The sequence below is a fragment of the Chrysoperla carnea genome, chromosome X (assembly GCF_905475395.1).
Source record: "Chrysoperla carnea chromosome X, inChrCarn1.1, whole genome shotgun sequence".
Lineage (NCBI taxonomy): Eukaryota > Metazoa > Arthropoda > Insecta > Neuroptera > Chrysopidae > Chrysoperla > Chrysoperla carnea.
The window spans coordinates 18220437-18452273 of NC_058342.1; the positions used below are offsets into that span (position 1 = coordinate 18220437).

General features: G+C 29.6%; 3 protein-coding genes and 1 non-coding gene across 6 annotated transcripts; 1 reads left to right on the forward strand and 3 right to left on the reverse strand.

Annotated features, from left to right (window-relative positions):
- Positions 1–4129: 4129 nt before the first annotated feature.
- Positions 4130–26495, forward strand: LOC123302798 (fibulin-2-like). 2 transcript variants are annotated; one of them, XM_044885889.1, is made up of 16 exons: positions 4130–4255; positions 15289–15457; positions 15523–15610; positions 16482–16674; positions 16766–17053; positions 18124–18315; positions 19892–20150; positions 20252–20649; positions 20734–20862; positions 20930–21070; positions 22710–23078; positions 23553–23687; positions 23755–23909; positions 24512–24720; positions 24781–25047; positions 26058–26495. In XM_044885889.1, exons 1-16 carry the CDS (start codon positions 4198–4200, stop codon positions 26470–26472), a joined length of 3465 nt encoding a protein of 1154 aa, XP_044741824.1. In that variant the 5' UTR covers positions 4130–4197; the 3' UTR covers positions 26473–26495. The 2 variants fall into 2 exon arrangements, with proteins under 2 accessions (XP_044741824.1, XP_044741825.1); XM_044885890.1 differs by having other exon boundaries at positions 20930–21055.
- On the reverse strand, positions 6013–6085 carry Trnam-cau. The gene has a single exon. It is a non-coding gene; the product is annotated as a tRNA-Met (tRNA).
- A 12309-nt stretch (positions 26496–38804) lies between the features above and the next one.
- LOC123302565 (neuronal acetylcholine receptor subunit alpha-7) lies at positions 38805–206833 on the reverse strand. 2 transcript variants are annotated; one of them, XM_044885535.1, is made up of 11 exons: positions 206626–206833; positions 178443–178582; positions 130423–130467; positions 94335–94379; positions 90799–90908; positions 77455–77635; positions 76773–76848; positions 74114–74308; positions 69455–69541; positions 44674–44783; positions 38805–39284 (listed from the first exon to the last, which is right to left on the reverse strand). In XM_044885535.1, the coding sequence occupies exons 1-11, from the start codon at positions 206699–206701 to the stop codon at positions 38805–38807; spliced, it is 1545 nt and encodes a 514-aa protein (XP_044741470.1). In that variant the 5' UTR covers positions 206702–206833. The 2 variants fall into 2 exon arrangements, with proteins under 2 accessions (XP_044741470.1, XP_044741472.1); XM_044885537.1 differs by lacking the exon at positions 130423–130467.
- An 11268-nt stretch (positions 206834–218101) lies between these two features.
- LOC123302985 (ubiquitin-conjugating enzyme E2 2-like) lies at positions 218102–218579 on the reverse strand. The gene is made up of 2 exons (XM_044886079.1): positions 218530–218579; positions 218102–218468 (listed from the first exon to the last, which is right to left on the reverse strand). Exons 1-2 carry the CDS (start codon positions 218577–218579, stop codon positions 218102–218104), a joined length of 417 nt encoding a protein of 138 aa, XP_044742014.1.
- Between the last annotated feature and the right edge of the window lie 13258 nt (positions 218580–231837).

The window sequence follows — 231837 nt, forward strand, 5'->3', positions numbered from 1 at the left end:
AAAAAACGATATTATTTTCAATTTTAGAATAAATATAACAAACGCCAATCGAAAAAAATTTATGTTCTATACCTACATTGTCAAAACAAAAACTTTTTAGACGAGAAAATTTTAACCCTCGAAGAAATATTTCAAACAAATGAATTAAACAGGCTTATTAATTATGAAAAACTCATCTTTTGTGTTTGTGAGACTTTTTATACCCTTTCTCTGAAATATTTCCACATGGTAATGCAAATCCCAGTGCTTCACGGCTAAGATAAGAAAATTAATTTTGTTTGTTCAAATTTTTCTGCCCTTGGAAATTTTGCCACCTTGGGCACTAGCCACCAAGGGTTGGCACCAGATGACTGAGCATTTGAAAAGATAGATAGTTTACAAGAGTATATTCAGTATTTTTGAATACCAATGGTTTATTTCTGTTATATACATACTTAAACAAAACATAATTGGATTGTCTGTCTTGGAAGCTGTAAGAATTCTAGAGAAATGAATCAATTGTTTTTTATTTAATTAGTCTTCAGTTATTCATTTAGAACAAAAAAAGACTTGATAAAACCGGTTACAGGACATATTTGCCATATCTTCTTAGTCTAGCCAACGAAGATGCTTCTAAGACCTGAAGAACTGCATCAATTTTGAAACGTACTTTTTTACAGAATGAAATAACATTTTGAGTAGATGTTAAGAATAACCGTCTCTTGAGAATTGCTAAATATAAAATTTTCTGCTCGTCTATTAAAAAAAATATTCGCTATCAAAGTTGGAACTTTTTGCTTGTGTTTAATGAACCAGTTATAGACTAAGTGTGTCCTTCGTGGACAGACAATATAACCTAACCTAACCTAACTTTATGTACCAGTTGACTAAAACTGACACATTTTAAATCATATCTTAAAATCTTTTCTACAGTTTTTTGTGTATTGATATGTGTATACATAATATGTATACTCATATGATGTCAAAGTATTGTGTTCAGTAACATGATTAAAGACAAACATTGCATATGAGTTTTTATGAACTTAAAGTGATTCGGCCGTCACGTGACTAGTCAATTTGTGCACCTTAAATTTAATAAAATGCTCTAAGAAATATCGTAAAAGCGTCAAAAACTAAAGTCTTTTTATGTTTTCTTTTTGGAAAGCGCCGTAAGGTAATGTTTTTTTTTTGCATACCTGCGATAACTTCGAAAATGATTAAAACTTTTTGGAAGCTCAATCACCGATTAATTTTTGTACAATTAACGTTATTGTGAGTTCTTCCATAAGGTAATGTGTTAAAAAAATTTTAAAATGAAATAATTCAAAATTTTGCCTCGCAAGAGGCCCCAAAACTGTGTTTATTGTGACTGCCTTAACTGAATAGATGTAATTCCGCAAAAAAATTATACCAAAAGCTTTTACAAAAAAATTATACCGAAGGCACTTAAATTTTTTTCCGTATATACGTCTTTAAATTATCGTGTCTCTTGACTCACGTATTTTGGAAACCACTGCTTTAAGCTAATATTATATCTGCACAATATGATTATTTGAGGCGATTATAATTTAACCCTAGCCGTGGGGGGCCTCTTTACGTCTGGAGTTCCCAGACAATTTCCTTGTTTGTCTAAGCATAATAAATTAAATGCTTATAATTCATATTCATAAAGCTTTTCTCGTGTACATGGAACGTGTATAGGTTATTCTACAAACTAAGATAGAAATACAGTTTAATTTTGCCTTGTTTTTTTTTTTTGTGCATTCTATTTTAAAGCTTTAGATTTATGAAACTGAGACTGTCGAGCGGGGTTTTGGTCTTGATCTTGACGATTGAATCTTGATGTTAGTCTTAGTCTTACAAAAATATGTCTTGGTTTTGTAGAATCGAGTCTTGGTCTTGCAGAGTTGAGTCATGATTTTGATCTTAATTCATGTAGATAGGGTCTTGGTATTGATCTTGTCGAAGTGGTACTATATTGGTCTAGGTCTTGGTCTGTCAAGACCAAAACCAGGACTGCATGACCGAGACTAAGTTTGTTTACACTAACTCCAAAATTTCTTTTTAGGAACAAATAAAGAATTCTATTTGTTAATCCAGATAATAAACTATCTGTATGATTTATCAGGCAACAGACACAAATAATATTTTAATACTATTTCGACCCGTAAAGAACTCCGCTCACAAAGACAGCAAACAACAAATTTCATTTTTCGATTTTTGCCCCAATTTCCTAGATCAGTTTTTTGTATTTTATAAATACGTATTTCGACTACCAAGTAGTCATCATCAGTAAGAATTAGCTAGTCGTGCTTACTCTTTGCTAATTTGGTGGCGGACTGCACACTGATACTTTCGTGTTCTTACAATTTATACTGTTCACAGTATCTGTCAAATTGTGTATCATTGGCGCCAGCCAATCAGTTTCCATCAGCTGACTAGTGCTGGGCCAATGGGCGTGATACTTGTGCGCAAGCTTATTCGAGTATTTTTTTACGTTTAAAATAATAAATTACAAATCAAACTTAAATTACAAACTATAAATAAATCATGAAAATAAATAATTATTTATTTTTACAACGTATTAACAATTTTAGAATTCAACCCTGATTTTGAAATTTTTATTAAATCCGAATTTAGAATAGGTCCTTTGTACAAGGTCATTGTTTCATTACCCAGCTTTTGAATGTAGATGCTTTCATAAGCGTCTAATTCGCAAGGATTAGGTACTGATTTCAGGAGCTTAAGGTTTGATTTGTCAATTTTGTGGTCGTTTTCGATAAGGTGAGCGGCTACAGTTGATTTTCAATTCTTCCATATTTTAAATGGCCCATATATGTTCTTTGAATCTTGTGATAATTTGTCGTCTACTTTGACCTACATACTTCTTCGAACAATTTTGAAATCCAATGCAATATATTCCCGATTGTTGTTCCATGTTGATTTTATCTTTGGGATTTCCAAAGAATTGTTTTAATTTTGTTCTACTAATGGGTGCTATTTAACCTAAAAATACGCGAATAGGCTTGCGCACAAGTATCACGCTCATTGGCGAAGCACTAGTCAACTGATGGAAGTTAATTGGCTAGCCCCACTGATACTACAATTTGACAGATACTGTGAACAGTATAAATTGTAAATACACGAAAGTACCATTGTGCAGTCCGCCACCAAATTAGCAAAGAGTAACATTCATAATAAGAGTGATCACTAGCTAATTCTTACTGATGATGACTACTTGGTAGTCGAAAATACGTATTTTATAAATACAAAAAACTGATCTAGGAAATTGGGGCAAAAATCGAAATTTATTAAAAATAGTAATTATATGTCAAGAGTATTAGGAGAGCATCTGTAAAAACTAACATGTTTGCCTAATAATGTTTTGAGTATTATATGTTTAGAGTCTTAGGAGAGCATCTGTGAAAACTAATATGTTTTCCTAATAAACTTATAACTTAAATTTATTTAAATTTATGATATTTTTTCGTTCAAATTGTTTGTCTAGAGTGATTTTGCCTAAGCAATACATTTTTAAACCGTGAGTACATTTTTCGTCAAACCTAGACATAATAAGCTTGAAAATGAGGGGTCAATCATGGAATTTCATAAAGGAATAAGGAAGATAAGGGTAGGACAGAAAAAAACTTGCTAGCGTAATAATATATAAGATAAATTTCTCAGGATCCTGGATTATTCTTAGTACCATCATAAAAAATTTGGCAGAATCCTAAGAATTTTAGATAATATTATAAAAGTATAGATTTAGAACATTCAACAATTTTTAGGAGAACTTCGTACAACAACCCAGATATCAACACGCTAAAATTATCCTTATTTTATAATTATTTCGCAAGTAAATATCTCGTCAGGATTCTGAGACCGCAAGATTGATTTCGACGCTACTTTCTCCACTGTGCTAACTGAAGAAGATGCTAGGTGAAAAAGTTAGGAAAACACCGAAAATGTCTTGGTTTACAGAACTATCCGTGTTCTCTTATTTGTGAGTGTCTAGTGACTTAATAATCACATGTATACAATGTAAATATACGTATAATAATTTCTGTTCCCCTGTTGATGCATGTCCTCTAGGATATCATAAAGAGATACATAATATTTGTTAACAATGGAATATCAGTTTAATAGTGACCACTGTAGTGATAAGTAAAAAAAAAAAACTGAAGTTTATAAAATTGTTTTCTTGTAATTAACGTAATTATGTTTAGTGCTGTGCGATTAGTGTTAACAATTCTTGCTACATTACATATCGTCGCAGGTCAGTTTTGTGAATGGGTCCCCCACTATAAAAGTGACCTAAATACAAACAATACTAACTTTAATTTTAAGTAATCTAATTTATCTTGATGCTGTTAGCCGGCTTCATCTAATTTTATTACGTGTCTGTTTACCAATTTTTTTTTCTAAGTTTAATTTATTTAAACTTGAAATTGACCGGATGCTGCCATACTGGAAACAAAATACGGGCATGTTTTGAATATTTAAAATAATACGGTGTGATTTTGGATATTTTGAAAGTGTTTAGAAAAATATGTTTTGATTTTGATTTATTGCGAAATTTTGTGACCTACGTGTTATCGGGCTATAAATATTTTACAAATTTCGATAAAGGTTGCGCGGAATTAACAATTTAATAAGAAATAAAATAAATTTTGAAAATTATTAACTAAATTTTCGTAATCATTTATGTGGTCAAATCTAGTGGGAGTGATTAAAAATGCTAGAAATTTTGTCCGGTATTGGGAAATAATTAGTGCTTTTTTAATCTCTCTCGATTAGTAGTCATTCAGGGTGGCTGAGTTTTACTCCAATAATGTCCCCCTGTGGTTTCAAATACAAAACGATAACGTTTTTAGTCATATTTTCTCCTAAAATATAGACTTAGGCACGTTATCGAAGTTCAATGAGGTTGCGTTTATAAATTCGTTTCATGATTCCTAGAATGTTGAGGATGTCTGATATATTGGAAGGGCTATTTTAATCTATACACCTTAATATCTTGTTTTGTAGTGAACCAATCAAAAAATAACTTATACAAAAGTTGAAGAATTTGAGGGGGGGACATCATTTTTTGACATCAGATTGAACCTAGTTCTTCGTGTTTCTTTAATAGCTAATTTCGATCCTAAACGATAAGAGATAGAATAACACAGTAAAATTAGAAAGTTGATCCTAAAAAAAAACGAACAATTCTTGTTTAAAACCCCTTTTTCGAAAACGATAGCTTTCGGAAGAAATTTGACTTAAAAGTATGTGATTATTGCATTTAATCGAAAGAAACTAAGCTTCAAGTTTATCGATAATTGTAGGTCAAAGTCATGGACACATACGAGTGTCCTCTGTCGATTTCCCTTGACAACTTTTGACTAAAGCATTTTTCTGTAATTAGCGTATTTTCTTTCGATTAAATGCAATAATGGCATATTTTTAAGTCGCATTTCCTCCAAAAGCTAACGTTTTTCGAAAAAAATTGTTTTAAATAAAAATTATTAGTTTTTTTATGAGGATTAACTTTCTAATTTAAAGTGTTATTCTATTTCTTACCGTTTAGGATCTAAATTGACTTAGCCAATTTTGTCCAGTCTGATGTCAGAACATGTTCCCCATCAAACTCTGTAACTTTGGCTTATGTTATTTTTTTATTGGTTAACTACAAAACGAGATATTTAGTTTTATATATGTATTAAAATGGCCCACCATGCATATACATTTTCCCTTTCCCGGTATGTAAACTTGTTTCCTTGGCAGAACGATGTTGTAAAAGCGGCAGCTGTCAGTTATTAAGGGGGATTTACAATTTTTCGACGTTTTAAAATTTTAACTCATCCTTACAGCCCCTGTAAATTGAGTTAGAGGGTGGAAAGTTTGTATGCAGTTTTAGTTATTTAACAAATTGCCTGTTGACAATTTTAACATAAATCATTAGCAATGTTGGTTAGTGTTATATATTGGTTATATATTTTTAGGTTAAATGCAAAACGTAAATTAAAATTACAATAAAATGATAAAAATTAATGCCCCGGGTGAGGATCGAACTCACGACCTTAAGATTATGAGACTTACGCGCTACCTACTGCGCTACCGAGGCTTATATTTGATTGACAATATTCAAGCAATTTGATTTCCGTATTTAGGTTTATTTTTTTAGTGATCAACTTTACACGTCTTTTGCTATAATTTTAGTGATTTCTTTATAAGAGCTTTTAAAACTTGTATGATTCTTAAATTTAAAATTGTTGTACATAATTAAAGTTAAGCCTAAATACAGTATTTCCACAATACATTCTTTAAAGATTGCAGCATGTATTGGAAAAGAAAAGTAATTATTGACATCCAATGCCCATAACTCAGAAATGTTTGTATTTGGATCATCGTCCCATTGAGACTTTGGATCAAGATACACAAAAACTCCCAAATTGAGTAAATTTGGCCGATATCCAATTTCCATAAGATTAGTGCGGGGTACCATATCAATCATACCATTAGTAGTGTAAATAAGAAGTTTTAAATATTCTGAAGTCTAGAGAATACTTTCGAAATTTTTTGGTGCCTTCACGGGTAAACAGTGATGTTTACAAAAAAATGTTCCAATCAAAAGTTGTTTATTTGTTTATAAGGATCATTTTTTGTATATAAACTTTTGTTCTATATCGGTTTACAAGATGAAATTTTGCGTAAAATCGTGTAACATAAAAAATAGACAAACTTTGAAAATCTAAATCTTCGAAATTATTGGTCCAGTAAAAACCTGTTTTTAGCTCAAATTGTTGAAAATTTAATTTTCTTTAAAAATATAATACAATTTTTGAGGAAAAACTAGTCCTTCCGTATAAGGTTGTTTATTGTTTATAAGGATCATTTTTTGTATATAAACTTTTGTTCTATATCGGTTTACAAAATGAAATTTTGCGTAAAATCGTGTAACATAAAAAATAGACAAACTTTGAAAATCTAAATCTTCGAAATTATTGGTCCAGTAAAAACCTGTTTTTAGCTCAAATTGTTGAAAATTTAATTTTCTTTAAAAATATAATACAATTTTTGAGGAAAAACTAGTCCTTCCGTATAAGGTCAAAATTTTCGAGGTTTTTCTTATTTTTCGACATGACCCGGTCGTTTTCCGAGGTCAAAAACTTGCATTTAACATTTCAAACAACATATCAAAAAATCAAAAATCCCTCATTTGATTCAAGGTTCACCCTCTTTTCATGTATAATTTGATTGAATTATATGTATAATCGTCCCAGTGAGCGAAAATTTCGCATCGTGCAACAGTTCGAGGAAACTGTAGTCATTGGAGTTTGAATAAGGCGTTTGAATGATCGAAGCACTGACTTTAGAGTCACGTCTTCATCAAGAAACCTGCAACTTTGGAGTACCAAAAAGTCAATATCTGTTATACCAAAAATAACCCCCAAGTTATACCAAAAATAGCCCCCCGAAACGGCAACGTGGAGAGTCATATAGAAAATTGGCTAGATCGAATAAACTGCTGTAGAAGGTCCAACGGCAGGCTTACTATTGGATTTTAAAAATATAAATAAGATGTAAATATAACATTTTGTGTGTTTAAAAATAATTTTAGTGTATGCATTTTTAAAGATTATGATATTAATTCAAGCATTTGCTTAATTAACCTTGACATTCCCTACATCGAGTACGAGTAATTTATTAATCAAAAATAAAATTTAAGTGTTACTACATTGTGGAAGATAATGGTTTATTACTTTTGTTTTTAATGAAAATTTATTTGGGAAAAATAAATCCCTGGTGGAAAAAATATTTGAAGAAAGAATAAGAAATTCTGAAAAAGTCTTAGGAACTTTGAATTTCTCAACGTTTTCGGACTAATTCAGAGTTGAGTTCTTAATACTTTTTTAAAGTTTCTAAGACTTTTTCAGAGTTTCCTAAGACTTATTAAGACTTTTTTTTTTCAAATATTTTTTCCACCAGGGATGAAAAAAAATCTGTTGTAAATTTTTAAAACTCAATTCTGTAAAAATTCTAAAAATATTGTTTTTAATTTTTTTAATATTTTAAAGGTAGAAGAAGGAAGAGGTTTGGAAAGGGGGTAGAATTATCGGGATCAAAAACTATAAGATAATAATTGGATACAAGTGAAATTTTTAAAATTTTAAAGCACCCGAAAAAAAGGAATAAATTTCCAATGCTCTAGCTCAGTGCACAAATCCTTAAAAATTGCAACAAACATTAGTTGTCAGCGCAGGTCAAGCTCTCAAAAAAGGTGATTGGCACGGCCAGCCACTCGCAGATCGGTCAAGTGCGAGTGGAAGTGTTCAACAAATCTGACTAAGCATCCCCATAAAACTTAAAATATTTTGAAATAAGAATATGGCGTAAATTAAATAAAAGAATGTCAGAAAATGGCTCTTTTTTTCAACTTGATTTGCCCGTAAAAAAAAAAGGAACAATAGTAGACTACTAGAGTTTTGGAGGGGAAAGGCATTAATTACGCATAAAATGAATAAGATTTAATAAAATCAGTCAAAGAGAACTCAAAATATGATGGTAGTCGATTTGAAAAACACCATTTCAGGAAAATTGACATTAGGCAAAATATATTTTTTTTTTGTAATGATAATAATAATGGGGTTTAACCTCCGTTTCTCTGGCATATACGCCTATAACAGAGGCCACCCACATCATTATTTGTTAAGCTTTATTTATATAATTACAACATATTTACAATTACATTTTGATGTGGGTTGAGTCGGTTACTTCGTTCTTATTCAGGCGACGACAATGTGATCAATTCTGCACTCCCATTAATTATAAATTGTTCACACAGCCGCTGCCTGGATTCGAACCCTCAACGTAATTCTAGATCGACAAACAATCGAGGACAAACGCCTTAGACCGCTCGGCCATTTAGGCTCTTCTTTTTGTAACTAATAGTACCTACAATTAAAATAAATATCTAAAAGGAAAAAATTGATGAATTTTCATGAATTTTTCCACAGTTGTTTATTAGAAGGTTGTAATACCCTTTTTTGGGGGTAGATGGGGATCTTTTACAAATAAAAAAAAAAAAATGTTTATCAAATATTTTAAAAAGTTCAACTAAAAGTTCTAGCTGATTTAATTGTGCACATTTTTTTTCGACTTTCTACTTCAAAATTGACTTAGATATGCCAATTTTAAAATATAATTTTTTTGCTCTGTCAATCATAAAAAAGTATCCATCTTGTAAACCGTTAGAGAATGAACAAAAGCGTAAATGTAAAAGTTATTCTCTATAAAAAACCAACAACTTTTATTTGAATCATTCTGTAGACATCACTGTTTACCCGTGAGGTCGCAACATAGGAAAAAACTTTGGTGTTCATTTTCTCCAAAACTATAAAAAAAAGTGTGTTGAAAATTTTCAGATTAACTTCAAGTAGTGGTTTTGTGAAACATTCTAGAAAAAGAAGAACAAGTTGCAGAAAATTATTTCGAAATTTTTGAAAATATTTTGGAGACGCCCTCACGGGTAAAAAGGGATGTTTAGAAAAAAATATTTCAAACAAAAATTGTTTATTTTTTTATAAGACATAACTTTTAGATTTAAAGTTTTGTTCTGTCTCTAATGGTTTACAATAGTCAATATGGCCTTTTTTTTATTGAATGGGGTAAAATTTCTAGAAAATTACTTTCAAATATTTTCAATTATTGAGCACAATTAAATCAGCTAGAACTTTTTTTAAAATTTGATACATAAAACCCCAAATACTCCCCAAAAAAGGGGGTTAGGCCCCTGACAGTGGAAAATTTCAAAGATGCATGAATTTTTCTTTGTTACCATGATATTTAATTTAATTTTGTTGTGTTATAAGTATAATGGTACATTAATAAAAAATTTATTATTATTATTATTTTTATTTATTCTAAAAATATTTATTTGCAATCTGTAAGAGATAAGTAAATTTCTAATCATCAGTAGATGTTACAAGTTGTAACTTACAACCCCTCCCCCTTTAAAGTGACCGTCTGATTAAATATATTCAAAATAAATATTAACAATTGATATTAGACAAACTATTTTCAACCCTCTCTGATTTTAAATTATAATATTTTTAACCCTTACAATATATAATTTTGTACAAACAAATTTCACCCTATGCAGGTTGTGGCAGCGTAAGAGTGCGGAAAATTTGAGGGCGAAATTTTATCGTTGGTGCTTCAGGTTCAATGAATATTGAACTAGTGTGTGTTCAGGTTTCCCTCACCACTTTTTCAGGAGGTGTAAATACACTTTGTCCCGATCGACCTAAAAATCGTTATACGTAATCTCTATTACTTACGTTAAAATTCCAAAAAGAATTTTTGTTTAATTAAGGCTGTTACCATAGATATTGGATCTAAAGTTTTTTGTCTGTTAATTCTAAGCGGTACAAACATTAAAATAAATTTAAACTAGGTAGATATCATCTAAATGGGGAAAGGCCATACTTCTCGAAATATGGAATATTTAACTTTGTTCAAAAAAAATAGTATATTTTGGGGACAAAATATGTACGACAATGAAACTTTGTTAATTGACTTTCGCTTGGTACTAGAAATGACGATTTGTCGACCCCTACCAAAATTTAGGTGTCTTACTACCTCCCAGGGAGTATGAGCAGGGAGGAATTTGAAAAAAAATACAAATTACAAAGCATCAAATAAAAAAAAAGTTCAAATAAAAGTTTAACTGATTTATTTGTGCACATTTTTCTTTCGACTTTCTACCTTCAAAATTGACCGAGGTATGTCAATTTTAAAATGGAATTTAATGCATTTTTATTACTTATTGTTGTTGTTTACATTTAATCATGCACACGATAGTTACATCATGGTCTATTCGACTATATTTTGATATAATATGATAAATACAGGCGTAAACTAAATACATATTGACAAATATCTTGTCTAGTAATCTTAATTAAAGGGAATTGAAAAAAATACACTCGAACCAGGACTTGAACCCGGACTTCTTGGATTCATGTCAAGCGCCCTACCAATTAGGCTATTCGAGTTCTAGACACGAATGCAATTTTTTCAATTCTCTTTAATTAATGCATTTTTGTTTGAATCTTTTTTCGTAAAACATCAGTGTTTATTCCTGAGGGCGGTGCTTAGGAAAAACTTTGGTGTCCATTTTCTCCAAATCTGTAAAAGATAGAGACTTGAAAATTTTCAAGTAGTCTTGTGAAACATTCTCGAAAGTCGAAAAATAATTCTGGAAAATACTATCAAGTGTAATAAATATTTTTGAGTTGCTCTTACGGGTAAACAGTGGTGTTTACAAAAAAAAATTTGAATTAAATTTTTTTTATAATAAATAACTTATGTTTAAACTGTTGTTCTATCTCTAACGGTTTACGAGGTTTTTATACCATGTATATGAAATATACCAAGGTATACTAAGTTTAGTCCCTAGTTTGTATTGATGCTGTGAAAAAAATTTTGGCATAGATGTTCATAAAATCATCTAATTATTCCATTTCCGCTTGTCTGTCTGACTGTCTGTCGACTGTCGTCTGTCGCCTGTCTGTGGTCTGTCTGTCGTCAGTCCGTCTGTCATCACGATTACTCAAAAACGAAAAGAGATATCAAACTGAAATTTGTACAACTTACTTAAAACGTAAAAAGTGAGGCCGAGTTCGTAAATGAGCAACATAGGTTAATTGGATCTTGGGTCACTGTGTACCCGTGAGAGCGCAAATCGTATAGTATGTATTATATGGGAATATCAGTTATATATGTGTGACATGTAGGATGTATGTGTAATGTGACAGAGTAATCAACACTTTCTATACATGGTATTTCAACAATTTACTCAGTCAATTGTTTGTATTCACTTGTTTTCTTTCATTTGAGTGAACGTTCAAAAAAATCTAGAAAATACTTTTGGAAATTTTCAAAATTATTTTCAAAAATTTTTTTTTGTATTTCTAGATTGTATCACAAGACCACTAGTTGAAGCTACGTGCAATTTTTCAACTCTCTATATTTTATAATTTTGAAAAAATGGACAGCAAAGTTTATTTATTCCTAAGTTGCTCCCTCACGGGTAAACAGTAATGTTTACGAAATTATGTTTTAATCAAAGGTTAAAATTTCCTCACTGCTCATAACACCTGAAAGGGTGTAGGACGCCTAAATTTTGCTAGGAATCGGCCGATCTTCATTTCTAGTACCAAGATAAAGTTAATTAACAAAGTTTCATTGCGGTATATAAGTTACCGTCAAACTGTCATATGTAGTCTTTCTTTATAGCAAGTGTATGTGCGACAATAGAAAAAGTTTTTTCTTTGGCTTTAACTATTTAGAATGATAGCTTCTTAGTTTCAACTCATTTTACCGTTTTCAGACAAAATATCGATTTTTTTCAGAAATATCTCGGCTAACGTATACCGATTTTTACTACTTTAAAATTTGGCAACGCATGGGTTTTTTGAAACTTCATTGACCCCTTAAAAAACGATTAATTTTTGTCTTAAATTTACCACATTTGTGTGCCATTGCGACCTACTCTATTAACTTGCCAAAAATTCGAACATTCTGAAGCGGCAATAACTGTTAGTTTAGTTTATAGATATAATACCATACATGAGTTTAAAGTTCATAGTGTTATTTTTTTATCAAATTTTCTGGGCAAGTTTTAATCTGACTCAACGTTCTAGCTAAAATTATTTATTTCTGCAATATTATCTTACTCTGTATATATGAAATATATATCAGGGTATACTAATTTTAGTCCCAATTTTGTTACGCTTAGAAATTTTGAAGATACGAACAAAATTTTGATATATCTAATCATAAAATCAACTAATTAGTCTATTTCAAAACCAAAAAGAGATATCAATTTTTATACCGTGTTCAGGCCGTAAAGAGTAATTTTGAGTTAATAATTGAGCTACATGAGTCAATTGGGTCTTGGGTTCGTGCACTCCATCTCGTAAACCGTTAGAAACAGTACAAAAGTTTAGATGTAAAAAAATGTTCCTTATAAAAAATAAACAACTTTTGTTTGAAACATTTTTTCGTAAATATCATTGTGAGGAAGCAAATTAGAGCAAAAGTTTGGTGCCCATTTTCTTTTAAAACTATACAAGATGAAAGTTTGTAGGTAGCTTCAATTAAAGAACCTTAAAAAATTTAAAAAAAAGAAAACAAAAATTTTCAAAATTTTCGAAAGCCAAATGGAAATTTGTTGGTTTTTTCGACTTATCTAATTTATTAAAAACATTTCAACAATAAACTCAGTCAATTGTTTATTTTCACTTGTTTTAAATTGCAAAACAGTAACTTTTTTAAAACGTGTCATTTACTCGAACAGAATTAACCAAAAAATGTACAATTTCAGTAAAAATTGAGATGAAAAAACTTTTGTGTGTATTTAACAATACAATAGTTTAGGAGATAAATAGACTCATGAAGATAAACGAATTATCAGTTTTAAAACTGTCTGCGGTAGCTTATTTCCGGTGAATTTAAATGTTATTCATTACTGAAAGTGCATTTCCGTTTTAAAATTTATTTATTTAAAAAAAAATTTTTTTTTGGAGAAATTTTAGATTATGATTTCATAACAAGAACTGTTTCAATTAATAAAACTATCCGTTTAAGTAGCCCGCTTATATTTTTTAACTGTAACTGTGCCAAATTTACTTGAAGAAAAAAGTTCAAACCAAAGTTGTTTATTTATGAGAAAGAAACATTTATTGTAACTTATATATTATTACTATAGCAAGTTTTTTTCTGCCTTATCCTTATCTTTAAATAAAAAGTTTATTAGGCAAACATGTTATTTTTTCCAGGTGATTTCCCACTACTCTAGACATATAATGCTCAAAACATTATTAGGCAAACATGTTACTTTTTACAGATGCTCTCCTAACACTCTAATTACTATTTATACCATGCATATATGTAATATGCAAGGTATACTAAGTTTAGTCCCAAGTTTGTAACGCTTAAAAATATTGATGCTACCAACAAAATTTTGGTATAGGTGTTCATAAAATCACCTAATTAGTCCATTTCCGGTTGTACGTCCGTCCGTCCGTCTGTGGACACGATAACTCAAAAACGAAAAAAGATATCGAGCTGAAATTTTTACAGCGTACTCAGGACGTAAAAAGTGATGTCAAGTTCGTAAATGAGCATCATAGGTTAATTGGGTCTTGTAGGATCCATCTTGTAAACCGTTAGAGATAGAACAAAAGTTTAAATATAAAAAATATTCCTTATCAAAAAATAAACAAACTTGCAGTTCAAACTTTTGTTTGAAACATTTTTTCGTAAAGATCCCTGTTTACCCGTGAGGGCGAAAATTAGACGTAAATTGTATAGTATGTATTATATAAATTGTATATGTATGTGCAATGTGATAGAGTAATCAACACTATTTATTTATTTATTTCACTTGTTTTAATTCATGTTCTCATAATAGTAATACTAGACAGCGCGATTCATATACTTTCTTTTTGAAAAGTTGTGCCAACTTTAGAAAGAGACAACCTCTGATCTAAAGGTAGAGCTATCTTTGTTCTACTGTGGGTGATCGGTGAAATAACTAGACTGTAACTTTCTTTGTATCTCTTTCTAATATTCGAATTTCATCGAATGTGCACTCTATATGTATATAATTTGTTCTTTAACCGAATGAGTTCAAATTTGTTTCCTCCAATTCAAATGAGCTAAAATTCGGCATGTAGAGTTGTCCACTAGGTAGACCGATGTTATAAAAACGGGGACTCATTTCAGAAATTTGGGGACATTTCTTGCGGAAAAATTTTGCACCTTCACACTCATTCTGATATAGAGTCAGGGGGGCTACGGAAGTGTATTTTGTCTGTGGAAAAATCTCTAGTCCTCCTCTAGAAAATTGAAGAAGAAATGATGACGTATTTTGTTAAAATTTTCAATTATTGCTTCGTGATTTCTTTAAATACGAAAAACGCCGAAAAAAAATGAAAATTATCGTTAAAAAATATCATTTATAACAATGAAATCGAGGTTTTATAAATTTTTTGTTGTCACCATCATATTCAGCGCAATTTTTTCTGTAAAAATAGTCAATAAAATTGCTTTATCAATTTTCTGACGAAAAAAAGTTTATCTAAGAATAGCCTAAGAATAGAACTGACGATTTTCAAACGGGTGATCATATTTTAATCATAGTTAACACTTGCGTGTTAAATCATTCTTAAAAATCAAAATGGTAGATTATAGATTGGTAGCACTAATTTTTTTAATTTACTTCTTGGGGACAATTTTTAAACGATTAATATTTTTATCTAGGTCAAAATTTATTACATAATACATACAGTTTATGCTGCGCGAAAGGAGAAGAATATATACGAGAAGGAAAACCATGTGGAGTGACTAAAGGTCCCATACCTGGAATACCCGTTGAACAACAATCCATATGTTTATCCGCTATTGGAATTTGCTGTTCCAAGGCACGAGCGTATGTTTCCAAACTCAATAAAAATATTTTGAATTTTAATTTATTAATTTTTGTTTTTCCATTAGGGAACAGCAATGTTCTGCAGGTTTAGAAGTTGCAAGAGAAGGCAAGGCTTGCTCCAGTGAAATTGATTCGGGAATTGATTTTAACAAGGTAAATATACCACTATCAAAAAAAAAAAAAATGATTGAGAATTCGTTAAGGGACGTTTATGCGTCATCGATATTAGTAAAGAAAAAAAAGTATGATAATACAAAAGTTGGAACTCATGCTAGGGTCCCAACACTTAGGAATTGAATTACCTCTGTTAGTGGGACACAAGCAAACCTCTATTTCTGGGACTCGTTCTTTCGAGTTTATCATCAATGTTACCTCTTTAACTGAGACAGCGAGTAAATTTTATACGCATTAATCTCTGTAACTGAGATAACATCGTTTTGTTTTTTCGTTTATTTACTTAATCTTATTCTACCCGCAAATTTCGCATTTAACCAATTTTGAGACTCAACGACATTCAGTTTTAGTTTTGCTTTAGTATCATACGGATGTTTATTTGAAAAAACAATTTCGTAACAAAAACGTTCCGGTAAGTGAATTGGCGATTAAAGAAAAGGCACAAGATTTCGCTTGAAGGTTCGGTTTTCATAATTTTTGTAAGTAACGCTGTTGATGTTAACAAATAGAGCCAATGGATTTAAGACCTGCCAGTTCTTCTAATATAATACCTCTATAAGTGAGATAAATTGGAAGGTCCCTTGGTGTCTCAATTAACCAGGTTCCACTGTGTATACTATTATCGAATTAATTTCGTTAAAATTTAAGTTTATGAAGTGACAAAAAGCAAAGTTGTGCACGGACAATATAAAACGATATTTTTCAAAAACAACTTTGATAACTAATCTTGAAACTTTAAATAATATCGAACCCACATAGGGGGAAACACTGTGGCATCTGAACGTCCTTAAATAATTGGAAAAAGAAATGATGAATAACGCCGAATTTTGATATAAAAGTTTAATTCTAGGACTGTTGCGAAGCATGTAAACTTGGATTATTAGCGAGCTCATTTGGTAGTGGCTGTGATCCAAATGTGTTCGGTTTACTTCCACCCTCAGATAAGCCATTTGCAAAATGTTGCGAAATTATACCAACAGTTCCATCAATTCCAAATACAGTTTCGACTTACACAAATCGATCGTTACCTTCGCCACCCCAACGTAAGTTAAAGTAAATAAATCGAAGCCAGGTTTCGAATTTACTCACGTTATTTTTCGAATATCCTCTAATCCAAAATTGGTATCATTTCAGTGAATGGACTCTGCGAAAAGTATCCAAATCAACTATGTGAACATATTTGCCTAGATGAACCTGGATCCTATCATTGTGAATGTAATCCAGGATATACTTTATTACCAGATAAGAAAACGTGTCGAAGGACTGAAGCAGGAGGTGATGAAGTACCTAAATTTGTTTCAACTACTGATCGATGTGATGAAAATAATCCTTGCGAACATCATTGTATCGATACAGGTGTTTCGATTAGGTGCACTTGTGATAGTGGCTTCGAGTTAGCAAATGATAAGACCACTTGTAATGGTAAGTCTGTAATAATTAGTTTGGAATTCCTCCAACTCAAGACCACAGGTACTTACAATTCGGAGGTCCTAAGGCCAAAATTTGGTGGAGACCCCTAAAATTTTTTCGAATATAGTGGAATATACTCAAACAAAATAATATGATTACGTACACTCTGCGTCACAAAATTTGTACTGAGCAATTGTAAAAACGGTGCCATACTTTTTCTCTAAAATATATTTGGTGATATAAATGTGATATATACAAGCCATATGTATATGGTTATATTAATGTGATATAACCTATCAACAAAACCTTAGAACTTTTACTGATTTAATAAATATGGATAATCAACTTGTGCAGATTTTGTGACGCACAGCATACAGTATCTGAAAAAGTTTACCATTGTATTATATTTGCACAATGATAATTGCTTAAAAATCGTGTTAATTGAACTGCGTATGCTCTATGGTAAGGCAAATTTCAACGAAAAATTTAATCTATTCTATTTTGTGTTAGTGTTTACAGGCTGGTTGTTTTAGTCTTGGCTTCTGTTGACATTTAATAATATTATAGCACATTTTGATAGGCGTATAATTAATTGTAAGGTCAGTTTTTATGACGATATTCAAATGGTCCCCTTTATATAAGTTAAAATGATGCCTATTTTGTGTGTAAAATTATATTAGATAAAATGATCCCCCATCAATCATGTAGCGGGTCTCGAATGTGATAATTTAAATGATTTTACCAGTGATTTTTGTTTTTATACTAATCGTTGATGCAATGCAAAAAAACAGTTAATATTTTATGTTAACTGTTTGGTTAAAAATGAAATGGGGTCATTTTACCCACTATTCTTACAAGGTCAGTCAAAGCTATCCCTTTAGAGAAATATTGAATACTTTCATGCCAATCACTGCCAAAAGTTAGTTCAATTTTGTTCGCTAGTAGTTAGTGCTCGTCATTAGCCGAATGTTTTTTCATTCGCTATTTAACGAAATATCGAAAAATCATCCAATATTTGCTAAATAGCGAAAGTTTACCTTTTTTGGATGAATTAAAAATATAATTGAAATTTTTGTTTTCAGATATTGATGAATGTGAATTGGGACTGTCTAACTGTGATCCATATACGGAAGAATGCCATAACTTAATTGGAAGTTTTCAGTGTGATCTTAAATCAAGCTATATAGATAATGGTGACTTTCCAACAAATGATTTAAGTGATAATCCATGCCCAAAGGGGTATATATTTGATAATATTAAACAAGTCTGTGATGGTTAGTATTTATGAATATTATGTACCCTCAACGGATTTAGGACTGGAAATGACTGGAAAAAATAGACCGGAAAAATAGATTTTGGAAAAATTGATCTGGAAAGATCTAGATGTGGAAAAATAGATTCAAAACAAGTTAAAACAAACAATTGAATTAATTGTTGAAATACTATGTATAGACAGTGCTGATTACGCAATCGTTAATTTTTTTACTTTTAAGAAAGATACCCACTCCTCCTACACACAAATACAATACGTGTATACATATTACATACTATATGTTCCTAACCTAATTTGCGCCTTCACGGGTAAATACTGATGTTTTCCAAAATATGTTTCAAACAAAAGTAGTTTACTTTTTTATCAGTAACATTTTTTACATTTAACCTTCTGTTCTGTCTCTAAAGATTCACAAGATGAATCGTAAGGACCGAAGACCGAATTGACCTATGTTGTTCATTTACGAACTCGGCTTCACTTTTTACGTCCTAAGCATGCTATAAAAATTTAAGCTCGATATTTCTTATTGTTTTTGAGTTATCAGAATGACAGACGGACAACTGGAAATGGGCTAATTAGGTGATTTTATGAATACATATAACAAAATTTTGTTTGTAGCATCAATTTTTTTAAGCGTTACAAACTTGGGACTAAACTCACCTATACCAAAATTTTGTTTGTAGAATCAATTTTTTGAAAAGTTATAAATTTGGGACTAAACTTAGTATACCTTGATATATATTACATATATACATGGTATTAAAAAAAAAAATAAATAAATTTCCTAAAATTCTATGAAAAAAGAATTCACAAACCAACACCAGAAAAGAAGCAACTGAATGTAATAATAGATAGAAATGAGTGTTAAATATTTATAAAATCGTAAATTTTTTCGTTAAATTCAAATTTGTATGTTTTCCGGGTTTATTTTCCAGGGTCTATTTTTCCCGAATCTATTTTTTTGGATCCACTTTATTTTATCGTTCTCTTTTTTCCGGATCTATTTTTTCAGGGCTATTTTTCCCGATTACCACCATCAAAAAGTTAGCACCAAATACTAATATTAAAAAAAATTATGTACCAAGAAATTCTTCCTTTGCTCTTTCAGAATATACAATTGCTACAATTAAATAATTAATAGTTAATTTGTTATTAATAATTAAAAAATTCAGCATTCGTACGGCATTGAACCGTACCAAAATAATTCACGATTAAAATATGTGAATGTAAATGGAAACAATCAGGAATTAAAAGTTTTAATTATGAATAACTAATTAACTATTAATTATTTAAGTGAAAAAATCCCTGATTGTCCGCATCCTTGAAACAGTCGTAAGTTTTATGTGAATGCGTCTATGTATAAAGAGACATTTAGGTAACTGGTAGAAAAATACGAATTAATATTTGAAACTGATTTTACTTACCGACTTCGTTCACTTATGCACCAAGAGGTAGCAATTGTACATGTGAACTATTTAAAAAAATCCTCCCTTTTACAAACGAAAACCATGTTGATGTATTTACGCCAACATGGAGCAATTTTAATAGAATTGAACATGAAGACCCATTTTTTACAGATGTTGATGAATGTGCTCAAGGCTTAGATGATTGTAATAGAGAGTCACAAGACTGCTTAAACACATATGGCAACTTTACATGCCAGAATAAAGTATCAAAAAAAACGTGCCCACCAGGATTTAAGCGCAACACAATATTAGGAACATGTGAAGATATTAATGAATGTGCGGATAATAATCCTTGTGCAGCCAATGAAATTTGTAATAATGTGTCTGGTGGATACCAGTGCGATCCCAGTTCAACTGCTGTACCCCTTGAGTAAGTTTTTTTTTAACCCACAGACAACTCAATTTAGTTAACATTTCTATGAGCTGCTTTAAATTTTGTGGAAAAACACTCACCATACTTTATTTTTGTAGAAATCCATTAGGATTAGTAATTCCATCACCAAATAATCCTCCATCAAGATTACCACCAAAATTTGTACGAGAACCACCAACTAATCCACCACCATCTCGAAGACCGTATTATCCACAACCTTTATCACGGCGTACAGAAACTACAACAATACCGACGACTACCACCGAAGAAGTTACTGAACTAGAAGAAATTCCAATAACAACGCTCTCAACAACAGCCGAACCGTACACAAGTAGACCTTACGCAGGTACTCCTCAAGTATCATCACAGCGTCAAACACCTGAAGATGTTGAAGGAACACAGCCTAATCAACCAAGAACATCTCCAGTGTTGACACCAAATCGACAAAATACTTGTGAATCGGGCTATAGAATGGATCGTCGTGGATATTGTATTGGTGAGAATGCTAATAAAAAATTTTTCTGATTTTCCTAACTGCTTTTAATAATTGTTTCCATTCAAATTTTGGAAAATCTTACAGACATCAACGAATGCTACGAAGAAACTCATGATTGCGATAGTAATCAAGACTGTTACAATACCAGAGGATCATACGATTGTCGATGTAAAATTGGTTTCCAATTAAACCCAATCACTGGCGCATGCGTAGGTATGATTTTTGTGATAATATCTAGAAATCAATTGTTATTATCTAACAAAAAATATTTTATTTTCAGATATAAATGAATGTCAAGCGAATAAAATACAGTGCGCCCCAACTCAACGATGTGACAATACTATTGGATCTTATCGATGTACTCGAGTTCAAGGCTGTGGAACCGGATACACTTTAAATGACGCGAGTAATATATGCGAAGGTTTGATATCATATGTTTGGTAGTGGGGACTAAAATGGGTACTAACATCCAGCGCCGGATTAGCCACGTACATCTATATTTGCCTGAGCGTCACCATTTTTTTATGAGGGCATCTATATCTGAAAAAGGACTGGCGATTGATTAGCAAAAAAACGTTAACGATGAAGCTACTTTTTAACAGTTCTGTTTTATTTAACACCTTAAGCTTAAGAACCTAATGCAAACAAAGGACTTCTTGAAAGAATTTGCTACGGGCCCCGCGCTGGCTTCCGACACTGCTAACATCAATAATATTCAATTGAAATCAAAATAAAACAAGCAAAATATACAAACCAATTATGCTTATTACTGTGCGCGGAAAAACCTCTTCTCTGCAATAGTGTATTTTACATATCTAATTTCCATATTTCATGTCAAGTTAGTTAAATTTTCTCCGAAATGTAGACTCATGCACTGTATCAATGGGGAGATGGGATAGTGTTTTGAATTCGTTTACAACCCTTAGAACAATATTGATGGGGTTTTGGAGATACCGATTGCCTCCCTACTAGTTCAAATGAGCTAAAATAATTTTGTTTACTAGAGGGAACAATTTTATAAAAGCCGAAAAAAGCGGATGATTTCAGCTATTTTTAGTGGATTTCTATGGGAAAAATACTGTTTTCTTCGCATCTCTACAGTTCCTTTAATGTGAGCTAGAGGGTTATAATTTTGAATGCAGGATCAGATAATGTCATTAAGTTCCTCTTTTGGAGCTGTACTGTCAACTAATCAGCTTCTTGTTTTTTTTTCTCACCTCCAGAGCCTTTTTTATGCTCGAATGTTGAAAACTGTGCTGTGCATTACACATAGGCAGAAAGACTGCCTACCCTACATAATTCAGACAAATATGTATAATCCAATATTTTTTATTTACGAGTACTATCAATAAACACATCTTAACAGGTGCGGCATACTTTGAATTTTAAATAATTTCGGATTGCGCTGCACTAGCGCTGCTGAGTGCCTCCAGGCAAAGTTGTAACCAAAGTGTGCACTCATAATCATACGTGTGACAAGATACAGTCAATCGTAAATTCAACACAAAACGATCTGATTCATATTATTGGCTGATATGTTTCAAACACAGCAATCGGTTGTTTTGTTTCCCTTGTTTACTATTTGCCAACAAAAAACCATTTGGAACGATACCGGTTACAACAATGTTCATAATTTTTTACGACTGCAAAAAAACACGATCAATTTGAAAAGCACTTAGAAGCTTCCCTTAAGTAGCACACCTTTGGAAAAAATCAGTATACTTACACCACCATCTTTTAACTGCTATTATTTAATTCTAATCTTTAAAGATCAACCAATCTATGGATATTTGTGGTTACAAATACCTACATCATTATTTACTCACCATGACGATGAACCAAAACCAACATGCAGTATTATTTATTATATAGTAGCTTTTGAAAATTCTGCCTACCCTGTCTAAAAACTCAGTGCACGCCAGTGCTGACTGAATAACTCTACACTTGGGAATTTGGAAACAGACGTGGAGAATACACAATTGCACCGAAGAGTTTCGTCTACTCTTTGAGTATCATATTGTGATTAACTATCAGTTATTTTATTGTATTTATGTTTGTAGACGATGACGAATGCGCCTTAAACACTCATAATTGTCATATTCTTGGACCAAATTATCAATGTAAAAATACGTTAGGATCATTCCGGTGTGTACGGAAACCACGTGTTTATTATATTACAACAAGAAATCCACAGTCAACACCTGTCTTCACAAGTTCAAATACACCAAATACACCAAATACACCAAATGCACCAATTGCACCAAATACTGTAATACCTTTACAAAGAGTATCATCAAGACCGTACACAAGCCCACCAGAGCAGCCACGTGACAGATATACAGATAGTCCTACAACAAATATTCAAGTTATGCCATCCAAGAAAACATGTTTTCCAGGATATAGACTGAACGCGTGGAATCAATGTGAAGGTTTGTAAAAAGTAATTTTCTGACAAATTTCCTGTAAAAATGGACATTTCTAAGAAGTTTCAAGAATCGCATCTGATCCCGTTTTTATAGCTGAACATTAATTTTTTGGAACCCAGTAAAACAGTTGGATCATTTTACGTCATAAAACGCTCTTGTGATTTTTTCGTAAAGTTGTGGAAAAATTCCAAAAACATTATTTTCAAAGAAGAAAAACAATGCTATAAAGTTAAATTTTTAACTTCTCAAAATGCTAAAATAATCTTTGAACTTTCCTTAACATAATCCTGAAGACCCAAAAATTTAAATTAGCTTTGCTTGGTTCAAAAATTGACATTTGACAGCTGTAAAAAGATAATTGATTTTAAAAAAAAAATTGGACCAGACTTTTGTTTGATATACTTTGGATCCTTATTAAGGGATGTGTTTTGAAGGGAAATGTACATTTTTGTACCAAATTCGTGTGTTATTTTTCAGATATTAATGAATGCGCTGAACAGAGGGTCTGTAAACACAATGAAAGATGTATTAACTACGATGGTGGATTTCGATGTGAAGCTCCTCAATGTCCATCCGGCAAACAGCTAAATCCAGAAGGAACTCGATGTGTTGGTAAAATTTTTAATTATTATGAAAATTTTACATATTTTTAATTCAATTTCATGCTTTTCTTCTGCAGATATTGACGAATGTGCTTTAGGGATTCATAAATGTGGCTCAAATGAAAAGTGTATTAATAAAGATGGTGGATATTTATGTCAATGTCTGCCGGGACATATGTTAAAGGGTGATCGATGTGAGGATATTGACGAATGTGAAAGATTCAAAGGACGAGTAAGTTTATTGCTTTTTTACTTACGATCCTAAATTTCTAATTAGCAGAGAACTTTACAAATTTACGACTCGAACTTGATAAAACTAAAGGATTAGTCGGTCATTATTATCTAGCAAATAGCAGTGATTCGATTGTTTGGAAAAATAACATTCCTGGCTGCGTTTTGTAGATACTAGCGCTCAGTAAATTATCAGCAACGCGTTCACTTTAATAGCGCTCATATCATCGAAATGAACCGGTACAGTGGTTGAGCGAGTAAAGGCGCTGTCGCTTTTAACTGTTTGACTAGCGACTGGGAAGTTGCGGGTTCGAATCCAGGTAGTACCAGTTTGATCAATTATAATTAATGGGGCGGTAAATTGGTTACTCTGTTGTCGCTTGGATAAGAGCCAAGTAACCGACTCCATCCACATCATAAATTTAATTGTATCTTCGGATGTAGTTTGAAATAAATTATGATTAATTATAATGATGTAGCTGATCTCTGTTATAGATGGATGTCTGTAAAACGGAGGTTAAATTCTTATTATTATTATCATCATCGAAATGCAGCCAATATCGATAATACATATTTAACTTTTCTGTTATTTTAATCTTACAGACATGCGCACAAAATTCAATTTGTGAGAATACAGTTGGTTCGTTCCGATGTACATGCAAAGAAGGTTTCAAAAGTGTTTCCGATACCGTTTGTGAGGATGTTAACGAATGCCATGAGACAGTTGGATTATGTGAACATACTTGCATTAATTCTTGGGGCACATACCGATGTGCATGTCGTCAAGGATTTGAACTAAATTCAGACAATCGGTAAGTACACCATTTTTTTTTTTATTCCATTGACGCCACCCAAAAAATTTTCAATTTTAGAACATGTACCGATATCGATGAATGTACGGAATTCAAGGATATGAAATTATGTATGGGTTCTTGTGTAAATACACCGGGTAGTTATGTGTGTCGATGCCCTCCAGGATATAGATTAGCATCGAATGGACGAAGTTGTATTGATATTGATGAATGCGAATCAACTAGTACATGTCGAGCCGATGAAATTTGCTTAAATATGCGTGGTTCCTATAGATGTCGAGCTTTGGTTTGTCCACCAGGATATCGAAAACATCCAACAGTAACACAGTAAGTAATTTATATGTTGAATTTGAATTTGAAAATTAGGGCAACTGCAAATTTTGTAAGAAATGATATACAAGCTCTGAGACATTTCTAGAACGAGTGCAGTTGTATTGATTTATATAGTCGCTTTTTGAACCATCTTAACATTTTATCAAATTTTGCTTGTCTCTTTCCTAAAAAAATGAAAAATTTTTATGAAGACTCTTTGAACCATACCCTAATCATAAATTTTTGAATCATACTCTTCAATTTTGCTGGGTGATTTCCATGACATCTGGGTCGACGGAGGTCAACTTTGGCGAAAAACATAGCCGAACAGGACGGCGAAAATACGTATCCAATTGTCTATCAAATGCTTCACGTTCTGGCAGTTTTTCCTGTGATAACAGCGACGAATGAATGCTCCTTTTCAACCCTGCATCGTCTCAAATCATACCTTAGATTGACAATGTCTGGAGGTCGGCTAAACGATTTAGCCTCGCTCAGTACACATCGTGATCTAGAGGCCGATGCACACATAGTTTTTGCAAAAGTTTTTTTTTGTACTTCGCAGAAGAATAAATAGTGATGTTCTGAATATCACAATTGAACTATATTTAACTGAATATCACATTTTGCCATAATAAAATGTTCTCTTACCCGAAAAGAGATTTTCTTGTTTTTATTGACATTAAGACCTAACATGATAAAAAGTTTGAACACCACCCACCCTTGAATGATTTCAGCGAGCCTGAATTAAATTACAGTAGACTTGATTGGAATAAAATAATAGTACCTTTAAAGTGTTTTTAATTTCACTAAGAATCCAAAAACTGTTGTACACAGTAGAAGCAAAACTCTGATTAGTAACGATGGATAAGGACTTAAAGGACCTTCATTTAGCATAGAAGACAAAATAATATATCTGTGTTTTTGCTCATCGCATCACTGAGCCCCATTTTCCGCCATAGCTAACGTGTATCACTTGACCTTAATGAACTTGGTCTTGGACTAAAATAAAAATTTTTTTTCAGTCGATGTCAACGTGATGAGATAGCCAACCCATGTTATGACACTCAATGCCAGAAAATGGCACACACAATTTCATTCAATTACATAACAATACCATCTCTGCTCCCAGTCCCACCAGAGGTTGGTTTCATTGACATATTCCGTATGCGTGGACCACATTGGACCAATTTTGGCGTGAAATTTAACTTGAACTTAGAATCAGTCGAATCATTATACTCTCATGTCCAACCAATCGATATAAGCTATTTCGAATTACGTCAAGACAAATATAATGCGGCCGTTGTCGGTATGGTGAAATCTATTGAGGGACCACAAGATATTCAATTAAGTGTACAAATGACAATCTACCTAAACGACGAAATTCAATCGATTGCTATTGCTAAATTATATGTGTTTGTGGCTGAATATAGCTTTTAGTTTATAGACAATTTTTTTAGATTATTTTGTATTTTTAAAACTAATTTTTTAAATAAAAATTTATATCAATTCGATGTGTTTCATTTATTGTAAAATATTTATAGTGAAGGTCGCAACGCCGCACGAGTGCTGAAAATTTTAGAGTAAAATTTTTCATTGAATTTTGTTATGGGTGAAGTTTCAGAAAACCTATGTTGTCAAGTGGTTAGGTTACCCACATCACTTCGTGAAGACACAGATTTTAGGGTTGCCTCCTGCTTGTGGTATAGAAAATTAAAGTTCTTTCTTACAGTGAATCCATTCCTGCCAGAAAATCAATTTGATTGAATTCGATTGGCAATTGATAAAGAAACACATTATGAGAATCAGAATCACACCTTTTCTATGACAACGATGTATGCCATTTTTTATTTATCTCTGTCATTATAGTAATTTTATCTCATCTATGAATTGGCAGTTGTAATCATTTTCCAGTTTTTAACTTGTAATTATTTTCCATTTTTTTTTTTTTTTTTTGCCAACTCACACATAACCATCAAAATTAATAACCATCATAAATAAACGTCGAGGAAAATTTCCTATCGCCTTACGAGAAAAATTTCCTATCGCTGTCTGGCGACTTTTTATTTCCACAAAAGTAACAAATTTTTGGCATTTCTGCTTTTTTATCTGCCTAAACATAAAAATCATAGACATTATAGTACATGGACTGCTAATAGAGCCAATTTCGAGGTCAAATATACGAGATTGTACTAACGTTAAAACGACCGAATACGACTTACCGAAGCATAATGTTAATAGATAATGTTTTGGGAAAATTGAAAATAAAAGGCAGCTAATAAACATTTTCTATTTAAACCATTTATTTTAATTAATACTTGTTTGTAAACAGGAGAAGCATCTGATAAAATTTCTATATAAATAATACTAGTTATAATACACATTGTCGTATTTTATAAATTTTTATGATTTCCATTGTTGATTTTTTTGTTATATATTTATTTGATTTTTTTTGTTGTCATTTTTGTTAAATATTATTTCATTTTTGGTGCTGTTTTTTTTTTTTTTTTTTTTTTTTTTTGTTATTTTAAATAGCAAAGTATATTTTGTATTACATTAGTATTTGCGCCATCTCATAGTTTTTATAGTGATTAAACTTCAATCACCTTCAGCACAATATATTATTATAAAGGAATTTTATATAATTAATAATCATTTTTTATTCTTTAAAAATGCAAAAATAAATATTTTAAAATTTGGTCAAAATGAAAAACAAAATAATTTTTTTACTTATCGAATTCGCCATTTCATGAACCTCAAATTTTTTAAACCTACTAAGATTTATATAATATATATATATTTTTTTTGTTTTTAGCTATATTATATAACTAATTAATTATTGTAATTTCATTATTAATTAAAAAACAATTTTTACAACTTAATTCTTTTTTTTTTTTTATTTACGTTTAATTTCAAATCTTTGTAAAAGATACTCGTGTTTTTTTTTAAATGTGTAATATAATATATTTGTTTTTAGTATGTTTACAAACGTCTAATTTCAGATCGAATAATTTACGTTTCTTAATTGAGGATACGCGTAAATTATTTGAAAATATTTTTGAAACGATTATTTTATGAGTGAATATGTTCAAAAATATTACTTTTTATTACGATGCATTTATGAAGATTGATTTTATTGTCCAAAAAATGTTTTCTTTGATTACTAACAGATAGGGCATATAATTTTCTGTTCGCATCAAAGAATATTCATATAAAATAAATTAAAAAAGTGTTTGAATTGTTTCTAGATAAATTCATTTTATTTCGATGAGCCAAATAATTTTGTAAGTCGAGAAATTTCTTATTTTACCGTTTTTTAATTTGAGGTACATGAATTTGCCATCTAATAGGCTTGGTTTGTAGATTATTCTCAATGTTCCGTTATTTGACAATTTTTGGAAACATGTCCTTCTTGTTGACATTTTTTACATTTTACTTAAGTTTTAATGTTATGAATAGTATTTATCCTAACTTTTTAATTTATATCAAGTATACAAATTATGGTGTGTCGAGAAAAGCTTAAATGACTCTCTTAATCTCCTCTTTCGAAGATTGAGAAAGCTTGCGGAGTTATGCTTTGAACTAACTGCTCTGGTACTTGACAGTTGTCAAAAATTCCACCCCTCACAGAAGTATTTTATGAAAATATCTTAAAACAATTCATACAAAAAAAAATGGACTACTTAAAGACAATAATTCAAACATTTTCGAACATACTACAATTTCCCGTTTGTGTTCGTAGTATTTACTTCCTAAACTTTACTATACAAGTGAATTCACATTTATGAAATGCTGAAAAAGGGGAGCGTTCAAACATCTAAATACAATATTTACGAATGAGGGTTTTTAAGTATACATTTGTGAAAATGGTAAAATTATGAACGAACACAGAACATGACGTGTGACGTATGTAAACATTTAAAAAAAATTTATTTAAACGAACATTGATCATTTTCTAATAATGATTTTAACGGAATTTTTATATATCGATAAAAATTGTTTTCGATTAAAAAATCATTTTTGAAAAGTATCAAGTAGATTCTTTATACAATTAATAGTTTTTTTTGTTTTTTTTTTTTGTTTATTTTAATTTTTTAAATAACTTTTATAATACAAAAGATTTAATATATTATATATAATTAATTTGTTTGATTTTTTCTATATACAAAATACGTCCGTCAAATCTCTAGGTATTTGTTATAAAATTATTAAAAGTACTTTTTTTTTATTAACATTTTCTGTTTTTCAATTTTTTTTACACTTACATTTTTATTAATTAACTAGAATATAATCTTAAATTTTAAATAATGTTTAGTTATCATTTGCGAAAGGATCACATTGTTTTTTATTTTAAATATGGTTTGGATGCACGAAAAGACACTATGTACGGAAAGGAAAAAAGTATTATGTGATGTAATTATTTAAATAAAAAATTTTTCTTATTTTTCAATCTCTTATGTAATTAGCTTATGTTTATAATTTCAGTACGTTTATATTCTTTTTTTTTTTCATTTTATCAATATTTTAAATATATAAATAATAAAATTTTTAACGAATGTTGGAGAATAAATATTATTTGTTTATATCAGTTTTTGTAATATGTTATATAACCTTACTTTTTTTAAAACGAAATATTTTTTGGAACCGGTATGTTTTGTCAAAAAATGTGAAAATAAATTATTTTCAGGATAGATCAAGTGTATTGAATTCACACGGATTGAGCTAACATGGGCAAATTCTGTTTTGATAAGTCATCTAATACCACCTACCAACAAAAAAAGTCTAATTCCCGCAAACTCAATATTCTTTAATAATTTTATCATCATTTTTTATCAAAATCTGTCGATTTCATATAAAATTTCCAAAAAATATTGTAATTTTCTTTTGCTTTATGCTGTATGAAATTCATTGAACGGGTCTGTACCTTATTACTCACTCGGTGTGTTTTTATGGGATATCTTCATATAGTCTAAGAATCGCGACAAAGGGATGAAATGTCGTTTTCAATTTTTGCCAATGTCTATCTTCAGGTTCTTCAAAGTTTGTTCTTGCCTGCAAAATAAGCGATGAATGTAAAGAAGGTGATGTAATCGTTCATCAACTAAAAATTTTAAACAGAAACAATCCTCCGCTATTCTGAGTTCTATATAATAGAAAGATTTACCACATTCCAATTTATTTCACTTAGTTAAATTTTCTTTCAAATCGACAGGCGTCGGTACACAACAAGATAAGAGTCTTCCTTGGAAAATTACCTTCATTTTATAATAAGTTAATTTAAATATTTATTTTACATTTAAAAGTTTATTTTGCAGAAAAATATTCGAAAAGGGCAAGTTATTTACATAGAGAATGATAAAATACATATTAATGTTACAATATAATTTAATTAGAAACGCAGTATTAGCGTAGGAATTTTTTAGGTGTAAATCATATACTCATTTTAGCAATGACAAAAGCTGTTGTTAATTGTCATCGACAGAGAACATCGCCATCTTCAAATTATTTTTCCATTTAAATCAATTTTGTATGGTTATAGATCGATTATTAACAAATTACAAGTAATATAAATAATATTTATTTTCTAATTTCGTATATCGGTTCGACGTAGAATATTAAAATCGTAGTATTTCATGGTTACTATTAATTTTAATACCTAGCACCCATATAATTTATATATATGTATAACATATCTAGAAATTAACTGAAAAATCTAGTAACAATCGTAATTTCAACTACACAGTTTTATACATTCTTCGTTTTAGTTATTTTTTTAATGTTTCAAATTTTAAATCGTTTTTCAATGATCTATTATTTGATTATACATTGAAGATACATAAAATTCTTCATGATTTAAACATAGATTATCATTATATATAATAAAATATATACATTATCTATGAACATAAAAGTGATACGAACATATATTATGTACATTTAACAAACAAATAATATTTGAATTGTTTTTACACTATAAAAGCATGATGGCCGGTTTTATATTTTAAAATGACATCAAGGAGAAGTACCAGGAATTTTTAATTAGACTATCTAAAATGTATAAATTCAATGGGTTTTTTTTGTTAAAAGCAATCTTGTAAATTGGTCCGTATACGATATTTTTTTTTATATCATTCCTGCATCTTCATCCGTATAACAAAACCTAAGAAACTCATTCAAGGGATTGTACAACACAGAACAAATGCATTCGAGGATTTTTTTAATTGCAGTACATCAAGAGAAGCGTCATTACGAATCACACTTGGCAGTGAAATTGGAGAACAGAATAATAGCGGTATTGAAAATTTGCAGTTTAAATCTTTAGGAAAGCTTTAGGCTTTCTTTTTTACGATTTTGACGACACACCGAACACAATTAAGGTGAAAAACTAGTACACCAATTACAGCAGTGGAAAAAACAACAACCCATTTTGGATTTGTGGTTAATATGCGCTTTTAGCGTCGAATTCAAATATGGTCGTTAATGTTAAAAAGCGACAGACGGTACAATCACTACAATTTTTGCAGTGTTTATCACTCCACGCGACCATTTCATAATAAATTATTCAGATTGAATCTCTTGAGAATGAACGCCAGTTCGAAAAATTTTGAGATCAAATATAAAAAAAACTTCTAGTCGTACACTAATAATTAAATTATTTTTAATTATTTATTATAATATAGTATGTACTACCAAAAACCTAATATAAATTCAAATAATAAATTATTATTGTTCTTACAGAAAACAGTATATGTCATTGAGAAATATAACCTTACGAGTTAACCTTAGTTTGTCCCAGTCAAATATAGTTTACTGATTTAAGAAGTTTTTGTTTTTGTTTTTTTTTTTTGTTAAATTAATTTCGAAGTAGACAATTTATTTACAGAATCATTAAACGGTTAATTTTATGTCTATTTACGGTCAATAAATACATTTTTGTTGTTCCACTTTCCAGATATTAATTTAATGAGGTAAGTATAAGTTTAAAGTGGTCGAAATAAAGTTGAATGATGGCGTAAGTAAACGAATCATTTCAACCCTTCTTGGATTACTTTAAATTCAAGATAATACAACTCAGATTGATTCAATGTTGTACAACATCGTTGTTACGATACCGCCACTGTTGTTACGATAAAAAGAGATTTTACAAATAAAAGCGTTAATTATTCAATTTTACAGGACCTTTGTTTTTTCTGGGGGTTTATTTATAATATATTTAAAAGAAAATTCATTTTGGAAACTAAACCAGGTACGTTTTTTTTTTTGGAAATAAGCTCGTTGTCATAAAGGCAGAAACATTTCAATAAAAATATAGTTACAGTTATTTTGAAATATATTAGCCAAATAATTTTGGTGTTTTATTTCATATTATAAAATATTGCTTTCAAAGAATATGCATTATGTGTTTTGTGGGTATTTATGAGAATATTGTGCGTTTTGTGCCCCCTGATATTAGATTGAGTAACTATAATCTGTTTATCAAAAGAATAATTGTAATTAATGACATTTTCGATCTATCATCAGTCACTAATAAACGAGGCTGTCGATGTTGAATTTGGGGAATGGAATTTGGTGTTGAAGTCTTACTCGTCTCCAAATGTGGCGCAATCAAAACCGGTTGTAACGACATCACGTATAACGACCTATCGGATACAACATCGGATAAAACAACATCATTTATTAAACGAGGTAAGCTATCGTTAGAATTAGTTGTCTGCAACGACTAACCTTTACTATTTTGAACATATTTAATTAAAGACCGTAATAAAATTATCTTCTAGAAAGAAATGTAACTATGAGCTAATTTGATTACTGTTTCAAAACTAATCACCCATCTTCGAAGGGTGACCAAAAGGTTGGGTAGGGCGACCCAATTCAGCAATGTTAGTATTCTAGATAAGTGAACTTTCATTTTCCTCGGAGAATAATAATTTTTCCAGAGTGATCACGAATATCGCATACATCGACGGTAACTGTTCCTTTAATGTCGTTAAATCCGCTTTGGACTATATTATTCCTTCGATAAACAGAGTACATAAAATCCAAATAATAGATCATTGTTGAAATTTTTTGAAAATTTTTTTTTTCATTTTCTTTTATTAATTAAAAATAATTTTTTATTATTTTGTACCTATGATTTTAAATAACCTTGTTTTAATTTCGTTTTTTTTTGGCATTTTAAAAAATTTTTCTTTTTTTTTTTTTTAAATATTAGTTAGGCAGTGTATTTGTGCTTTATGTAAAAATATTTTTTTTATAATCAAAATGATTGAATAAGACATTTTAAAATCAAAAAGACATACGATAGAATTGAAAAATGAAAATTTGGAAATCTATGTAGTATATCCATTAATTGGGCCCCTGTGTCATTCAATTTGAGCAAGAACTCAATTTGTTTTTAATAATTATATTTACATAAATACATGTACTGATTTTTTTTAAAGAGATGTTTATAAAAAAGTGAGATGTAGATACAAAATGATATTGAAAAAACAGAAACCTAACTTATTGTAGTTTTTTAATTTATGTCAATTTATGGTTAGTTTTTAGTTGATTTTTTTGTTTATAAAGGGCTCTATCATAATATCCCAAGTTAACCAATCATATTTTCAAACGATTATAGGAACGCAGTTAATTTTTTTTCATAGCTCATAGTCATTGACATTACATGTAACCAAATATCTGTAAAAAAAAAAGAGGGCAGTAGTGTTTCTTTTGCACCGTGATAGAGATTCCAATCAATTTAGAAGATTATTGAATCAAATACTAAATTAATTTTTTATTTATAAAAAATAATCTAACAAAATGGTAAATATAATACTGTTATTAATTCACTCCTATTTATTTCACTACATAGTATATATTCACTCATGTCAATTCTCTCGTTTACTTAAACATAGTTATTAAGCCATAGAGAAAATAAATAATAGATTATGTATTAAGAAGTTGTCAGTCACAACGGGTGCGTTCACAAAACCGTAAATTACTCATTACGTAATTCATTATGAGGTATAATTCATAGTTATGATTCTTGTGACTAAATTGTTTGATATAAACGAATGTTTTTCCCATTTGATAAAGGCGCGTTCACGATTCAACTTAACTGAACAAAAGTGAATACGACTTAAACATGAATCAGTTTTTGGTCACTCGTTTCAGAAACTAATTCGATTTTTTACCCAATTTACCTTTATATAAAAGATTTTTAATTTTTCAAGTTGAAAGCAAAAGATAAAGTTGAATAATTTTACTTCATACAATTTAAGAAAACAGTTGAACGATTTTATTTGACTAGATCAAATTTTTTTGAAAGAAAAGCTCTCACTTGAGTGAGACCGCGTCTTAAAACTTTTCGAAGAATAAATAAAAGCTAAGCCATATCTTACGAGAATTTGAACTTTAACATGAAATGAAAAAGATAAAAACAGTTTTATCATAAAATTCAAAGATTAACTATAATATAGTTTTACCCGTAAGAAGCGAAACCAAAACGAGGCACGCAGGTGTGTGTGTGTGAGCAGCGTTTGAGCATTTTAAGGCGTTACTACGATTACACAGACTTTATATCGAGGTCTGATTTTTAATTTTTGAATATTTCTTGAACTAAATTTCTATAACCGATATCATGAAAATGAAAAAATAACGTAAAAAAGTTGTAACTTGAAGAACGCTCACTACTGAATGAAGTTTAACTATGTATCAAATCATTCAAAATCTATTGTATTCTGTCCGTGAGATTTGTTCCAACCGTGTTATTTTTTTTATTTGTACATACATATAAAATTGAGCAAGTTTTGTGGAACAATTATTTCGATTATTTGATAGAGCCCAATTTAATTTTAATTACATGTGTTTAGGGTTATATTGTACTGATTAGGATTGTAAGTTTTTTTTTGTATTTAAATTTTTAAATTTTTTAGTTATTTAGTTCTAGATATTTCCATCTATGATCGGAATTAATTCATTTACATTTTATTAAATATATTTTAAAACAATGTTTTTTATTTTGGAAATTAAATTATTGGAAAAGTCATCGTCATTCAAATTATCAATCGTCATGCCGTTTATTTTTATTTGTAAATCACAGGAGATATAAGTGAATTAATATTCATTAAGTGGCAGTGTATAATTTTTGTAAACTCTTAATGCAATCTTTTTTATAAAATTATTATTGAAAGCGCAAAATTTATTATTTATCATTTGATAGGATGCTAAATTCACGAAGTTTCATAATTTATGCGCGTGCGCATAAATAGGATTCCAAAAAATGATCTTAAAATTAGGTTATGGATAGAAAACGTATTTTTTATCAACAAATTAACTTTTACCAACGAAGCAGATCAAACTTAATGAAGTAGTTAGGTCAGATTAGGTTAGAGTGGCTGTCCTGGGGTGGGACACACTTAGACCATAGGGTCCGTTGTGATACCTAAAAAGAGTTGGCCCATTCCCGGCCACTACTCCATTTGGAACTGTTTAGGAGCTGGACAGTGACAGAGAAGATGAGACATTGTCTACTCCTCATCACCACTGTGACAGCTCTTGCAGTAAGTCATGAAGTAGTTAAGAAGAAATCTTTTGATGTTTGAAGCAATTAAATTTAAGCCTTATATCCCCAAATATCGGGATCCCGAAGATTGACATTTTTTATTTTAAAAATTAAATTTGTTTTCAGTTTAAACAGTAAAGCAATAAAAAATGTAAAAGATGTTTTATTACCAAAATTGTAAAAAATTGCTAATAATTGTATGTTAAATTCTAATTCTCGATGACTGCACGGCTCTTAAATCATAGAAGTAGGCATTCCTAAATTTCCCCCCTTGTATGGTAATTTATATTGAGGCTAGTGTACAAAACATAAATTTTATAATATACGAAAAAAATATTTAAAAATTTTTCATATCATAAATTGAATATATTTGAGACACAAGAAAAGAACTATGCAGAGGGAATTCAAGCTGCGAGATGTATCCGGTGTAACTAGAAATAAAAATATATAGTGGGTGAATTCAGCATGTATCAAAATGATTCAAATATGCAATTGAAACTAAAAGAATTTCATCGAAAAATGCAAATGAATTAACATTCATAAATAAAAATAATCCGTTGTATTTATTATTTTTTTCAAATAAATCAAAAAAATTTTGATTGCCTCTGTAAAATTATATAATTAATTACATAATGTCTCATCACAACTTTGAAAAACTATGTATGAAAATATGATTCAAATTAAACGCGGCAGCATTTTAAAAGTACAAACATTTTTTTTTTGAAATATTTATATATATATATATATATTTTTTTTTTTTTTGTTAAATTACTTAGCTAGAATTATATACTTTTATTAATTAATCTAACAATTAATTACTGATAAAATTGATTGAAAATGTTTTTCAGTTCACAGTGTCTTCTATGCTTATCACAGTATTTGTTTTATAATGATTTAAATTTCATTTATTCCTTGTTTAAAATTTATTATATACTTTTTTTTTTTTTAAATCACGTTTATTAAAATTATTTTTTTTATTAATATAAGAGAGAAAGTTTTTTTTTTTTTTTTTTTTGGGAGTAAAAGGGAGCTAAAAGGGGAGACATTAAATTGTACTTATTTTATGTAATATTATCTTTAATTTAAAAACGAGATTGATAATTTTTTGGTTTCTGCTAGCACCTATATTTTTTTTAAATATAAAGTACATTGTTAAACAAAAAATCAATTCTCCAATGTACTTTAATTGAAGTTTAGTTAATAAATAAATTGTTTATAAATTATAGATGATATTATGAATACTAATTTGTTAATCACGTAGCAGATAGATGGCAGGTGTTGTTATCAGTTCAAACTACAGTAGTTTTATAAAACATAAATGCGTGGGATATAAATCATATGTCTCTTTATAACCTAAATTCCTGCGTAATCGTATATAGATACACAAGGGGGAACCCCTCTTTAGAAAAATGCACTTGTAGCATTGTTTATAGACCAGTGCATTTAGTCCGAGAAATTTATTAATAGCTAGATACCTAGAATTCCCGGGGACATTACCAGGAGTCTATCTCTCTCTCTCTCTCTTTTCAAGTAGTATTATCGGACAATTAAAAGGGGAGAGGAAGATTGGATCACTAAATGCACTATCTCTTTTATAGTAAGAGATTACGGGGTCCATTTTGAAACATTCACAAACGTATAAATTCAATAAATATCAAATCAAATTGGCGTATATATTTTTATTATTTTCTTTCACAAATTCTTTATGAAAATTACACTCACAATTATTTCACATCTATACAGAGATTTATTTTTTATTGATATTTAAACAATCACAGGACAACGCAAATATTTTTATGTAGTTTCGTTTTAGCGAACAGCTACACTGTTTTAGACAGTTTTAAAAGAGTTTTATTGATATTGTGATCACAGGACAAGAATAAAATGATGTGTTTTACAGAAAATAGCGCTCGTGAGCTCTGGTAAATGCTCACAAAGAGTGCTCTTCATTTTTACTATTGAGCGCTCTTTTCTTCTAAACGTATTATTGACTTATTAATCTGTATTCAATTTAGACGTGAATAATTCACAGCTCCAAATAGTATTTAAAAATTTGGCAGTACATTAATTTTTTTTTTAAAGTAAAATCACAACACGGTTTTTGATTGTACAGAACTATATCGTTCTATGCAAAAAGAACGAATTTTTCCAATTTTATCACATTGTGAAAACTATGATTTTTGATATTATATTCAATATACTGAGAAATTGTAACATCTTAAACAAACAGCTGTGAATTAAGCATACCCAGATTAAAATTGTTACCGATGTATATGCTGGTCTGTGTAATTTTGTGTGGCGTTAAATTGTCACCACACAAAAAGAACACAGTTCTGATTTATTAACATTACACTTATTTTTATTACCTGCTTGTAAAATTAAAACAAATTAGTTTGGGCATATTTCAAAATATTCATTTATTACATTTATAAACAATTAATTTCATTTTTTCAGACATTTAGTTATGAATTTTTTTTTTCTTTTTTTATTAAAGAGAGAAATAGCTATGATTCGATAATAACAAAATTATATTTTTGGATAGTACGAATGAACAAGGTTAACCAACAGTATATAATTTTACTCTATAGAAAAGCGAATATTCGCTTATTTTTTATTACGATTACAAATAAATTCGTTTACACTTACATACTATAGATAAATAATTTTTTTTAAGTTGGTATCACCTTGTTTTTTATTAAGAAGGGGAAATATATTAGGATTGAGAGCTAGCAATTTATTTAATGATTTTTTTGAGTGAGTGAATTTTTTTTTCTTTATAATTAAGAGTATTTTTGATAATGATTAATGCCTAAAATTATAAATTTTTTTTTCTTTCTACTTACAATAATAGTTTTTTTTCTTGTTATAAATATAACTGACATACATAGTATGCGAATTCCAGACGAATTGATTTGTTTTTTTTTTTTTTTTTTTTCTGAGCAGTCTACAGTCAATTGTTTTTTCTCTAAAATCTGATCGAGAATATTTTAAATCGCATATTTCTCACCAAAATTGTTTTATTTTTCCTTAGTTTGTTTTTTTTTTTTTTTTTTTATAATATGTATATATATTGTATAAATATATATCGTTATTGTATTTGCTTTTATTTTGTTTGTGTTTTTCTTTTATTTTTCAAATACAATAACTGATTACAGTAAAATTCTTGATAAATATATGTGTAAATATTGTAGCGAATAAAATCATTACAATATTAATTACTTCACTACTATTGAACTATGATATGCGGTGCAGAAAATAGTACACACACGGTTGCAATGATTGTAAATGCTGTAAATATTAATAAACAAAAACGATCTACAACCATTGCCGCAAATTTCCAATCGCTAATTACTTCAGCCTCTTCATCAGCTTTCTTCATACGACATGTGATATATCGTAATTCTTGTAATATTATTTGCAATTCCCTATTATTTCCATTATTTTGTATTAGACCTGTCTCTTCAATTGTTGTTGGTCGTATATAACCCCCACCACCGCTAACCCCACCACCTGAATTGTTGCCCACATTTCGGAAATCATCATCAATGTCTAATACATTTGCTAATAATGATTTTGATGAGCGTTCTTGGAGTTCCATTTCCTTCTTCTTCTTGTTGCTCATACATAACATGCGCCATGTTATCCTTTTACCAGGACGGCGCATACATAATATATATGGTAACCATAATAGAAATACTACTTTAATCTGAAACATATTATTTAATACATGTGGGTTATGTCACGGTTATTGTTCATGGGTCCTGAATTTGTAGTATTACGAACTAGAGGTCAATCTTTTTTTTCGCTCTTCAATAATCAGCATTCATTAAACAGTCATACTTACATGGTTCATGCAATACCCCATACTTACATAATATGAAATCATATGTTATTTAACCTGGATAAGATTTGATTTCACATTAAGGTTATTGTCTAATGATTAATGACTCTTCAAAACGGTTGCGTAGACAGATTCTCTCACGCTTACTTTAAAAACTTTTTTTCCTTCAAAATTTCATATGGAATGGCCACTTGAAATTTATGCTTATCAAGATAGTGAGAGTTTTTCTCACTACTTCGGTAAAGTAGGTTTAAAAAAAAAATCTTAATTCGGATAGCTTCGTTATACTTACGGCTAACGTTACTTTTTTTGTTGGGACTTACGCTTTGGTCACACGAGTGTCAAAACTTACGCAAGTTTTCAACGTCCGTTTTATAATTACATTATTGTTGTAGCTAAAACTGATTGAAACTTCAATTTTGAATGACACTGCGCTTGTATAATATTTTTTAATGTTGTAGTGAGTATTTACTATTTTTATATTTTCTATCCAACTAAAATTTTCTTTTAGTTTTTATTCTTACCCAGAACTATGATGAGAAGGAACTTACATATATTAAGTATATTTCAGCTATTCGCCATGGGAACATATTTTAGCGCTGTCTGGTGGTAGAAAATAGAAGCTGTCTATGACAAGACAAATTTCAACAGAAATAAGAGTACGAACGTGTCAAAAGTTATTCATAATGAATAATAAAAGTTTTGAAATAAATATAAATGACATCAAGTATTTAGGTGATTCTAATATAAATAATAAATTTGACTTGTCATAGGCAGCTTCTATTTTCTACCACTAGACAGCGCTAGAATCAGTTCCCATGGCGAATAAGTCATTTATTTACATACAGCTTCTATAATTATGACGTCATAACTGTACGAAAGCGCATAGTGTCTGTCGCTGTATATATTTATTTAGTGCTTCGTGCCTCTCATATCAATAAAACTTTACTATCGAAATAAGTATTTTATTACGTACATACTATTATAAAATGCTTAAGATTTTAACATTACTCTTCCCGGGAAAACTGGATTATATATCAAGATATCTCAGATAATTTCTTTTGAACAAAAACATGGTAAAACTGATATCATAATAGATCTAGTTATATTTTAGTAGAGGTACACTTTTTCGTCTGTGTAGATCTACTTACATCACAATTTATGCACAGTAAGCCATATGTGTACATCAACGTACATAAGGGTACATTATTTACATTTATACCCTTTTGATATACAGAGTGTTTAATAATTGTTCGCAGAACGTTCGCTTCCTGAATAAGCTGAGAAAAAAGAAGAAAATGTTCTTTACCAAATTTGGATCTGAGGATATATTTACGAGCTATTATATTTATAAATTAACCTACTATTATACTCATAAATTAATAAAAAATATATTCATCAAAATACAATTCATCCAATTAAACACTACTTAAACACAGGCTGTGTTTTATCATTGTGTTAGGGAGTGACCTAAATGCAAAATTCCAAAAAAAAAAAAAAAATTGGCTACATATATTATTATAAAAACTAACCCGTAAAACCAAGTTTATTACACTCCCTTTCTTTGATAATTAAGTTTTGTACGCAGCCTATCGTGCGCATATCTTAAGGTATGTAAGCATGAAGTTGATCGAAAAGGACCGTGTACTCACGGACAAACCACACTTTGCATATTGTGTTGAAGTTTTAAGTTGATACGATGTATAATATTTCGTTTTTATTTTTTTTATTGTAATTTCACCCTAGGTCAATCCTTCACACAATAAAATAATAAACAAAAAAAAAAATTAAATTTTATTATAACTATTAAAAATATATTCAATGATAAAATACATCCTCTGTTTAAGTAGTGTTTTATTGGATGAATTTTATTTTGATGAATCTATTTTTTATTAATTGATTAATATAAGAGTAGGTTTATTATCGCGTAAATTAGGCCTCAAATTTAAATTTGGTAAATGGCATTTTCTCCTTTTTTTCTCAGGTTATTCAGGAAGCAATTAAAGAATACCCTGTATAAATCAGTTTTTTCGGATTGTATAAATAACCAAGTTGCACTATATTAATCTCTGTTTTAAGTAAGACATTTAGAATCAGCTAGACACCATCACTATGACATTGTTATGTCATCTTGAAGTCAGTTAGGACATAATGAAGTAAGTCAATTATAAGTCATCTGTAAGAAAGCGACTTGGGAACAACTTGACACCATTTTTCATTCATCGTGGAGCCAATTACGTCACGATGGAGTCAATTTTAAGTCAAATATAACTAATTGACTAAGGAACAACTTGGCATAACCAAGACATCATTGCTATGTCATCTTGACATCAGTTAGGTCAAAATGATGTCATACTTGTGTCATATTTATTACGTAAAGCCTTCCTTTATTACTGAATAAAATGGAATTAATTAGCATAGCGTTATTTTTCGAAAAAAAAATTAATCGATAATGACGTCAGTTACGTCTATAAATTAGTCATGTTGAGTGAGTGTTTCTTTACTTCTATAGTTGACAGTATACAGAACCAGACATAATAGAAATCTGAAAATTGATATTCCACCATAACTTCTTGGGATAAATCCGCCTAAAATATTTTCAGATTTGTGACACTTCCCGTTATACCGAAAGTTAATACTAAAATCGTTATTTCAAATGGAATGCCGTCTTTATTTTTACATAACTCGCTTAAAGATGTTCCCTCGCCAGTAATAGAAAAAAATAAATTAGTAGATAATGATCCGAATTTTTAGTATCAATTAAGAGAGTTTTTATTAATTGATCGGCAAGATACCCAAATTTTTGTTTTATACAATAATATATTTCGTTAACTATAACATACTAAAAATTCGGATCCTTATCTTCTAATTTATTTTTCCTATTATTGCCGAGGGAACATCCCTTAAGTCAATAATTCTGAGTATCTTTTGTAATAGAGTGAACCCCCTTAATCGTTAAGTTTTTCGAGATAAACGATATTTATTATAAATTTTGCAGAAAATAGACCTGGTGTAAAAAGACTGTTACTTTCATTCTAAATTAGGTAGAAGGTTCCAAATCTTAAAAAAACAAACAATTTCGTGTTTGAAGTGTTTAAAATTGCACCTGCATTCAACAAGTGTTAAATTGCATAAAAAATCAATTTTTTAAATGGAACCGCCATTTTTTTTTCACTAGTTCGTTTCTTTAAAAAATTTCAGACAAGTTAATAACACATGTCCCCATAATCAAACTGACGAATGTCGGAATTATTTCGGAGAATAAGAAAATTTTTTTAATTTTTTTAATTCGAAGCTCATTTTTATGATCGATCATCGAAGCATATTGCCTAGTTGGCCATGAATTATTACCTGTACGTTAATAAGAAATTTTTAAATGTCATACTATCCTTTTGGTTTTTCTATTTTATCGTTTAAAAATGGAATACGAGAATAAAATAATTTTAAATTTATTTTTATGCATAGTGTGATAAAATTATTGATAGAACATGCAGGATGTTTAATGAAGCGTAACCAGATTTACCCAGAATGACGAGAAGGAAACTTAGAAAGATTAAAGCAAATTTTCTCCAATTTGGTCGAATAAGTGCAGAAAGAAACTTTCCGAAGCCTGTTGTTAACGACGAAGTTAATGTTTTGGCATATTTTGAAACCCATCCTACTTCCGAACAAGATATGGGGATTACAAAATCATCTATTCAGAGAATATTATCGAAACTAGGAAATAAGGTCCCATTTTCAAAAATAGTTTTTTGGTACAATTTAACACTTGTTGAATGAAAGTGATATTTCAGATACTTCAAAGAGAGGAACTTGGTGGTTTTTAAATCACACGTATGGCATCATCTTTTAGCTCTTTCATAAGCCGAATATGAACGTTCCACCGAATTAAATATCGAAGTTACAGCCTTGCTTCCGCACGTCCATTTCCATCCAAATTTCCAATAAATACGTTTTTCTCGAAACCTTAAAGACTAAGGAGGGTCACTTTTGTACAAAAGATAGAGTTATGTAAAATAAGGCAGTCCATTTGAAATAACGATTTTAGTGTCAACTTTCGGTATAACCGGAAGTATCACATCTGAAAATATTTTAGGCGGATATATCCCAAACAGCTATAGGTTAGGTTAGGTTAGAGTGGCTGTCCTGGGGTGGGACACATTAGACCATAGGGTCCGTTGTTATATCGAAAAAGGGTTGGCCCATCCTTAGTTACTAAATCATGAACCATTTGGAGCTGCTTAAGAACTGCAGGAGAGTTTTGACTTCGACGGACTTTAGGTCGGAGAGATCGTCAAAGAGAGGCTGGCTCAAGTAAGTCCATCTCCTCATGACAAGAGTTGGGCAGTGACAGAGAAGATGAGAGAAGACAGCTCCTGCAGTAGTCGTGATACACTGTCAGGCCCAGGCGTTCACCATGCCTGCCGTCCAACCAGTGTCCTGTAGTAGCCACAACAACTTGGCGAACAGAGGCCCTTGGAAGTGATATAATATCTTCGGAACGCCTGCGATTGTACTCAGACCATATCTGTCTTGTAGTACCACAAGTACGTTCCTCTCTCCATCTAAGAATGGCCTTTTTTTAATATATTCTCTTTGAGGAACAACTTGCAGTTCGCATATGGAACTCCCGGATATTTATTGATGCTTGTGTCCGGTAGCTTTGTGCCATTTCTGGCAAGCTCGTCGCCTTCGCAATTTCCTGGATGTCCCTGTGTCCCGGTACCCATACCAGGTTTACATTCATTTGTTCTGCCAGCTCATTTAAGGACGTACGGCAGTACTGTGATACCTTTGACATTAGATAGACTTGGCCAAACAGCTATGGTGGGTTTTCAGATTTCTATTATGACTGGTTCTCCAGAAACTTCAAATGGACGGTCACCGTAAGACACCCTGTATACACCAGGAAAATGCCATATTTTGTTGGAATAAGCTGGTTTTTAGCATATGACGCGAGTTTTTAGCATAGGTTATACACCATGTGTTTTGAAATTAAATCCAGCAGCTGGATTATACTGATATACTGTCAGATGATTGGCTGATGGCGTGAATTAATATTGACGGCATATTAAGGTGTGCTGGGATGCTTCACGCAAAGTAAGTGCCTAGAATAAAGAAGCCTATTTAGGCATTTCGAGAAAGACAAGGTTGTTAAACATTTTATTTAATTTTCAACATATCTGAAAAATTAAGCAGTAAATATATATATAAGATAATTCAGGACCCAAAATGTTAAATACAAAAATTTTACCCATTGTGGCATTTCATGAATATCAGCTGTTCGATGATGATAATTCAAGACAACGACAGTTAAAACGACTGATGATGCAACCATAAACATTATACAGTTGAAATATGTACCTGTAATCATTCATTTTATCACGTGATCGGCTCATAGAATTTTTTTCAAAATATAAAATTTAGGTAAAAAAATTATAATAAAAAAAAAAATAATGCCCCACTTATACTAATAAAAAAGTTCTTAGAAAAAAAAACCACAACCATAAAAATAAGAGAAAACAGTCCATAATTATATTACAATAAATAAATTATAATCACACATTAAACGTAAATGCTGCCATCTATTTTCGACATAAAAATGCAAGCTTATAAGTGGATTCATAGTAAAACAAAAAATACATACCATCAGAATATTGAAAAAAATGTTAATATAATTTTAAAATTCAGCTTAATAATATGTACATAAATTTTTATTGAAAAAATAAAATAAAATAAAACGTATATACAAAATATTAATTTTAAAAGCTCTTTACTTAAACGATATTATAAAATTTTTTGAGAATTTATTATTCTATTTGCTAAAAGTTGACAGATTTACATTTGAAAGGATTTAATAAAACATATACAGTAAAATCTCGATAACGTAAAAACCTCTATTAATTAAATTTTTTTGTTCTCTTCCCCCCAGAGCCCATAATCTCTTTTATTTAAAATGGGACTTTAATGCTTACAAAGACTCTATCTGGCGATAGAAAAAAGAACTCTAAATTTTAGCTCTCATAGATATATAATATTTAACAGAAATATTGTTTACAATGTTGTGTTTTGCATAACATACATGTTTATATAAAATAGGTTACTATAATAATTTTTGAAAACAAAAAATTGCTTAAATAATTATATAATGCATTAAAATGATTGTTCTATTTTTAATTTGGGTCAATATGTCGTTTGGGTCAACATAAGGCAAGTTTTAAAACGTAAAATTTCAAAGTATGTGTACCAAAATATGTTGTCTTCATTTTAACAAGTGATTTTTTCAAAGATATTGTATTGTAATTATTCATTCTACTTACCTACATCTGATAACACATGTAAGTACAAATGTAGTACATCTTTTTACTTGACATACAATGAAAAAAAAAAATCATTTGAGCCTAACAAATTTAGTTTACATTTACTCGTGACTCAATATCTTAGCGATAAAATCCCATACTTGAAATGAATAATATGGGCATTGAATCTCAGTAACTTGAAGTAATGCTTTGACGACTACCACAACTTAAGGTGTTTATTTCCCTACAGTATTGTATAAAAGTTTTGGTTTATTGCACGGTACATACATATAAACGAAATACATGTTTTGTAGTCAAATAATGTGTTATTTTTGGCTATACAATACCAAGCAACTACATAATATATTGTGTGCAAGTGCTGCTTATAAGTTTGATAATATAGATTTCTCTCTTCCATCATTAATACTCTAAATATAGTCGTCTCTGTGTATCAAATGATGGATCATTGATGAACTCATAATTAAATTAAAATTTTGTTTTTATATCATCGACAACCTTATATTTTTATGGTTTTATTAACTACAAGATTGTCTAAATATTTTAGATAGTTTTTTATCACACTCTCTTGATTTTTTGATATAGAAATATCTAGTTGAAAAGGATAACCTATATTATTTTTTCAGACAACTTTGAAGGATAAAATAATAATAGAAAGTCCGGTGACCTGGGAATTTTCTGTGATTTTTGGAAACTTTGTTAATTAAAAAAATGTATTAAGTTTTATTGAAATCCCTAGTATTATTCAATCCTTTCATATCTCCTTAATCCTTGTTGTATATAAATCATAATACATACCTGTTATATACATAACACAATACGTTTAATCAATAAGCAAAGAACATGAATAAATCTCACTAAGTAAAAATAAGAACCATTAAAAACTCCTAAACTTAAACCCTTAGTAAGTAAAAAACTCCATTTCCCTTGGTATTTAACCTATCGAGATTCTACTGTAATAATTATAATTAGCGTTAATTTGCTAGAAATCCAAATTAATATCTATAAAACATAAAATTCAAGTGCATTTATGCCAATTAATTATTATGTACATATTTAATTTATTCAATAGCAAAAATGCATTTTCAAAGAAAGCCTTATTCCTTACTCTAAGTAAATTATTTAGTTTTTCAATAAGAAAAAAGGAAAGCCTTTCTTCCTGAGCCTTACTAATTTTATGTGATAAACACGTGTAATTCGCGTAATTTTTAAAAATTCCGAATAACAGTGGAGCCATGAATCTGCAACTGTATTTCACATTTATTTGTAAAATTTTTTCAAGTGTAGAAATTTCAGTAAAACCTCATACCTTGTACCCTGTAGGTAATAATATTCAGCCCTGTACCCTGTAGGTAATAATATCTGGAAGGGGGACAGTAAGGAGCTCACGTTTCTCTCTACCTCTAGAGACTCAAACAATTATAGCCATACGCCAAGTTCAGAATGTGTGTTCTATAATTCCCGCCTGAAAAATCTTATTACGTAAGTTTTTGACATTCGCATCATTTTTGGCCTTCGCAAATCTTCCGTTTTTTATTTTTAAAATTTTATATTCTATATTCTAAATTTTGAATTTTATCAGTACATCAGCCTAACAACTGCTCCCCACTGACTGCTTAATAACTTTCTTTTTTTCTACATTTCCCTAACTATCGCTAAATATCTACAAGCGCCGCAAAGTGTTACTTAAGACACGTTTTCGCGAAATAACTCGTTTCCATACCAACTTGAATGTACTTTAATCTTTTTTTTCTTTTACTTCAGCTACTTCATCATCAGTTAGTAGATTTTCGCAAATAAAACAGTTCCTTTCTTAGAAGCCATTGCTCAATGAACGCAAACTAATTATTTTTTTGAGTTCTGCCGGCTCACAATTTTCTAACAGTTACAATTTTTTTATGTTTTATTGAATACCAGCGATAAATTATTGCCTAGATAAACCTTATGAGCAGGCTCTCGATAAAAACTTTAATGAAAAATTGACTTTTATTGTAATAAAAGAAACATATCACTTTTGAGAGGTATGTTAGAGAGGTATTAGCTTGTTTAAACGAGTTATTCAGCATAACCAAGAGTTTTTCGGCTAGTACACCGAAACTATTGAATTCACGAAAAGAATGGTCAGCACATAAATTGTAGGAAATTTTCTTCATTTTAATTTTGTTTAGAAATATTTTCCTCGTAAAGTAACTTAGAAATAAGATATCGTCAAAAAACTGTTTTTTGACGCCGTTTTTCCAATATGGCGGCGTGAGCGGCAAAGATACGAGATAGAAATTCGAAAAGAGCACCTCAAAATCTATAAAATCACCTAATTTCAAAACTTTTCAGGTAACGTCATTTTTTTGAACCAAATGACTCTAGTATTAAACAATTGACAATATAATGAAATTGATTAAAAATTTGTAAAGACAATACATTTTTGAAAAAAAATAAGATCGAAAAACTACAGTCTTTTAGTGAAATGCATAAAAATTTAATCAAAAAACGAAAAGATGTATTTCTATACGTGATAGATATACTAATGCGTTCATAAGTTATCGTTTATCGACACAGACATCATGTTCCCCCGGTTTTCCGATAGATATCATATAAATTGTGTAAGGTACGTAAATATCTATTGTTGTGAAAATAGTTTATACATCGGTTAATGTAAAGAAAATGATAACAATGCAACAAAGACATCGAATCACACGAAGCATATCACATTGGTACAGTTCATAATATGCTGTCAAAAGTCAATATATCTGTCAAGGTTGAATTTCTGTTTTTCATAACAATTGTAAAGAAATTAAATAATAATCTTTTAATTCTTGACTAATATACTAACTTTATTAACACAAAGATAATAACTTCAACCAGCCATATATTAACAAAGGGATGCGTTCTATTTAAACTATTTGAAAGTAGAGGTACCATCCGTACTCTAAGTCGTCGCTAAATTATCTGACATGTGGAGCCGTCGTGTAAGGTGGATACGCGATCCTATATATCGGCCTAGACATCGAGCCGTTCATGAAGTATATAAATGTAATTCCAAAAATTATTTGCAATCCTTTCGAATTTTAATTTCAAAAAAATTTTTCTTTTCATACAGCTTGTGTTTCTGAAATTCAATCTAGCTGCTGGATTAAGGTAATTTGGTACCCAAATTACTTCAAAGTCAAATCAGCAATAGTTTTTGAATTATTTTTTACAACTAATGATACAAAAAAATTTAACTAGTCAATTGATAGACGAAAATTAGCGAGTTGACTGAAACTAACTATCAAATTCAATGACCAGTTGTTTAATATTTGTAAATAGAACCTCAAAATTTCCCTTTTTTTTACAAAATGTAACGTAATTTTAATTTACCTATTATTTTAATTAAGAGTAAAATAAAACTTAAAATTTTATTAATATTTGTGGGTATTTAATTATGATACCATTCATAAACGCGATATATATATTCTAAGGAATTTTTTGCAATTCAAATTTGCGTGCACTATGCGTTTTAATCATAAATATAACATGTTATATACTGTTTGTAAACCGTATCGTTAGACATTTATGTTATATCAAGTAAGATGAGTTCTTACGGAGGTTCTTATGTATAAAACAAAGAGGGATTGTATATGTGTATACATTCAGCCGGTCAGACTCATCACTTGAAGTTGTACACATACAATAACCAATCAAACACAGTAACACATAACCATTACACACAGTACACAATCCCTTTTTGTGTTATATATGAGAGCGTCCAAAAAAAAAACTCTTCTTACTTCATATATTTTATATGGATGACGAGATAGCTTACAATCGGTATACAGGGCGTTCTGTTATTAACTGCAGATCGTGGTCCTACAGAATAAGCTCATAAAGACGAAGGAAAAAGTTATTTACTAATTTTGGATCTGAATCCTAATTTGGGCGCTACAAGTATGACAAAAATTGATAAATTGGTAAATTCTCTGACTATCATTCGATAACCAGTAGCCAATGATAATAAGTAGATATTATTAAATTTCATTTAATAATATTCAACTAAAGAAGGGATATGAACTGACTTCAATTGGATTATATTATTTAAAAAAAAAACATTTAAACAAAACTATTATATAAAACTATTTCATTGGTTTGATCAATTCCCACTTTTTTTTATTATTATATTTTTGCAAGAAAACATTACATTATTAGTAAAAAAACAAATTACGTCACAGTAGGAGTATTTTTAATTTAACATAAACATACAAAATTATTAAAACTTGTTTACGTTAAATTAAAAACACTCCTATTTTGACGTAATTTGTTTTTTTTACTTATAATGTAATGTTTTCTTGCAAAAATATTATAATAAAAAAAAGTGGGAATTGACCAAACCAATGAAATAATCTAATAGTTTTTTTTCAAAATAATTGAATGCAATTGAAATCAGTTCATATCCTTTTTTAGTTGAATATTATTAAATGAAATTTACTAATATCTACTGATTATCATTGGCTGCTGGTTATCGAATGATATTCACTGAATTAATAAATTTATAAATTTTTAATAACAGAGATATAAGGCAGATGATAATATTAAAAAATTAATTAAACAGAAAGTGCCTATACGGTAAATCGTTTTGAATTATTTCTAATGCACGTTTGAGACTTCTATCTATTAAAAGTTTATAAATCTTCGATTTCCAGGGTAATTGAACAAGGACACTTATAAAAACCCCTTATATTTTTGCACAGCTTTAGTTGATTGTATCTCGTGAATCATGCGGTAGAAAATCTGACTGTTTTTCTATGGAAGCATTTAAGTATAATCTTTCAAATAAAAAAAATTAGGCTCTTTAAGTGATTTGGCTATCAAACTACCTGAAATTGAAATGTTGTCAGCTGATTGGCACGCATTTTAGAAGACGCGCATAGGTGACTGAAATTGCATAGCTGACAATCATAAAAATGGTTAAGAAGCTTAGAAGTAAGAATCTTACTAGAGTGTTTGCTACAAGTAGGATTCTTTAAAATTGTTTCGTGGGCATGTCAGATCCAACATACAGGCCCAACACCCCCACCAAAAATCCTAAATATCGGTCCCAACATGCCGTGTAATTAAGCTACAACATTACGTATGTTAAAGATTATGACTATTTTCTGCCTTTGAAAGGCATAAAAATACAATGCTTCTAAATGGAACGATATTTTAATTTTCTTACATTTTTAGAGTCTGGTAAGGATGGCATCCCTAACTTGATATCAAGTGAAAAAAAAATTAATAATTCAATGAATAAAATACTGTAAAAAACGACGTACATGAGTTTAGTAATATACCTAAAAAATTAATTGTTCAATACAAAATTTAATACCAATGTGAATGCGTCTCTGTTCGATTTGAAAAATTTTAATTTCAAGATTTTTGTTTGATTTTACGGGCAAGATCCGCATTGTTATCACCAAACGATCAACGCATCTTAATTTTTTTTGTGGTTATGTATTACGGAGAATTAAAACAGGCTGATCTCATATACATCTTTGGTGTAAGCATGTAAAATTTATAACATGTCCCTACTACCGCTATAGAAGAATCGGCTTGACTTTTCTGCATCTATTTCTAAATTTTCAAAAAATTTTATAAACTTGTGTAAGCTTTTATTACAAAAATGGTACAAATATCAAAAGCCACGAAAACTTATCGAAAGCTATTATCAAGTTATATTAATAAATTAGCTGTTTTAAAGACCGAAAACAAAAATCATGCGAAAAAGAAAATTTGTTTATAAAATTTTATATATATATACAAATCATATGTAAATTGTACTATTTAACTATATTTGAAAACCACTGATCTACATATTTTGATGTGCTTGGATAGAGAATCCCATAATCAAGAAAGTGCTTACACTAACGTCATCAACATTAAAAAATACAAGTAAATAATATGAAACAACGCATGCGCTAAAGGAATTTTACTCTAAGATGCTATTAAAGTTGCACATGAGCAGTTTCGTTTATATTTAGTAACACACATTTAAGTTGGCGGCGCTTTGTGTACAAGGATTCTCTATCCAGATACACAGTGACGATCAATGAACAAATTCTTTAAAAGCGGTTTTTTTGAACGCTGCCTCTACGATTTATGAGATAAAAAGTAAAAACTTGCTGAAATGTGCTAGACATAGGTTTGTACTTAATTTGATTTTAAATTCTTCTTGTTCTTCTAAAACTTTAACATTATTCCATGCTGCACTATTTTGTTTGAGTAGTTTTGAATATTTTGAGTTAGTTTAAAATAATATGACATCTGTATAAATATGTATTTCAAAAACAGAAAAAAAAAATACGTGCAAGTTTTAAAATTATTCATGCGAGAAAAGGGTAAATATTAAAGAACTACAAATTAAAAAAGAAAAGTTGAAAGTAGCTCCCTTTTTTTGTATAAAAGACAAAATAGTAAAGACTGAAAAATGATTTCAATCGGTACGATTTTGAAAACAAATTGGTTAATTGTAGCATCGTATCCTCCTCAAAGTATTTTAGCATCCTTGAGTTTTAAAGGGGAGGATTAATTAGGGATAGGTTAGGATTAAAGGAGTTTGTTTTAAATGTCATTATGTTTCATAACTTTTATTTAATAAATTTTTTTATATAATTTATTTCTTTTTTTAAATTGTACGAATCATTCTTAAATAATTTTTTAAGAATGATTTATCGATTTATTATTAAAATAAAAATAAAATAAAGTGCTGATGGTGGTTTTTTGAAAGATCTTTACAAAGAATTCAGTTTTTTTTGTGGATAGTTAAGACGTCAGAGGGGTTTCTGTGGCCGATAGAGGTCTTTTGCTCTATCAAGGTTTTTTAATTGTATTTTACGTCCTTAATCTGAATTTCTAAGAAACCTCAAAAAAGAAATTTTTCGAGGAATATAAAAAAGTCAGTTTTTAAGGTAAGTTAAATTTTAAAAAATTATTTGGCTTATTTAAATTAATAAAGATTTTTTTAGAATTTTCTGAAACCTTTAGTTTTTGAATTTTTCCAATAAATTTCCAATTTTTCCATATTTGATCTTTTATTATTCGGTGGCTACTCAAATTTTTTAACCAAGAAAATCCTAAATTATTTTAAAAATTTAGCTTTTTAATAAAATACTAATAAATTTTTTTATTTTTTGGAAAGATTTTACAAGATATCTTTCTTACTTTGCCTCATTTTTCCAACTTATTAACGAAATTCAAATTCAGGACAAATGCTAAAAGAATCCGGACCCAATCTCTGGCAACCGAACTAGGAATGAGGTAATTCTTTGGAGAGATCTTTTATTTTTTTTTAAATGTTTGAAACAAACGCGATTTTAGCTATATATAAAAAATTAATCTATCAATTAAGGAAAAAAATGTGCAAGCAAATGATTAGCTAGCGTGGATGAATTTTTACGCAGCTGGTGAAAAGTGCGTGATATTCTTAGTTTAAACCAGCTACCAATAATTAAGTTTTAAACTTATTATAAATAGAAACACTGTTATTACAAATTACTTGTATTTCAAATAATTATAAATAAACTATGCAATGACGTATTATGTAGAACTAAAACTTTTTGACAAAAAATTATTTTTGGCGGGGAAATACAAATAAGAATTTGAAACAGTGTCCCTAAACATTATTTTATTTAAATGGTTTTTTAGAAGATGCGCTGCATTGATTACCTTGGGAATCGGGTCAGGCCGCTCACTTGAGCCATAATGAGGTGAGGGCCGATTTGTGTGTTCACCATCAGCACTGTAGCGGCCCTCACACGACCCTTGTTGCCCACGATTGCGGTCATCACTGAGTGCATTGTAAAACATAATGTTTCACTAAATATCGTTTATATAATTTTTTTTTTTTTAAATATAAGTTTCAGTTATTTGATAAATGATATTTATTTTTAGTGGAGTCATTAAACAGGTAAAAAGTACGTTATTTCTAACTATGTAGATACTATACCAGTTTCGATAATTAAAAAAAAAATGTAGATAGTCCAAAATTTTACTTAAAAGGTTAAAAATTGACGTTCTAAACGTAGAAGTTGTAGCTATTAAAAGAGTAATAGTTGTTTTTATAAATTTATCCAAAACTATAAGATTTTGAGTTAAAATTGTCCCAAACTTCTTCTTTTTGCTAAAGGCAATGGTACCTCTATACGAGCGCCCAATTTATTTATTGAACAGTCATCGATCCACGTAAACCACCCGAATAAGAATAGATATGAGATGCTATTTGTCTAGAGATCACTCTGGTTACAATACTATTAATAAAATATATAGATATTAAAGAAATTAATTTTATATATTAAAGATGTGTATCATCTATAGACTTTGTAAAAAAGGACGGATATATATTAACGGAAATCGGGGTAGCGTGTGAAGCACGCGTTATTTGATTTCATTTATATTTAAATACGACATTTTGTCTGTCTACAGTACAACAGCGTATTTGTGACGACTTGACGAGAAAGAGAAAGCGAAATAGAAAAGGCGAATGCAATGTATAAACACATTGTAGGTGTGTTAGTGTGTTGTCTCTTGCGTCTTGAGGTGCACACAACATCAGGTAGTCAATAAAACGATTAAAAAAGTTTTTTCGATTAAAAAAAAAAACTAATTAATAACACGTGTAATTTTGTTTTTCTATATAATTTCTAACTTTTAAACATTTACCAAGCTAATTAAATTTTTGACACACACATTTTATCTCAATTTCATAGTAGGATAACATGTCAGATGTAGGTACCGTTCGTTTTTATATCATGTGTATATGTAATATATATCAAGGTTTACTAAGTTTAGTTCCAAGTTTGTAACGCTTAAAAATATTGATGCTATCAACTAAATTTTGGTATAGGTGTTCATAGAATCATCTAATTAGTCCATTTTAGGTTCTCTGTCCGTCTGTCTGTCTGAAATTTTTACAGCGTGCTCAGGATCATAAAACAAAGTCGAGTTCGTAAATGAGCAGCATAGGTCAACAATTGGGTCTTGTAACCGTTCGAGATAGAACAAAAGTTTAAACAACAATTTTTGTTTGAAACATTTTTTCGTAAATTTCACTATTTACCCGTGAGAGCGCAAATTGTATACTATGAATTATATGGGAATATCAGTTATGTAGGAATGTGTAATGTGACAGTGTAATACTGTCTATACATGGTATTTCAACAATTAACTCAGTCAATTGTTTGTTTGTTCACTTGCTTATTACATAATGAAGACAGGTTACTGAATAATATCTTTGTAAACATCAAAAATCGAATTTGGGAGTGTCATTACTAACAAATAGTGCATATTGGTTGTTTATTTTTTTTACATCCATAGAATCAAATTATTGAGGGGCCACCGTCTTTAATGGCTGGGAGGTAACGAGTGATCGATGGCAATTTTTGCTCTATTTTGTCAAGCTTTTGATTGTGCTTTAAAACAAATCTTGGATTATTGGGAAAGGTATACATGTTTTCCTTAAACCCCACGTTGCTATACTTGAAATAACCAATAAATCTCATAGTTTTGGAAATATTTTTAAACAAAAAGATGATATTATACCTCTTTTAAGCCCTCCTAGCTCTCTAGGTCTGGTTAAATCGCGTAATTTGTAGCTTATAATTGTTATATTTTAGATTCAAAATTATTCGAATCGGAATAGTTTCTACGTAGTTCGAAATAAAACTGTTTGTTGACTCCACTATTTATTATATTTAGTGAATCAACAAAAAAATTTTTTAGTTCAGTTAAATTTTATTCAATCTTATTTAATTTGTACATTTTAAATGCGAGGAGGTCACGAATAACGATTTGAAATTGGTGTTACTATTTTTTATTTTTTTTTTTTTTTGTTCCTGAATTGTATCAATTTATTATTTTTCAAAAATTTTCTTTTAAAACGTAACACAAAATTTCAAGGTAGGATTTAATAATATGAATTAACTGAACAATTTTTTATATTTAAATCATTCAACCAAGTAATTTTCAGATTAAAAAAAAAGTTAAAAATATTTTATTTATAATTTTATTTAATTTGACTTTCTCACTTGTCCACACACCAAAGCAGTCTGAGTATATCCTCGTTCAAAATAGATACAATTCCCTATTTGACAGAGTGTTTTCTAAATCACCACAAATAAATAAAAAAGCGATTTGACTTTTGAAAAAAACATTTTACTAAAAATAAAAATTAACAAAACCAAAAATTTGAGTGTGCGTAAGAGAAACTTTTTTGTTTTGAAAAAAATGCAAATGAAAAATTAAACAGTAGAAAATAAACAAAAAAAAATTTCTCGTATTATCTATATCGAAAAAAGTAGTTGAGTTTTTGCGATTGGAAAAGCGACACAACACGAAAATCAAAATTATAGATTGAGTTGAAAAAAAATTGTATAAATGTGTATTTAATTAGTGCCGTTAAATAAGTTGCTAGAAATTTGCAGACAGTTTATCCGAAATTATTGTTTTGTTTTTTGTTGTTCTTTGATAATAAAGGCATAAAAAGAATTGAAGAGAGAAGGCATGCTATTTTTTGTATTTTCGACATTTATTTTTGTACTTAAAAATTCGCTCACGCACGTAATCAATCAATCTTCTGATTTTGTTTTATTTATAAGGCATAATTTAATCTTTTGGTTTAGATCATTATTAATTAGGCAAATACTACATTTCATATTTTGCTCAGTTGAGATACTCTGAACGTAGCCAATATACATTGGACGTAAATTTAACATAAATATGTCGCCATCTTAATACTATGTAACTATTTGTGTTATTTTGACATCAAATGTGACTCATTTGATAAACAATTCATGATGGCAATATTACATTATCATAAATAGCAACAGAAATAATTGTTAATATAGCCGGAAAAATTTAAAATGGAAGCCACAAATATTTGCTCACATTACGTTCTAGTTTCAATTGTTTACAGAGGATTTAATTCAACGCACATATTCAGTAGAAATAGGCGGTTAAATACACATTCGCTTTTATGCGGACGCACATTAAAATATTTTATATCTACACTGAAAAAAAACTTATTAGTACGAACCGATATGAGGTAGTCTCAACATTATCGTGAGATCAAAGTTGAAACAAACGCATGAGTTGTTTTTAAGAAAGTAATATACTGTCTAACAAATTTCAAACATTGCTGTTTTGAAATGCTACATAGTTTTAAACAATCTTTTTTGATTGGTTCTATCACATATAAATATTATAACAAAATACTGATGTGATTGTCACAACTACATGAGCAGGTAAAAAAATAAAAGGTTTATACCTGCTAATAGGATCATTTAAAAAATTAGATTTCTTCAAGTCGTATTCGAAGCAGCGACATTTTGATTACTGTTGATTTTAGTGTTCTATGTCTACAACTTCGCTACCTATGCTTGTTATATATAACAAAAAATATGGTTTATATTATAAAAATGATCAATAAGTTTATTTCAAACTTTCTGTAAATTAGTAACAACAATCTCCGTGTAGTTGGCTCAATCACATATGGTCGTGATAGATATGCGATCATAACCAATTCCTCTATTTAAACGCAAAGAAATTTTCTTTTAATTCATTGATTCACTTTATTTACAGGAATATATATTCCAACTAAGTACAATTTTATTTTCCATCAATAAAATGCATGATTTTAAACTAAAATGAAGCTTTTTCATAGAAGTAATGATTTTGTTTTAACTTCAGTGATTTTGTATCAATGAATTCATATTTTAAATTCAATCCCATTTTATTGTAAGTATTTAGCTGTATTTGTTTCAATCGTTAGGAAATTGTTTGAACATATTTTTACTTTATTTCAATATGAAAAAGCCAACTTCGGGACGAGGTCATAATTTTAATTTTTTTTTTCAGTGTAGTATAAGGAAAGCTTTTCTGAGATCTAGTAGAAGTCCACTCTTTTATACAACATGAAAAAAGGGAACGCGTTTTGGTATCCAGCTTTTCTGCTAGAAGCTAATGTGAATTAGCTGTCTATTTCTGCTAGCCCATATGTTAAAAAGGTGGAAGTGACGAAAATGAAGTAAATAAAGTTTATACATATTTATTTATTCAATTTACATCCGTTTGGAAGAAGACAAATGTGAATTTTGCGCTCAAAATATATTTTTAATAAGTAAATTTATATACTTTGTAAACTTCCCGTAGCTTCCACCTTCGTGGCATTGAAATCATTTTAGGTACCCGAATAAGTAAACGTAATATATTCGGAACATATAGGCATGGCCGTGTCCTCTATTAACTGTCGTATTACCGGTTTATAGAACCTGAATTTTGTTGTAATTACGAGTTGGGTAAGTTGAGTTTGTCGACTATAGAAAAGTTGGTTGGGCTTTGAAGTTTTTAGCCCTTGCCTTTAAAAATGGGACAATATTACAGAAATTTTTCTTGTTTTTCCGGGTCTATTTTTTTCATTATCGGATCCATTAGAAAGCTAGTTTTATGTCATTTGTGTTTAAATATGATTTTGGTAATCTGTACTTGTGTCATTTTTATCTAATTGTTACAGGCGTATGACGGCCCAATTACTCTTATGTGTGTGAAACAAAAGAGCATAATGAGCAGAAATCACCTCTCAGCTCTCAAATTGATCAGAAACAATGTGATGTTACGTGTAATTTTCGTATCATGAAGATACATTGCCCTTAGTTCCAAAGTCATATTTTAGAATTAACGATATTGTGACGATTGTTAATGATATTATATTTATAAGTTAAAAAAAAAAATTGCTTTTCCATTCTTTAGTCCACAAACTGAGCAAAACATTGAAATGAAACATTCCTCTTTTTATAAATACTCTCAATTAATTAGGACTAGGTGGGATACAGTGGAAAAACATTAATATTTGTATCTTATTCCAAGCAAATTTGAGAACGAATTACACAAAATTATTAAGTTAACTGGACAAAAAAATTTTGTATAATTCGTTCCGCATTTTTTTTTCTTCCAAATCCAAATATTACGGTTATTCTACTGTACCACCTCACTCTAAACTTGATTTTCCAAAACACTTTCATTTACATTAAACACAGTGTTCCTTTGCTGTACAGCATGTTCTTTAATTGACGAAAGAACTTTCGCTTCCTGAATAAACTGAGAAAAACAGAAGAAAATGTTCCTTAACAAATTTGGATCTGAGACCTTATTTACGAGGTAACTAACCTACTCTTATATTAATCAATTAATAAAAAACATATTCATCAAAATAAAATTCATCCAATAAAACACTATTTAAAGCGAGGATGTATTTTATCATAGTGTGAAGGAGTGACCTAAATGCAAAATTTATACAAAAAAACTCTATTTGACTACTTATATTTTTATAACAACTAACCCATAAAAACCAAGTTATATTACTCCCCCTTTGTTAAATACCTTAAATCGTTCTCAATCTTACATAGCATGTATTTATCAAAACGGACCGTGCACTCAACAGAGTAACAGACAAGTGACTCTTTGTATATTGTGTTGAAGTTGTAAGTTGATACGCGATGTATTAGATGGAGTTTCTTTGTAGTGATTTCGCAATGAGGTCACTCTTTTACACTATGATAAAACACATGCTCTGTTTAAGGAGTGTTCTATTGGATGCATTTTATTTTGATAAATATATTTATATTAGTTTATTAATATAAGAGTAGGTTAATTATCTCGTTAATTAGGCCTCAAATCCAAATTTGGTAAAGAACATTTTCTTCTCCTTTTTCTCAGCTTATTCAGGGAGTTTAAGTTCTGCAATCAATTATAGAACACCCTGTATATGTGTAAGGAAATTTCCGTTCAATTAATAAAAGAGTACTTTGAATAATATTTATAATCGTTGATGTAAAAAAAATAATATAAAATTTAATATGCTTTCTGTAATTAGATTTAATTTAGTAAAGATCGACTGAACCTCGATAGTTATATTAATTGTTTCCTGTGCAATTATCACTGATAGTTATGAAGTTAGTCACAGGGAAAACGTGTGTCAACTGTGTAAAAAGGATAATTTTAAAATTACTCTATCAACTACAACCTCTTTGTACACGAGGTGGGAAAATTATAAATAGGATTTTTCTTATGTTTAACTCATTACCATACATTAACAGTCATTTCAAAACGGAAGTGACGTTAAAACATAAATAATATAAATAATAGTTCGAACCATATTAACAACCTTATTTTTGCGTATCTGTTACAAAATAACTGTCCAAATGTAATGAACTTTTGCATATACAATCTTATTATGTCAACGTTCGGATTGACAAACATACTAATTCAAAAGTTATTCAATTTATTTATTATATCTAAGGCTGCCACCTTAAAAATTCTTGGGAAGCACAGTCTCTGTTTTTTTCGTAAAAATTCGGGTAATTTATCACTTTACCGGGAAGTTTGAAAGTTCCGTGGTCAAAAAAACCTTTGCATATAGTTTTTTCTTAAATGAAATCGGTGATCAGTGATAAAAGGCTGTCTGTAATATACGTCATATTCGTTCGACGACCTCGACAAATTCGACACTTCTCCCTCAAGTCACGACCTGCCGCGTCTTTGTAAACCTTGCACCTATAATTATGTTGCTAGGCACATGTTGCTTGATTCCACAATGTTGAAGAACCTGGAAAATTGTTTCTGACATTCATTTGTTTCGCTAGTTTATTTATGACGGCAGTTCTGTGCTACCTTTGACGTTAGATAGACTGAGCTGAAGGATTTTAGAGCTGCTTGGATTAATTAAAGAATAAATAAAAATTTGATTTAATTGGTTACTAAGGCCGTTTTTTCGATATATATTGCGAATGTTGGTTAAATATATTCTTATAAACCCAATTGATATTCTCTCTTTATTGATATTGATGTACAATTGTAGGTTTATAATTGTTGCAAAATACTCTTAAAATTTTCCGAAATTACAGACTATTGATCTCTTCCAATGATACTTAATTAAATCAAGGTTCAGTCGAATTTTGACAGTGATCAGTACGTGTAAACTTACACTAAATGATCAACAAGCCAAAAGATTATTAAAAAACAAAAATGTGAATCATAGTTAAAAAGAAAAATAGTATGTTAAGGGGAGATTCTAGTCGAGATTTTAAAATAATACTTCATTTTGATCAAACTTTTTTAAACTAATGACCATCACATTTCTCCTAACACGAGACATGTAGCTCGGCCGTAATTAATGTCAAATAAAAAAGTTATATATTTTTTCTAGAAGTTGGGTTGTGAGCTCTTAAATTTACATCATCTAAATAAGAATCTTGGTCTTTTTTCTGTCATAACAAAGAAACTTAGCATAAGTAGATCACTTCAATCTAGTCCGGTTATACAAGAGATAAATGTGGAAATGTGTCGAAATGTTGACCAAAATTTTGGGAATTTTTATTAAAATAACCTCCTCAATGGAACACGTTTCGTTCCTGCACGATAATCGATAGAATATTTCGTCATTTTTGTTAACCGGAATATTTCATTTGTGCAAAATGGCGGCACATTGAAATATATCATCGTAATATATCATCATATGAGACATATTTTTAATATACATTTGGATGGAAACCGAGCCGATAATAAAGAAGTGTACATATCACCACGAAAAAGACAGAGATTGACGGTTCGAGTTCCGATCGCATATGTGTATTTCTTCATGACACTACCTATACTTGAGTTGTTTTATCGAGGCCAACTTTTTGATCTTTAAAGTGTGTTTTCGAGCCATATAGTACAATTTAATTGATTCGAATTTATATTTTAGCTAAATATAAGTTATTTTAAATAAGAATTAAAAGATCGAACTCGATAAAACAAATGAAGTATAGGTGAAAATACTCTAATCACATTTATTAGTAAAGCATATAATTCAGTCAAATTATACATGAAAAGAGAGTGTTGTTTGAAATGAAAAGGCAATATAAAATCGAAAATTTCGACCTCGAGAAACGACCGGATCATGAGAAAAAAATAAGAAAACCGATAATTTTGACTTTATTTCAGTTTTTGTCGATTTTGACTCGGAAGAATTGGGTTTTCATCAAAAATTGTAATTTATTTTTTAAGCAGGTTAAATTTGCAATAATTTGAGATAGAGGCGGGTTTTATAGGACCGATAGTTTCGGAGTTACAGCTTTTCAAAGTTTTTTTATTTAGTTAAGTTACACGATTTTACGCAAAATTTCATCTTGTAAACCGTTAGAGATAGAACAAAAGTTTGAATGTAAAAAATATTTGTTATAAAAAATAAATAATTTTCAGAACATTTTTTCGTAAACATCACTGTTTTTCGAAAGATAATTTTCCAAAATATTCTTGCGTTTTTCTAGAATGTTTCATAGACCACTAGTTGAAGCTACCTGCAAATCCTCTCTTATATAGTTTTGGAGAAAATGGACACCAAAATTTTATCCTAATTTGCAGCCTTCACGGGTAAACAGTGATGTTTACGAAAAAATGTTTCAAACAAAAGTAGTTTATTTTTTTGTAAATAACATTTTGTTCTATCTCTAACGGTTTACAAGATGAAAATTTGCGAAAAATCGTATAACTTGAAAAAAAATACAAACTTTGAAAAGGTGTATCTCCGAAACTATTAGTCTTACAAAAACCGCCTTGATCGCAAATTGTTGTACATTTAACCTTCTTTAAAAATAAATTACAGTTAGTTATTAATTACAGTTTTGATGAAAAACCAGTCCTTACAGGTCAAAAAATGAAACAAGGTCAAAATTTTGGAGATTTTTCATATTTTTCGGAATGGTCCGGTCGTTTCCCGAGATTGGATTTAACATTAACTTTATATTGCAAACAAAATATCAAAAAAAGAAAAACCTGATTTTATGCAAGGTTCAATGTTTAATTTGAATGAATTAATACCTTACTAATAGAATATTAGATCAAGAAATACGAGATAATCGCGATTAAAGTTATTCTGAATGTTATGCACCTGATAATTTCAATAATTTTTTAACTCTTGTTTTGAAACACAAATTATCGAATTTTTAAAACTCTAGACTAGAATCTCTCCATAATCGTACAATGCGTTTGAAGAAATCAGTACAATATTCAAACCATGTAAGTCAAGCAATAGAGATAACTATTTGATTTGATTGTTATTTGTTTCACAAGACCAGGAAAAAAAGAGTGGGAACCAAAAAAAATAAAAATTAATAAAAAAAATAAAAAACTATAGAATTTTTTTAAGTGATCTTGCATTAATAGAGAGAATTGCACTGAATTCTAACCTATCAAGGGTACCGCATCAGAAGTCTTAGTTAGAACGTGCGCGACCAGGAGTGAGAAAACTGTTTGGGACAGAAGTATTGTTACACCTGCAACAAATAAACCCGTTCTCCCCTTCTTAAATAAGCCATTTTATATAAATTGATTTTAGTAATTAGGTAATTTACATAAATAATAATTCAAAAAAAATTGTTTTTTCACCTAAATTACCTAATTACTTAATAATCTGAAATATTTCGAAAAAAAAAGTTTAATTACGACTTTGTGTTTGTAGTTTTTGAAATTTTTTTAAGTTATCGATTTGGTGCATAGTTAATATACTTTTTTTTTTATTAATTCAATTTTTTTAAAAATACCAGAGTTATTTTTAAATTACTCCAATTAATACGAGTCAAGCTTACAAAAAATTGCATCCAAATTTAACTTTTTATTAAAATATTTCATTCTGAATATGTCTTTATCATTGCATACTCGAAGACATAGTAGCAATCTGAAGATCCCGATTTTTGAGATTTTACTGTCAATATCCACACTAATCAGTTTTTAGTTATATTTTTCATCAAAATTTTTCAAGTTGAGCAATTTTAAAATGTTTATAATATATCTTTAATATCCAATTTAGATTTAAAACGTTGAGAGATAGAATAAGACAGAGAGTTGATCCTCATAAAAAAACTAACAATTTTTCATCAGCTTTCGGAGGAATTGCGACTTAAAAATATGTCATTATTGCTTTAACCAAAAGTTGTCAAGGGCAATAGAGGGCATTCGCCTGTGTCAATGACTTTGACCTACAATTATCCATAAACTTTAAACGTATTTTTTTTTCGATTAAATGCAATAATAACATAAAAGAAAGCTGATAATTTTCGAAAAAATGTTATACAAAAATTATTAGTTTTCTAATAAGAGGATCAACTTTCTAATTTAAAGTGTTATGCTATCTTTTACCATTTAGGATCTAAATTGGATATTAAAGAAACCCGAAGAATAAGGTCCAATCTGAGTTCAGAATTTGATGTCCCCCATCAAGCTCTATAATTGTTTAACTGCCAAATAAGCTATTAACCACTATAAATTAAAATGGCTTACCCTGTATAACCGTAATTTGGCCATCCAAACGGCTAATCGTTATGGAGAGAGGCATAAAGTACGCGTAACTATATGAAATACACAGACATGCACGTGTTTATACAATAATTCAAAATATTAAAATAGCGCTTTGTCAGGTTGAGAGACAAAGAGGGAAGACGTCCCCCTTTTTCGGTCTCTCTTTAACGGTCAACATTTCACTTATTGCGTTTCCTAAACTTTTAAGCCTCTATGTTATATATAACATATTTGCTTCAAACCCAAAACTCAAATTAATGCAGTTGAATTATATCACATACGCCAGCCTAAACGTTTTACGTTATTTATACTTAGGCTGTGTGTTACTTATTATTATCGTAACTAACTTATGCTTACGTAAAGCTCGTTAAAAAAAAAAAAAAAAAAAAAAACTAAGCAAACGAATACATTTCCGTTCAAAAAATGTAATTGCATTGTTAAAAACTGTTAGAATCACTTCAAACTATTCAGCACTTACAAAATCGAGTTCTGTAAAGCTCATAACTAGACTTCCAAAGCTAAATAATTTAAACCAATTTTATTTTCCAAACTTTCCTACACGACGTTCTTTAAAGGACTTCGCGCAAATTATATGTAATCTGCATTTCTGTCAAACTTTTTCAAATTCTGGGGAATGATAGTTTAAGTCATTTTGAATAAAAGTTCCCATGGTCACAAGTCATGAAAATGACAGGATTTCAAGTTATCGCTAAATTAAAATTGGAAAATGTACTCATTTGTATAAAAAAATTATTGTAATATAATTGTCAAAAATCAAGTACGTATTATATATGTAGGTGAAAATATTGATCTTAACAATTCATATTATTGATCCACTGAACATTTAACACTGCTTCTTCTTTCAATTTCGTAACATTTTTTTTAATTATTCAAAAAAACAAGAATTAACAACAACACCCTTACATTTAAAAACACACGTATGCATGTAGTTATACATATCTGTATATGTATTTGCCTATAAACACATAGGCATATATTATACAAATAAGTACATTTTCCAAATTTAATTTAGATATAACATGAAATCCTGCCATTTTTATGTATTGTGACCATGGGAACTTTGCTTTAGAATGACTTAAACTATCACTTGCCAAATTTTGAAAAAGTTTGACCGAAATGCCGATTACATTTAATTTGTGCGAGGCCCTTTTCATTGGCGCCTAAATTGAAAATGAATAATTTCGCATATAACACTAGTTTTAAGAAAAATTTTGAATTGCATAACACGCAGTAAATTTTAATCAAAAAGCGATATTCAACGTTTCTTATTCGAAAGATGTGGAGGAAATCTCGATTATTTTAAATGAAATATTTTTATAGAAAATTAAACTAGATTGCAACTTTTTGTGTATCTAATGACTTGACGCATATTAATTGTATATAATACAACGTATTATGTTATTGACTGCAGAAACCTAGATTCCGAAAATAAGCTCATCAAGAGCAACAAAAAAACTCTTTTCCAAATTTGAATCTGAGGCCTAATTTGGGAGATACGGGTGTAACAAAAATTGATACAATTGTTCCTTCACTGACTATCATTCGATAAAAAGTAGCCAATGATAATCGGCAGATATTAGTAAATTTCATTTAATAATATTCAAAGGAAGAGATTTTTAAAAAGTATAAAATGATTTAATTGGATTATATTATTTTGAAAAAACTTTAGATTATTTTACGTTAAAAAACAAACCATGACCATGTGACAATGAGTGTGGTTTGTTTGTTTACGTCCAATGATAATTATTTATTATTTGTTTACTTATAATTATTAATATTTTCTCACAATAATATAATAAAAATTAAAAAAAGATGGAGAGTTTGACCAATTCCAATTAAATAATTCCTTTATTAAGTCAAATTAACTTATATTTACTGATTATCATTGGCTACTGGTTATCGAATGATAGTCAGTGAATGAACAAATTATCAATTTTTGCCATACACGTATCTCCCAAATTAGGCTTCAGGTCCAAATTTTGAAAAGAGTTTTTTTGTTGCTCTTGATGAGCTCATTTTCGGAAGCTAGGTTTCTGCAATCAATAACAGAACACGTTGTATATATACATATATATATATATTTTTTTTTAAATTTAAAAATACTTTGTATATTTTAAAATTGTCTATTTTAATGTTTTAAAAAATTTATTCACATTTCAAAGAACATGTTTTTCTTGTGTGTGTTTTTTTTTTTATAAAGTATGTTGATCCATAAATACATGTTCAAAGAATTAGTGTTTAACAAATAAACCCTCATTTGCCCTAAAAAAATATATTATTTTATTTTTAAATTTATTTTATTTTCAAATGTTTGGACAAAGATGCTAATATTATTTGGATATTTGTTTGTTAAGAATCTTACCTGTGAAAAAAATAATAATAAAGGAATTTATACAAATTGAGAAAATACTATTCGAGGCAAGACAAGGCATAGGGGAATTTTAGGGTACTTCGAAAATATTTAAAATCACACGGATGAAAACAAATTTGTTCTTGTTTTCAAATTTGGATTGTTTATAAGTTGCGCAGTAAATACATATATATATATAACCTCAAAAACAGATAAAACAAAAAACGGTAGTTGCAACAATTTCCAATATATATGAAAACATGCGGTGTTGTTTTTCCATGAAAATTTTGATAATTACATAACATATATACCAGTTAGGTTCAATTATTATTAAAAAATTTGATACTTTAAGAATGTGCGCTAAAAATATTTACATTTGAATAATTTGAATGATTTTTCCTTTAAAAAAATATTTGGTTCTGGTGGCTGGATTCTGTAACTCGTTAACGACACTCATGGTTACCGTTAAACTTAGCTAACGGCATTTTTAAATGACGTCATAACGGCAACATTCGTTACCGTCTAAACTAAGCCTTCACCGATAATGATATCAACTGTCATCGTTAAATAGTTACAGATTAACTGGAACTGGCATTCAAAAAGTAGCAAATGATTAATCGGTTACGAATTACATTGAATTCAAATAACTAGGGTCAATCACATCAATATAGTTAATGCAAATATTTACACAGGACAAAAGGAACAATTACAATTTTTAATTATTACGAATAATTATATATATAATAATCAAAAAAAACGACACTTTTTTTCTGATCTGACAACACACATAAATTAAAGAAAAAAATAATAAAAAAGGGCGCTGGGTCTCGCATTCAAATCAAATCCAATCGCAAAAATTCAACCCCAGGTGAAAATGTCTCTTTGTTTTTGAACTTTTGCCACAGACTTATAATCACCTGTGATTATTAATCACGTTATCATCATGTCTTTGGGTAGAATTTTATTTTAAACACAAAAAAACTGTACGGAATTTTGCGAAAAATGTAAAAATTTTTGAATTATTTGGACTATAATTTTTATATGATACGATCGAATACTGAAATATTGAAGTTATTCCTATTATAGTTGGACGTAAACTTTAGTTTCCTAACTATGCAAAAAAGGGAATTTATTTCAGTATGATGTAAGTTTGGTGATTCATATATTATACAATCAATAAAATTTTTAATTGGGTCGAAAAATATTCGGATTGCAATTTGTGATAGGGGATAAAAATGTAGGGGTCGTGATTTACAAAGAGTAATTCAGTAATGAAAGATCACAATTAATAGAACTGTGAATACAACGCGGCAAAGCTAGTAAAAAAATTACACACATACAAACATTATTAACACAAAACACACATCCAAACTTTGCCAAGACATATTTTTAGTTCTATAAATCACAATCTTGTTTTATTTTTGTCGTTTAAATTGCCTCCTATAATCCTAATCTTAGTGCCGATTTTTCATAATTCTGCAATAGTCATGTTTTAATTATGTTTTATGTTAGATGTCACCAACTTTCAGTTTTTACGTAACAACATTTTTTTATGTAAGAAATTTGTGCACGTTTTTTATGTTTAATTAACTCCAAACTAAAGTTTTATTAACTTTAAAAAAAAATATTGTGAACTTTTTTTCTTTAAACAGTAATAGTTCACATGCTTAGTAGGTACACATACATAGTCAAATAAAATATTCTTTTTCACACTATTGTATAAACGCGAGGTATTCTCGTAGTCAAACTTCTTTGTTCTCGAATTAAAGTCTGTATGATAATAGATATCTCTGTTCAACAACTTATACTTTAAGTATAATTGTTTCTATTCAACAATAAAGTTTAATAACTTTGAGTAATTATATCTCAAGAATGAAACGGTCAATAATTTTTTGTTGTTTTTTTTTGTTTTTTTTTTTTTTTTTTAACATACGCGATACGTGTTCAGCCAGTTTGTTGAAAAAAGCGTAAATCTAGTTTTTTTCTAGAATCAAAAAACTTGTTAAAAACTGTTAAAAACCAAACCTCTCCTATACTCCCCATGTCAATTATTCGATATTTAATTAAATGTATCTTGAGTTAGAGACGGTCAATTGACTTTAAATTTTTATGGTAATTGTATTATTATAATCTTAATAGTACTATTATACTAAATATCTAAAAGGAAAAAATTAATGCATCTTTGAAATTTTCCACAGTTTTTGATTAGGTTGTTATAGCTTCGTACCAAAAAGTCGCCCTCTCAGAGGCGTGCCTAAACTCCCTCTTTGGGGGGGGGTTGTTGGGGGTGTATCAAACAAAAAAAAGTTCCAACAAATGTGGTAGTTGATTTAATTGTACACATTTTTTTTTTTACTTTCTTGCTTCAAAATTGACCGAGATAAGCCCATTTTAAAATGGAATATTTTTGCTCTTTCAATCAAATGAAATAGTATCCATCTTGTAAACGTAGCAAGAACATAATTATGAAGAACGTTAACTGAATCGCGTTATGAAGACTTTAGGCTGCCGATATCCTCAGCCTGTGGAAGTTTGCGCAGTTGAATATAGCGCTTTTGGAAAATGGCAATGATAGTTTTATTGTCATTTGGAATCATAATATACATAATATATTATTTTCATCATTGCCAATTTAAAAAATTGCGCAAACATCTTCTCCTCTTTCCTCTGACTGAGGAAATACTAATAAGAGCGCACATGACTATTTTTATCAGAAAATTCGTTCGTATCATAAAAATTGTTAACGATAAATTAAAATTATTTTTTTTTTACCCAAAGACATTTTGTTTGTTTTATTCATATTTTTTTTAAGTTGGTTGAAAAACAAAAATTAAAAATGATAATTCGAGGATCCACTCTGATTGCTATTATATTATTTTTATACATTAGTTTTAAAGAATCAATATACAATTAATTCGAATCGAAACATTAAATTATTGAATGAATTGATTTAATTAAAGCAAACAGGCAAGCACCACAGGCAACAAAGAATAGTTATAAATCGCTACCTAACAGAGGAATGGCGTCTGAAACTTGGGGTAAAGTTTCAGCAACTAGATTCAGGAAGACCGTCAACGATAGTAGTATTGTCACTCCTGTAACAGGAACAGAGAATACTGTCAGAAGTAAAGAAAAATGTATGAATTTTTTTTTTTTTTTTTTTTTTTTTTTTTTTTAATTTTATTGAGTGTCCCACAATTTAACTAGCAGGCATAATTTCCATAACTGTTTCATCTGGAGAATAAACATTATTTGGCTTAGACCAGGAAAATTATGTATAAGATGAATTGCTGATCGAAGTATTTTTAATAGGTGGCACTGTAATCGAAAATTATGACAGTATCATTTAAAATAGCGACATTTTTTATGTACTAAAATTTACTTCAGTTAAAAACTATTCAACAAAATTTCCTGGTTTTGGAAGCAAAACAAAATATTTCGATAAATTTTATAATGGGGAATTATATTTTTTATTTACGTTTTCTGATTCTATAAAAAAGTAAATATTTTAAAGTAAAAGTAAATATGTAATTCATGAGAGAGTAAGGACGAAATGTCAAGTACTTTAAGTTCAGGATCTTAATTTATTTGACTCTTAAATAAAATTCGAGTTTATTGGGTTATTATTAGTAATTTGACTGTCTCTTCTTTCTAAACTTCTTGAAATGTTCCTCATTCGACCTATCCTGGCGCCCTGGTCATAACGCATCAAATTTATTTTGTAATATTTAAAATTTATTATAGCCTCAAAATAATAGAGGCCCACAAGAGGAAAATATTTTAAAAATTGAATAAAATTTGTTTTTTAAAACCAGAAAACCATGAAAAAACTAGTCATAAATGTCAACCTTTCCAAGCTAAAAATAATTAAATTATATTTAAAATACGGTTATTTGAAAAAATTACTACCAAATTTGAAATTAATCTGTAATTTTTTATTATGTTTCAAATAATAAAAAATCTTTTTCAAGGTGTTTTCAAAAAATGCATTTTAAAAAATATCAATTTTTCAAATATTTTTTGTTTGGTCTGTTAAATCAAAGCCTGGAAGAGGACTTTAGTCGATTCAAATCGTTGAGAAATTAAAAATAATATTAATTTTGAATTTGGTCCCATTTTTTCTCCAGTTTATTAATAAAAAATGAGTTTAACATAATGTGTTCTCTAGATTTCGTGACAGTTAAGGAATTAATGCTTGCTGGCTAAAATTGTGTAACACATTTCGTAGTTATTTTTTTGAACGTAGAATCAGGGATGATCAACTACGTTAATTTTTTTTTTTTAATTTAAATTTTGGTGTTTTTTATTTGTTTGTATGTTGGACACCCCTGATAGAGCGATTTATATATAAAATATTATTTTAATTATTAATTAATTAAAAATATTTTTATTTTATTTTGCACCAAATCCTTAATTGTTTAAGCAATTCATATTTAAATTGGTCAAAAATAAATTTTAATTTTTTTGTTTGTTTTATTGTTTTGTTTTGTTTTTTTTATTTAGGACCATATTTAATATGAACCCAAAAAATTGAATATTAATAAAATTTTTATTTAACGTATATTTTTAAAAATATATTTTTTTTGATACATAAGTTAAATATCGGCGTAATAGAGAAAGAATTCCTACGGCTCTGAAACTAGACACAGTTATTCATTCATTGTAGATTTTGTAAAAAAAAGTCCACCACTCAAAGGTGTGACAAACAACGCCTTTTTGGGGGTTGAAAAATAAAAATAAATCATTCTATTTGTAAAATATGCATCGGATTAAAGATAAATTCAAATGGTACAATAAAACTGTTTAAAAAAGGTTATCTTATAATGAAAAAAGTGTTGCATCTTTGTAATTTGAAATCGTTGTTTATTCGTAGCGCAGGAGCATCGTTAGCTAAGCGAATTCCTTCAGAGAATAAAAAAATAACACAGTTTTCTTCAAATCGAATATTGTATTTTTAATTTTTCAAGAATTTTTTTTCGAAAACTAAGCGTATAGAGAAAGAATCACAAGAGTACTTTTTTGCTTAATACTGATCAAAAATTACAAAAATATTTTTTATTTTGAAACAATTCAAAATTTTGTACTTTGCGCACTACCAATTACCAAAATCCGTCTTAATACTAAAATTTTTTTCAAATCGGACTTTAAACTCTACTATAAATTAACAAAGAGGGCCAATTCTTAAAATTTTGCCTAGCGTCAGACATGGCTGAGATATCGAAAAAAATTATAAGAAAGAGTGGCTTAGAATATTTTGTTATACCCATATACCGATTTGTATGACAAAATTCGCATTTTTAATTTGTTTAATATTTGGGCCTTTGCTCAAAATTATTAAGTTTATTGAAATATTTGAATACATAACACTATAAAATTATCAATTTGTCCAGTTTTTACATTCCATAGCACAAAATTAAGAATAAAATTTAGTTAAAAGAACTATTTAATGTGCTATATAATTTATAAACTGGTCAAATTGATAATTTAATAGTGTTATGTATTCAAATATTTCAATAAACTTGTAACATTTAGGAGTGAAAATTAAAAATGCTGGTTTTGTCATGGAAATCAGTATATATGGGCTAACGTTTTCTAACATTTTTTTCGATATCTCTAACCATCTCTGACGCTAGGCAAAAGAATCGGCCATATTTGTCCATTTGTAGTAGGCTAGGAATTTTAAGTTCTGATTTCAGTTAAGTATCTTAAAAAATTTTACCTACCACCCTGTATGATTGCGCATAATTTCAAATCGATAATCCTATAAATAACGAAAATTTGAGGGTGTCTTCATCTTAAATTCGACACGCAATAATGAATGTTTTCACTCGGGAATCCTCAATAAAGCTCCGAATTTGATTTTTTTTAAATGTTTCTTTTTGTATATCATTTAGAATCAGAAACCTCTCAGAGTGGGAAAATAATCTGGAGGGGAATAAGGGAATAACGAATAAATCGACGTCCAGCTTAAATCGCTTAGGATAGAAGTTTGAAATTTCGAGAGAATATTCATTTTATACTGTAGGTGTCATTTAAGAAAGGATTTTTCGAAATGCATCCCCTAAAAGGATGAAATAGGGGATGGACGTTTGTAAATAAAATATATACTTACTAATTTTGGGTCCTATACTTAAGAAATTTTTTAAAATTCTTTCACCTACAGAATGCTACATTAGCAGCAAGTAACATAATCTGTATCCTAATTTAAAAAAAATGAGAGTTCCGCACCAAAAAAATTGAATTCATTAAAATTCATTAAATAGTGAAACCATTCATTCAATTCATTAAGGAGTTCACTATGTAACTGATTTTTAAAATTCTTTCATTTATAAAATGCTACATTATTAGCAAACGACATAGTCGTATTTTATTTTCAAAAAAAATTACGGAATCTCCTTAAGGTAGTTCCAGCATGAAATCACTTTTCGACAGATTTGGCCGAATTTTTTTTCTCGGGTTTATAATAGCTTTATTTATGAATTCCTAAAATTTCATAATTTTTGGCCGTTTAGATAGCGAGATATTTAAAGACAAAGTTCGCGATTTTGAGGGTCATGTCCCATTTAAAGCATGTAAAATGTCCGGTCTCTCCAACTATTTTTTATGATATTATTATATATTGAAGAAAAAGTAGAAAAAAATGTTTATACAATACAATTCTAAAAAAAAAATTTAGAAATTAATTTTCACTTTCGAGATATTAATTTTGACGTAAATTGATCGAAATTGGGACGTTGGCATAATTATTTCCCATTTTAAACGGTCAAAATTTCTGAAACTTTGGGAATTAATAGTAAGCATTATTAATTAAATTCTTAAATTTAATTTTTCGTTAAATTATGTCGAAAAAAATTTTAACCATAGCTTTAGCATAGGAACTGCAGATACCATGCTGGAAATACCTTAAGGAGTTCACTATGTAACTGATTTTTAAAATTATTTCATTTATAAAATGCTACGTTTGCTTGTTTAAACAATATTTGTACAACTTATATAAAAAAACACTCGCGTGATTTTAATCTACAGAAAATTTATTTTAACTAAATAAGAATAAAAATGAATTATAACTTTTGATGCCAAACCCTAACTTTTTGAAAATAAAATACAGCCCATGTTACTTGCTGATAATATACTATTCCACAGGTGAAGTAAGTGTTAAAATTGGTTAAATGGTGAACTCTAAAATAAAGATTTGTATATACTTCCTATAAAAACTTGCATCCTCTATTTCATCCTTTAAGGGGATGCATTTCGAAAAATCCTTTCTTAAATAACACCTACAGTATAAAATCAATATTCTCTCGAAATTTTAAACTTTTATCTTTTCAGCGATTTAGGCTGAGCGTCGATGTATCAGTCGGGACATTGCGTTTCTTTTCTCCCCTCTGAAAGGTTTGTGCTTTTAAACAATATATAAAAAGAAACATTAAAAAAATTCATTAAAATCATAGCTGTTATAAGTTTTTGTCACTGGCTGTAGATAGATAAATTTTTTTACAAAATCGTTATAGTCAAACAACTATGTCTAGTTTTAGGGCAATAGCAATCTTTTTCTTTAATAATTATTAATTTTACTGTGGTATATTTTTTTTTCTTTTAAATTTGTTAAAAATTTCGATTTTGTTTTTTTTTTTTTTTAGTATAGAAATAAAATGATTCGATCTCACCTAATGTTAATTTTTCTCCAGAGTCTGGTGGCAACGTAAAACCCAATAGCGCCATTGAAGATATGAGTACACATGGAACGATTAAATTGAAAAAGTAATATAAGGTACGCCTGCGAATTTGTATTGTGAAAGTTACGTCCACGTACGGCTCTGGACAACATTGATATACAATTGTGTTCTTTTTACCAGGCATACCTAATAACAGACAAAACAAAATTACGATACTTATATATTTCCAACAAATAATAAAACCGTGTTACAATATCAAAATCGGTTCATTAGGAATAATTTATGGTATATTAGCTGATGGATTATTAGGATTTATTGTATGAGCTCATCATACGGGGTGTTAAAAAAGTTCGAGTCCTACAGAATTTTAGAAAATAATGACTGAAAAATATTATCAAAACAAAAGTTGTAGAATTTCGTTCGCACAATCTAATCTTGGCCTTGGATTTAATCTTATACTTGACCATGAAGGTCAATTGAAGGTCGAAATCGAATTTTTAAAATGATTACTTATTCAATTTTTGATTATATTCTGCATGAAATGAATTTATTTAATCGTTTACGAATTTCATTTAAAAAAATCGATTTGACCTTGATGTGGTCTTCATGGTCAAGGTTCAGGTCAAATACAAGGTCACCATTAGATTGTGAAAGCATAAATCTGTAAATTTCGTCTTGGTTATTTTTTTCAGTCATTATTTTCTAAAATTCAGAGGAAGGGCTCTCGAAATTTTGAAAACCTTGTATATTAATTGTTTGAATAGATGTTGATACATGAGCTTATTTTACATCTGTTACAAGAATTATAGTCTAAGAGGAGAGCGACAAAAAACTGCAAGCATTTTCTAAAGGCTGATTTTGTAATATTTACGTTATATTGGAGGAGTAGAGTAATATCCCGTCGTCAGTCAGCCAGTATCTGTAGCGTTTGGCGCGGTATCTATAAAGTTTGTGGGCTGACTGACGACAGACTATTTGTCTACTCCACCAATATAACGTAAATATTACAAAATTAGCCTTTAGAACATTTTCTACAATTTTTTGTCGCTCACCTCTCTTACTATTTTTGCTATACCAACTGGAATTAATATATTAGTGCAGATCATATTGGTGAACGAGTCAGAAAAATTTTATAACGAAATTAATTTGGATTTTCTAATGGCCCAACTTTAGAGGGATTGAATTGAATTGAATTGAATTTTTTTTACTTCAAATTTAAAAAATGCATGAAACTCCTAATTTTAACGGTTTTTCGCGGATAAGTCGAAAATAATACACTTAACCGAAGAAAGTGTGACATTCCTATAAAGCTAAGAAAATAACAAAGATACTCGTTTGCAAGCTACGACAGCTACTACAGCTTATTTTGAAGTATTTTACGAACTTTAAAATATGTTTAGTTTGTTTTTTACCAAATTATTTTCAATTTTTCCATTATTAAACAATGAATGATTCGACTTCAGTTGTTGGCGCATAAAATGCGACATTCAAGAAGACATATCATGGAAATTATTATTTTTACAGGAACGAAACGCAATCGAATCTTTTTGATATTTCATCTGCTTTAGAGTGACACAATTTTTTTTCGATTAAACGTACGAAAATTAACGACTTCGTGCATAACAGCTTATGTAAAGACATGTAAAAGTATTTATGTGTAGAATTATGTTGTATCTAACTTTTTTAGTAAATTTATTGCTTTCAATTTGTTGAAGGAAAACTGTAATTTATTTATTTCTAAATATTCCAAAAACTCCATGTGACAGAAACATTTTAAATTCTTTCAATTAACTATACACAAATTTTCAGCGGATTGCAAAAATTTCTGAGGTCAGAGTAAAAAAATTTCCTCTATTATTTAATAATATTTCGTCTCATATTTAATGAGACGAAAGTTACTATGAGAGAAATCAAATTCCAAACCTATTTTAACCTTGTAAACCTATTCTAACCTTATTTTCTTCAATAAATAAGCGTAGATAATCATACTATCTTCCATAATACATCTATGATGATAAGTTATCGAAAAACATAGCCCTAGTGTGAAGAGAATTGTGCATTCGAACAGCCTGACAAAGCTAGCGTTAGAAAAGGGGAGCGGAAAATTTAAAAACACTATCAGCTATTAAATTATTAATAATCAAGTAAATAAGCCAGAAAATACTGTAAAGTATTGAAAACCTGTCGGACAGCACTGATTTCAAAATTTGTTTTTTCCGTGTTCCTTAGACCTTTATCAACATTTATCGCCACTAAACTATTCGAGACCAACGTCAAAAAGGGGAGATCAAACACAAAAACTACTTTTGAGAATGCGAAGTGAACGACAAAATGATCTGCTAAATTGATGCTCAAGGCTAGAAAATGGACATTTTATAATTTTAGGAGATTTTATTATTGGTTAGGAAATTTTCGTTTCATTAAACATAATTTCTTCTTTTGATTAAAGTCTTATTTAATGACTGCGTTTAGTCAAAAAGAGTGTTCATAAACGTACAAGCGCTAAATGGCTCACATTCACTACCATAAAAAAAACCGCTCACTGGGAGAGTGAGCGGTTTTTTCAGCGGTCACACCTGTTCATAAGCGCTCTTTTCGACTAAACGAAGGCAATCGAATTAACAATAAATATATTTAAATTATCACTTACCTATTAAAAACCATTCTCCATTCGTTATAAAATCGGAGAGATCACCACCCTCTTCTGAATTTAATACCAAATCCAACTAGAAAATGGCATATAAAAATTATTTTCAAACAAAATTCATTTTAAATACTCCAGTCACTAACAAGGCTTCTGTGGCTATGAAGAGGTTGACAAGTGATTTAAATTATTTCCTATGCTTTTTCACCAGAATAATCGATTTTTGATGGTTTCAGACTCGTCCTCCTGGTCAGTTTACCCCCACAACTTTTTGGGAATTTCAAAAACTCGTTTCATCTGATCTACTCCAAAATTTATATATGTAATCTCTGTCAAAACTTACCAGAATGATTTTTTTCCTAAATTAAACCATTTTCGAGATATCATATGTTGCCTAGCAGGTGTCATCTAATGCAAAGGTTTGTACTGCTTATAATTATTCTAGTAACTTTTGGTTTACCTAACAGAGATAAGGTACATATTTGAATTTTCCGATCGATCGGATGAAGAGTGTTTTAAAAATCCTCAAAAAAGGGTAAGGGAAAATTGACTGAACGGATGATACAGCATTAAAAATCTATTATACTGGTGAAAAACATTGAAAATCATCTAAACTTCATAATCATATAGCCCTTGCTAACGACTGGAGTAAAAACACTCAATTCAAAAATCACTCAAAATATTCTACCTGATTGCCATCATATGTCCAACTTCCAAATTTCATATCACAGTGTTGATCGTCAAAAGGAAACCATGTGATATCTATTTTACAAGTGCTTTTAAATATACCGGGCGGAACATATAGACAACTTCCGTTACTTTTGACAACTACATTTGTATGATAAGTACCATCAAATCCTTCATCCGCACTACAAATTTTTTGGGACAAAATTGTTTTTTTTTTTTTTTACTATCCTCTAAAGTGTATAATAGGCATGTTCTTTTTGTACCCTAGTGTATAGCAGTGACGGAGTTAAGCGGTTGTAAAAGGATCAGTGGCGTCCTAGGCCCTTATCAGGCGGATTTCGCAGTCTGCTTCTCTAGTCGAATAAGATCTTTTTTTTAGTATAAAATTAATTTTTATATAAATTTGCAATTATTATTTATTTTACCACTTCCAGTTTTACCACTAAAAATCATCCTTCTCCGAAAAAATTGAAAGTCCGATCGTCAAAAGACAAGCTGGAATATCAAAGGGCCCTTGTTATTGGGCGTCTAAACTTTCATTTTCTTTGGAAAATGGTGATTTGCCATTGAATCACTAAATTAACTCCCCGTGACTTTTCTATTTTCAAAGGTCCTTTTTCTTAAATCCGTCACTGTACCAAAAAGAACAAACCTAACTTTATATCTACAGTACTGCTCAAGTTTTTCATGCTTTCAAAGAAACTAAAAAAATACTATGTATTTTGAGATTTTCTAAGATGCAATTCTAAGAATTGCTTTTTTTTAATATTTGAAAATTTGTGAATGATTCAAAATATTTAGCTCTCTCCCAAACAATCTGGGCGGTATTGGCGCATAAGTAAAAACAATGGTTTGCGGAAAGTTTTTCTTTTTAATTTTTTAGATGAATATTCGACCTTTGCGGGTCTTCTTTCGTTCAATTGACCATAAATTTTACGTATATAATCTATGTTACCGATATTGAAAGACATCAAAAGTTATTTTGATAAAATGGAGCCGTTTTCGTATTAATATACTTAAAAATGAAAAATATTAAAACTTTTCTTTCTTAATTCCAAGCAGTTAAAAGTTTTGAATGAATACTAGATCAAAATTGAAGATTGCTTAAAATTTGAGCAATACCTTGAAAGCGCCTATAAATTATTTCAAGAATTCGATTGAAATTTTTCAATTTTGGTGACAACAGTTATGAGTGTAAAATTTTAGATCAACCTAGCGTTAGACGATATTTCACTTGTACAAAAAATGGTAAGAAAAGATCAAAAAGAATAATTTTTTCCGAATAGTTGTTTTACTCATGCAACAATATCTTCTAGATTAAAGTCTTAACCCAATTAAATACCCTGGATCAATGCCCTAGTGAAAAAGTTCAATTGATTTCTTAATCAAATGAATCGGAAATCAATCGGAATAAATTTAAAATTTAGTTTGAAATCGTGTCCTATTCAAACTCATACAATATTTTAAATATTTTAAATATTTAACGAATTGAATTGGAAATTAAATTTCCAATTCATTTCGATCGATTTCGGATTCACTTGAATAAGAAATTAATGGTATTCTTTTTACTAGGGTGGCGAGGAGAATTTTGTAAATAAAGGGCCTATTCTTGATTTGATGCGAAACTTTTCGTACACTAATTTGTACAAAATAATATATGAAAAGTTTCTTATAAGCTCGAAAACTACGATCTCAAGAGATCATAAAAATATATACTGTATTGAATTCAGAAAATTCGGCTAGAATCTAATTTCATAAATTTTAAGACTTATCTAACTGTTGTAAAATTTGCGTGTCGACATGTTGATAATATTGGCGAAATAAATGGGTTAATGTCAGAAGCCTTAAAATGAATGAGTCTGTTTATGAATTGCTGTATAATAATACCAATTTTATATGGATTAATAGCGTGGATTTTTCTAAAAAGAAATACGCAATTATAATTATCGCTAAACGATGAGCTTCATTTCTTATTGTTATAAAATGATGTTCGCTTGCTCCCTAATATTATTCCTATTGCACCTTCGTTGATTTATATTATTCAGCTTTAGTTATTCTTTTCGTTTCTAGGTTCAGATTTTCCTTATTTCAAACCATGGGTTCCCCTGTTAAGTTATGTGGCAATCACCCTGATAAAAAGTCCGATTCAAATTTCCAATTCATTCTGATTGAATTCCAATTCAATTCAATATAACCCCGATTCAATCTAATAGAATCCAATATAAAATTTCCAATTCGATTCCATTCATTAATTGAAACCAATAGAAAATTTCCAACTAGTTCGATTGGATTAAATTGGAATTCAATCGGAATTAATTGGAATTTTTTTTGCAATTAAATCCGATTTATTTATACTAAATTTCGATTTAAAATTTTAGTCGGTTTCAATGAGAATGAATCTAAATTAATTTTTTCCAATTGAATCCTATTCATTCCGATTGGTTGAATTGGAAATTTCCGTTTCATTAGTCTTACTTTTTTATCAGGGCAGTGAGTAATAAGATGGTAACATGGTAGCTTTCGAAATACGCTTTTTACGAAACATGTCTAACTGGACATGTAAAATTTAAAATAGTCTATAAACATTGTTTGTTTGAGTTTTTGCACAACCGCTTGGCGCAAAGGTCGCACACCAAAAATACTTTATTAGCGTATTAGTTCAAAGAATTGCTAATAATCTTAGTTTGTATTAATAAAAATTTGATGTAAATACAAAAAATAAATAAAAATGTTTGTTTAAATTAATAACAAAGCATTATAATGGCCAGCAAACCCAGTGTATTTTATGAATTAAATATCTTTTAGATTCTCATTACTCACAGGAAAAAAGTAAAATCGTAAACAAATTTTTAATGTTTAAGGCAGGAAATAAAAAAGTGCTAGCACCCGTAAAATACGTTATTCAAATAAATAATAGATAGGTATAAGATATGGAGAGCAACCTTAAAGTTTTTGAAAGTGCCAAAGAGGAAAATAAGACTGAATGGCAAACCAATGCCCATTTTAGTATGTAAAGCAGTGCAAATAAAAAATAATAACTAAAACTGAATTGGAACTTCAATTTTTTTTGAAGTGGGTTCAAAATGTTCCAGTGTCGTGAATATAATTTTGCAAAAAAATTTTTTAAGCAGAAATTAAATATTTTAAGTGTATTTGAAAGGTATTGCGCTTGTTCAGCAGCAATGGGCAGTTGATGTGCATTTGTTTTTATGCGATCACATGCATGCGCGCAACAATACTAGTGTCTAACTTGAACGCAATTATTTCTGTTAAACAGAATTATTGTCGTGCGCATGATTGCAATCGCATAAAATCGAACGTGCATCAATCCGTTTGTTTCTGTTGAACAAGCCCAATATATCTAAATTCTGGAACTCTATTTTTGAATCGTTTGACTAGTGAGATCATAGAGAATATTTTCTATAATCTCACAAGTCGAAAGATTCAGGAATAGCAAACCTTGTATTACCAACAAAATTTATCAATTCTTGTGCCTCAATAATTCCAAAAAATAATTATTCAAATGTAATGAAATTTGGCATACACAATTTGAATATAAACACAAAGAACGTGTTGAGTTTTTTGGAAAAATTTTATAATCTCTAAAAATATAAAATGTAAACTTGTTACTGTTTTTCCAAAAAACTCAATCATGCGCTTTCAATTTTTATATTTATACTATCCATGCCAATTTTTATCACATTTGGACAAAATTTAGGAGTTATCAGCTTATGAAATAAAGGCAGGTTTTCGTCAAAATGACTATAACTCCGATTTGTAGATGTCACAACTCACCACTGATATTTAAAAGCACATAGATAAATTAGAAGACACAAAAATTTGAATTTGACCTAAAGACAATACGGTGGCATTATGCTAAAAAAAAATTTACAACATGCGATATTGTTTGAGAAAGAAATGAAAAAATTAAAATTCAAGCAAACTTATCGATTGAATTTTCAAACCGAAAATAAATCTAAGAGAATATGTTATAAAAAAATACGGGCAGATGGCAGTTATGCATTTAATAGAGAGACCTGTTTTCAGTTCCATGTTCTCTTAATATTACAGTAAAATTAAAGATTAATAAAGAAAAAATTGCTATCAACTTAAAACTTGACACAGTAAAAGAATTTTATAAAAATTCTACCGCTCAGAGCCGTGACAATCATTCTGCACAGTATAGTTTTTTGTACAACTTTTTTAGCATCAAAATTGGCCAAGTTATTAACTTTTAAACTGAGCATACCTTGACACAATTTGATGCAAGAAAATTGTACACAAACTCAAAAATGTAGAATTACAAGGGTGAATTTTTGTTGACTTCGAGTTGAGACATAGTTATTGAAATAAATACCACGATACTCGAAATATAATTGTATATTAAAAAATTTAATTTAAAAAATCCAATTAAAAAGCATAAAACAGATTAACATGTTGCTAAATATCGATATTTCACTTGCAACGCAATCATCGTCAGTAGCTAAATTTATTCATATAACACATTCCAAACATTTTACACAAAATTAAAAATAATTAAGCAAAACATTACCAATAATTACAGTAATGATTTACAAAAATAAAAATACAAAAATTATCACAAATTTGAAGAAATAAATTTCTCAAGAAAACCAAACTTTTTGTAAATATTTCACAACAAATTATTTGGCTTGTAATTTGTTGCGAAATGTTTACAAAAAGTTTGGTGGTCTTGACCAATTTTTTTTCTTCAAAGTTGTGATAATTTTTGTATTTTTATTTTTGTAAATCGTAAAATGTTTGTAATGTGCTATATGAATAAATTTAGCTACTGACGATGATTGCGTTGCAATTGAAATATACATATTTAGTGACATGTAAGTCTGTTGTATGTTTTTTAATTGTATTTTGTAAATAGAATTTTATTTCGAGTATCGTGGTATTTATTTCAATAACTATGTAGAATTACGTTAACTATACAATTCGCTTGAAACTTTTGTAATCGGATGCTAAATTTTCAAACAATGTTATATTTTTAATTTTTTCTGGCGCGTAAAAAGAGTTTTTGTCACAGCTTTGAGCGATGGAATTAACAAAATTATTGCAATCTTAAAAAATAACTGTGTGTCCTATCCAAGATAGTAACAAGTTTTGCTTTATTACGTCAATACTTTTGTTAATTTTACTGTATCATAAAGCTATTTGCGCCGCAGCCTGTATCACATTGAGAATTAATGGTTGCATACCTCGAATACTTTCTACAGTGTTATATTATATAGTGTAAAATGTCTACATTTAAGGTATTGATTAGTTAATAACAATAGATTTGTCTGCGACTAAATATAATATTCATACATTGCCCCTTTCGAAAAAAATTGTTTTACAAGAACGAATCTAAACGAATGTGTCAGCGTACTATACATATTTGTAGTCTCTAACGTAGCGGTCAAAAACTCCTATAAATTATTCAAATTTTTACTGGTGATTTATACCGAATTAGATGTTTTATGATACATATTTTAATTTTACCAATTTTAACCGAGAAAATTTTATGTTTTAAAACATATAGTCGCATAAAGGTATAAATAAAGTATTCATTCTTAGGGAGTCCTTAATAACACCTCCGATTATCATGATTTTTTGTTTAAATGTTTATTTTTATATATTGTTTAAAATCAGAAACCTTTCAGAGGAGGGAAATTATCTTTAAGGGGAAAATACAAAGTCTCGACTGGTATATCAACGCCCAGCCTTAGTTGCTAATCATTGAAATTTCGAGAGGATATTGATTTTATACTGTAGATGTCGTAGAAGAAGTTTTTGAAATGTATCCCCTAAAAAAGTGTAATAGGGTATTAAAGTTAGTATAAAAATATATACAAATCTTCATTTAAGAGTTCTCTACTTAACCGATTTAAAAAATTTTCTTCACCAATGCTACATTATTAGCAAATAACTGTATTTAAATTTTTTATATTAAATAACGTTCCGCACCAAAAGATATAAAGTCCATTAAAAAGTGAAACCATCAATTTTGAGTTCACTACTTAACCGATTTAAAAAATTCTTTCACCTATAGAATGCTACATTATCACCAATTAACATGAGTTGTATTTTATTTTCAAAAAAATTAGGGTTTCGCACCAAAAGTTAAAATCCATTTTTATTGTTTTTAAAAGTATATTGTTTGTGGAAAAAACCACACAAGAGAAATTTTTTTTATATAAGTTTCACAAATATTGTTTTAACAAAATAAATAACTAAGCAGCTATTCACGTTATAGTCTTCAATTCTCTTACCTCTACTAATTATTTTGAAAAGAAAATACGGCCATTTCATTTGCTGATAATATAGCATTCTATGGATGAAGTAATTTTTAAAGTTGGTTTCGTATTGAACTCAAAAATGTTGGTTTCACTATTTAATGAATTTTTACTTTTGATGCGGAATCCAAAATTACTTGCTGATAATGTTCTATAGGTGAAAGAATTTTTAAAATCAGTTTGGAAGTCAACTCAACTTTCATCCTCTATTTCACCCCTTTAAGGTAGGAATTTCGAAAAATCCTTTCTTAAATGACACAGTATAAAATCATTACTTCTCGAAATTTCAAACTTCTATCATTAGCGATTTAGGCTGCGCGTCGATATATTTGTCGGGACATTGCTTTTTCCCCCTCCAGAATATTTCCCACCTTTGAAATGTTTCTTATTTTAAAGAATATACAAGAAGGTGAATATAAAAAAAGAAATCGTAGCTGTTATTGAGGACTCCTGGGTAAAACCATTCATTGATGCGACTACTAAATAGTTTTGATAAATTAACCAGGACAAAATTTTTTCCTGATAGAATTATCAAAATAATTGTCGCAATTGATAACTGCGTATTGCTGCGACAAATGATCCCACAATCGAAAGCACACACTTTTTACTTGTTAAAAATATAGCTCAAAAGTTATTACCTTCTATTATCTCCTTTCGCCTTGTGTCGAGTATATTAAGGGCGGGAAAAAAATTTTATTTTTATTTTTATGACCTTAAGTGGCAGATTTACACTTTTGCCGCCAGTAATTAAATTTTACCTATCGTCCGCCCTTAGTGCCTTTTACGGGCACCTCTTACGGCAACGTTGTTACATTTTACCATAGAATTAGTTAAGGTTAGGTTAAATTATCTGTCCACGAAAGACACACCTAGATAATCGGGCTGGCTCATTGTGATACAATGAAAGTGTATTACCGCCTTTTCATCTGATAATTTCATTTATCAGCTTCTCAATTATTTTAAGAAGTTGAGTGCACCTCCTTCATGTATATACCATACACTCCACCAGCCCATCACAACCATTAACTATATTATTTTTTGTTGTGATGGCGGGAATTGAACCCGCTTCCCTAAGCATACCGCGGACGGAATTGGTTACGCTTTAACCAACTGAGCTACTAGAGTTACTATAACATTAATTAGTCAAGTAAATATACATACCACATTTAAAATAAAGCGGCGTATGTTCCGATAATGGTAGCGTTAGTTGGATGGTTCTTACGCATGGGAAAAGCTTGTCGAAAAGCTATTTAAAACACATTTTGTGATTTTTGTTCACCGTTGATGCCTTTAATCGGACTACTATAAGAGACTGATATTTTGTAAACCACCATTGAACCATCTCAAGTAGTTTTCCCACAAGCCTTTCCCTCGCGCACATGCCGCTCAATTAACGCCAGCATTATCGGAGCATGTGCTGTTTTATTTTAAATATGGTATTTTTATTTTCTTTAATAATTAATTTTATGGTAAAATGTGGCGTCACACGTTGCTAAAACTTGTCCGGTTGTTCCGGCTCTAGCCTGCTCAGCCTATTGGTAAATCCGGCACTGCGTGCAAGTTTTTTGAGTGAGTTATTAACTGTCAAAGCCAAATTGGCGATTATTACTTTCCAAACTACCCTATCTTATAGAATAATGATTTTTTTATAAGGAAAACAAAGCAGAAATCAATTTTGTGGGAAATTTTAGGAACAACAATTCTACAAATTTTCTAAACCATCTTGATAGGTTATCATGCAATTTCAAACATCAATAATACGGTAGTTTTTGTTAAAGAAAATTAAGAAAAAAAATTGTTTCGCATAGTGTGAGCAGTGAACTAGTATTTCATCACTTTTGAGCGATGAACACGATACCCAATAGATAAATTATAGAACTGTTTTTGTTTAGTTAAAATTCTGTCCAGATGATGTACTATTTTTTGGTAATTTCTTTAAAATTATTGGCAGGGAAAAAGTTTTCTTTACAAAAATGAAGATTAAAGCTTCACAGAACAAACTTCCAATTCTCGAATGATGTCCTGTAGAGTTTTATGTGATTGTTATTCTAGAAGATACAGCTGCAGTTATAACTGAAAAGTATCAATTTCGGATTGACAGTTAAAAATTTACTCAAAAGCTCCAACGGCAACGCTGAACATAACTTTTCCTAAAAAACAGAACAAACTTGAAAATTTTAATATCGGTTTTCTCGTAAAATAATTTTTGCACTCGTCGTTCACTGTCTGAGATCATAAAATTAATAGTAATAATTTTTCCTCCCTTTGAATTCTTGGTAGGGAATTATAGTTAATTTCGAGCTACATTTTCAACAAGTTTAAAGTATATACTTGGATTATCCTGTATACTGCAGTCGAGATCACATCATTTTCCGCAGATATCAATTACGATTACGATAATTTTTTTGATAATTTTACCGTAGCGAAATTCTGTGCCCATGATTGTATTATCATCGTGTACGGTTTGAATGATCGACTTTGTTACTAAATTGACCAAATTAAGTCTTGACACCGTGCTCAGAATAAGTTTTAATATGCAGTCCTGTGTACGAAACGAAAGGTTAAACCTCAAAGCCCAAAGGTTACAGTAATTTTTTAGAAATAAATAAAAAACTATTTCAACAGATTCGCGGGTAACTTAAAATTTTATGTAGGAAAATTATTACGCCACAGATTTGAAGTTTATCGAATTTATTCTTACAATGGTCATGTTTGCAATCATACATTCGCTGGAACAAAATTTCATCCAGATAGAATTGGCAAAAACATTTACGTAACTTTGGATATCTGTAACGTCGCAAAAAATGAATCGATCTTGACCATATACAACTCATTCAAAAATGTGACCTTCCAACTTTTTGAAAATGTAGCGCAAAAATTATTATCATCTCATATCGTTTAGCATTGAGGGTTGAAATGGTGGGCAAATATGTTCACATTTTTAATAACGATAAAAAGTGAAGGCAAGCTTGTTCTTTTCTCTAGAAAAACCACTAATCAGAGTTGTCCTTCGACAGTTTTTGAGCAAGTGTGTTTAACTGTATTCCATTTTTAGTTTGTTAATTTGACAATTTTCGAAGAATAGCTTCGTATTTTAGAATTCAAGTTTTAATAAGAACTTCGAGTCTTGTAATTGCCATTAAAATTTTCCTTAGTCATTCATACAATTTCAAACAGCCATTTCTCGATAGCTTTTCTTATAGAAAAGTATGAATAACCAAAGTTTTGCGCATACAAAAAATAGGGAAATTATAGAATTATTTATGTTTGGTCCAAATTCTGTCTCGGTGAAGTACTTTTTGGCATTTTTTGGCGGGATCATAGTTCTAGGCCAGGAGTTGCGAACCTTTATGTATCAACATGCCCCTTGTTAACAAAATTGGCTATTATGCCATGCATAAACTAGACATCCTTATTGAGTGACCAAATTATTGAATCACATGCCATTGGTTCAGCATTCTTGTTCTAGGAGATAAAGCAATATAAAATCATATTTCTCGATTTTCATTTGACAGTTAATAACTCCCACAAAACTGCCCTATGTTAATATTGGTTTTCATGCAAAATAATTTTTATATTCAATTTTTAAAATTATAAAAATAAATGAAAATATTTTTTCCACTTTTTCAACCCCCGGTGCAAAACGGTAGGTTGTGCTACATTTTCAAAAAGTTAAAAGTGCACGTTTTCGAATCAGTTGTATACAGTCAAATCATGACAATTTTTTGGATAATTCTGTTTATACGAAATTATCTGACGTTGAGTGTATTTTTATTCGGCACGTTTTGTTAAAATATAAAAATCGTTTGTTGTCTGTGAACAATCAGTGTTAACTGAACATGATGAACATCCGACTTTCTTTTGTCACTTAAAAAAATGAATACATTTTGACCTCGTAAAATAAATTCCACCCTAATAAAAAAAAAAACAAAAAAAACAAATTGCACGAAATATCTATATACTTAAAAAAAGCTCTCTTCTATTAATTAACATTTATTTATAATTGTTAATTAGTTAAAAAAAGTAGGTACTACAAAATATTTCCTCCACATACACGACCGTTTATAATTATACCGCACAGCAAACCCCGATGATTTGTACAAAAATTATTTTTTCCCGAAATGAAATAAATAATGTTTATAAAATAAAACGATATATATTCAAAGTTTTATTTACCGCATTTTAATTAAATAATACCGCAAATCAGCAAATACTTTTTAATGGTGAATTGAAATATCATTAATTTTTCTTTTATTATTATTTAAATTGTTGGTTTTTGTACGTACGAGATGACATATTCGCATATTATGGGGAGGGTGGAGCGGGGTTTAAACTTGGTCATCAAGAGCTCACATATTATGGGGAGGGGGAAGGGGATATTAAACTTGGTCATAGAGAGCTTAATTTTTTTTTATATCAGTGGAAATGTATCAAAGTATCACGATCAAAGCTGCATGTAGGTTGTTTAAATCTTTGTCCAAGTTGATTTGTGCCGAATCATTTTGAAAAATTGTTTTTTTACAAAAATGCAAGCGGCTTTTGTTCCAAACTATTTTACGAATGTACAAGAGAAGGGAACATTTGCATTGTCTCCATTTTGATTCAAGTATCTATCAGACTAAAATAATAATAATAAATAGCTTTGAAAGAACTTTGATAGGTTCGGTGGATGTTAAACTTATGGATAACTGTCCTTGAATTTGAAAGTAATAATATAATAAATCCTATCGATCAATTAATTTTTGAAAGTTTGAATTGAAGCAAATTCACACAGACCACAATTAAGTAATTTTTCATAAATAAATAACACATCCAAAAAATGACTTTGCATAGTTTAGCGTGTTATTCCTTTTTGGGGATTCCCCTCGCTACAGTTATCGATTTGGTGAGCGTTCACCAGCTATCCTAGGGTCAATGTATACTTTGCCACATGGTCCTACTCAGCCTTCTTGTTAGACTACATTTAAAACAACTTCTAAAAAATACAGACGTTTTCTTATCTTTATAATGTAAGTAAAATCAATAACAGTAATTAGCAAAATACTGTAATTATCGACGCCTGAGTGGCTTTAACACAATGGCTGCATTTGACCGGCAAAAAAGTAATCGTTCAATGTAATATAATGATAGTAAAATGAAAGTGTCTAATATTGACAAATCGAAAGTACTAATGAGCCCTCATATTCGAAAAACGCAACCAATATCTTCCAGGGATAACGGAAAAAATGTATAAATTAAAGACGGCTGTTTGACAAACAAAAAGGCCCAATTTGAAACGAAATTTTTTTTAAAAATTGATTGTTTTTCTTTTGACATAAATTTTTAATTGACTTGACGGTTTTTCATCGAAAAAAATGCAATTTCCGTATTGTATTGTTGATGACCTTTTCAATGAAACGCCTCTGTTGTTATTTTCATAGAAACAAACTTATTACAAAATTAATATGAATCTGTAGTACACAGCAAGCAAAAAAAAATTTCAAATCAGTGTTTATAACAAAAGCATTGTCTATAACACAAAGAAATGTTAAAAAACCCATTTATTTTTGCCAATAATAAAACAACATATAATATGTTACATATCCCAACCGAACAACACGTTTGAAATGAACTGAGGTACATTTGTGTGTTCCCAGTGTTCCCACTACGATGTACATCGCCCCTAAATGAAAACGTTTATGTAACGTAACTAATAGATGGTATTACGTGTATGATATGCGAGTAATATAGCATGGGGAGAGTTCATGATTGTAACAATAATTCATTATTAAAACACCTAAATTATTGAACGGTACTGTCATAATATAAACCAGTATTTCTCAACCAATTGGCTTGCCTGTGTGTTTAAATTTTGTATTGGGTCGCGAAGAAATAAATAAAATTTAAAAAAAAAACATCAAGTTTTTTATGTTAGTTTTGAATATACAATTTACTATTCTGTCATAAAAAGTACCGAGAATTTTTAATTTAAAAAGCCCGCGTTATTGATTCTTGAATGTTTTTTAAACAGAGGTTGAAATGTGGTCGAATGAATTCTAAATAGCAGTTTATTAACAAAATTATGAATGTTTCGTTATTGATTTAACCTACTTGAGCTGTGCTGAATCGAATACGACAAATTCCGTTTCTGATATCAAGTACATGTAGTGTTTTGTAGCAGATTTTATTCGAAAAAAACGATTCTATGTGAATGAATATTACCTAAATCTTTTTCCGTAAAAAAATTTGGAGATATCTCCTTTGGAGGGGAAAAGTTCTGCATATTTGATGATTGGATGAATTATGAATTATTGGATGATATATATACGAAAATCCTATACAGTAGGGTGATATTTTGGAGTAATTTCGTGGATTATGTCAGTGCAATTCTATGATTGAACGAAAAATGCACTTTTTAAACTATTTATTATTTCGATAGAGCAGTGTATACGCAACGTTTGCACATATTTTTAACCATAGATTGATCCGGCAGAGTTTCGTATTTTATAGGGTGATTTTTGGGAAGGAAGAGGAGTCTTTCTTTGGAATATGTCATTTGTGTAAAATACATTGACTGTGTACGTTTTGTGATGATTGCGTCAAAAATTATGGAGACACAAAAATTTTAGAAGCACGGTACCCAAATAACCCATTGAACAAAGGTCATTTTTATGTAATAATTATGTCATAAAGATGTCATCAATTCTCACTTGTTTATGTAAGAATAATATTACATAAAAAAATTTGAAAAAGTTGCTTTGCAAGATAACATTTATGACATTTGTGACATCTAAATGAGGTAATGATTAAATAAAAATAAAAAAATATTCACTGGGAATTAAGTTTAAAATTTTAAATAAAAACATAGCATTATCAAAAATATCACATTTTGAATGGTTATTTTTTGTACCATAGAGAATGTGATGTAATATCACATGGCGAGAGTCACCACAAAACGGATACATCAAATGATTCAAGCGTGAAAACGGTTGAGAAACACTGGTATAAACTACAGTGTGCATATACAAACAAATACAAGGTAAATTTGGGACAGGTAGATATACCTGTTATACATTAGCACATCTGGTTTCCATAATTTATTTGGAGTTATTCTTAAATCTTTAACGCCACCATATTCTGAATCATTCCATCGCAGATTGTAGTCGTTCCACTCCTGACAGAATTCCAGTGATTAATAAATTGGGTATTTTTCATTAAACATCTATATATTTATTACAAATAATTATGCTGCGGTATTTACCAGCCAATAGGTTGAGGAAAAATCATTTCTATTACATTTTAAAAATGTAATACATTTTTAAAAAATGTTTGGCTTTTCCTTTTTAATTTTTTATTATAAAATTTTCAGTAAAAAAAAAAGGCATAGTTGTTGATGTTTTGAGGGGTATATGGATTTGATAGGATTTACTGTTAACAATATAGCAATATTCGCTTTTGTATTGTGTATAACTTCATAGTTTTGGCATCACAACTTGTAATTATAACATTCTCTCTGAGTGTTGGCAGAACTATGAAGAAGATACCAATTTGATATCTGTCAAAATGTCAATACAATAGACGAATAAAATCTTGTAACAGTAATAAAATGATAGGTATTTTCTGGTTGGTAATTGGATTTTTTCCTTACATTTATATAAAAAAAATCTTCATTATGACACATAATATTTGCTGATGGAACACATAAATATGTTTCAAAACACTGCTCACGTACCCGAATTTATAAAAAAATATTTCGATATAATTGAGACGGTAAATTACAAAATTTTTTAATTAATATACAAATTTTTAAAATAATATAATTAAATTTATTGTCTACATTACAAAATAAATAATTCAAATTAGCTAGCTAATCTTAATCTAAAATTACTTATTACTTACTTAAACAAATGAAAAAATTAATTACAAGAGTAGCCAGCTTTAATAAATTTTGCGAATAACTACTGAATACTTAAATAACTCAAGCACAAATAGAGAAAAAAGAAGCTTTTAGAATATAAATAAATACTTTGTGTAGAAAGAAACGGTTCCAAATTCTTTACCAAGCATTTAGAAAAAATTTTACTTGATATATTAAACAACAGTAAAAGAACTATTTTTACGATACGTGTAATAATTGATAAAATAATTAATACAATTTAATATAATAATTAACTTTGGTGAATTAATATAATGCTTAGAGTTGGATGTATATATATATATAATACAAAACTACACTGAGTTAGTGCCGAAAAAGATGTAAGCCCAAAAATAATACTTGAAGATTTTCAAACCACGCGCCACATGCTTTATTATTCTTGTAAAAGTAGGCCATCTATTGAATAATAATCAAAGTAATTTATAAAAGTGAAAATTATTTTAATGAAATAAATATTTGAGATTTTTCAGTAAGAGTTTTCCATGGTATTATCATTAATGAAATTCCTTAAAATACGAATTTCACGAGATATTAAATGGAACGAAGACAAGCCCGTAAAAGTTTGCCGTATATTAATTTTACTCGCCAGAGAAAACCTCACCCAAATTAGCTAACATTTTATTCGTGAAAGGATATTAAATAACAAGAGAGTTTAGATCGGTAGCACCTAGACCTTCTTAGTACCTTCCTTGAGAGCACCTGGGCAACTATCGACAGAGATGTTTTCCGATGCAAGGTACTTTATTATAAGCAACTTAGTGATCACTCGAACCATGACCATGTATTAGTTTTAGAATTTTTCTAATATATGTAATATGTATTGCATAAAGTAAGTGAGAAGTAAAAAACTAAGGGTTAAATTTATGTTTGATTAATAAACGAAGTATTTATCCATCTATACAATATATATATTGTCACTTCCTGTTAAAACTAATTACTAATTACATACACAATTAGAGTAATTTGATTACATTTTGCTTCTTCCTATTAAAACTAATTAACTAAGAAAATAATAAGGAGCGCACGATGAAAAAAGAAATTATTTTCGATATAATAATTAAAAGGAATTGTTTTGCTATTAATCGAATTATGCGCACTATAGTTAAGTTTTTAATACGTCATGGAAAAATAGGTATAATAAAAATCTCAAATGATTATTTCATTTCAATATTTATGGATTTTCGCCAATATTTATAGTAGTTTTGATTATTTAACATCACAAATTGCTTTCATATTATGTAAATTGGGACAATTACGTCGTTTTTAGCTTAAAATAATTAACTTATTCCGTGTAGTCGATCAATTTTGTTCACTTAATATTTAAATCAGTTGAATTTAACATTTAAGTGTACAGATTGTCTTTTTCTTGGACAAAAGTAAATTGTAATTTCTTTCAAGATCAAAAGTATGTTTATTATAGATTTTCGAGAAAAACAGGGCACTAAATGATATTTGAAGGAACGCTTCTGATAGAATTTTAATTAAAAGAGTAAAATTTCTGAATATTATTAAAACAAATAACGGGTATTCGATTAAAAAAAATTATTAGGTGTAGATTATACATGAAACATCAAAGGAAATTCATTCGAGGAAAGTTGTTAACATTTTCTTTTTCTTTGAGTTTATACATTGTTATAAAAACCGTTAAATAAAATTTTGTTTTCTTAGGTTGCATTCTTGTTAAACTCATACTGTCAATAAAATAGTTTTATTGAAAAAGTGAAAGAATTTATTAAGGTAACTTCCAAGAAAATACTGTTTTTAACGATCATCTCAAGAAAACTTAAGTATAGATATTGTTAATTATCCTCCAAGACCCATTTTAAAACGATAATGGCGCTAACTACATTAAAGACCTAAATTTAACAACAAATAAATATCCAAATATAATGGAATTTGGGATTTTAATATGGAAATGCTCAGACTTACATAGGATTTTGCTCGAAAATTATGTTTTTTAAGCTTTTATTTTTTTAATTATTTAGAACAGTTTGGATAGCCCCCTGCGATATTAAATTTATTTCTTTACAGAACATTTTTTATCAGAGTTCGATGTTCAATCATTTTCCGTAAATTATTTTATACGCTAAATAATTATCTAATCTACGCTCGTCATGCCTACATCGGCGTACTGAAGGAAGAGAACTTGATTTACGATTGATTTAGTTTGATAAGTATTCGTTTAATACAAAATACTATGGACTTGTTCTTGCAAAAAATTTTAGATTTCTCCCGCTGAAGATAAACAACTTTCGACTTTACCCCTAAGGGGCAACAGTCTATAACAATACCAAGTATTATTCTTAAGTTTCATAAATGGGTACAATTTTTGTATTAGTTTTTCCAATCTTTTATTGTTTTTAAAAAAATTGGTGAGGATTATTAAGGCCACATATTTAGACCCTTTCCCCCTTGTGCTTCCTGAACCAGACGTATAACCACAAAAAATTAGAATTTTCTTGGTATCTACCTTAAAAGTTTAGAAATGAAAGCAATTTATGAAAAAAATGATACAAAAGAATAAATGACTTTTACAAATTGCATTAATTATCAATCAACAGATGAAGCCAAACACTAGCTGTAAAAGTTGATTGAATAAATAATTTGATTTGTTAGATAATAGATGGAGTTGTGTGTGATGGTTTAAATTTTTAGTTCACTTACCAAAGAAAGCCAAATATTTGTAATTAGAAGCTGATTCTTCTCATCCTACGTGGAGGTAAAACAAACCAACAAAAGAATAAAACGTTAAAAGAATAATAGCAAGGCAAATACAATAATTAAAAATAAAAAATTTGAAAAATCATAATCAAAAAATTCATCCAGAGCCTGTACCTAGTTCTGTGGACATGTTCAAGTAGGGATAATTTTTTTCTAGGAACGCTTAGTAAGTGTTTGTAAATATTTTGTACTTGGATCAACATCCGCCTACAAAAGCTCTATTATCTTGTCAGTAGATTGCGAGATAATAGAGAATAACACCAAAATTACAGGATATTCTCTATTATCTCGCCATTTTCAAGAACACTATCTCGAGTATATTTTCCCGATAGGAAATCATTAAAAATGTCAGTTTATGATATACTTATTACGTTATTTAATTCATGAACCTCTTATTCGATTTTTGAAATTATTTATTTCTTTTCTCTATAATATTTCATCTATACCTGTCAGATTTACCACAATAATTAAAATAAGAATTTATGACGTTTTTTTCAGATTTACATTTTCAAGGCAAAACATCCATTTTTGTCCAATTTAAAGAGAGCTCAACTTAATTGAAAATACGGAAAAAGCACTTTTTGTTATTTAACACAATTAGATATGCTGTCATTCGACCGATATACTTTCAAAAGACACTTAATAAGGAACAAATCTTAAATATTCTTTTTTTTCTTGAAAAATTAAAATACTGTAACTTATACTATCCAAGCCATATACATTATCATTTTATATATTTTTAATTCTTTACCACATTGCTTATCTTTAGGGTAAAATAATTCTATTTGAAGTAATCTTTAAAAAAAAAACTGAAATTAGTATAATTGGTCAAAAATAGGTATTTTGTCCTTAAATAACAATAATCGGGAAAAATTTTTAACGAAAATTGAAGTACTCAAAAACTGCATAAATTCTTTTTTTAGATATTGTGGAAAATCTACCAAGTTCAAAAGCAATAAAGTAGTGTGATAAAAAAGTAGCTATGAGCCATAGCTTTCATTCAGTGGAAAAAATTTAGCAAAATTTAGAATAAAAGGTTCACAAACTGTACGCCTTTAAAGTATAATATAAGCGACCATTTTGATTATGCCGTAGCAAGAAAACATACCAGATGTTAACTTGACATCTGAGTGGAAAATACTCCATAAGATACCCCTTAAACATTTCTGAGTCGTGTTTACTCTACTTTCCAGGCATAAGGTATCCTCAACCAGACGATAAGAAATCTGAGCGATTCTGTAAAGCGCTTATAGAAATTGGTAATGATATTTTTAATGGCATATGTATAGTAGCAGTATCCTTACCAATTTTCAAAAATAAAATACTGAATTGCGCAAATTCCTTATAATCAGGCTGAGGATATTTCTAGTCTGGGAAACCCTATAGTGAATAATAATAATGGGGTTTAACCTCCGTTTTATGACATACGCCTTATCACAGAGGCCACCCACATCATTATTACTATAGTGAAGAATTCTTTATACGTAAACGTGACCACAGAATCCGGTCCACATCTAGGACTAGCTGTAAAAAAATAAATAATAAAAACTTATGATTGAGAATCATCAAACATGCATATTTGATAAAAACACAGATCCAAAATAATTCATTAAAAAAAATATCGTGTGTCATTTGTTTCAAAAAAAAAAGTTCATCATAACAATAGTGGGTTATTTGAATGTAAGTAGCATTATTTAATGTGGTGGTGTTGTGCCCCACAGTGAGAAACCCACAGTGCAAGTTAAATTTGGTGAGTCCCATAGAAAAATAAATGATAAAACATATAAGACGATGCACAGACCAGCATCACGCATTACGATTCTCACGCATAAATAAATGTAATATATACAATGAAAGCATATAGTATTTTGTTTTTTTGGTTTTTAAAATTTTTTAGTTTAAATTTTTTTAGTTAATTTATTAGCGAAAATAGTTTTAGTTAATTTGCTCAAAATTTAACCTCTCCATTTTAATTATCGTGCTTATTTAAATATTGACCCGTCTTAAAACATTTAGCACCCCGTATGTCGTATAATCATCCAGAGAATATAAACATTTCACTTCGGAAAAATCCGGGAAAGCTGGGGTTTTGCATGAACCTTCTATTTTTGGTTCTAAACCAAATCCCAAGTTACCCGGGGTTAAATGTCACTGAATATGATTTTTAGCGAATATTTCGTTAACGGCCACTTTTTTTCGTAAGACTAACGGTTTTTAAGAAAATTCAACTTAAAAAGTTGTAACGTACAGTATGCATTCCTTTTTTATACGTTGTAGATACAAGCTTAAGCTCTGGGAGGAATAAATTATTATTTACGAGGAATATTTTTGATTTTTCATGTTTTAAAAAATAAACGTTTGTATCGATGGGTGTCCTGGAAATCTAATGGTTAATGAAAATTAGAGGAATGAAACAAGGTCATACTTCAAAATTTTTTGAAGTTGATCTTTAAATCTTTTTGTAATGTTTATTTTATTTCAATTTATATTTCAATGTACAACGTTACAACTTTTTGAGCCGAATTTTCATAAAAACCGTTAGTCTTGAGAAGGAAAGTAATTGTATAATTTTTATAGAAAATTTCCTGATCTACAAACTTGATAACAGCGACTGTCAACGAAATATTCGCGAAAAATCGTATTTTGTGACATATGACTCCGAATAACATTTGTAGCGGTATTCGGATCAATGGGAACTTGAGATTTTGTTTAGAATCACAAATATAAAGTTCATGCAAAAATCCAGCTTCCTCGGAACTATTCCGAAGCTTGGTCTTTATTTATTTTTTATTCCCTAGATTATAACCTATTTAAAAATTAAATGTGGGTGCAAAAGCCTAAAGACAGTGCCAGTAATCAGAGTTCAAAATATTTTTAAAATCATAGACATAGTACAATAACTAGCAGTGTTTCAAGTGATTATAAAAATACAGTCCAATTTTTGTCTCTATAACTTATAGTTTATTATATCATAGAGAATATTAAGTGATATTTTTAAATATAATTAGGTGGTGTTCTTTATTCAAAACAAAATAAAAAAATTAATTATGCGTATTAGTCTGCGTACAAAATGATATGAGTTCAGAGCTACATTCGCTCATGTGTGAATCGCATGCCATTTTTCACGTAGATTAATTAAAATATGTGCATTTTCAACAAATTGATGAATTTATTCATTTTGATGCAATTTATGAGAGATATGAATAGTCTAACCCTATTCATGTGCCTCGTTTATCTTTTATTACTTTGGTCACATCTTCAATTTGAAGACGAAGACTTAATAGACATTTTAAAATTTTTTTTTACGATAAGAAATATTCAAAGATAGACATGATATTGTAATCGATAAAATAGCTAGAAGGATAATTTTTATTATGCTTTGGAGATAATACTCACAATGTCTACTGTTCAGAACAGCAAACCAAAATCTGCTTTTTTCGGGATTTAAAAACATCTCAATTGTTTAAAAAAATTAGTTGAGAATTCTAATTTGAGTAACAGAGATTACGTGTACGAAATTTTAAATCAATAGGAATTTTTTATAAAGGTATTTCTTATTCTATTTACTGCTGGACAAAAAAATTACCTCATGTACAAAAAACTAGATTTGGATAATGTGTGATATACGAATTTTTTGGCTGGCCACACATTTTCAGAATTTTGTATATAACTGTTCCTACATTTTGACGTCAAATAGACATCAAAAATTAATAATTTATTAGTTATATCATCACTACATGAGAAACGACGCATCTGTACGGTTTTTTTTTTTTTTTTTTTAAATTATCAAGTAAATTCCATAAAAATGAATCAACTTTCATTTACCGTTCATATAATAAATAAATTATTAATTTAAAAAAGTTACTTTTACTTAAAAGTAGTATTTGAGAATTTTTTGTCTATTTGACATAAGCTCAAAAATGGCGAAAAATCTTACTCACATATATAGAGCACTAGTATAAGCATATCTATCTACTCTATAAACTTATGGGTGTGTTCCGTAATATTCACCAGCATACGGCCCAGTACTCATGGCGTCAGAATGTACTGGTAAAACGGGCATGACAGTGTACATACACCGGGTGATTGTACAAGAAATTTATTTATTTATTGTTCATTTAGAAGTAATAATGGCGTTTAAAAAAGACTTACTCGAATTTCAGAATACAATAAGAACATATATTTAAGAATATATATACCAGTATATTTCGGAACAATTCACCATCATGGCTTCGGTTTATGACGTTATCAGCACTGACCAAACTACTGGTGAATATTACGGAACATGCCTTTTGTATGCTATAGTGTGCGTTTAGTGGAGAAAGTGTATACATTTTCGTAAATTATTTTTGATGCCAGTATAGCAGAGATCTTTAACATGTATAATAATCTCTATGAATATTAACAAGAACTGTTTGGCATTATGTCTCCAATGTAATTATTATACTCCATAAAGATAATACCATAGAGCTACAAAGCCACCACCAAACGGTTGATCGCAGTAGAGAGAGACATATAAAGTCGGTGGGTATAGCTGCAAGATACAGATAAAGCGCATAGCCGTGTTCGACTTTCTTATACACCTACAATTGCTTTCTCTTTCTACTTATCTCACTATAGTCAAGAATTCACTTATTGCGTTTCCTATATCTATATAGAACTATGGTATTATCTTTATGGTATATTCATTCACTTTCACTGAAACTGATCAAATGTTCACGTATTTTAAATTTTAAAGATAAATGGACTAATAATTTTAATTTGTTGATGGAATTTTTGAATAGTTTCTTATAAAAACAAAATGCTGAAGCCAATAGGCTTTTGTCCTAAATTTGAAAAATTGGTTTATACGTTACATTAGTATCTGATTTAGACTCTATATTAAAAAAAAATACTATTTATTTACTTTATGTATTATGCATTTTAAAAACCAATTCAAATTTACTTCTAAAACAGTGTAAAGTTTCATGGCGTCCTGAATGATATCAAACCGTGACATACAATAATGTTTGTATATGCAAATTTACAAATACAGTGGAACTTGGATAAGTGGAACCTGGATAAGTGAGAAACCTCCATTACTGAAATGACATCAGGCTGATGTCCCATGATGTCATAGTTACCTCTATAACTGAGACAGTGAGTGAATTTTGAACGCATTAACTTCTGTAACTGAGAACTGAGATAATATAGTTTTGTTTGTTACTTACTTACTTATTCTTATTGTATCCGCAAATTCCACACTTAACTAATTTTGAGCCTCAATGACCTTCCGTTTTTTTTACTATCATACGGAGTTTTATTTGAAAAATGCCGAAAAGAAGGCTCAAATCGTTATCAGTACGTATAAAACTCAAGTTAATATGTGTTTATGAAAGTGAGAAGACACGAGAAGAAGACTGTCCCGAATTTAATGTGAAAAAATCTACTCTTAGTACAATAGAGAAAGTAACGCTGTTGATGTTAACAAATGTAGCCAATGTATTGAAGACCTGTCACTTCTTCTGCGCAATTATTATGTTGATAATATTTTCAACGCAGGTGAAGCGGATTTATTTTATAAGTGTTTACCCGATAAAACTTCCACCTTAAAGTGTGAGTTTTGCTAAAGCGCGTTACAATACTTTTGGGTACTAATTATTTTATTATTTACATGAATACTTTTAAGGATTTACATGAATAAGGGATAAAATTTATTATTTTATACGTTATTTTATGAATGAAGCCCTCTATAAATGAGACAGATTTTTCTTTATACCTGGATATCTGAGACTCTGGCAAAGTGGAATATCTCTATAAGTGAGACTGTAGATTTCTTGATTTCTCGCTTAACCAGGTTCCACTGTATTTATAAGAAAAAATCTTTTGTATTTGTAAGCTTATATAGCCATTCAAAAGCGTGATGTTGAACCTTCAAAGTATAATTTTATAAAATTTTTTTTAAAATAATAATCCTTATATTTTATAAAAATTTTGGGTTTTTTTTTATCTAAATGTCATGATTTATTCTTATTCCACAAAAGCCTATTTTGATGCTACTGCTAAAATCAAGCACAAAAAAAAAGAAGCATATTGCGTGGTAGTTAAAAGATCAAATAATAAAAATATTTTATAGAAAGTTAAAATGTTTTATTGTTGTTGTTTAAATTCGATGAATTGTTTATGTTAAATAATTAAAAAACCATTCAATATAACGGACAAAAAAAAAAACAATAATTGTAATCTTCAATTGAATTCAATTTAATTTGGCGATTCGATGTTAAAATTTTTTTTTCTCAATTGTTTGTTGATATATTTTTTTAAACTAACAAAAAGATTGTGCTTTAATTGTATTTGAGTAATTTTTATTGTTTTTTGTATCTACGGTCTTCACAAGTGTGAAGCTTTGTTTTTTAAACCCATTGTTTTAAATATTAAAATATTTTAGTAATTTTAAAATTAACCAACGGCAATGTCCTGCGTTACCGCTATGTATACAATCCACAAAAATAAAAACGCGGCTTATCGTTTACAAAATCGGAATAAAAAAAAATTACAAAGTTTGAAATGACGTACGGAATGTGTTAAGTTTTCTTTAGTCATCCAAAAGCAAAATCCTTTACTTTGAACTTTTTGTAAGAGATCCTTAAATTAAAACTATCCCGAATCAACTATCCCAATTAAAATTTTTTTAAATTAATATTGATTTTTTGGTAAAGCGACAATTTTTTTGTTAAAATTAAAACGAGGAAATTATAGCTTTCGATCGTTGATGAGCCTCGCAAAGTGTATAGCCACCAGGGGTAAAAAAAATAATTTTTCCTGTATTTTAAAGTGTAAACACTTTTGTCTCGATTTCAACAATGGTAAATAGTGCTAAATAAAAAAAAAAAAAACAGCTTGTTTTCATCCTAATTTCTAAAATTACCCTTAAACAGCCAAAGGACTCCTTAACAAGAAAAAAATTTGTTTGTAAATACGCATCATTCTAAATCATTATCGAACAGTCTAGTTCATCCTGAAATGTTGTATAATATAAGATTCGATAATTTTATCATTTTATATCATTCTCGAAAAATATGGATAATTATAGATCATTCTCGAACATCCCATACCTTTTTCAAAAAATCTGAGCAGTCTAGAACATTCAAAGTTTTAATACTGTAATTCTCTGATACACCGAACGACTTTCAAAAGTCACTCAGTGGATGCTTAACCCCCTTTTTTAGGGACTTGAAAGTATTTTCTAGAATTCTTTTTCGTTTTCCGAAAATTTTCCACAAGGCCATTAGTTGAACGGACCTGCATACAAATTTTCAATTTCGTACCTTTTATAGTTTTGGAGAAAATAGACACCAAAGTTTTATCCTATTTTGCGCCCTCGCGAGTAAACAGTGATGTTTATGAAAAAGTATTTAAAATGAAAATAGTTAATTTTTGTATAAGGAATAACTTTCACTTTTAAACTTTTGTTTTATCTCTAACGGCTTACAAGATAGATATTTTTTTCATTTGATTGAAATAGCAGAAAATATACATCATTTCAAAATTGGCATATATCTCGGTCAATTTTGAAGCTAGAGTCGAAAAAAAAACAAGAAGGGGCCCAATAAAATCAACTTAAACTGATTTGAACTCTTTTTTTATCTATTGCGTAGTTTTGTTGTAATTTGTGAAAACCTGGTTAAAACCTCGCATTTTTTTTTTTTTTTTGTATAGCAATGTCAAGAGCAAAAAGTCTTGTCCAAAATATAGTTCCATTTGGATTTCAAATCAAATCAATCTTTATTTTACCACAATAACAAATTTTTGGCAAAAGTTTTTTTTAAAAGCTTATTTATCGGAAATGGCGAGATAAAGTAAGAAATATCAAGAGTCAAAAAGTGTTTTGAATCATTCAAAATAAAAAGACATATAGTTTTCACATCAAATTTTTGACCAGAAACACAAAATAATTTTTTATTTTCCCAAGAACGAGTTTTTGGCGAGAATCCGCATTTTTTTAAGTAAAAATAAACATATAAAAAAAAAATAGTTTTTTCTGTGGGGTAAATCAAAAAAGCACAAGTTCGTATGTATACGAGTTTGTTAAGTAAACTCAGGGAAATATTTTCCACTCCCATAGAAATCTGCTGACGAAGAGTCTATTCCTGGGTCAAATGCTTTATAACCTACAGTAATACTTTGGTGGTTATAGAAGATATATTTGCTTATAATTTCAATTAGTTGCTATAAATAATATACCATTACAACTCATGTCGGTATGGCTCATACATTCGCCATTTTAACTGGTTCGTCATTATGACCGATTTTTCACACATCTTCAAAAACTCATACATCATGTTTTAGCTAGGGGCATGATATACATACTGTGTCCAAAAAATTGGGTGACATTTGAATTTAAACTGCACACGTTTGTTGTGCATTATGAATTTCTTCCGCCCGGCTAAACAGTCAACAAGGAATATTATTTGAACGTTACGCGTCATTTGCGCGTAACGCTATCCGCCTAAAAAGGCCGGAATTGTGGAAAGACAATTCATGGTTAATAATGCACCATCCTATACTGCACTCATAATTCGTGATCATTTCGTCGAAAACTCAACCCGTATCGTTCCGCAACCAGCGTATTCACCTGATCTGGCGCCGTGCGACTTCTGGCTGCTCAACAAGCTCAAAAGACCGCTCCGGGAACACCGTTTTGATACGAGAGAGAAGATTCAAGCCACAGCGAAGACGAAACTGAAAGCAATCCCGGAAAGTGACTACAACCAGTGTTTCGAAGATTGGAAAATTCGCTGGTATAATTGCATTGCATCGGGAGGGGATTACTTTGAAGAGGATGAAATTGATTTGGAAGAATAAATAAAGAATTTTCAAAATAAATACAATGTCACCTTATTTTTTGGGCACAGTAGATTTATACAATGCATAAGTTACATAATATTTTCAGGGAAATTATGATTGAAATCAATACGCATACAAAATACTTTCATTTGTTTATTAATATACAGAATTGGTTAATTATTAATAAACGCATCGCATAACGTCAAAAGATAATCGTAATTGTTTGATACCAATTTATAGTATTTTAGTAAATAACTGGTTTAGTTTATAAATGAAATTGAATATATTGGTAATGGAGCTGATAGTTAAATTTTAATTTCGATTTTAATATGTGGTCTAGGAGTTGACAGATAAGTTGTTATTTCACACCAGAGCGATGTGCGACACGCAATAAGCAACATATTTCCCAAACTCTCTGAAATGTTGATTAACTCCAGGCGCGGTTCTAGAATTTTTTTCCGGAGGGGGTCACAAGATAAAAAAAAATCAAAAATAACCAAATAAACAAAGCAAACCGAATTTTTTGAATGATTTAAAAACAAAGCCAGAATAACCTTATGCAAAAACCAACCCAATTTGTTTTACTATAAAATTCATTTCATTTATATAGTAACTTACAGTTTATATAAAATTTTAAACTGTTTATGTAAAAGATAAATTCTCAAAAGTAAAAAATGTCTTAGCCAATGAATTTTCTTCTGAAACTTGATGTGTGTGATCAAGTAATGTATCCGGCTATTAACACCCTGCTTTGGATTTTGGAGACGCTTCTTGTTACTGCAGCCACTGCAGAAAAGTGCTTTTCAACTTTCCGTCGCCTCAAAACTTGGTTGAGATCAACTATGGCAGACGACAGATTTACCGGACTTGTATTGCTACACATCCATCGCGACATCGAATTAGACATCGATGTGATCATTAACAGATTTGCGAACAAAATTTGACGATTGGATTTTGTATTATAAATGATGCTTTCACTTGAAACTTGTAAACAGATGTTAGTATTTAAAGTATAGCTACAATCCAAATATAGAGCAAATAATAAAAAAGTCAGTGTTGTGTAAGAAAATCAGTGAATTTTGTTGATTCAGCCATTTTTAAATTCCAGTTTTTCCAGAAGTGCAAAAAGTGAGTTAATTTTGGTCGCTTGGTTAGTTTCCGTTTTTTTAGTTTGCAAAAAGTAGGTTTTGTTCCCTTGGTTTTTTTTTTGTATATGAGTTTTTAAAAAATTAGTTTAGTTTCTTTTTAAATGCAGTATGATTTGGGGGGGTCATGACCCCTGTGACCACCTCTTTTGAATCCGCGCCTGATTGACTCCATAGACTTTTCAATAATATAACTTCATACAGTTCAACAGACAATTCGGTCGTCGCTAAGTTGAGATAAGCGACAGAACTGTTTGAAATTATGATAGAAGACATAGAAAAATCTATGATGATTTCATACAATACATTCGAATACCTTTAACTTATCAGCTGTCGCTTGTTATCCGTCGCTTTGTTGTGAATTCAGCAACACGGTATTTTAATAAATCATATATTTTCGCTATTTATCCTCTCATGTCTGTTGTATATAAAATGAGGACTCATTTGTTTGGTCAACGGTTCTTATAGGATCATTCAAGTTAGAAAGGTGTAAAATTCGATATATTTTAAAATAACTCCATGATTGTTATTGATAATCTTGAATAATAAACAACAGATAAAAACACGATTTCTAGAGTCTCCCGATAAAATTTGGAGAGGTGGGCTTTACTCTGTCTTTACCTTTACTCTAAAAGAACCAAAAAAAAATTTAAATCACATCCCTCCACGTTGACCTTCAAATATGGCTAATAATGTAAATCCATCCCTTTTTTTACCGTATCCATGTTTTTTTCTGAATTATTGTTAATGATCTTAAAGGAGCCCATTTTTAAGCATTTTTTGGGAATTGTTTTTTACGAACAATGAAAAGATAGAACTTAGAGGTATTTATTATTATTTTAAGATTATATAAAACAAATTTCAAATAATACTCTTCATTAGAAAGCAAGTGGTACCACTATGAAGACACTCGCCTCGAAAAAAGGACGGTAACTTCCTTCATGACGTTGACTGATTGGCTTATTTGAAAGAAACAACAAAGTAGTTGAAAATATTGAAAATTAGATTTTTGGCAGACACTTGAAAAAAAAAATTAAAATATCATTATTTCTTTTTATTTGAATCTTTCGAATCTTGCGAATGATTATAGTTCATTCCATGCATTTACACATTCTGAGTCTTACTTTAAAAATTTCAAATGAATCAATGGAATCGTTTTCTGGTTATGATGGAGGAAAGTTTGAGAAAAATTCGGTAAAATTTTCAAGAAACTTATCAGACCTTGCCAACATCTGTTTCTTCTTACTGCTGATTTTCAAGTTTCATCTAACTTTCTTCTAACATCTTTATAAAAAATATTAATTAAAAAAAAAAAAAGAAAACAGTTTACTAACATATTGTACACATGTTAAGGAATCAATTTACGCCGGAAAAAAGTTCAATTAAATTTTTTGAACACATCAAAAGGGGGACTCCCTTAAAAATATACTCAAAAATACTCCCAGCTCCCTAAACCATAAAACATATTGACTGTGAAGTCAACGCACCAAAACCATAGCCGTTCAATTGAATCAGACGTACACGTGTTAATATTATACACATACCTACTGGTATGTGTACGTTATATCTGCAGTAAATTGTGCAAAGTGCATTTACCCAATACTCATGGGCGCTCACAAGATTTTTCTCAGGATGAGGAAAAGGCTGGTTGTCAAGAAAATGTATGATTGGATAGATCTCATTTTGATCGCTTCACACTGGAGTATTTATATCAAATTTCTGGGCAAAAGTCAACTCTTTTGTTTTGCATTGAAAGTTGTTTTTGGTGTAGGTTGATAACCACTTCATCACAGACAGACCATTTGAGTTATTTCAACCTCGCCCCCGCCTGTTTTGTTAGCCGCAATCTACCTCCTATTAGGGATGCATGTTATTATTGCTGTCGTTCTCGATTTACCGTGTCATTCTATTTATGTTTACTGTGTTTGTTAGTTGAAGACGAAGTTTTATGCTTCATTTATAATAAAACATGTAATTTTGTTCAATAAATTTCATACCTTTTTGTTTATGTGTTGGGTTTGGTCGGGCAAAAACATGGCAAAGTTTCAGTATTTGTTAATATGTTTTTGAAAAAAATCTTTTACGAACTTGCGTTTTTTTTTTAGACTAAGCTAAGGATAGTTTAAGATAGCTTAAAGCAAAAGTCAAAAAATGAGCAAGGAGGTTTCCAGTGAAACTTTGCAACTTATAACTCTAGACTAACGTTTCGTGGAAGCAAAAGCAAGCACAGATAAGACAAAAAGTGGCTCAAAAAATATGATGCAGGCCAAGAAGTCGGTTGTGAAAAGAGAAACTAGAATATCGAAGATTCAACCTGTAGATATTCCTGCTTGTTCTATGGTTCATTTTTCTTTCAGGTTTTTGAACATTAAACATTTGGATAAAAAAGTAACAAGAAGAGTTAGAAAGTAGCACTACCAAACGGCACGCCTTTAACATGAATTCAATTTGCATAAAAATTTTGAATCAATCAACGCAACTTGATGGCGAGGTTAAAGCATTAAAATTTCCAACTCTCTAGCTAGATTTGTCGGAACTGTGTAGTTGCGCCTTTACTTAGAAACGTCATAAAACATTATATTTCGATATAAAGAAGAGGGCGGATCTGCAGAGAAGTTAACAGCCCTATAAGGCACTGCTTGATACTAACTGAACCGACATACAAATGTTTAACCATTTAGTTCAATTTGAAAGTGCTGTAGACATGAGGGAAGATTTAAAATACCAAAAGTAGTTTTCCCCTCAGAAATCCTCTCCAAATAGTTTACTCAACCGCTACTTTAATGACGTTCTGCCCAGTAAACAAACCTTCATTCAAAATTTCATGGCATTTGAACTAATGAGAGCCGCTGGATGTCCAAATTTCAGACATCCTCAAAATACTGTAAATCGAGTTCCGGGGGGTAATAAAACAAATTTATAACACATCCCCTCCACACCTTCAAAAAGACCAACTAAAAAATTTAAAAGTAAATCATGGATACATTGATAAATTAAGGTAACATTTATTTTATATAACAAAGCCTTTCGGTATACAAGCTTGTCTTTTGACCACTCTCATTTTCCTCCAGTGAAGGATGATTTGAGCTCCTGATAATATTTCTCTATTTCTCTCAGGACATAATTATTGCAGTGAGCCAGGGGGCGGGTGGTAGAACAGTGGACAAATAAAATTTGAAATTGTAAAATGTCGAAGAATTTGATCTTTCGAGCCACATTTATAAATCGTGCAATAAATGCCATTTTATAACCTTTAGGGGCTACCTAACTCCCTCCTCTTGGCGGCGGCGTTAATATCGCTTATAGTAACCAGTGAATATAATAACCAAAATTATGGGTTCAATGTCATTTTTATCGCCATTGATTTTAGTGATTAGGATACCATTTAATAATTTCAATTAGTCTCTCCATTTAATAATTCATAATATTAATTGATCACAAAATGTCCGATATTGAATATTAAGTATAGTTATAGACACAAAGCGAAATATTATCGCATTCAATTCTGTTACAAACCGATAATATTCGTTAACAAATACACTTATATAATAGAAAATTATCCGGACAAATGGTCTTAATGATAGAATAGGTAATATACGTTTATCAATTGTCATTTATGTGCGTTGTTTATGTCGATCATATTTGATGTTTTGGGTCTTGTTACACTGATTTTAACATACCGAAATCGTCTATAACGACATTACTTTTAACGACCAATTGGCAAGGCACAAACTAAATTCGCAACATATTTCATCGCAGCTTTGTTATCCTTAGTCCTTTTAGGTTCAGTGCTTATTTTGTGGATAAAGAAGTCAACTTGAAGATTCACTAATATACTCGTACACTCAAGGTGTGGCCATGGAATTCGAAAAGTCTAAACTACTTTTAAAAGGAAAAAATGGTTATAATTGTTTGTCTTGATCGTACGTTTTATGCCCCTGTATATTACGCAGTTGACGATTTTGTCCGATTATCTGAGTCTCTTGACTGTTTTTATAACATTATCTTATTAGTTTGGCCTGGTAAAAAAACCTTAAATCGCAGTATTCACCTGCTTTATCGAGTGTCTTCTAACCGTCTAACTGGCCAAGTGAGTAAAGGCGCAATCATCTTCAACTTTAACTTTGACTACTCAGACTAGAAGGTTGCAGGTTCGAATTCAGATAGAAGCAGTCTGATCAATTATAATTTATACAATACAATTACACACTAGCGTCGCTTGGATAAGAACAAAGTAACTAACTCGATCCATATAATAAATTTAATTGTATGTATATATTCAAATTGAAAAATAAATAAAGATTAAAATAAATGAGGTGGGTGGCCACTGTTACAGAGGTTCATGTCTAAAAAACGGAGGCTAAACTCCATTATTCAATGAAACTTGGTTAAGTGGGACCTAGATAAGTGAGAAACCTCCATAACTGGAAATTATGCTGAGGTCCCAAAATTTTGGTACTGAATTATGTCTGCTAGTGGGACGAAGCAAACCTCTCTATATGTGGGATTCGTTCTTTAGATTTTAAAATTACTTCTATAACTGAGACAGCGAAGGAATTTTATATGCATTAACCTTTGTAACTAAGAACTGAGATAATATCGTTTTGTTTGTTTACTTATTAATTCTCATTCGACCCCAAAATTCCACATTTAACTAATTTTGAGCCTCATTGACCTTCAATTTCAGTTTTGCTTTACTATCATACAAATGTTTTGAAAAATGACGAAACGAAGCGCTCAAATCGTTATCAGTTCATGAAAATGTGAAGTTAATATCCGTTTATTTAAGCAATGAAGTCTGTATCGAATTTAATGTTCCAAAATCTACTCTTTGTAGAATAATTCAGAATATAGATAAAATTCAATCCCAATGTTCTGAATGACCAGAAAAACTCAAACATATACACTTATTAGAATATCCTGAACTTGAACAGCGTTTGCTGACATGGGTCAAGCTACTATGTAACAGAAACGTTCCGGTAAGTGGACCGATGGCTAAAGAAAAGACACTCAATTATACCCAAGTCTGATATAAAATAAAAGGGCATGTTGTGTACATTAAAAAACTGTGAGGTACATGGAAGTCAGTTCAGCTTTTTTAAAGTTCTGAACTCTTTTATCGGGGATTTATCAAATTTTATAAAATTTACTAGATATTTCTCAACTAGGTATTGGTTGGGCGGCAGGCATGCTGAACGCCTGGGCCGGGCAGTGTATCACGACTGAAGGAGCTGTCACAGGAGTGAAGAAGAGGAGACAATGTCTCATCTTCTCTGTCACTGCCCAGCTCTTGCCATGAGGAGATGGACTTACTTGAGCCAACCTCTCTCTCACGACCTTTACGACCTAAAGTCCGTCGACGTCAAAGCTCTCATGCTGTTCTTATACAACTCCAAATGGTTCATAGAGTAGTGGTCGGGGATGGGCCAACCTTTTTTCGATATCACAACGGACCCTATGGTCTAAGTGTGTCCCACCCCAGGACAGCCACTCTAACCTAATCTAACCTAACCTAGATATTTCTCATCCGTACATTAAATATGTTCATAAAAATTTTGTATTCCGGTGATAAAAGATCAATAAGGAAAGTGTCAATAATTTCAATTTTAAATATCCTTTTTCATTATCGGTAAAATTTCCAATTTAAACGTAATTCCATGAAAATAAAATAAATAATGAAATTTCTTATTCCGGGGATAAAAGATCCACACGGGAAGGATAGATTATTTAAAAAATAAATAAATATAAATAACCGGAAGGCAATAATTATCTCATCTTGAACCACTCTCCGACCGCCTATGCATATTCTACTACAAATGTGTATTGCAATTATATTTAATAGTGAATAATAACACTTCAATACATTTTAGAAACGTACATTTATTGTTTATTCAGTTGAATGCAATTGTTTAACAAATAACATAGAATTTAACACCGAAACCGAAACACATCGAAATACCTTGGTTTTAATCAAAAATTTCACTTTCAAAACACGAATAGTTATTTTAAAGTTCCCATATAATATACATGGTGTCCCGATAAATCACCGAACCACATAGATACTCTGAATTCTAAGACGAAAAATGATTTTGCGTATTTCGAATTGATGCACTGTTAACAAATCAGGCTTCGTTCTTTTTAAGATGACGAACTGTTTGACTAATATTTGGTAAACTTAAATTTCTGTATTAAACAAAATTATAGGAAATAAAATTTACTATGATTTATCCAATCCAATTAAAATTATATGCAAAAATTTTATATAAGAACACAAACTACAAAGTTTATATAAAACAATCAATAGACTGACTTGTTGCAATACCCAGTATAAAAAGGGTTGAATGCCTGTGCTTACATTATGTTTTATAAACTAGAAGAGCTTAAAAAACCAACACAATTATATTTCGAATATTTCGAAAATTTTCGAAGGTGTTTTCTATAATTTTTTTTCTTTTTCCGAAAATGTTTCACAAAACCACCAATTGAAGCTACTTGCAAATTTTTAACTCCCTATCTTTAATACTTTTGGAGAAAATGAACGCCAAAGTTTTGATCTAATTTGTGCCCTCACGGGCAAACAGTGATGTATAAAAAATATTTCATACAAAAGATGTTTATTTTTTTGCAAGGAACATTTTTCATATTTAAACTTTTGTTCTATCTCTAACGGTCAAGATGAGTCCTACGGACCTAATCTCACTTTGCCCTGAGTACGCTATAAATATTTCAGCTTGATATCTCTTTTCGTTTTTGAGTTATCGTGTTGCCAAACAGATGGACAGATGGACTGACGGATAGACAACCGGAAATGGACTCTTTAGGTGATTTTATGAGCACCTATACCAAAATTTGGTTCGTAGCATCAATATTTTTAAGCGTTAAAAACTTGGGTCTAAGCTTAGCATACCTTGATACATATTTCATATACACAGGGTATAAAAAACTAGAAAAAATATCGCAATTATAAATGTGGGGAGAACATTTAAATGTAAAATAAAGTAGGTATCTTTTGTCTTTCCATTCAATGAAAATATTAGCTGAATCTAACAGGTATGGTTTATAATTTTTACTCGTAGCGCTGACATCTTAAAGCGTTAAAATAAAATATTATTTAAAAAAAAAATTATTTACGTATTCTGCATTTTAAAAAACCAATTCAAAATTACTTCTAAAACAGTGTAAAGCTTTATGGCGTCTTGAATGACATCAAACCGTGACACACAATCATTTACGTTTATGCAAATTTACAAGTATTTGCTAGGTAACATGTTTTTTATTTGCAAGCTTACATAGCCTTTCATATGACGTGACGTAGAACCTTCGAAGTACATACGATTGATGTTTGCTGTCATGTGTCCGGGTGTATAATTTTAAAGTATTTATTTCTTTTTAAATAATAATAATCCTAATATTTTATAAAAATTAATTTTGTGTTTCGTTATCTACATATTATGATTAATCATTAGAAACTTTTATCGAAACGATTTATTCTTAGTGGACAAAAGCTTATTCCAGCAATAAGAACAAAATCTAGTAATCGGATCACCCCTGATTGTTATTAAGCCTCGATTATCGAAACTCTACTGTATATCGGTTAATTTAAAATTTTAAATAAGTTTTAATCAATCGAAAATGCATACATAGCTGTGGTATAACCTAGTAATGCATATTATAGAGGCGAATAAACTTTATACATATTTTCCTAGAATAAATATTGAATTTTCCAATAAAGTTTTCTATTTATTCAATAAAATTATTAAATGAAAATGAATGTAAAACCGATATAATAGTTGTGTGCACATATTTCCTGTGGTACAATCCACTGGTTTAACCTACCTATCAATAGAAATAATAGATATAATTTCCAGAAAGATTATAGATTGATATCTTTAAAAAATATATATTTATATATGAAGTGTTTCAAAAAAAATGTGTACACGTGCCGAGTGGGCAGCAAGTGGAGTGGGTAGCTATCAACCCTCTCTTCTAAGCATGAAATTTCCATACATTTTCTTTACTAAGAATGTGCAGTGTTCGATCCAGGGGGGGGGGCGAGTCGGACAACCGTCCGGAGTGGTAGACATTTGTGACAGGAAATTCTTTAAATATAATATGCAATAATCTCCATAATCGGGCCTTAATAAGACCAGGACTATTCCGAAAACTAAACTGGGATTGTATGGAAAAAATCACGATAATTTGTAATTTTTAACACTGGATGTCTTTTTTAAGTTGAAATACCTTCGAAACTCGAAAAATAACTTTTATCGATAAAAATGCTTCAAACGAAAGACACGAAAAAGACATTAAACTTGACCTAGTTTTAAGCTCAAAGAAAAGCTCACTCTAGATTGATAACTGTTAATCGATAGATCCCATATGGGGTTTTACCACTGGGCAGTGCATCGGCCAATATCGGTGGCCGAGCTTCCGAGCCTCGGCCAAATTCCGGCTGAGCACATTACCAGCTTATGGCCGATGTTCGGTTGTCCATTTACTGTATGATTACCAATCTAGTGAATTAACCTAAATTGCCAGTTGTATTATTTTTGAAGTATTAAATACACTAAATAAAGATACCAAAGATAAGCTATTTTAAAATAGCAAAATAAAAAACATAAATTTTGTTAAACAACTTAATTATTTACTCTTATCTAGGTCCTAGGAACTCCAGAAATATGTCATTCTTATTATTCATTGGAAAAAAAATTTTCTTGTAAAATAACATCCAATTTTTAAAAAATATATAAATTTTGACGTTATTTTTTACGGTTTCAAAAAAATTTATAAGCTCAACTTATGCATAATACTTTAACAATAGAACCAAGAGAGTCCAATAAGAATAACTAAATCCACTCTAAATAACAAGTAAATGAAGAATAGAGGCTGATAAAAACTAGTAAAATCATGGTAATATAAGTAAGGTTAGGTATACGAACGGCAGCCGTGACTCGAGTATACTCTCTATAGAGAAAATTGTCTCTGGCGCCACGGTATTAGCCGAACTTCGGCAAATCAACGGTAACCGAGGATCGCCCAAGGTTCGGTCTTCGGCAAAATGCTCGGTCACCCCATATGGGGAACACTTTAAATTAGAAAGTTGTTATTGAATAACAAAGTTACATTTTTTGTTCGAAAAATTTTTACGCAAACGGTGAAAAAAATTGAAAATTTTGTGGAAAACGAAATTTTTCTAACTTTTCTGTTATTTTGACAATATTTCGAGTCGACTTGTGAAAATTCGATCTTTCTAGCATGTATAGAACAGAAAATCTTTATTGTTGGGTGGTTTTTTGCGCGCTATCTTAACAATTAACAATCAAGCACTAAAATGCAATTAGACCAAAAATTTAACAGGATGCTGTAGCGTAAGTTTTATACTATGAATAAAAATTTTTATACATTAAAAATCTGATTTGTTCATAGAGTTTTTCAGGGATGAAAATCGTAAAAATCTCGTTTTATCAAATTTTACAAATTTTTTACTCGAGAACTGAAGGGTTTAGAGAAAAGTGTCTAAAAACAATTGTCAATTTTGACCTCAATTATATACTGATTAGTTTAAACAATATCCTGCTTGATTAACCTTGGCGCACGTTTACGATCAGGAGCATGATTTAACGAGATCCTGCAAAAATTTTCCATGCGATAATAAAGCATCCTCAATGACGGTTTTTCGGGATTAATATATTCCTAGTAATAAGAATACCCTTGGTTTTTATTGAGTCCCGATTGTCGTGACTCTACTCGGTTGTGTATTTTCAACAAAATTAATGTATTTTCAATAAAATGGATCATTCGTCGATAAATGTGATGCGATCTGAAATCTCGACTGTATGTTAAAATCAAGATAACAAGACCCGAAACATCGAACATGATCGTCATAAACAACTCACATATAAACGACAATTGATAAATGTATATTACCTATTCAATCATTAAGATTACCATTTATCCGGGTAATTTTCTATTATATGGGTGTATTTGTTAAACGGATATCATCGGTTTGTAACAGAATTGAATGCGATAATAGCTCGCTTTGTATCTATCAAACTAAGTAGTTTTCCATTTAAAACGATAGATTGAGCTTTAAGTACAATTAAACTAAATATGTATATCTAATTGTTAAAAATTGATGCATTTTTGAAATTTTCCACAGTTGAACATTAGGTTGTAATTACTTCGTATTAAAAAATCAGCCTCTCAGGGGATGGCCTAGCCCCCTTTTTCGGGGAGTAGCTGGTTGTTTTAATCAGTTTTTTACAAATTACAAAACAACTATGTATCAAAAACAAATCTAGCTGATTTAATTGTGTATATTTTTTTTTCGACTTTCTAGCTTCAAAATAGACCGAGATATGCCAATTTTAAGGTGGAATTTTTTGCTATTTCATCAAATGAAAAAATATCCATCTTGTAAATCGTTAGAGATATAACAAAAGCTTAAATGTAAAAATTGACCCTTAAAAAAAATTAACAACTCTTATTTGAATCATTCTTTCGTAAACTGTTTAGCCGCCCGTAAATTCAGAAAATACTTTCAAAAATATCCGTTAAAATTTAAAATTTCCTTTTCGAAAATTATCATCGGCGTGTTATTTGATTATTTTCTAAGCTAGTTTAAATAATAGTTGACTCATATGAGCTCATGAAAATCATGTAGTACAATGTAATTAACTCAAACTGAACATAAGAAAATCGATCAAATATAGCTCGACTCATCATGCAGCCAATTTTAAAAGCACCATTTCGAGAAAATTGCATTTACGGTTTTTTAGAAAGATTGCGACATCTGTTACATGCACGCGGTTATAAAAATGTATATTTATGATTTAACAAATGAAAACAAACAATTGACTGAGTTAATTGTCGAAATACATGTAAAGACAGTGTTGATTACGCAATCCTTTGTTTTTTTACGTCATATAAGTAAAGAAAGATAGCCATATATACATACATGTCACACACACTTAACTGATGTTCCCATATAATACATACTATATAATTTACGCCTAATTTGTCCCTCACGGGTAAACAGTGATGTTTACGAAAAAATGTTACAAACAAAAATTGTTTATTTTTTTATGAGGTCATTTTGTACATTTTAACTTTCGTTCTATCTTTAACGGTTTACAAGATTGGTCCTACGGACCCAAGATCCAATTGACCCATGTTGCTCAACTTAATACAGTAAATGGGCTAATTAGGAGATTTTATGAACACCTATACCAAAATTTTGTTTATAGCATCAACATTTTTAAGCGTCAAAAAAATGTTTTCATGAAGTATAAAGATTAATAACCATTCTTACTACCAAGTATAAGATTTTCATGAAGTATAAACCCTAATTTAATTCAAAATTTAATCATTTTAAATGGAAAACATTTTACTAGTTAATATCGGACATTTTGTGATCAATTAATAATATGCATATACATAGAAACTAATTAAAATTGTTTACTGGTATGAGATCTAAATCACTATAATAATATCTCCAAGTTTAATTATTCGAATGGTTATTAATATCGAATTATGTGTCTGCAAAGTACGTCCAAGTCAAGTATATATTTGAAATAAAAGATGGTGGAAATTAATCTAGTAAAATTGATGTGGAACCTCAAACTAATTGCCAGTGGCGGATTTAGAGATTTGCCGCCCGTAGGCTATTCAATTTTTGCCGCCTCTAAATTTTGATATCTTAGTTCACAATCATATCAATTATCTATCAATAAAATTGCAACTTTATGATTTGTGCTCCATTATCCTCATTACATCAACTTTTCCCGTATGGTTAGTATCATCGAGAACGATGGTACCGTGTTAGATCCTTGATTATTTTTACAGCAAAGAATTATCAAAAAACAATATTTTATGCAAAAAATATCTCAAACATGTACCAATTTTAAAGTAAGTTAAGGTATGTGTTAAAACTATACAATACTTATGTAATAGGAATAAAGCTTACACAAAAAATCTAGATTTGGCGAACGTTGATAAATATTTATTATTACACTTACAGTTACAAAACAACATAATAAATATATCCTTTCTTAATTATTTGTTAGTATTATAATTCAAGTCAAACTATAAAAGCATTACAATACTATTTTGCGACACTTTGAATTCGCAAAATCATTTATTATATCGTCGTTCGAAATCTTGTTTATTAGCTCTGACTCTATGCACAAGAGAGCTAAAGCGTTTAGCTTTTCTTGACTTAAAGTCGATCGGAGGTAGTTCTTTACTCTCTTCAATCAAGAGAAGCTTCTTTCACCTGAACAATTTGTCGCTGGTGTACAAAGAGCCATACGAAGTACTATATCCAAGTTTGGATAAATGCTTCCTAGATTCTGATCTCGCAGGAATAAAGACAGACTTTTTAATGATCCAGAAATTGGTTTTATTGAAATTCTTTCAGATGAAAGGTAGCTTTGAAAGTGTACGCATTCCTGAACTAAGTCTGTTTCTAAATCATTAGGATACATTTTTTCTAAAATTTATTATTTTTGAGATATTTATTATTTAGCACTGTATATAGGACTATATTTCGGTTTTTGTTGAATATTTTAATTCCTCTATAATTTTTGAAATTCGTATTTTGTGTGTGTATTATAATTTTTTCTAAATTTTGTCAATCGAAATAAAAAATTTATGAACTAAATTTGCCGCCTCTTAAAATTTGCCGCCCTAGGCTCCAGCCTACTCAGCCTGCTGGTAAATCCGCCACTGCTAATTGCAATACAATTTCTGTGAGTGGTTGGTCCTATTCAAAATTTTCTGTAAAAAAAAAAGGTGAAAATTCGACCACTCTAAGACGACGCGTTTATCCATAATGGTGGATTTTCTAAAATGACTATTATACAACCAGTGTTTCGAAGATTTGAAAATCCGTTGGTATAATTGCATTGCATCGGGAGGGGATTACTTTGAAGGGGATGAAATTGATTTCGAAGAATAAATAAAGAATTTTCAAAATAAATACAATGTCACCTTATTTTTTGGACACAGTAGTAGTATGATCTTTCCATTTTTTCAAAATCCCAATTCAGCCACAAAGTTTATGGACGCTCCCTAAGCGAGATTATTATATTGAGCGTACAGCCCGTATCGAAATAAAAAGAACAAACGTCAATTTTAAAACATTGTATTAGAAAATCACGTTTATTTGAATAACAGTGAATTTATATATATTTTATAATTTGTATTTTCCTAGAAAATGATAATCTCTTCCTAGAAAATATTAATTATAAACTAGATATATTATTTTGTTCATACATATTATCTAAACATAATTTATTATAAAAAAGTTAATCTTGTTAATTATAAACAAGTTAAAGTTGATTATAAAAAAAACATACATGTTTATATTGGTTTATTATTGTATACTAAATAGTTATGAGATGCCTAAGGCGCCCGTTAAAAAGTAGTGAATATAACAAATACTTAAATTTAGTATTATTCCTTTATTCTTTGTTGGCCTTCCAAAATTCGTCTTTTACTGCGCAGACTTGTCTCGTGCATGGACAAACGTGGCTTACAGAAGACACTCATACCTCTGTATCTAAAATGCGAGTAAGACAGTAACAACCTAACCACTGACAACCAAAAATTCGAGTAAGACAAGGAGACAACATTTTTTTTTCTACCTATATCATTACTATAAGAGAAACTGAGATAGGGTGACGAGTCGTATACCCGTCTCGCTTCCTTCTCTATGAGCAATGCGATCTTGGATAAAGGAACATACAATAAAGTTTATGGCACCCAATAAAGATATAACAATGGTGGCTTGGACTTAAAATAACTCGCCCATGCCTGGACTGTATATCATCCATGAGCAAACGTAGCTTAGAGATGCCACTCAGACTTCTATATCTAACATACGAGTAAGGCAATGGTACCCTAACTAGTTTCAACCAATAATACGAGTAAGACAGGGAGACAACATTTTTTTCTATCTATCTCACTATTATTAGAAGTCTGAGATAGGTAGAAGAGTCGTATACCTGTCTCATTTATTCCTCTATGAGCAATGAGGGCTTGCATAAAGAGACACACAATAAACTTTATGGCACGCAATAAACGTATAACAATGGTAGCTTTGACTTAAAATAAATCGCCCATGTTATATACATTTTAAGATAAGGTCAAGAGCAATAAAAATCTTAGCCCGCCCTATCATAAATTATTCCCCATTTATAACATATAATCTTATTACAAGCAGTGGCTCTCAAATAAATTCGCTTGGAATTTTTATTAATCTTGAAAAAGAAAATATTTTGTATTGGATTTACTTTAATTCACTTTTGCGAATAAACTGTATGTTGTTCATTTATCTTTTTTTGTTTTGCTTGATTTTATTTTGATTTTTTTAGTTTGTTTTTAAGTATTTAATGCTACACAAGAGGATTGCTAAAGCAATCGATCGGTCTTGCTTATTAAATTTTTTAATAGTGTCAAGTTATTGGCTTAATTGGTACATTTGAATATCAAAATTATATTAAATTCAAAATAAATATCTAATTTCGTCATTTTATTTAAAATAATCATGTCTTATTTATGTTGGTTTGATTATTTCCAATACACTTACAATATGTTTTTTAGCCACTGGATTGTCGTAGGTGTATGTAAAACTAATCATAAATATTTTAAACTAATCATAAATTTTTTATTATTTTCCTAAGTAAGCCTAATAATAAATTTTTTTTCTATAAGTGCCTTAAAACTCAGGACCCCCCACTCAATTTCATTTTTCGGCCGTATCCTGCGCTAAGGGCCAACAATTTTTGTAATCACTACCTATAGGTTTCGACATATTTATTACAAATTCTTTCCAAGTGAAATTAACAAAATTCAAAAAACCTCCGACAAATTTTTCGCGTACACCACCCTAAACTCACTTAAAACATAGCTAAGGACACTCTCCATTCTCTAAGAGAGTCGACTTGACTTGAGAGTGGCAGTTAGTTGAGATTCCTAAAAATGATTCAGTCTATTCATGGAATTTAAAAATGTAATACTCTACTGAACCTCAACTTTTATTTTCTTTGATCAAATCGCATTTCAGGTAAATTAATGGTAAAATAGATATATTTTTAAAACACTACCATTTTCTCGTTTTTCTCTGCTATATTTTGAATGATTTGTCAAAATATTAATTAATGCTGTGGCGCTGGTCTGTTTGTTAAACGCTGCTCAGCCAGTTTTATTGACTGATTCTACGAAAGAAAACACAAATGCTACTGTAAAAATATGTCCGGGACTTAAAAGGTTCTGTGAAAGTATTAATAGAATGATATAATTGAATTTTGGAGCGTTTTGCAGTATAAAAACGGTCGGAACGTCCGTTAGTGTAATCGGAATACGCGGTGATGGAGGTTTTACATAAGATAATGTAGAAATATTTGTAAATAAAAGTAATCACGCTCAAAAAATTATTAGGATTGCTTCACTTCAAAAATGTACCATCTGTAAATATGTCAAATAAAGTCAAATGAGTAGGAAAAGCGCAAAAATTCTGTTTAATCTTTTTTTAAATATTAACACTATGTCCATTTTTTTTTTCGTATAATTATATTCTGCATGTTTTATGTTGCCCACCTCTGGCCTATTGGCTGGCGGCGCCTTTGTTGAGAATAGTTTCAGTCTGGTCTCAAAACTTCTAAATAACAAGTGTAAACAAACAAATGTCTAAGTTAATTGTTGAAATACCATGTATAGACAGTGTAGGTTACGCAATCGTTTGTTTTTTTACGTCATGTAAGTATAACACGTTCCCATATAACACGTAAACACAGGTAAACAGTGATATTTACGAAAAAATGTTTCAAAGAAAAGTTGTTGATTTTTTTAAAAGGAATATTTTTTACATTTAAACTTTTTATTGTTATTTTAATCGTTTTTCATTTAAACGGTCTATCTCTAATGGTTTAGAAGATGACCTAAAACCCTGAACATTTTGCATTTAAACGTTTTATGTGTAACGGCTTAGAAGATGTTTTTGAGTTATCGTTTTTACAGGCGGGCAGACGGACAGATAGACGGACAGCCGGAAATGGACTTTAGCAAAACACCTATAGCCAAATTTTGTTTGTGGAGTCAATACTTTTAATCGTGACAAACTTGGGACCAAACTTAGTATACCTTCGCTCTATTAGCTCAGTTGGTTAAAGCGTAATCAATTCCGTCCGCGGTATGCTTAGGGTAGCGATTCCCGCCGTCGCAACAAAAATTAATTTAATTAATAGTTGTGATGGGCTGGCGTAGTGCATGAAATATGCATGGAGGAGGTGCACTCATCTTCTGAAATTGAGGAGCTGATAAATGAAATTAGCAGTAGAAAGGTGGCAAAACACATATATGGTTTCAATAATGGGCTCAATAGCCTAAGTGTGTCCTTCGTGGACAGCCAATATAACCTAACCTAACCTAACCTAGTATACCTTGATATATTTCATATATACAGGGTTACAGTGTTAAATTAATTAAATAGTTTTCATTGAAAATTGAAAATTAATAGAACTTCTGAACAAATTCATGATGATTTGAGGTAATATGTTATATTATCTAATATGTGTATTATAGGATTCCGCATCTGAATTTATTTGTTTTTGTTTATAAGCATTTGTAATAAATATTTCGTAATAAATGAAATTCGTAATTAATTTGTTATATTCACTATTTTAAGGACGTGCTTTCTTTCATTGTTAATATACAAATTACAAAAATTATGATAATATAAAAGAATCAAAGTTAAAATGATTTTCAATGATGAAAGAAAAAATATGCTGTTATCGAATTAATTTCGTTGAATTTTAATATTAAAATGTGACAAAATGGTTTTATAAGCGAGTAAATGAAAAATATAAATCGATATTTCTCAAAAATAATATCGATGAATATACTTTTATCAGTTAAAAATTATTTAAACATTTAACAGAATTTCAAAAAAATTTCCCATTTTCTATCAATTTAAAATTATTTATTTACATACTAATTCAGTCGAATTATATATGAAAAGAGGGTCAACTTTGCATGAAATCAGGTATTTTTGTTTATTGATATATTGATTGTAATATCAATGTTAAATTCAATTTTTCGACCTCAGGAAACGACCGGATCATGTCGAAAAATAAGAAAAACCTCAAAAATTATTACCTTATTTCAGTTTTTGCCGATTTTGACCCGGAAGTGTTGGATTCACAGCAAAAATTATGATATTTATTTTTAAGGCAGAATAAATTTTCAACAATTTGAGATGAAACCGGTTTTTATTGGACCAATGGTTTCGGAGAAACAGCTTTTCAAAATTTGTCTATTTTGTCAAGTTACACAATTTTATACATAATTTCATCTTGTGAACCGTCAGAGATAGAACAAAAGTAAAACATGTTTCTTATAAAAAAATAAACAACATTGGTTCGGAGCATTTTTTCGTAAACATCACTATGTTTTATAGTTTTGGAGAAAATGGGCACCAAAATGTTGTCCTTCATGTTTAAGCAAGATGTGTAAGAAAAAATGTTTCAAACAAAACTTGTTTATTTTTTTATAAAGAAGATTTTTTATATTTAAATTTTGTTATATCTCTAACGGTTTACAAGATGAAATTTTGCGAAATATAACTTGAAAAGTAGACAAATTTTTAAAAGCTATATCTCCAAAACTATCGATCCTATAAAAACCGGATTGATCTCTTATTGAAAATTGAACCTTCTTTAAAAATAAAGGCTACAGTTTTGGATGAAAAATCAGTCCTTTCAGGTCAATGTCGATTTTTACCGATCAGTTTTAATTGGTCAAACTTTTCGAGGTTATTTTAGTTTTCGGCATGATCTGGTCGTTTGCCTAGCTCGAAACCTTGGATTTAACATTGCCTTTATATTGCAAACAACATATCAAAAAAACAACAACACATGATTTGATGCAAGGTCAAATGTTTAATGTGATTAGATTATACTGTTTTCCTATGAGCGCACATGGCAAAACAAATTGGTGAATGAACGTCCTTTACGGATGCTTCAGGCTAAGCGTGTTATAACTATTTAGTATACATATAATTAATGTCTATACAAATATGTTTATATAAATACTATTGAATAATGTTTGCAGAATTATTATATCGGATTAGCATTTATACATTAATTTTATTAAATAAATATGCACTTATATTAAAAAAATTCAAATTGTTGATTTTATAACAAGTGAAAACAAACATTTGACTGAGTTAATTGTTGAAATACCATGTATAGACAGTGTTGATTACTTTGTCACATTACACATACGTACATGTAAGACATATATAACAGATATTCCTATATAATCCTACTATATATATAATACATACTATATAATTTACGCCCTCACGGATAAACAGTGATGTTTACGAAAAATGTTTCAAAGAAAAGTTGTTTGAGAAGTTGTTTTTATAAAAAACATTTTTAATACTTAAACTTTTGTTCTATCTCTAACGGTTTACAAGATGAGTCCAAAACCCAATTGACCCATGTTGCTCATTTACGAACTCGACCTCACTTTTTACGTCTCTAGCACGTATATATATATATATATATATATATATATATATATATACATATATTATATAATTTCAGTTTGATATCTCTTCGTTTTCGAGTTATCGTGATGACAGACGGACAGACGACAGAAGACAATCGGAAACGGACTAATTAGGTGATTTTATGAAAACCTATACCAAAATTTTGTTCATAGCATCAATATTTTTAAGCGTTACAAACTTGGGACTAAATTTAGTCGACCTTGTCATATTTCATATACATGGTATAAAAAGTGAGTGAGTTAATCGAATCGCTTGAAAATTTGATACACTAAACAAAAAAAAAAAAAAAGAAAAGCGATAGTTTTTCTTTTGTTAAAAATATACAATTTTGGAAGGCAATAGTATGCTTGATCCGTTTGAACATGCTTCTAAACGTAAAGAAATATTGTTTAAACTAATTTTTTTAAGCAAATAAGTAATATTGACCCAATTGCTTCGGGAAAAATTGCAAAATCGTTTTTCCAATTTTCCGAGGAGTTGCGTTATGGAAAATGAAATTTTTCGAATTTATCTGTTGTTTGGACCTTATTTCGAATTGATTCGTGAAAGTGACACCCTTCTAGCCTATATAATACAGAAAATCTTTTTTTTGGATGGTTCTCTTATCAATTAACAATCAAGCACTTAAAATCAAGGACAGATTATAAGATAAAATTTTTCCAAAGCGATTCGGTCAATATTACTTATTCGTTTAAAAAAAATAGTTTATACAATAACTTACCGGGTTATCCACCGACAACCTGCACTTTTACGTTCAGGAGCATGTTTTAAACGAGATCCAGAAAAAATTTTAGATGCGAAAATTAGGCATGCTAAATGGCTGATTTTGTCGGGAGTATATTCTTGCGTCAGTGTTGCTAACTCAGTGGTTATATCACTAAAACTAGTGGTTTTACTCTTTTTTAATCTACTAAAAAATTTTGTTAGTGGACGAATAATTTATTTTAATATCTTCGTTTTTTTTTAATGGTTGAAAGTTTTGTGATAAAAATCCAAAAATATTCTGGTAAAACTTCTATCTAGTGGTTTTTAGTGCTTTTTTTTATTGTCTTTTTAGAGGGTTTGAGAATTAAAAATTGGTAACATTGCCTTCAACTATTTGGGTGTCTAACAGGGCTCATTTTAAGCGTTTATACAAGTACGGTGAATGTTTTGCTTTTTTGCGGTATGAAAGTTCTTTGATCACAATCAACATATTTTTGGGGCGTCTTGCAGTGCAAAATTGTGAATTATTTCATTTTAAAATTGTGATTTTTAGCATAGAACCTTATGGAAGGATTCACAATAATGTTAATTGTACAAAAATTAATCGATGGACCTTCAAAAAAGTTGATCATGAAGAAAATTTATCACAGATTCTGTTTATGCAAAAAGAAATTGACGTATAAATTTTATCTTTTTACGATATTTTATTAAAAGACATTTACGTGATACAAATATTATTTTTATTCATAACTTTCTATGAATTAACTTGACTAGATTTAAATTCAATGAATTATCTGGACTAGCCACGTGACGACCGAACTACTTTAAGAGTTTAAAACGCTATAGAATTAAGAATATAATTGTTTTCATTACAATCGGAAATTCAAGTCGATTTCGATGTTTTCATTTATGTTGTGAACCACTGTGGAATGACTAAAATGTTCTAGGTTTTCGAGAATAATTTAGAATGTTTCAGGTTTTTGAAGAATTGTCATTTATGGACAATCTAAAATGTTTCAGATTTGTCAAGAATTATTTAGAACTTTTTAGGTCATTTTGTGTATTATACAAATACGTATTTGGACTACCAAGTAGACATAATCAGTACGAATTAGATATAAAAAGCGTATGTTACTCATTGTCAATTTGGTGACATCTGCAAATTAGCAATGAATAACATAAGGTTTATTTATAGCTAATTTATACTGTTGATGACTACTTGGTCGTTGAAATACGTATTTATGTAATACAAAAATTGATCTAGGGAATTTGGGCAAAATCGAATCATAGAGTTCTCATTTATTATCTTTGATAATTTTTGTGGTCTAAAATGTTTCAAAGGGTTCCCGAATGTTCTACAACATTCCAGCATTATCTAGATAGCGTATCATATATTCCTGATTCAGGTGTTTCCGGACATTCCAACTAGTTTAGTTTATAAGACTCTGAATATAATAATTAATTAAATAAATATATCGTATCAAATTAATTAATTAAAACGATGGTATTATGAACTACAAGTGTTCTTCATACGAGTCAAATTAATAATAACAAACATACACCTACGATTATTTTATTCATTCAAAACTAGTCAGAGTTGTTTTTACCAATAATCATATAATCCCACGCATCCAACCGTGTTTTATTTGAATATATAGGGTAATGTGTAATACCTACCCCTCATACAATATACCTTGAATCACTCTATTGCCCCACGCGAAACAGCCGAAATAAAGTAAAAAGTATTCAAATCGATAGAAAATTTTATGCTCTACAACTTTAAACTCAGATAATTTTGAAACACCTATTTTGGTGGGTCAGGCAAGCTGTGAATCTAGTGACGTTTGTTCAGTTGTCCTCACGAATGTCTATTAAATATTACAAATATATGCATTCAATTTTGGTTTACAAAGTGAAGTCAAAAGTTTGGAATTTCTGAGTGCTTTTTATTATTAGTTGGTAAGACGCTTAATACTAATATTTCCCGCCATAGCGTGTTTACAAATAAATAGTAAATGAGTGAATCATTCCTGTTTAAAAGTGCTTAATAACCCGAAGTGAGATTACCTTTATTCGATGGCCATTTATTTTGTTCAAAGTATGTGTAAGGCAAAGTGTTTTTGCTTTTATTTAACAAGGGGCATTGTTGAGGAAATTTTGTGAAGACCACTAGCTGAAATTTATTCTTACTTCTTCGGGTAAACGGTAGACGCATAAGAACTAAACAAAAGAGTTCTTGATAGACTTTGCGGCAATTGGTAGATCGCACAGGGTTTTGACAGTGAACAGTAGGTACAGAGTATTCAATCAATCCAACCATCTCTGATATATGTATACACATAAAATATAATATGCCTGATTTTCATGAATTTCAATAAATATACATAAATTTTGATTCCTGGTACTACACATTGCCCTATATATAGTATCTATTTAATAAAATTAATAAGAGATAATTAACAATTGCATCGACATAAATAAAAAAATTATTTTGTCAATAACCATTGTTTTCCCAGGTGTATGCAAATATAAAATCTGACGCATGGTAATGAAAAAATAATTTTAATAAATTATGGTTTGAGTTTTTAAGTGAATCCTAATCCGTTTTTAGTGAAGTTTTACTATATTTTTCGTTTAATCAATCGAAAACTTCGTATAAATAATCTCTGTTACTGGAGTTGGAAATTTCGAAAAGTAATTTTTTATTGCAGTTGAGCCGTTTTTTTTCTTGACTAATTTTTTATGAAATTGGGTAGAAATAAAATACTCTGTAGGATACTCTGCAGAAGAGTTTTACTAGTTCTTATCTTCATTATGTCATCAAAAAGTTAAATTATTAAAAAAAGTTTTGTGGCGGAAAAAATGTCACATTTTTTTTCAGTGAGATCACACCCAATGTGTAAAATTCGATATTGAACTTCGTTCCAATATCAAAAAATTAGTGATAATTCATTTCTAGGAGCTGCAAAAATTGTAAAAATGTTGAGAAAATCTATACAGAAATGCTTCAAAGTGGCATACATTTATTATTAATATGAAAACGTAAAAAGGATTAATTTTTGTTGACTTCAAGTTGAGACATAGTTGTTGAAATAAATACCACGATACTATGAAAAATTAAAATTAAAAACATATAATAGACTTTCATCTCGCTGAATATCGATATTTCGATTGCAACGCAACCATCGGCAGTAGCTAAATTTATTCATATAAAACACAAACACATTACAATCATTCTTCACAAAGTTAAAAATAAATACATTTATATTAAGAAATTATATTTACATCTCAGAAATAGCAACGTCTTGGGTCAAACTAAGGATCCAATTCCGGACTCACAGAGATCGGGTATCTACCAAATTTCTTGTTCAAATTCACAATACAATAAATGGTTACTTGCAAAAAGAAACATAAAAGCGATATCTAAGATTATCGAATCGAAAAATCTTGCATTGCAGACCAAATTTTAAGTACGGAAAACAATCTTATACCTGACTCTGAATTAAACAATTGTCGTCTGTTATAGCGAACTTAGACACACCCATTTCACAAGCGATACCAAATTTTAATCGGACTTATTGACATAAATTATGGTTGATAGAGGACTTTTTCAAACCCACTAAATAAATTGTAGTAAAATGCTACAAAAAGTTTGGTGGTCTTAAAAAATAATTTTTTTATTTATTTTGTGATAATTTTTTATATTTTAAGTGTTATTGTAATTGTTGGTAATGTTTTACATATTTATTTTTAACTTTGTAAAGAATGTTTGTAATGTGTTAATAATAAATTTAGCTACTGGCGATGGTTGCGTTGCAATCGAAATATCGATATTTAGCGAAATGTAAGTTTTTAATTATATTTTTTAAATAAAATTTCTGAATATTTTATTTCGAGTATTATAGTCTTTATTTCAATAACTAACTTGCCATCATGTTTTCCAGTTTTCACAGACAGAAAATTATCCGGTCAATTAAAACATCTGAAGGCATAAAAATTTGTATCCGGTTGAAATTTGGTAGGGTTGATCAAAACACCATCATAATTGAAATCTTAAAGGCCCTTATTCGAACCGAGATGTGGGAAAAAATTTACGCTAGGTCAAAGGTCACGAAAGCGAGAAGGAATGGTAAGTTTATCATAAAATTAGTTCAGACGTAGAGCAGATAATTAAATATAAAAAATGTCTCAATACTTTTTTTCTTAAGATACCGTTTAAGATCTTAAGATAAGACCGTTTCTCAGATATAACGATTCAAAAAGTTGGAAGAGTTGTAATCGACATATGATTTTATGGATAAACATATAATTCTATGGCTTACATTGCAAATTTAATAATATTTTCTAACAAATTTAAATCAGTAATTATGTGAATTTACATTTAAAAAATATTATTTATACAATTTCGTATCTTATTTGCACAATTTCGAATTCAACAAGTTTAATTAATTGCTAAATTTTAATAATTTTAACTGGGCATTTACTATATCATTTATATGTAAATGATTAAAAATTACTCATAAAAGTCACCTTTACACTAAAATTATCCACTGCAAGGGCTGGCGTCAATTTGATTGCCCCTACCATGACTACGTATCTAACGGATATATGTTAGTAAAATTTGTATATATGTAAGTTACACTGACCAATAGAAAAATATTTTTACTTTTATTCTAGCTTCAATGATGTACGTGGCGTGGCGTACTTTTACATATTATGACGATTGTAACTATTCCAACTTTTTAAATCATTATATCCCAGAAACGGTGGGTTTAGAAAAATAAGTATTCAGACATTTTTATATTTAATTTATTACCTGATCTACAATTTTCATCTGAACTAATTTTATAATAAAACTTTGCTGAAAATCACGAAAAACCCATTTTTGTGACCTTTGAAGCGTAAATTTTTTTCCGCATCTCGGATCGATGAGGACTTTTTAGAATTCATTAAGGATGGTGTTTTGAACAATTCTACCTAATTTCAGTCGGGTTCGAATTTTTGTACCTTCACTCATATTTTTTTATTTAATTTAAACGGATAAAAAGGATATGGGCCGTCCAAAATAACTGAAAATAAGCGATTTCATGAATTTATTCAAAGGCAAAAAAAACAACTAAACATAAGGAAGTTTTGTTTCAAATAAAAATTGTTGGGAATATTTTTTCCTAAAGAAAATTTTGAATAAAAAATATTTGATATCTTCAGCCATTTTCCCGAAAATCGGTAAATATATATATTTATATGCTAATTAACAATATATTGAAATTAATTGATTTTATAAAAAAAATTTCCAAACAAAAGTTGTTAGAAATTTTTTTTTCCTAAAAAGAATGTAGCTAGAGTGAACAATTTTGATATATTTAGCCGTTTTCAAAACGATGAATTTTATATTTTTTTCCTGAATTATCCAATCATTTTCCTCGAATTATGTGTAAAAGTTCCTGAATTTTATTACTCGGAGGTTTTTGAATTCGGTAATTGCGAATATGACGATAAAAAAATTCCAGAAAGGACCCGGAGGTCGGTTAGCCCTGGTATCGACGTCGCCTATAGCAACTACTACTCGGTCTTTGGCCGGTGTAAAATTTAGGCACCTTCATCTCGTTATCTATATCATCGAATGTCGTGAAGCAATAGTTCTGATAATAATTTTAAATATCATCAAGATTCTTATCAGAACTAGATTGCTCAGAATTTAAACAATCACAACCTTTACAGTGTTTACAAAATTTGTTACATTTTAAAACTAATTTTCGACAACCACATCTTCAAGATAACTACAAAAAATACCTTATATGTCAAAATCACCTCCGTGCGCTCTGAATCTTTTTTATCGTTATATTCGCAATCAGGGAACTCAAAAACCCCCGGGTAACAAAATTCAGAACTTTTTACACAAAATTCGAATATAATATTTGGATAATTACCGAAAAATGTATATAAAATTGATCGTTTTGAAAGCAGCTAAATATATCGAAATTGTTCACTCAAAATTAGTGCCAAGATATTGTTGATTAGCATATAAATATATATATTTGGCCATTTTTCCCGAAAATACCTGGAGATATCAAATTTTTTGACTCTACATTTTATTTAGGAAAAAAAATTTCCGACAATTTTTGTTTGAAACTATTTTTCATAAAGGTTGATGGTTTCCGAGCTATTGGCCAAAATTTTTTTTTCTTATGTATACATAGTGTAATTAATGCAACCCTAACACTTTTAAGATTGCGCGTAAGTAGGGTTTTTTTAAATTAGATGCCGAAATCTTCCTTTTTTCTAGTTGTTTTTTTGCCTTTGAATAAATTCATGCAAAAACATTATTTTGAGCGAACCAACAGTAACAACAAGCTCTGTACATAACTAAAGTTACACTCTTCTTAATTTGTCTACAGAAATGTTTAGAACTGCACAAAAATTAATTTTAGAACCACACAATTAATCTAGAATTGATTGAATGTTTAAAAAAAGTCAAATTTTTGGACTGTACTGTTGATGTAAAAAAATATCAAAATGTATAAGCGATGGTTAAAATATATTGAGCAAATTAACCTGTTAAAATCGAACTTTTTGTTTTATATATATTAAATATATTGTTTTGTTTAAATTAAATTAGCTGAGCTTTTCTACAACACAATTATTTATCAGACCTGAATAATTCATAGTTTTTGTTATAATATTATAAAAAAATTTGTTTTGTTTTGAAATATTCAAAAGCAGGCCATCAGCATTTTCACAAATAATCTTGCGTCCGCTATTTCGTTAATGCACTTACCAAATTTAACCACGCGTTTGTAGTTAGTATCTGATTCTTTTCGTCCTAAACAATGGGAAAAAAGAGAATGTAATTGAATACATGTCACGTGTTAAATTTGACACGGACGATGCCATTTTTTTTTTAATTTTCTTGCACTTTTATTTTAAATGTTTAGTATTTAGTGTTTATATTATCATTATACAGTGACTTGCATTTTATTTTCAGGGCAATCGATGTAACGATTGGATGTTTAATTAATTTATTGCATTTTCTGGTGTATTTTAACATTAAATTAAGAACGTATTCGGTTTGTGCAGGATGCTGCATGAAGGCTAGAAAAACACGGAAGGTTTAACGAGATAGGTTTAGTCAACATTTGTATTCCAAACGTAAAAGCAGTGCCGGATTAATCCATGTGGGAGTCCATAAGCAATGGAATTATCCGGAGAACCCAAGCAATGTGACAATTTGACGAGATTTTTGTTTAGTCTTCGTAAATCAACCTGACAGCATTCCTACAAATTTGTCTTTTCTTTTTATACCTTTCCCCAGGGCCTCTAGATAGTTGCCTACTCTACCTAGTGATTAATCCATCACTGCGTAGTACCCCAGGGAAAAGTCAAAAGAGACAAAGCAAATTTATAGAACTAAAAAAAAGACTAAAAAGTGTTTGATTGCCACAAGACATGATCTGGCTATTTAGCTGCTCCAGGAAAAATTAATATTTGCCACCCTTTACACACATACCGCATACAGGGTTTATTTTTTAAGTTTACACATGCTTGAAGCTCGTTAAATGAATTTAATCGAGGAAAATGCTTGAAACCAAAATATTAATTTCAAAAGGACGCATCTTAAACCGGCATCGAATTCGATCTTCAGGTTCAACTTAATCCTCACTCTGGTTCATAACTGACACACATTAGATGAACGCTTTAAATAAGAAAGTTGTTCTTTAAAAATACGAAAACATTTTTTTGTCAACCGAATAGTTAAGACAGTAAGTTGATAGCACAAATTTAGCAAATTTAAATTTTTTGTGCGTTTGTTCATTCAATTCAAAACTAAAATGGTCTTTTGAAAAGTTTCGACGGTTTGCGGAAAAATGTTTCGAACAAAAAATGTTACTTTTTTAATCAATAAAAACTTTTTTAGTTTACAGTGTTCATCTATCGATTACCAGTTATGGAGTATAGTGAGCTTAAAACCCATATACCACCAAAATTTTTTGTTTTAAGCTTTCTTATCGATAAAACTTATTTTTTGAGCTTCAAGCATATGTCAACTTAAAAAACCATCCTGTATACAGACAATGTGACAATTATCAATCGTCGCCGTCCATTGCGAGTCCCGTTGCCTCAATATTTGTGAGGCAAGGGTGCGCGTGTGGTAAACATTCAGCGCAAATTGAATACGCTATATAGAATCAAATCACTTAACGTAACGTAAAATAAACCGTATAATGCAATATCTGAGTTAACGATATTGTTTAAAGAGGGGTTTGTACAATTTTTTATAAAAAATGAGATGATAGTCTTTCGATTTGTTAAAGAATCATGAAAATTTGAATTAATTTCGTACGATTCGAATGGTGGTTTCGACGATATATATTTATTTTTTTCCGAAAAGAATCTCAAACTTCTTTTGGAAAAAACTTTTGCAAAATACAAACAATTGTGGTAAAAAGAGTCGAGCGCAGCATTAAACATCAATTGTTTTAAAATAAAATTAAGGAATTTTTTCAAAATTGTACAAATCCAGCATAAAATTCGTTTGATTTTGTAATCTAATGACTGGTCTCTTCATTTTAAATGGCTGCATTCACTAAAACAATTATTAAATGCACAACTACATCATCAGACAAATTTATTACTTAGTACCAATAATAGAACAAGAAATCCAGATTTTGAGCTCATAAATTTCGGAAACTCGATGGAAATAAAGATAGCATTGCAAATTCGCCACCACGTGAGGCTATTGGAAAATTAGAAAATCAAAAATGAATTTTAAAAAACAGCGTTCCTTTAAAAACTTGAAAGGCAGTATTAACTGAAAAAAGTAGAAGTTGCACCTGACGTAATTCTGTACTTTTTCTAACACCAAAATTGGCTGACATATGTGACTTATGCTACTTTTTACGATAAGTACTTTTTTCCTGTTATAATATAAGTTGATATACGCGAAACCCCAAATTTGAACAGTTTTTGCGGATAACTCAAAAACTGTACACTCAATCGAAGAATATGTCACGATATATCTCATAAAATGACAAAGAGAATCATTCATAATGGTTTCAATCTACGGCTCATTAAATGTTGCAATTTGTCTCCAAAAAAACTAATAAGCTTTTTCTGTGACGTAGATCCGTAAATTATCACAATACTGACATCTAACACAAATCATTTTGATGGTCTCTTACTAAATAATATTCCATTTTTCATTATTAATCGTAGAATAATTCGATTAAAGTTGTTAACGAATAAAAAATGACATTCCGGAAAACGAGAAATAAAAAACGAGATTCTCGGAAAATATTTTTTTAACACGGACGAAAAGCAATCTCTTTGTTATTTATCCGTACAAATCTGGTAAATTTGAGGTTTTACGCTGATATAATAACATGAAAAACTTACTTACCGTACTCTCTTAAAATAAAATAGTGAAAATTTCACTATTTGAGATAGTGACTTCTCAATTCTCTATTAAATTAGTGAGTCTTTCACTACATGAGCTCTTGACTCCTGAATTCACTACCGAAAGAGTGAAATGATAATGCAGTAAACTGCACTGCATAGAATAATATAACCTAACATGTATACTACCAATTTGACTTGCACTGTCAAAACTTGTGCTTATGAAGTTGTGATATTATTCTACCAAGTTCTTAACATAATAAATGCGTAATTTTTATAATTTTCTAGAATCTTATATTTACGGCATGAATGTGAAGCCGTAAAACATTGTATCCTCTAAAATAATAAATATTCTAAAATTCTTAAATCATTAAAAATGTCATTTTGATTAATCTATTTATAAAAATTGAACTATTTCAATAATTGATGAACAACTATTTCAGTACTGACTTGGTCACTATTTCAATTAGTGAATATTCACCATTTATTAGTAGTATACTTTGACTATTTTAAATAGTGAATATTCACTAAAAAAAAGTGATTTCTCACTATTTCAATTTTAGAGAGTAAAAACCAACATTTCTCTGTCAATTTTGACTCTATCAAGTTTAATAAAAAATCAAAATATGCAGAATTGAATCAGCTACAGCTTTTTTTCAGTTAATGTATAGCATTCAAGTTGTTGGGGGAAAACTGCTTTCGTTTTCATTTCCCAATTTTCCCAAATATCCACATGAGAAGTACTTTATATATTTCCAAATGTTTAGGGAGTTGGTAAAATTTTTGAGATCAGAGTGAATTAATTTCTCTATTGCTTGTGCTATCAATTGTTTAAGTGTTTTTATGAACGCATCCCATTGTTTTTATTTTATAGTGCTTTATTCTTCTTTTTATTTTGAACATTCAAAGTAAAACGTAAAATTGTAAGTGACGTCAAACATGTTCTTTTATATGAACGATATTATGATATTTATTATCTATGAAAATATCATTTTCTCTTTAACACCTGTTTATTTATATGTACATTACGTGTTATGTAGAAATTTTCTAACCCCTAATAGTCATTTACATCGACATCGACATCGTATATACGGAGTGATTTCTTAAAACGTTTCCACCTTGTTTTTTTCAAAACTCGATTGGAATACCAAAAAAAGGTAAAGTTTTCTTATTTTCGGGAGGAATGAAAAAACGTGGAGTTTTTTCCAAGAGCGTCTTCCAGGTGAAAACTTTTTTTTTTTTTTAAATGCAACTATCCGTTTTTTTTATTCTTTTCCGCAAAAAAAGCCAATTTTGGTTACCTGACTTTACTGTTTTATAAGTATAAGGATGAATTTTTGTTGACTTCGAGTTGAGACATAGTTATTGAAATAAATAGAACGATACTCGAAATAAAACTTTTTATTTGGTATTTATTTCAATAACTTTGTTTTATAAGGTTAAAAACTGTAGGAATAAGTAACGTAGAAAAAATTTCAAAACTAAATATTTTTTTGGTTGAAACTTTTTAAAATTCCTGAATTCAAACTCCAAAAATTTAAGTATGTATTGGATAAATATTTTTTAGACAAAGGTTGTTTTTTCGACAAAGAATCAAAATATACTTTTAAAAAAATAGGCAGTTCCATTTAAAAGAACAAAAAAGTGTACAAATTATTTTTCACTTCCTCCCGAAAATAAGAAAACGCGTATTATACTGTTTTTTTTTATATTCGAATTTATTTGTGTAAAAATTAGGTGGAAACATTTTTAAAAAATCATCCTGTTTATTGTTTATGTACGTCATTTCAAATAAATACTTTAGATTTTTTTAATATTATATTTATATTTTATTAAACTCATTTTAGATAATTAAATTATTAATAGGTTACTAAATTATACTAAAAAAATTTATATAAATAGTTATATTATATGTTACTCTAGTAGTTCAGCCATTTTCCATAGCCCATGAATTATTTTTAAGTCAAGAATACCTATTTTCAAGGCTAAAAAACAATGTTAAACGATCGAAATTTCGAGCTTTCCAAAATTCTAAAATATTACTCCTTTAAAAAATTCCGAATTATTTTATTCTAAAGCTGTATCTTCGAATAAAATAGTCTAACAGGGATCATCTAAAAGTCACTCAAAAGCTTGTACTTGGAAGTTTGTGAATACGAACCTGAAAATTTATTTATACCTCCCATCGCTTTTGTTCGAGGAATGGAAAGATGAGAAAAACTATCTTATAATTTTCTAAGACCTTTGGAAGCATACACGAGTTGCAAACATAATTTTGATAAGCATTCGAAAGCTTATGCATTTCTCTATAGATTATGTTTCTACGCATTCTAAAACGAGCTTTTTTGGCCAATTTATGCATTGTCAAACCAAATTGGACACTTTCGAATTTAAACTTTGTTTAAACATTTTAATAAAAACTTATTATTTTCTTCATAATTGTTTAGAATGATTTTTTATGGAATCTCGTTCGAGATTTTTTTATTAAAGCGCAAAGCGTATTTTAAACTTTCTCTTTGGGATTTTGTAGGTTTAAAGGCTATTGTGAAATTTTAACAAGCTAAAAAATTTTATTACATAGCATTGTTTTTCATTTTTGACTATATTTTCAAACAAAGAACTAAATATTACGAAAAAATCACAAAAAATTTTTGCATTAATTGAGCTAAAATAATCTAAAAATTCAACTTTTCTAAAAATAATAAGAGACTTTTAAAGGCCACGGGAATTTCACAAGGATTGTTTTTAGGACAACAGCAAGAACAAATATACTCCTGGAAAAAAACAATGCAAAATACGGCTAAAAATGCACAACAAAAAGGCTAAAAATAAAGATTTTTTAAAAGCTTTCTATTTAATCCATTAGTTTTTATTAAAAAATTTCCAACTGAATAATTAATGAGGCAGAAAAATTATAAAAATGTTTGAATAGTGACCTCAAATAAAAGCGATTTTTAAGCGTTTTTTATATGTTTTCCTGAAGTGAATTTACATAAATGAATAATACTATCTAACAATAATTTCCATAAATGAATTATTTTCAAAAATGAATGAACGTTGGTTCAATTAAAAGAGTTGCACCGTCTCAAACTGGCAGTTCGGCTCAGTTGTTTTGTTTTATTCGGAAAAGAAATATATGAATCAACGGCTGCTTCTTAAGTTAGAGATCTACGTTGTTCTGGAACCAATCCGAAGTAAATAGAGGTATTTTTTTTTTTAAATATTCGACCAGAGAACGTTATTGTTGTTCTTTGAAAATCAGTCTAGGATTATTAAGCTCTACAATGAATCTCAAGCCGGCTCCGTTGCAATATCCCTATATTTTCGATTAGCATTTTGTGCCTCCTATACCGATAGCTCATACACCCGTTTAGTAGTGGTGCACCTAGTTGTTTTGCGTTTTTAATTCCTTTTTCTGCAAAAATAGGTAAACACAATTTTCAATTTTGAACCATCACACCTTTCTCGGCGGCAAATATTAACAGGTTAATACTTAACCCACGCATATGGTTTATACTAAGCCCAGAGATACTTTTCAAACATAAAAAATTATTAATGAATAATTTTGAATTAATATATTGTATTCTAAACAACACTACATGTCGGGCAACTCACGTGCTGTGACTTGTTCGTCAGCATCGCCCGAAGATAAAACCTTGAAGTAAGCACTTTACCGTGCATAGCTTAAGACCTAGAGGACTGTTAATACCTACCCTCGTTAAAACAGGCACCCCGTTCCCCCACATAAAATTAAATTACTTTACAGTTTACTGACCCTCTGCAGGGTGTTATTTTATTATAGAAGTAAGAAGATCATAGTGGCCCAAAAATCTTAAGCTTCGAAGTGGGCAAAGCATTTCAAAGCTTGCGTTTGAGTTTCAGTGAGTAAGACACATTGGGTGGTATAATAGGCGAAGGATCCACTTAACGTCAGAGAGGTCGTCTGCTTGTTTGCCCACATCAGTTATTTAAAAAAAGAGATTTTTCTTCCAAAATATAATTGGCCCACCAACATCAAGTTCTTTGTGCTTTATTTCATCACCCTGAATGAAATAAAGTAGGCCTATACATTCTATTGCTCTGGGGTACCTATAATATCTAAAATCAAGTGATAACAAACAATTGGGTTAATAGTTTAAATACCATGTATAGACAGTTTTGATCACGTAATAGTTTGTGTTTTGACGACACGCAAGTAAAGAAAGATTTCCACTTTTAGATAGCCACATATTCATAACTGATATTCCCATATAATACATACTATAAAATTTGTATTTAATTTGCGCCCTCGTGGGCAAACAGTGATGTTTTTAACCAAAAGTTTTTTAGTTTTTTATAAGGAACATTTTTTACATTTAAACTTATGTTCTATCTCTGACGGTTTACAAAATGGGTCTACGGACCCAAGTCCCATTTGACCATTGTTGCTCATTTACGAACTCGACCTCATTCTTTATATCCTAAGCATGCTACAAAAATTTCAGCTTGATTTCTTTTTTCGTTTTTGAGCTATCGTGTTGACAGACAGGCGGACAGACAACCGAAAATGGACTAATTAGGCGATTTTATGAACACCAATACCAAAATTTTGTTAGTAGCATCAATATTTTTAAGCGTTACAAACTTGGTACTAAACTTAATATACTATGATATATTTCATATGTACATGGTATAAAAACTAGGGCACAGTTACAGAACCTCGCATAGGTTGCAGAAAAGTCTATTTACAGTCACCATATTGACATGCAAATAACCATTGAAAAATTGTTAATTAATGAATGAAGTTTATCACCATTATATGTCTACTTTTGACAAATATGTCAAAAAAATATACGGTTAAATAATGTAAATTTTTGTATACACAAAAACATATATGTATTGTACCAAGAATTCAATGTCAAAAGCATAAATGAAAATGTGAGTTTTTCCACAAACATGTTTATTTTCATCAAAATATGAAATAATTACATTATTTCATAATAATTATACATAAAAAATTTTCAATGTCAATAGCACAACACTTTTCACTATTTTTTTTTTTTTTGTATCTCTTTAATTAAATTACTTGTACATTTATTCCAATAGGAACTTTAATTAAATTATATGTGTATTTATCACAAAAGGAACAAGTGAAAACAAACAATTGACTGAGTTAATTGTTGAAATACCATTTATAGACAGTATTGATTACTCTATCACATTACACATTTACCTATACATGTCATACATACATAACTGATAATCCCATATTAATACATAGTATAATATTTGCATCTCTTATATGTGCCCTCGTGAGTAAGCAGTGATTTTTACAAAAAAAGTATTTAAAACAAAAGTTGTTTATTTTTTATAATAATAAGGAACATTTTTTATATTTAAACTGTTGTTCTATCTCTAACGGTTTACAAGATGGGTCCTACCAAAGACCCAATTGACCTATGTTGCTCATTTACGAACTCGACCTCACTTTTTACGCCGAGAGTGTGCTGTAAAGATTTCAACTTGATATCTGTTTTCGTTTTTGAGTTATCGTGTTCACAGACGCACAACCGAAAATGAACTAATTAGATGATTCTATAAACACATATACCAAAATTTTTTTTATAGCATCAATAAATTTAAGCGTTACAAACTTGGGACTAAACTTAATATACTTTGTATTTTTCATATATATTACATGGTATAAATACATGGAGCTCATATTTAGAGATAACTTTCTAGAGGTGGAACAACTCATTTTTCAATATCAGAAGTAAAACAAGTGAAAACAAACAATTGATTGAGCTAATTGTTGAAATACCATGTATAGACAGTGTTGATTACTCTGTCACATTACGCATATACCTATACATCATCACACATATATAACTGATAATCCCATATTAATATACATACTATAAAATTTGCATCTAATGTGTGCCCTCGTGAGTAAACAGTGATTTTTACAAAAAAAAAAATGTTTCAAACAAAAGTTGTTTATTTTTTGATAAGGAACATTTTTTACATTTAAACTTTTGTTCTACCTCGTTTACAAGATGGGTCCTTCCCAAAACCCTATTGACCTATGTTGCTCATTTACGAACTCGACCTCACTTTTTACGCTGTAAAAATTTCAGCTTGATTTCTTTTTTCGTTTTTGAATTATCGTGTTCACAGACGGACGGACGGACGGACAACCGAAAATGAACTAATTAGATGATTCTAGGAACACCTATATCAAATGTCTTTTCGTAGAATCAAAATTTTTAAGCGTTACAAACTTGGGACTAAACTTAATATACTATTTATATTTCATATATATTACATGGTATAAAAATTTTTAAACAGAATTCCCTTCTATTTGTATTGTTAAATGATGGAAATACGCAAATCATCAATTCTGCTAGAAAAAACTACCACGATTTTTTTGGCGTGTAAGTCAATATTTGATAATCAGCCAAAAAACCGGTACAAATATTTGATAAACATTTTTTATATAAAGTTAATTTTACCTGAAAATTACCAAACCTATACAATTTCTTTGATCTTATAAATTACTCACATTTATCCCGTCAACACTCGAGTTATAAGCATTTTGCTCATGCTCGATTTAAAACATAAACAACTAGAATTGTCTACTCTTCCTAGGTAATCAATGTCTAACAATAGATCCATCGATGGATCACAATACTAGGAGTTACAGTGTGGTGTGGATTGTCAGCGCGTGTTTTGATTGGAACATTTTTTTTGATAACACTGTCACTGGTGCTGTTTACTTGAATTTGTTGCAGGAAAATTCCATACCAAGTATTCGTGAGCAGTTTGAGATTTAACAGGACCATTATTTTCAGCAAGATGGAGCACCTATCTACTATATAGTAATGTTAGAGCTTCTCATAATGAAAATCTGCCGATCAGAGGAATTGGGCGCAGAGGTGCCATCAAATGACCCCCGCCCTCTTCAGATCTCAGACCACTAGATTTTTTTTGTGGAGACTCGTCAAAGATAAGGTTTATGTGTCGAAACCGGCAATAGTCGATCAATTGAAGTCGGCAGTTCATGGAGAAGGCAACGAAATTCTTAATCAGTTATCAACAATGTTTGGATCAAACTTGGCATCAATTTAATCATTTGCGCTGACTAATCATTTAGTTTTTCAGCAATATTTCATAAAATATTAATAATTTAGAAATTTAGAAAACTCCCGGAACTCTATCTCCATTATTTATAAAAATGAATTACTTATTATTTATATAATTATATAAATAGGTCTATTTGCGTTATTTATAGATTGTTGTTAAGCGACAAAAATTTCGGAAGCCTGAATGCTCCCTGTCAATTTATGAGAAAGTGGCCCTACACTAGCTTATTTTTTAAATGTGTACTACCCACAAGTATAAAACCAACTAGTTCATTTTCAACAAGTGCACTTGTGACTTGTGGCATTATGGAAACAAACCTTTTAGAAGATGTTAGTCGGTGATGACTATCCTTTAATTAGACACTACCGATACTGTCTGGAATTATTAATAATTGTATGTCCGGATTTAATAATAATATGATAATGTTTATAATTTGTCTTATGTAGTTAGTCCAAAATTTTCTTTATTTTCTTGTAATGCTTAATTAGCCTTTTTCCTCAGAAGATTAAAAAAAGATCCGCTAGATGGCAGAAATGAAAATATTTGTATTTGACAAATTCGTATTTGAGTCAATAGAATATGAATTCACACAAGTTTGTCGGAATCAAAGTAACTATGTAGCTTCTTTTACACCAACTAGAACTGTGCGAGGGAATTGAAGTTAAGTTTTAGGTGCAGTTGAGTCCACTAAATTTTAATTGGATGAATGAATTTAATTTTGATACAACAAAATAATAGTACAATGAATAAATCTGACCTGGACTGGAACTTTTTACATTTCAATCAATCTTTTACAAATTTTTACGAGTGATTGTTTGAAACATATTATCAATGAACTTAAATGAAAATATATTTTGATTTAAAATAAGTAAAATTGCAATAATTCCTGCGTTATAAGTGACTAATAGTATTGACATGTATAGAGAAACATATAAAATAAATAAGGATAGGAATTAGTTAGGATTGGTTAGAATGATTGAAACAACTCACTAAATAATGCATAAAGGCAACGCCTGTAATCAGGATTTTTAGAAAAAGGTTCAAAATTTAGAGAAAAAGTCTCAAATTTGACGTGCTCGTATATGTTTAAAATATATACCTATGCGTAAGCAGTTATAGTTAGTTGATACATTCATTCATCCTCACAAAATTTCACATTACTAATCAGGATTAGGATAATAATAAAAAAGTTTATCTGAAAAAACGAATATTTAAAACCTATTCCAATTAAGCAATTGAAAAAAATTATCAAAGAAATGAAACATAGAACTCAAGAGAGTTGATATTCAAATCGAATCCAATTTACGTCAAATGCTTTCGCTTCAGTTCACCTGTCAATGGTCCATAGACAATTTTTATACCATGTATATATGAAATATACATAGTATTATAAGTTTAGTCCCAAGTTTGTAACGCCTAAAAATATTGATGCTACAAAAAAAAATTGGTATAGGTGTTCATAAAATCACCTAATTAATCCATTTCCGGTTGTCCGTCCGTCCGGCCGTCCGTCCGTCTGTGGTCACGATTACTCAAAAACGAAAAGAGATATCAAGTTGAAATTTTTACAGCGTGCTTAGGACGTAAAAAGTGAGGTCAAGTTCGTAAATGAGCAACATGGGTCAATTGGGTCATGGGTCCGTAGTACCAATCTTGTAAACCGTTAGAGATAGAATAAAAGTTTAAATGTAAAAAATGTTCCTTATCAAAAATTAAACAACTTTAGTTTGAAACATTTTTTCGTAAACATCACTGTTTACCCGTGAGGGCGACAATTAGGGCGGAAATTTTATAATATGTACTATACTTGATTATCAGTTATGTATGTGTCACATGTTGGTATATGTAATGTGATAAAGAAATCAACACTGATTATACATGGTATTTCAACAATTAACTCAGTCAATTGTTTGTTTTTGCTTTTTTATATAGTTTCAAAAGTAAACAGTTTTAATTGAACACATTTCTTCAATTGAACCTAATTTTTTTTTTGGAATCAATAATAATAATAATCAAACTAAATTAATAATAATTAGGCTGAACTGCTAATGACGAATCTCAATTCTTTACGGAATTGACAATATTGGCCTGTAAACTGCGTCAGGGAATTGAATAAGCGTCTATGCGAGCTTCGCCGTATACAACTCCGCCGCGCAGTTGAGACACCAGAAATTCATTTGATTCAAAATATATTTTTTCTCAGTGTAGAGTATCTAAGTATTATTTATTATAAACAAGTTAAAAAAAAGGGGGCATTCAGATATTCTCAAAACCCATAAATATGAGCACTGTAACCACCATAAAAAGTGGTTTAGGGGCTGTAAAGCTATTCGGTACAGTACACAAGTTTATATTATTTCCGTGGAAAGTGTGGCTAAAAATAACAAATATTTTATTTCTGATTGAATATTATTTGATTATATTCTATTTGACACGTAAATTATAAAAGTAACCATAGCAACCACATCACAGGATAAATATACAATTATATAGAAATATGACATAGTTTTTTTTGTATCATGAAAGGATAATTTATAATAAACTAGCCAATACCCGCAAATTAGTAGGCAACATTTTTTTATATCTTCTAACCTGTGTACTCTGCTTCAATATCCTTTGTAGAAAGGATTCTCCATCTATTATCTTTCCCCATCAAAGCAGATAAATTTTTGAAACTTAAATTTTTTAATATCTGGAGTAATTTTTAAAATATCGAAAATTAAAAATTTTGTTTAAATATTTAGCTCTAGTCAACCATAACTCTAGTAGCTTTGCAATGAGGCGGCGCGCACACTGTGGCGTATTTAGGCTTGATGCCGCCCTAGGCCTGGTTTGACATGCCGCCCTCTTAGCCGCTATTTATTAAGTTTTCGAAAATTTTCGAAGCAGTTTCTAAAACTCTTTTTCATTTTTCAAGAGTTTCTCACAAGACGACTATTTGAAGCTACTTATAAAGATGATTAGTTGAAGCTACTTACAAATTTTCAAGTGCCTATTATACTTTTGGAGAAAATGAACGCCAAATGAAGGTTTTTTCCTAATTTGCATCCTCACGGGTAAACAATGATGTTTACAGAAAAATGTTTCAAGCAAAAGCTGTTTATTTTTTTATAAGGAACATTTAAACTTTTGCTCTATCTCAAACAGTTTACAAGACCCCAATTGATCTATGTTGCTCAAACTCACTTTTTACGTCCTGAGCACGCTATAAAAATTTCAGCTTGATATCTATTTTTCTTTTTGAGTTATCGTGTTGACAGACGTACAGACAGAGAGACAGGCAGGCAACCGGAATTGGACTAATTAGGTAAATTTATGAACACCTATACAAAAAAAAATTCAGGGTGCTGTACATTGTTTTATAATTTTGTACAAGTTCTCAAAATTTTTTAATTCACCAATTTTTTTTTTTTTTAATAATCCATAGTATTTATCGATAAAAAATAATATTGATAAAAGCCAATTGATACATACAAAAATAAACATTGCGGCAAATTAAAAAGTAAATTCAATCATTAGATTATTCAATACATTTTATTGAAAAGATTCAGATTGACATTGAAATGGTTCGATTTTAAAACTTTGACGTTCCGAAAATTTTGCCGCCCTAACCCGGGCCAACAAGCATCAATAAATATCCGGGAGTTCCATTTGCGAACTGCAAGTTGTTCCTCAAAAAGGATATCTTAATAAGGGCCAATCTTAGATGGAGGGAGGAACGTACTTGTAGTACTACAAGACAGATATGGTCTAAGTACAATTGCAAGCGTTCCGAAGATCTTGTATCACTTCCAAGGTCCTCTGTTCGCAAACTTTTTGCGGCTATTACAGGACACTGGTTGGATGGCAGGCATGATGAACGCCTGGACGTGGCAGTGTATCACGACTACTGCAGGAGCTGTCACAGTGGTGAGGAGGAGGAGACAATACATCAGCTTCTCTGTCACTGCCCAGCTCTTGTCATGAGGAGATGGACTTACTTTAGCCAGCCTTTCTTTGAAGACCTTTCCGACTTTAAGTCCGTCGACGTCAAAGCTCACATGCTGTTCTTAAACAGCTCCAAATGGTTCATGGAGTAGTGGCCGGGGATGGGCCAATCCTTTTTCGATATCACAATGGATTCTATGGTCTAAGTGTGTCCCACCACAGGACAGCCACTCTAACCTAACCCGGGCCACTCTAACCTAAACCCGGGCTTAACGGGAATAAGCCTAAATCCAGCACTGCGCGCACATAGCAAAAAGTCGCTTAATAATTTAGATAATCATTTTATAATAATACAGATATTAATATAGACTATATATTATGATATAATAAAATGAAATTACTATGGGGTCAAAATCCTATAACCAAATAATATACAATTGAACAATTTATGTATGAAATCACACCGTTAGTGATAAATATTTTAAAATTAAATATTACAACAAAATTACTCTACCAGAAAATTTGTAGAAAGTTTCTAGAAAATATAGTTACAAATAGTTTACTAAATTTTAATTGCAATTATTTCTATTAATATTATATGACATGTTCTAGGAAAATTGTGGAAATTTATCAATGTATTTATTCAACAATGATAACCGATATAATTTTCTAATGTAGGCGTTGGTTAGATTTTAACAGGGACGTATTGGCATTTAATTCCGATTCGGGTGTTTTATGAAAGAGTCAGCAATTTTTTTACTCAGGTAAAAAAGAGACAACAAATTTTTCACAAAGTTGTAAAAGACTCCCTGATTATTTTTAACAATTGATTTATTGGATTAGGTTTTTAATAATCGATAATTGTTCAAACATACTTTTTATACTTTTTTTTGTTATCCTGATCCTGAATTATAAATGTCAAATTTTGTGAAGATGTATGGATGTATCAGCTTGTTATAACCGCTTACCCATAGATATATATTTTAAACAAATAGAAACATGTCACATTTGAGAGTTACAATAATTCGGTTACTAATACTGGCTATACTTTCCTTTATACATAATTTAGCGGGTTGTTTAAATTATTCTAACTAATCTTAACCAATTCCTATCCCTATAAATTTTATATATTTCTCTACACAATACCAGTAATAAAAGTCAATTATACTGCAGGAATTATTGCAATTTTACTTATCTTAAACCAAAATTTATTTTCATTTATGTTCATTGAGAATATCTTTCAAACAATTAGTCGTAAAAATTTGCAAAAAATCCTTCAATTTTTTAAATAAATTTTAAAACAAATTGATTGAAATGTAAAAAGTTCCAGGTAATTATTAAAGATTTATTCATTGTTATGTTTATTTTGTTGTATCAAAATTAAATTCATTCATCTAATTCAAATTTAGTGGACTCCACCTAAAACATAACTTTAATTCCCTCGCACAGTTTAAAGGAAGCTGGATAATTACTTTGATTCCGACAGACTTGTGTGAGTCATAAATCTATTGACTCATTTTCGAATTTGTTAACTCCGCGCGAAGTTGTCACAATTTCATAAATTTTTCTCAGTGCTCTAGCTGTGAAGCGGAGCGGTCTTCCTTCAAGTTGTCGCATATAGAAAACAACTATAAGACAACAACATTTGACTGACAAAATCATTTATCAGTTCTTTCTATAAATTGCGATTTAACAAAGGAGTTACAATATGATGAGTAAATGTACTGCAAAGGAACTTACAACACAAAAAGGCAGAAGGGATGCTTTATAATTTATATACATAACTAACTACACATAACGTGTCAAGTTATTTTACAATATTGTCGAACAGTCGCTGTTTGTAAATACGAACACTAAGTCGTGTCTATATATTGTAAATGTGAAAGTAAGAATGTTTGTTTGTTACGCTTTCTCAAAATTAAATTAATTCTGACAGTTTACTGCTCCATCTATGATTATCATTTTAAACCAAAAATTAATGATTTCTTTAATAATTAATAATAGTAAATGTCAAACAATTCATGGCTTTCTTTTCTGATATACTCAATGAAATATGACTATTTTACACTTAAAAAAATTGAAAAATGAGCGTATATTTTAGCTGAGTAAAACAATTCCTGTGAGTGTTATGGAAGGGGGTTAAGTGAGATCAAGAGAGCTAGAGGCTATAAAGGGGTAGTTGTTACTCTTAAGCCCAGTGAAGCGGGCGGGTATCAAGCTAGTATTATATAAATAAAATATTTTATTGTCCTATTTTTTCCTATACCGTATACCTTATATCACTATAGAAAACAGTTTTTTGAGAAAATGGCAATAAGATCAGTAGAGGTAGGCCTCAAAATAGTATTAGCCCAGGGCCCCACAAATTAACGATCCACCCCTGCTCATTAAGTGTTATTTCTGGAAAATATAGAAGTATATACTAACAATATTTTTTTCCGCAATATGTACCGCAATTATTATTTTCCTATTTTCATACCATACAATAGACAAGCATAATAATAATAAATATATTATATTTCAGTGAAATGGACACAAAGCGCTGAAATTTCAAAGTAAAAGTTAATGAATGATTTTCATTGAAATTAAAAATAAATTTTTTTTTTCAATTTCTAATACTTCTCTGAAAATCGTAATAAATCAATGCAATTTTTATACCATGTATATATAAAATGTACATAGTATATTAAGTTTAGTCCCAAGTTTGTAACGCTTAAAAATATTTATGCTACGAAAAACAATTTGGTATAGGTGTTTACAGAATCACCTTACTAGTCCATTTCCGGTTGTCTGTCCGTCTGTCTGTCAACACGATAACTCAAAGACGAAAAGAGATATCAAGCTGAAATTTTTAAAGTGTACTTAGGATGTAAAAAGTGAGGTCGAGTTCGTAAATGAGCAACATAGGTCAATTGGGTCTTGGCTCCGTAGGACCCATCTTGTAAGCCGTTAGAGATAGAACAAAAGTTTAAATGTAGAAAATGTTCCTTATAAAAACAACTTCTCAAACAACTTTTGTTTGAAACATTTTCTTGTAAACAACACTGTTTACCCACAAGGGCGCTAATTAGGTGAAAATTTTATAGTACGTATTAATATGGGAATATCAGTTATGTGTGTGTGGCCATTTAAGTGGATATCTTTCTTTATTTATGTGACGTCAAAAAACAAATGATTGCGTCCTCAACACTGTCTATTCATGGTATTTCTACAATTAACTCAGTCAATTGTTTGTTTTTACTTTTTTTTTTTAAATATTAATGAATGATGAATGATCCTTTCTTTCATTTTTCTCTGTGTGAATCAGTTGCGTGGTTCACAGGCCCGTTCGCAGGAATTATCCAAGGGCGAGGGGTTCAAATTCTTGCTCGCCATTTTAGGCCATAAAGTCAACAAAAACAAGAAATTCTATTTTCGAGCAAGAGAACATTTATTTAGGTCAAAATATGATATTTTGACACTTTTTTCAATGAGTTAATTCTGAGAAGTACAGAAAAAAACTTTTCCAAAAATCTAAGCACTAAGCCGTTTAGCCGATCGTCAGATATTGCCGATCTAAAATATGTTTTGATACGAGCCAAGGTTGAAAAGCAGCGTTCGCGAGAATCAGCGTGAAAAAATTGTATATTCTAGTTCAAAAAGTCAAGCATAAGTGTTCATCAAAATTTTTCATTTTATTGAGAAAGAGGCAAGCTAGCAGTCTGTATATTTGAGCGTTGAGCCTGTTATGACGCGAGCCCTAGCTTCTGCACTTCTTTTTCGTGAAATTTTCTCCAGCGTTTCTACTTCATTCAATCAAAGCATGTTTCACAGCATCAGCTAGTACGATAGCCTTGCCAAGATCCAGGTTTTCTGTTTGAAGTACTCGACTCAAAGACAAAGTCAAAAAATGTACCGAGCACGAAATATGAATGGATATCTAATTCGTCAGTGAAAACACGCTTTACAAATGGGCGCATTAACAAGACTATATTGTTAGTTCAAATTTTATGTGGAAGCATTCTCTATGGCAGTCTATGGGAATGGTTTTGACACCCAAAACCCCTCCCTTGCGCACGGGCCTGATGGTACTGTATCAGATAAAATTATCTCATTTTTCAACATAGTCTTTCTGTCCATATAATCAAAAACTTATTGGTAATATTATAGCGGACCAACATCCTTAAGGCCATAAATTAAACCAAAATAATTGCTTTAATTAAATTCAATTAATTAATTTATTATTTTGCCAAAAATGTATGGGCACATTTCCATTTGCTGAGGACGACGTCGAATTAATTGATTTAGGTCTTCCTCAATGATAAACTCCACAGCGACTATCGCTTGTTTGGTGCGCTCTGTCCGGCATCTTCCTTACTAATTTTATAAATGCGAAAATAACTATGTCTCTCTGTCTGTCTATTAACTGAATCACGCCTAAACTATTTAACTTATTTTAATGAATTTCTAAGTTCCGTACCAAAATATGAAGATAAGAAAAGTTTCAGTCGCATAAACCATTTGAAAATAAAAGTTATTTATGTTTTAAATCGAGCGTCAGCAAAATGCTCATAACGCGAGTTCTGAAAGGTTAAAATACACATTATTTCAAAAATTAATTCGATGGACAATTCTAGATAATCCTAGAAACACTCAAAATTATTGTGACCTATTTGGATTAATTATTTAATATATTCTTGGAAAATTAAATTCAACATAACAATTCATATTTCTATTGTCGGATATTTATTACCTAGGAAGAATAGACAATTCTAGAAATTGATAAAATTATCTTCAAAATGGATTCGAATAGATAATCCTAGAAGTACATAAAATTATTGAGAACTATTTTCAATAATTAATTACCATATTCCAGGAAAGTTAATTTCACCATAACAACCATTTTGAGGTAAATTCAATTAAATAGAGATTTATGCGAATCGAAAATATAAATTTATCGAAAATATAGATTTATGCACTATATTGAAGGTCAACAGGGAAAGACTTGGGTATCCTAGAAGTCCGTTTCCCTGCAGGACACAATTTAAATTGTTTAAGAAATGCCTGATAAAAATGTATACATATGCTGCACTAAGAAAAATTTATAAAATCCTGACAACTCCGCTCGGAGTTGACAAATTCAAAATTGAATCTATATAATTATGATTCACACAAGTCTGTCGGAATCAAAGTAACTATGTAGCTTCTTTTAAACCAACTGCATGAGGGAAGGAGTTAAGTTTTAGGTGCACTGAAAAAAAAAATTAAAATAATGACAACCCCATCCCGAAGTTGGCCGTTTCATATTGAAATAAAGTAAAAATACTTTCAAACAATTGCATAAGGATTGGAACAAATACAGCTAAATATTTGTATTTACAATAGAATGGGATTGAATTTAAAATATGAATTCATTGATACAAAATCACTGAAGGTGAATAAACAAAATCATTACTTCTATGAAAGAGATTGATTTTAGTTTAAAGTCATGCATTTTATTCATGGAAAATAAAATTTTACTTAGTTAGGAATATATAATCGTGTAAATAAAACGAATCGATGAATCAAAAGAAAAATTTTTTGCGTTTGTTTTCAATAGAGGATTTGGTTATTATGATCGCATATCTATCATGTCTAGTGTATTAGTGATTGAGCCACCTACATGAATATTGTTGTTACTAACTTACAGAAAGTTTGAAATAAGCTTATTGATCATTTTTATAATATAAAACATATTTTTCGTTCTTGTTAAACAAGCATAGGTAGCACAGTTGGTTAAGATGTAGACTAAGGACACTAAAACTAGCAGTAATCCATATTATGTCGCTGGTTCAAATCCTTCTCGGAGAATTCTTTTTTTTTTTTTTAATAAACCTATTAGTAGGTATAAATCTTTTAATTTTTTACCTGTTCATGTAGTTGTGATAACCACATCAGTAGTATTTTGTTATAATATTTATAAGTAGTAGAATCGATGAAAAAAAAGATTGTTTAAAACTATGTTGCAATTTCAAAACAATAATATTTGAAATTTGTTAGACAGTTTATTACTTTCATACAAACAACTCATGCGTTTGTGTCAACTTCACCACTCAACTCCGTACGGTAGTTGTATCACCTTCGTGGCACCATTCCCCATATTTGATCTCGCTATGATGGTTGGATCAATTTTTAAGAATAAGAATTAAAAATTTGTGTTTCAGTGTGGAGTCCACTAAATTTGAATTGAATAAATGAATTTAATTTTGATACAGCAAAATAAATAGTACAACATGAATAAATCGTCCATAATTAACTTGGAACTATTTACATTTCAATCAATTTGTTTTAAAATTTATTTAAAATATTGAAGGGTTGTTATTTGTATGTCGCTCTACGATGTACTTAGAGCAAATCTCGCGGCAGTAGTTTTATTAAATTTTGGTAATATAACCATGATATTTACCAGCAGAGGATAATAAACATCGGCCCTATGGCTAAAATGGTAGCTTGTCCTTGTTCAGATCTAGTTTTGTTATTTTAATGCATGGCATAACTCTGTTCTGTTTGAATATTTCAATTCATTTTCATATGTTTTTATTGATAAATTTTGAATACGGGGTGTACCAAATTTCAAAAACCGCCTTTGAATTCTTTGAATTCTTCCAATAATCTATAAAATAACAAAAGTGAAAAGCGTCATTGAAGGTAGTTAAGAATTTTAAAAGATAGATCAATATTAAAAATATAATTTTTATTTTAAGGTAGTATGGGTAAAATATAAAAATAAACTTAGAACAGTTAAGTAGCCTTTTATTATATTAAAGATAAGCATCTAAATAATGTTTTATTCAAGTTTGAGGATGCCTTATCGACTTTTTTAATGAAATACTGAAAATTAAAAATCGAAGTTTTTACATTGGCTCAATGGGATCCCATGCGTTATTCTTAATACAAGACCCAAATTCTCATATTTCCAAAAAACTCTGTTCACATAATAATGCACCAAAAAAAAGCTTAAAGTTTAAAGAATTTGTATATATATATATAAAAAAGTACATGTTATCGATCATTATCAAAAAATATTAACGATTAATCATAATTCACATTGTAATTTTCGGATGTTTCATTATGAGTATGATAACTTTAAAAATCATTAACAGATGTCGTAGACGTCGATTGACAAATTTAATTAATATGTCACAAAAAAATTGTTTTTATAAAGTAGACAATGGACTCCAAAAATTTTTAAAGGACCATAACTCGTCGCTTTAAACCGTTGTAACGTTGCCAAATCTATTATTTTCATTATGATACAGAAGATTTCTAGAGTATAATATGTCGATAATATAGGAATTATAACTAAAGTTACTAATCAAATGAATGTTCAAAATACTATTTGTTTTTTTTGTAATTATTTTATGTACTATTAATTGTTTTAAAATCAGTTTAATTATTATTATAGATTATGGTAATGTGTGTATTAAATTTTGTATGCTATTTAAAATTTTGAAAAAAAAAGATGGTCTGTTGACGACCCATACTACCATAGATTGTCTTAAAAAATTAACTCCCCATTTTTTTAAATGAAATGCTTTTTAATTTTATTTTTTTTTTTTTTTTAGAGTGGAAAAAAATATCTTTGCCACCTTGATGCTGAGTTGTAACCCAATTAGCCCTTCCATAAATACACTTCTGGTCTTGTCCACCACTATTGGGTACTGAGTATTTATAGACGGCTCTGATAAAATAATTATTTATGCATATACATCATGATAATTTCAATTTAATTTAATAAAGTTACAACGATGGTAAAGTTACTATGATGGTAAAGTTACTATGATGGTATGTAAAATAGTAAAACTATAAATACCATGAGGTCAAAATCCTAGAAATATGAATATGTACTATCATAGTTCATGCATGACATCAAAAAGTTATTATCGTTATTAATATCAAAATTAATTTTACTATCCAATATAAGTTCTTGGAAATCGATACACTTATTGCTTTATTCTTTTTGTCTCGGGGTACATAGATTCGATTTCGATTTTGCAATTTTCGTTCGAAAAACGTACATACCTTGATATAATCGAGAGTTTGGCAAAAATCTGGTTCAATTTTTTTTCACAACTTGTCAAGTCAAGTTGTCTATTTTTTAAATCAAGTAAAGCTATTTTCGGTTTTTTGGATTATTTTACGTAAAAGGTGGCTCGCTTGTATGATTTTTAAATTCACCATTTTGGAAATAAGGGATGATCCAATTTGAATTTCCCCAACACAAAATCTTATATATTTAAACGAGCAATTCTTGTATTTATTTATCTAGAATTTAGGAAACAGCTCCAAATTTTTTCATGAAATTTAATATAAAGTAAGTTTTTGGCACGAAAAATCGATCTAGCTAGGTTTCATTTTTAGAAAACATCGTTTTATCCGTTAGCGCCAATGATACTACAATTTGACAGATACAGTATAAATTGTAGGTACACGAAAGTACCATTGTGCAGTCCGCCACCAAATTAGCAAAGAGTAACATTCATAATTATAGTAATCACGACTAGCTAATTCTTACTGATGATGACTTCTTGGTAGTCGAAATACGTATTTAAAAAATACAAAAAACTGATCTAGGAATTTGTTTATTAATATAAGTGGAATTTCGCAAACTAATTTTCTTTTGTTTATTTAATATTTACAAATCTAGTCCTACAAATTATAGCTCAAAATGATCATTATCTTCAATGTTTACAGTTTCTTCAAACGTTTGTACAATGAAACAAATTGTTCGCTCACTAGGACGATTAAATTGGCCATAATCTTCCCGTAAAAGTCTACACACAGCTCGTACAAATTTGTTATTTCTGTAGAACGAATGAACAATTTGAACATTAAGTTTCTAAAATTTAACGTTTGAAACAAGCGAAAGTAGTCACAGCATTCTAATTTACAGAGTTGCAAACATATTAAAATGAAATCGCATTCAAATCCCTATACAGAATACGTCAAAGGGAGCCATATAAGAAATGTCCAAAGTTTCTAACTACAGCGAATGTATAATTCCAGGTCTTCCACTAATCTATCACTCACAGAAGTGATCTTCTTGGCCACATGTAGGCGATTAAAATGCAAACACCTGAAACTGAAATGGATCACCCTTTATTATCGTCAATTATGAACTGTCAGCTCTTAAAAGAATGCAATTCAAATATTACTTTATGTCAATTTAGTTAGCACTTAGACTCAGATGTAATGATATCTATAAATTGAAAACTTCAGCGTTAATTATCGTACACATTTTTCTAATCACAGAAGTACTTAAAAATAATAAAAATAAACAAAGAAAACTTCACTAGCTTAACATTGTAAATGAAAATAAAATTGATTAGTTGTCAATAAAAGTATAATTGAATGAATTCAAACATTTCTTACACTGAGGAAAAATATATTTTGAGTCAAATGATTTTCTGTTATTTCAATTGCGCGGCGGAGATGAAAACGGCGAAGCTCGCATATACACTTACTCAATTCCCTGACGCAGTTATCAGGTCAATCCTATTTATTATTAATTTACTTTGATTATTATTATTATTGATTTCAAAAACAACAAAAAATATTCGGTTCAAATGAAGAAATGTGTTCAATTGAAACTGTGTACTTTTCTAACAATAAAAAAAAATTGTTGAAGCTACCGTTGAAATCTTTGACTTAAAAGCAAAAGTATTTGCCGTTAATTCGATTGGAATTGTAAATCAACTCTTTGAGTTCTATATTTGATTTCTTTGATTATTTTTTACAATGACACATTTGAGAGTTACAATAATTCGGTTATTTATTTCTCTTAATACTGAACTTTTTTCTAAAAATCCCGATTATATTCTGACCATGCTTGCCTTTATACATAATTTAGCGAGTTGCTTAAATCATTCTAACCAATCCTAACCAATTCCTATCCCTATATATGTTTTTCTATACAAGTCAATACTATAAGTCAATTAGGAATTTTTGCAATTTTACTTATTTTAAACCAAAATATAGTTTCACTTTTGGTCATTGATAATATGTTTCAAACAATCACTCGTCAAAATTGCAAAAAATCCTTCAATATTTTAAATAAATTTTAAAACAAATTGATTGAAATGTAAAAAGTTCCAGGTCAACTATTGAAGATTTATTTATTATATTATTTATTTTCTTGTATCAAAATTAAATTCATTTATTCAATTCAAATTTAGTGGACTCAATTCCACCTAAAACGGAACTTCAATTCCCTTTCCGAACTTCAATTGATTCCGAGTTAGTCTGATTCCGACAGACTTGTGTGAATCATATCCCACGTGACCGGCACCGGAAACAAATATTTTTTTAAATTATTGCAAGAGAAGGGAGAATTATATTTCGAGTATATTTTAGCATTTTATGGCCGGGAAAATTATGTTTCAACTATAAATGTCGGTAAGTGCAATTTTATTCATGCCCGGCATGCTAATATTGCAATAGGCTTTTGTCCACTAAAAATAAATCGGTTGGATAAAAGTTTTTAATGATTAATCATGATATGTAGATAACAAAACACAAAAATATTTTTAAAAAGAATAAAAATTATTATTATTTTTAGATAATAATTTTCGTAAAACTATGCATATCCGATCACGTGACGGCAAACACCAATCAGATGTATTTTGAAACTTTGAAAGTATTACGTCACGCCATTTGAAACATTATGTGAACTTACATATACAAAAACATGAAAACTTGCATATACTTGTAGCTTGCATACACAAAAATGGTTGTATGCCAAGTAATGATGTCATTCAAGACGCCATGACATTATAAACTGTTTGCGAAGTAAATTTGAATTGGTTTTTTAAAATGCAAATTACATACTGGAAATAGTATTTTTTTTTTTAAATAATACTTTCTTGGTGTAAATCAGATAGTAATGTAAATATATAAACCAATTTTTCAAATTTAGGACAAAAGCCTATTACGGTTTGCCAACTATACTTTATAATAACGTATCCAACTTTATTTTCTATAAATATACTTTATTCTATTAGATAAAAAGTATAGTATGAGAAAATACTTTGTTTCTAATCCTTACTCTGATGCAGGAAGCATAACACTGATAAAGGTAAGTACTGAACTATTCATCGATACCTATATGTTAAAGCAAAATGTAAATATTATACTTTAGATCGATGAGTTTTCACTTTTGATCGATATAATTTTTAAGTTAGCTATTTGAAAAATTGTTGATTTTAGCGAAGATAACTGACTTTCAGACCCGTGCGCAAGGGAAGGGTTTTGAGAGATTTGATATGGAGATACCGTGAACGCTTTTTTTTTTAAATAAACCCCTTAAAAAGTGAAAAAGTTTAACATTACAAATAGGTAGCACTGAGATTGAACGTCTATGCAAGACCGAAGACGAATGGAATTAGAAGCTTAAAAGAACTAATGAGGGAAGAATACTGTTATTGTATAATTTTGTATATCCAACTCTTTATATTAATTTTGATAATTATTTTTTGAGAAAATCGGAATCGTTCAGTGAAGCGAGCGAGTAACGGCTAGTATATTAAGTATAAATAAATGTTATATATATACAACTTACACAACATATAACAAGAGTGCATTGCCCTACTTTTCTACAGTCTGATTAGATGATAGTAGTATTTCTTCGTTGATGAATCATACACCTAAATCAACTATACCATTCAAAAAAAATACGACACGCGCGCAGTTACTCCATAGTCTTAACGAATTTTCTAAAATCTAGCAACGAATAGTAAAAATATTTTCTTCTACCATGTTTCAGAATATTTTAAAATGTATTCATTAACTGAGAAGCGAGGTAAAGGCGCAGTAATGTAAATCTACGAGTTCTAGAATGTTTTGGAATTTTCCATGTAAGTCCCAAGAGAATATAAATTTGAGTTATTTTGAAAATATGACAGAATGTTCTTGATGCGCAGACTCTGTACAGCCAAGTAGTACGAATATGACTCAAATAAAATCATCGTCAGTACAATTTCAATAGTTGCATTTTTTTCCAGAAAATTCGCTAAAAACGTATATAAGATCTGCTTACGAGCGAACGTTATTTATAAAATTGAATATCCTATATCTGTTATATAAGCATATAAAAAACATACAGTAAATACTAAATTATACACTATCGAGCAAAATAATTGAAACACTTCTCAATTTTAATGTTTCTGAAATTTCCAATGCAACCAAGCAGTCTGTTTGTTACCTAGGATTATAATTAACCTGATGAATCATTTTCAGTATGTTTTCGATAGTTTTAAGAAGAAAAAAAATTTTTTTAAAGCAATATAAAATCAATTTTTTGAAAAAAAAAGTTTGAAATCTTTAATATTTTTCAAAAAGTGTAGGTTAAGGATGTTCCAGCATGGTATTTGCAGTTTCTATGTTAAAGCAATGGTACAATTTTTTTTTCGACAGAATTTAACGAAAAATTAAATTTAAGAATTTAATAATGCTTACTATTAATTCCCAAAGTTTCAGAAATTTTGACCGTTTAAAATGGGAAATAATTATGCCAACGTCCCAATTTCGATCAATTTACGTCAAAATTAATATCTCGAAAGCGAAAATTAATTTCTAAATTTTTTTTTTAGAATTGTATTGTATAAACATTTTTTTCTACTTTTTCTTCAATATATAATAATATCATAAAAAATAGTTGGAGAGACCGGACATTTTACATGCTTTAAATGGGACATGACCCTCAAAATCGCGAACTTTGTCTTTAAATATCTCGCGATCTAAACGGTCAAAAATTATGAAATTTTAGAAATTCATAAATAAAGCTATTATAAACTCGAGAAAAAAAATTCGGCCAAATCTGTCGAAAAGTGATTTCATGCTGGTACTACCTTAAGTGTAGGTTGAAAGATTTTTTCTGCTCGTATTTACTTATTTTAACGTCCTTTTATAAATATAGGGGAAAGTGGTCTATTTCAAGGTAAAATTCCTTTTTTTGTATTAGTTTTTGTATTACTCTTGGCTTTTGTTGACTTTAAATAATATTATAACTCATTTTCATAGACGTATAGTAAATTTTAAGGCCAGGTTATAACGATATTCAAATATGTCGTTACGAATAAAATGATCCACTTTATATAGACTAAAATGATCCCTATTTTATGTGTAAAATTATAATAGATAAAATGATCCCCCATCGTTTAACGGGTATTGAATGTGTTGATTTAGATGAATTTACCAGTGATTTTTGTTTTCATATTAATCGTTGATGCAATGTCAAAGAACAGTTAATATTTTATGTGAACTGTTTGATAAAAAATGCAATGGGATCATTTTACCTACTATCCTTACAAGGTCGGTCAAAACGATCCCTTTTGAAAAATATTGAATAGCTCTAAAAATTTTAACAGATTAAAAGAAATTTACATACCAATATTTGTTTTTAACTTTTGTTTCACCTGATGTCATGAATTTTGACAAAAATACGTTTTCTTCTAAAACTTTTAAAATACAAAGTACCTATTATTTAATGTTTAAGGGAAATCTCTTTGAGTTATCTGAACGTACACATTTCAAACGTGAAAAATCGCGCCTTTCAAATAAATTTTTCACTTATCGGATGTTTTTATACATGATTTCTGTAAAATTTTCAGATTTGTTTCTGAAGATTCGTAAAAATGGCGTTTTTATCGATTTGAGCGGAAATTTGTTTATGGTAAAGTAGTTCGGCCTTCACTTGACTTGTCAAGTTAGCAACTAAATTATATTCATTGAATTTTTTTTATTGTACTAAAAAGTAGAAAATAATTTCACTCATACTCATTGGTTTATACGTGACTATTTGTAATAGCTTGAGACGATCAGGTGAAATCAAAAATTTGGTAATTAATGTTATAATTAATCCCAATATGTTTAAAAGTATAAAAAACTATTCTTAAAGAAATAAACTTAAGTGCGGAACATTTGAAAAAGTAAATAGTTTAAAAGAGTATACTTCGGAAAATTCGAAATTTAATTTATTCGAAGTGCTCCTTTTTTTTTGAACGACAGTGTATACAACTTGCTGAAAGTCAGTAAAATATAATGTGAATTATAATAAAAAAAATTCTAGGTGAATAAGTACTATATTTTTCTAGTAAAATATTTTCTATAAATACTACTTCACAAAATAATTAAATCTCAATGTACCTACTTCTATTACGTAACACGTCAAGTGACAAGATGAAACGATTATCTCAAGTTTTGGTTTCCTAGGAAATAAGCTCTTTAGATTATACATAATTTGAAGTTTATAAATAAAAATTGTTGATAATTACAAAAAGCATCATATTGGCTATTTCCTTAAAAATTGGCCAAAATGACTTCATGAATGATTATCAATAAAATTGTATGATAGTCTTATCAAGTGAAACTTCATATGATTTAATAGTTTTGGGTACAGAAATGCCGTCTATGCCAATTTAGGTGGTATTTCTGTACCCAAATTTAGGTTTTTATCTGTAGAGTAAAAATTTTGAATGTGCAGAAAAATAAAAGACGATTTCCCTCGTTTATCTGTAATTTTTGGTAATTTACTTGAAAACTATGTATTTTAGTGTAAAGATATATCAGTCCAAAGCTATTTAGTACTGGCAAAATTATCGTCCAATTTTTAAATGACTCTAAAGCGTTGATAATTTCATCGATTTCCAGATGTTTAGGAAAGCAAGTCCGAATAATCTTTACTGTCCTATTGAGACACGCAAGCAAGATTTTATCGCGTGAAGTGTAGAAAACGATCTCTCTGCGGTAGCTACGCTGGCCGGAAGAGTTATGCTACAAATTTTGGTCGCATACTTCAATGAGATGAGTTACCGGCTCTGATATGGTGGAATTATTTTCACATTCTGTTTTCCATTTGGCCATCCAGAGTTAGTATTCATTTATAACAGTTGATTCACTATCGTTAATGAATCACCGGTACATCTGAACCACTTTTTTCACTGCCTGGATATCGATATTCAAGTACATGACACCAACATTGGGGTCATTGATAACGGAATCTAATATAGGGGTATGTAAATTGATTTCCAAAAATACTCTTATACCGATTTCGCTAAGATTTATTCTCGATTTTTTGAATCTACATGCTTTGAACGAATTTTTAAACAAGCAAAAAATTATCAGATGGGCTTTTAGTATGAAATTAGGAGCAATAGACTAACTATCTAAAGCTATTAATTTTTTTTTTTTTTTATTGAATCATAAATCTATTTAGGTGCCCATGCCTATCATGCCCATATGAGTGGATCCGCCACTGGACTCACTTTTGGAACATCATCTTAAAAAAGTTACAAATGTTAAAATTCGTTGGACCTTGTACCTTTTTCAATCCAAGCGATTTCTCAGTATTCCTTCTTAATAAAATTAAAGGCGTTCCAAGTAAAATAATAATTCTAAATCAGAAAATAATTACAAAGAAAAAAATCATAATAGCTTAAACCATTTTTCAGTAAAAAGTATTCATAAGAAAATCCTGTATATTTTTATAATAATGTTAATGAAAATAAATTTAAAAAAAATTGTTTTTGTATCTCTATAAGTGGAAAATATGCTAACTTGGTCATTAATGTATTAATCCGTACCTTCATTGAAGTCTAAGATGTTATATTTACTATCTCTATATATTATAAATGCGAAAGTAAGCATGTTTGTTTGTTTTGTATGTTTGTTACGCTTTCACGCTAAAACTAGCGAATGGTTTTTAATGAAACTGTACAGCAATTTAGCTGATATATCAGAATAACACATGAGATATAATTTATAAAGATATATTAATAAAAAAATTGAAAAAATTTATTTAATTTGACATTACCATAAATTACAGATTTCTGTAAAAATAGTCAATATAAAATATTTCACGGCCATATACATATATTTTACTTGTGTAAAACAATTCTTACCATTATTTCGAGTGTTATAGAAAGGGAATAAGCGAGAGCAATCTTTATCAATCTTTACTTTTAAACCCAGCGAAGCGGGTGGGTATCACTCTAGTTTACGATAAAAATAATTATAATTATATATTTAAATTCAAGCTGTTTTTCATTAAATATAAAAAGGATAATCAGATAGTTTTCATTTATTTCTTTTACGGCTTTCCTTTCTTTTACTTAACTTTATAAAAAAAGTAAAATCAGAAACCACATTTTCTACTAATTAATTCAAATTACATAAACAGCAGAAGTCGAAAATCTTAGATTATGAGTATAATAAAATTTCACTTATTTTTTTATCTTTAGTATTTTCATTGTATATTTATGAAAATTGTTTAATATTACCAACCTTTTTATGAAAATTGTTTAATATTTTCGCACACTTGTCTATACTTTTTCTATTAAAAGTATTTCCATCATTTTGGATATGCAAGTCAAAAAAGGCAAAATTTAAGCAATTTCAAAATAAGCATAAAATTATTCGAATGTTTTTAAACCCTTATGAGCATTTTGCTCACACTCGATTTAAAACATAAATAACTTTTTCTATAATATTTTTTTTATAATTTCATTTATTTTCTTCTTATGAAATTTTCAAATTTTTTCATCTATCTAGAGTTTTGAAATATTTTTTTAAGTCCTTCAGAAATTGTGAGAATTTCTCTCATCACGAGAGTAAAGGTATAAGCAAATACATATTAACTTCGGAAATTCGAGCCTGTTCGTCTACTTTCGTTAGTTTAATATAAGTCGAACTCAGTAAATTAAAAACTAGTGATAGAAATATGGTGAAATTAGTTAAAATAAATTTTATTATTTCTCTGCTGTAATAATTATATTGAAAGATAGATAATAGCGCGTAATCAAAGAATTTTTAATAAGCTAGTGCATTAAAACATAAATTTATATTAAATTATGTAGAGGTCATGATTTACAAAGTTAAAGAATATTTAACGCATGTGCAGAATGCGTGAGCAAATCTCTCATAACGCGACTAAAGATTACTGAACGGTTCACGCGAGTGCTGACGAGTTTATTTCATTCTAAATGGAACACCCTTCACTGACTCACGTTCATCGATGTAATATTTTAGTGTAGGCGCTGAGTGGGTTTCGTATGCATTTACAGGTCCCACCGAACAAGAAGTGTATTTCGAGGTATTTTGATCTGCTAAATCGGAATTTTCAACTTGCTAATCGCTCAGAGTAGGGGGGGGGGCTTCCTCTTAGAAATTGAACTAGCCAAACAATTCAAAATAAATATACACTTTTGTTGCCTTTTTCGGCAAATTGATTTAAAATGCTCACGTAATTAATGAATGGCCCCTTAAGTGACATTGTGGATAACATTTTACTAATTTATGATTGAACACGTAAGGGGCCTCTGTAGCTTGGGGCCCCTTATCATTGATACTGTTGATACGGCGGTATCTACGTCCCTGCATTCTAGTATAAACCACCAAAATGGACGTACATTTAAAAATAAAATCGGAAATGAAATACATTTTATTTCAAGACCTAAAGCGATATCTAGACAAAATATTAATTAGCTGCGAACCATGTAAAAAAAATTTTCTATAAATATACTAACAATCAGAAAAATTTAACATTTTGATTGACTATGACGTTAGTTTCCTAGAAATAACACATTTAGATTGACCATAATGTCAATCAATAGACCCTTTTAACATTGTCACCTACATTGACATATCGTTCATATAACATGTTTGAATGTTCAAAATAAATTAACACCATTAATTTTTTTGTAATTTTCCAACTTTTTATGTATTTAGAATTAAAATAATTATTCGTATGAAATAAATACATTAACACTACCTATTTAAAAACGATACAAAGAAAAACCTCAAAAAAATTATGCTGCCTCTCTCACTCACTCTCTTTGTTTAATGGTAAAATGCTAAAACTAAAAAGCAGCGGTAATTTGATTTTTATAAAAATAAAAACAAAATGCAATTTAAATATTTTTATAAACCATGTACTTTGTTTAATTGAAAATGACGTATGTTCTATTTGTACCCTAGTGTATTCATTGTGTGCGTAGTCATGGTAGGGACAATAAAATCGATGCCAGCGCTTCCAGAGAAAAATTTTGGTGATAATTGAGGCTGTTATGACTAATTTACAATTCTTTACATGTTAATGTTATAGAAAATGTCAAATTAAAATTATTGAAAAACACTAATTAATGCATTAACTTAATGCATTAAAAATTGTGTAAATAAGAAATCAAATTGCACAAATATTATTTTCCAAATGTAAATTATCATAATTATTTATTTGTGAGACAATAATATTAAATTTTCAATGTAAGTCATAAATGCAATCGATACAATTATATATGCATCCATACAATTCTATAATTAAAGTAGTGTATCGTTGTCATGGAAACGAAACTCGCGCACAGTGCGAATAGGTACACTATAGCCCAGAGAAATGAGACAATAAAAATAAAATTCGGATGCAAGAACTGACCTATGAAAATTCCATTGAAAAATCATGTGCGCAAAAAGAAATATTCGAGATCAAAGGTAACGAAAATAGATTTTTATGGAGAAATCTCCCAATTTTCAATTGGAACAAATGATAACAAATAAAAAAAACTCTTTAATAGAAAGTAGACATATTAGAAATGACAAAGAAAAGAAAAAATCCAAGTGTCTCTATCTATATAAGGGATGTATGAGCAGGATAGATTTAGGGTTGAAATTATTTTCAACTTTGATGATGAAATTTATTACAACTTCATGAATGTATACGCAAAATCAGAATACAATTTTTTAATATCTACCTTGATTTTCGAAATATCGAAAGTTGAATAATTAAAGAAAATTTTCAATGTTTTGAAAATTATGCCAAATATCGAAAAATTTTCTTTTTTCTTTTCTTCTTATATCGTCAACTTATTCTCCCGGCAAAAACCGTTATTGAGCATGATTAATTTTCGCATTAAAACATGCTCCTGAATCATAAAATGCAGATTGCCAGTGGGTAACCCGGTAGCATATTGATTAAATTAATTTTTTTTTCACGAATAAGTAATATTGCCTGAAGCGCTTCGGAAAAATAATTTCGATTCGAAATAAAATCTAATTAATAGAAAAATTCGAAAAATTTCATTTTCTACTACGCAATCCTCCGGAAAATTGGTTTTTGCGACTTTTCTGTTAATTTAACTTTATTTCGAGTCGATTGGTGAAAATCCCATCTTTCTAGCATAGCATAGAACAGAAAATCGTTATTGTCGAGTGGTTTTTGATGCGCTCTTTTGACAATTAACAATTAGCACTTAAAATGCAATTAGGCCAAAATGCGGGATGTTTTTGTGGGATGTTGTTGAGTGAACCTTACACTACAAATAAAAATTTTATAAATATTAAAAATCTGACTTTTTCTTAGGGATGAATTTTTGAGGGTTAAATATTGTAAAAATCGCATTTTTACAAATTTTACGTATTTTTTACTGGAAAACTGAAGGGTTTAAAAAACATTTTTTTGTTAATTTTGACCCCAATTATGTGATAAAATTTCCGAAGCGATTTGTTCAATACAAGTTATCTATTTAAAAAGAATCAGTTTAAAAAACATCCTACCAGATTCCTACAGGCAACCTGCACTTTTAGGTTCAGGGGCATGTTTTAAACGGGATCCTGTATTTTGCCGGGACTATTATAACATAATTCACTATCAAAATTGAAAAAATATCAAAAATTTTGACCTGAAATTACTTGATCATACATCCTTAAGTGATTAAGTGAAAATTGAATCTCTATATGTATATGTATACACTACCCTAAAGCCGGAAATGCTTATAACACTGTTATAAATCTATCTCTTCTATAAGTGCAATAACCGGGACTAAAAGAACATACTAATCCTGTGTAAAATAAAGTCGAAATATAAAAACTATTTTTAAAATTATGACCATGGGCACTATTAAATTAATTTATCGTCATAATTCCATTACCACTAAATACTCTATATCAGAGAAGAGAGACTACTATGGAAGTCCAATCATTATAGAAGCTTTCCCTTTCACTTCCACTCACACTAAATAGATACGATATTCACTTCAATCGTATTTCGCTCATATATGTGTCTATATGAGGTAACAGTCTTCTCTGTCTATATCAACCAATCATAATTAATTATCGAAATAGGGAACTTGCATTAAATGTAAAATTCTATTAAATATAGTATGGGAAAAATTTAGCACTAACGCTATTAAAAAACTAACGGTAGGTAAATTAAAAAAATTTTGAAGGTTCATAAGGTAAATTTTTTATGTTATTTTAAGGTAAATAGTTCAACATCCGTTCACGCTCGGTTTAAAACATAAATTATTTTTGTTTTTCAAATGGTATATGTGGTTGAAACTTTTTCTATCTCTATATAATCTCTATGTCCCTATTATATTATAAATGCGAAAGTAAGGATGTTTGTTTGTTTGTTTTTTTGTTCGCTTTCACGCTAAAACTAGCGAATGGTTTTTAATGAAACTCTACAGTAATATAGCTCATACTTCAGAATAACACATGAGCAATAATTTATAAAGATATATATTAAAAAATAAATAAAAAAAGAAACTTTAATCTGACATTTACTATTTTAAATTTTTACAGAAATCTGTAATTCATGGTTCAAAATGATGACTATAGATGAAGTGGATCAATAATCATCATTTTGAACCATAAATTAAAGTAAAAATTTAAAAATGGTAAATATCAAACCATTCATGACGAGCTTTTCTGATATAATAAATGAATTATGACTATTTTACATTTAACAATATTGAAAACTGTGCACATCAAGAGAGGTGGAGGCTATAAAGCGGTGTATTTTACTTTTAAGTCCAGTGAAACGTGCGGGTATCAGGCTAGTTTTATCTACTTTCGAATTATGAATTTTTCAGATTTTTTCAACCTATCTACAGTTTTTTTTAAATATATTGTTTTCAAGCCCTTTCTGAAATTGCGAGAATTTCTCTCATGATGGAACTAAAGATGTAAACAAAAACTATTACGTTCGAAAATTTTCGGGCCTGTTCGTGTTCTTTCGTTAGTTTACGAATATTCGGCTCTGTACGCTATAAATCGTTGAAATTTATTTGTTAGAAATATTGCAATGCCATAATACTTATTTGTGTAATAATTTTAGTGATAATAAGTAATAATTAATTTTAATAATAAGCTTAAAAACTTGTGATGAACTACTTGTTTTGTTTTCATTGCATTGTATGGCAAGGGGTCTTTCTAAATCATAACAAATTTTCAAATGGTCTACGAGACAAAAAGTTTGGAATCCACTGCTTTGGACAAATAACTTATTTACTGAGGAAAAAAACCAGATTTCATAGACTGAAAGACTAACATATGCCAAAAATTATATTTTGAATAATTTTAAAATAATTTAAAAAATAATTTCGTTTTTCTAGTTAAGTTAAATTAGATGCTTTAAGAAAAAAAAGTATCTATAGTTCAAAATAATGTACCAATTGTCCGCAAATGTTTGAATTTTATTTTATTAAAAACAAAAGATTGTCATATGCCTAAATACATTTTTAATGTAACACTTAAATAGAGGCAATGAATAAAAATTAATATCAGATTGCATGCTGACTGAAAAAATACAAAGTTTATATGGTTGTAAGTGAATGCTAAATGTTTACTTTGAAATTTAATGCAAGTTCCGTATTAAATGTATGAACCAATCTCGATTAATTATAATCCCTATATATTATAAATGTGAAAGTAAGGATGTTTGTTTGTTATGCTTTCACGCAAAAACTAATGAATAAATTTGAATAAAACTTAACAATAATATAGCTCATATATCAGAATAACACATGAGTTATAATTTATAAAGATATATTTTAAAAAAATTAAAAAATTTAATTTAATTTGACATTACCATAAATTACAGATTTCTGTAAAAATAGTCAATATAAAACATATCATGGCCATCTTTTCTGACATACTCAATGAATTATGACTATTTAAAATTTAAAAAAAGTAGAAAACCGTACATATATATATATTACCTGTGTAAAACAATCCCTACCAATATTTTGAGTGGTATTTAAAGGATGAGTGAGAGCAAGAGAGGTGGAGGCTATAACACGATGATCTTTATCAATCTTTGCTTTTAAACCCAGCGAAGCGGATGGGTATTACGCTAGTGTTATATAATTGTGATTGGTTTCCTTGAAATTTTGATTTATTCAAATATTTGTTAAGTATTTTGTATTAACGGTAAAAGAAAACTTCTGAAAAACTAAATAATATATATATACATTTTTTTTTTGCTAAACTTCTTAATACTTTAATGTATATTATAATAAAATATACACTTTTTTAATACCGTTATAATGACTTCAACATCAAAATTAATTGAAAATATTAATAATGACTGACGTATTTGACATTTTTCAAATATATGTATTTATACAAATAATCTCCTCTATATTAAGTACGAAACAAGTTTGTAACTAAAAAGTCTTTAAGTAGATGGTGTTTTGTATTTACTTACGAACAATTATTATTTTATTATATTATAAATATAAAAGCAGTGACGGATTTCAGTGGTTGACAAAGGAGCAATTACCCTTAATAGCAATTCATTCCTTCTAGGCTTCCAGGCAGACAGATCACATTGTCCACTCTACCAGAATCAATTTTTTTTACTATAAAATTTGAAATACTACAAATCCTGTAATTCCTTAACGCCATTCATCGTAAACGGTAATAATATCGGTATACAACGTGTTCTGTTATTGACTGCAGAAACCTAGCTTCCGAAAATAAGCTCATCAAGAGCAAAAAAAAAACTGTTTTCCAAATTTGGATCTGAGGCCTAATTTAAGAGATACGGGTGAGAAAAAATTGATTCATTCACTGACCATCATTCGATAACCAGTACGCAATGATAATCAGTAGACATTAATAAGTTTCACTTAATAATGGGAGGGATTTAAAAAAAAAGTATAAAATTATTTAATTGGTTTTGGTCAAATCCCACTTTTTATATTTTTATTATATTTTTGCGAGAAAACAATAGATTATTAGTAAGCAAACAAATTACGTCACAATAGGCATAGTTTGTTTGTTTACATCCAATGATAATAATAAAAATATAAAAAGTGGGCTATTTTTACCAGATTCAATTAAAAAAATTTGTACTTTTTTTAAAATCCCTTCCATTATTAAGTGAAATTTACTAATATCTACTGATTATCGTTGGCTACTGGTTGTGATAGTCAGTGAATGAACAAATGTATAAATTTTTTCCATAATCTTATCTCCCAAACTAGGCCTCAAATCCAAATTTGGAGAAGAACTTTTTTGTTGCTCTTAATGAGCTTCTTTTCAAAATCGGTTTCTGCAGGCAATAATAGAACAAGTTGTATAGTACAGTTAAAGATGTTAAAAATAAAGGATAATGAAAGAAACCGCTCGTATATTGTTAAAACTTCATGGAATGAGTTTCTTAAGTGTCAAATATCATTAATACCGCATGTGTTAGTGGCGCAAATGTTTCTATTTGTTAATAAACAATAAATTGTTAACTCAATGGAACGGTTAAAGTTGACTTTCAAAATTAATATATAGGAAACTTGAATTACGTATCCGTTATACATGTATAATAGTTTTCGATTATTTGACAAACACTTAACATTTACGTCATACAAGTTGCCTAGTTACTAATTTTTGAAGTGAATTTTAACATTTATTGTTTCATTAAATTAAAAATTTATTGTTTATTAACAAATAGAAACATTTGCGGCACTCTCATGCGTTACTTATGATATTTGACACCTAGGAAACACATCCCATGAGATTTAAGCAAAATGCAAGCGGTTTCTTTCATATTTTATTTGATTTTACTGTGCTAATAGTAAAGTTCCTTCAATGTGTTTATAATCAATGATGTAATCGTAAAGTCAGCAGAAGCTATACGATAAAGGAGCCGAATAAACAAGAAGGTATGATATTACCCAGGAAAGGGGTATTTTTGAGAAAATTCGAATTTTTTTTTTTGTATAAACAAATTAATTTCTATATTTTTTGACATATTTTAAGCAAAAAGAATTTTTTAAATCACAAACTCAAAGTTTTCGTAGAAAAATTTCACAAAGTTTGAAAATTTTCTTCGAGACCCCATTTCGGATTGAATTACTGATTTATGATTTATGTATCAGAAACTTCTATACAATTTTGAACGTCAAAGAATTTAGGATACAAGGGCGTAAACTTTCAAGACAAATAGCTTGCCGAGTAATCTTAATTATACAGAATTGAAAAAAATACACTCGCGTCAGGACTCGATCCTGGACCTCTTGGATTAATTCCAAGCGCATTATCCAGTTCGGATATATGGGCCCTAGACAAAAATTAATCAAATAATTACATAAATTCGATTACCAGTGACGCTAGATTCTATCTAAATTTAAATAATTAATTTACAAATTAAAATTTTGTATTTCTGTCAATTCATAGTGTAACGTTCGTTTTTTTGCCAAATAATTCGTAATATTCCAAATGTTAATTTTTCTTGTTGAAAATAGGTTATGCATTAGGAATTGCCCCCTGGATCCATTTTATTTAATCCGTCACTGCATATAAATGCAAAAGTCACTGTTAATTTAAATATAATTCTATTTAAAACGACCGTATTTTGTTTTTTTTTTCAGTTATATTTTAAATTTGTATTAAGAATCAGATGTAAATTTGTAATTTTGTTTAAAATATATTAATATGTAATTTTTTTTAAACAGTTTTAAATTTTTTTTTCTTTTTTTTTAATTTTAGTTAAATTTAAATTAAAATAAATTTAAAAAATGTTTTTCAAATAAAAATAGTATAAATATGTATAATACTCATTTGCACACTATGTTTTTTGTGGCATAGTAGTTTTTTGTATACTTTTTACTTCAAAACTACTTTGCCTCAATAACTTTACATTCAACGCCACTCAAACAAGATTAAAAAAAAACTATGCTCTAATTCGTTAACAACATTCATCCTTGAATAATTAATATATTTAAAAATCTTTTGAAAATGAAAAAAAAAAGATGCGCCATCTTTGACATGGCTAATCTTTTACACCCATATTCACTAAACAAAAAAACTTAATATTTTTGTTTCGCTAAAAATTTTTGCACTCATGTTACTTTGTTATCCTTGGCCCTTTTGGACTCTATCAGACGTCATTTTAAGGTTAAAGGAGTAGGCTTGAAAATGTTCTACTCAAATATACTCTAAGATTCGTAAGTGTGGTCATTGCAATCGTAAATTCAAAACTATTTATAAAATGAAAAAAGTTGAGTATGTGTCACGGCGCAACACTCGTGTCACCCCCTATTACACTTTATAAAAAACTACAATTTTTCCTCTTCAATTTGACGCATTTGTAAGAGCTAATAAAATATGCTCTAAAATGCAAATATTTCTAAATATCTCCAAAAATATGTAAAATACGACAAAAATATGGATTATTAATTTCAAGAATGTAAAATTTTCTAGATAAATGGTCTTTCAATGTGTCGTATTTTGGACAGAAATAGAGTAAAATGTAATATACTCCATATCTCGGGAACGAAAAATCATACGGCTATGAAATGCATATCAAATTGGAGGGGGGAAATAAAATATTAACTTTGTATTACAAATAGTCTTAACTTTCCGTTTGTCATGGCATATGGAGTCTTAGAGTATATTGAACTGGTTCATCTTCTCATTTCTTTATTTAAAATTAGCTCTGATAGAGTGCAAAAGGACCAAAGACAAAAAAGTTACATGCCTGTAAATTTTGTGTACTTTTAACTAAACAAATAGTGTTGCGTTTTTTGTTTTTTTGTTTAGTGTATAAGTAAATAGAGAATGCTTACAACTATAACATAATATTCTCTATGAATTTAAAATATAGAGAATATATCTACATTGAAATCCTATTTCAATTATATAAAATAATTTTCTATTTACTTTATAATTGAAGTAAGATAATGTATTAATTCTATTACTCATAGGTCGTAGGCTAGACGCAGTATTTGTCACTCATGTCAGAATGGTTAAAAATTCGAGAGGTTGTTGACTAGGTCGTATTTTACAAGTTTTAAAAAAACGTAAAAAGAGTTCACACTTTTATTATAGAGAAATAGCTTCGATCACACATTCTATACCATGGAATCTGATATTCCTTGATAAGTAAGTCAGTAGTCAATGAGAAATAAGTCCTAGAAACTTTCAAGATAAGACTCTCTGAAATCTAGCTTCTGTAAGTTTGTAGTTTTGAATTTAGCAAAAAATATGTTTTTCTATTTCTATTTTGGGGATGCTCTTTCAAATAGTGCAGTTCTTTATTTTCTATAATTCCTACCCAACTCCCAAATAACAGGGGGTTAAGTTAGATTAGGTTATATACAAAGTTAAAGAAGCTAAATTTCAGACGGTTGTAAGTAGAAAGTTCGAATTCTTAGGACTTTGAGGTTATTGAGACTTTTGATCTACTCATCAAGGACTTACAAAATTCAAAGTTTCAGAAAATTTAATCGAAAACCATTCACCATAAGAAAGTGTGACTTCCTTTTACAGCTAAACACTTCTCTTTCTTCAATATTCATAATTTTTAAGCCAACACTGAAAATGTTCGTAGAGGAAAAAGTTGTTAGACACTACCTTGACAAAATTCCTTCAAATATTCAACCGTTCTGAAATGACTGTTCAAAACTACAGCTAGCCCTAAGCGTATGAAAATAATAATTTTACAAAAACATATGAAGTGTGTTTCTCTAATCCCAATTTGATTTTCAATTAAAACAAATGCACTTGAAGAATTAGCATCTGAAACTGAATTGGATGGTGGGTGATACGCTTTAATGAATAATATTCCGTGGTTTTAAACCGAATTGTTTGATTTTCCTAAACAGTAGCAGTTTATCAAGTATGATATCATGTGAAAATATATACAGTCAAAACCTTTTACATCGACAATAATATGAAATACTTGTTAAGAGAATTTTTTACATGTTTTCGTTTGTAGCAGGGGTCATTTTGTGAACGGGACTAACGCCTTCATGCACTAACTCTATTTATTAGTGCATAAGTAAACAAACACGGACAACACCATCTGTTGGTGGGTAGGTGAATGAAGTCGGTAAGTATGAGATCTACTGTATTGATAATTAGCGGAGGGTGGAAAAGTATTAATCAATCAATTAAGAATAATTTTGAAAAAAAAGCTGTATCCAGTGAACAACCAATCAAGGTTTTTTTTTGTAAAAACTTTTCTTTAGTATTTCTGAGAATTTTTTCAAATAATGGGCGTGCAAAGGGGGCAAGAGGTTGGCTGGAAATGTTTGTTTAAAGAGACTCAAAACTTTTTATTTTGGTTTTATTTAATTTGTTCAAGAGGCCGCCATAATCTTATTTGTAGGCAGGAGATAGGAAAGCACCCAAGTTGCATTAATGACGGCTATAACCGACCATCTGACTAGGCACAAATTTTCAATCTGTAGTGGACCTGAAGTGAAGTTTCAAGCAAATTAAGGTTGCCATTACTTACGTGTAATTTCCATGAGTATGAGATCTTCATATGATCCACGGGAATGAGATTAATTTAAACGCGGGGCCTACTCTAACAAAGTGTAGAATTTGGTCACTCTAAACATTTTTAACCTCGAATGCTTACCGCTTTTTCGAGGTCCGAATTTTTCAAAGTTAGCTTTATTAAGTTTAAGTTTAAAAAAAAAAAAACTTAATTAAGTATTTTTAGGTTATATTGACCCAAATCTACAAGACCTGTTTTTCCGGAAATTATTGATTTTTTCACCGGTAGTGGCGACATTGAAAAAAAAACAAAATCGAGGAAAATCTGCCCCGGCATACATTATTCTTAGAGTCAACCTTTTACTCGAAAAAAAAAACATTAAAAAAACGATAAAAATGATCATAAGAGGTCATATCTGGGATCCATGATTTTGGCATTCAGTACGTGTGTACTCTAGCTACAACTTTTGTCTGAAATTTTTTTTGATCTGACCCCTTTGTCCAATGCTAGACTCAAGAAAACAGAAGTTTCCATGTTGTATTTAAATTTCTCGCTTAAAAATGGCATATGCCATGTCTTTTTTTCCTGACCTCGAGCAGCAAAATGACCTTAAATTTCGTGAACAATCCCTTAGAAACGTATTTTCAGCCATTCGCAAAAAAAATCAACAAAATAACAAAACCTGCCAGGCGACTGGACTATATGTTGGTTGAATGTACATGCATTAGCTATAAGGCTTGTTCTAAAACTTTGGCGTAGTCTGGAAATCAATCTGATAGGAGATTAGGCCTTGATTAACAAGCTTGGCCCAATGCTCAATAATGTCCAGCCAAGCTTGAACCAATATTGGACCGGTTGTTATTCTCTATGCCACCACAGTTTTAATTCAGGTTTGATGTCGTTATATCCGGTTTTGACTATATTTCATTTATAAAAACAGAAAACAAAGACTTATTTAACAGCTCTACATCAAACTTAGGTAGGTAAATTTAACCTCTTGGGAGTTGATTGTGTGTCTGTAGCTGAATTATTTATGTATGTGACAAACTGACAAAACATAATATTTTAGTGTATTTTTCAAGTACAATTATTACCTTGGCCTATATTTTTAAAATACAAATTAGTTTTTCTTCATTTTTTTTGTGTGTGCTAATTTAAGGACACTTTTTACAATTAACGTCAAAGAAAAAAGATTTTTATGGGTCGTTCTACAAACTAAGAAACTTTCGGGGTCTCAGCTAAAATATCATGAAAAATATATTAGAAACTAATTCATTTGTATAACAAACAACTGTTATTTTCAGCTATTTCTAGTTGGCCACTAAACTAAAATTATTTTCTTGCGGTAATTACTATTTAAAGTACCAAATTATCAGAATTCTGCAGTGTCTCTCGAACAAATTCTATCCAAAAGTGTAATGTGGTTTATTTACTACGTCATCAAGGCCATAAATTAAACCAAAACAAGTGAAAACATTGTTTTGGTTTAAAACAATTGTGACACATACATAACTGATAATCAAGTACAGTACATATTATAAAATTTCCGCCTAATTGGCGCCCTCACGGGTAAACAGTGATGTTTACGAAAAAATGTTTCAAACAAAAGTTGTTTAATTTTTTATAAGGAACATTTTTTACATTTAAACTTTTGCTCTATCTCTAACGGTTTACAAGATGGGTCCTACGGACCCAAGACCCAATTGACCTACGATGCTCATTTACGAACTTGACCTCACTTTTTACGTCCCGAGTACGCTGTAAAAATTTCAGCTCGATATATTTTTTCGTTTTTGAGTTATCGTGTCCACAGACGGACGGACTGACTGACGGATAACCGGAAATGGACTAATCAGGTGATTTAGCGAACACCTACGATAAAATTTTTTTCCTAGCATCATTATTTTTAAGCGCTACAAACTTGAGACTAAACTTAATATACTATGTATATTTCATATATATATATATATATATATATATATATGGTATAAAAATAAACAGTCTGACATAATCAACGGAGGGAGTCGCGTTCCAATCAGTTCAGCTCTCAGGATCCTAGTAAGATATATTCTTGCGAAATAAATAAATAAAATATGTAATTTTAGCGTTTTGATATATAAGTTGCTTAGACAAAGACTTTGTCTAAGCAACTTAATAAGTTCTGCCCAATTTTGGTTCAAATGTTCTCATTTGTTTGTTTTTTTTTTTAAATATTATTTAATAATTATGAGGATGACCTTATATCATCAAAATTATATATAAGGTGTTCTATAATTGACTGCAGATCTCTTCACTTTCTGAATAAACTGAAAAATAAAGAAAGGAAAAGCTCTTGACCAAATTTCGATCTGAGGCCTGATTAAGGAGATATGGTTATAGAGAAAAATGAAAAATTTGTTTATGTTCTGTACTATGTTCCGTACAAGAAACAATTAACAAAATGCAGTACACACATCGAAAGAAATGATATAATTTGATAATTAAATAAAGAAAACAAATTAATTAAATCAATTAAATCACTTTATAGTTTTGTGAAAGTCTCTTCCATATTATTAAATGACATCTACTACATCTGATGACTATCATTGGAGTGTGAATAAACAAATTTTTCAATTTTTTCCATGAGCATATCTCTTAAATTTGGCTTCCGATCAAAATTTGATCAAGAGCTTTTTCTTTCTTTTTTTTCCAGCTAATTCAGAAAGTGGAAAGGTCTTCAGTCAATCATAGAACATCCTGATTGTGCGATTCTAAGAACAATCCAGATTTCTATCAAGCCCAAAATTCTAAAACTAACATAGGCTAAAACATGTTGTGTTCTTTATTATAGAAAGAATTTCGTAACTAGAATGTACAAAAAATGTCGAACCGAATTAAAACTCATTTTTTTCCTTAGTTTGTAGAACAACCCTCCTAATTTGAGAAATTTTTTCAAATATAGTCAGCATTTAAAAACAGAAATTTTATTTCTTGAATAATGAACGTTTTTTATCTGTCTTAAATCTATAAATTTTTTACATGACTTGTGAACATAATGAGCTTGTAAAATGGGAATGGCATACTTTTTCTTAAATCAAATAACAAGAGTTCGCTTCCAAAATTGCACAATGTAAGCTTCAAAATAAAGTACAATTTACTTTAATACGTTGAGTTGATTGTTATTCAAATTTGAATAGCTGTTCAAAATCGTCAAAAAATCGAGTTTGAACGGATATTATTCTTAGAAACTGCCCGACAAACACGGATTGCAATTTTTTTACAATAAATCGTGGTACAGATAAGTAAAAATTTACCCATTCAAAAATGTTCGGACGCGCCTAAAGAAGTTTTCATTTGATAAATTTTCAGTTTATTGATTTATGAAGAAAAAATTGTATGCACTTTTTTTCCAAGAAGAATTAATAAACAAAAAGTTAATAAAAATTTTGATTGAAAATTATTGCATTTGTTTTTTATTAAAAATTGGGAAAATGATACATATTATTTTCATACGTTTTTGTTTTCCGCAAAAAATTGTTCATTTTTTTAATAGAGTAAGTAATAATGTATTATAGTACAGTCATCTTGGGTTTTCATCTGTTAATTTTGGCATACAAAGTAAACTTTTGGTAACATATGGAGTTTGATAAGTAAACCCAATAAAAAAAATTCAATTGGACTTTTTCTACGCAAAAAATTTTTACCTGAAAATAATTACTTATCCACTGGTAATACAAATTTTATGAAATTTTCATATTTAAATGGTTCTAGAACTGAAAGAAACCTAATTTAAAAAAGAGGTCATGAGCTATTTTATACATATAGATCCTTTACATATAGAAAAATAAACTATGTAAAATTATCATTTGTTTCCGTTTCATCACTCCCCCCCATATCTCCTTGTGGATAGGTTAAAAATAGATAAGAAGAATCTTTTAAGTGATTTATATATCGTATCCAAATTTGAGCTCAATCGATTGAGTTTTTGCAGCATACATGAACCGACTTAACATTTTATATATTAGTACATTAAAAGATGTAACAAAAATCGGCTAATTAAGGAAAATGAAATAAATCGCTCACTTTTTGTTAAAACCTAGTGTAATGTGTTTTTTAAGTATCAAATATCATTTGTAAGCCACAAAAGTTGCGCAAAAGTTTCTGTTTGTTAGTAAGCAATATTTTTAATTAAATGAAATGGACCATGTTAGAGGTGACTTATAAAATTAATAAATAGGCAACTTGTATTGCGTATTTTTCATGGCTGATACGTAATACAAGTTACCTATTTATTCAGCAAATGTTCAATTTATTCAGTAAGTCAACTTTTACGTCGACAGTTCTATTTTATTATCAATTTATTGTTTATTAGCAAATAGAAACATTTGCGCAACAAACTCATGGTTTACGAATGATATTTTACATGTAAGAGATCATCGGTCCACCAGGTATTAGCAAAAAGTAAGCGATTTGTTTCATTTTCCTTAATCTGTTACTTCTTTGACTGTACGATATTTAGATAAAGGCTTATTCTTACTTTAATTTTCTTTTCTTTTTTTAATATCGTGCGACTTTTTGCTTCTTAGATATGATTGTTTTTATAAGCAACGGTCGCAATTTTAATACACTCAACTTTTCAACGTGTTCTTGGGTTTCCGGGGAACTCAAGTTTTTTATAAGTCTCAGTAAATTAAAGACCTTGTGATAGAAATGTGGTGAAATTACTTAAATGAATTTAATTATTTAGATTATTTTTTTGCTCTACCATTTTCTCTCTTAAAAATCATTGAATAATCACTTAGATTAAATAATCACTGAATAGTCAAATTATTTTTAATTAGCTTTTTATTTAGTGCATTAAAAAATAAATTTATATAAAATTATGTGGAGGTTATGATTTACAAAGTAAAAAAATATTTAACGCGTGAAATATTAGACGCATGTACAGAACGTGTAAGAAAAACTCTCATTATGCGACTAAAGATTACCGAACGGTTGACGTGAGCGCTTAAGGGTTAAATTGGTGGTAAAGCTTATTTATTTTCAGTTGTTTTGGAGATATTTTCAATGAAAGTTATTCTAAACAGAAAAGACTGAAAATTTTTATGTTTGGCTCAAATTAGAGAAACTTTTTTCTTTTTTTTTTTAATTAGTTCTACTTATCAAACTGTATAGGTCATCAAATATATATCATGTATGTGAAAGGTGAGAGATTTGTGGAACAATATGATTCAAATGACTGTAGTATAATATTTTTCGATGCAATGAACAATTTTTTTCATTATAACAATTATTTTGCAGCAATTAAAATAAACAGTTGAAATTTATTCTCAATATAAATTTCTCGATAAATTGATATGAATGAAAGCATACCTACACTGAACGACATTATAAAATGGAACAACAGTTTAAAAAGTTTTATGATTCTTATAATAGGGTATTTTTTATGACATTTGCCACGATTAACGAAAATATAAATACGATAGTTATTATAAATTTGACTGATTTTTTATAGCTTATAAGCGAATTTATATTAAAAAATACGAAAAATGTCTTATTATTGAATTTAATTTGACTGAATTTATCAATCATTTTTACTGAGAAATTGAAATTTAAGAAACCATGAACCACGGAAAGAGAGTGTTAAGAACAGTCTCGATTGTATTTAAGCCGAAAGATTGAAAAACAGATTGATATTAATATTAAGGCTGTTCTACACACATTTTTGATTGCGTGAATTCATTCTTTGATTGGCGTGAAACTTCATAATTTTTTTAAGAATCCTCTTAAATATTCATTGGTGGTAAAAAATTTACTAAGAAAAACGGTTTTCTAGATAAGAATGGTTAAAGTTACAATTGAATTTTAAGCACTGTGATTAAATCATTTACTCTATAGATTTGAAATTTGGGTATGTTATAGGTATTCATATTCTGTCTGCCCTGGATTATTTTTCGAAAATTCTGTTAATTTTCCCAGTTTTCATTGTTCACATTCAGCTACAGAGGAACAATAAAAAATACCTGGGTGTAATAATTTTCGAGAAACAAAAGTACCCAGGGTATGTAGAATATGAATACTTATAACATATCCAAATTTCAAATCGATAGAGTAAAGGATTTAATCACAGTGCTTGAAATTCAATTGCAACTTTAATCATTCTTAGTTGGAAAACCGCTTTTCTTTATAATATTTTTGTCCACCAATGAATATTTTAGAGGAGTCTTAAAAAAATTATAAAGTTTTACGAAAGTCAAAGTATAATTTCACGCCAATCAAAACTGTGTATAGAACAACCTTAATGAAAAAAAAAGTTTTTTTTTTTCAAAATTATTCCATTTTATATATCTGAGTCGCGTTCACTTGTATTTTCAATAAGACATTAAAACATATAATTGCCAATTTCTAAAACACTCAATTGCGCCAATTCTTTGTCAAAATATCCTCAGCCTGAGGATAAAAGCGAACACGACTCTATTAGTGTATGCCATATTTGTTGAAAAATTGTCATATTGATGGCCTATATTTTTTCAAAATGTCAAACAGGTACTTAATTTTCCAAATCAATTAATACTTGCAACTATATTCATACTAATTTCAAAAATAAAAATTCCAAAAAATCAAAAAACTAAAAAAAAAAATGTAGATACAATTAAATTCTAAATTACATAATGATGAACAATTCGATTGAACTGAATTGAGTATGCGTGAATTATTAATGATGAATATCAGATCCTTGATTAATAATTCAAAAATCATACAAACTCAAAATTTCAATGGAATTTGGGAGTGTTCAACTCATATAATATAGGCCATAAAAAAAGAAAATTTATTTTATTTTAAAAGAAAATATTTAAAGATATACTGACCACGTCAATAATTTGTTGAAGAGTTAAACCAAAGCGTACTTCCATCGGTTCGGATTCATTCGCCACAGGCCTCTCTAATGTGTTGTATGTGTTTAAGAGGTTATTAAGCAACCTTTTTTCATGCGGGCCTTGAAGTGAGCCTAAAATAACAAAAAATAAATCTTTAGATTATATTATAAACAATAAATTATCTAGTAATCATATTAACTAAAAGGGTTCTTGTATAATTTTATTTATTTTAAAAGGATATAGAACTAGATACAGCTCTTACCATTAGATACAAAACTGCCATCTGTTAACTTTTTTCATAAGTAAAAATAATAAACCAACGGACCTCACACAAATTATATGTAATCTGCATTTCGGTCAAACTTTTTCAAATTTTGGCAAATGGTAGTTTAAGTCATTCAAAAGAAAAGTTCCCCTGGTCACAAGTCATGAAAGTGGCAGGATTTCATGTGATAGATAAATTAAAGTTGAAAAATGTACTCATTTTTATAATATATGCCTATGAGTGTATAGGCAAATACATATACAGATATGTATAACTACATGCATACGTGTGTTTTTAAATGTAAGAGTGTTGTTTTTTAATTCTTGTTTTTTTTTTGAAGAATTAAAAAAAATGTTACGAAATTGAAAGAAGAAGCAGTGTTAAATGTTCAGTGGATCAATAATATGAATTGTTAAGATCAATATTTTCACCTACATATATAATACGTACTTGATTTTTGACAATTATATTACAATAATTTTTTTATACAAATGAGTACATTTTCCAATTTTAATTTAGCGATAACTTGAAATCCTGTCATTTTCATGACTTGTGACCATGGGAACTTTTATTCAAAATGACTTAAACTATCATTCCCCAGAATTTGATAAAGTTTAACCGAAATGCAGATTACATATAATTTGTGCGAGTATAGTGTGTCCTTTATATAATTTCTATTCCCGTTTTCAAAAAACGAAAAAAAACTTATTCTAATTGAGTCAGAAAAAAATTATTTTAAACCTTCCTTAAATTTTGTTTCATATTTGAGGGTACATAGGTTTCGAAAACGTAAAAAAAAAACTTGTAAAATCAAAAAAACCGGATGCATTAAATTTAAACTGAAAAGAAAACAATTGAGTTAATTGTTAAAATATTGTGTTGTAGACGCAATAGTTTGTTCTTTAACGTAAGTAAAGAAAGATATCCACTCTTAGATAGCACACATTCATAACTGATATTTCCATATAATACGTCATACTATAAAATTTGCACTTAATTTGCGCCCTTGTAGGTTACCAGTAATGTTTACAAAAAAAAAATATTTCACACAAAAACTTGTTTTTTATATATATATATATCTAATATTTAAATTTTTGTTCTATCTCTAACGGTTTACAAGATGAGTCCTACTAACCCAAGACCCAATTGACAAATATGTTGCTCATTTACTTTTTTATTTAGCTTAATATCTCTTTTCGTTTTTGAGTTATCGTGTCTACAGACAGACAACCGGAAATGGACTAATTAGATGATTTTATGAACACCTAAACCAAAATTTTGTTCATAGCATCAAGTTTTAAGCGTTACAAACTTGGGACTAAACTTAATATACTATGATATATTTCATTTAATACATGATATAAAAACAAGTCCAATAATTTACATGATAGTAGTTTGAATGATTCGAACTTTAATTACTTTTATCTCGACTTTTGATGATAATTGTATTGTGCATAAAAATGAAAAACTGATATATACTCAGTCAAAAATAAACACAAAACTTAAACCATTCTAAGTGCTATTAGTATAACATTACATGTGTGAATTAATAAAATACTTCTCATTCTAAACACATGTTGTTATATGAAAGAATATTTAAGACTAAGAAATTATTTTTTTTTAATATTTGAGACTGTGAATTTATTTTTATTTTTGACTAGATCACAAGATGAATTTCGTTTTATTAAATCCTAAAATTCCGCTAAGCCTACTTATACCTCCCAATAAGCCCACGTTCTAGCCCGACTCTGGTCCCTTAACAAAAACTTTACTCCTATCACTTGGAAAAATAGACCTATCTCTTGAAGCAGTTTTGTTAAACGTAGGGCAATGGTAATTCAGCTTAATGTTGTTCAGCTGTTATGTCAAACGAAATTTTTTTGGAATAACTAGCGGTTTTGTAAGACATTCGATTCGGCAATCCATCTGCGACATATACACGGTGTACTGTTATTGACTGCAGATCGTCGGCCTACAGAATAAGCTCATAAAGACGAAGGAAAAAGTCATTTACCAATTTTGAATTTGAGCCCTAGTTTGGGTGCTACAGGTATGGCAAAAATTGATAAATTTGCTCATTCACTGACTATGATTCGATAACCAGCAGCCAATAATAATCAGTAGATATTATTAAATTTCATTTAATAATATTCAACTAAAGAAGGGATATGAACTAATTTCAATTGGATTATATTATTTTGAAAAACATTTTAAAAAAGTATTTGATTGGTTTGGTCCAATCCTACTTTTTTTCCAGCAGCAGCCAGCTGCTCTTTTTATATTATCTTATGTAATTCAATTGAATTTTTTTTAATTTATTTAATTTTAGGTTTTTCTATACTTAAATAACATAATATTAAAATTACAGACATACTAAAATACTTTTAAAATTTGGGATTATTGTCTGTACATTTAGGCTGCGCAGTAGTAAATGCAACCACTACCGCCAGCCAGATGGCCCAAGCTCTAACTGAAAGAGCAAGAAGGACGAGATATCATAAAATCAGCTATACTAAAATTCTCTCTCAAAAACGTTGCGAACTCCTGTACCATTATAAACATAAGAAATACATATCAATATTCATAACAACATTATACGAAAATAGTTCATTATCGATCTTTCAAACATTTACTTACTATTAAATATAGCTTTTGATGCAGTAAACACACACTTATGATGTGACCTTAAGCAAATCCTGGTATTTGATTTTTAATCGCGATCTAACTGCGTGTTTTTTCGGACGTCGATGATATATAGCTTTACTCAAAGAGTATAAGATAATGGAGGAGGCTCCCATTATTGGCAATGTTAAAATAAAGTATACGACTTTCAACGCTTCTTGTGATTGAGTTTAGTCATAACAAGTGAAAACAAACAATTGACTGAGTTAATTGTTGAAATACCATGCATAGACAGTGTTGATTAGGTACTCTATCACATTACACATACATACATGTCACACATAAATAACTGACATTCCCATATAATACATACTATACAATTTAAGCTTAATTTGCGCTCTCACGAGTAAACAGTGATGTTTACGAAAAAATGTTTCAAACAAAAGTTGGTTATTTTTTTATAAGGAATATTTTTTACATTTAAACTTTTGTTATATCACTAACGGTTTACAAGATGGATACTACGGACCCAAAACCCAATTGACCTATGTTGCAAATTTACGAACTCGATCTCATTTTTTACGTCCTGAGTACGCTGTAAAAATTTCGGACGGACAGACAACCGGAAATGGCCTAATTAGATGATTCTATGAACACCTATACCAAATTTTTGTTCGTAGCATCAATGTTTTCAAGCGTTACAAACTTGGGACTTAACTTAGTATACTTTGTATGGCACGCCATTTTACTGTTTAATGTCCGAAAAAAAATGATCGTAATAATAATACATTATTATTATGTTATCATCATAATAATAATCATTTTCATTATGTACATAATTTTAATTCAATCATTTTTATTATGTACATAATTTTAATTCATATTAAATAGTAAAACGGCGTGCCATCCATATATTTCCATTATGTACATAATTTTAATTCAATCATTTTTATTATGTACATAATTTTAATTCTCTATTTCCATTATGTACATAATTTTAATTCAATCATTTTTATTATGTACATAATTTTAATTCAATCATTTTTTTTAATCTAATTCAAATAAAAATAGACCAAATTTTGTCCTAATTCTCGCCCTCGCACGAGTAAACAATGATGTTTGTGAAAAAGTATTTCACACAAAAGTTGTTTATTTTTGTGTGTTTAAGGAAAATTTTTTGCATTTAAACTTTTTATCTATCTCTAACGGTTTACAAGATGGATCCTACGGACTCAAGATAAAATTGGCTAAGCATTCAGGAGCGGATTAAACATTTTTAGTCCTTAGACAACCTCTCTGAAAAGGCCGAGGAAAATGTCTATTTAAGTCATTGAACACAGGTGAATATTCAAAAATTTTAGTTATAAATTCTATTCAACAATCATTTAAGAATAATAATTAAACAGTTTTTAAAATATATTTTTCTGCTTTTTATACTAGCAAAATCGTGAATTATTTCTTCGATTTACCTTGATATAAATTGCATATATGCAGGTCAAATGATTATGGAACAACCTTGAGATAGGCAGTAATTTTCTCCTTGTTTTTGCTAATATAATTAAAATATTAACAAAATCAAAAATAAATTAAAAAAACGAAATAATGAATATTCTTACGGAAGCCTGAATGACAGTGTCAATTTATGAGAAAGTGGCGCTACACTAGCTTATTTTTAAATGTGTACTGCCCGCAAATATAAAACCAACTTATAAAAAAGTCACTAGTTCACTTTCAACAAGTGCACTTGTGACTTGTGGCATTATGGAAACAAACCTCTTTGTAGGTGTCGGTAGTTTGTCATGAACAGATTTCTAATGAAACTTCATAATAAACACCTAATAATACTTGTTAATTGAGTGTCACCATAAACACTCAATAACACTTAATGTGCAGATGCAAAAGAAAAACATCAACAAGTAAAACATTATATTTTTTAAATAATACTAACGAAAATTTTGAACTTACTACATAAAACAAATTATAAACATTATCATATTATTATTAAATCCGGACATACAATTATTAATAATTCGAGACAGTATTGGTAGTGTCTAATTAAAGGATAATCATCACCAACTGACATCTTCAAAAAGGTTTGTTTCCATAATGTCACAAGTCACAAGTGCACTTATTAAAAAATAAGCTAGTGTAGGGCCACTTTCTCATAAATTGACAGTGAGCCATTCAGGCTTCCGTATATTCTTCCTTAGATCTCAAACAAATCAAAATTATTATTACAATTAGAATTAGAAAATTATAATATTTTTTTATTGAAAAAAGAACCTGAGAAGTTGCATTTGATTAATAATATCTATGTCTAGTACTTGTAAAAGCTAGACACGCTCAATTTATCAAGTGTGATTCGGAACGCTCAACATTTTACGAATATTCATGTATAAGTGACTCATATGAAAAATTATTTTCTACGTTTTAGTTGAATAAAAACTTATCCCTAAAAAATATTTTTAATTTAAGACTAAAATACGTATGTTTATCAAATATAGCGGAAGCGATGGGCAAATCAGATCATACTTTTCCTTAAAATGCATTTTCATCCGATTTACTGTCAACGATGCAAACTGTCAGCTCAATCGGAAACCGGGCATTGGATGAAATATTGAGTGTAAAATAATAGACCTCAAGCCCATGAAATTTTTCGGGTGAAATGACCCATCAAAAAACATGTTGAAAACAAGTGAAAACAAACAATGACTGAGTTAATTGTTGGAATACCATGCAGAGACAGTGTTGATTACACTATCACATTACACATACAAGCATTTCACACATACATAACTGATATTCCCATAATTACATACTATACAATTTACGCCTAATTTGCGCCCTCACGGGTAAACAGTGGTATTTACGAAAAAATGTTACAAACAAAAGTTGTTTATTTTTTGATAAGGAAGATTTTTTACATTTCAACTTTTGTTCTATTTCTAACGGTTTAAAATATGGGTCCTACGGACCCATAGGTAAAGATCCAATTGACCTATGTTGCTCATTTACGAACTCGACCTCACTTTTTACGTCCTGAGCTGTAAAAATTTCAGCTTGATATCTTTTTTCGTTTTTGAGTTATCGTGTTGGCAGCCAGACGGACAGAAACCGAAAATGGACTAATTAGGTGATTTTATAAACACCTATACCAAAATTTTGTTCATAGAATCAATATTTTTAAGCGTCACAAACTTGGAACTAAACTTAGTATACTTTGCATATTACATATATGCATGGTATAAAAAGATGTTCCTATATGTAAAAGTAAGTTTAAGCACCATGGCGTCAGTTTTTCACGGTAAAGGTGAGTACACGTGAAAAAATGGATATCACCCTTGCACCAGCAAATATGTATGGCGTTGCTGGATACTAAATTTGCATAAATATTCGAAGCGAATAACATAAATGCCATACAGAAATATACACGAGTACTTCGGAAATTAACGGAAAATCTAAAAATTTTTTTCTCACTCTGATTCTGTTTTTGTTTGAAACATTTTTTTATAAACCGAATAGTTTAGACAGTAATTGATAGCAAAAATCTAGCTTTTTGCGCTTTTTTTTTATTCAATTTTAACTAAAATGGTCTGTATAGAAAAATGAACCACTTTTATTGGATTTATTGGAATTTTTTTTTTTCAAAGAGAGTCTAGATTTGGCACACAAAAGTATACGAAATAACAATTTTAATACGAAACAAGTGAAATTTACAAAATTTGGCCCCCCGAAAAACATTCCCCATTATATCCACATATCCATTATTCCCCATCATCCGTTAAGCGCTTCCATACCACAGACAGACAGGCGCACATAGCGGTCTAACTTATAACACCCTTTTTTGATTCGAGAGTTAAAAACAATTTTGGGATAAGTTTCTCAGACCGTTTTTGCCCCCCCCCCCCCCCCCCGATGAATCGGGCCATCCTACGAGCTTTGTTTGTTTGTTACTAATTTATTAAATAATTTTGTGATTAATTTAATACCATGGATTATGTCTCTGTTGAGTATAATGAATCCTATTAAATAAAACTCATTATACTGATTACGTTAAATAGTTTATAACAAAAAAAGTTTTTGTGCACCCACGGATATTATGAATGTTACTTTCGTAATGTAATTATGTATAACGGAGGCGTAATTTATGCATTACAGTAGAGCAGCTTCGGTTCTACGTTTTTTTTAAACCTAAGCGAGAAGTTGATAATGGCACTCAATCTCCCCAACGTTTTTGAAAAAAAAAGCACATATATAATGGCATTTTTTCTGGAAAATAAAAATCCATCAATAAATTTGTACTTTTTAATATCAGTTTGCTAATAATCTTAATTTGTGTGACATAAAATTAAAGGGAAGCATAATAGTGTAGGCGCTGAGAGGATTTAATATGCATGTACAGGTCCCATCGAACGACGAGTGTATTTAAACGTATTTTGATCCGCTGAATCCAAATTTTCAACTTGCTTATCGCTCAGAGTGGGGAGAAATTTGTTTTAAGCAAAAGATCTCGCACAAATTAGATGTATTCTGCATTTCGGTAAAACTTTTTCAAATTTTGGCAAATGATAGTTTAAGTCATTCGAAAGAAAAGTTCACTAGTCATGAAAATGACAGGATTTCATGTTATAACTAAATTAAAGTTGTAAAATGTACTTACTTGTATATTATATGCCTATGTGTGTATAGGCAAATACATATACAGATTTGTATAACTACATGCATACGTATATTTTTTAATATGTTACGAAATTCAAAAAAGAAGCAGTGTTAAATGTTCAATGGATCAATAATATGAATTGTTAAGATCAATATTTTCAGCTACATATATACGTACATAATTTTTGAGAATTATATTACAATAATTTTTTTTATATAAATGAGTACATTTCCCAATTTTAATATAGCGATAACTGGAAATTCTGTCATTTTCTTGACTTGTGCCCATGGGAACTTTTATTCAGAATGACTTAAACTATCATTTCCCAAAATTTGAAAAAGTTTGACCGAAATGCAGATTACGTATAATTTTTGTGAGATCTATTTATTGTTTTGACAATTATAAACTATTTTATTAGTTTATAAGTCGAAATCGAGCCCTTAGCGAAAGAAAATCCCACATAATTATATATGAGAAAGTTGCAAATTTGTTCTTTTTTTAGGATTTTTTATTTTTTTTAAATATCTCTTCTAAACTTGAGTTATTGCAACCGAACGCGAATATACTTAAATTAAGATATTTTTTTAATATTTTGGACCCATCATTTTATACAATGTATGTATGAAATATATCAAGGTATACTAACTTTAGTCCCAAGTTTGTAAATATTGATATTACGAACAAAACTTTGGTATAGGTGTTCATAAAATCACCTAATTAATCCATTTCCGATTGTCCGTCTGTAAACACGATAACTCAAAACGAAAAGTAATGTCAAGCTGAAAATTTATAGCGTGCTTAGGACGTAAAAAGTGAAGTCAAGTTCGTAAATGAGCAACATAGGTCAATTGGGTCTTGGCTTCGTAGAACCCATTGTAAACCGTTAGAAATAGAACAAAAGTTTAAATGTAAAAACTATTTGTAAAAAAAGAAATACTTTTGTTAGAAACATTTTTTCGTTTACATCACTGTTTATCCGTGAGGGCACAAATTAGATTAGAACATTATAGTATGTATTATATGCGAATATACATAGTGTATAGGAATCGCTGATATAATTTCCATTATGATATTTAATTTTATTAATACGGGATAAAATATTGAGTAGACGTTAAGAACAACCGTCCTCTTGAAAATTGATAAATTCAAATTTTATTGTCCGTCAATTAAAAAATTTATTTTCTATCGAAGTTCAAACTTGCATGGATAAAAATTTAAAAGTTGACTGACCCACTTTAAATCAATATTCTTTGTAATTTTTATATTCATGTATATATGAAAAATATAGAAGGTATACTCTAATTATACCATATATATAAAATATACCAAGGTATACTAAGTTTAGTCCCAAGTTTGTAACGCTTAAAAATATTGATAAGTACTATGAACAAAATTTTGGTATAGGTGTTCATAAAATCACCTAATTAGTCCATTTCCGTTTGTCTGTCTGTCTGTCGTCCATCTGTCATCATGATAACTCAAACACGAAAAAGAGATCAAGTTGAAATTTTTACAGCGTGGTCAGGACGTAAAAAGTGAGGTCGAGTTCGAAAATGAGCAACATAGATCAATTGGGCTTGTGTAGGACCCATATTGTAAACCATTAGAGATAGAACAATTGCTTAAATTTAAAAAATGTCCCTATAAAAAAAAAAAACTTTTGTTTGAAACATTTTTTTGTTTACACCACTGTTTACCCACGAGGGCGTAAATTAGATTCAAATTTTATAGTTTTTTGTTTTTGTTTTGCTATTTTTTATATTTTTTATATATCTCATGGGAAATGAAAGATCCTTGAACCTTTTCGTTGGTCTTTTATTACAATTAACAACAAAAATATCAGCATGACAATACGCCCTTTACATAGGGGCTTATAAATGTAAATAATTTGAGACCAGCACACAATAGCATACGTATGCATGTGTGTGTGTGTGTGCTCTTTTCATGAAAATATAGAAAATTGGAATAATATTACAGTAACTTTATACAATACGGTCTGCATCAAATTCGGTAGTTCTGATTTTTCGCAGACTAGTTTATGATTTATTCTAATGAATAATCCAACTTGTATCCTCGAGCGCCGAAGGCAACTTGGATTTGGAGAAGGCAAATTTTGGATTTTGGTGATTATAACCCTAAAGGGCTAGTTTTTTGATGAAAACTTTTTCAAATTTTTTTAAAGTAGACTAAATTTGCTATAATATGAGACGAGAATGGACTCTGTAGATCCAATACTTTCCTAGATAAAGCCTTTCAAAATTTATCGACGTAACTTTATACATCAGTGCTAACGTCAAATCCGGTAGTTCTGATTCTTAGTAGGCTTGTTTATGATGTTGTCCCAATAAAAAATCCAAGTTTGTGACCTCGAACGTAGAACGAAATATTGTCAAAAATAGAAAAAACCCATAAAATTTTGTTTTTTCAGATTTTGGCGATTATAACCCTAAAAGGGTAGTATTTGAAGTAGTATTGCATTTTCTCTCTTTATAAAAAATAATGCACGTGTTTTACCATTCTAGTTATTATAACTATAACATTATATGTTTCACAGATGTAATATTATAGAGTAATAAACAGTGGCGGTCCTAGCCCTTAATCAAGATAGAGCGAGATTGTTTTTCAGCGCCCTTTGGCCGATGCTTTCACGCCATGAATTATAATTCATTTCATGTTAAATAAATAATAATAACCAACTTTTTCAAAAACTAACTTTTTTTTCCAATAATCAATACTAATTAAATTGAAAATAAAAAATTTATAATGTGTATTATAATGTGTCCGAACTAGTGATGGAAAAAAAAACTGAATTTTGCTTTTCATAGGCTCATTTGGTTTGTTTTTAATGGACTTATACGACGGATTCTTTTACGCTAATGCAGAATTATATGTACTATCTTGACCTGTGCTAGCTTCCGCTTCCGTAGCTACTGTTAGCTACCCTGTACTCGTGACAAAAAATAATAACAAATTTCGTAGAAATGTGGTAAAAAAATCAAGGTTATTAAATTAACGTTAGGAGAACATGTTTTAAAAATAATTTCATTTGAAATATCTTTACAGTTGCTGATTCACTTCTTAAGGATGTCTTCAATATTATTAAAACATCAATAAAAACTGTTACATTCGTATAATGTTTGCCTGAAACACTTATTATTTAACTCACTTAAAATATAGATTTTTTCGTTAAAATTATTCATTATTTGTCTAGCCTGTTTTTTCCTATGCGTAGAGATGAAACGAGTATATACAAGTACTTACTCGATACTTTCTTCCGATACCAAGTACTTTTTGTATCGATACTTGGACACTAAGTATCGAGTAGGTATCGGAAAAAAGTATTCGTATCGGTATCGGTATCGATATTACCATCTATCTTTGTTGATAAAAATATTTTTTTATGTTTCAGAAATTTAATTTTTTCAACGCATTCTTTTCTAGTTTTGTGTTTTGTGTAGTTGACAATCTAGTTTGTTTCATGTTATGCTTATGTTCCTAGGCAAACATTTAGAAAACTTAATATTTTTGGGAAGCACTACAAAAAGGGACTTTTTTTCAAAATATTCTTTTGAATGAGGAATTTTATATGTATTACTGAAAAATTGATAAATTCGGTTAACAATTTTTGTATCAATAATTCAAAAAAGATTAAAGAATATTAATAATTATTAATATCATTATTATATTTTTTTTTAATTCTAATTTCTACAAAAAATCAAAATTGATACGAGTAAGTATCGATACTTTTCGGACGATGCCGAGTTAGTATCGAGACTTAAAGATCGATACTGTATCGATTAAAAGTATAGATACCTCTCTGGCATCGTATCATCCCTACCTATGCGGTAAAATTTTAGTCCGTGAGTACATTTTTTGTCAAAAACCAACATGATAACCTTGAAAATGAATCGTGGGTACGAGTCCTGTTGAGAGTGTATTTTTATACCATGTATATGAAATATACCAAGGTATACTAAGTTTAGTCCCAAGTTTGTAACGCTTAAAAATATTGATGCTATGAACAAAATTTTGGTATAGGTGTTCATAAAATCATCTAATTAGCCCATTTCCGGTTGTCTGCCTGTCTGTCTGTCTGTTGTCTGCCCGCCTGTCATCACGATAACTCAAAAACGAAAAAAGATATCAAGATAAAATGAGGTCAAGTTCGAAAATGAGCTACATAGGTCAATTGGATCTTGGGTACATGGAACCCATCTTGTAAAACGTTAGAGAAAGTACAAAGGTTTAAATATAAGAAATGGTTTTATAAAAAAATAAACAACTTTTGTTTGAAACATTTTTTCGTAAACATCACTGCTTACCCGTGAGATCGCAAATTGTATAGTATGTACTATATGGGAATATCAGTTATAAATGTGTGACATGTATGTATGAGTAATGTAACAGAGTAATCAACACTGTCTATACATGGTATTTCAAAAATTAACTCAGTCATTTGATTGTTTTCACTTGTTTTTCAATTCTACCGTGCTCATACATCCTTAATTAAAAAATATATATTTACAATTTTGATGATAAATTATATTATAACTTGACAATATAAGACGAAAAATAAGAATAAAATTTTTCAATATCTGGCGTTATTTTCAAAATATCGAAAATTGAAAATTTTGTTTAATTATTTAGCTTTCGATATTTCGAAAACCAAGACACATATCGAAAAATTTTATTCTTATTTTTCGTCCACATTCATGAAGTTATAACAAAATTCATCATCAAAGTTGAAAATAAGATAAAAATAATTTCAACCCTTAATCTACCCTGCTCTTACATCCTTTATATGGACGGAGACACTTAGTTTTTTTCTTTTCTAATTCATTGCTAATATGTTTACTTTCTATTAAAAAGTTTTTTTTTAATTTGTTTTCATTCATTCCTAATGAAAATTATCAAAAACTTCCAAAATATGTCGTATTTGAGATTCCTCCATGTATTTTATATCGATTTTTAATGACTTTTTTCTTAAAAATTTGCACGGATACCTAAGCTGAAATTTTAACCACATATTCTTTGAGTAAAAATCTGCCTATACAAAAATTGTGAGCCTTTAAATCAAACATTGTTGTCATGCTCATACATCCTTAAGAAAAATTTAAAGATAATTTTTTGCATAAAAAAAATTTTCTTATCGCTTCCAGACACGCAAAAAATTTTCCTTACAAACAGGTGATAAGCGCACCTTTAGAGTTTGAGCCATTGAAGTTGTTTTTCGATATAAATTTCATTCACTAAAATTTATTGTACTGAATGATCACTATACCTATACTCCATTTGAAATTTTGATTTTAATATGTTATACACAACGCAACGTCATTAAATATCGTTTACTATTGTACTATTCTGAATAATAAAAGCTAATAATTTGAAATTGAAATCATATCAAAGAGTTTGCTAAAATTTAACATGTAGGTATTGAACTATTATACGAATGGTTAAAAAAGGTTTTTCATTTTAAATGACAGTGGTTGAAGCTTAAATAAATTAAAAGCACGTCTGACATATCAAAATATTATTTTAAATCCGAAAATGTATTTTTATGGCAATTTTTGTGATATACAATGTGTTGCATTTAGGTTGAAGACCCTCATATTTTCGATATTTATTGGAATATCGATTTGAAATTTTGCACAGTCATACAAGATCACACTTTTTAAGATAGGTACTTAACCGAAATCAGAACTTTAAACACTGCCTACTACAAATTAACAAATAGGCCCGATTCTTAATATTTTGCGTAGCGCCAGAGATGGAAAGAGTTATCGAAAAAAATTATTAGAAAAAGTTAGAATTTTTTTTATACCCATTAATTTTTATATTAAAATAAGAAAACCAAGGCAGATATCGAAAAATTGTATTATTTTTTTCGTCCATATTCATCAAGTTATAACAAAATTCATCATCAAAGTTAAAAATAAGGAACAAATTATTTCAACCACAAGTCTAAATTTGCCTTAGCGCTCGTACTTCCTTAAATGTTTGTAATATCCAATACAAAAGTTTTGAAATCCAATATAAGTACAAGCAGAGTAGCAACTTTCAATAAAATAAATACCTAAGCGCGTTTGGCCTCAGTTGCACTCGCAAGGTTAAGGCAAATCATAGGCTCATAAACACATTATCACTCCTTAGCGTTGCTCAGTCGGGTAAAAATAAATAAAAAACCGTGTCGATCGACTTCATTAAAGATATAGGATCATCTATAATGATCCCTCAGGGTAAAATGATCCCTCACTGTTTTAAATGAACCATTTAATCCATCTAGTATATTTATCGATAGATGACTTCCGCGTGATCAAATTAATCGTTCAACAAGGACTGATGGTGATGTATAAGCTAATTTGTAGCAAAAATATTAATTTTACTCTTTAAGATTTATGGTGAGACAAATTTCAACGAAAAATTTCTTTTTTTATGTTCGTTTTTGTATTACTCTTGGCTTTTGTTGACTTTAAATAATATTTATAACATTATAATATTATATAACACATTTTCATAGGGGTATAATAAATTTTGGGGTTAGTTTTTATGACGAAATTCAAATATGTCGTTACGGGTAAAATGATCCCCTTTATAAAGGCTAAAATGATCCCTATTTTGTGTGTAAAATTATAATAGATAAAATGATACCCCATTGGTCTTGAATGTGTTGATTTAGATGAATTTACTAGTGATTTTTGTTTTCAAACTAATCGTTGATGCAATGTAAAAGAACAGTTAATATTTTATGTGAACTGTTTGATAAAAAATGCAATGGGATCATTTTACCCACTATCCTTACAAGGTCGGTCAAAACGATCCCTATTGAGAAATATTGAATAATTCTAAAATTTTTAACAGATCAAAAGAAATTTACATACCAATATTGTAACTTTTAAATAAAGAACTCGAAAATATTTCGACGTCGTTCATGTGTCGAATATTTTGGCTATAAATTACATTTTTTTTAATGGAATCATTTTAGACCACCTTGCCTACGGTCAATATTAAAATAATTCTAGGTATAAAATTTTATTTTCACCCTGATATCGAAAAAACTCTTACTTTTAGTCTCAATAAATAATTATAACAAAAATTCATTATCAATTTGAAAATCTTATTTGAAATTTTTATCTTTAATCTGGCCTGTTAGTAGGTACTTCGTTGAAATTCTATCATTTTAAATGTAAAATCCATTTTAACTTTGAGTTGTTACATGTATAACATTTCATATACGTGCATCATTAATGACGTTATATTTCAGCTTTTCAACAATAAACGTATGAAACATGTATGAACTATTTTTTAAATATTACAAATAGTTGGAAATTATTTGAAGTGAAATGGGAAACTAAAATATTTTTAATACATTATTGAGCAGGCGCTAGATGGGGTTGAGTGTGCAAAATATGAGTACCGCATTTTGTCAATTGATTCTTGTTCAGAAAAGCTTATAGATTAATATTCTGGATCTTGCCAGAAACCCTATTGGTCCAATTTTTGCATATCCTCTCCCCCTCCACAAAAACAGTTAAATGTAATTTTTTGAACCAAGTACAAAAAGGCCCTTTGTGATTTTTTCGTAAACTTCTTCGTTTTCGAGATATTAACAGTTTAATATTTGAAAAAACTCCAAAAAGGCCATTTTAAAAGCTAAACAAGTGAAAACAAACAATTGACTGAGTTAATTGTTAAAATACCATGCATAGTCAGTGTTGATTTCTTTATCACATAACACATACATACATGTGACACATACATAACTGATAATCAAGTATAGTACATATTATAAAATGTCCGCCTAATTGGCGCCCTCACGGGTAAAAAGTGATGTTTACGAAAAAATGTTTCAAACAAAAGATGTTTATTTTTTTATAAGAAACATTTTTTACATTTAAACTTTTGTTCTATCTCTAACGGTTTACAAGAAGGGTCCTACGGATCCAAGACCCAATTGACCTATGATGCTCATTTACGAGTACGCTGTAAAAATTTTAGCTGGATATCTTTTTTCGTTTTTGAGTTATCGTGTTCACAGACGGATAGACGGACAGACGAACAAAGCGGAAATTGAGTAATAAGATGATTTTATGAACCTATACCAATATTTTGTTCGTAGCATCAATATTTTTAAGCGTTACAAACTGCGGACTAAACTTAGTATACCTTGTTATATATTACATATATACATGATATAACAAGTGAAAACAAACAATTGAAACTGAGTTAATTGAAGAAATACCATGTATAGACAGTATTGATCACGCAATTAAGAAACTTACACAGAAAGTAACAATAGTATCTTTCATCATTTCATCAGTGAATATACCACACCAATTGTAAGCTATCTCGTCATCCATATAAAATATATGAAGTAAGAAGGACGTTTTATAGACGTTCTTATGTATAAAATAAAGAGGGAATGTGTACGGTGAGTTATAGTTATATGTTACTGTGTGAGATTCGAATTGTATGTGTAAAACTTCAAGTGAATCTGACCTTTTATGTGACTTTTTATTAGCTTATTTAAACTTTTCCATGTACACTTATTAATATAGGTTTTTGTCTTTATTTTTTGTTTTTATTAGCTCATAGACCGTTTCCTTGCAAAAAGTCATCTTTTACTATCTCAAGACAGGGAGAGTATACTTTACCTAGCTGTAGTTAACTCTGACCAGCACACTTTTTTGATCTGACACCTCAGTTCAAAGCTAGACTCATTAAAAGCAAATTTCCATATTCAATTTAAATTTCTCCTTTAAAAATACCCAAATTCTTTTTTCCTCACCTCGGGCAGCAAAATAACCCAAAAAGTCGTAATCAGCGCACAAAATTACCCCTTTGAAAAGTACTTTCTGCCATTCGCAATTTTTTTTTTAAATGGGCTTAATTTTGACTACCAGGAGACTGGCTTATTCCGATTTGTGCAGTTCTGAAAATTCACTGTAACTGTAATTGTGTACAGAACTTGTTATTACTCAGTGGAAGTAATCGAAAAAAATAATCCTATACTACTATAATGGCAATATCCTATTCTCTTTGTGAAAAATGAAAACTTTAATGGAAAACGTTTATTATTAATAATAATTTTATCTGATTGAAAAAACTTTTTTCTGTAATATTAACACCAGATAATTTTATCTCACTTAGAAAAAAACGTTGCTTAGAAAAAACAGTTATATATCCCTATCCCAAAATATTATAAATGTGAAAGTAAGGGTGTTTGTTTGTATGTAACGCTATGTTACGCTTTCACGCTAAAACTATCCAATGGTTTTTAATGAAACTGTACAGTATTATAGCTCATACATCCGAATAACACATGAGCTATTATTTATAAAGATATATTTAAAAAAAATTAAATTTAATCTGACAGTTACTATTTTAAATTTTTACAGATAAATTTAATTTATGGTTCAAAATGATGATTATACATGGAGCAGATGTATGATCAATTTGAACCATAAATTAAATAATTCTGTGAAAATTTTAAACAGTTAATGTCAAACAAATTCAATGAATTATGACTCTTTTACTAAAAAATTATTATTTTTTATTAAAAAAATTTAAAACTGTGCATACCTTTTAGCTGCGTTAAACAATTCCTTCAAGTGTTATGGAAGGGAGATAAGTGAGATCAATAAAAGTGGGGGCTATAAAGCGGTGATTTTTACTTTTAAGCAAAGTAAAGCGGGCGGGTATCAAGCTATTAGTCAATATAAACCACGCAATTTACAAAAAACATTGTCGAAAATGGTCTTGAAAAAGACACAGCAAATACAGGAAAATGTAAAACATCAAAAGTTGACCTTGAATCATCCATTCATTATATATAAGCTTTTGTCTAGAAAATTATAAATATATATTTAATGACGGCATTAACAATTTACAAAATGAAAATCTATACAGGAATTTGCAGCTAAAATATAAAGCTTTCGTCGCGCTTACATGAAATAATACTTCTCTATTATCTATGAAACCAATAATTTTCAAACAAATCCAGGGATAATAATGTTGTAGATGATTTAAATTATTTTATATATTATTTCTGTTGCCTGTTTTACTATCACATCGCGACATACTCCTTATTCCTGTATCAATTTCCATGATTTACTCCTAATTTTAAAGCTTATTGGGCTAATGACGAAAAATAGATTCTTGAACTAAAAATGTCAACTAAAAGTGTCAACGATCATAGAAATGGCTCCAACAATTTTCATGAAAATGAGAATACAGGGGTTTTTTGGGGCGAAAAGTCGATCTAGCTAAGTTTCATTTTTAAAAAACGTCATTTTATCCGTCCTTTCATGAAAAACTGAAACATACACTGAAAAATATGACACTTCCTGACATCTATTTGTGTATATCGTAGTTAACGAAATAAAGTACATTACCGGGACATTCAAATTGATATCTATGTGGAGTTTTGAACGGTTCTTATATTAGTGGTAAAATTTGTGTCTTTTAACTAAAAAATGCCGAGCAAAGATCGGTCATCCAGATATTGCAATTTATATATCATATCTGTAATAAAATAGCATACACTGAGAAAAAAAATATTTTGATTCAAATGATTTTCTGTTGTCTCAACTGCGCGGCAGAGTAGGATACTGACACAGTTGGCAGGTCAATATTGACAATTTCGTAAGGAATTGAGACACGTCATTAGCAGTTCAGCCTAACAATTATTAATTTAGTTTGATTATTATTATTCTTGATTCCAAAAAAAATATTTGGTTTAATTAAAGAATTTTGTTTAATTAAAACTGTTTACTTTTGCAACAACATAACAAAAAACTTTTTATCAATCTTTGGAAGCTTTCACTTAGAAGTGAAAGTATTTGACGTTAATTCGATTCGATGTGAATATGATCTCTCTGAGACCTAATATTTCATTTCTTTGATTATTTTTTACAATTTATTTATTGGATTAGGTTTTTACAATTCGTAAATTGTTCAGATAAAGTTTTTTTTTATTATCCTGAACCTGATCTATTATAAATGTGAAATTTTGAGAGGATGTTTAATTGTACCAAATAACTATAACTGCTAAGCCACAGTATTTGTGTTAAATTTACCCTCAAGGACTTTACAAATCATTATCCTTATAAAAATAATAAGGATTTGAGGTGGCAGAATCTTCCCTGGACCCCTAACCAAGGCAGTCCCGTAACAATATATTAAACATATAGGAACATGTTACCATTAAGACAATAATTCGATTTTGTTTTCCTCTAAATTCTGAAATGTTTTCAAAAAATCCCGATTACATATAGGTCATGCTTGCCTTTATACATAATATAGCGGATTGTTTAAATCATTCTAACCAATCCTAGCCAATGCCTATCCCTATCTATTTAATATGTTTCTCTATACAAGTCAATACTATAAGTCAATTTGGAATTATTCCAATTTTACTTATTTTAAATCAAAATATATTTTCATTTATAGTCATTGATAATATTTTTCAAACAATTAGTCGTAAAAATTTGCAAAAAATCCTTCAATATTTTAAATAAATTTTAAAACAAATTGATTGAAATTGTAAAAAGTTCCAGGTCAATTATTAAAGATTTATTCATTGTTCTATTTATTTTGTTGTATCAAAATTAAATTTATTCATCTAATTTTCTAGTGGACTCAACTGAAACTATAAAGCTACATAGTTACTTTGATTCCGACAGACTTGTGTGAATCATAATTCTATTGACTCAACTTCGAATTTGTCTACTCCGCAATTTCATAAATTTTTCTCAATTAATATTTTTCACTTATATATTAGCTCTAAACTGTTTTCAGCCAGTGTGAAATTCTTCACGAGTCGAGCTACTTAATTATATTCCTGGAAATCATTTAACAGATTTGAATAAAAAATACTGCAAATGATTACACTTCAACTTTTATCCCTATTTTGCACATTCTCTTTCTTGAGGAATTATTTTTTTAGTCCAGGGTGTGAAATATTTGGGTAAAAAATTCCCACTTTTCCAGGTTTTCCAAACCTGAATTCGAATTTTTCAATACCATTTTTATACCCTTAACATATGAAATATATATCAAGGTATACTAATTTTAATCCCAAGTTTATAATGCTTAGAAATATTGATGATAAAAAAAACTTCAGTGTAGGTGTTCATAAAATCACCTAATCAGGCCATTTCCGTTGGCCTGCCCGCCTGTTAAAAATGGCTGTTATTCAACATCCGATTGACCAAATGACTTTATCCTGGACTAAATTTTCGTATTGTAATATACTATCATGTACACAAAGGTATTTTGCTATTATGATTATTATTTATTATTTACTAGAGTGATACTCATCCGCTTCGCTGGGTTTAAAAGTATAGATTGCATCCCCTTTCTATAATGGTAAGGATTGTTTTACACAGGTAAAATATATGTATCGTTTTCTATTTTTTTAAATGTTTAATAGTCGCAATTACTCATTGAGTGTATTAGAAACGATGGCTGTGAAATATTTTAATAGTATAGTATTTTAAAAGTAGTCAAATGACTACTTTTACAGAAATCTGTAATTTATGGTAATGTTAAATGTCAAATTAAATTTATTTTTTTTATTTATTTATTTTTTTTTTTGAATATATCTTTTAAATTATAGTTCATGTGTTAATCTGATATATCAGCTATATTGCTGTACAGTTTCATTAAAAACCATTCGCTAGTTTTAGCGTGAAAGCATATCAAACAAATAAACAAACAAACATGCTTACTTTCGCATTTATAATATAGATTAGAAAAAAATTACGAATAAAACCGACTTTAACTTTGTTATAAATAATTGAAAACTTATGAATAATCTCTTACTTTGGACTTACAGACAGTGGAATATTTATATCAAATTTCTGGTCAAAAGTTAGAAAATTCAACTCTTTTGTTTTGCATTGAAAATTGTTTTTTGGTGTAGCGAGATAAACACTTCATCACAAACAGGCCACTCGAGTTATTTCAACCTCGACCCCGCCTGTCTTGTAAGCTGCATTCTACCTGCTCGTACGGATGTATGTTATTATTGTGTAATTCCGTGCAATTCAATTTATGTTTACTGTGTTTGTTAGTACAATTAAGTAAAGATTTATATTGGATATTGAAGAGGAAGGTTTGTGTCAGGCTTTTTCAGGCAAAATTTTTTGAAACTATATTTATTTAAAAAAAATAATTCGCGAATTTATGCCTTTTCTTTTAAGAATAAGATAAGGCTAGATTAGTATCACAAAAGTCCTTAAAAAAGAGCAAGCAGTTTCCCAGTGAAACTTGGCAACTTATAATTCCAGAATCATGTTACGTAGAAACAAAAACAAGCATAGATAGCTCAGAAGCAGAATAAATTAAATTAAAATATGGTTTGAAGACGAATATGACAAAAATTTGTGATTATTGCCAAATAAAAGGTACGTTTGCATCAATATAGTCTTTTTAATCAAATAAGTCAGGCATAACTTTATTTCTAATTATTGCATTTTTGCACTAATTCATGCATAACTTTTTTTCTAATTAATATTTTCTAACGATCAAAAATGAAAATATTTTTAATGAAAATTTTAATAAATAGCATAGATAATTTTCTATCACGATTTAAACAATTAAATTGTTAATAGCTAATCAATTGTCCATTTTTGGAAGTAACATCCACGAAAAATAGAATCAGCACAACAAAATATATTAATATTCAATGGAGTTGAAAGATTTTACTAATATCGAAACTTTGGTGAAAAAATTTTTATTTAAGATCTGTTAATTAAAAACAATTAGAAAATTAAGAAAATTAAATTCTTTTTATGATATTTATCCACAACAGCATGTGTTAAATCTTCCATTTTACCATTAAAAAACAAAAAAAGTAAAAAGTAGTGAACTAATGAGCAAAAAAACATAAAGTTTTCTCATGTTCTAAGAAACATTTTTACAAAGTTTTATAAAAAATTTCTATAACGTGTAATAAACGTCCTAAAGCTACCGCCAGATACGAACAGGAACATCAAACAACAAAGAAAATAAGTACCAAATGGGTATGTAAATGTATTATAGTGGCTATTGGCGTAGTTTATGTTATGTCAGGTTATATTGGCTGTCCACTAATGACACACTTAGGCTATAGAGCCCATTGTGATACCATATATGTGTTTTACCACCTTTTCCGCTGATAATTTCATTTATCAGATCCTCAATTATATTCAGAGGCTGAGTGCATCTCCTTCATGCATCAGTCCAGTACAACCATTAATTAAATTAAATTTTGTTGTGACGGCGGGAATCAACCCCGCTAAGGGATCCCCGCTAACGAAATGTGACATTGTGTGACAAACGGAAGGGGAGGTCAAAAGTATTGTGACGTCTCACGTTAAAATTTAAAAGCAAAATTTATATGCAAAAATAAGAAAAAAACTTAATTAAATTTTTAACTGCTGTTTTATTTTAATTATTTCTATTAAATTATAAAATATGTGATGTCACGATAAGGAAGGGGGGCTACAAAAATGTGACCATCTGTGACAAGGGGTAGAAGGGTAAAAATTGTAAAATTGGTGTGACCCTTAACCTAGACATACTGCGAACGGAATTGGTAATGTTTTAACCAACTGAGCTACTAGGATTGACAAATATATTAGATGATTCCAATTGTATTCAAACCTTGAAAATTGGTTGATAAAAGCTTCAAAAGACCTCGCACAAATTAAATGTAATCTGCATTTCGGTCAAACTTTTCCAAATTTTGGGAAATGATAGTTTAAATCATTCTGAATAAAAATTCCTATGATCACAAATCATGAAAATGACAGGATTTCAAGTTATCACTAAATTAAAGTTGGAAAATGTACTCATTTGTATAAAAAATTATTGTAATTTAAATGTCAAAAATCATGTACGTATATATGTAGCTGAAAATATTGATCTTAACAATTCATATTATTGATCCAATGAACATTTAACACTGTTTCTTCTTTCAATTTCGTAACATATTCTTCAAAGAAACAAGAATTAAAAAACAACACCCTTACATTAAAAAACACACGTATGCATGTAGTTATACATATCTGTATATATATTTGCCTATACACACATAGTCGTATATTATACAAATAAATACATTTTCCAACTTTAATTTAGCTATAACATGAAATCCTGCCATTTTCATGACTTATGACTTTTCTTTAGAATGACTTAAACTATAATTTCCTAAAATTTGAAAAAGTTTGACCGAAATGCAAATTACATCTAATTTGTGCGAGTTCTGCGCATTATTGAATATGTTAAACCTTATTCATTCAAATCAAGATTAGCATTTCTGTGGGCTGTGTTATGCATTTTGTGAAAATATATCCCCATCAGGACCCACAATAAAACTATGGCCACTCTGAACTCTCCATTATAAAATACAAAAAATAAAATAAAATAAATCTCTCAAAGTCAATAATGTATTTATGTTGTATAAAAGTGAAGTGAGTAGCTAGTGCTACTGAATAATGTGAATGGTATAGTGATTAATATTAATTTATTAGGTATGTCACCCCTAAATGGTATGTGAAATGTGAGTGATTGACACTAAAAATGTTCACAAAAATGTTCAAAAGTTCAACAAAACTTGAATAAAACAGTCATATACATATAATGAAATAAATTTAACATGATGTTATTTAATCAAGTTAAAAATAAACTATGTTTAAAAATATATTTTAAAATATGTATATTCGCCTCTATTTATTGATAAATATTTTTTATATACAATGCTTAATAAATTTATATCACCGTAATATTTATTAACACATAAATAAAGTAAAAAAACTGCAAGTAATTCCACACAAACTTATATTTTGAATATCCGCAAATTAACGTTTTAAATTTTTGTGTCTGCTTTCAATTTTTTTACAAAATAAGTGTATACCTACCTATACGATATAAAATAGATAAGTTCTAAATTCAATTTGCAAAATTTTGATTTTTACTTATCCGACATTATTAATAACAAACCAATTACACAAATTTTTAACTTTAATATATATTCTTACATAACATTTAAGAATCGCTTACGTAACATTTTACAAATATGCTTTTTAAACCATATAGCTCTGTTCAACATATTTCTGTACTTCACGCCAATACTCAAATTTTGATGTTAAATACATCTTGGCAGCTTTTTTATTCATTGGAGAATCGGGATTTGGATCATTCAGCAAAGACTAGTTTTAATATCAAAAATCAAATATACATAAAAGGGATACATAAATAACATAGGCGTCGCCAGGGGGGAGGCAGGTAGAGGCAGCTTCCCCCTCTACACTCTAGAGTCTCTAAAGTCTAGAGATTCACAAAAATCGATCAAAGCACCAATTTGATTAAAAAAAGTAAAATTCTACTGAATTAATTTTAGTTGTCGAATGGGTTAGTATGAAATTAGAATCAATGAAGCTACCTACAAATTTCCAACTCACCATCTTTTATAGTTTTTGAGATAGAGGGGACTAGGTTTTTTTCCTAATTTAGACTGGCACGGAAAAACAAAGTTAAAAAGTTGTTTACTTTTTTATACGGAACAATTTTACATTTAAAGTTTTGTTCTTTCACTTGCAGTTTGCAAGAGCCAATGGATCCGTGTTGCCAATTTACGAACTAAAACTCACTTTTTAGGTCTCGAGCACGATATAAAAAACATTTAGTTCTATATCTCTTTTCGCTTTTGAGTTATCGTGTTAACGGATAGACAAACGAAAAAGGATTAACTAGGTTCATTTTATGAATACCTATATCAAAATTTTATACCTCAAATTTGGTTTCAAATGAAACCAAATTTGAAATGGATGAAAGAAAGCTTCACTGTAATTGTTACAAATTAACAACTGGGAATAACAACTAACACAGCTAAGGTAGTTTGGAAGTATCGAGTGTTATAGCTATTTTAGCTAGCTAAATTTTTTAAATTTGTGCCCCCACTACCGTGTACATACATCCTTAAAATGATTTTTCGAATAAATTTAAATAAAATAGTAGTTAACACCCACTGTACCGTGTACATACTATTTTATTTAAATTTATTCGAAAAATCATTTTAAGGATGTATGTACACGGTAGTGGGGCCACAAATTTAAAAAATTTACATTTTTAATTTTGATGATATATTATGTTATAACTTGACAATATAAGACGAAAAGTAAGAATAAAATTTTTCGATATCTGGCGTAATTTTGAAAATATCGAAAATGAACATAAATGAATGAGTTCGTAAATGAACAACATAAGTGAATTGAGTCTTGGGTCCGTAGGACCCATCTTATAAACCGTTAGAGTTTGAACAAAAGTTTAAATGCAAAAAGTGTTCCTTTTAAAAAAAGTAACAACTTTTGTTTGAAACATTTATCACTGTTTATGTGTGAGGGCGCAAATTATATAGCATGTGTTATATGGGAATATCAGTTATGTGTGTTTGACAAATATGTATGTGTGGCTATCCAAGAGTGGCTATTTTTTTTACTTACATGACGTAATAAATAACGATTGCCACAAGAATCCAACCTTAAAATTTGAAACGTAAGTCTAAAGTATTTTCTAAGTCTGTAACAATAACAAATTTAAAAATTGATGGACAATTTTTGAGAAACCCTGTTACTCAAGAAATATTTATCCAAATATAAAGAAAGTTGGCATGCACGATCCCAAACGAAAACAAGTGAAAACAAACTGAGTTAATTGTTAAAATACCATGTATAGACAGTGTTGATTCATCTGTCACATCACACTTACATACATGTCACACATATATAACTGATATTCCCATATAATACATACTATAAAATTTGAGCGTAATTTGCGCACGGGTAAAAATTAATGTTTACGAAAAAATGTTTCAAACAAAAGATGTTTATTTTTTTATAAAAAACATTTTTTACATTTAAACTTTTGTTCTATCACTAACGGTTTACAAGATGTGTCGTACGGACCCAAGACCCAATTGACCTATGTTGTTCATTTACGAACTAGGCCTAACTTTTAACGTCCTAAGCTCGCTATAAAAAGCAGCTTGATATCTTTTTTCGTTTTTGTGTAATCGTTATGACAGACGGGCAGACAGACAGACAGACAACCGGAAATGGACTAATTAGGTGATTTTATGAACACCTATACCAAAATTTTGTTCATAGCATCAATATTTTTAAGCATTACAAACTTGGGGCTAAATTTGGTATACCTTGGTATATTTCATATACATGGTATACAAATGCTAGAATTTACTCTAAAGCTAGAGTTTTAATCAAAAAAAGTTTTTAAAAACATAAAAATATAATTTATAATTAAACATTTTTCATAAATACTAATATCATCATAATTTATAATTAAACATATATTGTGTGCAAGTGATGCTTATAAATTTGATAATATAGATATCGCTCTTCAATCATCAATACTCTAACTATAGTCGTTTCTGTTCAAATGATGGATCTTCGATGAAGTCATAATTCAATTAAAATTTTGTTTTTATATCATCGACAAACTTTTATGGTATTATTATAAACTACAAGATTTTCTAAATATTTTATTTAGTTTTTTATCACACTCTTAAGATCTTTTGATATAGAAATATCCAATTGAATAGGTTATTATATAGGTTATTATGATTCATCATTTTTTCAAGCAACTTTGAACGATAATAATAAAAAGCCCGATGGCCTAGGAATTTTTTGTGATTTTTGGAAACTTTGTTAATCAAAAAATACTCATAAAGTTTTATTGAAAGCTTAAACAATTTCAATAATTTTAGAAAAAAACAAGTGAAAATGAATCATGATTGAGTTAACAGTTGAACTTTATTCCGCGATTATGTAAAGTTTCAGTAATGGGACGGCATTTATCATTTTACCCAGGGGCGGCGTTAAGGTTAACTCTTAAATTTAATTAATTAATTAATTAATTATATAATTGTTTTGTCGTATTTTTGTAGTTGTAAATATCCACGGTAAATCAGCTTTTCTTTAAGTATTTATTACATATTTAAGATAGTACTATCGGTAATAGACTTTGCATTCAGAATTTAATGAAACTTGGCATAGTTGTCCATTATTATGTCTTAATTAACCAGTTAAATTTTTACGGGCCTTCAAATAACTGAAAATCTGAACGTCCAGTTTTGTAAAATAAAATAAAATCTGTGATTTACCATAAGGATTAATGTTAAAATATCTTTTTTTCAGTTCTCTGAAGGCACCTAAAAATTTAACTGGTTAATTATGATATAATAATGGACAACTATGCCAAGGTTTATTAAATTCTGAATGAAAGTCTATTACCGATAGTATTACCTTAAATAAACATCTCTTGACTTTCACAAATTTCTTACTTGCCAACTCTAGATCACGATAGTGATTAACATGCAATTTCCCATAGCAATGCACTATTTGGTCCAAATTGAAGCTCTTTTTGGTTTATTTACTGAGCTATAACATATACACGGTCGAAGAAATATCATAAATATGTATAAATTTGAATGAATGAATAAAAAAAAAATATAAGGTTCGTTCGATTGGTTTAAATCATTCCATCTTTGTCATTAGTATTGTAAATTCCTATGATTTGTGCTAAAATCATAATATAAATATGTTCTTTTTGTACTCTAGTGTACACACTATTTACACTGGGTGTAATTAAAAAAGAGATAGTCATATAACATTGTAATAGCACTGTCTTTTTTTTAAATTACACTCAGTGTATTACACCAAGATTAAAAGAACATATTTATGTATGCCATCATATCACAAAACGTATTTTACATATCACAACGAACATTTACCCCTGATATGCGTACGCAAGCTATTGCGCAATTTATTTGCGCATACATTGTTGCCGCTTTTATTACTTATTTTGCAACAATATTATTTATAAATTTCGTGTATATTATATTTATAGATTTATCTATAGAGAATATATCCCACACATGATTTTAAAAAATTTTCAAAACAACGACAAAAAAATCAATTTTTTTCTAGATAGAAAAAAGTTTCTGGAAAACAAATAAATTTGAAACTATGTCAAGTATATATCGTTATCAGTTATGAATGAAAATCTAAATTTAGGTCACTGCCAATATATATGTCGATTAACAATTGTCAACAGGGTTGTATTTAGATTAAAATTAATATTTTTATGGGGGCTGTATAATTTCATTTCTTATAAATAAATTTTTGAGACCCACGATGGAAATTATTGAGTTCTCGAAGCGATAATATTTATCATATTAAAATACATACTAAGAAAATATTTTTCTTGGCTAAAGAATATTTTGTACATGAAAAAAAAAATTATTCTTGAATCGACAAAAATTTCTGGCTTCAAATCAATTCTGCTCCAAGAAAAATACCCACTAGAGACACTTAAAATTAAATGAATTGTACTTATAAACGTAAAATTTTTATAGAGATGATATTTTGGCTATATTTATGTATCAAAATATCGTCTATATTTCAAAAAAATTTTGGATCAAATTTGTCAATTTTGATGATAGGCTAGAATCCCACATTCTTGGATTGTTTAAAAGATATATTAAATTTGACCAAAAATTTGAAATTGTGTTGTTAAAAATACCATGTGCGATTACATGAAAGAATAAATTTTTTTGGGGTACTTACCGTTAGGCATGGTTGATAATGTAAACGCTGTAGTTAAAAATCCAACGATCCAATTTGAATTGCTATAGGCCATCATCGTTATCGGCCCCGAATTGGTTTACTAGAGCGTAAGCCAAATCGATATCCTGATATTGAATTTCATCAGATTATATTCGGCCGAACTTAAATTTAGCGGTAAAAAAAAAGAACACCGTTTTATAGTAATTAGTTCGTTGACAAACCAAAAATTGACGAATGAATTCATCACCGTAAAATCAATTTGAAATAAATGAATAAATAAAATGATAATAATAAAAACAATAATAAATAATGTATGAGACGAATTTTGTGATTGGTTAAAAAGGCACTGCCGTATTTACAAAAAAAAAAAAAAATAAATAATAATAATAAAAATTTTCGACCACTCAGTGATATATTTTTACGGCTTTTTGATACTACTTGTATGTTGTCTAACGTCCATTTAACCAGTTTTTCTATCAGATGAATGCTTTATATATATTCTCACTTAAACACACATGTATCTCAATATCGAATATGATCACAACAGCTAGTCCGAATGAAGCCCAGAAAAGGACTAGTGTTGGCTGCAATGGATGCTGGAGAGAGCTATATAGCGTAAATCCCCACCAATATGCGCTAAATACGTATAGCGCATCTATTTTTAGCATGTTCTTTTTGTACCCTTGCGTATACACTATTTTAACGGATTGTAAGAAGAAAAAGATCATCTCATAACAATTTAATTGCATTATTCTTCTCTACTTACACTCAGAGTAGTACATCTATGCAAAAAGAACAAAAATATTATCTTTCTAACAAGTGAGAACACATACAATAAACAAGCTCATTTCATATAATTATTTTGTACCTAGAAAAACTTTAGAATTTTTTTTCTAAAAAAAAAAATCAAAATAAAAACCTCATTCCAGTATTATTAACAATCATTGATTTTAGATCATGTAAACCGTTTTTTTAAACATTGCATACATGTAATAACCATTGCCTAATTGATACTCCTGCAATTTGATACTTGTTTTTTGACAAAAAAATACTTTTTAAGATAGTTTTTTTTTCTTCATGTGATTAAAAACTTTTTGAAAATTAATTTTCAAATGAAATTTCGTGTAAAGTAATTCGGCGCATGATCAATGGATGTGATATTGATTTGAATTTCTTTTGAACTATGTTAGAGTATATAGCATGTAGTACCTAAACACTGTGTTACATCCCACAATAAAACATTTGTTCATTTTGACTCGGTGTAGTGCACTGCCTGTAAGGGAAAAAGGTTAATAGACTTATAGTATTGTTAGACTATCCTTTACTACTTACACTCGGTGTAAATAGTGTGTACACTAGGGTACAAAAAGAACAAAGTATATATATATATCTATATCTATATCTATATATACAGGGTGATATATATGTATATAGTCAAAATTCATTATAAAGACATTGGCGAACAGAGGTGGCGAGCGTTACTTGACGCGCTCAAAACATTTTTTGTCATTATATTTAAATGATAGACGCAGACTGTCTCTTTCTGTCTTTTATTCCACTTGTAATTAATTCCTTTAGCTCTTAATCCAATTAATCTGCGAAACGAGTGACAAAATTGCTATCATAAACAAAAAATACGTTGTTATAGAAGAAAACAAGCTAAGAAATATAGCGTTATTTGTTTACGGCTAATCAATGACTAGGTTAGGTTAGGTTATATTGTCTGTCCACGAAGGACACACTTAGGCTATAGAGCCCATTGTGATACCATACGTGTTTTACCACCTTTCCGCTGATAAATTCATTTATCAGCTCCTCAATTTCAGAGGCTGAGTGCACCTTCTTCATGAATATACTATGCACTACAAACAGCCCATCACAAATATTAATTAAACTAATTTTGTTTCGACGGCAGGAATCGAACCCGCTACCCTAAACATACCGCGAAAGGAACTGGTTACGCCTTAACCAAATGAGCTAATAGGGCGACAGTCAATGACTAAATTAACATAAAAAATTTGTAAAAGTCAAAAAAATAGTTTTCTAGCCATTACACAAAATTTTGTTAAATTTATAATGTCAAAATCGGGTTTTGAAAATAGTGCATTTTTTTGGTTTGAAAGAACTCTCGATTTTCACGAAATCATAGCAGTTGTTTCACGAAAGATAACAATTGCAATTATTTTATATTTTAAAGTAAGTATTTATTAGTAACGTGTGCAAGTTTCAGAGTTCTACAAGTTTTAATTTTTACATTGGATATCAAATTTTTTTTTATCGCAATAAAACTGTTTTTTTTTTTTTTTTACTTTTGCGAATTTTTTACGTTAACTTTGCCATTGATCAGCCGTAAACAAAAAACGTTATATTTCTCGACTTGTTTTCTTCTATAATAACGTATTTTTTGTTTTCTGGTAGTAATTTTGTCAAATTATCATTGGGCCGCCGTAGATTAATTGGCAGGTAACTACAAAAACAAACTAGTGATATTTGATTTAGACTTATTCCAGCTTCATATAAAAAAAATGAAGCTTTGTATTAAAAATTGCCTTAGTAGTGGTACATCCTTAAGTATTGCAAAAAATAGAATCCACTATATCATTATAAGGGATTTTGACTGTATATATACATGTAACATGTAATACCTTTTTGTTTGTCTCAAAACCATAGAGATTATACAGATAGAGAACGCCAGGAGTCTGCTTGCCGTAAGTAGATACGATACGCGCAGCGAGAGAGAAGACTGCCAGTACATATATACTTATTGTACACGATAGTTAGTATATTACGTATAAGTATACATATTAGACAATTACACAGGAGAACTCACTGGCAATCTTCTCTCTCGCTACGCATATCGTCAGTTATGGTCCCTGGCTCGCTCTACGTATTCATATCTCTATGATCAAAACATGATTAATCCATAGAATAGAGAAAAGAGAGACACGTGGTGTCATTTTCAATCAGTATTGCATATATAAAGTGTAGATTAATAACATTTTCTGTAAAAATATTTATTTACATTTACGTTTTAATAAATAATTCTAAATATTATTGTAATATTGTTCAGCTATTTATGATCTAAATTGAAGCTTGAATTTTTATTTTATTTACAGTCTACTAAAAATTAAATAGAATATCATGGTAACAAAAAAAAAATTAATGCATATTTGAAATTTTCCACAGTTGTTTATTAGGGTGTAAACACTTTGTAAAAAAAAGTCGACATCTCAGGGGCGTACCTAACCTCCTTTTTGGCGGGTAGTTACACATGGCATACATAAATAACTTATATTCCCATATAATACATACTATACAATTTGCACATAATTTGCGCTCTCATGGGTAAACAGTGATTTTTACGAAAAAATGTTTCAAACAAAAGCTTATTTTTTCTAAGGAATATTTTTTACATTTAAGTGTCTTACATTTTTACATTTTAGTGTCTATCTCTAACGGTTTATAAGATGGGTTCTACGGACCCAAGACCCAATTGACCTACATTTCGTTTTTGAGTTATCGTGTCCACAGAGAGACGGATAGACGGACGGACAACCGAAAATGGGCTAATTAGGTGATTTTATGAACACCTAAACCAAAATTTTGTTCGTATATCAATATTTCTAAATGTTACAAACTTGGGACTAAACTTAGTATACCTGGATATATATTACATATATCTCTACCTCTGTCTCTATCTATATATATTACAAATGCGAAAGTAGGCATGTTTGTTTGTTTGTTTGTTACGCTTTCACGCTAAAACTAGCCAATGGTTTTTAATGAAACTGTACAGCAATATAGCTCATACTTCAGAATAACACATGAGCTATAATTTATAAAGATAAATTAATAAACAAATAAAAAAAATTAAAAAATTTAATTTGACTTAGAAAACCATACATATATTTTACCTGTGTAAAACAATCCTTACCATTATTTCGAGTGTTTTAGAAAGGGGATAAGCGAGAGCAATCTTTATCAATCTTTACTTTTAAACCCAGCGAAGCGGCTGGGTATCACTCTAGTAACGTATATAAATGTTGTATACTATTTAGACAAATTAATATAGAACAAGTGAAAACAAACAATTGACTGAGTTAATTGTTGAAATACCATGTATAGGCAGTGTTGATAACTCTGTCACATTTCACATACATACATATCTGACATATTTAACTGATATTCTCATATAATGCGCAAGTGTTGATGCGCAATCGTTTGTTTTTTTGACGTCACGTAAATAACAAAAGATATTCACTTTGATATTCCTATATTAATACATGCTATAAAATTTGCACCTAATTAACGCCCTCGTGAGTAAACAGTGATGTTTACAAAAAAATGTTTCAAACAAAAGTTTTTTATTTTTTTATAAGCAACATTTTTTACATTTAAACTTTTGTTCTATCTCTAACGGTTTACAAGATGGGTCCTACGGACCCAATTGACCTATGATGCTCATTTACGAACTTGACCTGACTTTTTACGTCCTGAGTACGCTGTAAAAATTTCAGATCGATATCTTTTTTCGTTTTTGAGTTATCGTGTCCACAGACGGACGGACGGACAACTGGAAATGGATTAATTAGGTGATTCTATGAACACCTATACCAAAATTTTGTTCGTAGCATCAATATTTTTAAGCGTTACAAACTTGGGACGAAACTTAATATACTATGTATATTTCATATATACATGGTATAATATATTTCATATATACATGGTATAATAAATTTTAAGTAGAAAGGAATTGAAAAAACACTAGGAATCTAAAATTAAACATCTAAGAATGATATTAGTATTTATGAAACAATTGTCGTACACTAATTAGACAATTGAATGTCGAATGAATTTTAAAGTAATAGGGAATTTAAAAAAATCTAACCTAGGAATCTAAAATTATACATCTATAATAAGGATATTGGTATTTATGAAACAAATGTCGTACACTATTTAGACAAATGCATGTGGAATGAATTTTAAGCAAAAGGGAATTGATAAAATACACATACTTAGGTTAGAAATCTAAAATTAAATCTCTTACAAGATGTAATAACAGCAAATTGCAATAACTAAAAATATGAAAATATGTAGGTATTTGATTATTGAAAATTTATAACGGACATTTATATTTATAACTAGCTGTGAACTACCCGCTTTGCTGGGCAACATCCCCACTTACACCCCTCCCTCCACATTTCCTTGCGTGGGATAACAGTTTTGTAATGTACACGTCATGCTCTTTTATTTGATACCCCACTTAGATATATTTGTAAATATTCGATAATTCCTTCCCACTTTCTCGCTACACCTTTCTACCCTCCGAAGGTTAAAAGTAGATAAAAACAATAGATCTTTGAAGCTGGTTGTATATCGTGTCAATATTTGAGCTTAATCGATGCACAACTTTTTTAGTTTTTGAAGCATATCCCTTTCAACCCCTATTTCAACCCCTTACTCTACTATAATATGGATGTATTATACATAAAAACCTTCCTATTCAAAAATCGCATCAAAATCCGTTGCGCAGTTTTAAAGATTTAAGCATACAAAGGGACATAGGGACATAGGGACAGAGAAAGCGACTTTGTTTTATATTATGTATTGATAAAGCATACGCCGTAAATACATTGCAATACTGACCGAGACTAAAAATAGAGTCAATCCTCCTTTTGTAGTCTGAATACTTCAGATTTTTCGATTCCTTTGAAAAAAAAAAAAAAATTTTGCCTTATAGCCGGCGAGCTACTACCTCTTGTGGGAGTCAAAGCATGGTTCTGAGCTAATCTACACTGAAAAAAAATTCTTAATACCAACCGATATGAAGTTGTCTCAAGCTCATCCCGAGGTCAAATATGGTAAATGGTGCCACGAATGTGATCAACTACCGTACGAGGTTGAGTGGTGAAGTTGGCACAAACGCATGGGTTGTTTGTATGAAAGTAATATAGTGTCAAAGAAATTTCAAATATTGTTGTTTTGAAATTCAACATAGTTTTTAAACAATTTTTTATTGATTGGTTCTACTCCTTATAAATACTATAAGAAAATACTGATGTGATTGTCACAACTACATGAGCAGGTAAAAAAATAAAAGGTTTATACCTGTTAATAGGTTTATTTTAAAGAAAATTATATTTCTTCTAGTAGAATTTGATCCAGCGACATATGGATTATTCTTGATTTTTATATCCTAAATCTACAGCTTAACCAACTGCGCTATCGATGCTTATTGATTATATACCAAAAAATGCTATATATTATAAAAATGATCAATTTTATTTTATATACAATAAAAATGATCAAGTTTATTTCAAACTCTCTGTAAGTTAGTAACAACAATCTTCAGGAAGATTGAGGAGGAACTCATTGTTCTGCAAAATCAAATTTTTTCTTGTTGATGATAATAAAATAAAGTTAATACGCAGTAAAGTATAAAATTAATTGTTTATTTGAATAAAAATGCACAAAAATTAAATAACAATTCTAAATACAGTGCAACCTCTATCTAACAAATCGGTAGAGAACAAATAAATATTCGTTATATCAAATCATTCGTTAAGCTGAGGTTTTTTATATTGAGGGTAGGTTGGTCTAAAATTTGTTAGAAAGAGGTAATTAATGATATTTCCCTTTTCTGTAACTGAAAAGGAACACCTTTTACGTTTCTGAGCCATTGCATCATGAATTCTTAAACAATAGTGTTTACATTACTTTCCATTAAACAACAATGATTCTTTTATGAAAAAAAAACGGGTCGGAACCTTTCGCGACATGAATCACATACTACGGGGTTAAGAGGTCATATATTTTTGGGGACGTTACACATACATTGTGTTGCATTTGAGATGAAGACACCCTCACACTTTTTTCATTTAGAAGAATATCGATTTGAAAATTTGCACAGTAATATAGGGGGTGGGTTAAATTTTTAAAATAGTTAACAGAAACCTGAACTATAAACTTCGCCTACTACAAATTGACAAATTCTTAAAAGTTTGCTAGTGCCAGAGATGTCGAAAAAATTATTAGAAAATTTGCTTGTGACCCATGATATTCCTACAAATGACGAAATTTTTAGGGTGTCTTCATCTTAAAAAGTTGTTGAAATTATATAGGTACACATTCTTTTTATACCATGCATATATGTAATATGCAAGGTATACTAAGTTTAGCCCCAAGTTTGTAACGTTTAAAAATATTGATGCTACCAACAAAATTTTGGTATAGGTGTTCATAAAATCACCTAATTAGTCCATTTCCGGTTGTCTGTCTGTCTGTCGGTCGTCTTTCTGCCCGTCTGTCATCACGATTACTCAAAAACGAAAAAAGATATCAAGCAATTTTTACAGCGTACTCAGGACGTAAAAAGTGAGGTCGAGTTCATAAATGAGCAACATAGGTCAATTGGGTCTTGACCTATGGGTCAGTAGGACCCATCTTGTAAACCGCTACAGATAGAATAAAAGTTTAAATGTAAAAAATGTTCCTTATAAAAAATTAACAACTTTTGTTTGAAACATTTTTTCCTAAACATTACTGTTTACCCGTGAGGGCGCAAATTAGGCATAAATTGTATAGTATGTATTATATAAATTGTATATGTATGAGCAATGTGAGTAATCAACACTATTTATGCATGGTATTTCAACAATGAACTCAATCAATTTCAGTCAATTGTTTGTTTTCACTTGTTATAGTTGAAAATTCGTTATAAAGAGGTTATTCGCAAAAAATTTTGTATAGTGTAATGTATACATAATTTGTATTAGTTTAATGTAGAAATTTTAATAAAACTTTTTATTGGTATGGTGTGAATTCGGAAATTTGATACAATTAAAAAAAAAAGAAAACCTTTATAATTAATTAAAAATATTATATGAAATAGATCTTATCAAATAGTAAAATAATTTTTTTTTAATGTTTTATAAAAAAGTACATGTAATGTTTTATAAAAACGTTTAGAAAAATATCAGTATGGTTTTCCTAACAGCTAAATATCGATGTCAAGCTATTACATCAAATGAATCTAATTTTTTTGCGTCTTATTTTTCACATTTAACGTGTTAATGGGCACATCAAATAACAATTCTTTGTCAATATTACCCATTAGTGAATGCCAGAATTTTATGTCCTTTCAAATGAAGTATGACAGGGTGCCATTTGAAAATTTAAAAATAAAACTTAAAATTCTTAACGCAGTACTCTCTCTACATATAAATTGGTTTTCACTCAAAACAATCGTCACATCAGGTCAAGAGTTATTAAGGGTGAATACTTTAGAAATGAACACACTGTATAAAAAAAGAATATTCATACTTACTTATGTAATACTGTGTCCAAAAAATAAGGTGACATTTGAATTTAAACTGCGCGCGTCTGTTGTGCATTATGAATTCCTACCGCCCGGCCAAACAGTCAACAACGAATATTATTTGAACGTTATGAGTCTAAAAAGGCCGGAATTGTGGAAAGACAATTCATGGTTTTTACACCACGATAATGCACCATCCTATACTGCACTCATAATTCGTGATCATTTCGTCAAAAACTCAACCCATATCTTCTGGCTGTTCAGCAAGCTCAAAAGACCGCTCCGAGGACACCGTTCTGATACGATAGAGGAGATTCAAGCCGCAGCGAAGAAGGAACTGAAGGCAATACCGGAAAGTGGCTACAACCAGTGTTTCGAAGATTGGAAAATCCGTTGGCATAAGTGCATTGCATCGGGAGGGGATTACTTTGAAGGGAATGAAATTGAATTGGCAGAATAAATAAAGAATTTTCAAAATAAATACAATGTCACCTTATTTTTTGAGCACAGTAGTGTGGTGACATTGAAAACTTTTAATTCTAATCCACTTTAAGGGCATACACATTAACAACATTAGCAAGAAGGATTATTTATAACATTAATAAACAAACGGATATTATATGCATTAGTGATGAGACGAATGTTGAATTTTATACATTCGTTTATTTCTAATATTCCCGAATGCTAATGTTAACTTTCAAATGAAGCTCTAACAAATTCTAATTTATTAACTTAATTAATTTTTATATATTATTTCTCGGTCTCTGTCTGTCTCTGTTTTTTTCTGTCCATACCTTGTCTTCTCCATGTTGGAATATCCTCATTTTCAAGCTTATCATGTTGGCTTCTGACGAAAAATATACTCACGGACTAAAATTGTACCACTTAGAAAAAAACATGCTAGACAACTAATAATAAATAATTTTAAAGAAAAACTATAATATCCATATTTTAAATGAATTAAATAATAAGTGTATCAGGCAAACATGATTCGAATGTATCAGTTTTTATAGATGTTTCCCTAATACTGAAGAGTTCATTAAGAAGTGAATCAGCAACTGTAAAGATATTTTAAATGAAATTATTTTTAAAAAATGTTCTTCTAACGTTTATTTAATAACTTTTGATTTTTTCCCACCACTTTTCTACGCAATATGTTTATGTTTTTTAGTCACGAGTACAGGGTAGCTATGGGTTACGGTAGCCATGGAAGCGGAATTCCTTACGGGTCGAGCTAGTACATATAATTCTTCATTAGCCTAAAAGAGACAGTCGTATAAGTCCATTAAAACAAACCATATAAGTCCATTATAAGGAAAATTCCGTTTTTTTTTTTATTTGAGGTTAGTTTACTATAATTGCATTTGCCCAGCATTCAAATTTGACTGTGATTAAAAAGTGATATAACAAGTGAAAACAAACAATTGACTGAGTTAATTGTTGAAATACCATGCATAAATAGTGTTGATTACTCTATCACATTGCACATACATATATAATTTATATAATACATACTATACAATTTATGCCTAATTTGCGCCCTCACGGGTAAACAGTGATGTTTACGAAAAAATGTTTCAAACAAAAGTTGTTTATTTTTTGATGAGGAACATTTTTTACATTTAAACTTTTGTTCTATCTGTAAAGTTTTACAAGATGGGTCATACGGACTCATAAGTCAAGACCCAATTGACTTATGATGCTCATTTACGAACTCGACCTTTACGTCCTGAGTACGCTGTAAAAATTCCAGCTTGATATCTTCTTTCGTTTTTGAGTTATCGTGCCCACAGACGGACGGACGGACGGACGGACAACCGGAATTGGACTAATTAGGGAATTTTATGAACACCTATACCAAAATTTTGTTCGTATAGCATCAATATTTTTAAGAGTTACAAACTTGGAACTAAACTTAGTATACCTTGCATATTACATATATGCATGGTATAAAATGGTGATGCTTTTTTGTCAAAACATTCGTATTGTTTTTTGCAAATGCGAATGCAAATGTTAAAAAATGAGTGATAAAACATTTAAAACAGTGGTGGATTTTACCAGCAGGCTGAGTAGGTTGGAGCCTAGAGTGGCAAATTTGGCTTAAAAAAATTTTTTGCCTTATAGAAAAAAATAAAACATTATTATATACAAGGAAAAAAGAAGTCTCGAAAAAGACCTCGCACAAATTAAATGTAATCTGCATTTCGGTCAAACTTTTAGAAATTTTTGAAAATCATAGTTTAAGTCATTCTGAATAAAAGTTCCCATGGTCACAAGTCATGAAAATAACAGAATTTCCAGTTATCGATAAATTTAAATTGGAAAATGTACTCATTTATGTAAAAAAAATTATTGTACCTTATTTAATTGTCAAAAATCATGTACGTGTATATATGTAGCTGAAAATATTGATCTTAACAATTCATATTATTGATCCAATGAACATTTAACACTGTTTCTTCTTTGAATTTAGTAACATATTCTTCAAAAAAACAAGAATTAAAAAACAACACCCTTACATTAAGAAACACGCGTATGCATGTAGTTATACATATTTGTATATATATTTGCCTATACACACATAGGCGTATATTATACAAATAAGAACATTTTCCAACTTTAAATTACCAAAAACATGAAACCCTGTCATTTTCATGTCTTGTGACCATGGGAACTTTGCTTTAGAATGACTTGACAACTATCATTTGCCAAAATTTGAAGAACTTTGACCGAAATTCAGATTACATCTAATTTTTGCGGGATGTTTACGAAAAAATGTTTCAAACAAAAGTTGGATATTTTTTTATAAGGAATATTTTTTAAATTTAAACTTTTGTTCTATCTGTAACGATTTACAAAATGGATCCTATGGAACCCAATTGACCTGATGTTGCTCATTTACGAACTCGACCTCATTTTTTACGTCCTGAGTACGCTGTACAAATTTCAGCTTGATATATTTTTTCGTTTTTGAGTTACCGAGTTGGCAGACGGACGTACAGACGGACAACCGGAAATGGGCTAATTAGGTGATTTTATGAACACCTATACCAAAATTTTGTCTGTAGCATCAATATTTTTGCATATGACATATATGCATGCTATAATAAATTTTCATGTTTTATCTCTTATATTTTTACTTGAATGTACTTACAATTCTTACTTTTTCCATTCTCCATCAAGCAACTTGCCGGCCTCTTTGCCATCGGCTGGCGGCGCCTTTGATAAATAAAATAATAAAAAACTGCTTACCGAAATCGAAGTTAATATTCCAAGTACATCATACGTTGAACTCCATCGATTGCTTAAAATATCCAAACATATTGTTTGGATATTTGGATGAAAAATAGGCGTTGTAAAATAAACTTTAGAGGCTTTAAATGGATATTGAGCACAAAATTCCATACGTAATTTAAATTCACCATCCTCGAATGGAGTATCCGCAGGACCGAAAATTACTCCACGCCAAACGTAAATGTCACTTGTTGGAAATGCATAAATTCCCGGAATTTGTTCCGTTAGCATTCTGCAAAATATGTTTTTATGTTATTAGTGAAGCCGATAGTTTTTTCCGAAAAATGAAGTACCTTTTTAAATCAATTTGTAATCTTTTACAAGCAGTATTTTGTGTTGACATTGCTTTCAAAATTTTTTGCAATACTAATTTCTACCAAAATATAACTAATATTACGAATTAATTTTCAACAATTAACTAGCTGTGTGTGTATGTGTAAGTTTTTAAAAACGGGCGTTTCATCCATAGACATAACAGTTACATAGACTCAGTGTCAAACGATTTTAAGCGTGCCAACATCTGAGGTAATTGCTTAGGTCAAATCCATTGTAGATTCGTAAGAAAAAATACAAAGTGATACGTGATAAGTATTTTTTTAAGTCAAAAAGCGATAAAGTTAAATCACAATGTTTAAAGTAAAACATTTTATGATCTGAAAATTTAACATACAATGTAAATTTTTTTCTTTTGATAAATGTCCCTAGTTGACCTAAGCAATTACCTCAGATGTTGCCACGCTTCTCAACGGAAAGATAAGCGATGCTTACTCTAGGTAATACTATAAAGTCAATGTTTTCTTCATGTAAGCAAGAATTTAGGCTAAAATAGAAAATATTTTCTATTCATTTTATTACATTGATTATAAATCATTTACTCAGAGAAACAAATGTGAATTGTGATTTTAAAATGAAAAGCCCTATTACAAGACAGAAATATTGCATCAATAAAACTCCCCAACTAATTTATAATTTCTCTAGAAAATGACTCCCATCTGGGACATTGAAGTGGACTATACATCCTAAGCTACTACATTGTCATTTAGCGCTGCTGTGGCAAAATACGAAACTAGTATTGAAGATAATAGGTAGTGTTTAATTTGAATTGACTCTTTGGTTTTTCGTCTATCGTATGGTCTATCGTTTATATATATTTTCAAGCGGATCTGTTATACTCACCTAAATTTACGGTCGGTTCTCAATCATAACACCTGATATCTATGATAATGCTGAAAACGGACAAACAAAAATGTAGTCCATCCCCTAATAGTTGGATAAATCTATCAGATTTTGATAATGAAATCAGAAAATTTGAGGAAATAGTTAATTTTTTTAATAGGTTTCTTTCGTTGCAAAAAAATACAAAAAAAAATTTCCGGTGTCATGTCGGAACGATCCGCACGACCTTCTTCCTGCTGTTTTGGGACAATTTATCTCTACATTGTTTTCTTTGGTGACGTTTGCTTGAATATCTCTGCTTTTCTTGAGCGGATTGAAGTGAATAGAAAAACTGCTATCGAACCCTTAACATTGCGAAATAACCTTAAAATCTAAAGAAAACTGTAGTAATCTCATATTTTGAACTTTCTCTAGTAACTTTTCGAAAAATGAAGGAATTGAGTTGAAATTCTGGAAAAAATGTTACTTAGGATCATAAAAGCATGATACATAACCTCTAATTAAAAAAAAAAAAAACCATCCCCTAACAATCAATATCAGACAAAGTCGAAGGTGGCGTAGCGTGGCCAGGTTTAAATTTTAAAACAGATTTTTAAAAATTATTAACTCTTTTACAGTTTTTTAAGCTTTACTCCAACTCATATAACAGGTTGGCTGATAAGTCCCCGGTCTTGACGTCTGTAAGTCAATTAGTTTGTGAGATAGAGCGTCTTTTGTGAAGCAACTTTTGTTATTGTGAAAAAAATGGAAAAAAAGGAATTTCGTGTTTTGATAAAATACTGTTTTCTGAAGGGAAAAAATACAGTGGAAGCAAAAACTTGGCTTGATAATGAGTTTCCGGACTCTGTATTTTTTCCCTTCAGAAAACAGTATTTTATCAAAACACGAAATTCCATTTTTTCCATTTTTTTCACAATAACAAAAGTTGCTTCACAAAAGACGCTCTATCTCACAAACTAATTGACTTACAGACGTCAAATTTTGACACGAATCATTTGAAGGTTGGTACTATATAAAAATAATATGCATTTAATACTAGCGACGCCATTTATGTGTCAGACCGGGGACTTATCAGCCAACCTATTATTATTAAAAATGATTTTCTTAACAAGGTTACTTATGTTTTTATTAGCGAAATCGACTGGCGTTTACCTACTTTGACATTAAGTAAAAAGAACAATTTATTAACGAAGTCGACTGGCATTTCCTTACTTTGACATTAAGTAATATGAACAATTTTTCTATTCTTAGCATCAATGTCTTGAAATGAAAAAATATTTTCTTGAATGGATGCAGACGACTTTTGATTACGTTAGATTAAGGCATAGACGCATGCCCTGTCATCTGTTAATAGAAACAATTTCCTCTATACCTAAGATTTTTTATTAACAAAGTCGGCTACAGTCGGAACATTACATATGTTCCTATATACACTGAGTCCACTTTAAGATATGACATTTATTCAGTATACTGCGAAGTGTAGTTTTAGTCAACTATACTGGTTGTCAAACGAAAATAATAGTTATTAAAAAGTTTTCAGTTTAACGAAAGAAATTATTGTTTGAATATTGTTATAATTAAATGTTGAAATACCCTGTATAGAATAATTTTTGAAACACCCTGTATAGAGTATCAGTGTTTGCATGCTTTTATTTAAATTTTTTTTTTTTTTTTTTTTTCGAAACTAGAATTTTTTTCGTTTTTCGATAATATTTCACAAGACCACCAGATTGTTGAGACTTTTATAGTTTTGGAAAAAATGGACACCAAAATTTTGTTCTAACTTGCGACCTCACCTTCACGCCTCACTTTATACGTCCTGAGCACGCTATAAAAATATCAGCTTGATATCTATTTTTTTTTTTAGTTATAGTTTTGACAGACGAACAGACGAGCTGGCAATGAACTTTTGAACAAACAACCGGAAATGAACTTTTTAGGTGATTTTATGAATACCTATACCAAAATTTTGTCGTAGCATCAATATTTTTAAGAATTACAAACTTGGGACTAAACTTATTATACATTGATATATTTTACATATATCCAGGGTATAATGATCACTCGATTATTACAAAGCACTTAAAAAACTGCGTTTTGATATCTTTTTCCACAACCTATATTAAGTTAGCGGACGACTTTAAGAATTTTCCAACTTTTCCATACTGGGAATTTGCCGCTTTTTATTCGTAAATTGTTCGTGAAATTTTTAATTATTTCGATCCGATATTTTTTGAAAAAATGCATGCTTAAAATCGTTTGACGCTCAGTCTATGTAACTATAATGTACATGGTTAAAAGACAGAAATTTATTTGTTAAAAAAGAGTCGTGTTTTAACTGTAGTTTTTTCTCAGAAATATAAATAATGACAAACAATTTTTGATTAAAATGATTTGGGGTTTTCAGTATTTACGTTTAAATAAATTAAAATGAAAATCTTATTTTATAATTATATAATTTTCAGGAGTTGGTTCGCTAATTAAATGTTATAAAGTAAGTGTTTCTTGAAAAACCACCCTGATTTTCTTGAAAAGTAATTGAGCAAAAAAATTTTAAATTCCACGAATAATTTACAAATAAAAACAGTAAATTACCAATATACAAAAATTGGGAATTATTAATGGGTGCATTTAAATGTACGTCAAAAAAAGTGAAAATCACGTCAAAAAAGTATGTTTTAACGCCAGATAATAAGAAGGGACATATAATATGCACAGAAAAATATTATATTGAACATCTATGTATGAAAAAAACTGCAATAATGGTTATTTAACAGCATTAAAATTTAATTTACAGCTATAACGTAAAATTATTTTAAATATGAACAACAACATTTTAATATTATAAAAGTTGGTAAAAATGTTTAGATTTGCAATTTACCCGCCAAATTAAATGTCAAATTAAAAAGTTTTTTTTGGTTATAAATTAAAATTTGTATTTCGGAATTCCAAAATACTGAAGAAGCCAATGATTATATTTTAAAAAAAGGCATTTGGACCACAAAAAAAAAACGTTGGAGGGAGACAAAACCCATTTTCCCAATTTCAAGCATTTTTTACATAGATTATGAATCTTTCTGCGGAGATACCGAAACTTTTTTTCTTTAATTCCATACTTTTGCAAATAGTAATTGAGTAGAAAAAAATTCGGAAATTCGAGTGGTGCGCTAACTGAATATAGGTTTTTCCACAGGCACCCGAGATATTTAGATTTTATTTACATAGGTAATGTATGCAATCATTATTACATGAATAACGTAACAGTTGTCGTGGTTAATGGAAAGACCAACGCTTGTACAAGCTAAAAATTATGTATTTACACATTTTTGCTTCTTTCGTATTTGAGAAACTTCTTGCACTCTTATTCCTGTCATTAAATATTGATTAAAATTATCACTGTATTATTACAATTCATTTTGATATCTTCAATATAGTCGTGTCATTTTAGAATTTCGTAGAGAATTTTTTTGTACTTGGGTATATTTGAAAATAATAGATCGTTCGTCCCTACCTCTCCTCTTATCACATTGCGTTGGGGTTACGGTTTTGTAATGTACACGTCACGCTCTTTTATTTAATATCTCACTTGGCTATATTTGAAAATATTCTATCGTTCACCCCCACTTCCACCCCTCCTCCCGTATCCTCTTGCGTCGTGGTAACAGTTTTGTAATTTACACGTCACGCTCTTTTAATTGATGCCCAACTTGGTTATATTTGAAAATATTCTATCCTTAGTCCCCACTTTCACACCCTCCCCGCATATACCTTTGCATTGCAGTTGAAGTTTTGTAATGTACACGTAGCGCTCTTTTAATTATTTCATACCCCACTAAGTATATTTGAAAATATTCCCAAATATTCAAGTAAACAAATAACCCCAGGAGGGGGGAGTATATCCCCATTCTAAATTCGGAATCGTGATCAGTGACCCGAAAAGCCCCCGAGTATACTTTTTTGGTCCATTTTGTTGAATATTTACAGAATATTGCAATTTTGGACCAGCGGGACAAATTACCCTAAGAGGGGAGATTATATTGAAATTCCGACTTCGGAATAGTGATCAGCGACCCCGAAAACTTATGAGTATGCGTTTTTGGTCCATTCTGTTGCATATTTTCAAGGTTTTAAAATTTTCAAAAATCACCTCAAAAATGGATTATAACAATGGGCTTATTTGGCCCATAGCAATGGTCAAACTTTCTAGCGGCAAAAAGTTAGATGTAGATTTTAATAATGGACCTTCCTGAACATTAAAAAAAAAACTGGCCCCCGATAGGTTGAGGTACATAAAAATTCTTCATTTTAGCCTTTTTTGATCTAAAATGATTCGTCTAATACTATTTTCACCGATATGAGTTATTGCTATAAATAACATATGCAAGCGTTATTACTGGAATGGCATGGCACTTGCCATGGTAAAGATTATTGTATCATAGTTATTGATTCGTATGCAAGCTAAAAATAAAAGTAGCCGAGAACCTGTCTACCTGTAATTAATAAAATTATAAACCCACTACTTTCTCAATAAGGAGAATTCGGAAAACGTGTGGGAATATGTTATAAAATTTCCACAGAAATATGATTATATTGAAATATCTAAGAATATAAATTGAAAATGTTGTTAAATATAATATAGATATTTATGATATTTACTGATATATTATTTTATTGGCAGTGGCGGATTTACCAGCAGGTTGAATAGGTGCCTATTCAGTTTAATATGAGTCTATGGCAGCTTATTTTAGGGGCTGGTGAATTCGCCTCAAAAAAAACATTTTTTTGTTTTAATGTAATAAAAAAAAAAAAAAAAACATTATTACATACCTAAAGGGAGAAAAGAAATCTAGAAAATTTAACAGAAATTGTAATATTTCAGTACTTTACCGCATAGCGAATACTCTAACGTCTGCAAATGAAAACTTACTAAAGGCTTTGTAAAGTATAGGGGAGCGTGGGATAATTGGCACCATCTAAGGAATATTGTGGATAAAACTCATAATTTCTATAATTTAAATTTGTATTTGGCATGAACGTAAATTGTACTTATCTGGTTACCAGAAAATAATAGAAAATTTTAAGCCTAAGTAACATTTGGCGAAAAAAAAATTCTAGATTGTGTCTTTCGCTCCAATTAACCGATTATTCGGGACATAGGAGCCAATAAATTTTAATCAGCCTAGAGTAGTCTGATCTTTGATTTCAGTCAGTCTCAAATAAATCTAACCTTGTATATCAAAGAATTAAATAACAAAAGAAACATTTAGTGGCAAAATGGTCTCATTTGTCCAACTATTGTGGGAGCAGGTGTAGAGAGCTCCCGGTGGTCTATCTTTTTCAAGCTGAGGCGAGTGGCGTTGACATGGAAAAATAAAAAGAAGTAGGATGAACATTCCTGAAGCCCTCATGGCACATATTATCATCATATTTTTTTCCTATTTCCCACGTAACTTCAAATTATTATAGGTACGAGGAATAAAAAATCCTGCGATGGGGTGATGAGACCCATACAACTCTTATTACCCGCTGAACTTTCAATCGAACAAATAAAATTTCAAAATTACATCTCGTAAACTATGAAAATTTCAATAGTCATACCTTAAATTAGATAGATTTAGAGATATAGTTAACGTAAATACAATATTAAACGTATGTATTTAAATGTTCATTTGGGACGTTATTCTTTTGTATTTTTTATAACAGTGCAGCAAAAAATAAACAATCGACTCCTACAACTGAATGAGTGCAACTAAGTCATTGTGCGCTTTAGGCTAGCTCTATCTAACATAAACAAAGACACTCGAACTTCATATACATAATTACGGGCATTAGGGAAGTCCATTTTGGATTCGCTCCCATTACCCGCGGGCTCTCATTACCCCATGTGCCCCTACTATTGTGAATATGAATTTTTAAAATATTGTTATAGCGTTTCAATATTACAATTTAAATTTAGTAATTTTGGCCCTTTTTTATTAATTATTATTATAATTGTTTCTCTGTCTACCTAAATGTTAATAGACCCACCATTAAATCAATGTGTCACGGAGGTATGCTCTATTAGCGCCCAAAAAAAAATATCTCGGTGTTTCGTTACATCATACAATTTGACAACCATCTCGTTAACCATTTATAATATACTACCTTGGTACCCGCCCACTTCACTGTTCTTAAAAGTAAAACCCAGCGATTTATTGCCTCTCTTGATCCAAATAATCCCCCTTCCATGACACTTGAAGGGATTGTTTTACGCAGCTAAAAGATATGCATAGTTTTCAATTTTTATATTGTAAAATAGTCATATTTCATTGAGTATATCAGAAAAGGGTGGCCATGAAACGTTTGACGTTTACTATTTTAAATTTTTACAGAAATCTTTAATTTATGGTTCAAAATGATGATCATCCTGCTCTATCTGTGTTCATTATTTTGAACCATAAATTAAATATTTCTGTAAAAATTTAAAATAGTAAATGCCAGGTTAAATTTAATTTTTTTTATTAAATATCTATATCTTTATAATTTATTGCTCATGTGTTATTCTGATGTATGAGCTATATTGCTGTACAGTTTTATTAAAAACCATTCACTAGTTTTGGCGTGAAAGCGTAACAAACAAACAAACAAACAAACATCCTTACGTTCACATTTATAATAAATAGGGATAGGGATGAAATTATAAGTAAGAAGTAAGAAGAGTATAATATATGAAGTAGGGTAGACTGGGTACGGTTGAAAAATTTTAGCGTTTACCGTCCATTACATCAGAATTAGTTAAGAGAGCGATGCGGAAACCTAATAAATAAAATATCATCTGTCTACTAATAGGCAATGTTATTGAAATCACCGAATTGTATTTTATGTGTAAAATCAAATTTTAAAAAAAGGGAATTTGTTTCAACCGTTCCAATACCCAGGGTCCGTTGAAACAGTACCTGGAATTAATTGAAACACATGCAAATAATATAAAATATAGTAAATGAACATGTTTTATTCTCAAAATTTAACAACATTTATTATAAATAAGAATTTTAACATGAGAAATAATTCTTCGACTGCTATTTCGTGGCCATCCCATGCCTGAGGTCGTGATAAGTCGTACTTAACGGTTAGTTCTTATGTTGGTTTCATAACATTTTTAGTTAGGCCAAATATATGTTAGCACATCTAATTTAAATATTTACATAGCTTGCACTCTTGTTCCTGGTTAAACAGTCGATTGTGAGCCTTATATATCTCATTTCTTGATATTTATCGCCACTGGCCGCATTTCGTTTACGTAATACCTCAACAGGAAACAGTGGCATTCAGTTCATTCTTTTCTGCCGCTGTTCTTAACGAAAGTCTGGCTTTTACATCTTCATAGCCCTAGTTTTACGGTGATAAATCGGTCTGACCTCTCGTAGTCTTCTTGGCGTACCCTTGGCGTCTAAGAAACAAAAAAAATAACGTGATGATATAATATCGTGATAACACATTAACACACAAAATAGCATAAATTCAGGATTCGCTCCGTGCGTGAATTTCGTTTCCATGGTAACGATACACTACTTTAATTATAGAATTGTATGGATGTATATATAATTGTATGGATTGCATTTAAAACTTACATTTAAAATTTAATATTCTTGTCTCACAAATTTAAATAAATAATTATGATAATTTACATTTGAAAAATAATATTTGTTCAATTTGATTTCTTATTTTCACAATTTTTAATGCATTAAGTTTAATTAATTCGTGTTTTTCAATAATTTTAATTTGACATTTCTATTACATTAACATGTAAAGAATTGCAAATTAGTCATAACAGCCCCCTTTAACTCCAAAATTTTTCACTTAAAGCGCTGGCATCGATTTTATTGTCCCTTCCATGACTACGCACACAACGATTAGGATTTGCCAATTTTCGATTCTCAATATCCAGTAATATTGGCAGAGAAGGTTATGCCTTTCACAATATACTGCAGGAGAAAATAAGATTATTTTCTATATAGAAACTTATCGAATATTCGATATTAGGCCAATATCGAGACTTGTACACATGCAGTATTTGTGACAACAGTCATGTTACTGTAAAAATATTAAGACGTATTGTGTATACATTAGTTGCAGAATCGAAACACTAAAAGGTTCAAAATTCGAAAAATTTGAGCAGTAAGACGGATTTCAATGCGGTTTTCGACATTCAATTCGTTAGAGTGTCAGGAAATTTTGTGACCTAGTCTGATTTATAAGAAATTAAAAGTATGCAATTTGCATAAATAATATGCATTTTTATACCATGTATATATGAAATATACATAGTATATTAAGTTTAGTCCAAAGTTTGTAACGCTTAAAAATAATGATGCTAGGAAAAAAATTTTGTCATAGGTGTTCACTAAATCACCTAATTAGTCCATTTCCGGTTGTCCGTCCGTCCGTCTGTGGACACGATAACTCAAAAACGACAAAAGATATCGAGCTGAAATTTTTACAGCGTACTCAGGACGTAAAAAGTGAGGTCAAGTTCGTAAATGAGCATCATAGGTCAATTGGGTCTTGGGTCCGTAGGACTCATCTTGTAAACCGTTAGAGATAGAACAAAAATTTAAATGTAAAAAATGTTCTTTATCAAAAATTAAACAACTTTTGTTCGAAACATTTTTTCGTAAACATCACTGTTTACCCGTGAGGTCGCCAATTAGGCGGAAATTTTATAATATGTACTATACTTGATTATCAGTTATGTATATGTCACATGTTTGTATGTGTAATGTGATAAAGAAATCAACACTGACTATGCATGGTATTTCAACAATTAACTCAGTCAATTGTTTGTTTTCACTTGTATAATTGCATTTTAAATTAACTGTAAATATACTAAATTCACAATTCGGTTAATATTGATAAAAATGATTCCTAACTTGTTAAGGGAGGGCTTTTGGAGCACATTTAACAGCACCCCCTTCGTCTCATAGTATTTAGGAAATTTGTTATATAATCGGTCCAAACTCGTTAGTCAGAGGTTTTTAGAGACGCTGAACACGGATATCGCGCACCAGGTACCTCTTAGACCAATTTTGACCTCGGAGACCAAGATATTCGGGTTCAGAGAACCCCAAAATCCCCGGGTAACAAGTTTGGAATCTTTTCCATCACTATTAACCGAAATGTGAATTTACTATATTTATGGTTAATTTAAATTGCAATCAATTCATTATAAAGTGTACGTTATTTATGCAAATTGCATATTTTTAATTTCTTATAAATCAATTTAGGTCACAAAATTTCCTGACGCTCTAACGAATCGAATACCGAAAACTGCATTCAAATCCGACTTACAGTTCAAATTTTTCGAACTTCATTGCATTGTTTCTGTGACTACATACATACACTCAATAAACACAAAACTGCATATTTATAAGTTATTTTTTTTGTTAATCTTTTCAATAGATCGATTAAAAAAATATATCTAAATTTTCATAATTCTTTGTTTTATTAAATATTATTTTTTTAAAGCATTAAATAGATATTCACGAAGCTATGACGTTTTTTATACTTCCCGTTGCATACTTTTTTTATACTTCCCGTTTATTAAACTGTCCCCTTGCATGTTAATTATGAGCTCTTTAATTATAAATATCTCGCTTCACAATCGATTGGAAATTTTTAATTTTTTTGTCGAATGAACACTAAATTTTAATTTCATCAATTTTTTTTAGGAAAGCGGGTTCATGGCCAAACTCCCATTATCATAAATTATGCATGAAAAACATAGTTAAATTAAAAATTTGTTGTTTTTTAAATAAAAGCAAGTGAAATTTACAAAATTAAAAAAAATACCCCGACATAAAAATTGCAAAAAGCTTTATATTTAGATATAAAAGGAGGTGCAGAAAAGAGGAAAATTGACAGCCTCAATAGTCACTTCTTAGCATCTGAACTTACACACAAGTTTTTAACCCTTTATCCCAATGGCTACAGATAGGAGCATTTGCATTCGGTCACTAGGAATATCTCTAAGTTCAAGGAGATACAAGGCTCATGCTTATATCTACAGCCATCGGGATAGAGTGTTGAAAATTTGTATGAAGGTTCAGATAGTAAGAAGTTTAGAGATTAAAAACGTGGCTTATAGAAATCAGTCGGACTCCTAACTTAATATGCAAGTAAGACAGTGACAACCTAAAATACGAGTAAAACAGAGAGATAACATTTTTTTTCTACCTATCTCATTGCTATTAGAGAAACTGAGATAGGTAAAAGAGTCGTATACCCGTCTCGCTTCCTCCTCTATGAGCAATACGGACTTGTGTAAAGAGACACACAATAAAGTTTATGGCACACAATAAAGTTATAACAATGGTGACTTCGACTTAAAATTACTCGCCCATGCCTGGTTTATGTTCTAAATTGAACACATTTCATGAAACATTAGTTAAGAAAACACTCAATCAAGTCTCCTTTCAAAAAAAAAAAAAAATTAAAATTGATTCATTCGTTTAGACGAATATACTGGTTGTTTAATTTGCATCTTTGCATAGTACATATCCCTCGAGTATGAGAGAGTACGTATGTATACATTAGACAATGCTTTGCATTTTCTTGTTATGTGTTGAAAGTAGCTTCGATACACGCTGAGTTGTGTACTGCACACACAGCAGCGGTAGAACCGAAGTACAGCTTAAAGGGAGCCGAAGCTACAACACTTGCAAGAAACTTACTACACCTATAACACCTCTTTCTTATACGCATAGCTTAACGCATGTACTCTGTAATACTCGTATGAGATGGGTTTGCGAAGATTTAATTAAACATAATGTATTAATTGATACACACGATCCTTACAACACCACTCTTTTTGTCTCAGGGTTTAAACAAAAATTAAATAAAAACAAGTGAATACAATTGACTGAGTTAATTGTTGAAAGATCATGTATAGACAATGTTAATTACGCATTTGTTCGTTTTTTACGTCATAATATATGTAACGTATAAATTTAAATTATAAACAATAGATACCTGTATTTTACATACTATATAATTTTTCTACGCTAATTTGCGCTGTCTGGTAGCCAGTGATGTTAACGAGAAAATGTTTCAAACAAAAGTTTTTTTTTTATAAGGAACATTTTTTATATTTAAACTTTTGTTCTATCTGTAACGGTTTACAAGATGGGTCCTAAGGATCCAAAACCATGACCTACGATACTCATTTAGCTTGAAACCTCAAAATTTTAGCTTGATATCTCTTTTCGTTTTTATCATGTTTACAGGCAGAAATAGATTTTATGAACACCTATACCAAAATTTTGTTTGTAGGATCAATATTTTTAAGCGTTACAAACTTGGAACTAAACTTAGTACCTATATTTTGATATATTTTATATATACATGGCATAAAAATACTTTTTTGGGACAAGCTTTTATGAATCATGACTATTTGTAAAATTAATTTCTACTTTTTAGTAAAACAAAACTTGCACCTAAATCATGTATTTTTTATTTAAAACTGCAAAATGTATGTATATCAAATCTGGTGGAATCGATGGGAAATCAGGTAATTACTAAAAATACATAGCCAAGCAAGTTAAATTTGATTACAACAACGAGCAGGCGAAATTAAATAAAAGCTTGTAAATATAAGCAACATGATAGGATCGCGTTAGGAATATCATAGAGTACGCGAATAAAAGTATTATAGAGTAGACATCTTCTACCTGCACCAGAACATACCCATTAATTCCCTCTACCATGAATAGACTAACCGTTCAATATCAATTACAATTCATTTTTGTTTCGTACAGAAAACAATACGATTGACAAAGATGAAATATATTTAAATTCTATCTTCTTTAAATTGGCTTTTCGACATTGGCTGTCCGAAACAAAGATGAATTGTAATTTAAAATGAAAAAGGACAAAATAAATTTGGTATTTCTAGAAAATTAAATGCGGTTGATTAAATCTGTTTACTAAAAATACGATGCCTAATTTTTGATTTTGCATACCTCATAAAATACTGTTTAAGGTTATACGAAAACTGGTTCATAAAGCTTAAGGCTATGTGATCATTATAGATATATTCATATTTAGGATCAATACATAGTGTAAAACAAAGTAGCTTCAAACCGCCTGTCTATCTCTAATACCTATGTATGCTTAGATCTTTAAAACTACACAACGGATTTTGATGTGTTTTTCAAATAGATACAGTGCAGTGATTCAAGAAGAAGGTTTTTATGTATATTACACATGTATAATATAGTAAAGTGTTGAAAGGAATGTGCTTCAAAAACTTAAAAAGGTGTGCATCGATTAAGCTCAAATATTCACAAGATACACAACCAGCTTCAAGGATTTTTTAAATCTATTTTTAACCTTCAGGGGTGGAAAAGTGGGGCGAGAAGTGAGGATGAATTATCGAATATTTTCAAATA

Excerpts from the sequence above, each read along its gene's own strand:
- LOC123302798 (XM_044885889.1), top strand. The coding sequence starts at position 4,198 with ATGTTTAGTGCTGTGCGATTAGTGTTAACAATTCTTGCTACATTACAT. Across the intron at positions 4,256-15,288 it reads TACATTACATATCGTCGCAG|GTCAAAATTTATTACATAAT; the intron begins GTCAGTTTTGTG and ends ATTTTTATCTAG. Across the intron at positions 16,675-16,765 it reads GTTACCTTCGCCACCCCAAC|TGAATGGACTCTGCGAAAAG; the intron begins GTAAGTTAAAGT and ends GTATCATTTCAG.
- LOC123302565 (XM_044885535.1), bottom strand. The coding sequence starts at position 206,701 with ATGATGGCCTATAGCAATTCAAATTGGATCGTTGGATTTTTAACTACA. Across the intron at positions 74,309-76,772 it reads TGGAGAATGGTTTTTAATAG|GTATGCCTGGTAAAAAGAAC; the intron begins GTAAGTGATAAT and ends GTCTGTTATTAG. Across the intron at positions 69,542-74,113 it reads TGGAGAAAAATTAACATTAG|GAGTGACAATACTACTATCG; the intron begins GTGAGATCGAAT and ends TTCCTGTTACAG.
- LOC123302985 (XM_044886079.1), bottom strand. The coding sequence starts at position 218,579 with ATGTCAACACAAAATACTGCTTGTAAAAGATTACAAATTGATTTAAAA. Across the intron at positions 218,469-218,529 it reads TTACAAATTGATTTAAAAAG|AATGCTAACGGAACAAATTC; the intron begins GTACTTCATTTT and ends CATATTTTGCAG.